Source organism: Colletotrichum spaethianum, assembly GCF_022836535.1.
Source record: "Colletotrichum spaethianum MAFF 239500 DNA, contig42, whole genome shotgun sequence".
Lineage (NCBI taxonomy): Eukaryota > Fungi > Ascomycota > Sordariomycetes > Glomerellales > Glomerellaceae > Colletotrichum > Colletotrichum spaethianum.
The window spans coordinates 352-272,887 of NW_026054812.1; the positions used below are offsets into that span (position 1 = coordinate 352).

A 272,536-nucleotide genomic window follows, 5' to 3' on the forward strand; every position below is an offset into this window, starting at 1 on the left:
TTATTAATAATAATAAATAGTTTATAACCTATAATTAATAAGATTAGTCCTTTCTATATAGGCTTAAATAAAAAAAGTATATTTTAAACCTTTATATATTAATATAAGTACCCATATAGCTATTTTTAGTAAAATAGTAATATTAACTATAGCTTAAGTAGTATAAAGTCTAGTAGTTTATTTAGAATAAATTATAGCTAAAATATAAATACTTTAGTATAATTTAATAGTTATTAGTCCCTTAAAGTTTAATATATTAACTTTATTTAAGATATTAAATTCTTATCCTATAAAAAAACTAGTATCTAGTTATTAAACAACTTATACACTAAAGTATATATAAGCTATCTTAATTTCTCGATTAATATATTTACTTACTAAAAGGAAGAAAATAGCTTATCTTATAGCCTCTTAGTTACTTATACCTTTTAGTAAACTTTTTTCTTTACTATTAAAGTAATAATTAAAAAAAGTATATAGTAGTACTTTATTAGTAATATACCTTTAGACTCTAAGATTAATATATTTTACAAAGGAATTAGTGTTAATAAATACTTTAAAGTAAATCTTAGTATATATAACTATACATGGTTATACTTTTAGTTAATAATTAGCTTATAGTTAACTATTAGTTATAGGCTTTTCTTATAAGCTAACTAGCTTTATAGAGACAATTAGCTTATAAGAGGTTATCTTATATTAATTGGCTTAGCTTAGTATTTATATTATATAGCTATAATCTTTATAGAATTTAAAAACCTTATATTAATTAGTATACTTACTAATAGACATAGTATTAAAGGTATTTATTAGTATACTAATAATATAGTTATATTGTTTATTAATAGTAGACTATTTAACTTCTTTAATATCTAATAACTTATTTTTATTAAGGTCTATTTTCTCAAAAGGGTTTATAAAAAAGGTTTCTAAAATCTTATACTTTTTATTTTTTGTAGTTTATAAAGCTAAGATATTTATTTAGCTATTATTATCCTTTACTAATATAATAATATTTTCTTTTTTAAAGTTTGTTTTTTCTTTAAGTATATATTAATAAAACAGCTTATTATTTAAGCCTTAAAACTTTAAGTCTTAGTTCTTATAGTAGCTTAAGTCCTTTCTAGTAGCTTCTTAAATAAAATAAATTAAAAGCTTTTAGCCTTATTTATTAATAAGACTTAAATTTACCTTAGGTATTAGCTTTTAAGTATTATATTATAAAGGTTTATTAGTTTATTAATAACCTAAGTTTACTTAGCTTATCTTTAGTCTAGACGTTAAGTGTACTTTAGTATGTTCTTGTTTAGAGTATTATAGTCTAGACTATCTCTAGGCTCTTAGTTAAGATTAAAAAATTAATAGTTAATTAGTATTTTATCTAATTTTTTACTAGGTCCTTCTAAGATCTATATATATAGTTCTACTACTATCCTTTAGACTTATAATATAATATATTAATAACGGTTTTTATATCTCTACATAGACTAAGCTTTTTTATTTTTATAATTAAAGTTATAATTATTCTATTGTAAACAATAGCTAAAAACTAGCTATTAAGTTTATTTATTACCTTAACTTAGCGTATAACCTTTACTACTTATATTTAGATATTTCTTTAATTTATAATATCTTTAAAAGTATATTTTTATTTTTTAAAGTAAAGTTAAGCCTTTTTATAAAATATCTTAAATCTTTTAGTAAAAAGATCTTTTTAAAGCTAAAATACATAAAAGCTTAACTATAGCTTATTTTTATATATTTATACTTATATTATTATTATATTATTTAATAATAATTCTTAAAAAATATCTTTAGAGATTTATAACTAATAGTTACTTATATCTTTATTTAATATTTACATAATAATCCAGAGTATCTATAAATATTAACACTTTTTATTGAATAACTTTAGTTCTTTTTGTCACGTATTGGCAGCCTAGGGCTGCTCCAGTGGGGGCTGCACTGCAGACGTGCCCTTGTGCGTATACCGCTGTGGCATCTACGCAAAAGGATACAGGATTTCTAGACTAGAAGGTCTAGAAGTCAGCCACACTTAAGTAGGCAGCAGGTGCCAGGCACTGCTCCTGCCAGCGCCGTGACATTTTAGTATATTAGTAGTCCTTATCTTTTTTATATTCTAGTAAATTAAAATAACTAATATCTTTTATTTAAAAAGATCTTAAAGTTAATAATAAATTAGCTTAGTTACCTTAGGCTTTTAATAATTAGTTTAATTATTTAAGTTTAAAGATAATAAATTAGTAGTTTTTAGTAACTATTTAATTAGCTTAATACTAAGTAATATTTAATCTTAAATCTTAATATAACCTTAAGTTAAACTATATAAAGCAATTTAAATCGTTTATAATAGGTTTTAGTAGAATCATTAGCCTAGTTCTTATTTATTATCTTAATAATTATATACTAAAGTCTATTATTAAGGATTTAGTATAATAGCCTTATTTTTAAGTAAATAAAAAAAACTCCTTTTAATCTTATAAATAAGTAATCTTTTTAGTAGTTAATATATAATAAATAGCCTTTTTTTATTTAAGTTTAAGTCTTTTTATAAAAGTATTTAATTTTCTAGCTTTTCTTTCTTAAAAAGACTTTAAGTCTAATTTTATTTTATAAAGGTCTATTATTCCTTAAAAAAAGGTCGAGTAATTTTAACATAGCTATTAACTTAATATTATTTAAGTTAAATAATAATAATAAATATTAAATTTTATTTTTATTTTAAATAACTTAGATTTTTAAGGTATTATAAATAAGATAATAGTGTTATTTAAAAATAATAAAAGGCCTAAAATTAGTTTATTTTAGATAATAAAAAGGCTACTTTAAAAAACTTTTTTTTATACTTTTTAATAAATATAGTATTAGCTTAAATCTATTAGTTTAGGTTCTCTTATAAATACATTAGTATTAATATTTATCTTATATTAAGCTTATTCTTCTATTTGTTTATTTTTAGATATTTTACTTAAAACTTTTTATAACTTATCTTAAATACTAAGTCCTTTTTATAGTTTCTAACCTTTTAGTAACTAAGTTATATATTAGTTAATAAAGTATATATAATAATAAAATCCTTAAATAGTCTATATATAATCTAAATATATCTTAATAGTTATTTTATATAAAGTAAACGTATTAGATAATATTAAGGTCTAGTCGCTTAAGGAGTTTATATAACAAAGCATAAAGCTCTTTTAAAGTTCTTAAATTATTTATTATTTTCTTTAGTTCTTGAATAATCTAGTAATATTATCTATTAGTCTTAATTAAGGACCTAGTCTAGGCTAAGGACTATGCCTTAGGTTAAGAGATATACCTTAAGCTAAAAAGTATTCCTTAGTTTAAAAAGAAATCCTTTAGTTGAAAAAGACGAAAGGTTATATATAGGTATAAAGTTATATTACTATTTAATATACTTTAAAAGAGTAATACTTTAGAAGACTAAAGGTATAAATATAAATAAGTATATTTTTAATAATCTTTCTTTTTTTATTTATAGGCTTTTAGTCTAGTTATAAGTATAACTAGACTAAGGGCTATTTTATTACTCTAGTATAGCTATTAGAATAGTTATAGTATTAGCTATAATAATAGCTAATAGACTAGCTGTTCTATTAGCTAGGAGTAGGTCTATTAGTAGGTCTATAATAGCTAATGGTGTGGCTATTTAGCTAGCCTACATTCATGCCCTAAGTAGGCCTAACATAGTCTAATCAAATAGTTATGCTAGACTAACAGATTGTCTAGTTACTAGCTATCTTAATAGCCTTATAATAGTTACTAGGACTATACACGAAGGCGTATTATTATCCCTAATTAAGTTTCTCTTTATAAAGTCTTTAATATAGTAGTTTAGTTGAAAAATAAGTTCTTTATTAAGTTATTTATAAATATTAAAAAAGAACTTACTTAGTTCTTACTAAGTCTCTTTTTTTAGCCTTATCCTTACTATTACTTAGTATTTATTAAATAAGTACTATATTAACGCTTTTATTTTCTCTTTATTGAAATAACTAGTAAGCCTAGTTAAGGCTTTATATTTATTAAAAAAAAAACCGTACCTGTATAGCGAGTCGGCTAACACAGCGAGTCGGCTACCCCCTTATTATACCTTAAAGAGTACTTTTTTAACTATTTTTTAAAAATCTAATTCTTATCTAAAATAAATACAGTTTTATGTATAGGTTTAGATAAGGGTTATTAAGTAAAGAGAAATCTGCTATAAACTATTATTATATCTTAACCCTTTGTTTTACTTAACATTTCTTATTAAAGTAAACAATAAGGTTTCTAAGAGTTAAGGTATAATAATAATTTCTAGTAGACTTTCTTTTACTTAGTAACCCTTATCTAAGCCTATACATAAAACTGTATTTATTTTAGATAAGAATTAGATTTTTAAAAAATAGTTAAAAAGTGCTCTTTAACCTATAATAAGGGAGTAGCTAACTTACTATGTTAGCCGACTTACTATATAGGTACGTTAGTAGTATTATAGCTATTGAAGGTGCAAAGGCTTTTTTAGTATCTAGTAATAGTATCTTAATAGTTAATTAACATAGGTTATCTATTTTACTTTAATTAGTCTTAATAGATCTTTAGTCCTTAGTTATACTTATATTAACTATTATGAATAGGTTTACTATTAAGAGTTATTAGGCCTAAAAGTCTACTATAGTAAAAGAGTTTAATACTAGATTAAAAAAAAGCTTATATCTTTATTAACCTAATTAGGCCCTTTTTTATATTACTAATAGCTTAAGCTTAAATCCTTATTTTTACTTTTTTTTAGTAGTCTTAAAGAAAATACTAAGACTAGTCTTAGACTTAGTGTTTATATTATTATTAAGGCTTTAGTAACTCTAAAAAGCTTTACTAGTAACTAAACAAGGTAACCTAGTTAATTAGGCCTTTAAGCTACTTTGTATTAGTTACTAATAAGGTTAGCTTAAATATATTACTAGTCCGTTAGTAGGCTAATAGTAAGAAGTATAAATAGTAATCATTACTTTAAATTAATCTTAAGGTATTATATATAAGATCTCTTTAAAGTTACTACTTAGCCTAGTTTATTAACCTAATTAGACTTAGAAGTAGTATTTTTTATATTCTTATAAAATATTAGTTTACTAACGTACATACATAGTGAGTCGCGCGTCATAGTGAGTCGCGCACGTCCACCTAATTCTATACTCTTTACCTTTATAATAACTTTCCTTTATATATAACTATAAATTATTCTTCAAATAAAAGTTACATTATCCTTATAATTAATGCTATTAAAAAAGTCCTAAAACTATCTATATAAAAAATAGCCTTTATTTATAATATTCTTAAAGCTATACTCTATAACTAATACACTAAACAACTACTATAACAAAAAACATAATTAAAGTTAATAAAAATAACTATAATAAAAAAACTATAATTCTTAAATAGATTATTAACCTAGTTAATTAAAGATTTCTACTATAACTTAATAATATATAAAATATAGCTAATTACCTTTTTAATAAATATAATATAATATATATTAGACTATAATAAATAAAGAACTTTATATAATACTAACTATAATTAAAAACGCGTTTTTAATATAAAATTAACTATTAAAAGGTATTAACTAAAGATCCTATAATTATATAAGCTTAGTTTATACTTATACAAAATATAATTATAAGATATAAAATATAAGATTATAATATCTATAATTTTAATAAAACTAGATTCTTAATAAAAATACTATTATATATAAAAGTTATTATAACCTCTAACTACTATAAAAAGCCTTATATAAAATAGCCTAAATATTATAAATAAGTTTCTATTATTTAAAGTATATATATAAATAGCTAAGTATTACCTCTATATATTATTATAAAAAGCAAATATTACTTTTTCTTTTAGTATATAAATAGCTAATTCTTTATTAAATAATATATTTATTTTAATTAAAATAAATAAACTATAAATAAAATTAACTTAAATTAATTAAAATATTTTAATAAGTATATAAAGTCTTATATAAAAAGCGCTTTGTAGCTCTTAATCCTTAATAACTATAATAGCTATAAATCTATTAACTTTAATAATTATTATAAAAATAAAATATTATTACTCTTTATATATTTCCCTATTTCTTATATAAACTTTAACTTCTTAATATTAATTATCTTAGTTTACTAAAAGCTTTATATAACAAAAAAATAAAAAAATAATATAAATATAAATTTTATATATTACTAAAAATAGTTTCTTTTCTATGTTTAATATAGCTTTCTTTACTTTAATAAGCAGAATAAACATATAAGTAAGTTTCTAATAAGCTAGCCTTATACCTTTTAATCTTAAAGTTATTATTTTTTACTTAGATTTTAAGCTAAAGACGCCTACACTATCTAACTTATAACTAAGTAATTAAAGCTCTTAAGAACTAAAGACTTTAATTATAATATATAAGGCTATATAAAGGTCTATTTTACTTAAAAACAGAATTAATTAATATTAAAATAACTTATTAATACTATTATATAAAATAATTAACTTATAAGCTAAAAGTATTAGTAAATTAATATATAAGTTAACTCTTCTTAAAGCTAAAAACTATAAGCTTTATATAATAAATAAGCTATTAAGTAAACGCTAAAAAGCAAAAAAAAAAAACCAACTATATCTTAAAAGGTCACTTAAGATAGCTAAAGCAAAGGCAATCTAAGTAAAAAAAGGAATTATTAATACTAAAAGTAAAAATATACCTTAAGGGGGTACTTATACAAAGGTAAAAGAATTAAGTAAACAGTAATATAGTAAGTATAGAAAAACTAGACATAATATACAAACTTATCAAGTAGTTTAAAAGACCTCTAAAAAAAAGGTAATAAGTAGTTATGATTAATTTTATATAATATAGCTTAATTAACTTATATAAATAGTAGATAACTAGTGAAAAGTGCGCGATTCACTATGATGCGTAACTCACTATATATATACGTTATATCTTTAATTAAGTTTCTAAAAGAAATACTTATTAAGTCTAGGTTAATCCTAAAAAAAACATTAAATTTCTATCACTACTAATCTATTAATACTAAGATATTTAGTTTTTATTAATAATATAATACTCAACCTAATTAGACTAAGGCTTATATAATAATAAGCTTTTATTAAGTTCTAGACCTAGTTTATAATTATAATTACTTTATAACTTATACTAAAAGAGCTTTTTAGTTTACTTATCTTAATAAAAGATATTATTCTTTTTTTATTCTTTTTATTTTTTTTCATATCCTATAAGCTTTTTTTTTAATTAAGCTTACTTAGTACTTACCTATAAAAAGATTACTTGTATAAAAGGTTTATTTAGTTATATTGTATTATTATAGCTAGTTATTTATTTTGTTACTTTTTTAAAGACTTTTACTTTTTTTTAGGTTTTTATTAATTATAGTTTCTTAAGGTTAGGCTTATTCTTATGTTTAGGACTAAATCTAACTAGGTTAAAAATATTATTTCTTTTATCTCTTTTTAAGGGTATATTTTATTATTTAAAGCTATTTTTAAGGTATAAATACTAGATTTATTATATAATTATAATAAAGTAATAAGAAGATTAGTAGTTTAATTTACCCTTAAGGTACTATTAAAACTATATCAAATAAAATAAAGCTAATAATTAATTAATTAATATATAAACTATACTAAACACTAAGGTCCTAGTATTATTACAAGTACACCTAAAGTAACTAATAACTCTAAATAACTACCTTAACGCCTAGACTATAAGATACTACTTTTTCTAGGTCCTCTTTAGCTTAATCAAGGCTATAAGTAAACTAGAAAAGGTATATTCTTTACGTCTAATAGTTTATTTAGATTTACCTTTATTACTAAGTAGTATATATATATATATATATATATTATAATCTCTAAAGGAAAAAGATATCCTCTTAGACCTTAAAGGTCTAGTTAAGCCTAAGAAAACAAAATAATAGTTACTTATTATATGTCTTATTTTAATTTCAAAGTAATAAATTTGTTTATATTTATCTAAGTACTTATCTAAAGATATTCAGCTTATTTATTTACTTAATAATTAGATCCCTTTTTTCCCTCTTATAATAGTATGTAACTAAAGTCTCTTTTTGTACTTAGAAGGGTTTTACTTAGTTATGTCTAATCAGGCTTATAAGTATATCTATAAACAATAAAAAGAAAAAGAAAAACATAAAACCATACTTTTTTCTAGTATATCATATATACTTTAAATAATAAAAACCTATTTTTTAATTACTAGGCTACTTTATATAAAGCCTTTTTTAACGGTTAGAGGTTATAATAATCTTTATATATAATAGTATTTTTATTAAGAACCTAGTCTTATTAAAATTATAGATATTATAATTAAGTAACGTATATACATAGTGAGCAACGTATTATAGTAAGCGATACATATACACCTAACTCTACACTAGTTTTCTTTTAAACACCTTTCTTTCATATATAACAATAAATTCTTCTTAAAAAAAAGCTATATAATTTTTACAATTACAGGTATCTAAAGAGACCTAAAACTAATTATATAAAATGTCTTTTCTATTTACTTAGTTCTTAAAGCTACCCTTTATTATTAATGCGCTAGACGTATTATATAAAATAAAATACGTTTAAAATTGATAAAGATAGTTATTTTAGAAAAAGAAATAATTTATAAGTAAGTTATTAACTTAGTTAATTAAAGATTCTTATTACGACTTAGAAACATATAAGATATAGCTAATAACCTCCTTAATATATATAATATAATATGTATTAGACTATAATAAGTAAAAAACTTTATATAACGTTAACTAGATTTTAATATATAATTCTAATATTAAGTTAATTACTAAAGAGTATTAACTAAAAATCTTATAATTATTTTTAGCTAATTTATATTTATATAAAGTATAATTATAAAACATAAAATATAAATATTAATATTTATAATTTTAATAAGATTAACTTTTTAATAAAAATATTATTATAACTAGTTATATAAAAGTTATTATAACTTTTAATTAATATAAAAGGCCTTATATAAAATAGCTTAGTAATTATAAATAAAGTTTTATTATTTAAGGTGTTTATATAGATAACTAGGTAATATCTTTATATATTATTATAAAAAATAGATAAAAGAAAACTTTTTGTATATTAATAGCTAATTTTTAACTAAATAGTATATTTATTTAAATAAAAGTAAATAAATTATAAATAGAATTAACTTAAATTAAGTAAATTATTTTAACTAATATATAAAGTCTTATATAAAAGCTCCTTATTACCTTTTAATCCTTAATAGCTATAATAGCTAAAATTAATTACTTTTAATAATTATTATAAAAAGAATTTTAATCCTTTCAAATACTTATATAATAAAGAAATTTAAAAAAATAATATAAATACAGATTATATATATTATAAAAGATAACTTTTTTTGCCTTTAAAGTGATATTTTTTACTTTAATAAATAAAATAGATATATATATAAGCTTTTAGTAAGCTAACCTTATACTTTTTAATCTAAAAGTTATTATTTTTTACTTAGATTTAAAGCTAAAAACGCTTATACTATTTAATTTATAACTAAGTAACTAAGGCTTTTAAGACCTAAAAATATTAACTATAATAATTAAAGGTATATAAAGTTTTACTTTACTAAAAAAAAGATTAAAGACTATTAAAGTAACTTATTAATACTTTAATATAAGGTAATTAACTTATAAGTAAAAAGCATTAGTAAATTAACTTATTAATTAGCTTTTATTAAAGCTAAGAACTCTAGGCTTTATATAGTAAATAAGGTATTAAGTAAACGCTAAAGGGCTAAAAAAAGCTAACTATATCTTAGAAAGTTATTTAATGCTATAAAAGTAGAAATATTATAGGTTAAGAAAGGGATTATTAATGTTAAAAGTGAAAATATAGGTTAAAAGGGTATTTATATAAAGGGTAGTAAATTATGTAGATAGTAGTATAGTAATTATAGAAAGACTAAATATAATATATAAATATGTTAAGTAATTTAAGATAATATTAAAAAAAGAATAATAAGTAGTTTTAATTAATTTTATATATTATAGCTTATTTAACTTATTTAAGTAATAAAAGGATAAGTGTATATACGTTACTTATTATAATATGTTACTTACTATATATATACGTTATGATATATTTTATAATTATATTTTATATAGTTAAGTAGAAATTACCCTTATATAAATACTAGATCTTTAAGTAAAGCCTTTTAATAGTTAACTTTATATTAAAAACTTATTCTTAGTTAACTGTAGTTAATATTATATAAACTTTTTTACTTAACTAGTATAATTTAACACGTATTATATTACGTTTATTAAAAAAGTAATTAGTTATATCTTATATAATATTAAGTTATAATAAAAACCCTTAATTAACTAAGTTAGTAATACATATAAAATTTACTATTTCTTTTATTAAAGTTAACATCTTTAATTTTAATTATATTTTACTTTATAGTTTTTATTTAATGTATTAGTATTAAAGTAATATTCTTAGGATATTATAGATAAAAGTAGCTTTTTATATAAATAGTTTTAGGTTATTTTTAAAAGCTTTAAGTATTAAAATAATACAAGTTTTATTTAAAAAAGGTTTTATTATTATATATAAAAAAAGTAGATATAAAAGTAAAGAGTATAGAAATAAGGAGAAGGTAAGCTATCTACTATAATAGGCTACTTACTATATATACCGTACATGCATAGCAAGTGGCCTATCATAGCAAGTGGCCTACTTCCTCCTTTCTCCTTAAACTTTAACTTTATATTAATATTCCTTTATATATAATAATAAGTTCTTTTTTAAATAAAAGTTATATTATTTTTATAATTAAAGCTATTAAAAAAGACTTAAAACTATTTATATAAAAAGTAGCTTTTATCTATAATATTTTAAGAATAATACTTTAATATTAATATACTAAATAATTATTATACTAAATAATTATTATACTAAATAATTATAAAATATAAAATATATAATAATAATATTTATAATTTTAATAAAATAAGCTTTTTAATAAAAATACTATTATATATAAAGGTTATTATAACCTTTAATTATTATAAAAGGCCTAATATAAAGTAGCTTAGTAATTATAAATAGGTTTCTATTATTTAAGGTATATATATAAATAACTAGATATTATTTTTATATATTATTATTAAAAATAAATATTACTTTTTCTTATAGTATATTAATAACTAATTTTTACTTTAATAGTATATTTATTTTAATAAAAATAAATAAATTATAAATAAGATTAGTTTAGATTAGTTATAGTATTTTAAAAAGTATATAAAGTCTTATATAAAAGGTATTAAGTAGCTTTTAATTTTTAATAGCTATAATAGCTATAAGTCTACTAAGTTTAATAATTATTATAAAAAATATAATATTATTATTTTTATATACTTTTTTATTTATTATATAAGCTTTAGCTTTTTAATATTAATTATTTTAGTTTATTAAAGGTATTATATAATAAAAAAATTAAAAAATTAATATAAATATAAATTATATATATTACTAAAAATAACTTTTTTTATTTTAATAAATAAAAAACTTTTATAAATTAGCTTTTAATAAGTTAACTTTATCTTTTTTAATTTAAAAGTAGTTATTTTTTATTTAGATTTTAAACTAAAAACTTTAATATTATTTAATTTATATTTAAATAGCTAAAGCTTTTAAAATATAAAGATATTAACTATAATATATAATACTATATAAAGCTATATATTATTTAAAAAAAAGATTATTAATTATTAATATAACTTATTAACTTATTTATATAAAATAATTAACTTATAAGCTAAAAATATTAATAAATTAGTATATAAATTAGCTTTTATTAAAGCTAAATATTATAAGCTTTATATAATAAATAAGATATTAAGCAAATATTAGAGGGCTAAAAAAACCTAATTATATTTTAGAGGGTCCCTTAATATAGCTAAAGTAGAAGTAATCTAGGTAAAAAAAGGGGTTATTAATGCTAGAAGTGAAAATATGTGCTAAGAGGGGGCTTATATAGAGGGGAGTAAATTGTGTAGTTAGTAATATAGTAATTATAAAAAGACTAGATATAACGTATAAATATGTCAGGTAGTATAAGAGACCTCTAAAGAAGAGGATAATAAGTAGTTTTAATTGATTTTATATAATACTGCTTAATTAACTTATATAAATAGCTGGAGGGTAGGTAGAGGTGCTTAGCTACTTACTATGATGGGCTACTTGCTATGTATGTACGTTATATGTTAGCTTTATTAAACTTATATCTATTCTACTTTATACTTATTATTTAATATATAAAAATAAAGTATTACGTTAATTAAAGATATTATAACTAATAAAAGCTATTTTTATATAAATGGTTTTAGGTCTTTTTTAATAACTATAAGTATAAAGTAATAGCTATAGCTTTTATTTAAAAAGAACCTATAGTTATAAATAAATAAAAACTTATTATAAAAGAAAAAAGTTAAGAATTAGGTAAACGTATATTACTTACTATAACATATCGCTTACTATTTATATATTTATTAAAGATTCTAATAAGTAACTAATTTATATAATTTACTAAACAGTAATAATACAAAATCTTAGTTTTAAATTTATTACTTAATAAGGCTAAGTACTTGAGTTATTACTTTTTTACTAGTATAGATGTTAACCTAAATATGGTATCGTCTAGTGTAATATAGCGCTAGAGCAAGTCTTGATTCACAGGCAGGTGTTGTCCGTGCCTGTTCGTGGCTGCGTGCACGGTTGGGAAACTTGACTGGCTCACTAGCCCCTCCCTCTCCCCCTCTTACCTTAGTTAGTCCCTATCGTACAGTAATTACTTGACGGATCCCTCTCTCGGTTTCCCCTTTCCCCCTCCCACTGCCCCGACCCCTGGATCGAACCGGTCCTTTGCGTAGCCGTGACACCTCCAATGCGGCGGATGTGGCAGCAGCGGGCTAGTTTTGGTTGATCAGGTCAAAACGTCTCTGGCCAGACTTTGGGCTCCCTGAGCAGGGTCGCCTTTACCCGTTTTACGCAGAGAGGTGCACAGGATGCCCTCACCTCATACCAATACTTCGGGCACCTTCTCGAACGCAGGCACGTCGCAGTCGCAGTCGCACCACCACCACCATCATCCGGACCAGGATCAGGACCAGGACCACCGATATCTGCCCCAGCAGACCCATCAGTTCCATCGGCCTCATCCCTTGCGGACGCAGCAACAGCAACGGCAACAGCAGCCATACCAGAAGCAGCACAGACTGTCCCGATCGTTCCCCTCGTCGACGAACCAACTGGCTGCCCCTCGCTACCAGACCGGCACGCGCTTCGACCGACCGCAGGCTCCGGTCTCATCTTCGCTTGGTAACCGTCTCGACGTAGGCACAGGCACAGGCACCGGCACATACTTTTCGCGGAAGACACCTTCACCACTTCCTCGCACTTCATCGCTGCTCCCACCACCATCACCACCTCTCGCACAATTCTCGACGAAAGTATCCGATTTGGTAACCCATGAGAGCACCACCACCTATCCTGATTTCGACTCCGAAGCTCCGTCATACCTCAGACCCTCCACTGCACACTCGCGCTCAAGTAGTACAGGTTTGTCGGGTGAGGGAGTCCGAAACCTCAATCGCTGGTCTGCCTCTACAACCTCGAGTCGAGCGTCAGCCCAGAACCACCACCCGACCAGTTCTCATGCGCGCCGCTTAAGTGTTGATGCTTCTGCCTTGCTTGCATCCAGCAGCACCCTTGCAAAGAATCAGTCACCTCAAAGACTGCCGAGAAACAGGAGACGGTCCAATTCTAGCGAGGCTTCTTGGGGACATACAGCGGTGGCAGCGGGTTGCGCACTTACTCACCCGCTGGACCAACTCCCGCTGACGGCCTGTCCACCGTTTTTGCACCACATCAGCTCGATTTCTCCCTAGGCACCGAACCATCGCTCTCTGGAAACACTACAAGGCCGCTGCCAGGTGCGTCTCGAGCGTTCAAGGGCGGCTCTGCAATCGAGCAAACCCAAGCCTGGGATGCATTCTCCGGCCAAGGCCGGAGAGGATCAATCGAACCGGGCCATCTGCAGCTACCCCGCGCAGCTATGCCGTCCGATCTCAACGGGGAGGCCTCTCAGATGAGAGGCCACTCTCGTAACCGGTCTCAGACCACCAAGGGGAGCACCGACACTACTGGATCTTCGCGTGGAAGGGACAGAGGAAATAGGCCACCGTCCCAGAAAGCCATGCTTTCGCGGGCACTCCAGAAGGCAAATACGGCTGTTCAGTTGGACAACGCGCAGAATTTTGAAGGCGCGAGACATGCCTACGCTGAAGCATGCGATCTTTTGCACCAGGTCTTGGCTAGGACCTCAACTGATGAAGATAGACGGAAACTTGAGGCTATCGTGAGTGCATCATCAGGCGCACGTATGGACTGCGCAGGGACAAAAGACTGATTATTCATTAGCGCCGAACATACACCAGTCGCATCGAAGAATTGGACCATATGGCTCCCGCCCAGCCAGTATCTGAAGGAAAAGCACTGCCTGCAAGACCCGAAAGCCTAGGCTTGCGTTTAAACCCTAGTTTGCAGTTTGACGACGACGACGACCTGGAGGAGTCTGCTGGGTTAGAAACTGCGGCCCTCACCAAGATTCTGAGGGAGGGAAGTCAGAGTTCACCAAGTTACGGGGGCCCAGGGTTACTCAACCCACGGATGCAAACCCTTGGGGAACCCTCGAGAAGCTCGTCTGCAAGGTTGCCAGAGCAGTATCCCTTGCAGTCCTCATTTTCAAAGTCACCACTTCGTGATCGTGCATCAGACGAGCAACTCATCTTCCAAATACCCACCGAAGATTCCTATATGCCTCCACCACTTTCACCGCGAAGAACTCAGTCTCCTAAACTTGATGGCCGAAGCAGCCCAGACGGGCCTGTGAGATCGGACTTTTCTCTCACCGCAAGGCGGACTAGTCAGAGTCCTCGTCACATACGAGACTCTAGCCGAGAGTCCAACTCCTGGTTGGACCCTATCGACGAGTCTGGGGCTCCACAACCTCTTCTGTCCATTCCCGATCATCTTCCGCCCTTATGAGGCGGAAACATATTCGCGCTCCGAGCGGCGCTACAGAAGCTGAGTTCGATGCAGCATTGGACGCAGCAGTCGAAGCAGCATATGACGATGGTTACGAGCCTATGGCAACTTCGGAGCCGGAAAACCATCGGTTGGACGATCCCGTCGTAGCGAAAGCGTTGCGCAAAGTTGAGCTGGCCAAAGAACGCGTCCGACAAACCGAAAGGGAAGCCTTCGAGCAAGCGAATGGTAGAGAGCGACGGACGCATAGTCAAACAGGACAACAACCTGACGGAGATGTCGTACATGAAGATTTCTATGATGATGGGTCTTCAGACGAAGAAGAGCGCATCCTGGAGGAGATGACGCGTGACTACTCGATTGATGAGTTTGCTTTCAATCTGGCATCTCATCAAGTTGCAGCCAGGAATTCAGGCTCAAGCAACTTGGCTGAACCATCTTGGCAAGCGACTGCTGTGTCAACCGACACCGTAAACGCGGACGCTGCCACGTCACCGACTGATGCCATTGCAACATCTAAATTTCCTGGAGCTGGAAGCCCGAAAGCCCCGCCTCCAGTGCAGGCCTTACCGGAATTACCTGCCAAAAAGTCGTTCTCAGCGACAACCTCGTCACCAGGGCCTGGGCAGAGTGTGCGGAGCAGACGGATGTCTGGGCAAAATCCTAAGCAACTAAAGATTGAGACTTCCAAGCTGTCGCAGTTTGGCGACCCTGGGCGGCGGTACAGTGTTGCTCAGGCATCGAGCGGGGCTCGTGGGATCAACTTCGATACTCCCGACATGAACGGCCCGGCCAACATGGACGACTCGGTGGGTAGGCCGTACTCGCCCCCGGAAGGCATAAGTCCGACTCAGCCAGTACCTCCTACGCCGCCGCTTGGACATTCTAGAAGTCGGGACAGCGAGGACTTCACTGGGAGTCATTCCGGCTCACCGTCTTTTATGCCTCCTCTGAGGAAGAACTTCTCATCTTCGAGTTTAAGAAGTATGAAGAATCGCAATCTATCATTGTCCAACTTGGATGACGCTTCGGACATGTCACCTGGCACTCCATTGAGCACCAGCTTCGGTATTAATAGCAGGTACCCGGCAATGCCCACATTGCCCACTCCACTGGCGGCGGCTTTCAGGGACAAATTTACATCGAATTCTGCCGGCGGATTATATCTATTTGATGATAACCTACATTCACCACAGAGCCCGGGTTCGCCCAACCCACTTCAAGCCGATGCCCCAGTCCCACTCGAGCCCTGTCCAACAGACTACCTGCTAAGGCCATTCTGGTTAATGCGGTGCTTGTATCAGACACTCGCTCACCCTCGTGGAGGCTATTTAAGCAATAAGCTCTTTGTTCCAAGGGATGTGTGGAAGGTGAAAGGAGTCAAGATCCGGAATGTGGAGGACAAGGTGGCCACGTGTGACTATCTCACGGCGGCGCTCCTTAAGTTGGCGAGAGTCGACACGTGCGATGCTGATGCTGTACTCGAGGAGATGCAGTCCTTGGAGGGTATCTTGGAACAAGTCCAAGCCAGTTTGACTCGAAAGCTGGGAACCGATGTCGGCGTTCAAAATTCCACCATGCTCTTTCAAAATGCGTCTAATTCGGCCGAAATTGAAGCGGCAATCAGCGTACCGCGCTCAGCCAGTGTTTCAGGGAAATCTTCGTCCTTTTCGTGGCGGAGATTACGATCCAAGAATTCGGCCGCGGGTTTAAACAACTCGTTCAACGCTAAAGGGAACGGGCTAGAAAGTGGTAAGGAATCTCCAGGTGCGGAGACGCTACCCATGACGGACCATCCAACGAGTCGCCCGTCAAGAAGAGATCCGGGCAATGCGCAATTCACAGGACCGAACGCACATTATATGGGATCTCTTGCCCGACTGTTCGATGCTGCTCAGGCAATTGGTAGGAGCCCTTGTGTTGCCTTTGTTTTCTTACAGACTGTCGGTCAACTAATTATTACTTGCAGATCAAATCGCCCGCCAGGTCGAGGATCCTGGCTTGAGGCATGCCGACAAAACACAGGTTGGCCTTGAGCTGTGCACTCGACACGCGGCAGAGTTCTTTGGTTTCTTCATTTGTCGATTTGTGCTATCCGACCTGAGTGTGTTGTTGGACAAGTTCATTAAGAGGGGAGTGAGTGGGTTCTTGCATGAGATGATGGAGCATCTGTTGCGACGCGTATTGTTTACATACGTCGATGTATGGACACATGTTTCAAGCGTTCAATAGAGCGACCACATGAAGTATCATTGGGTTTAATCATCAGTACTAAATATGAGAGCGGAGATAAAGGGGCCAAACAAGAAGGCCGTATCAACACAAATGGGACGGAGGCAATCCCACGGATGCCTTCTGTGGCGGAAACCAGATACCACAAGATATACAAATCTTATCTGCATTTGATCAAAATCTGACAAGGTGTAATGAGGTTGACGTCTGGACAAAGCACCTACAGGATGACGAGATAATCAGAAGTCTAGACCTTGCAGTCCTAAATTGAAGGCATGCCGTGCCCTTCCCGGCCTGAACGGTACTGGCCAATTGAAGAGCCGGCGAGCGTCGGTATTGGACTGGGATACTCCACATGAGCTTGAAATATTGGTGGTCCATGCGTCTAATCAACGTCAAGCCTGGATCTAACCTCAGACTTATCACCTCCTTCGTCATTAGGTCATTCGAACAGCAAGTTTGAGTCTGCTCGATGCTGAGAAATATACCTTGATGCGCGGCCCCCCAGCGACGAGCGTGCGCCTTACGCGGGACCGGTTGGTCGGTGTTCCACGCCAATTGCGACGACAACTTCATACGCCTAGCAAAACCTCGACGACGCACCCTGTCCATTTCAGCAATATCTATACGCGACGGCCACAGCACCGGCCGCGGCAACAATATCCGCCGATATGGAATTGCTATGAAAATAAAAGGCTCTTCCATTGCGGCTGGCCGAATTACGCAAAGCCTGCAGCGCCTTCACGCTCCGCCCTTGAAGAACGAATTCTTGCCATACCCATTGAACGGTACCGAAACTTTTGTATCGTAGCCCACATTGACCATGGCAAGAGTACGCTGAGCGACCGTCTGCTGGAGATCACTGGAACCATCTCCGCCAGCGATGCAAACAAGCAAATTCTCGTGAGTGGTGCCTTGTGATTGCGGCGCTATATTCGCATGCCACTGAGGTTACGAAGCTGACTGAGGCATCTCTACATAGGACAAGCTAGATGTCGAACGCGAGCGAGGGATTACAGTCAAGGCCCAGACCTGTACCATGATATATAATCACAAAGGAGAGGACTATTTGTTGCATCTTGTTGACACCCCAGGCCATGTTGATTTCCGAGCAGAAGTAACGCGGTCCTACGCCAGTTGTGGTGGTGCGCTGCTGCTGGTCGATGCCAGCCAGGGTATACAGGCTCAAACCGTCTCCAACTTTCACCTCGCGTTTGCTCAGGACCTAGCTCTTATTCCTGTTGTCAACAAGATAGACATGCCGTCTGCTGATGTGCCCCGAGTTCTCGAGCAGATGCAAACATCATTCGAGCTAGAACCCTCTTCGGCCGTCCTCGTATCAGCCAAAACTGGTAAGAATGTGGCTAACATCTTGCCCGTGGTTGTGGAGCAGGTGCCGCATCCTGTTGGCGAGATCTCTAAGCCCCTACGGATACTGCTGGTGGACTCCTGGTACGACAATTTTCGGGGTGTCATTCTTCTCGTCCGCGTCTTTGATGGCCAGGTCAAGGCCGGCGACAACCTTGTCTCATTCGCAACTGGCCACAAATACACCGTTGGCGAGGTTGGTATACAATATCCGAACGCCGTTCCACAGAGTATTCTTCGAGCTGGACAGGTCGGCTACATCTACTTCAATCCGGGCATGAAGCGTATTCAGGATGCGAAACTCGGTGACACATTTACAACCGTCGGATCGGAAGATATGGTCAAGCCGTATCCGGGGTTTGAGGAACCCAAACCAATGGTGTTCGTCGCAGCATTCCCTACTGATCAGGGCGACTATACACGCCTCGCAGACAGTATAAGCCAGCTGGTACTTAACGACAGAAGTGTCACACTGCAGAAAGACTATTCAGAGGCATTAGGGGCGGGTTGGCGACTGGGATTTCTTGGTAGCTTGCATTGTTCTGTGTTTCAGGATCGCCTGAAGCAGGAACACGGTGCCAGCATCATCATCACCGACCCGACTGTGCCAACCAAAGTCGAATGGGCCGACGGATCAGAGACAATATACCAAAATCCGGCTGAGTTTCCTAGCCAGGATGAGCACCGGATGCGTGGCGCAACCGTATACGAGCCGTACGTCCACTGATGCTCCCCTATTCCCCCCCCCCATCCTTTCTCGCCATTAACTCCATGTAGCTTCGTAACAGCGACAATGACTCTTCCAGAGGAGTATTTGGGCCGAGTTATAGAACTGTGCGAAAGTGTGCGTGGGGAACAGAAGAGTTTTGAGTTCTTCCACGCCACACAGGTCATTCTGAAGTACGATATACCTGCGGCCCAACTGGTTGACGATCTGTTCGGTAAATTGAAGGGCGCCACGTGAGTTACAACAACACTGAATGGTTGCAGGCATTCCACTAATAACCAGGGCAGCAAGGGGTATGCCACTTTAGATTACGAGGATTCTGGATGGCGAGCGAGCCAGCTCACAAAGCTGCAACTTCTCGTCAACAAACAGCCTGTTGATGCAATCTGCCGTGTCATTCACACCTCTCAGGCCGAGCGCCTTGGCAGGCAATGGGTAACCAAGTTCAAAGAACATGTCGACCGGCAAATGTTTGGTATGTGCTATTCCACTATAATGTGCGTTTCATATGGTGGTGGTCTGACACGTATGTCTCCCTAGAGGTTGTCATTCAGGCGGTAGCTGGGAAACGTATTGTTGCTCGCGAAACTATCAAGCCGTTCCGAAAGGATGTGCTTGCGAAGCTTCATGCTGCGGACATTACGCGCCGTAAGAAGCTACTGGAGAAGCAGAAGGCTGGTCGCAAGCGTCTACGCGCCGTTGGAAATGTGGTCATTGACCAGTCCGCCTTCCAGAGCTTTCTGTCTAGGTGAGGTATATTTCATCGTTGGAGCTGACTAGCTCAGGGATGCTACCTATTATCGGCAGGAATTTGTGGTCATGGGGTTGCGAAAACATCTGTTACATCAAAATCATGTAAAACTTCGATGTAGTCATAACTACGACCTTCGCAACCAGCATAGCCTGTCTTGTTGTCATCTATCCTTCAGCTTGCCTGACATACAGAATGGCAAGATGCCTGATGCTTATTGGCTCTGATGTTCCAGCTTTGGTATCAGGTGACCACTCCTTGAAGTTTACATGACCGGTGTATCTGATGGAAATCGGCTACAGTCTTAACAGGCGGCGTTTTCACAGCAGCTCATTACTTGGAAATCTATAACAGTATACACTAGCTGCTGATTTCGTCATGGGGGGGGGGTGTTTCGGGGACTGGCAAGTCGGAACCGATAACTACGGGATCCGTACGAGACTTGCCGAGCCCGCCGCTGAGGGTTGATTCTAGCTGTCTAAGCTTTGGCGGCTGGCCGGTTCGATCGTCCTCATCTAGCTCGAACATTCTATAGTCGCCGTTGAAGAACCAGTATCCCGTTACACCAAGGCGTAAGAAACCGGCATGGGAGACGACAAAGACAATCTTTTCCTTGCACTCGCGAATGCTCTGAACACCCGCCTGGGCGCGCCTCAAAATGGCATCCCTCGTAAAAGCATACTCGGCTCCAGCAAGAGACGTCTTCTCTGGATACACAGGGTCTACGGTAGAAAAGTCGACGTCGGGAAACTCAGCCTTGAGGTTGATGATGCTGCTACCCGTATCACAAGGTTTCGCCGAGTTCTCTGATAAATATTAGCAGTGTGGCTTCTGAGGCCCGCTTCCCTTTCACGGGATTCTCGCCAGCTCGATGATTTTACCTTGCCATCGGGCATCGGCTCGGATGCGCACGCCCTTTTTTATCAACCAGTCTAGCGACAGGAGAGCAGTCTGAATCGTCCGTCTCATTGGACTAACGATGATAAGAGCATCCGTCTCATTGCCGAAACGCTCCAATAAACGATCTCTTAACTCCTGGCATTGCTCCAAGCCTAGAGAGGACAGGTCAGGGTCATGAATGTTCCAGTCCTGTGCTGGAATATTAGACTTTTGCATGTTCAAGATTGATTTGACAGCGGGATTGACTTATCATCAACGTTATGCAGGGCTTGAGCATGACGGATGAGCACAACAGCCTGAGGCATCTTGACAACTCGAGTGTAGTAGGCGGATTAAACGGTAGGGGAATGTCGATTTATATCACTCGCGTTGAAAAGTCGGTAATTTATTGTAAGTGAGCGCTCTGTTGAGGTAGATACTTAGTCACTCACTGACTGGCAACTAAGCCACCAGCAGCAGCCAGTAAGTGTGGATATTATTCTGAAAACGGAAGTTTTCATGTACTCCGAGGTCGGGACAGCCATTGGTGCATAACTTGTGCATATAATCTCGATATTTGAACAAAACTCATAGATGCATATATACACACTGGAGCACTTAGCTCTAAAAATGGTAGACAGATGCATGTAGCGCTTTGCGTCACTGCAGGCGGCTAAGAACGTACCTGCCCGTGCAAGCAGAGAACCCACCACAAGAAGCTGCAGAAGTGGACCTTGGGCCAAGCCATCCTGGGTGCGACGCGAGAGCTTTGAGAAGTACCTGAGAAAGCCACCTGCCATTAAGGATTAAGAGTTGTTGGACCAGTCACATGGCGCATCAACAACACCCGGCAACTTCACCCTCTTTCGAACCAGCCAAACTCCTCCCTAAAGTCTAAACCCCCAAAATGTCTGACGTTACCGAATTGTTCAAGGTGGGTTCAATCATCAGCCTCTGCCTATAATCTGTTTGCTGACCAGCGCAAAAGGCTGGCAGCGCTGGAAAGAGGAAGCTTGACGCAGTACGAGATCCCAGTGAGTTCTTCCTCCTTGCCATTGCGGCGCTATCGTGGCACAGCAGCGGTCAAGTTGACGGAACCAAGATGAAATATACAAATCAGCGAAGCTAAGCACAGCTGATGCCATCAGTCGACACGCGGGCGCAGAAGATGCAGCAGACGACGATAACGATGTCGCTGCCGGACCACCACTTGCACCTGAAGACGACGAGGACAATTACGGACCCGAGATGCCCCCCGATGATGAGGAAGGTCGATTCTTTGGCGGAGGGATAACAAAGCAGGAGTCCGAGATTCTCGACTACGTAGACGGCCGTGGTGAGGAATCTGCTGCCCCCGAAAAGATCGATGCTGGCTGGGTTCGGAAAACAGCACTGAACTTCGAGAAGCGCATCACTAAAAATGCCGAGCTACGCGCAAAGTTTGCTAATGACCCTCAAAAATTCATTGAGAGCGAAGCTGATCTCGACACCGCTATCAAAGACCTCTCCATCTTGGCAGAACACCCCGAACTATACCCCCACTTCGTTAAGTTGGGATGCGTCGAGAGCCTCGTCAGCTTGCTGGCCCACGAAAACACGGATATAGCTATCGACGCTGTCGAAATCATCGGCGAGCTCATTGATGAAGACGTCGATGCAGCGGACGAAGACTGGGACTCCCTGGTCGATGCGCTCCTGAATGCCGATTTGATCGGCCTACTTGTATCAAACTTCTCCCGCCTGGACGAGAATGATGAATCCGACCGCAGCGGTGTCTATCACGCCCTCGGTGTCATAGAAAATCTGCTTTCCAAGACGTCGAACGCGGAAAATGTGGGACAGAACACCATGCTGGTCAAGTGGCTCTTGGAAAGGGCACAACGCAAGGAATCCCCAGTGTCCCAGAACAAGCAATACTCTACAGAGCTCCTGGACATTATTGCAAACGCTTCGCCGGTGACGCGGCGGAGGTTGGCCGAGATGGATGCCGTCGACGTCTTGTTGCAGCTGGTGTCAGCGTATCGCAAACGCGACCCCGAAAAAGGAGGCGAAGAGGAAGAGTACATGGAGAACCTCTTCAACGCGCTCGTTTGCATTGTAGACGAACCGGAAGGCAAAAGCAAGTTCCTCGAGGCAGAAGGTATCGAGCTGTGCCTGATCATGCTCAAAGAAGGAAAGATGAGCAAGCAGCCAGCGATGCGTCTTCTTGTGCATAGCGTCAACGACGATATGAGTGGTGACCTTTGCCGAAAAGTGGTAGATGCCGGTGGTTTGAAGGTGCTCTTCTCCCTGTTCAAAAAGGCAACGCAGCACCAGCGGGTGATGACTGAGAGCCTTTTCGACATATTTAGGTCCTTGTTGCGTTTTCTGCCTGCTAATTCTGCAGAGAGGATCCGTACATTGGCTAAGTTTGTCGAAAAAAACTATGAGAAACTGTCTCGACTCTACGAGTACAGAACAAGATACAGATCCATGCTCGATGCGCAGGACAAGAAGATCCAGCAGGAGCGAAGTCGCATGAGCACTGAAGAGGCTGAGGCCTCGGAGGGCGAGTGGTTTCTAACGAGGATAGATGAGGGCCTTTACAGCGTCTGGAATATCGACGTTATTTTGGCGTGGCTCATCGCTGAGGATGCCGGCGCAAAGAAGAAGGTACAGAAACTATTAGCCGCAGACGAGAAAGATCTGACGGCCATCAAGGCAACACTGGAGGAGTACCGATGTGACCTTGACCTAGATAGGCCCGAGCACAAAGACCTTTCGGATATGCTCACAACGCTCATGGGATTCTTGCGCTAGAGAACGGGGGTTTGAAAGGGGTGCAGGTTAGCTAGGTGTAATTCTACTGCTACTGTAATCATCACCGGATCAAAGTGTGCGCCGTCGCCGAAGCCTTGGGCATGCCAGTTGCTAAAATCATTGTCGCATCGAGTTTCTCCACTGCTTTATTACGACCGTGTCGAACAATCCGCGTGTCTGCAGCCCCTCCGCAAGACCATTGGCTTCGTTCGTGTTTACTCTGGATGTGTACCGTAGTTCGGGTCCCGCACTATCGAGCATGTTTGCGATGCCATGCGGCAGGTTGAAGTTGCTCATGCGGCGCTTGGAGCAACAGGCTTGACCTCGAAAACGGCTTTCAAGAGATCAGCAACGACCTTGTCCTGGCTCTTCTTTCCAGCATCCTTAATCTCCTTGATCTTCCCCTCGGCCTCCTTGTTCGCCTCGTCCTCGGCTGCCTTGTTTCCTTGAGAGTGCTACAAGCATTCATTAGTCTGTCATCTCCATTGCCGCCCTTTGTAACATGGATTCCGTACCTCGGACTCGAACTTCTTGAACTCTTCCTCCTTGGAGTTGCGGTACGCCTCAATTTCCTTCTTGGCTTCGTCGCGGGCTTCCTTTACCCTCTTTGTGCGGACTGAATGGACACAGCGTAAGCATATAACAACATGTTATCGGGTTGCATCGATTTAGGGGACCTACACTCTCGGGCTATAGATACGTTGATTAGTACGTGTAGGTTGAGCCAGTACGATTCCGACCGAGAACAACGTACCTTTCTGGACAATCTTGGAGGCTTCTCTCTCCGCCTGCATCCCTCACGTTAACAACAAGGCCCATGGCATGACTTGCGACAAGGTGCACGTACGTCCAGAAGGGTCTGGATACCGGCCGAGTTCTGAGCCGACTGTAGAGTGTCGAGTTAGCATGCTGCCCGCCAGAAGGATAACGTTTCGCATTGGCATCAGGCATCCTAACCATTGTGTAGTATCGTCGTAGGTGAAACTGGTGAGCGTAAAGCAGAAATCGACCTAAAGGAAGAGGAGGGGTTTCGATACGTTGGCCGATGGATGTCGCGAGGAGAGCGAAACGAATTGGGGAGAGGTAGTGATAACTGTAGTTGTCGACAAACACAAGCAGTAGGAGAGGCAGCTCCAGTAGTAGGATGAGGTGTGTCGGCGTCGATACGTAAGGCAAGGTAGGGAACGGTACGTAGCCAGAATCACAGTGCTCAATTGTAAGCACCTGAGTACTGTGCATAGGTACTTACAGAGCGCAGTACGCTCCCCTCGACCTATGCCTGCAGCAGAGTGGAACGATAGGCAGTCAAAGACCCACCCAAAGTACCTACCTAGTTTTCATAGCTGTGAGTATGCAACTAACCGTGCCAGACACACTAGCATTGACCTCAACCTCGCCAGCATTTGGGTACATCCCCAGATGTACCCCCGTAGCCTCAGAGTGTCCATCAGTTTACGCTGGATTCGACTCGCACGGCGGGAGCTGCTCTCTGAGGACGAGGCTCAAATCCCGATATAAGACCACTTCGACCACAGTATTCGAGGTCACAGCTCCGAGGAGCGCAAACACTGAGCCATCACCAGCTTGAAGACCAGGAACCAGTCCAATTGTAGTTGGCTATCATGTCCCGGGCCTCGAAACTTACCCTCGCGGCGACGTCGCTCTTTGCTGCTAGCACCATCGTCATCGTCCACTTTCAGCAAAAATTCGAGAAAGAGGCACGTACTTCTTTGCGCGAAGGACCAAGACCTTCAAAAAACTAGCTGACCAAGTATCCTTACAGGCCATGCACCAAGGTGTTGTTCGCGACATTGAGCAGCAGCGCATTAAGCGAGAGCGCCAACTCGACTTCGATATGCAGCGCGCTCTCGAAGAAGAGTACAAACGAGAGCAGACGGTCCGAGATGCGACTGCGGCCATACCACCCGACCACAACGGCCGGTAGCGCCAGCCTTGACAAGCAACCTGGCCTCGCTCTGTTGACGATACTGGCGTGTTGACTGGTGGCACATTCGGCCCCTTGTAAGACAGAGGACATGCTGTAGGATACAGGAACTGGAGGACCTCAAAGACGAATGGAAAAGCAGGACTCAGAGATATTCCAATAATTCGACCCAAACCAGGCTAGGAGAGGATTTGGGCACATCGACTGATATCGGCTCTAAGCGCAACTGCTATTGCCTCTTCCCGGCGTCACCATCCTGCTGGAGCTGCTATCGTGATGGCTTCGGGCACTTTGGATGCCTGGGGTGATTGACTTGCAGGTCGGCCATCGAGTTGGGTATCGGTGTTTGCGTGTATATCATCACTTGTACAAACAATGTATCAAAAGTTTAGAGGCATCGAACATCCTGTTCGTCTTAAATGCCTACCCTATCTATCCTTTTTAGCTTTTTGTAATAGTACATGTCATTACTGCAAGACACGTAGAGGCGTCCATCTGTCATTCTACCACCTGCCGATAATATGGCTCGGGTGGCTAGAACTGTTGCCCAGCCTCTAAGACGCCAAATGCAATCACCCAGAAGACTCCAGCGGCTATCTTCTCAACCCCATCAGACTTCAAAGACGCAGCCTTCCTTACGCGAACGCGTTTTCAGTGCTTTACCCCCTCATGCCGCGATCTCCTTTACCTGATAGAGACTCCGGACCTGTTAGTGAACATGCGAGCCGCGATGTTCATCGACTGCAGCTCCTGGAAGAGAAGTTTCGCCGCATAGGGAATATGAATCTGCGCAATCTTCGTCTTGTTCTTGCATGGCCGGCACTCAAATGACTGCTTCGAGAGGTTTCTGTTATCTGGTTAGCACACTGCTCTACTTCATTGCGGGGTGTGTGGAGAGAGAAAGCTTACGCGATAGGCGTCATCAAGCCGCAAATCTCGCAAACGTGTACTCGGAATGCATCAGAGACTTCGAACAGTCTCTCCTTGAGGAAGGATGCAGCACCGTGAGCAATCATACAATCACGCTCCATCTCTCCGAAACGTAGACCACCATCGCGGGCACGACCTTCGACGGGCTGTCTGGTCATGATCTGAACGGGACCACGAGCACGAGCGTGGATCTTGTCATCAACCATGTGACGCAGGCGCTGGTAGTACGTCGGTCCAAAGAAGACTTGGGCTCGCAGCTTGCGCCCAGTATGGCCATTGTACATGATCTCAAAGCCTCTCGACTGATATCCCTGGTCTCGGAGGAGCTGTGAGACTGAGTCGACTGTCACGTCCGTGAAGGGTGTGGCATCACCCTCCATGCCCTTCAAGGTCGAGACCTTACTAAGCAGACACTCAATCAAATGGGCAATGGTCATACGAGACGGAATGGCGTGTGGGTTGATGATGATATCCGGCGTGATGCCCTCGGCAGTGAAGGGCATGTCCTCTTGTCGGTAGGTGACACCAATGGTACCCTTCTGACCGTGACGCGACGCGAACTTGTCACCAATCTGCGGAATCTTGGTTGTCCTAACACGGACCTTGACGTACCGGAGACCATCTTGGTTAGTGGTAACAATGACCTGGTCTACGATACCATTTTCGGTACTTCTGAGGGGAGTAGACGCGTCACGCTTGACATGCTGGGTTGTCCGCTGGCCGAGTTCCGCGTTGTCCGGGCTGATGGGCGACGTTTTTCCGATGATGATGTCTTCTCCTGAGACACGGACACCAGGGGCCACGATACCATCGTCGTCCAGCTTGTCATATGTGCCGTGTTTCAGGCGCAACGTGTCACTCCTGAACGGCTTCTCAAACTGCTCGACCAGGTTGATTCCCACACGCTTCTCACAGTCCGTGTAAGATCGGAAGAACAGACTTCGGAAGAGGCCACGATCGATGCTGCTCTGATTCATAATCACGGAATCCTCCTGGTTGTAGCCTGAGTAACAGGCAATGGCGACGATGGCGTTTTGACCGGCTGGCAGTTCTCTGAACTTCAGAAACTCCATGGATCGGGTAGTAGCAAGCGGCTTTTGTGGGTAGTAGAGAATGTTGGCCATGGTGTCCATCCTGCGCGTGTAGTTGGTCAGGAAGAAGCCCATGGCTTGCTTGCCCATGGCAGACTGGTAAGTGTTACGAGGAGACTAGTAAAATCGTTAGTCAGTGCAAGGGTGGAAGATATTGAGAAATTAACGTACCTGGTTATGATCGGGGAAGGGAATGATACTAGCGCAGATACCCAGTAGCATACTTGGGTGAATTTCGCAATGGGTATACATGTGCGTTGTGGGGTTGATCTTAGTCTTCAAACGACTGTTGGGGCCATCCGTGTTGTCCTCGACCACTTGACCTTGTTTTTGCAGCCGGTAGATCTCCAGGTCCTCGGGAGTCATGCAAATCATAGCCGTCTCCTCCTCTTCGGCGTCGAGGTACTCGATGACTCCACTATGAGCAAGTGATTCCCATGTGATCTTGTCGGCTGGGTTGTCCGGCGGATTCTCTTGCTGGTCGCGCATCTCGTTGACCGTCGCCTTTTGCAGCACAAGTGAGCCCTGGGGTACAATGCCATTTGCGCTTTGCTCCACAACGAATACAGGTCTCATGACCCTACCAGCATCGGAGAAGATCTTGAACTCGCGGTCTCGGATGTCACGGACGAGAGACACCTCATGAGAGATGACATTTCGCCGACGGGTACCCTGAACATCAGGCACCAGGATTCTTGGGTCTTGATGAACTCCAACCCAAACTCCATTAAGAAAGACCTTAGTAGCGTTGGGATATCTCAGCGGCTCGTACTCCTCGAGCACTTCCATGCCTCTTTGAATCATGTAGTCAATGATGGGCTCAGCAGGCGTGCCTACACTGACATAGCACATGAGTGACAGGTTCTTGACGAGACCACAAGCTTGACCTTCTGGAGTTTCGGCAGGGCACACCAAGCCCCAATGGGTGTTGTGTAGCTGTCGGGGCTTCGCTAGCTTGCCGTCACGACCGATAGGCGTATTTGTGCGACGAAGATGGGACAGGGTGGACGCGAAAGTGTAACGGTTCAACACCTGAGACACACCGGCCGTTGAACTCATGGCCTTCTTCTGGTCTCCCCAGTTACCTGTGGCCAAAGAGTACTTCAGACCATTGGATAGGGTCTGGGGCTTGACGCCAAGGGTCAGACTGAACTGCCGATTTGACTCAACGCAGCGTTTGAGATGGCCAGACAGCTCCTGGTTCATGCGGCGAACGATGTTGCGGAAGAGCTTAGCGAGTAGAGGACCAGCAAGGTCGAGACGCTTCTTTCCAAAGTGATCACGATCGTCAGTATCGCGTCGGCCCAGCGCACACTGGAGCAGCTTGTGAACCATGTAGCCTAGGAAGAATGCCTTCCGAGTCTCACTACCTTCGCTCTGCGAGATGTGCGGCAGAGTTTCTTTCTGCAGAATGTCCTTGGCTGTCCTCACGCGCTTTTCTCTCGGAATGTTGTGGTTGCTGCCTCGCTTGCCAATGAAGTCGAGTGCTACCTCTCTATCTTGGATACAGAAGGCCTCTTCGATGCATGGTCGCAGCATCTCGAGCATCTGGCTATCATTTCGGTCGTAGCAAATATGATTGAGGATATCCTCATCAGAAACAACGCCCAACGCTCGGAAGACGATGGCAATCGGCAAGTCGGCCTTGACGTAGGGCAGACTGCAGTGAATGGTCTGGCCATATCCACCCTTCGCTGCGTCGCCCTTGCTGTAGAGCTTCAGCATCATGCTGGAAATCAGTCGCGAGCCCTTCTCCAGAGCACTGCGAATCTCGGCGGTGTAGGAATAAGGACTTGGCTGAGCCTTCTTGAAGACCTGGACGATATTGGCGGCCGATCGTTCCTGAGCAATGAGAACCTTCTCACTGCCGTTGATGATGAAGTAGCCTCCCTGGTCGTAGGGACACTCGTTCAACATGAACAAATCATCTTCCTGCTCGCTGCTCAAGTGACAAATTTTGGACTTAACCATGATGGGCATCCTTCCAATGAAGATCATGTCCTTCATGTCATCCGACTTGTTCTTATCGGCGCCATAGTCCTCGCCACTTTCCTCCTCTTCCCACTCAAGTTTGGTGGGATGTTCGCCAGTGTTGGCAAGCTCGTCCTGCTGCTCCTCGTCGAGTTCGTTCAAAGGGATGGGTTTCTCTACCGCAATCGAGACCTTCTTGGTGATCTTAACGTAGAGTGGACTCGCATAGGTGAGGTTTCGATCGCGACACTCGTAGGGGAGTAACGTTGTGACTTTTCCGTCAGCCTCGGTAATGGAGGGTCGGGAGACCATGACAGTGCCAAACTTGACTTCATATCGACGGAGGGCGATGACCTTGTCGCTGTCGGACATAGGATTCGGCTGGTCTAAAGTGATTTGAGAGTATTCGTCAATCAGCTCTTGAACGGTAGAAGAGGTAAACTCGTCGAAAGAGTCGACCTGCTGAGAAACTAGGCCCTTGGACTCAAAGAACGAGGATATGACAGTCCAGCAGTCCTCGGGCGTGATGCTGGTGTCGTCTTCTTCGACGTAGCCATCGTAGTCGTATTCGTCATAGACATCAGCCATTTCTGCAGTTGGACGCAATGGCGCGCGTGTGTATGATATATCGTGGACAACGGCAAGACTTTTGGGGTTTTACTCGTGATCGATGGATATAAAGTCTGCCTTCCGCGTGTCGATAACGAAGGACGCGACTGGAGGCGGGGGTTGCGATCGATTGGGGGTTGGTGGCAAGAGGTGAAAAACCACGATAGTGATTAACAATCACGACGCAGAGCCCAGGCGATTTTGCCTCTTCAGCTCGGTCGGAGCATTCGCGAGGGAAAAGGAAACAAGACCAGTCGTGATTCTGGATGCCGGTGAATAGGGCGACGCTAATCGATGATGCGACGGTGGTAGGCGGTGGTGGGTAGGCGAGACAAACAATCAGCCTCGTTGGATGCTGTAATTTTCCACTTCCCAAAATCCCGTCCGGAGGCAGAAGGCAGGCTCAAGAGACGGGTCGGGAGGCTCGAGTGAACTCAGAAGGCAAGGGGGCAACACGCTAGTCTCTGTTAGTGCTGCTTAGGCTTTTGAGCACTGAGCGTACATCACTCACCAATGGGGGCCGCGCTTCGACCCGCAGGAGCCCCATAACAGCTCCTGCATCACGTGGTGTGCTGACTGCTCCATTTCGATGGTGATGACCCTCCGCGGGTCGTCGCATACCATGGCAAGGGTAAGAAAGAGCAGCGACGTCCTACTCGTTTGGGAAGCAACGGCACCATCATCCTCCGTCCCAACAAAAGGCATCTGGGATACTTCGCAGCGTCGGGCCATCTCGAGCACATGTGCTCACTACAACACCTATCTCTCATTCAGCCCGGTCCTTCCACGCCCGTTTTCGATCCACATCAATCGGGACCAAGATGATCAAGTGACCAACCATATCAGGTACCGGAGCTGGATGGAGTCTGTTCCCCTCGTCATATTCCTCAGAACCTCTTGAGCGCGCTGACTGTGCTATCCGAACGACCGGTTTGGGGCCTTGAACTAGCCGTTTGTAGTATGTTGACGTTGCATCCGCACCCTCGGTGCTCTCCTGGCTGCTGGGTTGCTGGCTATAATCCGTTAGGATCTGAACTCGGTTAGATGGTTTCGCGGATGCGCATCGCCGGCATGCGCGATAATCAAAAGGTCTTCTGCGAAACTGGAGCTGGCCCAATTTGTGGGATATGCCCGGATACGTTCGTCGGAACCGTGCTGCCGCATTCGCTTTCTTGCCAGTTGTAGCCATTTCTCAAATCCATTCATCTTTGTCCAGCAGGGGTGCTGAGCATTGGGTGGATATTGGCAGACGTGGTGATACGGAGAAGTATAAATATGCGGCATCTACGAGCTTCCGTGGACACTATTTAAGCCAGCTTCTATTTAAGTAGCATTCGTTCAGAGGTTCTTTGGCCTGCGTTATGCGTATTGTTGAATCCTATAGCTTCGCTGCGGCCCTGAGCCTGCTCACGCCCACCATGGCTGCGTCAGGTACTGGCAAATCCACAAGGTTGGTAGCCAATGTCGTCTCTTATCTCACTTGAAAGAGAGAGCTGGCTCATACACCATACAGATACTGGGACTGCTGCAAGCCATCTTGTGCGTGGGCCGGAAAGGCATCCGTTAACCAGCCGGTCCTGACTTGCGACAAGAATGACTCCCCTTTGGACCCTGGTGCAAAGAGTGGCTGCGAGAGCGGCGGCTCTGCCTATACATGCACCGGCCAAGCCCCGTGGGCCGTCAATGGCCTCGTCTCCTTTGGGTTTGCGGCTACAGCCATCAATGGCGGCACCGAGGCCAGTTGGTGCTGCGGCTGCTATGCGTGAGACTACACACTGGGCCCTTGGTCATTTTCATGTACTGATGCTCAGCCCAGCATCACATTTACGTCCGGCAAGAACAAGGGCAAGATCATGGTAGTTCAGTCAACCAACACAGGTAAGGAGGTAGCTTGAATCGGTTTCAGAGAGGTGTTAATGCAGCATCCAGGTGGTGATTTGGGCAGTAACCACTTCGACATTATGATACCTGGTGGTGGTTTAGGGATCTTTGACGGCTGCACAAGCGAGTTCGGTTTCCAGTTTCCTGGTGCTCGTTATGGCGGTGTCTCAAGCCGCAGCGAGTGCTCTGCTCTACCTGCCAAGCTTCAGAGTGGGTGCCAATGGAGGTTCGACTGGTTCATGAACGCAGACAACCCCGACTTGTCCTTTACCCAGGTCCAGTGCCCAGCAGAGCTAGTGACTCGGTCGGGTTGTCGCCGCTCTGACGACGCCAGTTTCCCTGCCTTTCAAATGCCGACCAACACCAAGTGGGAGCCGCCGCAGTCCACGGAGGTGGCGGGGCCGAACGAGCAGTGTGACAGCACTACATGGGATGCCCAGAAGAAGGTTTGGCGTTCTCTACCGGCTTCTAGACAGCAGATCCTAGCTAATCCGTCTCAAAGTGTCCCTCTGGATATTACTGCAAATATGTGACCGACTGTAAGCTCGGGGGATATCCACACTACCTAGAAAAGTTTACTCACAAGCTGGTGCAGATTATTGGCAATGCGTTCAAGGCACCAGTCCCACGGCATCATCTTCATTATCAAGTCCAGGAGCATTTTCCACAACAAGCACGAGCACCAGCTTGCGATTATCGACGACGTCGGTTTCTCGACCAACCACGACAACCATCTCCACATTCTCAACCTCGGTTGCATCAACAACTCCCATCCCAGCGGGAGGAACGGTGCCTGTTTGGGCTCAGTGTAACGCCAACTCCTGGCCCACGGCTTCAGCATGCGCCGCTGGTGCTGCCTGCATCTCTTTGAACCCATTCTACTGGCAGTGCCAGCCCTCGGGAACATGACTTGAACATTTACAATCACTTCCATCGCTCGCATAATCAGGGGCACATCCCGGAGGACGTGAGACACGAGCAAGATTTCATCTTGGGTCTTTCGGAATTTCCGTAGAGAAGAACACATAATTTTCCAATATCAAGCGAGTGGCATTGTCTAATGTAAATGAAGGTCCTACAGAGACACCAAAACACACCCAGCTCTAGTGCATGTTGAGTTTCACGCCAACATGCCGCCCTGCGGCCAACCCAACATTCCCGGCATTGCATTAATAATGACATATGCCGCCAACATCATCATCAATAGTCCAAGTACCAGCTAGGCCGCTGACCTCAACTTCAACGTTGTGACCGAGCTGGTTGGGCTTGCCCAGGAAGAAGTCACCCTTGCCCTCGGATTTGACGGTCCTACTCATGAAGCGGCGGGTCCACTCCTCGATAGCAGGCTCGCCAGTCTCATCTCGCGCCTGTTTCAAGAACGGAATGAGGGCAGTCCCGCCGGTGCCTTTCAGATTCTTATTGCCCCTAGCAGTGTTCATATTGTCACCCTGAGCGGATTGACGCTGTCGCGAGGCCGTAGCCAGGTTGAGACGCTGCCGTGCCGCCTCAGGGCTTCTCGACCTGCTGCGTGCACGCACCTCGCGCGAGGGCAATATGATGTAGCGAGTGACAATGGCAATGTGCTTATCGCGAAATGCACTGAGCATTGCGAGACAAGCATCATAAGCCAGGCACAGGTTGCGGTCGTCCTTGCGAGACTCGACAAACTCGCGAATGTTGGCGATGCTGGAAACATCCTTGAGAAACCGGGCATGGGGGCCGGGCATATACCGGCGCATCTCCATGATGAAGTTGTGACGCGGCACTGGGGCCCGAGATTCACGTTCCGACTCAGTGGAAGGATTCCGCTTCTCTCCGGTTGGCCGATGGTCGATGCCAAGAATGACGTCGAAGAACTGAATCAGACTGCTTTGGGCGTTGCTGCCGCCGCTATACTGACGATAGTCCTCTTTTCCAGACCCATCGTCGTAGTTGACGCCATCCGGCAGACCGGCTTCGGCCATGTTCTTACTCCCGGCGAGAAAGGTGCGAATGCGGTTGTAGAAGATGTTGGGATCGCAACTCTCGTGCATGCGCTGTAAAATGTTGGTCAGGTCGGTGAGGCGCTCGGCAAAGGTGCGTAAACAACGAGTAACCGTCGCGGCATCTCCTTGGCGGGCGGCGGCCACAGCCGTCAGCATCATAGGGATGATGGGACCGCCGCGGGCCTCGATAGCCACAGAGACAAGATAGAACCATGACTCGTCAAGAGAACCAGTGAAGGTGTTGAGAGTGGCGAGGTTTTCAAGGTTGTCAATGTCCTCATCAACAAACAGAGGCTTGAAATTCCAGAGGCACAAAGCGGCGTAGGTAGCAACCGGAGGCAGCTCAAGGTGGTTGGAAATCTTCAGGAGGGGAATGGTGATGGGAGGCGGCAACTGTTCACATGGCTCATCGCCGCCCCAGATGTAGGCATGCGCCATGAAGCACAACAGGGAGTACGCTCTCCGCCATTCTGCGTCATGTTCCAGACCGATGGTGGAGAGGACAGGCAACCTGTCGACAACTGGGCGAAGCCGACGGCTGAGGACGAGTGCCTGGAGGTTGGCAACGACGGCCTCCCACTTGTTATAGTAGGGATCTGGCAGTCGGGTCAACGGGAGAACGTCCGGCAGGAATCCATGGGTCGGCGAGATTCCATAGTCGGACAGAACGGGGATAGGAGGGAGCATAATGGGAATGCTGCTGCCTATGTACGTGGATTTTCTTTGAATTGAGGCCGAGGTTGAATTGGTCGGCAGTGAGTGTCCTTTTGGAAGGCACTTGGTCGCAGATAGTAAATATTGCTGTGTGAAGAGTTGTGAAGACAGTATTCAATAAGGTCCTGACGCAAGGAGTATCCAGATATAGCTGGAATACTCCTCAGCCGTGCGTGATATCCTTGAAACTGCGAGCATTCAACAGGGAAGATGCGAGGCGAGTTGCAAAAGCTCTGTTGCTTTGTATTCTCAGAAACGATGTTGCTGTAACAAGAGAATGAGAGCGACAGCGGAGGCGGCGGCGACGGCAGTGAGAAAGAGAGAGTGGTGTGTGGTTTATTAATGCGCGCAACAGTCCCCGTTCCGCTAAGTGGGATTGGACAGAAAAAAGTTTCCAGGGTCTTCCCTCGAGCGAAATTTCGCACTTGAAGAGGGCATGTACACAAGGGATGACTTTGACACGGGAGAAACTGGGTCGTGCCAGGCTAGCAGAGCTGGGTGGTCACGCCGGGTGCTACGAGGGGTTGGACCGCGCAATTCGAAACATACATTGAGGCGCCTCCAGTCGGCGGGTACACGGTCTGGATTAGCGGGGTACGCGTCTTAAACAAAAGATACCTTGGGTTGCTGGATATTTCGCATGACCTTTGCAACCAGATTGCCGAGTGCCACAGCCCATCTGGGCATAACTTGGTTATAGACTGAGCGCCAAAGTTGAGTTAGACACAAGTGGCCAGCCACATGCATAGACGGTGAGGCAGACAAAATGAGAGGATGAAGTCGGGATGAGTCGTAACGAGAAACCTGCAGTTTGTAACCAAGGCAGACCTGTCAAGTATATTTAGAGCAAAGGTACTTTTGCTGGCAGTTGCTGGCAAAGCAGCGCGGGACCAATGAGTGGGAGAAGTGCGACAAGGGCCGAAGTAGTTGTCGATTTCTCAGCCGCTTCTTGCATGACTTGCTCTCCTTGTTGGCCCGATCAGCTCGATTCAAGTCTTCAGCCTCCTTTCCGCTACTCTGCCAACTTCTATGCTGGTAGGTACTTGGACAGGAGATGCCAGAGGAACGACCGTCAGTCAGCAAGAGTTCAAAGAGCCAGTTTAAGTCCCATCTTCTCACCACATCATCTCAACCTTGGTCATCAAAAATGGGTCACAACTCTGACGCCGGCCGGACCAGCGATTATGCAGCAGACAAATGAACGGCCTCGGTTGGTCTGGCGGAAAGCCGGCCAAAAAGTGACACTACAACGGGCAAATCGCCCCACGCAAGGTACGGACGATCTGCCTCTCGGTGTTTCCTTCACAACCACGGGATCCCCGTCTCATCGCGGCGTCATTCGACCATTTTCTAGGTTTCCTTGACGTCTATCGCCGTCATCACTCACACAATATCGTACATAGTGCTCTCCTTCTGTGGTTCGGTTCTTAACTCACGAGGCAAAGCGATCATGTTGTATCGGCCTCCATTCGCATCTGCCCAGTGCCACTCGCGCAGCAGCCAGTCAATCTGGCCGCAGGTCCTAGAGGTTACCTACCTGCCTGCCTACGGCTTCAGGACACGCGTGCATCGGTTTGTTGGCCAGTATTTCAGTGGATGGTCATGACTCCAAGTACAATCTGCGAGGTTTTGGATTTGGCAACATTCTGAACCCTGCTCCCACTGCCTGATTATACAAGACGAATGGCTGCTCGTTTGAACGGTATTCAGAAGGGTTGCAGGTGGGTGACTACCCACGCAAGGTGAAGATTCGAGATTGAAGTTTGAAACTCGTTATGAGTGAGTGAAGTGTGAAGAGTGTGAAGGCAGGAGGGACGATACGTACGTACCTAACCGAATTCAAAGGACTGACTCCCTGTGGGTTTTGCGACCCATGTCCCACTTTTGGCCAGAGCTACCTACCCACCTATGCGTCATCTGTTGAAGGAATTGGATGCGCCGGTGCCCAACCACCGATCCCCGAGCTCCAACATCCACCTCCCGCTCGTGCTTCAGCAACACAATTCGACGGAAGGTGATTGACGCCGTACCCTCCCCGCTGTCCGATCTCTCCTGTTGCCGTCTTCCGACCGACTCGATCGGCCGTTCGTTAACGTCGTGCTCGCCGCTGAACCACACCACACCGGGCCTCGGACCTCAGCGACATGCATTCTTAACTTGAGCTTCGCCTGTTACATCCCCGCATCCGCGTAGCCCTCGGTGGTGCCGCTCCCACCTCCACCTCCATCGCTCCGGCCTGAGTTCTCTGCCTCAGCTCTTGCCTCATCACCACAATGCCCGTTCCTCAGCACGTCTTGAATTGGCTCTACAGCGTTCTTACTAGCGTAACTATTCCTGTTTCTGCTCGTGGCGTCCTTCGTTCCCCAACTGATGCGTTGCCTTTCCCAGGAATACCACGATGTGAATCGCACCTACAACGATGTCGCACAGGCTCTCTCCCATTACCCCTCTCTATCGCCGCGTACCGATGTCCACAGTATGCGCTCTGGAATTCGGGTCATGATCTCGTCTAGAACCACTGCTGATACTGTACTTAGCCTTCGATAATGGCGCCTCTGCTCTCCTCGTCCACCTCTCCGGCACTATACCCGTCATCTTCAGAGGCACAACCTACCGCTTCCCCATCTCAATATGGGTTCCCCATGCCTACCCTCGAGATGCTCCGCTAGTCTACGTGACCCCCACCGAGACCATGATGGTGCGACCCGGTCAGCATGTAGATCCCCAAGGGCAGGTCTACCATCCATATCTTGTAGGCTGGGCCGCCTTCTGGGATGTACGTCCTCCCTGCCACCATATCTCCCGTCGCAGCTCATGTCTGACTGTTCACAATCTAGAAATCCACTATCTTGGACTTCCTCGCCATATTGAGGGACATTTTCGCCAAGGAGCCACCCGTCATCGCCCGACAGCCAGGTCAACAGCAGCCTCCCCCCCCTACTCCTCCTCCAGGATTACAACCACACGGCCAAATGCCTCCCCCTGTCCCGCCTCTGCCCCCGATCTGGCCCCTCGTCCAGCCAGCCATCCGCCGACCCAAACGGGTTCTCCACGGCCTCCGCCTCCGCCGCCAAAAGAATATGGCGCTGAGCCTCCATACCGAAGCCCACCACCCCCGATCGATGCGAGACATGGCCCCCCTCTACCACCTTTACCCCCAGGTGCCGAACGTGCAAGTATTCACGGAAGTTACAACGCCCATCATCCACCTCGGCCTCAGAGCCAGAGCTACTCCCGATATGACTCGGCACCACCTCTACCTCCAACCCCTGCCTCGCATCCTCCACCGCCACCATCGGCCTTGTCTCCGCGCTCTATGGGGGATCTTCAGCAGCAACAGCAGCAACTTCGCCATGACGCTGCTTCTCAGCCACCGATCCCTTCGACAGATCCTCGCCGCTCTGTCGCTTTCCCACCTCATCAGCAAAGCGCTTCTCAGCATGGTGGCCCCCTCCCGGGTGGCAACCGACTGGGCAATATCAAGCACAGCTACAGCAACGAGAACAGCAACTGCAGCACCAGCAGCCACCGCAACCACAATTGGCAAAGCCAGCACCACCTCCAGATTTACTCGACGAGCCGCTCACCTTGAGCATCCCTTCACCATCCTCCATCCCCGCCCCGCCAATACCTCCGAACCCCGAGAAAGATGCCCTGCTGCACCAAGTTGCGCAAATGCTCCACTCCCTGCGTCAACGTAGCCGACAGCAGAATGAATCCAGCATGGCAGGCTTACAGGCGCAGCGTACGGCAATGATATCCGCCTTCTCCACATTGCAGTCTGAGATGGGTACCCTTGGTCAAACGTCGGCCTTGCTTCAGTCCAACGCCAATATCCTTGTGGAAGCGCTGCGAAAGGCCGATTCTGTCATCGAGGGGTCGTCACGTCAGACTGCCCCTGATATCGATGAGCTACTAGTGGCGCCTACGGTTGTCGCTAACCAGCTCTACGTGCTGGTAGCCGAGGAAAAGGCAATGGGTGACACGATTTTCGTGCTGGGTCGAGCTGTGGAACGAGGCAGAATCTCACCTGCCGTCTTTGCCAAGACGACACGTTCCCTTGCTCGTGAATGGTACTTGAAGAAGGCATTGGTTCGCAAAATTGGGAAAGGGATGGGACTGACAGCATAGCGGTACAAGCCTTGTTCTTCGATTTACACATAGAGTTCCGTATCTTGTACACTCGGGCACAAATGGTATCTTATTTAATTCCCAACTTCAGGCCTGCGTGATAAATATCTCTCAGGTGGATGCGCTCAGTGTGTATCATCAAAAGATGCGCATAGGGTTTTTTGGGCTCCAAACTTCCTTGCCCGAATAGACTACATGTACCAATCTTTTTGAGCTGATACATCAAACCCCGAATTCTTAATTGTAGGCACGGCCGATTTTCTTCGCAGCATTTTACCAGCGTCCATTGTCTCTCCCATAACCTGGTTGATCACTCTCTGCATCTCTCACAACTGCGATTGGGCCAATGGTTGGGATGATGAGTTCTGCATTCAGCTCTGGCAAACAAGAAACCTCGAGACGCTCGCCATCCCTCCAGTTGGATCTCCGAGCCTCTTCTGGTGAGGAATTACACTTGTATTTGCGGGCTGTACCAGATAATGCGATCTCAGCTTACCTCCAACCGGATAGACCTCTTGACAGGTTGTGATGGCGCTGTGGGCTGTCGTCCGCCAAGTGCTGGTCATTTTTTTCCGGGTAGCCCTCCTGGAAAGCAAGTCGGACAACGGACGCTTAGATTCACTGCTTGAGAAGCGCTAACTATTGGTTCACTCGGATGAGCCGTTTCTGAGTACCTTTGTCGTCTTTGCGCTACAGCTCAGCATCGATTGAACCAACAGGGTCGACCTGATCGCGGGAATGCAACCGAGAAGATTCGATGAGCGAAGCGATGACGCATTGGGCGCTTCGGTAGACGTGTTCGTTCAGCCCGCCGCCCAAAACTTCCTTTATAGGCGTGCTAGGATGGGATGTGCAGCAACTTTGCTGCAGCTCCGCTTGCGATGTGTTGGGCGAGACATGAGGGGTGATCAAGGTTCCCAACGGCAAGATAATGAATGAAGTGTAACTTAAGGAGCCTGGCTTGAAGTTGGTCCTGTCGCCCCATTGCAGGGCAGCGAACATGACTGGCCGGTTCCAATTAGCCCTGCCGAACAGGAGAGTCGAAGAACGCATGGTAGCATAATCCAGGTACAATCACCAATAGCCCATTTTTGATGATCAGTATTTCTATGGCACTCAGCCCCTGCCTCGAAGGAAGAATGCCACGATGTTTGATAATATCCATTAGGAGCTTAATTTTGAATACGGCGCAGTAGTAGATGATGGAAATCGCACCGGCAATGCCGCCGCCCCAAGATGACCAAAGCGAACCGGCGAGTGACATCGACATGATAGCATGGTGTTTATAACGCTAAAATACGTGCGCAGGCATATGGCGGGTGCCGAAATAAAGCAAGAAAGCCCAGTAAAGGACCGCTTCCAAACCCCCGGCAGAAGGTCGACCAGAGCCCATGCCTGTATGCCAAGCGACATCTAGACCAGGATATTTGACTAACAGAGATAGCTTCCGTTACGATACTGCGGTAGTAATCTTCCGGCGTGATACGGGAGTAGCCTGCCGCCTAGAGACTGTACATGTTGGCCCAGTTGGAAGTGAAGTGAACCGCCAGCAGCGTCATGCGGGTGATGTTGAGTATGAGACCGATAATATGGACCCACAAGGAAGCGCTTGATGAGCTTGACGGGGGGCGCTATAACGACAGTGGCCAGCAGCAGCATGGAGCTCGCATCGATCTTAGAGCCGTGGTTGGTACCTGTGCTGATGATGTCTTGGTACAGCGCGTCGACTTGCGAGAGATCCAGGACCGAATTTCCGTTGTTGGCAGTTTTGATAGAGAGGGATTGTTAGAAAGGTCAAAGGAGGCCATGTTTTCGGCGGTGTCGAAGAGAGGTAAGAAAAAGCGCCGGTCTGCCAGTAATCTAATCGTTGGGTGAGTGACAGATTTCTCACTTGTATAAGATGTGAGTGAGGCCAACTGAATACCCTTTCTCCGAGAAAGGTGGCGAGAGGTATACATACTTTGGTAGTAATCAATGAATCTTGTATATCATACAGAGGAGACATCATTACAGTGCCGTATGGGCATGTTAGGAACCAGTTAGGCCGTATCTCAGAAAGGGATCCGTCTAGAACGTGTGAATTCGGCTGGTGTTGCTCAATTTGGCATTTTCACGAGACATGATGCGAGGGGATTGACAACCCGTTCCCGATATCATAAATAATGCATTCAACCGCTCAATTGTCGCACCGCATGCTTTATTTGATCAAGGCGGAATCGGGATATTCGATAAGCTCTAGTCGGAGGCAGAACAGGAAGGCAGGCCAGGCATTAATTCACACATGCAGGTAAAGGATCGAGCTGCGAGCTTCTTTCGCGTTACTATACCGGCGTTTGAGCCTGGTGCCGTGTTGTCCCTGTTTGGACCGGAAACAGGGACGAACGCTTGATCCTAAACCATTCAGTGACCAATTTGCGGGTAACCGTGGCAACTCTCATAGCGGCATGCGACTAGGTTCGTTCCTACAAATACAATCTTCCCGAACCCGAGGAGCCGAGACCAGGACGATCACAGGCTTTCCATGCTTCACTGGCACAGTGGGTCACCGGTCGCGCCCCTCTGATGCCAGTTCTGTAGTTTCGTGGATATTGGGCGAGGACCTGTGGCTGAACGAGATCTATCTCGGCACCTACCAGAAATTGTGTCGTAATGGCGAGGAGTGAATACAGTGCGACTAGTTTCACGAAGACCGGCCCGAGGATGATTATGAGACTCATGCCGTCAGATTAAGCGTTGGCCGTTCCCAAAAGCCTGTAGCTGGACTAGCTCAGGAGATAGGTCGTAGGATGTGGGACATTGACGGACGAGGCGCACGGGAGGAGTAGGGAAGACAAGCCGCCGCCTCGCCGTCAGGTCCAAAAGTCAATAAGGAAGGATGGCGACGACAAGACAGTCATGGAGGGTTGGCAAACGCCCCGTGTACCCAGCTCCGGTTCCGTTTTGACCCACTTATACTGCCGATCATGTCGGCCTATAATCCCGTAACTCCGCTTCTGACCCGGAGGTATAAACTAAGGTGCTCCGGCGCAACGGGTCTCTACCCATTTGTCGGGAAACAGGTCATTTTTTTAGAACTACGGTACGTGCTTCAGTTTAGGGGAGTGCGGAGACGGGGCCATATCTTCTTGTCTTACAAAAACTCCAAGCTGAGAAGCCTCTTTTTTGCGCTTCTGGGCTAGTAGATGAGAAACGATAGGTACGAAAACGTTCACCTTTTTTTTTTTCCGGGAACAGATGACAGGTCCAGGTGAATAAAGTCCATGTGAGACAAGGAGACAACTTACCGAGACCGCAGCAGTTAATCTCTCGGAGCAAGAGTTGTGAGAGGTCTAGCCCTCAGCATGTCTCGCATTGACGCTTGAGCTGACAGCCCACTGGCCACATGCCCGCCCGACATCCCTTGCTTCTTAGTCTCCCTTTATGGCTAGACTGAGTCCACTCTCTCACGAGGCACACGTCGACTACACTTCGTTTGACATGGACTGAAACCCTAATGCCAATTCCGGTGGCCATGGCACGATGGCTTACAAACGCGACGCGGCCCCCATCCAGAGGCCAGCGAGGCGACGGATGCTTGCATGGCGAGAAGTGGTGAGTCTAAAAGAGACCCTCTGCATGTCTCGAAATCTCCGTCATGTCTAGGATATCCATCGAAGCTTCAGGCTCTATGGGCGCTGGTCTCGCCTCGCAAGACCCTTTCATTCACCATGACCGGAACAGACCTCGCCCATGCTGGATCTTGGCATGCGTCAGATCTTTTCCTGTGACACCTATCTTCCAAGTGCTCTCTTTGCGTTACCAGCTTCGTGGAAAAGAGTAGAGACACTGCTGTCATGTCTGACCTGGAGACTGGGACGGAACGGAACACACTTCTCTTTTTGGTACCAAGCTCTACCCTGGTGCTTCATTTGCGACCGCCCTGTATTTGTGTCACCGTTCGGAGCCGCCTCCGAGAAACGCCTCCGAGAAACGCCGCCGTCCAGCTGAGCTTCCGAATTGTCGACACCATCCTGGCCTTGGATGGCCGAGTCGGGAACGCTTTCAGTCTAGCCTCAGCCAACTCGTCATGTTTCTCCGCTCGCCAGTCCCCTTGTTCCCCGCAATAGCCCAAGTTCGCAATAATGGCTTGTCTGGGGGCCATTGTCACGGCCGCAGTGGTGGAGAGCCTTGCTCACCTTCGGTCTGGATCGTGGTCGATGGTGGATGATGCAGGATTTGGTGACGAGGAAGATGCCGGAAAGTAAAGAATAAAAAACCTCATCGCATCCCGCTTCACCTTTGCTACCCCTGTCGTGGTCGCCATTGCTTCTCCTGTATTACACCCACATTTCTTACTGTTCAGCTCATCCCTTGAAGCCTTCAGCTCCTGGCTCTATTCGAGCACCCCGCTTTGCCGGTTGACCTTCAATACTTCTGGCCAGGTTCCCGCGACGTCGCGGGCTGATTGCCACCTTCTCTCAAGTTGCCTGGGCTGCTCATTTTACCTCCCCTGATCCTTCCTGCACCTCAATTCTATCGTTGCCACCCGTCACACCATCCGGATCTGCCCAGAATGAAAGCAACGGGAAGGCTCTTTGTGGGGCTGTGGGCAGTCAACTATGCCGCTGGCTTCTTTATTATGCCTTGTTCTAAGCCAGTGGTCGTTGAACGCGCCGACCCCATCGTCAACCCAGGAGCTCTTTCTGGCCATGTCCACACCATCATGGGCGGCAATGGCTTCGACTTCAGCATGACCTATGAGCAGGCCCGCGCCGCAAGTTGTTCGACTTGTAAGGTTACTGCCGACCTAAGCAACTACTGGATTCCGTCTCTTTATTACCAAGGGCAAGATGGTAAATTTACTAGCGTTTCTCAGTCCGGAGGCATGCTGGCCTACTACCTGTAAGTAATTGTCTGTTAAAGAAGATGGTGGAGTGGCAGTAACTGACTAGAAGTTTCTAGGTTTCGACAAGACGCCAAAGACCCTGAGTACAGTAACGGGCTCATAGCATTTCCCAAAGGCTTTCGCATGCTGGCTGGCAATCCTAAGCTCCGAAGCTTCAACAATACCCTTGAGCAGCGAGCGATTTCATACGTGTGCCTGGGAAACGGTGGTCCTCAGACTAACGGATTCCCCACCCGCAACTGCCCCAATGGACTGCGCCTGCAAGTCTTGTTTCCTTCGTGTTGGGACGGTGTTAACCTGGACTCGCCTGATCACAAAAGTCATATGGCTTACCCAGATCGTTTGGATAACGGCAAATGCCCAACAACTCATCCCAAAAGATTCGCGACGTAAGGGACATCCTGGAGGCCAATACTCAAACAATGCTAACGCTCCAACCAGTCTGTTCTACGAGGTCATCTTCAACGTCAACGATTTCAAGGATATGTGGTATGGCGAGAATGACAGCCAACCGTTCGTCTTGTCTAATGGGTAAGTCTTTTTCAAGTTTGGCAAGAAGCACTATCACTGACGCTGCGCAGCGACCCTACTGGATACGGCCTGCACGGTGATTTCGTCAATGGATGGGATGTCAATGTGCTCCAGGCCGCTCTCACACAATGCAAGGATGGCGGCGGCAGCATCGAGAAATGCCCTGTGTTCCAGTTCTTTGACGACGAGACAAGAAGGGGCTGTCAAGTTCCAGTCAAGGTTAACGAGCAAGTCCAGGGCCAGCTCGACAAGTTGCCTGGTTGTAACAGCGTCCAGCGCGGCCCTGGCAATGCTCAGTCGGAATCAGGGTGTGGCGCAACAACACAGATTTCGCAGCCTCAATGGGGATACAAGGACGTAACGAGCACACTCAATTACAAGTATCTCGGCTGTGCCCGCGATCCATCGGGTCAAGCCCGAACTCTCCCGAGCGCGAAAACGTCTACCGACAGCATGACGGTTGATACCTGCATCAAGCACTGCGACGGAAAGGGCTTCGCATATGCGGGTCTGGAGTATGCCAAAGAATGCTGGTGCGGTAACTCAGTGGCTGACGATCGCAAGCCCAAGAAGGGATTGTGGGGTGGCTGCAACATGCCTTGTTCAGGTAGCCAGAGCGATATGTGTGGTGGATGGGCCGCCCTCTCACTCTACCAGAAGTGCAATGGAACTTGCCAAAACGCGGACTTGATGTGAGGTTGATATCCAGTGGAGTTACTGGCGCGAGGGACTTCTGTTTAATTAGTTCATAGTGCCATTTGCACTTCCCCGATCAAGTGCCACAGAGCATTTCATTTACATCTTGTGGCAGTCGATCTGAACACTGGGTTTAACCACCATCGTCGCATCTCAACTCAAACCGACTGTCGTCAGCGTCGTGCATGAGCAGCCTGCAATATTCTCCACCACAAGATCGGCTCCGCATCACCCTTTGGGCCGGGTACTTGTTTTAAAGCAACAAGGTGTTGTTATCGACTGCCCCCTTGAACTTCCGCGAAAGCAGCATCCGATATGGTCAAGGTGTAGTGCATGAGAGTGAAATTCATTAACCTAAAAGGCGTAGGCCGATATTCGAGCCAACGTCAGGCCTAGGATGCATTCCCCGTAGCCTCGAGGCTACTAGTCTTTGAACTATTGTACAGCCAGCTTTTTGCGGCAACAAGGACGTGATTATACATGGACCGTCATTCGGTAATAGAAAAATCGTTTATTGACTGCGATAAGAACATTAGCAAAAGATGCAGGCAATGGGGGTTGTGAGGGAATACTGACGGAGGAAGAAGGAATTCGCCCCAGGAGCTCGAGAGGAAGGTGACAGCAGCCTGGAACTGATGTTAGCAAGCTTCATCTGAAGAGAGCGCGAATATAGCAGGAAGACTCACGCCGAAGATGGCGATGCTGCGGACGATAGGCGCATTCTCAGAGGAGGTTAGAGCATCGTAGGTCGATCTGAAGTAGCCCTTGGGCTGGCGGGAGCGCGGGCTGGCTCTCTCGACAACGATTCTTTTAGGAGGCATGTTGACTATTCGATGTGAGGCGTAGAAGGGCAAAGATCGTGGGTCGAGCTTCGGATGGTGGAGGGCGTTGATGCTGTGGAGGAGAATTAACGGATCTTCAGTTGGTCGCGATGTGAGGTTGAAGTCGAGCCAGCCAGGAAGCTCAGATCGTAGGGAGCCGAAATTTTTGACTGGGCCGGACGTCACGTACGCAAGCCACAGTTTTATCGAGGATATGGGGCCGCAGGATGTGGCTAAGCGCTGCTTATGTAACGGGTGTATGACCTCAAGTGAGCCAAGCCAGCGTCCCTCGGTGGTGCTCAGTAAGGTGCTTGCAGGAAGTACCGCTCCCAACCACACCTACCGACCACTGGCAAGCTGCAAGGTGGAGCAAGGTACCTAAGGTAGGAAGCTTGGAGGGGTAGTGCTAGACATTCCTCTTCCCCTCGACACCTCGCACGCCAAAGGGCGAAAGGCCTAGAAAGTTGATCACGTTGACGATGCGAAGGGCATCTTCACCACTGCATCAACCAGCAGATACACGTCAAGACAATGGCTAACCCCCCACAACCGTCAGAACCAGGCGGCTTCTTCACATCTCAAACTCTCCCATCGCCCGCGCCCAGCAGCGCCTCAGCCCGCTCCAGCGCAGCTCTTCCACATCCTCGCGCCAGATCGCTCCGACCTGGATCGAACAAAGAAGAAACGGTGCGTAGATATGTCGAGGAACGCCTGGCCATAGTCAACCGTCGCTATGTTAAGAAGCATGGGAACCCGGAGCCCGGTGATCAGGTCATCGGCTACAAGACCTTTGCTGAGCTCTGCAAAGACCTTCACGGCGTCATTGACGTTCTGTGGCTATCTGGAACTCGTGAGGAACCCACGCCCCCAGGCTCAAGGACAAAAGGGTCTTGCATATGTCTTCGAACACCCAATCTGACTTGGTTCTGCAGCGAGCATACAGATTCCCTTCCTCCTAAACATAGCCAGTGATTTTACGCAATGGATTGACGCATTTCCACCTTCCCCCAAAGCTACATTTTCAGTCTTGAAGAAGCTGGATCACTGTTTTGCAAGTCTCCTTACCGGCCACGATATAGAGACAAAGGACACGCTACCCGGCTTCGAGAACGGCATGCGCGCAGGCATGTCCACAACGGATATGGTCCGCTGCCGGAGTTCCGTGGAACAGACCAGGCTGGTCATTGTCGAGGTCCTTAGCAAGGAGCCAGACGAGGACGAAGAAATGGAAGGGGACGAGAGTGAGACGGACGCGACGATGGGCAACGACACCGAAAATGAAGGTGCAACCGGCTCGGCATGGGCTGGAGACGACGACGGATTTTATATGGATGCAGCACGAGTCTACGAGCATACCATTGTCCAGCTGGGCGAGAAGTTGGGCGATGTTTTTGGGCCCGCGGTCCCGGGCGCGAGCGATAACACTTTATGTTCTGCGGGCTCGTGATAGCTCACAATAGACCAGAGGATCTCGGACTACTGTGGATCAATAGGCAACGAAATTCCGTCCGGCTCCCAAGAAGCCAAGCCGCAGCATGGCTCGACCTCTCCCAGACTCAAGGCTGACTTACACCCCGTCGTCAAGAGGAATGTCAACGAACGGTGCGTTATTTCGGCGTAATGCTTGCCAGTCCTGTCATAAAGCAAAGTCCACTGTCTTCTCTCACAAAAATAAAGGTGGGAATAGTGCCATGGTTTTGGCCCAAGCACGAAACTACACGGGTTGAGCGGCGAGCAGAGGTGTGCGGCGGACCTGTATACGGTCCATTTCGCAGCCACAGCGTTCACATCATTATCGGAGGCCCAGGTATTGGCCGCCTCACCGTCACATGCTTTGGTGTGGCGGGGCAGAGGTTGGGAATATGTCACGGTAGCATAGCGGCTCACTTTTGTGTTCACTTCGCGACCAAACGGCCGCGCCACGCGGCAGCCGGGTGGGTATAGGGCATGTAGGTACAAGACGATCAGCAGGGTAATAGTTGCAAATCGACGCGGCGCGGCCGGTCTTTTCAACAACACTAAAGGTACCGTAATGATTGACTGTTCATCCGAGAATGACAGAGCAGCTCGTTCCCGTTAGTGGGCGCTCTGGTTTCAGGGACCGGGGGGGGGGGGGGGGGGCATGTCTCACTGGTGGAAGTGGGAAACGATTCCTGGCACCAGCGAACAAGTCGAGATGAGATGGATGAGGTGAGGACCGGCGCAAGCTCGTTGGAGGCATTCGCTCGCCTCGAGTACTGTTAAGCCGTACAGTTTCCAGGGCCCGAATCTTTTAAACTCGAGGCCTCCCCCCGCAGTACCTGGATTCAATCGAGAAAAATAAAATTCTACACGGACACAGACATATGGGCCTTCCAAGCGAACCGTCAATGGCGAAGGCGGACCAACCTGCAACTGGCACTCCCATGATCCCTGAAGCGGCGCAGGACACGTTCGTGGGTTTGGGCCGAGCGGACCCTGTCAGAACCCTGTCATCTGGTGTCTCAGAACATGTAATGCCGGTCCAACATCAAAGCCATGCGCTTCTGCGCGAACTTTTTTTATTTTATGTTTTTCAGGGGCATTTGGCGATCCCATCTTGGCAAGAAATCAAAGTCCTGGTCTCATGGCGTGCAATTGCACTGTACGAAAACCCCACGCTCACGGGCGTCAAACAAGTCCAAAGCTTCCTCACCTACTGTGTTTCGTCAGGTAACCGAAATCGTCATGGCCAACCTCGACTCACTACCGACACGGAAGACATTTCTTCGTGTCTTTGTCCTCGTATATCTGAAGCCTAGTGGTCTCCCATTTCTCTTTCGAGAGGCTGCTTGATGGGTCATCCCTTTTTCACATCTCACAAAATCCCTAGTTGATTCTTGATCTCCCTGATCAGATACCTCGAACCCACCTCCCTTTCAGATTTTTCCTTCCGGTACCTTTCCAACTGAACAGTCGAGAACCAACCGTGAGCTGCTGGTGGAGATAGTACCCCTGAATGAACATTATGCGCTTGACGCTCTGCAGATAAACTGCCAATGGCAGCTGCTGGCCAATGCAGCATCGGGAGTCGATCCTTGGCCCGTATGCGCCGCCGCATTCGGGTCCCGTCCCATCTAGTAATCCACGCACTCCAGCCCCTATCATCCCGTCTTTTCTCGTAGGCTCCCCTCCCCTATGTCCCATGTCGATATCATGCACCCATGGACTTAACCTCGCACCTGAGCCTCGCCTGTTCCTGTTGCACCCGTCTTTTCAATACTATGTATACAAGATAACCTTCCCTGTCAACATCTCGGCTTGCCTTTGACCTTTGCCAACCCCTATCTCTGGCGGCGACTGTGGCCATCTCCAATGCAGATCAGGACTCCCTAGCATCCCCCGTCAGCCACCTTCGGCCATGGACCCCCCCCATCGCCACCGTTCCGACCTCAACCCACGGGCGGGTTGTCCCTGTGTATTACCCACCACCGATGACAACGCACCTGCGCCCCTTCTCAGTCATTCTTGAGTCTCCGCCTCTATGTAACCGGCCTGAGTTAACACAAGTAGACTGTGCCAAGTTGCCAGGCAGCCCATCGTCATCGCCCTCGTAGAGTATTACCCCCAGCTTCTGGGCGTTTCATCCTTTACTCTCCACATCAATCTCTCCCCTCCGCCTTACCGTTCTTGGATTCGAGCATGGTGGCTATGGCTATGCCGTGAGCCTTTCCTTGCCCATGGCCGTCCGTCCTCGTCAGACATCCCTTGATGCCCTGTCTTCTTGTGGTGGACAGGGATGTTGTACCCATACGGCCTGGTCCAGGCCGTCCCCATCCAACCCGGTTCCTATCTATATTATAGTATATATGTTCAGCCCAACCTCGCGACCCATCGGTCAGAATGTGCTTTCGCCGCCTCTTTCGTTCTCTACCACACTTACGTTCATTCATTAGGCCAAGTGCCGTTTCATTCCTTTCTTGGTGATTTCAGTCAATCTAGATATCATCGTCCATTCTTTTTCCACATTTGAACACTCGCAAGTAGCCAATCCTCACTATCCAGTATAGACGAGACTTATACGAGCATTATTCATCATCTATTCTTTCACTACAGTAGTGGTCCAAAGACAACTTCACACAAAATGTTTTCCACAACGGCTAGCCTTCTTCTGGCTCTCTTGCCTGCTGCAATGGCCCTCGTGCCTCCCGCGGCAGACGGCATGAACATCATCTGGTCAGAAACATTTCAAGGAAACGCCGGCTCACCGCCTCGAAGCGACACCTGGGACGTGGCCTTGGCCATCGACACGAACAACGATGTCCAGATTTACACCGCATCATCATGGAACCTCCAGATATCCGGCGGCGAGACTATCCAGCTCATCCCTCGCAAGTCAGCAAGCGGCGTCTGGACATCTGCGCGCATCGAAACCAAGGCAGCATGGACCCCTCAGCCGGGAGGAAGAATGAGGGTCCAGTCCATGTTCAGGATGGGCGACAACGCAAACAAGCAGGGCATGTGGCCCGCGTTTTGGATGCTCGGTGATGCTGTCCGCCACGGAACCCAATGGCCTCTCTGCGGTGAGCTCGACATTTTCGAGCAGATTAACGGCCAGCTCTCCGCGACGGGCACTGTCCATTGCCAACAGGAGTCTGGCGGCATCTGCAACGAGCCCGCCGGTCGCGGCGTGGCCACTTCCATCCCCGACAACAGTTGGCACACTTGGGCTTTGGAATGGGACCGCACTTCGAACAACTGGGCCACAGAGACCATCACATGGATGCGCGACGGTGTCGTATTCAACCAGCTCAAGGGCAGCGATATTGGGGACGAGGGTATTTGGGCGACCCTCGCTCACAAGCCCTACTATGTGCTCATGAATGTGGCAGTTGGTAAGTTTTCTATCCTGTAGTGAGTCTTCCCTGGCCAGCTGCTAATCGAATACTAGGCGGTACATTGCCGGGTCCTCCTACCGATGCTACGCAAGATGGCTATGGTAGCATGATGGAGATTGGTTATCTTGCTGTCTACCAGTCCCCGTAATTGCCATCATCTTCATCCCACCGCGAGACCCAGCATTTCCGCCGCCAACCTGGAGCTCTCGCTGTGCTTGATACCGCAGCTGCAGCGCAGTGTCTTGGCACGAAAACCTCACCACCTCAGAAGCACACCAATATTCTCTCAGCATACCCCTCGTCCACAAATCGCGGGGCAAGGTTCCTTTGCCCCTCTTAGCATATACCCCTTTCAATAGCGATGTATAGCGGCTGCTTTTCACCTTTACATTCGAACCTTTACGTACACACGCGCGCGAGACGGCGCTTCTGGATAGAATAGGGGAAATTACGTATTCCCGCAAGTCAATGTTGAAAACAACACCTTATTATGTTCATTGTCTGATGTTTAGTATCGAGAGAGCAGAAATGATAGAAGACAGGTCGTGATTATAACCCGTGGCCCGTTCTAATGAGTTTCATTATCCTTCAAGTAACTGAGCATGGATGGCACTCCCTGCTCGAGCACAGTCATACATCGAAGATTTTGCGGTGTCGGCAGAATCTTCCAGTTGTCGATTATCGAATCAAGGACTAGGCTAGTATGCAGGAACCACAACCACAGATCGACCGCCAAAGATTTATCTCCCTCCGCCTTCAAACCGCCATCGAATAAAGCCACCGTAGTCCGGGGCGTAAAATACGCGAGGGTGGATCATTGAAGACAAGTTTGTTTTAACGTGAACCGCCTCCACAACCATCTGCAGTTCCGCCGCAGATATGGCGTCAGTCGATCCCCTAGGGTAGCAAGGGGCCCGCGTGGATCGGCTTCGTTGCAGACCGATCAAGACGTGCCTTCCTGTCGAACGCACCCGAGGCCAGGGCCGGGACCGGCGTGCCAGCACCATTCTGATGTCAGCCTGCCCCCCACGGCCGTGAGTTTGCCCGAAGTTAGATGCCCCGTTGCACTGGACTGGACGACTGCAGTCCCAGGACTAGGTCCCGGGCACACGACGCGGAAATCCCTTCGTCTGGGGGCGCTTCGGATATAGCACTTGATTATTTGTTCGCCAGCCGAACGCCAAGCGTCCGACGACTAGTGTGGTGGTGTATGGCCAGTTTTTACAAATAGCAGGCGTACCTCGGAACTTGAGCTTTGAGGTCTTGTTGGCAATGGGATATGAAAAAAAGCTGGATTGATTCTCGTAAGCCAATACCGTACCACGCCACAGTATAATCTGACAAGACCCAGGGTCAACGACGATGGCTGGATGACACGGGGGTAAAAAGTGTCCCTTGCCTTCTAGTAAATACAATGCTCCTCGCACATCCACCGCCGATACAGCTGCCCCTTTTTGGACTCTTCCTCACATCTCTTTTGCACAAGTCAACACTCATGGGTCGGCATGCCTCCCCATTTTCCAAAAAAAAAAAAAATTCCAGGCTCCGCAATCTCACATCGTATGCCGCATATAATCAATGATTCCGCCCACTTGTTCGATAGGAAGAGGGCACCCGACAGAAATTTGCGAAACCGACCCCTAGAACTCCAGAACCTATGATCCAAGGGCCCAGCGAGTGGCCCATCCACCGACGACCAACTCAAAGTAAGCCCCGTCAAGTTGTTATGCGTGTTACCCCAGGCAGATGCACGCGAAAGATTAGATCGCCGTCGACGACGAGGCTGTAGCGAACGATGACAAGACCCGCCAACTGTGCCGATAATCAGACAATAAAGAGCAATATTGCCACGAACGACACCATCGGCGGGCGACGGGTAAAAAGCGTAGGAAATAGGAAAGTAGCAGGCTCAGCAGCCGCGGGAACCGAACCTAGCGGACAACACAAAGCCTGTAGGTATCGGTCACAGGGTCCCGCGACAAGTAGTTGGCAACTGGAGCAGTCGATGGCAGAGCCAATTTCGATGTCAAGTAACCGAAGTTGGCCTTTTTTTTTCTTTTGATATTCTGTGCATATTCATAAAACAAGTGGAATTTGCCGTACTTCGCAAGTAGCCTGATGCACGGCTGCACCGGTGTGTAGACTCGGAGCGATCGAGTCAGGGGAATCGTAACAACGCCTTAACACATGACTGAAGCCTGACGGGAAACTGGAAGAACCGGACGCCTGCGCAAAGCCGGGTTCGGACAGCGTCTAGTCTGCGCCAATTTCGTTGCCGCCTTCCATGCCGAACGACCCAGTGTTGAAGTCAAAGGCCTGGTTGTCGCCGTCTTCATGCAGGAAGGAGTCGAAATCGAAGTCGTTGAGCACGTTGTCCGAGACCAAGGGGTCAGCAAAGGTCATGGCATTGAAGTCAACCATTCCGTTCGAGCTGTCCATGCCGAAGGATCCGTTTTGGTTGTTGTCCGTGTGTGTCTGGGGAGCGACCTGAGCTGGGGGAGCTGGCGCAGGAGCACTCTGTTGACCATTGGGCACTGTGGGAACAGTAGCATTTTGCCCGTTCTTGTTGAAGCTGACTGTGTTGACAGGGGTGATTGGGGTTGCCGGTGTTGGTGGCTCAGCATCCTGCGCACTGTCTGCGGCTGGAGTGGTGCCGCTGTTGAGGTTTGTGTTGGACTTCTTTTGGGTCGCAGCCTGTACAATGGTTAGCTCTTCGATCGACGTCGTCGGCTCATTCACAGCGCCTACCTTGGTCTTGGTGTTCTTGTTGTCCTTCTTCTTCGGGGCAGCCTTGTTGGACTGCGAAGGAGTGGGCGGTGCAGCCGTCGCCTGTTGGGGCGAGGATGTGCTTGTCCGGTTGGCGTTGGCACCAGTTGGCGCAGAAGGGGGCGGCATTGACCGTTGCTGCGGCGTGCCCTGAACCGGACCCTGGGGGCCTTGAGGCACCATCTGGTTGCCGTTCGGGCCGCCTTGCTGCCACTGCACTGGTTGGTTGCCCTGACCAGCCTGTTGGGGCTGTTGTTGCTGCTGGGGCGGCTGCTGCTGCTGCTGTTGCGCCTGCTGTTGCTGCTGCTGCTGCTGCTGCCGGGCGGCCATCATTTGTTGCGGGTTCATCTGGCCGTTGAACTGCTGACCAGGATGCGAGCTTGGGGGGCGCATGCCGCCATTCATCTGAGGGTTGGGAACCATGTTGCCGTCCATCTGGTTGCCCATACCTTTGAAGAAGTGAGGCGCCATGTTGGGGTCCATTTGGCTGTTCATAAAGTTCATGGGATTGGGGGAGCCGCGGGACTGCGCACCCTCGGGCAATGGCGACGGGATACCGGCGTTGTTCATTTGCGGCGTACCACGCTTCATCTGCTCCGTCGGGTTCGGCGACGCTCCGGTTCTACCTCCCTGGGGAGATGTCTCTGGGAACGGCTGCCCGTTGGGGCCAGGAGGGCCGCCTGGGCCGCCTGGGCCGGCCGGTCCGTCTCCTCTGGGCATGGCACCCCCCATGCTATCCTGCTCCTGTCGGGCCATCATGAGTCTCTTCTTATTCTGCTGCTCCAGAAGCATTAGCTGCATTTGATAGTCTTGCAGAGCGTGGTTACTTCCACCACCGGCTTGGGCACCGCCAGGGCCGGGCCTAATACCGCCGGGACCCATCTCCCCAGCATTGTAGTATGCAGCCAGCCCAGCCCCATCAGGGCCTTGCGCCATCATGGGTGAGCCCTGGCCCTGAGGGCCGGACGCGTTAGGCATGGGCTTGTTAGGCATTTGGCTAGCTTGATGTTGTTGGAGGTTTGCCGCATATGTGGCAATGGACTTAGCTTGGACAGCAGGTGGTTGATTTGAGAATGTCGTAAACTGCTGCTGGGTCAGCGATGCCGGGTTAATGCCGTTGGTGATGAGCATCTGCTGGGCTTGAGCTACGTTTGGGGTGGTCCCCACCTGCTGGCCCGGCATGCCCTGTTGTGGTCTTCCGTTCGGCATCATTCCGGGTTGGTTAGGGAAGTTGGGCGTTCCATCTAGGCGAGGTCTTTTGGAAGGCGAAGGGGCGTTTTCACCGGAACCGGGGGACGAAGGGCGCTGGCGATTTCCATCCATGTCAGAGGGGTCTCGTTGCATCTGGTTCTGCTTTGCATGCTGAAGCATCTGCATTGCTTGGGGGCTACGCGGGACAAGGTTAGCAAACCGAACAAGCGGTGAGTGGGCGTGGGAAGCTGTAGCGGCTCACTTGTTTTGGTTGTTGGCCATGGCCGTCCGCACAAGTTGGTTCTTTTGCATGTTCATGGCCATGCCTCCGTTTTGCATGTTGCGCATCATCTGGGAATGATACTGCTGCTGAGCGGCCAAGCCATCGGGGCGCATCTGGCGAAGGAGCTCCTGCTGCTGGTTCTGTCGCATGCGGGATTGCTGCTACAGAGCTTGGTTAGCGGTTGTACGCATGGTGCGCAGATGGGCCGGACGACATACCTGGGTGTGGCTGACGTATTGATTGACAGGGCCATTGCCACCTTTGGTGCGTTGCGCATGAAAAATGTCCCAGAATAAGCAGAACCACTCGTATAAGAAGGAGGATTCTGAGGCAGGCATGGGCAGCTTAGGGGCGGGCAGATCGTCAGGCAACTTGGCATCGATATCATCCTTAGAGTCGGTGTCCATGGGGTCATCGCCGAGGCCATTGCCCAGGAGGTTGCCGTTCTCGTCCCTCCGCCGGTTTGAGCCGTCCTTCATGACGTTTACTTGGTTATCTCCATTGAGGAGGGTTCGGGCGCAATCAAACATTTGGTGGCGGAGGAAGTACTCGTAGATGTAGGTATTGAGCAGGGTACGCTGGCTCTCGGTGGGAACAGGCATCTGTCGTGGACCGCCGGCGACTTGAGGCGCGACTGCGCCATTATTCATCATGGGGACGGGGGCGCCGACCGGGCCGCCCATGGCGTTCATGTTGGCCATGTTGGGATTGACGTTGACGTTCATGGTGGTGGGCTGGGCTGCAGACAGTTGTCTGCCCAGCAGGGTAGGGTGAGTTCGATACGGTGAAGAAAAGAAAAGGTTGGTTGAATGATGAAAGACGGTCCGGAGGCGAGGAGAGAGCGTCGAGGTCGTCAAAAACTTTCCAAATCAGCGACCGTCAAGAATGGCGCTGAGGACGTGGCTACGCGGTGCGCTAAGGAGCCGACTGGCGGGCAGGTGTGTTGGATTCAGCGGTAGGGCGCCAGGAGATCAGGCAGCGTTGAGTATTGGTGCAGTAGTTGAAGGAGAGAAAGGGAACGGCTGTTGTTTGAATAGGCGCGACGGATGGATGAGTATGCGCGACTCGTGATGGTGGCAGTATGCGATGGTACAAGTGGAGAAGAAGAGAAGAAAAAAAAAGGAGGTCGAAGGACGTGCAGCGGCAAAGGCTGGATTGGATGGTTGATGAGGGCGATGGCGAAGAAGGCGGCGAAGGCGAAAGCAGGGCCAGATGCAGATGCGGGTGTGGGTTGAGGAGTGGAAGTGGGAGTGGGAAGACAACCTGGGTAGGAGAAGGAGGAGGAGGAGGAAGAGGAGAAGCAGCGCGGCGGCTCGGGGGTCGGGGGTAAAGGTAGTTTGGCTTTGGCTTTTGGCTCCGGCTTTTGGGATTGGATTTGATTTTGGCTTTGGGGGTTTGGCCGGGCTGACTGCTGGGTGCTGGTGCTGCTACTGCGTCTTGCTGCTCTCCACGTCTCTCAAGTCTCTCGGGTGCGGTGCGGTTGCAATGCTCTGGCCAGGCGGCGTCGTCGATCCTAACAGCTAAGGGTATTATCCCGTAACAGGTCGAGGTTCCCTCTTCTCTCTCCCGCAAGCGCTAGGCCGATAAGGCGAAGTCGAGGACGAAGTCGACGATTGTCTCGGGGGGGGCGCGACGGCGGGTAACCATCAACGGAGGAATAGACGCGTATTCAAGGTCAAGTTGAGATTGAATACGTTCGGCATGCAAGGCCACCAGGGGGGGGTTTTGGTTGTTGGAAATGGGGAGGAAGGGGGGAGGGAGTAGTAGAGGAGGAGCAGCAGGATTGAGAGTAAGAGGAGGAGAGAAAGAGAGGGGCGCTTGGTCAACGGGACGGAGGAGATGACGGGACAAGGCAAAGGCAAATGGAAGGGAAGAGAGAGTGTCGGAGAGTGGACGTGGACGCGGACGTGGGAAAGGATGGGGTTGGGATTTTCCCAATTTTCGCCTGGGACGCTTGGGCAGATTTCGGGGGTGGGAAGTCTGGAGACCTGGAACTACGAGTTAGCTAACAGCTACGTTGGCTGCTCGTGGCAGGAGCTCGCTATCACCGCGGGTACACCTCAGAATGTGACGCGAACATTTGAGAACATGTGCTGCCTGAGGCCAGATTTCGGTATGCCAAAGGCAAACGGGGGCAAGGCTTCAAAGGACTGAAGAAGGGGTGGTAGGGGCACCACCACCTATCGCCCACTGTCTTGGGCGCCTTAGGATACATAACCAGCTAAATTCCCCTCTCAAAGCCCATTTCAACGCTGGGCTCTGCCCAAAAAGTGCTGCGTCCAGTACCGCGTTGCTAGTTCTTCCCTGCCCTGTCAGGTGCTGTAGGGCCAATTCTTCCGGTAGCAAAGGCTCTGCCCTCCCGGTACCCTCCAGTTCTGAGATACACTGACGCTGACACTGAGATGCCTTAGTTAGTGCAATTGCTGGGCTTTATTTTGTCCTCCGGGTTATTACGTCACGTAATAAGACACTGGAACCTTGCTGGCCGTTGCGAGATGAAAATATCGAGCTTATGCTCCGGCCTTTTGCTTTGGTGAAGCTGCGCGACTCCCTGTCGGTCTATTTCACTCTTTGATGCGTGTCGCATCGCATCGCATCTTTAAATGGAGCTCACATCACCCGGCGCGCTTCCTTAATTGTCTCAGCCAACGCGACCGCGCTGCCAGCGTAGACGCGTCACGCCACGCTACGCTGGCTGCCATACTCGCCCTATGTTGACCAACATCTCGTTCTTTTCCTCACATAGTTCCGAGCAGAGCCTCGCACTTTTCAATTGACCTTCTTTTTCCACATTTCGCGTGAGCAGGGTCGTCGATGGATCACGCGGAGGCCGAGGTGCAGACGCAACTGCTCATGCGGGCTCAGACAGACCCCCACCAACCACAGCGTCGCAACGTTCCCGTGGGTTGGCTGATATCCTTCGAGAGGCGCCCACTCCAGCTCATGCACCTACCCATCGCACATCGAAACCATCATAGGATCAGCCATTTCCTTATGTACTGGTTTCTAAATAAGAGTAAAAAGAAAAAAAAAATCTTTGACTTCACGGCCAATAAGCCCTCACGAAGCCAAATCCACTCACATTGTGTTGTGCTTCGACTCATGAGGGTTCGCTCTTCAAAGCTCTCCTTTGCAAAGGGACCTCGCTCGATAAGCTCAGGGTCCATCCACAGTCGAAATTAAAGGCGACCTAGGGACCATCGCTGGACCATCGCACGGACCCTTGCAATATCGCGACAGGTTCACCCCTCCTGCCATGATAATACAAGCCGAGATTGAAGTCATACTCAATGCATATGCGGTACCCAAAATTGGTCGTGAGTAACCTAACAACCCGGTGCACTGCGACTGTTGAGGGACTTGAGTGTCGCTCACTTGCTGTCTGCCTGTCGATCCTTCTATGGCCGGGCGACGCCGCCAGTGCGACTCGCCGGCTCCTCCTCCATCCCCCATATTTGCCGAAACCGGCCGGCATCCTGGGAAGAACACGGGGAGCTTCGCGCTTGCGACCTGCAACGAGCCAAGACGCGATGTCCGACCAGGCGCACCACCAGGCGAGCACAACCGTTTCTGTTTAGAGTCCCAAGAATCGGATATAACATCCGGGGGTTTTTTTTTCTAACCCAATAAACTCCTTTGCACATTGGCGTCCTCCTTGGCGAGGCTGGATTGACACACCTCGTCGTCAAAATTAACTCGCCTTACCGGCCGCGTGGATACAGACCAGGGCCAGACCCAACGTTGGGCATGCAGAATCCGTCGCCGCAAATATGGCTTACACGCGCGCCAAGGTACGGATACCACCACCATGGATAGTGCAGCCGCCCATAGCTTTCCTCGCTTTTCACTTTTTGCTTTGATGCATACTTATCGCTGCCAGAGCAGCCCTCAGCAGCCATGCTGCTGGGAATCAATCGCTCGCGTGGACCACTTGCTGTACGCACAAGTCTCCTTAGTATTCTTGACGATGCTTCGCTCTGCCTAATTGCCTTTCTAGCAATATGCGCCCCAATGCATGGGCCAGTGAGTTACCGGCTCTTCAACGCAACGCTTCCACGACGTCTATTCCCGGCGAGTCGCGTAGGACGACGAGACTGGAATCGCGCTACCCAGCTCATAGCCGGACTGCATCATCATATCATCGAGGCCTATCGACGATAGACCCTTGCTTGCAGTGCGGGAGGAAAGAAACAAATCGAAGTATACTACTCGATTTTGTAATAAGGAGAGACAACGCTGTGTTGCGGGAAAATTGCGATGCCGCTCAGTCATCTTCCGGTGGCAGTTCGTCATCAATGTACCGTACTAATGACACCCTCATCTCCGTCGTATCATGACCTCGTAGTATGTCGCTGATGAAATGCGCCTCTACTTGCATCTGCACCATCTCCAGCGCTCCTCGCAGCACACCGCAAAAAATATTGGAGTACCACAGCTCATCCTGAGCCCGCTCGTCATCCGGCAGCTCGACGAAGTCCGCCAGAGGATTCTCGTCAAAGACAAGTGAGAATTGCTTGTTGTCTGTCGTCCAGTTCGTCACCTGCGGCGTGATGTTGAGGAAAATCTTGAAGCCGACCTGATTTGTTCAATCGTCAGTACAAAGCCTTTTGCGAGGCGCCTCAGGGGCGGCGTCCTACTCTTGCAATCATATCTGCCGTCTCGCGAAAGTTTGCGCATCTCTTCATCGTGTTGGATTTGGCCAAATAGTCCTCAATGAGACGAAGCCCAATATTGTACCCCATCTTGTCCAGCTGCTTGTTGACCTCGGCGTAGTCGCTGTCGTAGTCCTTGCACAGTTGCGCAACGATCGTTCCGTAAGTGAGGGTGACGAGCTCGGCGTTCACTTTATCTATCCGTGTCCTGCAATCAAGAGTGTTAGAGCATTTTGTTCCTAGGTATACGTGGACCATGAGACGGACTTCCAGATCCTGCCAGGTGGTTAGCTTCTGTCATCTATCCACGCACGGCAGGGAAACATACTCCTCGCCCAAGCGAGTTGCCTTGCTTGAAGCCATGATTATGCTAGCAGCCTTTGAGGCCTGCTGTTGAGCTCGATAACCTCTGTAATGGCGTCGGGTATGAAGCAAGTCGAGGAATCTCGAAGCACGCTTGCCTTGTCAAATCGCAATCGCGTCGTTATCGTCTTGTGATGATCGTCTCTATCGCCGTCTTCGCCGCAGTACTGAAGTCGTCGCAGGTACTCTGACGTGGTAATGGTTCCGGGAGTCAGGATGGGCTGCCTTCAGGTCGCTGCTGTCGCAATAGTTCGGCGTTCGACGTTGACCGTTTACCGTTTATCATCGACGGCGAGGTGGGTATTGAGAGGGTGGAAATGCAGGGGTTGCTGTCTATCGGGATAGGGAGGAAGAATGGACAATGAATAAGGTACTGGTGCACCCCAAGGTCGAAGCTCCACTCTCCCTTTTCCCTTGGAGCTCGGGGATCGGCAGAAGCAAGCTCCGCTCCGCCCCCAACCTTGCGTGTGGCCAATGATCTCAGCAGCAACACATTTTCTTTGGTCTACAGCTGCTAAACCTCGTCCAGCAGCCTCAACCAGCCTCGACAAACCTCGATACGAAACGCGCGCCACTTTCTCACAGATACGACTTATCTGACCCCGCTGTCAGCATCAGTTTGAGATTCCGATTCGAATACCGCCATCATGTCTGCCGAAAAAAGACCGGCTTCTGATGAGCCTGGCGCGGGCCAGATGATCGTGAAGCGTCAGAATGTGGGATCGTCAACAGGAGCGCTGGCTCGACTCAATGCCTCGGGAAAGAGCAGCGCATTGGTTCAGACCGTAAGCAAACGAGACGTTATGGACAATTGACACTGTACTGAAAACATCATGACCAGACTCCCCGGACAAGCAATTTACAGGCACCGGTCATGGAACTCTCCGGCCACTCGGGTGAGATCTTTGCCGCCAAATTTGACCCTACGGGCAACTTCATCGCTTCCGGATCGATGGATAGGAGTATCTGTACGTTAGTTAATGTTGGTACTCCCAGAAACCGGCTCGCTAATACTTGTAGTGTTGTGGCGGACGTATGGCGACTGCGAAAACTACGGCATTCTCACTGGCCATCGCGGCGCTGTTCTTGATCTGCAGTGGTCAAGAGACTCCAAAATTGTGTACTCGGCTTCAGCCGACACACACCTAGCAAGCTGGGATCTCGAGAACGGCACTAGGATACGAAGGTACATTGGCCATGACGAAATTGTCAACACGATGGATATCAGCAAACGAGGCGAGGGTATGCTGGTGAGCGGTAGCGACGACGGCACGATAGGACTATGGGACCCAAGATCGAAGCACGCGGTGGATCACATTGAGACCGAGTTCCCCATCACTGCCGTTGCCATGTCGGAGGCTGGAAACGAAGTCTACTCGGGTGGCATCGACAACGACATCAAGGTTTGGGACCTGCGCAAGAAGTCGGTCGTGTACTCTATGCTCGGACACCAGGACACGGTCACCTCACTCCGAGTATCACCGGATTCCCAATCGCTACTGTCGTTCTCCATGGACTCTACGGTGAGAACATGGGATATTCGTCCGTTCGCCCCGACGGACAGGCACATCAGAACATTTGACGGTGCTTCGGTGGGCCTCGAGAAGAACCTCATTCGAGCCAGCTGGGACTCTGACGGCAAGAAGGTGGCTGTTGGTTCGGGTGATGGCACTGCCACCATTTGGTCTAGTGAGACTGGCAAGCTCATGTATAAGCTTCCTGGACACAAGGGGACTGTGAACTGTGTTGAGTTTGCGCCCGGCACGGAACCCATTGGTGAGTCTTCTGATTCATGTATCACTGTGACGATGCTGAGCTAACACATTGCCAAAGTACTTTCTGCATCATCTGATCGCAACATGCTTCTTGGAGAGCTGCGATAATCACGACACGCCTTTTCATAAGTCAATCCGCTTAGCAAAAGGATTTCTCAGCGTGCCTTTTTGTCGATGTGTACACTCATGTTGTAGTAGCACGCGGCTCAACTACGGACCGCCGATGAATTGGGCCGAGATATGCGATAGCGGGGAAACTATTTTGCACGGAACCAAGAGCACGCACTGTCAACGCTCCGCATACGAACAGTCGGGCCCGCGGAAGCTGAAGCCGGACTCTTGCCGCTCAACAACAGTGGTATGTTTGCATGGCACGAAAGGATATATAGACGATTCAAGGCCGAAAATGTGCGGCGTTTGTTCCTGGTAAGGCTGGTGAGGGAGGTTTTTACCGTGTGGGGACTGTTCCATCAATACGTCGACGGACAATGAGGCAACGGCCTCGATGATACCCTATAAATGGCTCGGAGGGGTCGTTGGAAATGGCGTACGTAGTCTCAAGAGAGGACGTTTGCCGGCGAGTGACACGGCCCAGAAATGTCCGTCTGGTGTCTGCATTGGCTCTCGGGAACAACCCTGAGACAGCCTCGCATGGTTCCCCGTGTCGTGAGAAACGTGGCGCTGGCAATGTGACCTCACCGAGGAACGACTCTCCTGAGGCGAGGTCTGGGGGAATAACGTTTGACATCTAATGGGTCGTTTGGTGTCTGCGCATAGACGAGGCCTCCCTACGTTGTCGGGCTTCCATCAACCAGTTTGTGAGCCTGCAGCAACGAGCTCGACAAGAAACCTTGTGTGGTGAAGGGGGTTTTCTTCCGACCACTAGACAGGGGCAATCGTTACTTGGGGCCCATCTGAGGTGGACTGAGTTCTTCTACGGTTCGCTCTCGAAGCAACGCAGGATGACCTTAAGATTGCTCTTGTGGTCTGCGCTTTGTGGTTCTGGTGGGAAGGGGAAAGGCTCGACGAACTTTATCGGCTTTGTGGGGGACGTGAATTTTGCTGGCAGCCGGAGAGACGCGCCATCTTACGACCGAGGGAGCTATTTGTGGAGTGCAGGCTGCAGGCGTCTCGACAACAGAAGTTGGATGGACGAATGTGCGACTTTGGACGATGGTTATGACACCGGGGTCAAGGTGGACGTGATGCATCTGCTTTACAAAGGAAGGGTTGCAATTCTATCGACCAGTACAGCAACCGAATCGTGTACCCTGGGCACGCAACAGAGGTTCCGAGATTTGTGTGCAGCGTCGCATGTGGAGGAGGCAGAACGAGCCCCAGCTGTGACGTTGTATAGGAAGAATCGAGTTGTCTCAAGTGAACGTATCCGTACCTTATCTGCAAATAGTGACAGGCCCCGTTCTTTATCGGGAGGCTCCTCTCTTCTCCTAGTTTTGCAAAGAGAAATGCATCTAATTGCAAGTGGAGGCCGGAGGATGTCAGCCCCGGGAGCTCGGAGCTGTGAAATGAAAATTGGCCCGGCTCCAACAGGCCGGCGAGTATTAGTAGCAGCAGCAGCAACAGCAGCAACATCAAGTCGTCTTGGCTGGGATAAGACACACCTCAAACCACAGAAGCCCCTTTATGCCACGAGGGCTGAAGCACGAATGGCTGCCATTCTTGCCGTCAACGTTACCTACTACCTATGCCTATACTTATGCTACCTTACAACAACAACAACAACAACACCACCACCACCCTTATTCTTTGGTAGCTGCGTCGAGGGACTCGCAGCTCCTTGAGACTCCAGACGCCAAACGCCAGCCAAAACTGTTGGTGGCTTGCGTCTCCAGAAGGCAACCACAACGTCGGTAGACCGGATGCGGACTAGGCACCCAGGGGCGATCAGGGATGGTGAAATCTGAAACCCGCTCCTTCTCCAGCCAACCCCTGGGCCGGTGCCTTTTTCGCCTCCTTGCCGTCCGGGGTCAAATTCATTGGGTCCTGCGTTCCCAAAAAACAACCCCCTTGCCAATTGTGCAACACCCGAACTGTCAGAGAAGTCAACAAATGACGGCGAATCCATTCCATCCCATTGCCCTTTCTCTGCCTTCTTCCTTGCACTTGGAGCCTTTCAAACCCCCGAGTCGCCCTCCAAATCCTCAAAGGGCACAGACAGGAAACGCTGCTCCTTGCCTGGTCCCTGATGTCCTTGGCCTGGTTTCATTGGACTACTCTTGTCTGTTTGTGCGCCCCAACTCCCTCACTCTCTCCCTCTCTGGACTCTAGGTGCATGTAAGAAGAAGTAGCAACTCACCCCCAATGCTTTTCTCGGCGAGGCCCTTGCGACAGCAATGTGCAAGGGTTTAATGCAGGTGCAACATATTCCCGTCGTTGATGCCGCAGAAACTGCACGTTTCCTACTCCTATCATCCGCATCCCAGTCTCGTCCCGTACTTACGAGCCTCTCTCACCCTGTCCTTTTTCTGTCTCTTCGTATCCTCCCATGCCTCCCTCCTTCTCCCCCGAGCCTCAGCGTCGCAGGAGTCGCAGCATCCTAGGTACACTGGGACAAGACTGGCGTCTGTGTGACCGAGCTCGCCGCTTCTTTTTCTGTCCTGTCCAGTGACGCGGTACGCTACTCGATCCCCATCTAATCCCCTCGCACGGCTGCAGACGCCAGACTGCAAAAGTCTCCCTCATCCCGCGTCTGTCTCCTTCCCGTAACCCACCCGGCTCGACGACTCCTTACCTAGCCTAACCTTGCCTTGGAGCATCTTAGCGAACCGAACGGCTAGCTAGCGGACGGATGCCGACAACACACGGAAACGGCGCTTACCAACCTATAGTTCCTCTTGCCTATCGTGCCCTATTCCCTTCCCTCGATTCCTCTCTCTGGCGGAGCCAATCCTCTCCTTCTCAACAATCTATCCCGCTCAGCGTCATGTTGGCGCCAGCTGACTCTTTGGCGTCGTATTCATCGTCTGCTTCTTGCTAGCTTCTGTATCTTCTTCCCCTCGTTATCTCTCAAATTTCTTGTCTTCAACCGCCACGAGACGGCGCTACTTGTCGACTGTACCCTTCAAGGCTCTGGGAGTCTAGTACATTACGTTGCCTTAGCCGGCGTTGTTCTTCTTGATACCCCTCCCTGCTATTTTCACGCGGTCGCGAGCATCCCTCCCTTCAAACGTCGGATTCTTTCTCGGCCATTCAGACGCCTCGTTTCTATCCCTTAGGAGCCTTTGGTCGCCTGACGCCTTCAATTCATTGTTCTTCGATTTCCCATTTTGTCTACTTACACCGTTACCCGGCCGTTGTCAGCATCCAGCCATCCCGCGCAACGAGACGGCAACCTTTGTTCTTCCCACCATTGCTGACTCGCCGGCCACCTCGACCTGACCGAGAAGGGCCACCCTCGCCGCCTTCTACGCCTTTGGCGCCGTCGACGGACTCTGCGGGGCAACTACGAAACACTCGGCGGTGACTCGCGCTTATCCGATAGACGCATACTTCGAAGCATGATAGAACCTTGATCGGTGATATCTACAGCTCATCTGCCGACTCCCAATACGAGGAGTGACCGACCAACCGACTTGGACCATTCGCCATGGAGTTCCTGCGCCGAGGACGGTCTTCCCAAAGGGAGGACGTCGAGCAGCAGGCTTTGGCAGGATCATCAACGCAGCCAGAAATGGAGGAAGGATCACGGCCCCGCTCGAGACGCTTGCTTAGAACACGACCTTCACTCACCTCAAGACACCGTCCCGATAACGGGATGCAGAGACTTGACGAAGAAGGAAGGAACACCCCTAAAACTCCCAGATTCAACCTGGGTCTCCCGATACTCCCAGGAACCCGTCTTAATCTGCCGCACCTAACGAGAACATGGACCAGCGGCTCCAATGGTCCAGTTTCGCGACCCAGTTCGATACATGAACCTCTGAACCGAGTAAACGATGCATCACCCGAACCCTCCCGAACCCGGGCTGAGGGGCCACCGGCTACCTCAGTAACAGCGCCAGCACCCGTGGCCCAAGTATCCCGACCCCAATCCACTGGCAGGACAAGGAGATTCACCGGGCCGGATCCGGCCGAGATGCATCTGGCGCAGATGGCTCAGGACGGGCGGCGGCGTAGACGGCGTGCACATCGCCGTCAACAATCGAACAATGACGAGGGACACCCGAAACGGTTTCTCCTTTGCATCCCGTGGCCAAAGTCTCGGCGCATGAGGTCGCAGATTCTTCGGTGCTTCATATCGGGCTCTTTCTTAACGTTACTTCTGGCAGTTTGTGAGTACAACTCCGGCTAGGTGCTTCCGTATGGAACGTGTGACTGACCGCATCACCAGACCTAGCCTTGTCTCTTACACAGAACATCCGCAGTAGCGAGTTCACGGTGCTGCTGATACTTATCATCTTGTTTGTCACCGTCTTCTTCTGCCATGGCTTGATTCGCCTTTGCATGATTGTCATCCGGCCCCGACCCGACGACGAGGCTAGGTCGCCGATGCCACAACTCCTAGCCCCCGGCGGGTATGCTGTGCCTCGAGAACCTATCCGGGTCGTGCTGGCACGCGATGAAGAGGAGCAAGGAGAGATCAGCGAGGCGGTATTGGCCAAGCCGCCTGCATATGGCCTGTGGCGAGAGAGCGTGGTATGTATTCGCAGACGGAATGCAAGTTTATGGGCAAGAGACTAACTCGAAGCTCTTACAGAGAGTTGACCCAAATCGTATGTACTGGCAGCGTAATCCGAATGTCGGACCGAACGTTGGACCGTTCAATTCCGGAGAGAGTCATAGTGGGCCTCGTCCGCCCTCGTATGCCTCGGAAGACGGGGTGAGCTACGTCGTTGACGCCAGACCCCGGTCGATGGCGCCGGTTCTGACGGAGATCCCAATGCCTCCGCACCCTTCCGAGATCGGGCGGATGGGTGAACGCCGGGCTCCGGTATGAGCCGAGAACGATGGCATTGTTTCCATGCGATGAGCCCGTGGACCTGTTACATCAGTGATTGCACATTTGGCGGCGTTCGTATAGGTTTGCACTGGGAGTGGGTGATGTGCGGCACACAGATGACGGTACCGGTGCAGGTACGGGTCAAGACAGCAGAAAGTGAAAGAGTAATTACGAGTGTGCGCGCGTCTATAGTCTGGCCGTGTTAACGAGCGCCTCGTTACTGTGGCCGTCAAGTTGGATTTGGCGCGCCATGTCAAACCCGGCATTTGCAATATCGCAAAATGTAGTATACATGTAGTATATATCCGATGAGCTCAGGAGGAGCAACAAACATGGCGTGGAGATTCCAACAGCTTCAACCCCTGTTATGTACTTTCAAGCTGGCAATGCCAGGGAAAAGCAGCTGGCAGTGTCTTAGAACCAGGTGCACATGTTATCCAAGCATGATGCGCACCAGTTGAGAGAGGCTTCCTGTGGGAGTGGTCCCCCCTCGGACTGTTCCAGACGGGCCAGCAACGACGAACCCAGCCAATGTGTCGTTGGCTGCTAGACGGATATACCGAGTGGCAATGATTTTAGCCATTTTCAGATCAGGTGCACAATACTGCGCGCACAGCTGTAGGACCTCACGGAGGACGGACTGGGTGGGGGCGGTATGTATGTCGGTGTATGATCAAGATGGGTGCGAATCTTCAAAGTCATGTCAGTTTGGTTGCTGCAATGCCGGCTACCCGCACCGCAGGGTTATTGATTGCCTTTGCGGGATGTGTGTGCGAAGAAACCCAATTGTTGCGCACGTACAGAGGCCACGCAATCGGTTCATCGCAAAAAAGGAAGAAAAACAAAGGAAACAAAAAAGGACGTCCGTTGGCGAGGCTATCATCTGTGGGTGCTTGGGACCCTGCAGAAGCGAGCAGCAGGTTTGCGATCCTGCCTTTGAAGCTCAGGGCACATGCGGCGGCGGCAGCAACAACTGGGCCTCAAGCAGGGGGGCAAGGTGGCATCAAGACATGCTGAGCATTGCGACACACGGGCAATGGCATGAACTCGGGTCAGGCACCACTACCACATGGACGCGGGGGATGTGATTTCGGGCGGTCTGCAACACATGAGGCGGTATCTGTAGGTGAAGAGGCAGGCCTCGCCAGTATGAGGGTTTTGGTCCGAATAGTTCGCTTTGGTGGGCGTTTAGCGCGCCGAGTTTCGAGGGGCTGGCAAGGGGGGGCAAGCTCGGAGAGGAGAAGAGCGTGTCGCGTGGGATTTAAAGTGGCTCCAGCGGCGTGGTGTGCGCCAGGGGAGAACCCACCCACTAGTCATTCTACGAGGATGCTCTGTAGGTAGTATCATGGTAGTTGAGTGAGTGGGTTGCAAAGGAGCTGTGGCGGAATGTTTGGGCTCTCGTGTTTGATCTGGAGTCGGTCGAGGACATGAGCCTCCCGTTCGTCAGGATTCCGGGCGATGCCGAGCGGCGTTGGCTTATCGCTTGCGAGGTTGGCCACGGCAGACGAGGGCACAGCTGTACAAGAGTAGAAAAGAGTGTGGCATGGAGTAGGTCAAGGTTTGAATGAGAGCAAGGCATGAAACCTGCATGGCACAGCCTTTCTCGGAATGGTCTGGAAGCAGGAGACCAGGAGCAGAGTGGGAAAAAGGCCAAACTCTGCGTCCTTTCTCTTCTAAACTGGGTAGTACGCGGCGTGTCTAGTGGCCTGCCTACCTAGGTGAGGGCCGAAGTGGACGTCTGAGAGGTGAAGCGAAAGTGAGATAAGACGAGATTGAGAAAGCGGTTGGTGGCCCTGAATAGGCGAGAGACCAAGAGTGACTTGATGGGGTACCGCTGCGATACTTGGTCCCGGCGTCATTACATGTCTCTCTCTTTCTCTCTGTTGGTGGCAGGGCGCTATTGTTTCCTCCCCGCCCTCCCACCTTTTTTGACGTCGTGGTGAATGGCGGAAGCCCCCCTGGTGGTCCGTGTGTGTCCCGAAAGTCCCTCCCGCATACCTACCCAAGTATTCTTCCGTACTGGGCCGTTTACCTGGTGTACCGAATCGAAAGCTGAGACAACCTGACAGAGTCGCTTCTGACTTGGGCCTTTCCTTCACGTCAAAGTTGCTTTTGGACATGGGTTGCAAGAGACCGTGCGCCTCACGATTGTTTTTTGTCGCCGACTGCTCACATGGACCTCTTTCGACATCTCGCCAGACGTGGATGAAGGCATTTGGAAACTCGAGTCAAGATATGGTCTATCTCCCAGCTCTACCCTGCCCTGCCCTGCTTACTGGCGTGGGAGACTAACCATCAATCCTCGTCAGTGGTCACTCACTTCCTAACATTACATTGGCCTCTGGGGACGAGCGGACAGCAGGAGCGCGTGGGTTCGAATGCAGGTGGGCTTGAATGCATGTCAAGAGCAACCCGGGTCTCTCCCATCCCTCTTTTCCGCGGCCCAACTAGAAGTTTGGAAGGAACGCATGCAGCTTCGGTATGCATTCATACGTAGTTTCCTCCTACCTACTAAGGTACCCTTATCTAATACACTTCCGTCGTACCCGTGGATGAGGTACTCGAGATCAGGACGAGTTCCCCTCTTCAGGCGTGCGCCTCGTCCATGGAAGGAACACACGTATGCCAGTGTCGGACCAATAGGTATGCCAATGGGCAACTTGAGTATGCCTTCCCCTTCCCGTTCCAAGGAGCCTGTCACCTGTTGCAAGGTACCCACGTTACGCCGGTACGAGCTCCCAAGTCCCACCCGCACCTTGCTTCATCGCCTGCCTACGCGCTTCTCCTACCCAACCCAGTCGAGTCCAGCCCGGCCCGCTTAGAGCACCTGAATCCAGCCCAGTCCGGGCCCGTCCTTTCCTTTCTAGACGTGTTCAGGACGGGGATTGTGCCTCGAATCGCCCCCCCTTTCTCACCCGACGCTACTGCAGTGACTGGCCGATGAGGGAGGGGAGGCTCGGCGATGGAGATGGACGAGGGAGAGGAGCAGGCTGAAGCTGCTCTGAGTAGGTTTGGTTGTATTGTTGAATGGAGGCGAGGGAGGGAGAAAGGAGAGGGCGGAAGGAGGGTGACAGGACCATTGCCCCGGGTTCATACTTTGTGGTGGTTTCCTGCTTCTCCTGCCAAACATCGTCTTACATACTATGTACACATGCGTACACGCACACGCACACACACACACACACACTACTTACTGCCTTACTCTTCAGAAAATTTTCCCCCTAGTCAAGCCCGATCAGATCGTCTTTGGGTTGAATCCTTCTCGTCTGCAGAGTCGGGGTTCTCTGTTAAAAAGAAAGAGGGAAAAAAAAGAATCTTACCCGGAAGCAAGTTTCCTCGCCTCCGTTCCTTCTTCCCCGTCCACCCCCGCTACAGTCACTAGACCCCTCTTCCTTCACAAACCATTTATTTTTTGTCCCCTTCCCTCCCCTCCCACCTTATCAACCGCAACTCTCTTCGCAACGACCTCGAGCTTCCCGACTTTCCAAAGGCAATTTTTCGCGAAAAGGTGAGTTTCGTCCTCGACTTTTTTGCATTTGCAGTCGCGCACAACCCCTCTGGTTCACCTCCTGCCTCTGCCCTCCACCCTCTCCCTCCCTCCCTCTCTCTCTGCATCTCTCTCTGCATCTCTCTCTGCATCTCTCTCCGTCCCCGTGTCCCTCTTCCCAGTCATTCCACACCCCTCGCCATGTGCTCCCTTCCCCATGCGGCATCGCGACCTTCCCTTCGCCCTGTCGTCGCATCAAGTGTATGCGAAGCACCGAGGGCCGCCCAGCCCAGCCCGTTCCAGCATAGCAATCGCCCTGGCCGCAGCCGCAGCCCCAGCACACAGTTCGCATCGCATCGCATCGCATCGCGACAACACATCCAGCGCAAACCAATGATATCGATCTCCTGCCCTTATCGAGTCGCCACGTCTTCGACGACCGGGTCATTGCCATCTGCGGCATTCAAGACGGCTCTACCTTTACGTCCTTGTCTGCATTACGCGATGCAGCCGCCGCCGCCGCCGCCGATGCGCTAACCCCGCCTATTGGTCTGGTTGTAAATCCACTCACCATCGCCGGGTTTCGGCGCATCACAGTCGTCTGCCCTGGTAACAGCACAACGCCGGCCTCCAACTCTCTCTCCGTCGCATCTCTTGGAAAGTCCCCCGCAGCCGCACACATCGCCTGCACCAAATCACACCGAACCCGAAGCCCGAATCGACCCTTCGTCGGCACTGAACCACAGTTGCGCTGTCTTGCTTGCTGTCAGCCCCGCGCGCTCGGCCCCGCGCTCTCGATTTCGAGCCGATGCGCTGCTCCTCCGAAAAGCCCTTGGTGGATCTTCTACGATAATCCCTCAACCGCATTACGGCCACCACAATGCCAATGCCAAGTAACGAACTTGATACGTCAGGGGTCCCACAGAGGCGCTGTCCTTGGGATGGGGAGAAGCAACTGCTTCACAGCGTGTCGTTACCAGCGCTGGATCGGGCATGAACTTTCCTTACGGCCTGCAATGGCAGTCGCTGTTGACTCCAGCCGTATGCCGTTGCGGAAAGAACAACCGTATTGGGCCACTTGATTGCGCAATTGCCGACGAGGATTCCGTTGCGGTGTTGCTGCGACTAAAGTGCAAGAAACGGTGTTTTGGGCTGGGCTGTATTGCATTCAAGATGCTGTGTGCTGTGCGAAAATTGGCTCTTGATTTGGGAATGGCGAATGCCGTGCGGACTGGATATCGCCGCTACGCAGTGTGTGGCAGGCATCGGATGCATGAGACAATGCTCTCGACACGTTGGCTAACTTGAACCATCTCAGTCAAATAAACCATCAAAATGTCTTCCCTCTCTCGTCGCGCCTGCTACAAGTGTGGCAACGTCGGCCACTACGCCGAGGTTTGCTCCTCTGCCGAGCGTCTCTGCTACAACTGTAAGCTGTGCGCTTCCCCAATGGCTCCCAAATAGACTGCTGACTGTAGAATGCAGGCAAGCAGCCCGGTCACGAGTCCAACGGCTGCCCTCTGCCCCGCACCACCGAAGCCAAGCAGTGCTATCACTGCCAGGGCCTTGGCCATGTACAGGCTGACTGCCCTACCCTGCGCTTGAGCGGCGCTGGCACGAGCGGCCGCTGCTACAACTGCGGTCAGCCCGGTCACCTCGCTGTAAGAACATTTGGACCCCTGGTACCTACCCATGACTTGGATTGTTGACATTTGAGTAGCGTGCTTGTCCCAGCCCTGCCGGTGTCAACATGGGCCGCGGCGGTCCTGTTCCCCGTGGCGCATACGGTGGTTACGGCCGCGGTGGCTTCGCCGGTGGCCCCCGTCCCGCTACCTGCTATAAGTGTGGTGGCCCCAACCACTTTGCCAGAGATTGCCAGGCTCAGGCCATGAAATGCTACGCCTGCGGCAAGCTCGGCCACATCTCGCGGGACTGCACCGCGCCCAACGGTGGCCCTCTCAACACTGCGGGCAAGACCTGCTACCAGTGCGGCGAGGCCGGCCACATCTCTCGTGACTGCCCCCAGAAGAACACCAACGGCGAAATCCCCAACGAGGTTGACTTGACGGCCGCCCCTGGCATCCCTCAGCCCGCTGTTGCGCCCATCGCCCCCGTCGCTTAGGCGGCGAATGCGGCCATGTCCACTCTCAGACGAGGCGACTTCCTGGCCTCGGCCAGCAAAACTAGTCTGCGATTTCCGCAGCTAGTCCTCCCCTTGTGCGACGTTGCTTATGTGACGCCGCTTGCTTATTGTTTCCAGCACGACCACTCACGCCTCTCCAACGTATCTACTACTACTGCACCTTCCCCTTTTCATTCTGGTTATTATTTCAATTTCTGCACAAAATGGGTTCGTCGCCAATCGGCATCCTTTGCTTTACACGGCGTCTACACGGATTCCCCTTCGTCAACACGATTCATTTTCTGGAACAAAACGGGAAAGGCTTCCTTTCTTCATAGTATCCTTGGTTCTTTGCAACGACTCTCACGACGGACGGTCTCAACGTATTTGAATGCATCTTCGTTCCATCAGTTGGAAACAAAAGTTCAAGGCCCTCGCAGCAACCTACGATCCAGTTGGGCTCGCCTTAGCTACTTGCGGTTGGGTATCCCACCAAGTAGCACAGGCAGCGATGCCAGTAAGCGCGTTGCGCAAACCTGGGCACAAAACGACAGCAAGGAGAACATACCACAGGACAGCGGTGTAGAGGTAGCTTGTGGCTAGGGATTGGAACTGTCGTTATGCATCGGTTCACAGGAGCCCGGACGGGCCGCTTATGCTAGCTCTGGGCGAATGCCGACTGAACATAACGGACTAGGAAAGATTCTTGGAATGGAAGACGGGGGCTTGGGGGGAGAGGTGAGAGATCCGAGTATCGTATGAAGAAGAAGAAGAGTTTTGGGGCGGTGGAAGTGGTTGTTGAGTAGAAGACCCTTTCGAAGGGAGAAATGGTGGACACCCCGGCAAAGCTGTTGTGGCGTGACGCACAAAAAAAGAAGCTGTTGTTGTTTGAGTTGCCCGAGTGTCTTTGGAGGAGGGGCGTTGCAGTTGTGACGGGTGATCTGAACTGGATAACGCTGTGGCGGGTAGGATGCAGCTGAATGGACGGCCGAGGATTCGTATGCTGAAGCCACGCCATAGCGTCGGGATTGAAGGACACGCCAACATGTTTCACGATCTTCTACGGATTATCATGGCATGGATTTTACGCAAGCTATTGGCACAAGATAGATATGTCAAAACTCGGAAACACGACAACGGAGGGGGGCCTAGAGTTTGCACTGGGCCCCATACGGCCAGCTCTTGTATGAGCTGATCTGGAGCTGAAACAATGCCTGAAATACGAGTCTGGCCGCAGGCTCAACCGGGCGTCCACAGCCGGCGGATGCCGTTCTCTTTCCGACAATTAGGGCTGGGCGTGGTCTTCAATCCTTCTGCATACATCGCCGCTCATCGGTTATTGACGCCGATGACAACGGGGCAGAGTCAAAGTGTGGACTCAGGCCTTCGGCGTAACCGGACGTAGGTGGGGCCCGACGGCGCGGCAGAAGCTCTGACCATCCGCTCCCGTGATTTTTCCTAGAGGCTTGCAGTCCGGGTCCAAACTTCCCTGCTTTGTCTTGCCACGTCATGCCAAGGTGCTCATCGCCCCTCATCCATCATACCACTGCCCTCTAAACTGAGATTGAACACTCATGTGCAGGCTGCGATGGTAACTCGATGGAGAAGACCATACTTAGAACTTCTCATACCCCTCTTTACTGCATCTTATCTTACCCGATGCTCTGGGTCAGCCACGGATGAAAGCGGGGTAAGATGTAGACAGCCTGCTTCAGGCGCTAATCAACTCTCAGGCGACTCGACACGTGAGGTGGTCTTGCATGCTGCAGCCTGCATCGCCGACGCCATCTTATGGACGCTGTCGCGCTACAGCCCTGGCGTAAGGGAAGCTGTCAGCTTAACACACCCTTTCTGCCTGTCTCTGCCTATCTACCTGATGGCACGAGACGGCCTGGCTATGAAACGAGTCACTGGTTGTTGCACAACTGGAAGCCCGCCATGCCTGGCCTGTTTTCTATGCAGCTGGCTTGCCCATCGAGCGATGGTGCTCGCCCGAGTTTTCTGTCGTAAGCCAACGTGTTTTTAGTTAACACAGAGCCTCATCTTGCCAGGCTAGGCCTGCAGGGTACTTTGGGTCCTGTCGATTTATGTATATATATATATGGAGGACGCCGCCCCCAGCCTGCACTTCGTGGACAAAGTGTCTGGTCTTATGTTGCTGCACCCTCTCCTGCCTCGGTCTGATCCTTCTTGTCCAGGCATTTTCGTGCGGCTCTTGCGGTTCCAGACGTTGTCTTTTACTTCCCCCAAGTTTTAGAGTCGTGCAGCTGAGGCCGCCTGCCTCGTTAGCACTACAAACTGAACGACGCAGCCCAGCCGACGCTGCTAAAGTAGCTTAGGTCAGCTGAATGAGTGTTAGCAAGCGCGATACTCATCATCAGCCGCCAGGCCTGTGACCGCATTTCCATGCAATCTCTGAGATGCTTCCCACCATGTCGTCAAACAGCAGCTCCAGTTCCGACACGGAATCCAGTTCCTCATCTGTGGTGCGAGACAATATTAACCACCCGCACCACCGACCATACCTAGCCAGCATGCCCGTGACCGTCAGCAAACCCCGAAAGACGAGACAACAGCCTCCTCAGGATATCATCGACGAGTTCTGGGCAAAATTTACCACCAAGACCCCAGGCAAAGGTTGGTCGTCTCCCTGATCCTGATGCAAGTGGCATTCCACCGCTTGCTTGAACGCAAAACGAGTCTAATCAGCGTGGCTAGCCACAACTGTCATTCCCCAGAACGCATATGCAGAAAGAGTTGCGAAGCGAGCTGTTACTGCCAAAGGCATCGGCACTCAAATTTCGTACGATGAGGCTGCAACTGTCTGCAGAGCCAAGGTCGAGAAGATTGTACAAGAATGCCGGCGGGTGAACCAACGCTATAGAGATCCTCATTATGACATCGAATTTGACTTGAAGTTTGGGCGACGAGACTGCCTCGAATCACTCTGGAATATCAAGGGGAAAGAGCATCCTCAATCCCTGTTCCACCCGAAAGCCGTTAAACGTGTTGTCGACATCTTCGATAACCCGCAGTTTTATATCGACGGACCCACGGCCAATGATGTACGCCAAGGTCGGGATGGGGACTGCTGGCTCATGGCTGCGTTATGCAACCTCAGCAACAAGCCTGGCCTAATCGAGAGGGTTTGCGTTGCCCACGACCAAGATGTCGGCGTGTATGGGTTTGTCTTTCACCGCGACGGGGAGTGGTTCAGCGAGATCATTGATGACAAGGTACGCTGCTATGTAGTCTCCCCATCTTTCATAGTTCAAACGGCTCAGTCTGCAGCAGCGGGGACAGGAGGCGGCGTCTGTCATTTATGCTGACCTGCATCGCAGCTGTATCTCACAAAACCCGACTATGATGAAGGGTATCTCGAACGTATTCTCTGGGAAGATAGAGAGCGCGTCAATTCAGAGGAGGCCTACAGACGCATCTACCAGACAAACAGCGGTGCGTTGTACTTTGCCCAGTGCGAGAATCCAAATGAGACATGGCTGCCTCTCCTCGAAAAAGCCTATGCGAAGGCGCATGGCGATTATGCATCCATAGAGGGCGGCTTTACCGGTGAGGCCATTGAAGACCTAACCGGAGGTGTCACCTCTGAAATATACACGACCGACATTCTTGATAAGGAATACTTTTGGAACGAGAAGCTCCTCAAAGTCAACCAAGACTGGCTTCTGGGCTGCTCCACAGGATTTGCATCAAGAGGCTGGGGCGAACGAAAGGGTATCATAGAGATGCATGCCTATAGTGTCATGAAAGCAGTCGAGATGGATAGCCAGAGACTAGTCTTACTTAAGAATCCTTGGGGCAAGGGGAATGGAAAGGTGCCTGGAGTGAGTGGTGTCTCAAGATCGCGCTACGCATTACTGCTACCTTCTGCTGACCAAAAGTAGGCGACGGCTCCAAGGAATGGACCCCGGAGTGGTTACAAAAACTTCAACATACGTTTGGCGATGACGGAGCTTTCTGGATCTCCTACGGCGACCTCCTCAAGAAGTACAACATCTTCGATGCGACTCGGCTGTTTGGCCCTGACTGGGAGGTCACGTCCATTTGGACAACTCTTTCGGTACCGTGGACCCTGGATTACCATGATACATACTTCGCCTTCACAATCTCAAGGTCAGGCCCCGTGGTTCTTGTTCTGGCACAACTAGATGAGCGCTACTTCCGAGGGCTCGAAGGACAGTACAGATTCGACTTGCAATTTCGTCTGCACAAAGCCGGCCAGGAGGACTATGTCGTACGGAGTCAAGCGTCTTATCGCATGAACCGGTCAGTCAACGTTGAGCTCGATCTCGAAGCCGGTAGCTACGAGGTTCTCGTCAAGCTGGATGCGGTCCGAAACGACCAGGTTCTTCCCATCGAACAGGTCATTCGGAACAATGCCAAGGGCCGTCGCGAGAAGCTGATCCGAATAGGATTGGCATACGACCTTGCTCACAGCAAAGGGAAAATAGTGGAGTCGTCTAAAGAGAAAGCAGCTAGAGAATCTTACGAGAAGAAACAGCGGGAAAAGAAACGTGCCGAAATCAAACAAAAGATCATCGAGAAACGAGAGCAACAACATTATCTCAAGGTCAAAGCCATCAAAAAGAGACAGAAAGAGGAGGCAAAGCGCAAGGCTAGGCACAAGGCTAGAGTTGAGAAACTCAAGGCTGCAAAAGGAACGCCGTTCGTACCGGGGAGAGTCCGTCCTATGCCACCAAACCAACCAGAAATACCTGACGAGCCCCTGGCAGCCGTAGAGCCACCAAAACCTGCGGCGAGAAAACGTGTTCAAATTCAAGAAACTGACTCTGTGAATCTTGAGTCTGCAACCAATAATTTGACGATATCGAAAAAGCAGCAGAGTCACGAGAAACTTACTAGCCATGGAGATGTTACTGCTTCTGAAGAATCGCCAGCCTCTTCCCATACCCGTACCCAAGATGGAGCAAGACCACCCATGGAAAAGCAACCCGAGATAATCGCCCGCTACACGGAAGAGTTATCCAAAGAACTACCAGATACCATCATCGAGGCTCGACAGTCGAAAAGTGATGCGCGTGATGTCAGCAGTATCAAGAGTGAAGGCCATGAAGCTACTCCGCAAGAGAGCGAAGCGGCCAAAAGCGAAGCAACAGCCCCTTCGGAAGCCTCCGAACTCTTGCTATGCGAATCAGATGACGAGTTTGCAAGTGTCTCCAGCTTGTCAGAGCTCTCCGAGCGGGAACTGGAACTCGAGATTGATGCAGTAGAGGCACAAGAACGCCCTCCTGTCGGTCGTGTGCCGCCGCAACCAGCCATGACGGCACCCGTAGACGACCAGGATGAGTTTGAGAGGGACCCTTGGAACGCCGTGGCTGTTGTGGGCCTTCGAATATACTACAAAAAACCAGAAGGTTACCAAGACGAAGTTATCGTCAAGCTACGAGCCGTGCGACCAAACCCTTACGCCAAAGAGGAGGAAGAGATACCAAAAGCCTCAGACCCAGGCGACAAGAAGTCGAAAGGCCTGGATGTAGACGACAGCGCCAAAGATGCCACTCTGGAGGGTGAGATTAAACAGCGAAAGAAAAGTATCAGGCCTACCAGTGAGGATCTCAGCGATGCCTCGGTGTTGGTGTGTTGCGATACTGGCAGGAGGACGCGGGCTGCGCCAGGATCTGATTTACTGGCGAGGGCAAACTTCAAATTTTGACGCTGACAGTGTTCTGGCATGACACAAGCAGGGAATGGGAGGAACAATTTGCTTTTCTATTGATATTGGGGTATCCTCAGAACCTAGAACCTAACGCCTTTCTCCCATTGGTATTTAGTATGCTCTCATGACCCTAATAGTACGGTCGTTCCCTCTTTCGCCGTCACGATTACCGCGCTTGAAACGTCTATCAGAAGCTATCGAGAAGGTCATCTAGCTTTCGTTTCTCTCCTGTGGTCACAGGTTCCACGATGAGGGAGTCGTCTTCCTTAAATAGGCTTCCAGATTCCGTGGGTTCGGGGAGAAGGCTGACGCGACCACCGACGCGTGCCAAAAGAGCTCGCATCTTCTCCATCTCCCTTTCGACCTCACCGTCACGTGTGACGAGATTCTCCTGCACGCCTGTACCATCATTGCCGGAGCGGAAGGGGTCAAGCAAAGTCTTCATGCGCCGCAGCCGCTTAACACGGGCTTTGACCTGCTGCCTCCCCTCGGCGAGCGACTTGAGACGGTCCACTTGTTCCGCATACCGCTTGGCTTCCATGGGATACATGGTCACGTCGTGATCAGCCGGCCATACCAAAGGAAGCGACTTAACGGCAGCATCCTCGGCTTTTTGTGCTCCTCTGTTAGTCATCGCGCCCAGAATGATTCTGATTGAAAGTCTGTTTAGCGTATCAGAAGAACGACTTACTCAGGTCTAAAGAGAGAGGCAATCCCTCGGCTGGCTTATCGTCCTGCGCCGTGGACGGCTGAGACAGGTAGAGAGCATCTATCTGCTCGGCGACGTGGCGGCTCGCCTGGTGCGAGTAAGCGCGTCGCGAATGCTGGAGTACGGCATTGTTGAGGCGGGCGACGACATGCTCAACAACCTGGTCCGGGATTGGGGATTCGACGGCCTCGTTTGCGGCGAGCCAGGAGCGGGATGGTTCAAGGGGCTGGGAGAGGAGACGGGTCTGGGCTGCGAGGAAGACTTGTTTTTGGGCGATTACTGTCGGGGGAGGGGCTTGTGCTGATGCCATCTTACTGCACGGGGGGTAGGCGGCTGTGTTACATCAACTGTGCGTTTGGCAGATGCTTGGATGGCGGATGTACCCTGACTGGGAGCCGAACAGAGGATGAATGGAATGGAAGGTACTGTAAAAGGGACGGAGACGCGGCCGGGCGCGCGGATACGGGGACGGCGATGGCGGGAGCGAGAAGCGGGGGCTGGACGCGTCGGGAAGGTGGAGCGTCGTCCAAGTACCCCCGCCCGCATGGTACGTACCTGCTCCCACCTCCCTACCTCCTCATTAGTCTCCTCCGACCTCATATCACATCCAGATCCTAACCGAGGAACAAAGTGTCATCCACTGGATCCAATTCATTATTTCTTTTTCCTCAGAAAAAAAACTCTCTCTCTCTCTCTCTCTATACTCACAGCTCCATGTCATAGCCCCATTTCTTAGCTTCCAGCAGCGGTCTAGCTCAATCTTGCTCCACTGGAAAAGATGAAAAGCTGTGAAAAGACTTCCAAAAGGGCGTCCCTTACTCACCATTTCCCAACCTCGAACAACCATATTTGCGCCTAGAGACGCAGACCTAACACGAGAAGCTCGTTCCTCTCGGGGCTCTCACCCATTGCCATCGCAAACCGTACCACAAGGCATGCCAGACATGTTGTTCAATCCGCTGATATCGAATCCTGTAGTTGTAACTAGTGCCGCTACCCGCCGCTTTGGCTCTACGCTCGCAGTTCTCCATCTATTGGAAGAAACACGGCGTTGAGATAGCACAGTAACACAAGACAGATGTACGCGCAAGAGACGGCACGAAGCGAGACGAAATGCCGTGTGTGGCGCGGTGCAGTGTTCGCAGCTCAGCTTTCTGACGACACGTGCCGCTAGTCACCACTCAGCAGTACCAGCGACGGCGGCGGCGGCAGCTCGGGCTTGCGTTTCCTGTCCTGGTGCTCGGCATCCGCGTATGCGGCCGTGTGATGGATGTGATGAGCCTCGTTGAGGCACATGCACACCGCTATGGGGCGCATCGAGCCATCTCTCTCTTCCTTGCCCAGCCCCGCTATCCGTATCGACACTAATGCGGTTCGCATGCATTTGATCCATCCCGTACGGCCGCATGGACTGAGCCTTTAATTCGAATCACTTGCCATCTGCACTTCAAGCCTTTCCACCTCACTCTGAGAGGCCGGGGGACGGAAGAAAAGCTCTTCTTTTGGAGCACCTCGCGTGGCCGAGTCTCCCGGAATCCTTCCCCTGCTCTCTCTCACTGGTCCCCTTTACCGCTGACCGGTGGCCTTACAGGTAAGCATCCACGTCCGGGTCCCGCAACGCCTTCCCAAGCGCCACCCTTCCATGTATAGTCTCCATGCCTAGAGCCTTTTGGATTCCAGCCGCCTTGTCAAGGGGCAGCGCCCCCTCGTCAGCCTAAAAGATTGCCCTGGTTCTCAAGGCGCATATTCCCACCTACTCGGCCGACGCAAAGGCGTTGCATAACGTCTTGTGGATGAAGTCCTTGCCAAGGTCAGCCTATCCAGCATGCCATGGTGCCATGGAACTCGTGAGACATGGCTTCGGTGCGCTGTCAAAACGGCTGATCCTGCGTGCCTAGCTTCCGTGATGCGTCTTTTCGCAGAGGATCCAGAAGTTCGTCTCCAGCCCTGCCCTGATCTAGCCTGCTTGGTGCTTGCCTGCTTGAGCGAGAGAAGCTATCGACCGTTGCCCCTCATACTTGTCCTTCTGTTGGCCCCCGCACTAAGGCTTACTGCCAAATCGAGACCAGCGTCCAAGACCCTGGGAAGTCGCCAATGCTCTGGCTGGGCTTTCAACTTATATGAAAGGTTCCCTTTCACTCGCTGCTCTGCTACGCCGTTCGAATATGCGACTCTGTCAACTCATTTCCCCGTTCTTCAAGAGACAAGAAACAAGCGAAAATAAAAGTGGCGGCGTTGTCTCACTGCCCAGTCAGCTCGACTTTGCGTCCTCTCAATCCTCTCCGAGCACCTTCGCAATGTTTCCCACTCATTCTCAACCAAAGCCTCCCGCCAACGGCTTCGTCGCGATTGCGCGCAAGGTCTACAACCCCATCGGTTTCAAGAAGGGTTACAACTTTACCCTGTTTGTCATTACGGCGGGAGGCATGATGGGTTTTGCCCTTGCCCGCATGATGTATTTCAACATTGATGGCGTCTTTTGCAACCCGGACCACGAACAGCGGACCCTTCCGGGCGAGTGCTACTTCTACCAGTCTGGTACGGGGCGGGCCGGCATTATAATGCACCTCGCCGGCATGGTCCCGGGTGGTTTTCTCGCCTGTTTGCAGTTCATACCTGTCATCCGCCATAAGGCCATACTGTTCCACCGTCTCAATGGGTATCTCGTCCTCCTCCTCAGCATTGTAGGCATCATTGGCGTCCTGATGATTGCCCGTCGTGCTTTTGGTGGGGGTGTGAGCATGCAGACGGTGGTGGGAACCGGGAGCATCATGTTTCTCGGCGCGCTGGGTCTTTCCATCTACAACATCAAGAAGCTCCAGATCGAGCAGCACCGTGCGTGGATGCTGAGAGCTTGGGTCTACGTAAGATAATACATTGTGCATCGTCTCTCCTTCACAGGATAAGAGACTAACGAGGCACGCTTCACAGGCCGGCTTCATCATCACCATGCGCATCATCAGCTTCCTAGCCGTCATGATTACGGCCGACACAGGTTATTACCAGGTCAAGCAGTGCTCCGTGCTGGACTTCATCTTCCGACACAACCAGACCAAGGTCCTCGATCTGTACCCGGGATGTGGCGGCTACTATTCGGGTGAGAGCCCCGGTCTTAGCGTCATCGTCCACAGCAACTATCACGCCCACCAGCCCGCTGAGATCGCGGCTGGTTTCACGTCCGTCTTTGACGCCGGGTCCTGGTTGGCTCTGGCTATCCATGCCATTCTTGTTGAACTCTACGTAGGTTTGGTCACAGGATCTCTTCTGCGGTCCTTCTCCTTCTCTTGGATCGACATGTCACAGCGAAAAACTGAGTGCTGACGAAAACTACCAGCTCCATCTGACCCCGGCGGAATCCGAACGTCTCCGCCGCATCTCATATCAACGCCAGCTCGATGCGGGTATGAAGAACGCCGGAAACGCGGGCCTGACTGTCCAGAGATTGGGAGACGCAGAACCCTGGCTGCCGCCAGTGGAGCTGCAGCGGTCAGAACATAGCAGATCTCCAAGCTCCGACGAAGAAATGAGAGAAAAGAGGGTAAGCGCTGCATGAGAGGCAAAGCTTTTTTGTACGATTTTCACGACGTGGAGCATGCGACCGATAGACGATGTCGCTCCAATCGGCACTTGACGACTACGAATGTATGACAGGCATGACGCACCATGATTTGATATGATTATATCGGGGTCTGTATTGTTGCATGGTTCACTTATATGGCCAGCCGGTTACCTTGTCATGTGTAGATGTTGTTTTGTTCGTTCAATCATATCCAGAGACTAAAGAATAGTAAATCAAACAAACCAACATCTCCCCCTATTCTATGACACATGACCCATTTTACAGACCGGACCACCAGTAGGTCTCGCCGACCTTGAAGCTGCCCTTGACGGCCTTGTCCGTCAAGACACTGCTGTCGCTGACAATGACCTCGTACTCTCCCTCCTCGGCGCACCACTGGTGGCGCTCCTCGTCAAAGTAGCTGGCGGCGTACTTGGCCTCGATATCCACCGTGACGTTCTTGCTCTCGCCCGGCGCAAGCGATACTTTTGCGAAGCCCTTGAGCTCCTTGAGGGGGCGGTTGATCTTTGCCTTCTGCTTGGGCGCGACGTAGACCTGCACAACCTCGGCGCCCTGCACCTTACCCGTGTTCTTGACGGTGACGTCGACGGCGATCTTGCCGTCCTTCTCTGTGACCTTGAGGTCGCTGAAATCAAAGGTCGTGTACGACAGCCCGTGGCCGAAGGGGAAGAGCACGGGGCGGTCAATGTACTCGTAGTAGCGGTAGCCAATGTAAACGTCCTCGCCGTACAACGTGCGGCTGGCCTCGGCGCGGTAGTTGAGGTAGGCCGGGTTGTCCTGTACACGCTCGGGGAAGCTAAGGGAGAGCTTGGCCGAGGGGTTGACATCGCCGAAGAGCACGTCGGCGATGGCGTTGCCCGTCTCGTTGCCGCCGTACCAGGCCTGGACAAGGGCTTTGACGTCCTTGGCCCAGGGCATGCGCACGGGGGTTCCCGACTGGTTGATGACAACGGTGTTGGGGTTCGCCTGGGTGACGGCCGAGATGAGCTTGTTGAGGTAGCCCGGCAGGTCCATGTCGGCGCGGTCGTTACCCTCTGTCTCCCAGTCGGCGTTGAGGCCGGAGCAGATGATGACCTGGTCGGCGTCCTTGGCGAGGGCGGCGGCCTTTGCGATCTCGGCCTTGTTATCAATGACCTTGCAGCCGCCGATGCGCAGGGCGCCGCCGCCGAAGACGACGTTGTCGCCCTGCAGCTTGGACGACGGGGCCGAGGCGAACTCGACCTTGAAGGTGTACGTCTCGCCCTTCTTCAGCTCGACGCGGCCCTTCTCCTCGAGGGTCGCGGCGCCGAAAAAGGCGTCTCCCTGGCGCTGTTTGGTGCTGTTGTCGATGACCAGCTTGTCGTTGACAAAGAGGTTGGCCGTACCGCAGACAATGAGGCCCAGCTCGTAGGTGCAGTCCTCTTCGGCGACGAAGGAGCCTTCAAAGTCGGCGTACCAGAGGTTAGATTTGAACTTGGGGTTGTAGTAGTCGACGAGCAGCAGCTCCGTCTTGGTCAGGACGAGCTCGTCGAGGCACTCGCGGCTGTGGTCCGTCGGGGGCTCGTTGTAGGCACGCATCGTCATACCGGGCTTGCCGCCAGCCGACTTGCAGACGTTACCGAGGAGAGGCAGGAGTTTGTGAGAGTAGGCGCCCTCGGTATACTCCGGGGGCGACTCGAGCTTCTTGCTAATACCTTCGAAGGGGGTGACGGCGTAGTAGGCAGCCAGCGAGGCGGAACCACCTCCGTGGTAGGTGGCAATCTTGGCGTTGGGTCCGATGACAACAGTCTGTGGTCGCGAGAGTCAGCGGTTGCCATCATGTCTCACATCCCATGAGTTCTCGCTTACCTTCTTGTCCTTCTTCAGGGGAAGCACGTTGTTGTCGTTCTTGAGAAGGACGATACTTTCACCGCCGATGCGTCTCAGCAACTCGGCGGTCTCGGGAGTGTCTCCCGTCTTCTCAGGGGCGCCCTCGGGAATGCCTGTGGCCACAGCCTTTTTGATGAACTTGAGCATGGCGCGAGCTCTCTCATCAAGCACGTGCTGGCGGACCTTATCCGTCGACACGTTGAACTTGAGAGGCTCCCCACGGAAGCGAGGGGGGCCGGGCATCTCGAGGTCGAGACCGGCGTTGGCCGCCTCCGTGGTGCTGTAAGTTCCGTACCAATCGCTCATGATCATTCCGTCCCAGCCCCACTCCTTACGGACCAGCTTGTCCAGAAGGTCGGAGTTCTCACTGCAGAAGGTGCCGTTGACGCCGTTGTAGGCCGTCATGAGGGCGCCAGGCGTAGAGTCGCGGAAGGTCAGCTGGAAAGGGAGGGCGTAGATCTCGCGCAGCGCGCGCTCCGTCACAATGCTATGAACGGCATTGCGCCTGTGCTCCTGGTCGTTGCAGACAAAGTGCTTAGGTGTCGCCTGGATACCGGTACTCTCGATGCCTCTCACAATGGCGGCGGAGCCGAGACCGGCCAGGACCGGATCCTCGCCAATGGACTCAAAACCTCGGCCGCCGAGCGGAGATCGTTGCATGTTGATGGTGGGGCCCAGAATACAGTGGGCTCCCTTGAGCTTGGCCTCCTCACCCATCTTCTTACCGGCCTCTTCGAGGAGCTCAGTGTTGAAGGTTGCACCGAGAGCCGTACCACAGGGGAAGCAGGCGGCCTTGATGCCATTGAAAAATTTGGTGCCGCGAACGCCATTGGGGCCGTCGGAGAGTCGAATGGAGGGTATGTTATGCTTGGGGAGGGCTTTGGTATGCCAGAAGTCGATACCTGGCGAGATTTGGACGTTAGCTTGCCATTGGCCCTTCGTGACACATGATAGGTAGTTTAACTGAGAGCGATTGGGCCGGGTGCGGAGAGCAGACTTACCCGCAAGAAGGTCAACCTTCTCGGAGACGGTGAGCTTCTTGAGCACCTCTTCCACGTCAAAGTCGGCCATTGTGAGCTCAGAAATGCGGTGGGCAATGCGAATGGACTGGGTATCTACAGAAGCAACTCAATAATGAACAGTACCGGCTTCAGACGTGAACAAGCAACGAAGAGAAACAGGCGAGAGAAGGGAGAGTGTGTAACAGGCAAGAGAAGCAGAGAGGATGATCAGGAGCTTTGCCGACGGGCCCTGATGTTAAATAGAGTGGTGACAAAGTCGAGAAGCGGAACAACTCCGGACGCGGCGGGATTTGTTTGATTCTGGGCTGGAGCTTGCCAACTTTTAGACCCCCGTCTCCTGTTATACGTAACAGGAGCTAGTCAATTAGAGGAACCGGCGGCGATACCGGATACTATATGCAAGCAGGGCATGTTCACATGAACAATAGCTAGCAACGAGGGTATTTCCCCAGTAATACCATCGTCGCCCCTCCACACGCGCTTCAGCCGACGGGTGAAAGGTGGAGAGATTGCCTGCTCCGGGGCTCACGAATTAGCTTGGGCTCACGAATTAGCTTGGGCTCATGTTGAGCCAAGGCCTTGAAAGATGAGAAACACGGTCAAGTGCGTCGACTCCGACATCCAATGCCTTTCAGTAGCGCAATCTACCCCACGTTGTGAAGGGATCCTGCCCCTCACTTGCCGGGTGAAGCTCGGGCGGGCTCTCCACCGCCGTGTTTTGGTTTGTCCTGGCTCCGGGTTTGAACCCCATCCGACAGCAGCGGATTGGCCGGTTCATTTTAGACATGGTGCTGAACGTCGTCCCGAAATCCCGTCAGACGACGTGATAGTGGAGCATTGCGATTCATCGACGCTTTCGCGCCGGCTAAAGTTCGGGAAATGGGCTATAGCGTCATAACGCGTCTAAGTTTAACCGTGGATTAGCCGGAGACATCGCGATGATTTGACGAGGATCAGCCGATGCCGCAGACAGTGTCAAGGTCGCCGTGACGACATTGCCAACCAATCCCATCGGTCGAAACGATCCACGATTGATTCCGGTTCTGGAAACGGGGACGGTATTCTTTGATGCCGATACTCTCCGGTTAGCAAATAGGGCATACACAGACGGCGTCAATGTCTCGTCGGTGGGTTTCAAGTTCTGTCGTATTTTTGCAGTCGGGTAAATGCGTGTCTCTGTGAAATGAAAACTGACTATCATCACGGCCAGGTGGGGACACAAACTTCGTGGCATCCGTGAATGCGTAGATTTACAGAGTCACGATATTTCACTTAGGCGCTCTACGCCTTTTGTTTGTAAGCTGTAGATGGCCGTGGAGGTGCAGCGACACGATCCATCTGTCAGCCAGCATCCCGAGCAAATCTCTTCCCGCGTGGAGCAGCCAGGCCGGGGAATGAAGCTCGGTGGCGGCTGGAGCATGGAACTGGTGTAAGCCTTCTCCGGCAGCAAATTCAGCCCGCACGGCCAACCGCCGGTCATACGCGGTGCCCCGTCAAACATTCAACTTCAACCGCCGGCCCGCGCACCCGGTCCACGGCGATACGCCGGGTTGCGAACCCTAAACCAGTAGACCGAGTTACCCCCTCTAGCCCATCAGCTCCGGTACCACGGCCCCATCCAACTGGTTATCTTCTTGCGATCTATCTCCCATTTGTCTCTTCTTCGTCGGGAAGCCCCGCCCACTTCCCACTGCTCGACCCCATGTGTCCATGTTCCCTATCTCGATAAGCGGCAGTAAACTGGGCATACCGAGGGTGCTCCAGCCGAGACCACTTCTGGGGCCGTCGGCCTCATTGCAAACCTCAGTGAGGGGTTTCCCTCATTGAACAGCCAAATACGGCATGACACGCTGTCGCCCACACGCCCGTCGCAGCTTGTTAGGTGGGAGAAAGCGATTGGATCGTAGGCTCGCGAGATCCCATTGCCTTTGGCATTCTACGGGACACTCATCCGTTGAACATGTTATGCTCCTTCCCGGATCTTGAACGTCGCCGACTCTGCCTAAAGGCGGGGAGATGGGCTCCCCATTATGACTTGCATGGCCCACATACTCAAACAGGTTTCCGATAAAATGTTCCTGATATCTGCGGTAATCACTGGGGGCCTCATTCGTCGGACCACATTTGTGCTCCCTAGTTCGCTTTTGACGATCATTAACTCGGAGCAAACCCCATTCAACGTGCATCTACGAGGCGGTCGACGCGAGGTTCCCTCCGGAGATGTGACCAAGAATTGTGGTTCGCCGAGCAGTGGCGAACATTGGCGGCACCGATGGTCTGGAGATCAGCTCTGATCTTGAACAGGGTTCTCCGGTTGATAACGGACATTTCTTCAGAAGGAGATGGATCGTCAAGGTGGGGGGGGCGTTGACCTTTATTCCGACTTCAAATGATTAATAAGATTCGTGCTGTGGCAATCTCTTATATGTGCCTGTCCCCCCTCCCGCGCGCGCTTCCAGATGTTGCTAGATGATGATTCTGTTCATCGGCCGACCCCATTGCCTGTGTAACAGCCGACTTTGGACGTGCCGAGTCGAGTATCGGGACGTTTATACCAGCGAAAAGGAGCCCCAATATATGTACAATCTTGAAATTATTCATCAGTCGGTTCCTTGAATGCATCCAAGTGAAGACGCAGCCGCTTAGCCATTGTTTGCTCACTCAACGAGCAATCTTGAGTCTTCGTTGTGGCCCCTATCGCGGGATGTAAGGGCAACATCAATATATAGAGTGGGCATACATCATTGCTGTCGTCTAATCATTAACGCAGGAGATAACACAGAGACTGAAGCAGGCTGGCACTTTCGGTCTTACCTCTATTGCAAGGCCCAAGACTTACTTGTTCTTTCATGTGAAGAAGTCGCCCGCTGTAACCACCAGCCGACATTCACGACGTGAGAATACCAAAGTTTTGAAGCACAACCAAGCAGATCAACGGCAGGATCCCAAGCCGCACTGAAACAGGTTCTGTTTTTCATTAAAGGCCATGTGAGAACCAATAGGCACGACATGAGAGACACGGTGACCGAAGCAAAGTGGAGAGTAAACTCAAGTCTGTTCACCAGAGCTTTATGAGACCAACGGATTGCTCACTCGGCGATTCCCCCGAGCGTCAACAGCCACAATGCGACAGACACAAGAAAACTTCAGCACATTCCTTAGGTCAACTTCCCCCTCCCCAGCCAGCCTCAAGATCATTTGTTGAACCCCTAGTTATGAACATATCCAAGGCGAAGGAGAAACAACTAGGTCAGCGAGCGAAGTTACACGGATTGTCTTGCTCGGACGCGCACTCGGGTTGTTCAAATGAATCACATGATATGTGAGCTGTTAAGTCGGAAGACGTTGCTCAAGGGCCCGCGCAGCCAAAGTCATGGTGACCATCGTATATACTTAAGAGGGGGGTAGGGTGTACCAGTTTGGCGGCGTACGTGGCTGCGCAGCTTTGATGGCCCATTCCCATAACGTCCTTAGCATCTCTGGAATACAACTCGGACTTGAAGTGCGCGTCGTAGTTCACGTTCCAAATCTCCTCACCATGAGGCTGGTATGTCACGATGTCCGTGACCCTCAACAGCCACATTACATCCTTCACAAGACCTCGGCCCAATCAGCCAAGAGGTTCTTTATCTGCAGCTGCTGACCAGGATGTCAAACAGGTTTCGAACTCGCTCCATCTCCTAATTCTGAAAGAATGTCATCATCCATCCTCCAAGGGCGGCACCGTTGGGCGGAGGCCAAGTCCGACGCGGTATCGCGCATTGGGAAGAGAGCTTCGGGCAGCCCGGACAGGGACCGAGTTAGCCCCCCGCACCAGAGTTTCTATTTCCGGGCAGATTCCGCCCAGCGGAATCCGGAAAATGCCCCCTACCCCCTAACAGCACATGTTTTCCGGTCAACATGAGCGCTCAAATGAGACATGGAACCGCTTGCCTGGTACATGCTCATACCCTCCAATGGCATGGCTGTGATATACTGAAGCTAAGTCGTCCAAGAGGTTGGCAGCAAGTATGCCAGGGGGTTTCGCACGAAAAAGGACTGAGGAAAGGGGCAGGTCTTTGATTGAACAACGATCGAGGAAATGACCGAGAGGACGAGATGAAGCGGACGGGGAGAATGCCGAGTGTTGTAGGCGTATCCGATACCGAAACGGGCGGCAGGAGCCATGAGGTCTGTTCGGCGTTTGCAGAAACAGAATAACCAAAGACCGAACAGACCAATTACTAATTAGTCCAATCCATTCACATACAGAACGCGCAGTAGCGACGTAGCATGTATAGTTACATGCAGCTATTTCTTTGTTCCTCGCCTTATAGAAGGGGTGGGATAAGAGTACATAGCCTTTTCTCCTCACCGCGATCGCGATCGTTGCCAGTCTGAGGCAAACGTAGGCGTACCACTAGCCGTTGTGCAAATGCCGACGGGGACGTGGGAGGCTGGGCGTGCGCTTGCAAAGCCACCCTAATCCCTCGGCCACCGCGTCCGTGATCGGGAAGCCTACTGACAACCAAGAGCGGCAAGCAGGTTTCTCGATCATCGTTGACACACGGGCAGTGCCTAATTGGGGGTGTCGGTCCAAAGAACAGACCCGAGCCTGGGTAACGGCACAAAGTGTAAATCCTTCTTCGAATGTTCGAAGCTTCGACAATGCTTCGATGGTGCTTCGATAGCCCAATCTCGGATGCACAGAAACGGAAACACACCGCCATGTCGCATGGACTCTCGCAAAAGCAGCTCCAAGCGCAAGGTTGCCACGTTCTCCTCAGTCCTTCACACCATCCCGCGGCGTCGGATGAAGGTCGTGCGGATGGCGACGGGCAGCGCAGTACATGGCAAGCCGCGATGGCGAGGTACTCGCTAATGGCGATGTTACGGTGGTGGTGGTGTAGTTCAACCGACGACAGGCTGAACACTTTCAAAGAAACAACATGCCGAATCATGAATCGAGTCGTCTTCCTTTCCCGAACATCGTCTCATTGAAGCGGTGTGTAGTTTGCATGAGGTAGCACTGACCACATGGCGATGAGCTCGTGGCGACCAACGGTGCCTGCCTGAAGAAACGCGCCGGTCAAACATGAGCCAGAGCTAACTTGTCGGTGGAGGCCACAACGCTTATTAGATACCCTCCTTCGTTCTTGTTAGCTTGCAAACGAGGGAGGGGGGCAAGAGGCCTACGAGGTCATGGGCCAACGCGTGGCAGCGTTGTAAGGCTCGAGATACGCTTTTGCCTTGACATGAGACGTGCATTATAGCCACGTGTCGTGGACAGCGCTATCTGTCAAAAGTCTATATTGAATCCATCACAAGAAACCGAGTCTTCTGTCTCAGATGGCTCCATGCACCATATCCTGCGCGAAAATGACTCGCAAGAAGAAGGGGCATTCAACTTCGTGTACCTGTAAGTGTATGTGTGCGTGCGCGTGCGCGTGTGTAGGGGTGTGTGAGGTGTTGCGCATGAACCAAGCAGGAGTGTACGGGCGCAGTTCCCAACGTTGTCCAACTCTTCGGCAACACCCTGCCTCGCAAACAGACCGCGGAAGAGGAAGATGGGCAGCGAGACAATCATTCGTGCGTCCGTTGCCGTATCGCTGCTGACACTGGCATTAGTGTAGTCGGGCATCAAGGCAATCTATGCAGTGCTGCAGCAGAGCGATCACTCCTTGTGAATCGTGATACAGCTAGCACATGGATTTGAGCAGATATTCGGATTCGTATGAAGCTAATCAAGGGTAATCCTCCCATCACTCTGTGGTGTTGAGACGGGCAATGATCACTAGTAGATTGAAATTGGACTGTGATTGACTTGAACAACTAAATGAGCGAGGCAACGAATTAGCCAGGAAAGGGGAGCGTCGGGTCCCAAGGCCTATTCGCCGTTTCGCAATTGAGGTATGACCGTCGCCGTCGAAGTTGTTGATGGTCTGCGTCGGACGGACGGACGAACAGACGGATAGACGGATGGATGGCGCATCGGTCAACCGCCCATAGGGTCCAGCCAGAGGTGAGACGGAGGTTAGAAGGCATAGCTTAAAGGGACAATTCGCGGTGAGTGGGGGCGCGGATTGGGCGTGATGAGCGGCGGCAGGCTTCATGGAAGAGCCGGCGAACAAAGGCCCGGTTGGCGCTAGGATGGAGGGAAGTCGGGCGAACGATCTGAAGTGAAATGAGGTGACGCCCCGGCAAGGTGAGGCTGTCCTAATTAGCTACGGTGCGGTTCCGGGAGGGACTAGGAGTGCGAGAATGCAACAACGGGGTGCTTGGATAATGAAGCTAAAACGGTCCACGTTAGGTAAAGTTCTTCAAGATAAGGCATGCAAGGCAGGAACGGCAAGGGGAGGGATACGAACTTCTGAATCCGTAGCACGTGTTGCTGGCAGCGTTTGTGTAGGGACTACCTAGAAGCTGGTGTGTGGCGGCCGGCAAAGGATCAAACGGTCATAGGCTGAGTGATGCGCTCCGACGAAACGTCCCCGGCTGCGTTCACCTCGGCGGCCACTTCCAAGGTCAGGAGAAGCAGATCCCGAACACGACCGACTGGAGATTGTTGTCGATGTTGCTGGTCACGCAGTATATTCAAAGAGGCAAATAAGGCATGGTGAGCAAAGAAACATTGTGTATGTGATGAGCGTCTCGAAGCCTGCATACTGCAAAATAGTAGAGGCATGATGCAACCATATGCCAGATTCATTTGACTTTGGCGCAGAGCTGCAAGATGCTGTAATCGGGACGGGCGCCAACTAATCAACCTCGCTCTCGGCGGGGAGGGGGAGGGGGGGCCGAAGAACGGATGCTTTAGTGCGAGACGGGACGGGAATGGCGGGAGAAGCGCAGCGAGGAGTGACCCGGATAGGATCTGGTGGAAGGAAAAGCTTCCGTCCCTTGAAGTTGCAGTGGAAGCTAAGCTAGGAGCAATGATGTGAGTTGAGATGAGGTAATGTGAGGTGAGGGGGGAGCTCTTAGACATGGGACACCCGGACTGGATCTTGCTGAAGATACTATGTAGTGCACATGGTACGATGAGAAGGAAGAGGGGTCGGAGCGAGGGGAGGAGGAGGACAGACAGCTCAGGGTAGCAATGTAGGTTTCTTTGGGGCAGGCAACTTAGGAGAGGACATGGAGGAGGGGGAAAGACAAGGCGAGGGAAGCGGAGAGAAAGGCAAATAGGTGGCAGGCATAACCATCGACGGCAATCTGTAAGGCATGCAGGGCAGAGCGTAGCGAGTGTAGTTAGTACCTATCCTATCTATACTGTGCCATGTACACGTAGTGGATGTCGTGATATGGACCTCCCTGCGTGTATTACCGGGGCAGGGCCGGACAGGTAGCAGGCAGGAAGCAACGGTGAGCCGGTCCTTCCTGGCTGCAACAGCTATGGAGAGCTGGGATTGGGCCACTCTCGCCGCGTTCCACGGCTTCCACGCTTGATGCTCCTTCCGAGGGAAGATAGAGAGCAGGCAGGAACGGCAGGCAAGGTACCCAACTATTCATCCTCCCCTTTGATTGGTAGCATTGCCAACCAATGTCCGTCGAGCCTCCCAATATACGACGTGCGGTGCCTTGCCTACATATTACATACCTGTACGTACTGTCCCTAGATGAATGCAGATAGGTAGACGCTCCACCTCGAACCACAACAATGGTGGAAGGTGGGAGGAAGGCGGGACAGAGAGGGTCGCCTACTTTCCCAGGAACCTCTCGTCTGGAAAGGGGGGTTATCAGTCACTTTCCCCCGCGGCCATGTATCCAGTGTACAAAGTATATCCGGACTCGGTTCAACTCCATGATGCGGGACCCCCCAAGTTTCCTGCAGAGATAGACACCTTGCCGAAATGTCGCGGTGTCACACTTTTGAGGACGAGCCAAAGAGGTGCTTACCCACGGGCAGATAAAATACCTCACTTGGGAAATCGGCAAGGAGATCAAACACTGCAGCGGGACCTGGAACTTGGAAATCATTGACGGTCGTTGACGTTGGTGCCCCTCTCATCTCTACGCACATAGCATGTGTGTATGCATCGTCAAATCTAACTCTCCAATCAGAGTTATGGCGCAGTCCACTTGTCATGTCATGCCAATCAATGGAAGACGGGATGCACCTGCCAGGCACGTGATCCTAGGTCGATGTTACTGTCTTCTGGGTAGGTAGACTACCTGTCTGAGGTACAAGTGCCTTTTGATTTTCCTGAGGAGATGGATGATGCTCTTGGATGGTAGATGGTAGATGGGCAGGGGGGCATTGCACCGGCAAATGTCGACAAACGCTTGGCTGCATGCCGAGACACATGCATCTGCACTTAAGTACATTTGTATTTTGCAAGAAAATCGTACAGTACTCCATGTCCCAAGCAAGTCTTTACTGCAGCCAGCTTCCCGATATGATGTGCGGTGATGCTCCCCCAGTCGTACTCTTGCAAGGACCGGCGCAAGTGAAGTACATACTATAGGTAATATGAATGGATGCAAGTCCGTAGCCCCACTCTACCATTAGCGTGCTGACACGGGGGGATCTCTCCGGCTTTCGCCTGGCACCAGCAGTCAGCTCCTTCTCCACTTGTCGCCAAAGTCCCGACCGTGAGTACCTTGCCCGGACATATACATCCTCTGCTAGAACGACGCCCTAACCCTTGCATTGCCGGAGGGCAGGGGGAAGGAACCGTCAGCCAAGACCCTGAGGTACAGAATCCCGGCAAGCATGTGGTGATCGCCCGTGCATGGACGTCGAGACAGGGGGTATCCCCTTCCCCTACCTTTTTCGAAGCTCTCCCAGAAAACGGCAGAATGGGGCTAAGTCTCTTTCGAGCCACCAAAGAAAGAAAGTACTATGTACTGGGGGAAGAAGAAAAAAAGGATGAGGGGCAGCTGTAGCCCTGCACCATGAACCGCAACTTCGCAGTACGGGCGACGTGTGGACCCCTGTCCGTTTGCCCGCTCGCGTGCCCCTCCCTCCCCCTCCACTCCACGCTTTCCCCCCTCTCGTCACCCGTTTTGGCCATGCGCGCCTGGCGATTGGATTGGGACCCCAGAACGCCCGTTTTAAAAACAAAAAGAACCCATAGACTCTCGCTCCTAACTTGATCCGTGTGACAGACATGAAAAACAGCGAGAAATGGCCCACGACAGGCATCATTGCCTTCTGTCCGCGGATGCCTTGTGCCGTCATTGCTCACCCACACCATCAAATCAAGAGGAGGCATGAATGCAGTGTCCATGATCGTCGCCGCATGGTAAGTCCTGTTCTAGCTGAACGGACTATCTACCTACTGCATAGTCTAAGCTTTCCCCTCCATCTGCCTTACTCTCACCTCACTCTTTCACGGAAGAGAGTTGCCTGCCTGCATCGACTCGTCGATGTACCCTGCTCCCTACCTTACCTGTCGCATAGATAGCTGGACTCGAGCTCCCCATTACCTTCGGATGCAGACCTCACCTTAGCAGTGCGTAACTCGCGTCGATCCTATCTCTCTCCTTGTTTCCCGTTCGGAATCCCGAGCTACACGTGTCTCCCGGTCCTCCAAACCTAAGCTCAAAATGGGCCGATGCCGAGTACGGTGATTGTTTGGACGACGACGGGACTTTAACACGCCGAGCCAACAAAGTAGCAAGACAAGGGAGAGAAGACTTTGAAGTAACCTAGACTGTCGCCATCAATCCTCCACCGCCGAATCCCCGTCCATGTAGTCAAGGCAGGTAAACCAACGTTGTCAGGTCATACACCCATCACAATGTGTCCTCCACGTGCCCCCCAACCCTGGGCCGGAGCATGAACTGAAATGAAGCAACTGCGATTGGTCCGCTCTTCATCAATTCAACAGTGCACACGGTCCCCTTCTGTCGGATAGTGTCCTCCTCTACGCCAGCGAGTGAGGTTGCATTGCAGCCCATCCCCCATCAACCGGCGAGGTTCATATCATGTGATTGCCACGATCTGACACCCTTTGTCAAACACGCGCCAGTCCCAGCTTGACAACCTTCCATAGTGCTTCTTTTCACCTTCGCAACGTCTCGCCACAAACTTAACCCATCTACTGCGCAGAGATAAACCCTATTCTTGGACGACGGGCTCGCCGAGCCTTGAGAGTTCAGGCGAGACGGTCGGCTTTTTTGGCCTTCACAGCGCGAGATGGGCAGAGTAGATGCCCCATTGCCGGCTCCGATAGGCTGGATGTGTTGCGTCGGAGGCAAGCAGAAGGTAACGAAACACCAATAACGTGGGCTTGGAGCAACATTTGCATTGACGATGAACATGGGCTTTTCTGGTCGAGGTGCCGATTGGAGACTGCAACCCCCCCCTCTTCAAATGCTTGTTCAGACGGTTGGCTTGCGGCTTGCTGTCCGTCCATCTCGCCCACGAAGTGCCACGTCCTCGCGTTGTCGGCTGGGGCTGCAACTGCATTGTTTGGGGATGTGCCATCTTTTCATCTTTGATTGTTTCGCTTCCATGCAGCGACGAACTCCGGTACGATACCCATGTCGAATCAGACACAAGGGGCTCTTTTCTCAAAGACCTGCTTCCACCCGCCGACCGTTGCCTTCTTTTCTTCGGACTTCCCCCCAGGATATCTACGGATATCCCGAACCCATCATGTGCGACTTGACGTCTGACCCCAGCAACAGAGCCCGGGTCCCGGGCCGGCATCGGAGCAGTTGATGAAGGGAAAAAAGCGGATGGAAAGCCTAGGTTCACTGGCGAGGAGGAGCAGCGACGGATGACGGAAGATGGGACGGACGAGACCAGCAAGGTGCCTGGCTTGGCCTCCCTAGTCTCTCCTCCTCTTCCGCATCTCGACCTTATCTTATTTGCTCATGCCCATGCCCATGCCCATGCCCATGCCCATGCCCATGCCCCCAGTCTGTATTTTACCGCCGGAAGAGCAATGATGTGCTCTTGGGAGTCGAGGAGCGCAAGGTTACGGATACGGGCAGATAGTGAGAGTGAGTGCGAGAGTGAAAAAGAGAGAAAGGGTCAGGATGGCTGGAGTCTGCTCGGCGCATTTGGGTGGGCGAAAACGAGGTAACAGCGTTGGGTACCCATGTCCAAGTTGGCTTGCAGCTGGACTGTGAGACTTGAGAGAGCGTGAGTGAGGTGTGGTTTTGGCCCCCCACCCTCCGGTCAGTTCTGAAAGGGGTGAAGAGTGTGTCAAAGCACATCTTCGCATTTACCCCCAGTCTATTGCGCCAGTGGGCTACTGGATAAGCCTGCCCATGCTGCCGCCAGTGTTCAAGCCTGGGGTTCAATTCAAGAGGTCGACGTTGAGGTCGAGCGTCGACGGGCAGGTGACGGTGGGAAAGCAGAAAGTACGTACCTCCAGCCTAAGGCATCAGCGGGCGTACCGTACCGTCCCTTACCGTAAAAGGAACAGAAGGCGGGAAACCGCCTCACCTCACGGAAAATTCCATTGTTGGCGCTAGAACAACTCTCCTGCACACCGGGGCTGCGCCGTTTGCTGCCACACCCAGGATGCTAGCCTGCCGCTTGGGTACCTTGACTGCCACGACGGTGCGCTTGTTCTCGCCTGTTCGGCGGGTTTTCCACGCCGTAGGTTCAAGGCACGCCGGCTCCCATACGTTCATGATACAGGACGCCAACCTACGATGGATATGGAGGCTAGCCAACCCCTCAACCTTTGACTCTACATATCCGTGCTTTGCTGAGCGGAGCAACGCACTGCAACACGGATAAGGTGCACCTCGATCCGTCAGGAGACGACATACAGTCCGTGCCTCTCCTCGTCGACTCCATCGAACTGACCCATTCATCCTTGATCATTGATGGCACCCAGCCTTTCGAGAGTCTGCAGTCTGGTGTACCTGCTCGCCCACCCGTACCGGTTTAACTGTCGCGCTTCGCACTTCGCCTATTATCAACAGGGCAAGGCGCCTTGAGATCCCCCCTCCCACACGCCTTAGTGTCTAAGGAAAAAGAACGCTTTGCCTTACAAGGCCGACAGCATCATGGAAGGGACCAGGGGACGGGGACCTGTCAGTCTGTCACAGATGCCCTGCAAGCGCATAAACCCCTTGGCAAACCCAATTCAATTCCAAAAACCTCAGCCCGTTTTTACCGCAAGAGGAAACATGGCGCTTGGCAAGGTAAGGCACGGGTAAGGAGAGTTAACCGGCCGGTAAATTTGCAACTGGACCAAGTGGGCAAGGCCCAAGACCAGGACTCCAGAAGGGACTCATCTTGACACAAGTGTACCTATGTGGGACACCGATCTTCAAACCACTGGCAGTTACTCGGCACTTTCCGGCCCATCGCCCGGCTCGCTACTCTTCGGGGCAGTGAAGTCCGGCGCTTTTACATCATTGCAGCGACGCCGGATGCTGAAAGCCTCCGGTGCAGCAGCGAGTGCAGAGTGAGACCCCAGGGGCTTGGCCACATCCCAGCCCTGGTCCTGGCAACCCAAGATGCTTGAGTCCCAGCCTCTAGAAGGCCACGACCAGCTCTCCCAGTTCGCAGCTCCCCAGTCCTAGCCACAGAGCAGCAAGGCGCTGTGCTGGAACTCAATTGGATTGGCTAAAATCCTCAATGCATGCTTTAGGATCCCGCGTTCTCTGCCTGCTCCTCGGACCTTGACCCCCCGCAATCCTCGACCCAAGTAGCAGACCGTGACAGAACAGTAACAGTAACAACTGCACATCACACGAACCGACGCAGGCGCAGCAGGCGCAGCCACGACGACATCACATTCAGGCGTAGAAAGGTGACTTACCCTGATCAATGCTCATGATCCAGGCTCCCCTCTAGGTTCAAAGCCGGATGGCGCTACTCCACCAACAGCAGTGGTAAGGCAAGGTAGCTTGCAGTAGCCGCTGCTACTTGGCGACGTCGAGGCCAAAGGCAGACAGCGTATCTGCAGAAAGCGTCCATCCGTATAAACTTACTGCATTCTCTCGGCAGGCAGTTCCAGGCGGAGGCGGAGCCGGGGGGGCTCAGGATCGAATGAATGTCAATCCCCAGTAGAGCTCCAAAGGGGAAAAGCTCACCTGAAGCTGCGCAGCCTTCACTTCACCCACATCACACATCACCCTGTGAGCTTCCAGAGTACCTTGCAGCGGTCTCCGTTTTATCCACGGATACGGATACAGAGTCTCCATTCCATGCTCATATTCCTTACCCATCCCGGAGCAGCACCACGTCGCCCAGCACCGAAAGGCAAACGGTCCGTCACAAAACTTGAACCGTTGTCGTCGGGTCGGGTCAGCTCGACCTCTCCCCCGGTTTTCAGCGTTGCATTTTGCCCATCTCCTGTTGCGGGACGAAGTGGGCGACGCGCCAACCCTCCGGCAATATCCTCAACTCTCACCTCATTACGATCAAGGGGCCCCGGAAGTGGATTGAACGGTGACGGGGACCAGAAAACCCAAATAAAGCAGCTGTCAGCGGAACGCATCAAACAAGACGGCAAAAAGAAACCTTGTCCTTCTGGTAGGGAGACGGGCGAATGGTCCGCCCGCGTCAGGCGTCCACTCTTCCCGAGCCCACGGGGCGTCATAGTGCCGTTGAACTCTGATGCATCGGTGCATCCCCGGTTCGTACATGGTCAGGCTCAATAACGTCGGGCCTGTCCCGGCCTTGTCTTCAGCGCTTGCGGATACCGTTTTACCATGCACTCAGTCCGCCAGCCATCACAAACCACGACTGCCTGGCGGCTTGCGGCCGCTGAAGGAGTTTCCAACTGTACCTGCAGCCAGCCCTCTAGTGATCTTATCCCGGCAGAGAGCAGTCCGTGCCTGAGGTTGTCCACGTCGGGCGCACAGCACATGCTTCCAGGCGACCTTAGCTCTCCCGAGCGGACAAAACCCGCAAGCCAAGCCTCGAATCAGGACAAGGGCCCTTGCGGAAAACGGTACGTATCCCGGCTGTCCATCTTACCATCACGCCGTCTCCCTGCGACAGGCGACTTGCGACTCCTCCTTGCCGCCGACGGTTCGCTGCTGGGTTAATCTATCCCTAGCGCGTTCGTGTACATCACTTACGTATTCACAGAAGCATGCCTTGGAACATGCCAAACTCTAACCGACTGCTCATCAGGTTTTCGATCGTCTGATGCATCCCGTACGGATACCGATGCGCAAACTACGGGTACACAAGCATCGTACGTGCGAGAGAGGGGGCGCCCGTGTATTGTACGCAGACCCATCGCACCATGTCTCGACTATTGCGACGCGGAGGGAGGAGTCTTTGAACAGTTCGCGGGACGCGCCTAGCCAGCTAGCGAGGCCTAAGTCAAGTCTTGATGCGAGACCCTCCAAGACACCAGATCTCGACATTGCCCAAATGACGCTACTCTCCATCCGTCCCCGTCCGCCGCTCGACGAGGGATCGGCCAAGGCGGCGACGGTCAAACGATCTCTCTAGGGCAGAAGCTGTGGAGAGGTGGATCGCGGCCCAGAGGCCATTGCCAGACGCTGCCAACCAGTCAATCGCACTTTGCTTAACCAACTTGTCTTTGCCTCTCCGGAGTCCGGACCTCTGGTCTGCGGACACCATGAGACCCAGACCCCAGAGTCTGAGGCGTCCAACGAACTGGTAACTGGGCTCCTCTTCAGATGGATCCCGCCCATAGCCTATGTATTGGTATGGCGCCTCTCCATTCTTCCTCTTCTTCCCCGCCTCCATCTCGTTCTCGTTCTGCCATCTGCGAGCACCGCATGGGCTCTGACATGCACGCGCATTTAGCGGGACGCATTGGTGGTTAAACAAGATCGAGTGGCACCCTCGTGGCTCGTGGCCTCCAGAACACAAAGTCCAACGGGGTCAACGATGGGGCCTGACCAAAGAGAAGGACACGCCAGTCCAGGAATGGCGGTCAATTCGTCGTCGTTACCACCTTGGGTTGATTGATTGCCCCTAAGGCTCCGCAGCATCTCGACTCTCTGCTGGGACAATCCACCTTACGCAAGTTGCAATGGAGACAGCAAATGGAACACTGGAGCACGCCCAGATATGGAGGGCCCAGGATGTGGTGCGAGAGAGGCTTAACTCGTCAAAGTGGAGGTGGCATTTCTACAGGTGTATCCACACAACGTCACGGCATATCCCATGTCATTCCTCTCCTCAGCATTCGAGTCCAAAACACACTCACCTCACACTTCACTCCTTTTGTGCCAATTCCCACAATACAAGGGCGGAACACGTCAAGGGGTTAAGGGAGGGGGAGATGGGGTGTCAATGGGATGACCCATATTCAGATCGGCGTTGACGAGGCACTCCTGGGTCAGCATCACCCTTCTCCAGGTGTGCGCGGGCGCGCAAGCGTGTGCGCAGCATCCGACCACTGCCCTCTCTCTTGTTTCTTCATTCTTGAACAGTCGCATGTTTGCTCTCAAATTAGAATAAGAATGCTGCTAGTGTAGCAGATAACAACCCGCCGATGAACAGCCCGACGCCCATCCCCTGGTCACCAATGCCACTTGGACCAACGGCCAGTGGTTGGTTGGCTTCCTGGTGGTCTGCCTACTAAGTGGGAGGGGTTCCTGTCGCTTCCTGCCCATCGGCTATCCCATCGCTTAAGACAGCAGTGGCAGGCATTGCGCCTAAAAGACCCATACCCGAGACGAATGAGAGGGAAGCGAGGAGTGAGGCTCTGGGCCTTCTCTTGGTCATTGTCTTAGGTATTGTAGCTTTTTGTTTATTGGTTTTCATTATTATTCTTTTGATATGGGGACCGCAGCCAGGGAATCGGGGACGGTTGCACAATTTTGGGAAACTGTACGGCTGATTACAGCAATTGACCGATTTATTAGCTGACAAGGGACCACATAGCTCTACTCCACCTTTCTCTCTCTCTCTCTCTCCCTCTGCCTTCCTCTCTCTCTCTCTCTCTTTCTCTGCCTTCCTCTCTCTCTCTCTCTTTCCTGTCTCCCTCTGACTGTCTCTACTCTTTTCGTCTCCCCACAGTTACTAAGTGGGATGACAGCTGCTCTCTTCATACCCCGGTTCCCATTTTCCCTGTCCCATTTGGACGTGAAGGGGAGGGAAGGGGGTCCGAGCAACATCGGCGGTGACGGGCAGGCGGGTGATGCACACTGCGACCTTCTCTTCCCAGTTACTCGAGACGACGCACTCGTTTGAGGCATAGCCTGCTGGCTCTCTGCCTTGCCCTGGGCGTCGCTATCGCTCTGCCGAGTGGATACACCTGATTTCTTTTCACGTTACATTTGGATACTGAGTAAAGGGAGATTATGGCGGGGGAGATTGGAGGCAGAACACGAGGCAGGCAAAGCACGCCGAAGGATTGCGTCGAGTGTCACCTAGGGCAGAACATGAGGCAACTAGATTGATTGAACGACAACGAGGGCCGCAGGAGACTGAGGAAGGCAGAGAGAGAGAGACAGGGTGGACGTTTACGCGGTATGTGCGTCTACCAAGCGGCAAGGGCGCCTCCCCTTGTCTTGGACCCACGTCTCTCCGCCTAGACCTCTGCCTCTTTCTCTCTCTGTCTCTCTCTCTCTCACTCACACACACACACACACACACACACACACACACACACACTCACTCCGTTCCTGGCTGTCCCTGTCTGTACCAATTTATTTCTTTATTGTTTATTTCTTGTATGTGTCTTGCCCTTGTCTTGTCTGATGGACGATGATCTCCGGTCACTTTTCCCTCACTTCCACTTGTCTTGTCGGACGGTCTGTTCTTATGTCCAGTGGCTCAGCCTGCCTGCGCTGGACCCCTGCTCCGCTGTTGTGTCTTCGGTCCGGCTCGGCTGCGCAGCAATTGAGGTGTGTGTGTGTGTGTGTGCGTGGCTCTCCCCTGGCTGGCTGTCCCATCTTCTAGACGACATGCCGGCAGAAGACGGTTTGACTCGGGTGCCGTGGTTGGATCACCTCGTCTCTTCCCTGGTCGGGCCAGATCCAGAAAAGACACTTCCCGTCGTCTTCTCCATCGCAGGATTCTTTGCTTCCTGCTTGCTGCTGCTGGTCCCGGATCTTGTATCTTGCATCTTGAAAGTCTGACAAGGAACTCGACTCACGCGAATCCTACGCTCTCAGGTTCCCTGACAACGTCATGTCGCGTCAAAGAAACTCGAGGAGTGCAGCTGGTGCCTACTTGCGTAATGGAGGGTGTTGGGGTGGGTATTTGTCTGAGGTTTTTTGGAACCCTTTAACATCCCAGCAACAGGGGGAAGGGGGGGGAAGCATAGAGTTTACAGCAGTTGTGCCGTCTCTTCCAAAGTTGTCTTAGTATCCTTGGTATGGAAACCTCGACTGTAGTGTCTGTCAACCTGCCCGTCTCTTGTTGAAAGCGAGAAAAGCGCGACTCGACACAACTGATCGGCAGTCCCAATGCTGTCATAGTCTGTCCTCCGCCAATGTCCCCTCCAAGTCTCCCTCCCTCTCAGACAACTCAAGTCGTCTGAACGAAGCCATATGCCAACTACTTGTTTGCGCATAACGTAGCAACCAAAAGTCTGCTCGCTGATCACGACTCAATAAAAAGCTTGTTCTTGAAATGTTCGTCAAATTTTTTGGTTCTGCGTGCCTGGACAGGTTTCCCCCTTCGCCGGCCACGTAACTATGGTTAAACATCAAAGTCCATAATCACATTCTTTTAGTCCCATCCCAGAATGTGTTGTGTGTATCATCCCCCTCTCTCCTAAAGATTCTAAAACCGCCCAATGGTTTGTTGTGCCCAGAATAGATGACGAAAAGTAAAAAATAAAAGAGAAAGAAAAACCTCCCAAATACCTGTACAGCGCCTCTCTTTCTCCAGGTTTCCCAGTAAATCGAACGTAAAAACAAGAAACAATCGTAATTGAGTTTTGAGTGCAAGAATCCTCCAACCTGATTCCCATGCACCAGTGTATGTTGATCAAAAAGAAGAAGAAAAACAGAGAAGTCGTGAAAAAGAAAAAGACCCAGCCGACGTGCTCCTCCGACCGCCCGTGAAATGCCTTGACGATGAACCAACCCGTTGTTTTTATCTACTACAAAGACCATCCAGGTAAAGTGTGTGGTTGTGTGTTGGGTGAATTTTTTTCCAAGAGGTCCCATCCCATTCCAGCTAGAATGAAACTCCGTTTCGCAACAAGGGGGGGGGGGGATGTAAGAACGAAAAGAGCCAAGAAACGAAACGGAAGGTTCGGGGTTTGAGTAATATAAACAAGTAGAGCAAAACCGCCCTCAAGATCCTTCAACGGCAACACAGCCACGAAGTTCAGGGTAGCGTCGAACAAAGTTCTCATTGAGGCGCCAGTTTTCGATACGCATTGCGTGGGCCGTGAACGTGTCGCTCAGCCACATCTCTCCGGATTGCGGGTCGACTACCAGTGCGTCAATAGGTCGGCACGGCCAGTTGATGAATCTTAGGCTGGCCGAGTAGACGGACTGAAACTCTTCATTGGCGTACACCTCTTGCCGCTCGATAAGTGCAGTACGCAGAGGAGCCCAGAGTATGAGGTCGATCCACTGAGGATGCGGAATGCTGGTTTGGCAAGGCTTGGGCGTGATTTCCGGCATAATGGCGGCATACGCCTCACGTGTTGGGTGTACCAGCCAGGCGACAGTCCTTTGAGTGACGGCGAAGACTGCGAGACACTCAATGACGTTTGTGACGCCCGCCTTATTGACGAGAGCGGTGATTAGCTCGGCGATGGGGTGGTTAACACCTGGCCCCGTGACCCTTGTGGAAGCGGCTCGGTCAAGGTCGGCTAGCTGGCACCGTGGGGGTTCTGTTGTGGGCGAGGCCGGGTGATACTCGAGGAAATTCTTCACGTTGACCCTAGTAGGCCGTAGGAGCGTGTCGATGGATTTCAGTTGGGCCAGTCGGCGGCAGTCCTGTACGAAGCCGACAATGAGCTGGTCGATTCGACATGTGGGCGGGACGATGAGCGTCGGAATCTCCCAGAGGATGGTGCCGGGCTGACGGATCAGTGAGCCGACGGTTGTTGATAGTACACTGGAGTTGGGTACGAGTTCCACGACTGCTGGTGATGAAGATACGATTGATGATGATGAGACATGGGCACCTGTTGGTGGTGAGCCATTGAGTGGTTGTGAGGATATCCAGCGTCTAGGAACTGAGTGGTTAGCGTCTCAGAATTGCGTTGCAACCCAACCACCGCATGCAGGGGAGACCACCCACCAGAGTCAACTTCGTCGTAGTCCATCTTGGCCGGGATGCTTCGAGCGTCCATCATAGGCGCGGGGACGCTCGTGGGGATGTAGCCAGCGCCGTACTCGTCCGTGTTGGCGGAAGATGACGGGCTGGAGACAGTGGAGGGCACGGAAACGGGGATGCCTGGACCCCATGACTCTGATGCATCCGGCATAGGCACGTATGAGGAGCCGAGTTCTTGCATCACGTTGTAATCACCGTTGGAAGGGAACGGCGAAGATCGAGGGCTTGGGACGGCCCCGCTGATGGAACTGAGGTTGTCGTCATATACTGGAGCCGAGTCAGCACGAACAAGAGGCAACCACGCAGAAGACGAGGCGACTGAGGAGGCAGCCGTACCTGAGTTTGGGTAGGACTGCCCGTTGGGAACGCCCATGCTCTCACGGAGCTTGAACAGTTCCTCTTCAAGGGCCTTGTTCTTGCGTAAAAGCTCCTGGACGGTCTGACTCTGATCGCGGCCACGTTCGCTCTTGAGCTCTTCGAGCTCTCGCTCGAGTCTCTCGATGTGCTCCTTTGTCCTGGCTCTGATGGCCCGCTGGGCTTCTCTGTCATTGGCACGTTTGCGAGCCAGTTGGGAAGGCGTCAAGGTTGAGACGCTTCTGGTACCTGTCGAGGGGCGGACCAAGTCAACATACTGTCCATACATGAAGCAACGAGGGGGAGGAAGGGTGGTGTTGGGGGATGGAGGAGGATGGCAAAGCAGGGAGCGTTCAAGGCGGCGGCGGCGACAACGACAAAGGCATATTGTAGTATACGTCGTCGTCGTCGTCGACGCCTCCATCCCTCGAGGAGTGAAGTTGATAATGCGTACCCTTGCGCTTGGTGGGCTTCGTGGGCTCTGCGGAAGCTGATCGCGTCATGTTGTCGGCGGCGTACTTGTCGTGCTGTGCAACAACGGGAGTGGTGACAGGTCTTGTTCGAGTGTTGGCAACGGCAGTATGGGCCATACTCTGGAAAAGAAGACTGGAGGAGAGCGAAGAGAATATATTGGGCGACGAGTTGTAGTTGTTGTTATTGTTGTTCGTGTTACGAAGGCAGGGATCGAATGAAGAGGATCAACTGGCAGCGCATCTGGAGTTATAAGATCTATTGACGACAAGAGTAGACGCAAGAACAGGGCCCCCCAATGCCGGCGGCAAAGTAGTTTCAGGGCAGCTGGGAGCCAAGAGGGGGGTATCAGTACGACGGTACGTACACTAGAGGGAACATGGGTCTAGGGGAATGAGTGTGCACTAGGACGAAAAGAATGGCCAGTGACTTTCGCAAAGTGAGGATGAAGAGGCAGGAGGTTGTGGAGGGTTCAACGAGAGTACGTACCGGACAGGTCCAAGGGGACTTGCACATAAGGTAGGCAAGTCGAGAGCAGGGGTTCGAGGGATCGCTGCATCCGGGCTAGTGTACTGGAAAGCAGCCCAGTTGTGAGGGTAAGGACGTGGGCCACTGTGTTCTGGTACTGACCGGAGGTAGTGTAGGGTAGCAAGGGGGTGAGAAGGCAGAGGGCAACAGAGCAGGGCAGCGGTACGACAGGCACACCCCGTGCTCGAGCACTTTCGGCTGGGAGAAGGGTCAAGTATCGGTGAAGAGACAGAAAGAGAGAGAGAGAGAGAGCGAGAGAGACGTAACTTGGCACATGACAGTTGATGTTAGGCGCAGACATGGCGTAAATTGCTAACCCACTTCCAGAACAACTTACAGATCTCTCAAGGATGGACTGGGATTCGATGGGTGTGGGCAGGGGTCTGCACAGAACAGAACTGGACAGACGGCGCAAGGAACATGGGAGAATGCGGATAGGACGGGGGGTGCAGAAGGGCGAAGTAGGGTACACTACGCTGTCAAGAGACGGTAGCTGGATACGTACCTGCGCGAGGGGTGGAGGGATATGGGGGGGGGTGCGATGGGGAGGGAGAAAGGGGGGTGGGGTGGGGGGTGTTTGACCCTGCCTATGAGGTACGTTTAGAAGATGCGGAAGACGTATGAGATGCCTTGCCTTAGGTAATGGGATCGGCCACCTCACGCACGTTTGCCCCAAGTTACGGTGCGTTTGGTGCGTCACCTTTTTCTGCGCTACACGTCCTGCCCAATAGCAAGAAGCTGCTGCGAGTTATAGTATATCCGTGGAGTTAACTCGAACGAAGAAGGATCGCATGCGAGCCCAAGGCCTGCCGCCGCTGCTCCTCGGGAGCCGCTCAATGTTGCCGTCTTATGTGTCCTCAGTGTTTACGCTGCGTCGCGCACAAGGCGACGGGGAGGTGCGCTCACACGTCCAGTAGCAGCCAAGGTGGGTGAACGACGTACTTATCCCCGTGGCTGTGACCTTGTTCTGGTTCGAGTTCGATGTAGACGACGGGTTCCAGGCGGAGGGTTGCTTATCCGCAAGGAAAGGCTTATGGTCAGGTCTTGAGACAGGCATAGCATTGGGGAAAAGCGTGCTGGACAAGGTGACGGAACGGAGGGCAACTGGGTCGATGGTAAGGCGAAGGGGAAACACAAGGCAGAGCGAGGCAAGCTAAGGTTCCTGCAATGGAAAAGGTACCCAGGTGCCTTGTCGACTCCGTTGAAGAAGCAACCACCAAATCACAGCTCGACTTCTCATCCCACACTGGATCGTGGCTTCCTTGTTGGTCTGGCCACTCTCTGCCCTCCCATGCCTTGCCCGCTTTATCCACAAAGGTGTGTGAGGTGGTTGAAAGACACCTACAGCAGTCTGTCCCGGTTGGGCTCACACATCGCGTCGGTCTCTGCTGGCTTCGAAACGGGGGGAGGACCAGGGGACACTTGCAAGGCGACTGATGAGAGTGGCCTGCACTTTCACTGCAAAGCAACAAGCAGCAATAGTACCGGTCCGGTCTCTGCTAGGAATAGCCATACCCATGAATTGGCCTGTGTGGCCCTTGACACGCCTGGGCCATACGGTAACGTAAGGTCGGGCTAGAAAGACAGGGTAACCTCTAATGCCCATCTTTCTTGACATCCGTATCGCGTTGACGAGGGCCGGGAAAAGACTTGTCCAGGCAGGGGTGGTGTGGTGTGTGGTGTATTAGTGGTTTGTTCGGTTTTGGCCCGACACCGACAACACCGCGCCGCAAGCCTGCGCCAGCCCTCCCGTACGGCAACGCCTTGCCAGGCAGGGCAGAGATCCATGAGCACCAACTCTGTTGAAGCTAGCACTTCTGCACCGGTTGCTGCATGCCCAGGAAGTTTCGGCCACACTCCGATGACCGGGGTAAGATCGAGGATGACGGAATGAGCCTTTGGCTGTCAATCAACCCTTGCGGGGTCTGAAGAAGAGGAAGGAAGAACAGAGCAGCGCCGAACGCCACGAATGGCCAGTATTTCGCAGGCGTGCGGCCGTGGTCGAGTAGTGCGCGCGCGCCCAGGGATGTTGGGTCACCGCAGATACGGCCCATGTGTGGGTGTGAGTGGTGGTAAGAGAGTGAGTGAGGAGAGTGGGAGAGAGATGAGCTTGGGATGCTTGGGATGTCCAAGTGGATGTGAGCGCACGCGCGTGCTCTCTCCCTCTCCCTCTCGCTCTCTCTCGCTCTCTCTCAGTTTTTCTCTCACACACGCACCCGCACCCACACCCACACACACATACACATAACTGATGAGCAGAGGCAATTCGAGTTCCGTTAGGTGATGAGGTGAGGTGAGGTAAGGGCCGTGAGGTCAGTCGGGGCCCTGGAGTAAACCGTGGGAAAATGAATGGGTGGAGAAAGAAAAAAACACAGGAGAAGCCGTACCCCCCTTGCGAGAAATAAACTTTGCGCCAAGTCCATATGCGGACTAGCTTCGTGGGCGCCGATACGCGGCCCAGCAGGTGCACCAGCAGCAAAAGTGAGGGAGGGGGGGGGGGGAAGGAGGGGGGAAAGTGGGCATGTATCAACCAGGAAGCAGCGCGCAGAGGGAAGGGGAAAAAAGAAGGAAAAAAAGAGGGTCAACGCAGGCTTCCTGGGATTCGCTCCAGTGTCCCAGTGCCAAGTGCCTCCCACTCTTCCACTCTTTTTTACCCACTGGCGGCGGCGGTACGTACCCGACTGCCGTGAACCATCATCTTAGCACGATGCAAAATGCACGGAAACTTGCTCCCATATCTGCTGCTCCGGCCACAGCGGCCAGCCCGACCGCTACCTTTGCTCTCCTCCACCACACCCAGCCGTAACACGCTTGTCCGTATCTAGAGGGATGAGGAAACGCATGGTTGGATGGCTGGAAGGGGTGTGGTGTGCGAACAGTGGGGAGGTGGTGCACGAAGGCCTCTATCCTTTGCACTTGATGCTGAGTCCTAGGCCAGAGGTACATACCTATGACCCTCTCGACTTGTCTGTCTTGCAACTCGGAATGAGGAGAGGCGACAAACTGACAAATTCCAATCAACGGTTTGGCGCCATACGGTGTGAGCACTCAAAGTAACGCCCATCGCCGCCGGCCCTGCTTCGCAAGGACAAGAAGAGCGGGAGCGAGTGGTGAGTGGTGCGATGGCACAATGTCGGTTTGCCAACCCACGAGAACTGATTGCCGAATGGAGTATCCCGGATCGGAAAACCCTACCCAATCTCTTCTAGCCCGATAACCACCTCCATTGAGATGGCTGACGAGGTTGGCAACAAGGCCTGCCGACTTTTAGTGTGCTTCATCATCTCCTGTTCTGAGGCCTTCCAGCACGTACTGGAAGATTTTGACCTGAGGGCGGCGGCGGCGGTTTCATTGGCATGTTCGGCCTGACGGTGAAGCCTTCTAGCCGCCCGACCAGAAACATGGCCAGGAACATTATTAGTACTAGTCGTTGCGTGCCCCAAATGCCAGTGCCGGAGCCACTGCCAAGAACTGATGGCTCGTCCGCTCGCTCGTCTGACGGCTTGAATTCTCCTAAGGGCCACGCCGCGACGACAGTTCAATAACGCTCGAGACCGTCTTTGCAGCTAGAACGCCCAAGTATCGGACCCAAACCGCGCGTGGCCTAGACTTCCCGACGGCTCAGCTGCCTTGTTAGCGAAGGCCTCGATGCTTTACCCCATCGATCCGTTTAGGGGGAGGGAAACGAAAAGCACCGCCCCAAAAGCATACCGAAACGGCATCCTCGGAATCCGATGGCCGTGAGTATGCACATTTTTTACCATCTTCTCCAAATTTGCGACACCGCTTGCAATGGCCCGGCATGCTAAAGGCCGTGATGTGCGCTGCTTGTGCGACCAAATGGCGTATCCGTCGTTCCAGTCACCGGACTTGATTCCGGCTGCCCAATTCCATGGAGGCCACGACGAAACCGCCATTGACAATCTTTTCCCCCTCGGTTCCCTTATTCGCTCGTCGGAATGCGGGCTGATGACGGGTTATGCAAATCTCACCCTGGTGTCTCTCTTGCTGCCTCTTGTCACCGTCAGTAGAACCCGTAGGAGAAGCTAGAGTCGGGCTTTGCAGCTTTGCGGCTTTGCGTCTTGTTCGTCGGGCTTTGCGTCTTGTTCTCCCTGCTGCGGGATGGGGTTCAGCACCCTGTCTCACTTCCAGCTTCACGACACACGCGCACACCCCTCTGACCGAGCCAACTTTGATTCAGCGCCGTCAGCGGTCCGCGGCTCGCAGCAATATTCGCTCGAGGTGTTGCTGGTGGATGTTCGTAACATGGGGTATGCACGATTGCAACCAGATGAAGGCCACGCCCAGCAGCGACAATGAGATCTCTGCTGTCAAATCCGCACGCATTCTGTGTTGTCTCCGTCCCTTATTACATGTTTTCCCATTCTTTTTCCGTCTCTGGTTTCTCCGAGAATCCGGCGCCGTGCGAAGCTCGCATAGGTGCTAGATGGCAATGCGCCGACATTTTTTTGACAATATAGCGGACTCCTCGACACTCCATAGCTCTCCCCTAGGTTCCGCATTACATTGGGTGTTCGGATTCACCCTGTCATCGTCTTAGGAAAGGGTTTGGTTCACGTCCAAGTAGGAAGTTTGTCCATGACGTACGTTGCCAATGAGGCAACTTGCCATCGCAACATACTGTCATCGCAGCGAGGAGGCGAGAAAAGGAAGCATTTCGCCGAGCTGAATGTGGTTCACAGAGTTTCCAGACTGGCGGGATTGTGGCGTCCGGAGGGCTCCCTCCTGCAGTGTCTGTCGATGCGTCTGAATGGTCGCCCTCGTCAAGTGAGGTCTCACTTGACTGTCAGTACGTGTAGCCCTCGACTTGCCAGTGTCGTGCTCGCCCAAGGGCGGGGGAAGCGTTCCGATCCGTAGCCCACCCTCTTTCTTGTTCTTTCTCTCTTCTTCTCCCTACCAGCGTCGTTCGCTTCTCATCCTTCCACAGCCTGATCATCGTGAATTTCAATGGCTTGGTCGTACAAGACGTCGAGCCGATGGCCCGAGGCTGCACGCATGCAATTTCAGGGATCGTTATTTGGTTCGTGGTATGTCATTGGCGTTCGGTTCTGGTTGACGAGGGGTTCGGACACGGCGAAAGGCGACGAGGATATCAACAAAGAATGCATCCGGAATCAGCGATTTTTAAGAGTTATTTCGGGGTGGGCTTAGCACCGTCGAAACCCAGGGGTTATCAACCCCCGATGAATGCCGTCCCATCGGAGCAACATCCAGTTCGGATTTCTGTTTTGTCAGTTTTTGTCAGTTCTGACTCAGAGAGCCGGTCATTGTCTGTTTCGTTTCCGTACTTTCCCCTCGTGGGGACACAGCACTACACTACGACTGAGGCCCCATTAGAGAAGGGCCTGCAGCAGGGCCCGTTGCAAAGGCCGGCGCAGTGCCAGGTCTGTGCCAGGCCTGTGCCAGGCCTGTGCCGGAACAACCCATTCTCGACCGCAAGGCGGACCAGCTGAGGAGAATGAGGGGAGCGGTCTGGCAGTGCGTGGGAAAAGGTGGAACGCCCTCCGGTCTCTCCAGAACATTGGCAGAGGTAGGTACCTTGGCTACTGAGGTACTTCGCACCCTGCTCAAGTAGAGTCTAGTTGCGCCTTGTCGACACTAAATTCAGGCGACGGTATACGCTAGCAGCCCAAACATGGCTACTTTTCCATACCCAACAACCAATCACTGGTCGTTCCGACCAAAGCGGATCTCACTCCGTATGAAGGGCAGGGCCTGTACCTTGGAATATCCGGGCCTGTGGTCTGAGTGTGGTGTCGGCGGCGGGAGAGCCCTCAGTGACCCCTAGATACTATGTATGTAGATATGAATCCTTCAAAGGCTAGTGACGGTGGGCGGCTGTTCTGTGCAAAATTCGCCGCGAACCTCTTGTACATCATTGCGCATTTCTGTAACCTTGAATGTTTGTAACAATCGACCTTCGAGAACATTTTTTTTGGCGGTCCTCCTATGTAATGCAGCGCAGACAAACTTTTTTTAGTTGCCGCAAAGAGAAAGCTGTTGCAAATGCCGTAGCCCAGGGTATCATATCGTCCCAAACCCAAGAGAATTGGATCGGTGGAGTCAATCGGTCCGTCCGGGACCGTTGTAAATCAAGGTACGTAGTGTCGTCGCTCTGCCATAAACCTCAAGATATTTCGAGGTTTTCTTCTTTGACAGCCTCCACTAGCTCCTCCAGCCCACCGACCTCTGTCGGTCCGTTCATGCCATCCGGAGGAAGGGCCCATCCGGGCATCGGGCTGGTGTAGCCCCATGCGCCTCCGGCGTCTTCGTATCGCAGACTGTGAAGCCAAAGCGACAGCTCATGCTCGCCGGGGTCCGTGTAAAGCGGCGTATCGCAGACATCGCAGTTTTCGCCTGACAGCTTCTCGGCCCGTCTTTTTGCGTACAAATCCACCATCTCATCATGATATGCTACCGCGTCAGCAATGTCCTGCTTGCCCATCCGTTCCAGGCGCGACATGATGTCTTCGTCCGTGTTTTCAATTGCATCAGAGTCGTTGCAACCCAGATTGATACCCCATACTCGCTGGTTTGCATACAGAGGGTCATTCTGAATCGGGTGCCCAACGAATTGCAGATGCACACGAATCTGATGCGTTCTGCCCGTTAAAGGTAAGCAGCGAACAATGGAATAACCTTCCTTCTTGATCCAGGGCCGACGTTCCTCCTCCGCGAGTTGTTCCGGGGTTTTGGGTTTCTCCAGTTCCGGGTCAGTCTGTTTCTCCGGCGGATAGTAGGCCAAACGCTTGAAGACGGTACGAGCCGATTTTCCATTGGCGCGAACCCTGTTGAGTCCCAGTCGTGGGGATATCTGTAGAATTGGTTGATCGCAAACAACTTCGCCGTCAGGGAACTCTCCGGCAACGCGAGCCAGGTATTCCTTGCGCACCGTGTGAGCTCTGATTTGCGCAGTGAGCTTTACGGCGGCCTGCGGCGTCTTGCCGATGAAAAGGATGCCGCTTGTAAGGCGGTCCAGGCGATGGCACGGGTATGGCAGGAAGTGCTCGCCCCTCTCAGCTTTCATAATTTCGATGAGTGAGTTGTACTTGTACCTGCCAGCAGGGTGCACGGGCACGCCGGACGGCTTGTTTACGACAATCATCTCATCGTCTTCGTGAATGATACGAATAGGCTCCCCAGTGACAGGAGGCTCATGGCGATGGATGGTATGATTTACCAGGTCCCCGTTCTTGACAACATGGTCTGGTCCAACGATCTTCCCGTTGACGACAATGGCTCCAGTTTCCATGGCATGGCGATAGTACTCAAGAGTACGGTCCCGGAACTCGTCCTCGAAGATGTCGATCAGCTTCCGACCGCGCCAGCGTTCCTTGGCCCATGTGTGGTAGGTGAAGTGGTAGGGAGCTACTCTGCGCAGGCCGTCCTCGAAATAGTAAGGTCGTGGCCACATGTCGCCAGTGGGAGTCGTCAGCACGTCAGGCAGCTTCTCTGAAGCCTCAGACGGTGAGATATCTGAGGGGTTGGCTTCAGTGACACGGGCAACAGTCGGCGCCGGAGCTGGAGCGGAAGCCGATGTCGTTTTTTCAGAAGCCATGGTAGACGTGAGGGGTTCCAGCCGGAGTGGTAGTCGTGCCAGAGGCGTGACTGCGCGCCTGAGAGTAGCCAGGGTTGATGGACAAGTCGACAGAGGAGGGACGGGATGTGGAGGCGCGGGTGGTTATATTGAAGGAGGCTTTGGCTAGCGGTAGAGCTTCCGTGTTTCGATACGACGCTTGCTGGTTGTCCCTTAACTCTGGTTTCTAAGATTTATCGAGATTCGCGAGTTTGGTGGTGATAGATCTTGAAAGAGTCACAAAATTGATGGCGGTCAGACCTGGCAGAACTTTGCTGAGGTTGAGTTTTACAGGCATAAGCTGAGGCAGTGGGTTTGCCAGTGGTGTGATTGGCTCTTGTTGGAGTTCGCCTTTCTAACTTCTTCCTTCCAGTGATTACATAAGTTAAGCAAGATGGCTCTTTAGGCAGTCAATTGGCCGTCCCTATTATGTAAGGTACTGATCCGGCACAGGCCCAATCAAGTCTACCGACGCAACTAACCCATTCTGCATTGGTCGTCGGTAGCAACATGTCTCTTCCTGTGCCTCGGTTTAGGTGTGAAATTTACGTTAGCCAGCCCAGTTCCCTGGCCGATTTCTCCGCACGTCTTAAGTGCCGAAGCTATGAGAGCTTCCTTTGATAGAGGCTTCGCTTCAAAGGTTTAAAAGAACGCGCTGAGCCAGCCATAATCCAAACGAAAAGTGCCGGCGACGGCGACGCACCTTATTGTTGTTGAAGACCAGCAAGTCTCTCGCTGTTTGCCTTCCTGTACCACGGCAGTCGTCGGTTGTGACAAGCTCCCTAGGCATCCGACTCTTTGTTTTCGTCCGTTTTATCACATCAGGACACTGTCATGGCGAGCTACGCAGAGCTAAAGAAGCGTCGGAGGGATGATTATCGTTACATACTGGACTACCGGACCCGATGGTGAGTGACCACCCTGCCCCCTTTCCTGGCCGTCGCGGCTTTCTATCATGGCCGCTGCCTCTCAATATCATTCGTCTTTCCCTTCTGCCGACCTCAAATTGGATGGACCAAGCTTGTTACTTTGTACAAAGGTTCAGGGGGGCTGGCCGCCACTGCAACCGGACGATCTCCTCTTGTCCTCCGCCTAACCTCTCTTCGTCCATGGATGCATCTCACGCCCTCGACTCTCCGTTGTTGGTGTTCGGGGAGGGGGGTGGGGGGGGGCGTGTTTCGATGTGTACCCGTCATCTTCCCATCATCACATTTCACTTTACCACATCCCCATTCGCATTCCTCTTGTTGGGTTCACTGCTACAGCAGTCGATAACAAAGTTTCCTAGGGCCGACAATGATATGTACCAGCACCTGAACAACAGCATCTATAACTTTCTGTATGCTTTCTCCTAGTCCGGCCAATGCGCTCGCGCCGCGTCCGACTAAGATTGTTCTGCAGATACGATTCGGTCGTCAACACCTACCTAATTGAGCACTGCAGTCTATCGCCCGCAGGGTCTGAGCAGCACGGGGTCGTGGTTCACTCGCACAGTGACTACTTTGCTTCCATCTCCTTCCCCGCAGTCGCCGAGCTGGCGCTCAGGGTGAACAAGTTGGGCAAGTCTAGTGTGACGTACGAAATTGCTCTGTTCGAGAAGGGAGTCGACCAGGTGAGAGCAGTCGCGGAGTTTGTCCACGTCTTTGTCGAGAGATCTACCGGCCGCCCAACCGCATCTGGCATGACGGACGAAATGCGGAGGGGGCTGGAGCAAATTCAGGTGGTGAAGGCCAGAGAAAATAAGCTCTGAAATTGAACTCTATCACCCACCCACAGGGCAGACCGGAGCTTATCCCCCAATTATCAATGCCTCACTGCTGCAACTGCAGCTTCTGGATCGCACCGTCCTGTTCACCACTCTTGAAGATCTTCTCCAGGAACTCTAGGTCGGCCAAAGCCTCCTCAGGAGACTGCAAGGGGTTCGGCCTCCCCGCCACCAACCCTTCCGCCCATGCCTTGACCTCCTCCTTGACACCGCTCGTCTGCTCAAACTGAGTTGTCCGTGCTTCACCATCAAAGGGCTTGACAGTCAGGTCATGGCCTGACAAGGTGACACTGCCCTTTTCGCCCGCCACCTGGAAGTCGAAGGCGCTCAAGGACGAGCCGACACTGACGGCGAAGGAGCCCGTAGCACCCGACCTGGTCTTGACCACAGCGTTGATAGTGTCGATGGGGGGCAGATGCTCCTGGGTCAGGTCCGAGAATGCCGCCACCGAGTCCGGCGCCGCCTCTTTGCCGAGCAGCAGCCGGAGCGCGGCAGCAAAGTGGACGCCACCGTCGAGGAGGAACCCACCCTGGTAGTCTGGCTTTTTGCGCCACGCCGTCTCAATGTATTTGCCACCCAGCTGTACGAAGAAGAAAACCCTCACGTTGAAGCCGGTGATTTTGCCGAGCTTCTGCACTTCATCCTGTGCCGTAGTATAGCGGGGCTGAAAACGGTAGTTCTCGGCGACAGCGAAGGTGACACCTTTTTCAGCAGAGACCTTGTGGTAGTAGTCGATCAGCTTCTGAGCTCGAGCGACGTCGGCGGCGATGGGCTTCTCGGCCAGGACGTGTTTGCCGGCGACGAGGGCTTGCTCAATGTATTCGGGCTGGTTGACAATGGGCAGGGCCAGAATAAGGGCCTGGATGTCGTCGCGGGCAAGGAGGTCCTTGAATGACTTGCCGTCGCCTGAGTCGTCGGAGTACAGGTCGGGAACTGTGGAATTGGTGACAAGCTTCGCCGTGTCCTCGGCTGACTTGCGGGACCGCGAATAGATAGCCTTGAGTGTGAGTTGGTCGCTCGCTTCCACGGCAGGCTATGTATTTGATTGGCATCAGTGAGCTTGAATGGTCCGGACATCTTGATTCTGGGACGAGATAACGCCTTTGGGATTCCTTACCAGATGCTGTTCCTTGGCAAAGATGCCACCGCCAACAATAGCAACTCCGATGGGGGCCATAATGCTTGACTCTCTTGTGTGATGTCGAATTGGTGACGTCTGAAGTAGGGCTATGCTTTGCGTTGAGCGAGATTCTTGGGAGATGTTGCTTCCAGTGAGCGATTTGCAATGTTCCAGTTGGTCTTGAATTAATCGTGCAGCAGGTCAAGAGATATTCTCGACTGATGGTTGCCGGCATATGGCGCCTTATGCGGTATCTTAAGCCAGGCACGCACACAATGCCATCGTCGTCACTTTCCTCCAATGCCAGGGGAGCTTTTGCATTCATGGTGGGGTTTGCTGGCGGGGGTGCAGCATTCAGTGACACAACTGCCCCGCAACTGGCCAGATGGTTTTGTGCCACTAACGAAGACATGCCTTACAAAAGCAGAAGTTTTGTTAGCATTCTATCCCGTCAAATGAGCCCAGAGCTTCTACAGTAGTCCTCGAGTACCGCCAAACTCTTCTGGGAAAGTCTAACAGTCGGGATGCCCCGAATCTTAAGGCGCATAGAACTGGAGGAGTTGGCTTGCATCGTGCTTCTGCATTTCCGCCATTGTTTAACATGTTTGCTTGCCCTGCCTCAATTATACACTGGCTTCATCTTTTACCTCTGGGCGGATTATTATGGATCACCGGGGGGCTGGTAACTCAAGAGACCAAATTTCCAGCCGCCGCCAACAAACTCACCAAATACCGGGACATTCATTGCCTGCAGATGCAGTCGCGAATTGCTTCTCACTTGCCAGTCACTGACTGTTAACGTATTGTCTATCAAATCTAGCCTTTTTGGCCATCTAACTACCCTGTACACCTCACTCCTCAAACAGGTTCCTCTTTGCCGAATCGCAGTGACTTGATCGGGGGTGAACATCTCGTGCTGCCTACCTACCATGCATGGCCATCGTAGCATTCCAGCTCCGAGGAAAGGCCTGTTGCACATTGCCTTTCTTTCCGCTAGACCACACTACCGGCCGTCCTCTCTGCTTCAACTTCTCCATCGCTGCTGGAGTCGTCGAGTCGATCCAGAGCGCGCTGGCATTCCTTGTCCCATTTGCTGAATCCAACAATTACCCATTCCAGCGCTCCGACCAAATATAGAGCGACGCATTGTCCAATCCACAAGCCTGCAAGACCCCAGCCGTTGAAGGCGAGGTAGATACCGGCAGGGAGAGCTCCGCCGTAGTAGCTGACAAGATTCACCACAGCCCCGACCCACTGGCGGCCCATGCCTCGAAGCGCACCACCACACGATCCATTCAACCCGTCCGCTATCTGGAACAAAGCGACGTACGGCATCACCTCGCCCACCAGCCGGATCACGCGCTCGTCGTCGTTGAATATCTTGCCAAATACATCCTTCGTTGCCATGAGAACAATGAGAACGACGCTTCCGAGGATCACGGAGAGAATCGCCGCCGCATGAGCTGCTATTGCAGCATCTCGCGGTCGCTGTGCACCCAGCAAGTTCCCCAGTCTTGCCGACGCTGCCACGCCGAGACCAAAGGGGATGGTGTTGATGATTTGATCCGCAGTCATGATAACTGACTGCGCTGCCAAGGGGATAGTGCCAAGTCTTCCGGCAGCCAGAGCGACGATCTCGAAAGCCCACCACTCGGTGCCGACATGGACGACGCCCAAAATCGCTAACTTGGCGAAGGGTCCAATGTTCCTCGCAGCTTTACGCAGCTCCAGGCCACCCCAGCACTCCTTGCCTCGGACGAAGATGGCATACGCCACGAGGAGCAAGAATGAGACCCAGTACGAGATGCCTGTGGCGATAGGGGCACCGTATAAGCCGAGGCCAAATGTGTGGATGAAGAGATAATTCAGTCCTGCGTTCAGCGGCGACGTGATGAGGAGCACGTACGTGCCTGGACGATATATCGCTGTCACAACCCAACGTCAGTTTCGACTCCGTAATTCTCTCTACTATTTGACTTTCGGGGCCTCCGACTTACCTTGCGCCTGCAAGTACTTCTTCATTGCCTCGAACCATACATACCCTAAACCGCCCGGGATCAGGCATCGCAAGAATGTCGAGCTCTGCACACAGATGAACTCCTCTTGGCCCAAAGCCCGGAACACCGGTTCGGAGAACCACCACAGCACTGCTACCACGACGTAAAATGCCGACAAGACGATGATGCCTCTCTGCAAAAGTATGCCCAAGTCGTGCTTGTTCGAAGATCCGGTGAAGCTACTTGATGCAAGCGTGTCGAGGGCTGTTGTTCCGCCTAGAGCTATGAGCCAAGCTGTTGCCATGGCGAACATATAACTAAACGCAGCTGTAGCGAGGGCTTCGGGGCTCAGCCTGCCGACAATGAGCACGCTGATGGTCTGCAGGCTGTTCTGCAAAGTGTATGCTAGAATAACGGGAACAGCGGCTTTGGCGAGGAGCAGAATCTCGGCCAGCCATTGCCGGATCGGGTAGGATTCATCGGAGGTGGACGCCGGAGACTTCGGTAGCAACGCCGTGGTCTCGGACGGGGGCTGCACGGCCAACGGGTCCAGCGTGTCGGGAGACGACGGTTCCGCCATTTTGGTTGGTGTTTGGGTTACAGCCGCTTCGTCTTACTGCTCGTTCTCGACTCGGAACCGACGCCTTTCCAAGTCCTCCTGTTGTCGAATCTTTTCCGAAGAATGGTCGAGTCGGCCAAAAGCACGAGTCAAGGGAGCTTTTGCACGGAGACAGATGAGACACACCGAGGTCATTTACTGTATCCGAGCTTCGATCCAATTGCTGACGAATCTAGGGTTTCGCAGAATGTGGTTGGAGAGAAACGAAGGTTCAGACGGTCACTTGTAAACGGAAAGCCGCGAGACACGAAGCGTCAATGTATAAAGCTTTTTCTTTTTTCTTTTGAAATCAACATCTCCAGGAACCCCCCCTATCCCATGCTAGTCTAGAATCTTCAGGCATGAGATAACTGACAAGAGCCAATTGCCACATGGAAATTGTCAACTCGACGACTCAATGACCAACAATTGAGTTTGGTCACAGCTTGTGAGGCATGTCGGCTCCTTCTGCGCGGGGGAATCCCCTCAATCGACGACCCAAGATTGGACAGCGATAAGTGTGCAGTTCGGACTACATGATATTTCTACGCTTGCGAGGGGTAGACGTGCGAGAAAGACGTTGGGCGCCGGATCACTGGCTCTGAGTGGCTGCATCATGTGGCTACGACAAGCGGTCCATCCGGACTGACGCAATACATGAGGTCGGGTTTCTCGAACAAGCAAGCGCTTGACATCTTGCGCAGTTGCTGCTACTTAATCTGCTCTGGCATGATGGTTGGAAATGCGGCGACCCGTCCTTAAGATAAGAAAAGATCGTGCTCCAAAGTCTCGGAAACACCAGTGTCGGGCCTTGGAATCTTTAGCGCTAGGCCAAGAATAGGAGCCGACGGACAACCGCTGCAGATTCCTTATCTCACATGATCCTTATCCATGGGCCGCAGGGCGGGCAAGCCTTCGGTGGCCAGGCGGTCAACGGCCGACACCGGCGTTGGGTCCCGCTGGCCGGCCGAGTGGAGAATGGGAGGGCTGAGAGGGGGGAGAAGGAGAAACATGAGGGGGTGTTGGTTGATTGACCAGTCGCATTGCTTCCAACATACGTCGCTTCGCGCGACAGCTGACTGGTCGTATACTCTTCTCCGGCCGGGGCTTGTTAGGGTTCCAGCGCGCAGGTACCGACCCCGCTCGGAGCTCATCCAAAGACGATCAGAAGAGAGAGCTGGACAGGCTAAGCGCAACGAGTAGCACATGAATAAGAAACAAACTGTCAAGATGCATTCACGCAAGGGATGCATTCACGCAAGGTGCAAGAGTAGGAATGGAACGAATCGAACAGCACCAGAAGCCCCTCTAGAAGAACCTTGGTCCAGAAGAGGGCAAACGCGAGTTACTTGCCGGAGCATCATAGCGCAACGGCAAGAGGGATGGACGAGTTTGCTGGAGGGTCAAGGTCAAGGATCCTCGCGCGCCACCATCATCTCACCATTGCAGGACGGAGTCTTTGAGCTAACGACAACAAAGCCCTAGCTGCAGAAGCTTCTCGAAAATCACCGAAACGATCCTAGTCGCTGGCAAAGCAGGCTTCCAATATGTCCAAGGGAAAGGGGGACGCGACTCAGGGAGAGCAATGCCATGTGCTCGTAATGAGTCGAAACTCGGGCAGAGATGCCAAGAATGATGGCTCAATCTCATGCGGCACGAGGCGAGTTGAGTTGAGTTCAACTCCCTTCCTCCCATTGGGTTCGGTCCAGTCGCAACTGGATACACGACTCGGGTCGACTGCAAACCTGGCCATGGAAGTGTGACGAGGAGGCAAGGCAGAGTACCGTTGCAGACGATGCATGGTCAGCGTCATTGGGATCTCATGATTGCGGTATAAAAGACTAACGGATTCTGCAAGGCGAAAGCCAAAGTCTAAATAGACGAACCCTGCCCGGTCAGCGCCCGCCACACGTTCCCACTGAGCAACCAAGATGCCAGTCTCATCACATCTCGAAGGTATCACGCAAGGTACAAGCCAAACCAAGGGAAAGAGTTGGTTCTGACACAGAACGTGGCAAGTCACTGCTTTCTGCGCGTACCCGTCTTCTTCGTCCACTGGGCAGGGAATTCGCTCGAAACATGATGTGGAACGTGGCCCCAAACTTTAAATCTTCGTCTGGGGATCCTCGCCTGCCTGGGACTAGACCTGGACGAAGGGAACAGCACCCGTCCCATTCCAACACATCACTCGGATACGGATATTGCGTTGTATCTGTTGCCATGTAGCTTGCGCAGCAGCATTGTACAGTCACCCCTACGATACATTGTCTTGCTTGTTTTCATCGCCTTTCCCTGCTCCTGAGCTCGATGGGCCTTGCATCCACCACATGGCACACACACGGAACGACGCCGCCAGCTTTCTACACCACACACACTCTCATCTACATTGTATTCATTGTCCTACGTCCTGCTCTATCTGCCCTCTACCCCCCTTTTCCGAGAGCGCGATCCTTTCGGATCTCAGATCTTGTACAGGCTTTCCTGGCAGAGGTTTTCAGCGGACGCTAGGGATCGACGCCGCCATACCTTAAGTTCTTGAACTCTGGACTCTAGACCAACGTCACCGCAGGCTGCGAAAGGAGATCAGGCCACCGGAAGGCGGAAAACCCACATCACGGTTACAGGTCGATCCGTTGAAGGTGCAAAAGCGAGCGGAGGTGCGGATGCTGGATACGGACAGGTTCGGAACTGTCCCCCACTTAAAAGCACCGTCCCGATGTTGGATGCCCGTCTGTCTGCATCCGTACGGAAGGCGGACCAAGCATTGGGAGGGAGGGGAGATATGTACGCTTTGCTACCGTTCTAGCTTCCTCTGTTGCCGCATGTGGCCTGCAGCGCGTTCCCAACATCACGCTATCGCACCAGGCTCTGGACAGCGTACTGTGTGGTCTCCCAGGGAGAGCGGTTGCAGAAACGGCGCAAAACGGTTTAGGGTTCTTTGGCATATCCACGTGGCTGACGCAGGCAACAGACGACAGCCGGTCTCCCCCCTCCTTCGTTCTTCAGCAAGGTCGCCCGTTTCACGGGGCCCCGAACGCCGCCCACCCCAGCCGTGGCAAGTTACATGTCGCCGTCAAAAACGTGGACAGCGTTGCATCGTCTTAAGATGCCAGGGTGAAAAATTGCCTGCTGGGTACTTGCTCCTAGGGCGGTTTCCACCCGCTGGAACGAGAAGAACAGCATAGCCATCACCCAGCGCCAGGGGGGTGGGAGTGACAGAGGAGCAAAGGAGAAGGGCGTTGCATCGTCTCCCACTCTTTAAAGTTCAGTGTTGCAGAAGTAACCAGTCTCTCTCGATTCCCCCTCCACATTCCCAGTGACCCGTCGACATCCTCGTAGGCTTTTGAACTTTAACCGCGGAAAGTGCAAGCGCTTTCCCCAGGAGTAATTTCGGAAGTCGGATCGTAAGAATGTGCTGAGGGGGTGGAAGTGACGACGTTATGGCAAGGTACCGGTTCTTGCACCGCAACATCGTGATCCCCAAAAAAACACCTCCCTTGCCCCCTGCAATAACAACACGTCCCCCTCCCCCCCTGTTGTGCCCTGCTGTGCCCTGCTGTGCCCTGTTGTGCCCTGCCTCCCTGCCTCTTCTCCCCTGCTCGTTAGTTGCCCTTCAATGCCACCTTTATGCAGTAGCTCCCAGCAGCAAGCTGACCCCTGGGCGAAACCGTTACGCCATATACATAGTACGACGCTGCCGGCGGCAGCGTCTCTTCTTCGACACCTCGTGGCAAGCTATGCTGCCATCCCAGGACATACCAGTACCTCTCAGTGGAAAGGCTGCAGACAAGACTTGTAGGGGGTTCCGCATGCTCGAGGACGTCATGCTGGACGTAACAGTCCGCTGTTCACGGCGGCGCCGGTGCCACTGTCGTTTTCGTCTGGCTGCGTTTTGCCTCTCCCGGACGAGAAGTAACTGTCGACCCCCTCGTCGTTGGTTTCCATGGCCCAGCCAATATGTACCCGTATGCGGCCGTGGAGCGACCGGCTTGGCTAGCCGCACCCATGATATTGCAGGATGGAGCCAAACCCACACTGGAGGAGTCGCCTCTCCAGGAACTTTTCGTGATTTCCCGGCCATACGCCGGTTCACCGCTCTTCGAGGCTGGAGCGCGGCCTTCCCGCCGCTGACCACCCTCCTCCTCCTGCCCCTGTTGATGCTGTTGATGTGGCCGCGGCTCCATCCCCTTCGCCCGCTCCTTTGACGTCTTGGCTGCCAAGCCAGTGCTGCAGCCTCAAACCGGCTCTAGCGGCGCCCATGGCCATGGCCCAGTTCTCCACGCCGAGCGTTAGCAAGCTGATCGTTGTCATGTTCTTCACGAAGCGCGCGTGCGGCGAGCGGTGGCACGCCGGCGCGATGGCCAGCATGATCCAATGGAAGACGCCCACGGCGGCGTTCCACGTTGACAGGGGCACGCGCCACGTCGTCGTCCAGATCTGCAGGAATTCCGATTCCGTGCATGCGCCGCTCAAGGGGGTACCGGTCGCGATGGCCCGCGTGTAGATGATGGCCGTCATGCGGATGACCTGGTACATGAAGTCCGGGCTCTGCTGCAAGTGGTGATGGAGATGTTGCATCGATCGAGGGCTCTTCGGAGAATCGCTAGGGTCTTGGGTCTGTGGCCATTCGGGCGTCGTTATGGAGTCGGAGGCTGGTCCCGATGGCGATCGGCCCGTGCCAACGGAGCCACGTCCCGCTGTGCCTGTGCTGGAGATGCTCCCACTTCGCACGGATGCCTCGTCGGCGACGGCAGCGTAGTAGTTGCTATTGTTCAGTGGTGAGCCCGTCCTCCTGGCCGATACTTCTGGCGATTGGTCCTGTTGGCCTCCTGGGATAGTAGGGTGAAGACCCGAGATGTGCTCGTGCATGTACTTCCCAGTGAGCTGGGCCTTTCGGGAGGCCTGTATCGAAGTCGGCGTCGGCGTCGGCGTCGGTGTAGTCGTTGTTCCCATGGCCGTGCTCGTAGACGTGCTTGTTTCGTTCGCCGCGGCGTACACCGCCTCGACGGCGCCGAACAGGTACCTCACATTGTCGAGAATGGAAGCCGTCGCCGGGTGCATGCCGAGACTCGCGGTGCAGTCGGCAAAGGACGGGAGCAGGCCGACGGATGAAGACAGGCAGCTGACGAGAGGCGACATGTGTGTCATGCGAAGGGGCACGTCTTTTATAGGGTCAATAAAGGCGTATCCTGAATGGCCCCATGGGTCTGGGGCCGTTCCCGGTGTTGCCGTTGCTTCTCCTTGACTACGTGGTGCTTGACTCTGGGTTTCTTGGCCCCCGTCGCCTCCTCCGCGGTCGTTGTTTGAGGGACACAGAGTCAGTAGCAGTGGAATCATCTCGTGTGCGAGGGATATGGAGACATCGTGACTACGTGTAAGCATATGAGTCAGTTTATGGGCAGGTCTGGACGAGCGGACAAATGCCGAACTGGCATATCGCGTGTAAGTACGTTGAGCAGACCCATTTACGAGTCAAGGCTCTAGTAAGAAAAAAAGAGCGAGAACAACGCAAGAGGGTCGGACGGACAAATGGAAACATGGTATTTAGAGCGGGATATTCTCCGCTACCAAGAAAATAGGGGAGAACCCCCGTTGACCGGAAGGATTGAGAAAAACGCAAAAAATAGAGAACGCGGGAAGTCAAACAGAGAGTCGTGTATGAACCGGGCCGGTTGCCAGCCATGTCCGTAACAACAAGGAATAAATGTCGCAAAAAAAAAAAGTAACGGCACAACCAAGTGAAGACATGAGATTTTAGCCCATGAGTTAGAGGAGTCGAGCCTACGTACATGATTGCGTTTTTTGCCAAGAGGCCGTTCATACCAAGCTGGTTGAAGCCGCCGCGTATCCGGATCATGCCTCGCAAGCCCTTGAGGTGGTATCGCAGGTCGTCCTCCGACTCGCCCCAGTACCATTCGGCCACGGTAAGTTGAATGACGCCGGCGATGGCGGCATCGCTGGGATGTTCGGATCTCCCGCTGCTACCGCCGCCGGTCGCCGTTGTGTCCTGGCAGCTCTTGTGTTGACTACTGTCGACACCGTGGGATCTTAGGCTGTCGTTGAGCATGTGGATGGCGTGTCCCTTGAGGGTCCGCAGGGCGGTAGTCGGGACGTGACCCGTCTCGTGGAGGAAGCAAGCCGAGGTGTAGAGGATTATTTGCACGACGAGAGGGTCCTGGAGGCAGAAGGGCGAGTAGTGGCGGATGAAGGGATTGTTGGGATCTGGGTCGCCGTTGAGGGAGGCCTTGAAGCGGGAAAGGACTGTGAGGTCTAACAAGGCACATATCAGACTCATTCTATCCTGAACTTACACGTAACTGGACGGGAAAAAGGGAGCTACTTACACATTCGTACTAGTTGCTTGTTCAACGTCGTCTGGGCTACCGGAAGATGAGCAATCTGTTCGTCCACCCCGCTAACGGGCCGTTCTGGATGTTGGATTCTGTGCCCTGCCGCATGATGCCAGCTTCGGGGAGTGAAGCCGTCTGCAAAAAGTTGTTCGACATCGTCGTTGCCCTTTTTGGCGAGGACTAGGCCCGGCACCGCGAGACGGTATGTGAGCAACTGCTGCGATGCCTGAATTGTGTCCGAGTATAATCTGCTGCGTTTCGGATCGGCCAACGGGAGCCATGCTACCGGTGTCGCCGCCGCCGCCGCCGCTGCTGCTGATGTTCTTGTCGCTTTCGAACTTTCACCCAGGGGATCCGGCACCGGCCACGGCGCTTCGTTGACGGACGGGTCCGTCGAACAATCCGTCTCGGGACTCGAGTGTGAGGTCGTGTTCCCCGATACGGCCCAGCCAGCAACGCTGATGGGTGAGTGCCCCGCCGTCCTCGGAGACTGAGATGCTTGGAGCAGGGGAGAGTTTACCCCTGGGAGAGGGGACTGAAGGGGAACCCGGCCTCCTGCTCGCGCTGGTGTCAAGAACGTAGATGTCCCCGGTATCCGGCTAGGAGAGTATAGTTAGACAATGGGTCGCATCAAGAGAACAGTCGTACAACAAGCGATAGAGACTGTGGTCAAGTAACAAGACTTACTTGCCTGCGCGATATTCGCATACTGGCACGGGGAATCGACGGAGGCAGTTACCGCAGGGCTGCTCCTGATCGCACTGTATCCGGGTTAGTTACAGGCCACGCACGATGAGTTGGCACATGTATGCGGAGACTTGGGATATCGATCATCGATCCATGACCGCCAGAGTACATGGTATGTCGTAAACACAGAGGTATCGATCCACATGGGAATGGGGGTAGCCATCATGACACACAACATGTACATGCCTTCTGCTTCCTTCTCCGGCACTCCCCGCACGACGTCGTCGTCCTCTCGGCACGCATCATATTGCGTGCTACACGCTGCTGCTGCGACTCTTCGGACATGTTCTCAATGCGGCAGCGATGGTGTTGGGCCCTCTTTTTCGTCCCCGGAGCATCCGTTCCTGCGGTTCCTGGTTTCCTGCAGCAGATAGGCGGCACCGCATCAAACATGGCGTGTGACCTAGAAGTCTGGTCTCGGGAGTTGAGGTGGTTTTTTGGTAAGGCTGAACTTATAAGCAATTCGGAGATAAACAGAAAAAAAGGACCAAACTTGGGCCAGGGGGAAAAGTGATTGGGGGAGGATCAAGTGCAGACAGGTGGCTTTGTTGTTTCTTTGAGGCTGCCTGTCGTCGGATTTCGACATGTTTGGTCTAGCGTCGTGGATTTGCCTGGCCCAGCCTGGCCTGGCTGGGCTGAGGCGCAAGAGGGGAGACGGGGAGCCCCTCCAGGAAGCCACAAAGCAGGCCTCCTTATTCCGGGGGGTTTGTGGTGATCTGCATTAGCTGCGTCGCTAGTGCCTAGGTCCGAACCTTTTGACAAACAAGGTTTAGATGCTGAGATTGGCCTCTTTGCCGTATGAGAGCCAGTCGCCTGAACGGAAAGTTGTGTGAAAAGGGATACCAAGACATAGGAAAGTGTTATTGGACTAGGGAAAAGGTTGGATATGTTGAAGAATAAGGTCTCGGAGAGTGGCTGATGTACGAAAACGTGGACGGTGCGACCTCTCAACACATATCACGGCCAGGGTTGCGAAGGCCTGCTCTTGGAAATCGATTCTCCTCGGAGACGGGGCCCCAATGCGACAAGTTCGGCAGCACACAAACGAATCATCGCAAAGTTTCCCAGCCTCCAAGCCCTCTTCTGGGCAGGGCAACAGCGCCATCAGCCGCAGGCTGACTGCGAAACGGTGTAGGCATTATAGCGTAAGCCGCATCGTTTGATGGCGCACTTGTAGTCGAATCTTCCCACTGAAGAAAGCCGGACACTTGTCCCTGCGCTACTGCAACTGAAAGTGATCGTCGAACAGCTCGTCCGTTCCGATCTCAAAATCCTCGACCCCGCGACCTGGCGTTGGGAGCTTGGACTGTGGTCGCGGCTCAGCTGCTTAAACGGTCCGCCATCAGTGAAGACCGGCCGATTTCCTGAAGCAAGGAAAGCACAGGAATGAATAGCAGGAGTCAACGGTGGTCCGTCCATATACGAGCCATGGCAAACACCACGTTGGCTTACTGACACCACGATGAGGCTTGAAGAGGGGCCCAACCCTCTGCGAGGAATGCAAATAACTTCAAATCCGACAAAACAGACTGGGAAGTGCACTAGCACATTCGTGCGCCCAGATCCAGAGAGACTCTAGCCGATCTCGCGATTCTTGGCCACTACACTATATCGCAAGCCTCAGTACTCAGTTTACATCGGCTGTACAGGGAGGTGCACCATCATCTCCTGCGGAATTCGTCAGCCGTGTCTCGTGGCGCTGTGGGGCAGGGAGAAAAGCAAGAAACAGGATAAGACTTCGTAAAACGCCCCTATAGAGTCCCTCAGCGGCCCCCAAATGTCTTGGGTCCTCGAGGTCCTGGTTCACTTAAGACAGGGCAACATTCCGGGAGAGCCCAACTGATTGGAGGACTCCCTTGCTGGCTACCATGATGCGTTGCTACATCGCGACCACGAAAGGAGAAGCAAAGAGATAAAAATCGTCGAGACATTGTCAAGCCACTCGAGGCAGCTGCAGCTTGCTTTGGTGCTGTGTTTTACCAAGGAGGCTTGCGCTGATGACTTTGAGGTCGCGATGGGCAGGCGGGTGTCCCAGTGACGCTATCGTCACTAGGGCGCTCCAGATCTACGCCGCGTCAATGGTTGAGGGCACTTGTATAATGTCGTGGTTTGGCTCAAGCACTCTGGTAAGGAAGCGTAGCAACAAAAAAGAGTGGGAGGTTCGGGACTAAAAAGGTAAATAGAACAGACTCCCAAGCCGGGAATATAATGGAAGTAAGAGAGTTTGCGCAGCTTTGGGAACGATGCGATTTAAGCTTAAGACCGAGTCGCGATCAGCAGGGACGGCTCGACGTGACGTAGTGCTCCACTAGCCGACCGAATTATCGGGTTATTGCCACCGGCGGCGAAGCGGGAGTGCCCCGAACTATGAAGTCACAAATTACGGGAATTACCAGGGGATACGACGCAGTCAAGCGATCGGCTCGTACCAAGACGGTTGAAAATGTCATTATCTCATTAAGGTAACAGGCTTCTGTGCTGCTACAGCACGTTTCCGAATGAAAAACATGTGCTAAGAATGGTATCTTTATGGAACCCCCAACACCGAAACCACCTTCCAATGATAACTCCTGTGATCGTATTGCTGTTCAATCGTGACTCCCGTCGCATCTCTGTTCCTTGCCCGGCATCGAGAAGTGGTCCAGCGGCTGTCCGGGCGCTTGCAAGAAAGCGGTGTATGACAACTTCGCCCGGAACTCATCACCTTCCACGATAATCCGGCTTCCTAGCCATATTCACTGGTGGAGGCTCGTCGTCAACGGGATAAGGTAAGGGCGCTGAGCTGATAGGGCGACGGCCGCCGGCTGCCTGATGTTCCGGCAATGGTGTCTTGGGAGGCAGCGGTGGTGGAATTCGTTGCGGCTGGTGCGACTGTTGTATAGAGCCGTTGTTGTACTGTTGATTCTGCCATCGCGGGTGCTCGTCGGGGCTCATGATGGCAATCTTGTCGGCGCCGGCTGCATAGCGATACTGAGAAGGCGTCGGCGCAGTAACAACCAGTCGGTCAATTTCATCGTCTTTTAGCGGAGGCGGGGGACGTTGCTCCGCTTTCGGAGCTGGTGATGGTTGAAGTCGCTCGCCAGAACTTCTGGGCGAAGGACTCATCGGCGAAGGAATATGCAGATGTTCCGTACCGGATTCGTATGACTGGCGGCTTGGCGGTGTGTTGTATGGCGGCCACGACGTGGGCATGTCGCCTGGCAACTCCACAGCAAACGACAGCGGCTCGGTGGTCTCTGAGTTTGATTTGACCAGTTCGGGGACCTCTGGCAGGCGGGAAAACCTCATGTTTGCTTTGTGGATCTTGGCCATCTTCGCGGAAGCCCCTTGGATCATTTTCTGCTCCACGTCCCGCCTCAGGTATTGTCGCGTGCTCGTGCTGATCTCGGCCAGACGGTGCCATTCGTTCATACCAAACTCGCCGACGCCAACCTCCACATTAAGGCGATAGTAGTTCTCGACGTTGACGTTCCGCTTCAGGAGGTGCTCCTTTCTCATCTGCTCGTGAATCATCTCACAGCCCTCAATCTTGGAGATGAGCTTCCGGCGGGCCTCGGCAAACTCTCCCAGAAAACCCTCATACCACATCTGCGAATTCGCATCGCTCCCTTTGGGCCGTCTGCCCGTGCCGACGCTGAGAAACACTCCAACCTCACGGCCGGGCCATTCATTCACAACTGCCTCGTCCAGAGCTTCTGGTGCAGGGTTAAAGGTGCCGCCACCGTCATCGTGGAAGACAGACTGCCCGATTTGTATGGGTTTGAAAGCCAGGCCAATCGCGCACGTGGCGCGGCCAGCTTGCCAGATCTTGCAGTCGAACTCTGGCGGAGGCTCTCTCCTCGAGTCATAGGATCGCAGGATGGCGGCAGGCGCGCCCTTGCGAGAGCCCTTGTACATTGCTAAGACGGCGCTTTGAATTTGTCAACTGGATGAGCTCCTTGGGTGGAGGCTTTGAAGTGCGTGTACTCACGTTTTGGTTCTATTCTCCCGAGCATCATATAGTCGAGCGTTTGGGTCGCCGTATCGCGAGTTGAAAGCAGGCCGTGCCATCTGCGCTTGAGGACTGCGTGCGCTAAAGCTGACGGTGCTGGCGTTGCTGGCATGCCTCCTTGGATTTGAATTGTTGTATCCACTGAGAGGGCTCATCATGTCGTTTTCGGTGCCATCGTTGCCCTCCTTTTGGTAGATGGTGTGTTCCCGGACGGCCTCCTTGATAGCCTCCTCCAGCTTAGAGGCTTTGAAAAGTGTTGATCGGTAGGGAATGCCGGCGATGGTCTTGTCCGTCTCGAAAACCATGCGCGTCATCCTCACGTAGAGTTCCTTGCACTGTTCCAGGTCCAGGCGCAATCTACCGAGCATCAGGGCGATGAGGCCGCCGGTACCGGTTCCAACAATGAGATCAAAATGGTCGCATGGTCTGGGGATTTCGTTTCGACGGGGGGCTCTACCCTCGATCTCGACGAAGGTGCGGTGCATGATTTCTTGGAGAATAATGAACATGGAGTAGCCACGAACTCCTCCACCATCTGTCGCAAAACATGTTAGTCAAGTACACCGCTTGTGGTGGCCTTCTTCGCAATCTCTCGTGCGTGGAATAAAGATTGGGCTCGCCTTGTGTCGGGGAGACTTCACGTACCTAACGATAAGATGCGGAGGGGAGGGCCCTTGGTAGTGTCCCTCCTCTTGACCCCATTGAGGTCCATGACTGGCGCGGGTTCCCGTGGGTAAGCCAGCTTGTTTGCGATCCACCGGAGTTATTTGGTTTCTGGCTGCAGTCGTCGTTTACGTCGAAGGATTTGGTTCGGGCGGTCGCAAAATGTCGCTTCGCAGGTGGGTGATGGTTATTTTTCGATTGCAGGATGAGAAAATTGGGAAGGGTCGGAGAAAACAGACTAGTAGCAAGCGCAAGTGTGTAAGTAAGTAAGGCAAGGCAAGGCGAGGCGAAGAAGGATGTACGGGTAAGGCAAAGTGCAGTCGGTCGGTCATAATCTAAAGTCTGATCACGAGTGGGAGGGTGACGCAAGAAAACGGCTTGCGCCCTGGACCGCCCACTCAGATGGAGCCCGTTTTTTTCTCGACCCTGCCACTTGCCCACTTTGCGGAGGGACTCACTTGTCAGTGTTACTCTGTGAATGAGTGAGCGAGCGAGCGAGCGAGCGAGTGCGTCCTGCAGACGTCGCGACCGTCGCTTAGGCGGAAAGAAGAACGGCGCAGAGCAGTGGCTGGCAGCGACAGCCACGGGAGGTAAAGAGAGTGCGCGCCAGAAGAGACGGGCTACTAGCAACGCCACAGCAGCTAACCTAGAAATGACCAAAATGACCCGGGGGGTTAAGCGACTTGTGACTGGGCGCGAATGGCAGGCCGCGGTTTCTACCAGGACCGATGTCTCGGCTCCCTCTTTGGTGTCTTTGGAGCGAGTGGGAGGCGGGAAAGGTATCTAAACTGGGACAAGATCTTCTCTTCAGCGAGGGCGTTGAGGGGGAGAACTCCGGCAGAGGTTGTATTGTGCACGATGATGGCGAGAAAAGGTTGCCGATCTGTTTGTGAGGGCGCCGGCGGGAGTTATTGAACAAGGAGCCGGGAGTATCGGGAGCATCTGGTAGTTGTAGGAGGTAGAGGAAGATGTTGGATACCTTGACAATGTACCTTGACGGATGACTGGCTGACTGGCTGGGCAGGAAAGCGATAGACGTTTGTCTACCTACCTAGGCTGACTTTAGCCGCTACCTTAGGTACGTAATTAGGGAAGGAGGGAATGACCAATCTGACTTTCTTACCACATGTCTTCGGTAGGGTAGGTAGGTAGGTCAGGCAGGTACGGATGGATACCTACCAGGAAATGTCGATGGGAATTAGCCAGAGCAAGGCACGGTGACGGACCCTTTTGCACGTCCCTTCCCTGCCATGGCACCTGCCGGAACGCTTATCCTCTATTGCCATTGAGCATCTACCTTGTTCGCAGGCCTCGCACACCACTGAGCTTGCCTGCTTGCATTTCTTACCATGCCGCGGTCAGTTCAGCTTCTGACATGCTCTGTCTGACCTTACGGCTTTGCCCAGACTACATGTTTCTGGGAAAACTCACCATCCTCTCTTTCCACCATGCAGTAGTACAGGCCTCCGATATGGGCGACAAATAAACAACGTGGTAGATTATCCGAATCCAGGTCTCTGCAGACGAAACATCACAGGTGCCCTCTTCTGTCGTCCACAGGAAATCAGCACTGCATCAAGAGATACCCCGAGGCATGCCGCAAGGCAGAGAGAGCGGGAAAGAGAGAGAGAGAGAGAGAGTGTGTGTGTGTGTGTGAGAGCGTGCCCGCTTGCCGCCATCCAGCTGCAAGACCAGACGGCAATCTCGCAGCAACTTACCCGAAACTGGTGCGCAGGGACGCAAAATGTTTCCTACTCGGCTACTCCACGCAAACCCCTCGCGACTTCGCCCAATCGCGCCCCATGTAGTTTATGTAACCGTCCCTCTGCTAATGGCAGTTCGGGGAGCAACGAGCCTACCTATCGACCTTGAGGCCATGTTCCTTGCTGGAGGATCCCGGGGACCTGCACTAGAACCGCACTTCTCGTTTGGGTGACGAGTCCAATCGAGGCCGTCGAACCTACCAGTCCCAGCAATGCTACCGAAGCTGCCTCTGCTAGGTGCCCCGCTCTCAATCAGGATGGTTCCCACCCTTGCCATCCCTCTTTCCATCCCGTCGGTTCTTCGCGACTCCGGCTCCTAGATCTCGTAGTTTACATTGTACCAAGCACTGGCGTCTGATGCACACGTCCGAATCCACTTCCTACTTTCTGTGGCGTGCTCGAATTCAAGATACTTGACTTCGCGTGCTCCGAAGTTGAGAATATACCCACCCGTATCCCTACCATTCTTACTTCGTCCAGAGGTACGGGAATACCCCACCAGATCCTCGGCAGCTTGCGCCGCAATGACATGGCCTGTTTCTGACCTCAGCAGCCCAAAGCCAGAGCGTCTGCATTGTGTTTCCGGCGTCTGAATGTCCGAAGAACCGCACCTTGCGTATGGAGACTGTATCTCACAGAGTGTCCCTCCAATGCAGTAAGCTTTGTAACGGGTACATTGTCCGTTGGGCTGATTACTTTCTGCGGCCTCCAACAAAGCGGCTGTCATCAGCTCTGAGTATCCTAATGCCTTGGTCATTCACCTGTCCAGTAGGATATGGGCCAGGGGACCCTTCCGGTGACTGTGCCCGCACGTCAGCAGCGCCTTCATCCTTTAGCTTCACTTGTGCCGTTGCCACGCTAGCTCCTACCTCCAGCGTTGAGAAAGGCCGTTGACCCGAGGCCTTGATTGGCTACGGTGCTTTCTTTGTGCTGAACCAGCAGGCTCGAAACCTCTTGTCCCGTGTGGCTGTGCAAGGCTTGGGCGGCTCGGTGGCACTTACCGGTACTCGCCAACCCTCGTTTGCTCCATTCTCAGTGGCAGCGTCGCCACCGACAAGCGTTCGCGTGACAGACACACGTTCCCTTTGCCCTCGGTTTCTCGCATCGTCTCATAGTCCTTCTTGGCAAGAGACATGCAGCCCAGACAAATTGACAGCTCTCGAATACTGAAAGTTTACGTCCCTCAATCACTGGGCCAAAAGACTGGATCCGTGGCTCCGTTCGTGCCCGACGAATTGTTGAGCCCAGCTAAGACGCCCCTCACGCCGGGCTTCGCGAAGCGGACTATTTTTCTTTGGGTCCCCGCGCCACACCACTGGGCACTCATTCGGCTCGTATCCGCCATCATGGAACATCCTGGGCAGTTCAATGTTGCCTTCGACTAGCAACTTCGAGAAGGTGATTCTCGCATCCCGGGGTTTAGAAGTTGGCCGAACAAGTCACTTGGCGTCGGAAAATGCGGATGTAGAAGGGCTGCTTGGAAAACACCGACGAACGGTTACGACTTGACACATTGAGGCCTGCGACCTGGGAATCACCGTCCTATCGTTTGCCGGAACGTATGCTTCAGGTGGCGCTCCGGAATCCACCGCGTCGAGCATTCGGCGACCCGGCGCATTGTCCACCGGATCGGTAACCAAGACCCAGCAGGAGTTGGGAAACAGTTGAAAAGCCCGGAGGCGACGGATCGATAGATGCCGGCTGCCTCCCTGCCCGGAGACCCACCCTCCCGACTCGGGGCATAATACTACCGGGAGCTCCCATAAATCTTGGTCTAGATCTATTTTTGCACAGAGTAAGGTTGAGGACGCAGAGGCGACCTGCAGCCCGGGATTACACTGCACTATGATCGTCGGTTCGCGCGTCACTGCTCCACCAAGAAACTGCCTTTGCAAGTGGCACAGATGTGATTCGTCGTGAAGTAGAGCGTCAGACAAGGTGTTGCACTCTCGAGCAAATCAAGCTACCGAATAAATCGGCTGCCTATCTTATTTTGAGGGACACATCATATCATCGTCAACTCGCCCAAGTTCGACAACCAAACACCTACGCAGCTATTACGAGCGATACCACAGTACAGGAAGAGGTCCCAACTTTGCTCGCACTCATAGGGCATCGTGAGTCCGACAACGCATAATGGCTGGACTTGGCCGTGTGCACCACAACACCCACAAGCTGGTGACAAAAAAAGTGATACACACAACACCCCGATTGCTACTAGTCCCCTAATTCACCTAGGAATACCTCCACGGATACCCGACTTCTTCTTTCCAAATTTCGGGAAAACTTAGATTGAGTGTTATTATGTATGAATGTCTTCTTCAATCAGAAAAATTCTGAATATTGAAGACGTCGCTGGTGCTGTTGTGAAGGCCATGGGCGGGGGAGTCTGGTTCTGTGTATCACTTTTTTTGTCACCTGCTTGACCCAGCACGTCCCCAACCTCCCAAAGCTATGTCCTCCTCTAAGTTACCGGGAGGACCCTTCATCCAAATCATCAGCGCCTGCGATCGAAGCAAAGCAGACGTGGAGTGGGAGGACCCCAGCTTCTCAAGGGTAGTGGTCCAGGCGTGAGGGCGTCAATCCCCAAACTTTACCAAAGCTTTCAGTAACTTGGGTGTTTGGCTCGTTGGACTTGATCGGCAGACTACCTAGGTAGCTTATGCCACACCAAGCCAGCCCTGAGAACACAACAGTCGACAGCATAGGGAGAGCCAAATGGGGGCGTAGTCATCAATGCAGCTAGCGCAACGCAACGAGTCGCTCTAAAGGCTGCGACCGACGGAGCAAACCCCTACAGGAAGGCGGACGCACTGGAAGCTGCTGAGACCGGATCGTGCAGCCTTAATTGGCCAGTGACACAGAAGTTGGAGTGTGAGGGTGCTGGATGGTGTGGGACCGCACATCTGCAACCATGCCTTGCCGACGTGGGCAGAAAGTGTAACCCGTCAGGTCAGCCAAGCAGGACGAGTGTCGTCTCGCGCCATTGTTATGCTCCCCTTCGGTCAACAAGTCAGGTAATTCGCTCACCTCGCAGCGCCGTTAACGGTTCGCCATCAGACTGAGAGTACCTTCCACTACGCGACTGCGCCGGCACGCCCTGTGTGTCCCGGCTGAGATGGATGGTGTGGTCGGGACTGCACTACACCCTGCATTACGGCCAAGAAAGACACTCATCTGGATGGGCATGGACGAAGATTGATGAGTGATGGATGACAGGTGGCAGGCGTCGGCCAGTCCCAGAAATACGTCAGCTCGGTGGTGTTATGAGGGCTTATCCGTATCGATACTTCAGCCATCGAGAGCGAGTACGGATTCCCTGGCGTATCACTGAAGGACCGATGGAACAGACTGGCGTGGATTTGGATCTCCGAAGCATGCCCAATGGAGCTAAAAGAAGCTGCCTTGCAGCATGACCTGGACAAAGGTCGTACATGTGGCACCAGTGGGAGGCAGAGAAAAAGGCAGCTGGCTGCATGATGGCCGGCCATCCGTCAGGCTCCAGACGCTCCAGACGCCCCAGACGGCAAGGTATGGGACTCGGCGGTCGAGGCAAAGGCGGAGGAGGGGCAAGGCCTCGAGCTGCATGAGAAGGGCGAGGGGCGCCCAAAGGATGGGCGGAGAAGAGGAGTGGTGAGAAAGTGACTGCATCAAAAAACTGACAGTGAACTTTGGGATTGTGGTATTGACCTGGCAGAGCGTCGAAGAGAAAAATCGGCAAAGGGAGCAATGAAGAAGCGAAGGAGCGTACGTAGGTACACAGAACTATGCAAAAGTCAGAGAGAGAAAGCAAGGACCCTTTCCCACGTCGAGACCCTCCCGCCTTCCCCATTTCTCAGGCTTGGATCCACAAAAATACTATCATCGGGCGGCCCTATTGTCCAATCAAAGCTTGATGCAGGTGAGAAGAGTCCAAATCCCCCAAAGGGCAACCACAGCCTCGCAGCCTCACAGCGCTCCCGCCATTCTTCCCGTGCTGTGCTCCTCGGTTTCCTCACCATCCTCCATCTCCTCATCGCCGTCATCCCGAAATTCTCGTACGATTGCCCGTTGCCTTTGCCATTGGCGCTTCCATGACCGCAACGCAACTCTACCTCGAACTGCAATCTAACAAATTGTGTTCACATTGATCCAAACCGCAGATGGAAGAGTCTCAACCAGCGAAACGGCGAAAGCTTCTCCCGCGCCAACCCTCTACCAGCACCACACAGGCGGCCCCATTTCCTCATGAATTGGTGAGCACACCGAATGAAACCAAGCGCTGCAGTGGCTAGACTGACATTGTGAATGTTTAGCCTCAGCAGCATCCAGCTCAGGAGGCCCCTCCAGCCGAACGACATGACTTCGAGTCCTTCGCGAGGCATCTGCAAGATGCCGCCATGTTAATACAACGCCAGACGGAGCGCGCGCCGTACGACAATGTGTCCGTTCTCCTTCTGCGGTGGGAAGAGGACACGTCTGTCGAAGCCGACCTCACAGCCATGGAAAACATACTTCGATCAGCCTACAACTTTCGGACCGACAGATGGGCCATTCCGACGGTGCCCAACCCCAGCATCAAGCTTGGTGTGCAGATGGCTTCCTTCCTCGAGCAGGCCAGAGCCAATCATTTGCTGATCATCTACTACGCCGGCTACGGTTACGTTGGATCCGACAACCAACTTTACTGGGCTTGGTGAGTTGAGGATCTGCCTCGAGAGCAAACCCCCGCACCGTTCTGACCGCTCTTCCATAGCAATGCCCGAGAAGATGCCGCAAAGCTCAAGTGGGACGGCGTACGCTGCTTGTTCGAAGATGCCCAATCCGACATTCTCCTGCTGCTCGACACCTGCTCAGTTCGAGACGTTCCCGTCTCTGGAAGCCACGGCATCAAGCAAGCCATCGCGGCGTGCGGTCCTGAGCAGAACCCCCGAGAAACTACAGGCAAATCCTTCACATATCACTTGATTGAAGCGCTTCACAAGTTGAGCACAGCGGGCAGACCCTTCAGTGTGCCGCGATTGCACGAAGAGGTCGTCCAGCTGAGGCAACAGGAAAATGCTCAGGCAGTCAAACTCACAAATGGTGCTAGCAAAACTCCGCCCCCGTCGACCCAGCTCCCCATATGCTTCACTCTCACGCCCAGTAAGGGACAAAGTTTGAGCTTGGCCCCATTGCCTGCTCGATCGCTTCAGCAGTCACCACGCAATGGCGTCGACGGGGACGCCCAAACGAGGACATCGCGGGAGGACCAACTCATCGACCCCGAATCTGTCACTGACCTTCGGTTCGATGAGGCAAGAGTCCTTGTGTGTACAACCTTCGTTGGGGATGCCAGTCCAGACATGTCCTTCTTTAATAGCTGGCTCCACAACACACCTCCCCTGGCCGCCAAGATTGAAGTCGAGGGAATGTTTCTCGGCCCCCCAACCATGCTTCTGATTTCGATGCCTCATTCGATCTGGAATGTCGTACAGCACGATAAGGTCTGCTGTTTCCTCGGATACATCACATCACATAACATGATTCAACTGTATCAGAAGCTGAAGGGCTCCACGGGCATCCCTAAAGCCACGGCAAAGGAGGTTGAGGACGGGCGGATTTTGTTAGAGGCGCGGGAACTAGCAGCAAGCACGCCAGCTTTGCATCGACGGTCATTAGACAGCAAAGACGCTTCATATCTTGAGGCTGCCAGTCGCGTAGATACAACCGCTGCCGGTGTGTCGTTTGCCGCTGCCGCTGCCGCCGCTGCAGCGGTGGATGGCAAGGATGATGTCGAGGATTCAGCCGAGATGCAGGAAGCCGCGGAACAGCTAAAGGCACTAAGCCATGTGCGCCATCTGAGCGACGAAGCCCCGCCCGCCGTAGAACGACAGCGTACAACCCTTCCTGATGGTGCGATACCCGCCAACCACGAGGACACAGGTTCAAGCCATGATGCGAATGAATCAGGTGCAGACGACACGATGCATTCCATCGACATGAGCACACCCAACGCAAGAACCAAACAGCGGCGATCCCTACAAAAAGCGACTCCTAAGCAAGAGACGAGATGTACGTTATGTAGCCATGCTCCTTTCAAGGACTCGTCGTCGTTGCGCAAGCACATCGCGGCTGCACACACCAGGCCATTCCCTTGCGCCTTTTCGTTCGCGGGATGCACCAGCACATTTGGGTCGAAGAACGAGTGGAAGCGGCATATCGCTTCTCAACATCTCTGCCTACAGTATTACCGTTGCTCGTCTTGCCCACAAAGCACTGTGGAAGGCAAGGGGAACGAGTTCAACCGGAAAGATCTCTTCACTCAGCACCTGCGGCGCATGCATGCACCATTCGCCATCAAGAAGGCCATTGCCAAGGGGGACAGCAAGTTGCAAGTGGAGTGGGAGGGCCATGTCAAGGAGATGCAAACGACATGCCTGGTCACGCGTAGGTCACCGCCTCAAAAATCAGCTTGCCCAAAACCCGATTGCCAAAGCGTATTCGAGGGTCCTGGCTCTTGGGACGAGTGGACAGAGCATGTTGGTAGACACATGGAGAAAGGTGAGGGTCAGCGACTCGGGGTTGATCGACTGCTGGCGAAATGGGCCCTTGACGAAGGTATCATCGAACGAAAGGAAGATGGTGAATATCGACTCTGCGCTGGCAACGGCCCTGGGCCTGGCCCTGGCGGCGGCGGCGGCGGCGGCGGCGGCGTTTCAGTCGGCGGAGATGGAAAAGATTCAATATCGGTGGTGTACCCCGAGTCAAAACAGGAAGTCGAAGCCGAAGTCGAGGCAGACAACACCGAGGACAAAATGGAAGTGGACAGTTAACCCATTGGCGCCCTCTCCATCACCCTTCGTTACCGAGAGAACGATGAAGGCCGAAGACGAAGGCGAGACAAGGGCAAAGGCGAGAGGTCGGGGTAGAGGGGAAGACAAGAGCGAGGGGTAGGAGGACTGAACTCTTAGCGGAAGTTGGCGAAGCGCTGCGGATTTTCTGTCAATCTATATACTACGGCGTCACCATTGATCGGAAGGAGTTATTGGGTACGATTGACATGAGATACATGAACGACTTTCACTCTTTTCGACAAAGTTCGCTTGCTGGCTAGCTCAGAAAACCTGGTCAGCCAGTGTGATTTAGCCGCGAAGCGCAGATTCAACGCTGGGGATGGGGAACGCACTGGAAACCACAAAAAGCAAACAGTAGTCAAGACAAAATCAGAAATCACCTTGAAGTCCTTGCAAGAAACAGACTCTGCCTACCGTAGTCGTAGACCAAGCTTTTATAATGCCGGAGCAGCTTCGGCAGTTAACTCCCTGGTGATTCCAATTGGTTGCCGCCCCGGCAGATCCTCCGATGCCCGGTGCGCCCCGGAGAGTCATTCGAGGGTCTTGACTTGGCACCGACGCCCTTTCGACGTTGCAGTAGATTGCGGGGAAGGTGGTTGTTGGTGCCTGTCATCACTCCTCAAATCGCGGCCAAAGCACCTGTATCAAGCTTCGTTATACCATGGCTTCGCGGTGGTCGTGATCGGCTGCAACCCTGGAAACGGAGCTTTGGGCCTGTCTGTCCCTGAGGCCGAAAAGGGTTGCTGATGGCTGGGCACGTGGGCACATGACACGGGCACATCCACGCAGCATCCAACCTCCGCTCTGGTTTAGTTGACGAGCCGCTGGCAGTCGATTGAAGGAACTATTCACCCCCCGGCCGATTGAGCCGGTCGCTCGCTGTGCACTAAGCCGAAGTAGGCTGGAGGATAGCTCAACGTGTGGTTCACGAGATGAGCTTGACAGGAAGACAGACATGGGGATCCCGGAGCCGGGAGGGGTTTGCAATATGGATAATTGGTGATGGGATGAAGATGTTGGCGTTTGGTTTGACCCGATAAACCGAGCTTTCTGGGCGGTATTTAATGGCCCATGTCTTCGCGATGTTGAATATGGAGAATGACTGGCCGGGTAAGGTGTGCTTCATCTGCTACCTTTGTGTGAATGTTTTCGTCTCCCTCGGAGCTGTAATACGACATAGACGTCACGCGACTACTCGCCCACCAACATGCGCCTATTCAACGGCATCGCTTCCCTCCTGGCGGGAGCAGGCCTTGCGCAGGCCACGCTTCAAATCATCCCTGGAGGGACATGGACGGCAGTAGGCAACTCTTCTTCTCTCGTGCCTTTCCTTTCTGTGCTCTTATCATTACCTCGCGACTGGATACACACTCCGTGAACCAATAAATCTGACAAAAGTACCAGACAAACACAGGCCGCCACGTCCAAGCCCACGGCGCCGGCATCACAAAAGTCGGTTCGACGTACTACCTCATCGGCGAGGACAAGACCGAGGGCTCCGCCTTCCAGAACGTCAACTGCTACGCTTCGACCAACCTGGTCGAATGGAGTTACGTCGGCGCCCTGCTCTCGCGGACGTCGGAGGCGGGCGATCTGGGGCCGAGCAGGGTTGTCGAGCGGCCCAAAGTCATTTACAACAGCAGCACCAGGAAATATGTCATGTATCTGCACATTGACAGCAGCAACTACGGCGAGGCCAAGATCGGCGTGGCGACGTCCGATAGTGTGTGTGGCAAGTACACGTATCTGGGCAGTTGGAGGCCGTTGGGGTTCGAGAGCCGGGATATCGGGCTGTTTCAGGACGACGATGGGACTGCCTATCTTCTTACCGAGGACGTGAGTCTTTCTTTTGGTTTTGTTTTTGTGCTGTCGTTGCCTGCAACATGGAAATGCGTTGCTGACGGACTTGATAACAGCGGCCCAATGGCCTGCGCATCGATGCCCTGACGTCGGATTACCTCAACGTCACACGGAACGTCTACCTTTGGGGCGAGAGCATCGAGTCGCCCGCCATCCTGAAGAAGAACGGGTACTACTTCATGTTTGGAAGCAGGCTCACCGGCTGGGACCCGAACGACAATGTACGTCTCTCCAACCCCCTCATGCTTGGCCATCTTCTGACACTCGTCAGGTCTACTCTTACGCAACCTCCCTCTCCGGCCCCTGGTCCGCCTGGAAAACCTTCGCGCCCGTCGGCTCCAAGACCTTCACCTCCCAGACATCCTACATCCTTCCTCTCGGCGACACGGCAATCTACATGGGCGACCGCTGGGTCAGCACGAACCTCATGCGAAGCACCTACGTCTGGCTGCCCCTCACAATCTCCGGCACAACCATCACCCTCACGGACCGCGTGAACTGGGTCCCCAACGTCGGCGCGGGCACCTGGGCCGCGGGCCCGACGGAGACGTCGTACGAGGGCGAAGCGGCCGCGCTCTCGGGCGGCGCGAGGGCGGTGGCGTGCACGGGCTGCAGCGGGACCTCGGCGGCCGGGTACGTCGGCGGCTCCGCGGGTGGCCGGGTCCAGTTCTCCAACGTGAGCGTGCAGGCTTCCGGCAGGACGACGGTGAGGGTGAAGCATTTGAACGGCGACCAGAGCCAGCGGTGGGGGACGGTGACGTGCAACGGAGTCTCGCAGACGGTCGGGTTTCTGCCCACCGCGGACGGAAACACGCCGGGGAGCAGCTCGGTGTTTTGTAACCTGAATGCCGGGTCCGGGAACACCATTTCGTTTGCGAGCGCGGATTCATCGTGGGTTGCTGATATTGACAGGATTTTTGTCCCTGCCAATTAGGAGGCGAGCGGAGTTCCGATCGTACAGTCAGTGGAACACGATGAAGTGAATACAATAATGATGCTTTTTTAAAAATTTATTCATTATTTGTGAGTCAAGACATCAAAAGATGACGAAAAGCCTTGGCGAGGCGTGTTGCACTAGTTGATATCGATCACGAAAGGCCCCGTCAGGGGCTTGTCAACCTCAAGCGTCTTGACAGCCTCCTGCCTCTTTCCGGTCTGTCCTCCGCTGAGAAGCGTGACCTTGGAGACCTTGAGCGGCGTCTTGTAGCCAAACTCGCCATCCACGGAAACCTTTCCGTCCTTGTAGTCAAAGGTGACGAGCGTGACGCCCGCCTGCTCCAGGCTGACGCCGTCGTCGAGGTACAGCTTACCCTTGGCAGTGCCGTCCCGTCCCACGGCAATCAGCAGCTCAAAGTTCTCCTCGCGGAGCTTGGTGGTTGTCATGGCGCTGTTGGCGCGCAGGGGCAGCACGGAACCGCCGCGGATGAAGAGGGGGATCGTGGTGTAGTCCTGGTCCTTCAGGGTAACCGTCGCGCCGGCGCCCTGGATCGTCTCGTGGGTGTACCAGTCGTAAAAGACGTCGTCGGGCAGGTAGACATCGACAGAGGTCGAGTTTTCCTCGGTGACGGGCGCGACGAGAACGGCGTCGCCGTAGAAGTACTGCAGGTCGAGGCCGAAGGTCTTCTCGTCTCCCGGGTACAGGTAAAAGAGCGGGTTGATGAGCGGGGTGCCGTCGACCGTCTGCTGGTGCAGCGCCGTGTAAATGTAGTCGAGAAGGCGGTAGCGGATAGTGATTGCCTTGCGGGCGCTGTCCGCCACGGTGTCCCAGAGATAGAACTCCTGCGAGATGCTATCGATGGAGTTGTGGTTGCGGAAGAAGGACGAAAAGGCGGCGAGAGCGGCCCAGCGTGCGCACAGCTGCTCGGTGGTGTTGTCGCCGAAGCCACAGGCGTCGGAGCCGACCATGGGAACCTGGTAGACGGAGGCAAACTGAAGCAGCTGGGAGATGGAGATGCGGTACAGCTGCCAGTTGGAAAGGTTGTCACCGAGCCAGTGACCGACGGCTGCTCCGGCGCCGGCGAAGGTCGAGCGTGTGATGATGAGAGGCCGAAGACCAGGGCGGCGGGCCTCCATTGCGGTCCTGGAGGCTACCGACATCATGGACCCGTAGAGGTTGTGAGTGTCGTACATGGCGAGGCCGTTCTGGTGGATGACGTCCGTGTTGACCGTCTTGTTGGAGATGCCGCCGCGGGCCGCGTTCGAGGCCGTGTCCCATGCTGCCTTGTTATGGATGGCGTACTTGGGGAAGAGGAGGTCGCGGTCCGGAAGGCCCTTTTGGTCGCCGGATGCCTGTCTCTCGGCAATAATCAGATTGTCAAAGTTCTGGTTGAAAGGGAGCGTCCTAGGAGAGACGTCCTTGCGAGCAAAGACATCAGATCGCTTGGTTTGGTTGTTGCCGCAGTCAGTCCCAGGAGGTTGAAAGTCGCAAGGCCAGCCGGGAAGGGGGCGGGGATTTTCGCGGACCGGTGGCGGCTCAGGGGGGTAGCCGACAGCGGAGGCGTAGGGGTCGTCGCAGGGAAAGTAGCAGGGGAAGTTGGAGGGCTCGTTCATGTCAATCCACAAGGCGTCAATGTCGACACCGTCGTCGGCCGAGAAGAAGTCGGCGAACTCGTTGTTCCAGTACGTTGTAATGTTCTCGGCGAACCAGTCGGGGAAGACAGTCACACCGGGCCAGACCACGCCGACCCAGACGGAGCCGTTGCTGCGGAGAAGCCAGATGTTGTCTTCGATACCGCGTTGCAAGGTGGGGGATTCGACGTAGGCCACTGCAGGGTCTACCATAACAATGTAGTGCTGATCGTTCTCGTGAAGCTTGTCGACGAGCTGGCGCACTTTTGCGAGAGGGTAGCGCTCCGGGTCGAGGGAAAAGACTCTGTATGGCATTAGCGTATATCCGCGGGGATGAGACTTGGGGTGAACGAGGCGTACCTTCTCCTGTCCATGTAGTCAATGTCTGTCCACATGGTCTCGAGGGGAATCTCGGCGATGCTGTAGTTGTAGACAACTTCAGCAACGTTGAAGACGTCACGGTATCCATAGCGGCACTGGTGGAAGCCCAGGCCCCAGTATGGCATCATGGCGGGCAATCCGGTGATCTGAGCATACTGCTGGGTCACCTCGATGGGAGAGGGTCCGGCCACAAAGTAAAAGTCCAGAACCCCGCCAAGCGTGTTGTACTCAAGGTACTGGCCAGACTCACCCGTCTTATTGATGAAGACATCCATACCGTTGGAGTTGAGGAAGAAGACTCCATGGGTGCTGTTCTTGCGGTGCTCGTAGTAGACAGGATGGTTTCCGTACAGATTGGCCCCGGCGGGAATGCCGTATGAGTCCTGGGACCACAGCGTGCGGACGTAATCAGTGGTGTTGAGACGGAAGGGGTCGGAATGCTCGCCCAGGCCATAGAGATTGGGGTTTTCCGGCAGCTTGGTGCGGAGGCGCAGGTACTGACTCTCAAAGACAATGTTGGTGCCCGAGGTGTCGAAGAGGACCTCGCCCGTATCGGACCGGCTCACGGTGAAGGCAAAGGGGCTCTCGGTGTAGTTGAAGCGAAGCTTGGATCCCTCCGTGCTCACGCCGCCGGCATCGGGGCGGGGGAATACGGACTCGGGGATCTGGTAGACCTGGTTTCCGGCATCCTGGATCTTGACGTGGAGGCGAGTGTCTACCAGGCGTCTCAGCATTGGTTCACGTAGGAGCTTCCAATGATGAAGCAGAGGTGTTAGGATGCTCACCAGTCTGATACTCGACAGTCAGAGTCAGGTCGGTCAAATCAGTGCCGTAAGCGTTACAGGCTTCGCCGGCTAGGGAAAGTTCTGCGGTCAGGCCGGTAGAGGAGGTCTGGACGTTGGAAGCTCGGTAGCCCGGGCATGTTGAGAGGGCGTCTTCACTGAGGTAGTCTCTGCGGATAACTGCAGCCGAAGCCACCGCTGTGAGCAGCCCGAGGACAGAAAGGGTTCTCGCCATAGTTGATGGCAAGGCTTTCGTTTCTGACCAGTGTTGGCAAGGGTACTCGAATTGGTGAGAGACGACAAAGGTTCCACGACAGGATCAGAGCATGGCTCCGTGGCGAGCTTTATACTCGGTAGTGTGACTGTGCGATCTTTGGATCTGCAAAAAAGTACCCATGTCAATTGGAACCCCGCCGGGATTGAGAGGGAAGGGGAAGGAGTTGGCAGCGATCGCCCTCCAATCGTTTATCCCAAGAGCCAGGACATCATTATGCATGTGGTGAATTTTGCTTCTCGTATGACTGGCGCTTGTTGTGCAGTAGACAACGGTAGCGAATGAGCTAATGGTCGATTGGGTAGCAGGGCCACGGCGCGAACGTCATCCGGTCTTTCATCTGCGCGGGTCCGGGTCTCCCAGGCGGCTTCGTGGTGTGCTGTGGATGGTGCCCGTCGTATTCCCCTGGCGCCTAACTTGCCAAGAGCCCAGAGCTTAGCACTGGTCATTTTACTGTAGAAGTCTATTTGATTGAGTGGCTCGAGCGAGCAATGCAGCGAAACAAGGCCGCCAGTAGTTTACGTGATTATGGAAACAATGCCTCGACCTATTAGAGAGCGGCAAGCATGTTTCTTTCCCCTTTTGCTTCCCCGCACCCTCGCTTTCGAGGCTAAGGGAACTTCAGTAGCGTGATGACGATGATGATGTGCAGCTGTACAATTGGAGCTGGGAAAAAGGCCGAAATGGAGAAAAGTCCGCATGATGCTCAGGCGCAGCTAAGGGTAGCTGTGTCATAAGTGAGCCATCATTGGCAAAGGCAACGTCAAGGAGGGGGGAAAAAACATGGGAGCACCCGAAGACGTCCAATGTTGTTTTTTCATGTTTGGTTCTAGCCTCTCCATCCTCTGCGGTTGGGATGGATAAAGGACAGGGGCTGGCTCGGGTGTCGCCAACGGCCCGACTGGTGGCTTGACCGGATGGCGGGGGAAGCTTCTCAAAGCGGTACATCACCCCTAAGACCTCCTTGCCAGCCCCGCATGCCCCAATCACCCCGCACCCGCTAAACACCCGGTGTGCCCTGTAAGCCCCTCGGTAAAACTGACCCGACGGCGGAGTCTCCGCAAGCTTATTCCCTGCCATCTTGTCATCCCTCTTGTTGTCGCCGCTTCGAATGCTTCCCACTGCTTTTGTGTTACCCCATCGCGTAGCACGCTTAGCCTGCACCCCAGTCGATCCGGGGGAGCTTGGGGCTCGGAGCAGACAACCCCCGATGCTGTAATGGCCGAGGCATGCATGGCCTCGGCCAAACCGTCGGAAGGATCTCCTGCATCCAACGGGCATGTTTTCTCGGAAGGGTTAGGGTAGAAAGGCAAGACGAAAGGCAAGGTACTAATTGAATCGCCTGCCAATCATCACTCCATCCAAACATCCCGTGACGGTTTGGGGGACCGTGGTTGTTCAAGGCCATAGCATGGGGCCACGATTGCCTCCTTCTTTTACGTCACCTTAGCTGGTCATTCACGGCCACCTTGTGAAAGCATGCCGCTAAGTTCCCGAGACATTCGGCTGGCTTGGCCACAAGGCATCGATACCATCCAATAGTTATTTGGTTCCAGTGTCTCGGAATGCTTTGTTTCTGGGAGTCTCTCCCTTGGCTTTATTCAGGATTGCGCTCTGTTTTGTGAGACTGTGAAGTAAAAAGAGGTTCTAGACCTAGACGTCGTAGAGTTGAAGCATGGGAGGGGTTCAATTGAGCAGAACCATGGGGTGTGTTTCTGTGCTCCAACAAATCTCCTTCCCCTGGAAATCTTTCGGAATGTTATCCAAGTCTGGGCAGACTGGATGTAAGTGCAACTATGAGGCCATGAGATGGACGGGAAGATAATGTCCTCCTGAACATATCCTGCAGAATCGCTAGGTTGATAGTCCTCGCACGTTGCAACTGTTTGAAAGCTCCTTTGACTATGGCAGTATCTACTAATTTGGTAACTCTAGGCTGTAACCATGGCTCATTTGAGTAACTCATCAATATCATCTTCCTATCTGAAGGTCTTGCTGTGCAGGAGATATGTAAAACCATCACCTCACTGAGAATACACCTCGTAAGATAGCTTTCATTACTTAAATCACTCACTTCCTGGACCTAAACTATTGAATCCTAGGCAGCGAAGTAAACCCAGAATTTCACTGACATGCATCCGTCAACGCACGATGAGCTTGGACCGTCGAGCGCCCGATATCCATAATCTTTTGGCACCGCGATGAAGGCAGCTGCTTCACGTCAAGACGAGAAGAAACAAGCCTCTTCGTGTCTTGCCTTGGTCCATTCTTTCCTCTTCTTCCTCATCTCACCTCAAGGAGTTCAACACTGGCAAAACTCGAAATCCCACAAACGTCGCTTTCAACTAATGGAATACGCCCCCTTTTCTCAAGGGTTCCTATCCATTGACGGTCTTATTTCCTGCTCTTCTCGACTTGGAAGAAGCGAATACCTCTCATTTCGGGTTTTTGTTTGCCAGATTTCGGTCCTCGTTGACCTTTGCTAGCGGATCACCACTCTATCACACCAGGCTTCTGCTCCTGAAGGCAGCCACTTGGTCCTTTTTGAGCCTTTCCTTTCCGACCAACCTTTTTTTTACCTTTCTCACATTAGGCAAAAGACATCTTCAAAGAGGTGGGATTTGCTCTGCTAGACTCCTTTGCCCTCGCTGACCCTTTGCCCAGGCAGACGCAGAGACCAATCATAGCCCCTTTCCGCCAACTTCGCGAAGGAAACAATCAAGATGGCCTCTGAGGACAGCAACAAGAACAAGGACTTTAAGAGTGTCCGACGCAACCTTTGGCCAGCAGCCCATCCCATGATGAAAACTAGCGAGATGGAAAGCCAGCAGAAGAAGCTCGCCGATGACATCCAGCAGCAGCAGACCAACGCTTCGTCCCCTGTTGAAGACGAGCGCCATGATGCCTTCTCAACTAGCATCGAGAAGACCATCAGAGAGATGAAGCCTGCCGGTGGTTTTCCGAACGAGGACTCAACCGGCTCGAGCCTTACTGATGAGGAGCGCCGAGAAGCTTTTCTCGCTGATCTCTACGAGGGCCCATATGTCAACATTGGCCGACCCATTCTCGTGCCCGTCCCCCGCTTGGGTCGCACAAACTTTCGTGGCGCCAACGCTCTCATTGTTGACGGCTCGTCGAACGATATACAATCGCTCAGTCGCTTTCGCAATAACTCACCTGGCGTCGATGATGGCCCCGCAACTCCCGGCAGCACCCGTGCTCCGTTGACCCCTATTCACCTACGCTCCTTGTCTGTTGATGAAGCCCCCAGGTCTAACAAGGTTGTCCGTCTCGAAAAGAGGGAGAACACCGGCATGGACATCGACCATGCCATCTTCGACCCGAACCGAAAGGACTTCGTGGCTCTTGAAACGAAGGGCAAGGCCATTGACAGCGCCCAGATCGACTCAGCCATGGACATCGAGAAGAACGAGGCTAAGCCTGCCCCCTCCACACCGCCCCATCACCCTCCTGGCTTCAAATGGGTAGACAGTCCGTATGTCGCCACCCCTGAACGCCCTCGCACCGCCAAGACGGCCCCGGGCGTAATGTCCGTCTGCGATGACATGGAGGCGGACGAGTCGCCTTCCCTCCGCCGCCAGATGGAGCGTCTCCGTGTCACCTCGGCTGGCGCCTTGAACTCGTGCCCGACTGCCAGTTCCGGCTCCTTCAGCCGTCCTACCGGCCGCCCCCAGGGCCCTCGCCCATATTTCTTCGGCTTCCCGGTTCCGCGTACGCCAACAATGGGCAAGAGAGGTCGGGGTGAGTTTGAAAAGACAATCACCCTCTCGGGCAGAGACGTCGCGCGCGAGCGCGAGATTCTGGCTCGCTTCGCCGCTGCCGCCAAGGACGAGGAGTACGAGGAAGACGAGAAAGAGGAAGGCGAAGTGGAGGACGAGGACGACGAGGATACGCCCAAGGCGTCGGTTCTCAATCGCCGTATGGATGTCGACGAGGAGTAAGCGGCCACTTGGCCAAGACTAGAATCATGCTCTTTGTACAGGGCCTCTATCAATTCTCTCTCTTTGCCGTTTCTGAGGTGGTTTTCTCAGTGCTCTTTATCTTAGTGCCTCTGTCTAGTATTGTCATCATTTCGGTACTCCTAATGTCCCGTGTTGGTTTGTTCGTCTCCTGTGGCCTCTATTGACGTCCACGTTACTGCAGAGCCGCGAATCTTGATTTCAGGACATAATAGTCCAAGTCGATAAGACCAAAATCAAAACAACCAACGCTAACAATGCTCTAGATGTCACTGGGGTGAGTTGGGGGTTGGATCAAGGGTGGTTGGTTGTCGCTTCCTTTGTAGGCAGTTTGTGCATATGCTGCAAAACTGGATATTGCTAACACTCGCTAGCGCCTGACGATTACGCCGGATACAGTAATATCACATCCACAAAGTGTGTCTTGCAGCAATCACACCCCCTTCTGCCCCTTCCACCCTCCTCCACCACTCCAAACCCGAAACGGTACGGCCAGAGTAATTGAGGTACCTTCGACGAGGCCTTTCGCGCACCCAGATAAGCTCCACACCCAAGTGCCAGTCGCCAGTCGCCAGTCACTCAATCGCCTCTCTTTTCCGGCGGCGCCAAATTGTCCTGTCCCCGGTTCACCTTCGGGGAAAAGGTCCATCCATCTCACAGCTGCCTGCCAGTTGTTACAAGCCGGCCCACCCAAGAGCGGGTAGAACACCAAGGGCCATGAACTTTCCCACTTCATCCTCCAACGACTTCACCTTTAACCTCAACGCCAGCTCCAACGCCCAGTTGCAGCAGCAGTACCAACAGCAGCAAAACCACTACCCCCAGCCGCAGGTTCATTTCTCCGCCCGCCAGTTGCAGCTGCAGCAACAACAACAGCTCCATCAACAACAGCTGCTGCCGCCGCCGCCGTCTCCTCCACCCGCGTCATCTGCCACCGCGCAATCCCTCTCCGCTACCCAGCAAGCCCTTGCACACGCGCAGTATCAACAATTCATCCTCATGAACGGAATGAACGGCGGCAATGTGCCTAACGGCATGGGCGGCGTGCCCACTCCGGCCGGCCAGCAGGCCGAGCTCAACTACATCTATGGCATGGTCGAGGAGCTCAGTCGACAGCTTGCGGAGAATCGTCGAGTCACCGAGGACATTGTGTCTGGCCTTGGAAGAGTGCGCAGTCGTGCGAGGACGCAGGGGATGAGCAATGAGGACCTCATACACAACGCTGCCGATGACATTCATGGTACGCAGTGACATCCAATCCAATTCCTTCGCATCAATATGCTAACCTGGTCATAGCACAAGAACAGAACCTCGACACCCTCATCTCCATCCTCTCCGAATCCCTTGAGAAGGCGAAGTACAGCCGCGATGCTAACGCAACCCTTCTGACCCAATACGCGACAGTCCTCGCGGCCATGCTGAAGCAATTCCACGAGTACAAAGCAAAACACGTCACGGATGTCGCTGCATGGCACCGCTCCTACCGCTCTCAGCTCGCCGAAGCACGCGCCGAGAATAGCAGACTCCGAGAACAGATATGGGAGATGCAGGAGCGCGCCGGAAAGGCCAATGAGGCGCTGCGCAATTTCCGCCGAAAGTACGACGAGAACGAGACGAGGTGGGACCGGCGCGTTGAGGAGGTTGCCGCACGCCAGGAGCTGCGTTTCTGGAAGCGGATGGCCATGCCTGAAGTCAGCGACGAGGATCCCTGCTGGAGCGACGACGACGACCTCATCGACCCTGCGGAGAAAGAGCGGCTAAGGGAGCTGGAGAAGAGGGCCGCCCAGGAACAACTTGCCGGGAGCCAGCAGATGGGTGACGAGTACTCGCGTCCACAGTCACCGGAATCTAGCATGATGGGCGGCGTCCCCATGCAGCGAGATCTGGGTATTCCCATGGGCATGCCTGTACCTCCGCCACGGCCCTCGAGCGCGACGTCCAGCACCGGCTCTTCTGGCCAATGATCGAACACAGCGTTTGGAATTTTCTGAAGCATGCTATCGGGCATCATGGGCGCAAGGGACATCTCGGGTAAAAGAACTATTCGGCGTTGGGTATCGGGTCTGGGATGGGAGGAACGCTTGAAGACGAGCGATCGCATTATACCTCATGTTACACTTGCCAAGCAGCTTGCCTCTGGCCAGCATTGTCACGAATACCCTAATGGTTTTTTGGAATGGACGACTTTAATGATCCTGCCTCAAAAATATACTGCGGTCACCGCACCGCGGGCACATTGGTATATACTGCTCTTTTCTGACCGGAACGCCTCGTGTGACCCGGCATAACCTCTAGCCTTGTCCTTCGTTGCCCTTCTCCACCCTTCCCTGCGTGTACAAGTACAACAGTGACAGGGAGAATCACTTCTTATTGACGGTAACAAGAGTAGGTATTCCCATGTCCAAGCTGGAGCTGTACGTATGGATGCCCGTCCGCACGTCAACCTGGTCCAGAGGAATCAGGACAGGTTGCTTTAGCTTTTTGAACATGGATTGCCAGAACCGGTAGCCAAAGTACAGGACAAATGGAATCATGGTGCCAATGTTGTCGCGAATGACGGCCTGAGCATCATGGTCGCTGACGGGCCAGATCGCCGTCAGAATATTGGCGGACAGTCCTACGACGCAAATCACGACACCGACCCAGGCACCCCAAACACCAAAGGGGCTGTTCCAGAGAAGCGTTTGGAGGTCATGTCCCTGTGTAGCCCACGCCTTGCGGAAGCGAATGTGGCTCACGCAGATGGAGGCCCAGGTGTAGTAGTTGCTCGCTCCCGAGAGGCTCAACAACCAGTCAAAAATTGCACCGCCACCGGGCGCCAGGTTGACAAAAGCAACCAGACCAAAAACGAAGGTGACCATGAAGGCGTACACCGGCACACCCCACTTGACCGTAGCGCCCCAGCGGGGACCCATGCCCTTCTCACATAGAGCTTGGAACGCACGGCTAGCGGCGAAGATGCTGGTGTTGGCCATCGAGACGATGGCGAGGACGATCAGGGCGTTGAACAAGCTTGGCAGGTGCTGGATGTTGGCGAGCTGGGCGGCCAGCGTGAAGGGGCTGTACTTTGTGCCGTGGCCGGTCGAGGCCAGGCCCGGGTCGTCCGAGGGTACGACGAAGCCAAGAAGAAGGAGCGAGACGATGTAGAAGAAGAAGATACGGGCGAAGACGATCTTTGTCGCGAGGGGGAGGGCCTTTTGCGGATTCTTGCACTCGGCTGCCGTCATCCCGAGGAGCTCCGTGCCCCCGTACGACATCCCCGCGACACGGAAGACCACGAGGAAGCCTGAAAGGCCGTTCTTCACGGCGCCGGGGTCGTGCCAGAACTTGGCGCCCGTTCCGTGCCTGCAACGAGTTAGCTATTCTTGGCCGACGGATATGGAGGGGAAAACTTGGAGGTGTACCGAGGATCTGATGGCACGGCACCAGTGATGATGAAGATGGCCACGAAAATGAAGACGGTGATGGCGACGGCCTTGCCGACGCCAAAGGCGTGCTCGATCTCCCCGAACCACCTGGAGCCAAGGAAGGAAGTGGCCGTCAGAGTGACGAGGATGGGCGTGATGATGTAGGCCGGCTGCAGGTCCGGGACCCAATACTTCATCTGCGCAGCGATGACGGTGAGCTCGAAGGGGAAGACGATGAGCCAGTTGAAGACAAAGTTCCAGCCCATGGCGAAGCCCCAGGGCTCGGATATCATGCGTCTGGAATACTCGTAAAAGGCGCCAGCGACGGGAAATGCGGCTATGTCTACACCGTTAGCGATGCCACTGGCCATTGGTGTCCATTACTTTAAGCCTGCGAGAATATGTGTGGATATCCGTGGGAAACGCCAGGCGGTAAATACTAGCAGAGCGGGAAGATGGTTTACCTGCTAGCTCTCCCAGACAACCCATCGTGCAAGTCACACCAAGACCGACGACTGCAAAGTTGGTAACCAGCGACAACGGTCCGCCGGAACTTAGAGCGGCACCGGATCCAACGAATAGACCAGCGCCTATGGAGCCCCCTAGTGCCATGAAAACCATGTGTCGAATGCTGATATTTCGCTTCAGCTTGTCGCCCTCGGTGGTTGGGACTATTTCAACACTGCCAGCCCCGCTGGGCGTTCTCGAACCCACGGCCTTGGCTTCGACCATCGTTGTCGTTACCTTTCCAGACTTGTCATCGTCGGCTTGCGAGAACGACATACTGGCAGGACGAAGAGAGATATGTATGGGGCCAGAGTAGGGCAATGGACAAGGGAAGTTAAAAAAAAAGGAAAGACCGACGGGGGGAGACGGACGGGCTGAAGATGGCAATTGATGATACTGTGAATGAAGAACTAGCTTATGTATATGGAGAGAAATGCATAAAGTGGCTTTGGAGCGGGGGCAAGACGGCTCTAAGGTAGATATGGGGAGATGTCGATGTCGAGGAGGCGTAACGAGAGCCACACCACCCACGGTACGGCCATTTTTGGCTGTGCTCGAATCATTCACGATAGGGGGCGCGGGGCTGGATTGCCTCGTCACCAGGTTGGAGGCGTTTCCGAGGACATAAGGTTCTAGACGTGTGTCCTGGCTATCGCCGCCACGATATGACGGTGGCAACGATAGGCTCGTCTCTTCCCACTTCAGAACATCCTTATTCTGTTTGCTCCTCGTTTCCTCCAATTATGGTCAACGTTGTATTGCAGAGAAAAGGACAAAAGAGGAAAGCAGAGGGAGAGCAGTGCTTTCCCAGACAACTAAAGGAGAAAGAAAGGCAGATGCGAGAAAATTCATTGGTAAACGCAGTCAGGATTTGGTGACACTTCTCTACCCAATTTCCCTTTCTTGATTTTACTGCCCGCATTCCACCGTGATGATTTCGGAGCGTAGCTGAACTTCCAGGTCCCCGAGCCAGTCTAGCTACGGATATTATTTCGCACATGCCGGGCAAGGTAAAGGTAAGCGAGGGCCTCACCTGATGATGAGAGCAAAAGAACAGTGCTCGAGACGCTGTCCTTTGAAAGCAGCAACAGGTACGCACCCGACTTTCCAGAGGGATTTCGAAATCCGCGTCTTCACAACAACGCAGAGTCACGTTCAATAGTAAATCTGAACAACGGCTCCGTGTTACAGTGTATTTGTATTCGCGTTTCAATGCCCTTGCGAGGTATTCCAGTGAGGCCATTCGGACCTGCCATCACGTCAACGAAGTGTATCCAAAGTGCCAAATTCAGACCAGAGTCCCGACATCAAGGTTGCTGCGCATTGAATTTCATTGGTGCGGACTGATCCCTATGACCTCGAAGCAACTCTTTCAACAGGGTTATCTCCTCTTCAACCATGGGGTTGGCACCTGTTTGGTGATACTTCCAAGGCAACTGGATGGCTTAATTGTATTAAGGTTGCGGCATGACTAGAACCATGATGTCTAGCTGTGGCTGGCGCAGCTGTGGATGCTTCGGTGTTCCGTAGAACTGCCCGCTCTCGCCTCCCGAAGTGCTGCATGTGCCAGGTGGTACACAAAGCCGAGTTGATTCCGAGTGAGGAACTCGGCATCGGAGCGAACGTCAAGGTAACAGAAGAACAAATGTCAATTTCTAGAGCCAGAGGGACTCGCCACACCAGCAAGCCTGATCGAAGGCTTGCAATCCCAAAAACCTCATGGACCAAGCCTTTTCGGCAGGTCTTTTACCCAGTTGATATCAAACCCCGCCCCTGCTCACCAACCCAATAGTCATAATATTGTACAAGTGCAGACCTAGATCGACAGAGAATGCCTTCGTTTCTAGGGAAACAAGATTCGGGAAGCCTCAATATCCACTCTGTTCCCTACGCTGATCATCCCCCTCCTCGTCCTTGGAGCCATTGGCTGCTTCTCCAGCATCCTTGATGGCCTGCTCGTCGCCTCTGAGCTTGGCAAAGTAAGACTTGATGTCCTCTGCGCCAATGGCTTGGCCACTTTCCGCAAATTGCTGGAAGAATGGCTTCAGCTGCTCCTTGAGGTGGTTGTACGCCATGACACCCTCGATCGCACGAACGCGGTCAACGTTTCGTAGAGCACTTTCGCCACGCTCGAGGAGACTGCCGCTGCCGTTAGTTGATCCGCCGTGCTCTGAGTTTGCACCGTCTGAAAGCGGCGGCTCGTACGTCTCCTCCTCCTCCAGCAGCTGCGGGTGCGGATCAAGGTTGCGGTAGCATGACGAGCAACGGCAGAAGTGGTTACGGAAATCTTCCTTCATGAAGAGTGAGAACTCCCCCTCCGGCGGAGGTGGGAGTGCTGCCCACTTGCAAGTAGACCCGCCTTCATCCGGCTCTTCTTTTACTTCTGCGGCACTGTTGTCGGGCTGGTTCTGCGATGGCTCTGAATCACCTTTCAGTCGCTTAACCTCCGGTTCAGCACCATCATCTTCCGCCTTGCGTTTCTTGGCAATTTCCTCTGTGATTGAAGCCTCCTCTTTCTTCTGATTCGAGAAGACGGCGGGCAAGAATCCCTTGGCACCGGCGTATTTCTTGATCCATGGATTGGCGTTAACGCACTTGTAGCAGAGGAATGCCTCGAAGTCGTCTTCGCCTGGGAAGCCGGGCGGCATCGGCGGATCATCGTCGTCTTCCTCCTCTTCCTTGGTCTCAACAGCTGCCGCCCCGTCTGCTGGGCGCGCCTCTGAATCTTCCGAAATTGTCGGCAAAGCTGCTGCTTCTGTAGTCTCGTCCTTCGGTTTGGCCGCACTCTCCTTCTTCATACCCTCGAACCAGTTGGGGCCTAAACCGACCAAGCAGCCGGGGTGGTACCAATCTTCGCCACAGCCGCCAGTCTCGGCGGTCCCCAAGCCCAAGCACTGGAACATGGTGCCCTTCTGTTGGAATGGGTCGTAATCACACTCGCACGCACAGAACCTGTTCCTGAAGTTCTGGTTATACTTATTGTTCGCATCCGGTTCCTCCGAATGAACGCCGCCCTTGGTGTTGGTGGCGGGATTAATCCGCAGGCTGCAGGGGCTTGTAGGTGGATATCGCTTCGTACCGCAATCGCATGTGAAGTTTCTCTTGGTGAAGATCTCGACAAGGGTGTGTTCCCCGTGACACTGGACCGAGCAGGCATAGCAGACGCCTGCGCCTTTGTAGGGGTCCTTCGGGTTCGCGGGCGCCGGATTGCAAGTCAGACAGGCGAAGACGCTCTGACGAAGGGATCCGAGAATTTTCGTGCAGTTCTCGATGCTCTATATACAGTCAGATTGGTTATTCTTTTCATAGATGGGATGCGAAGGAACGGACGTAGGGAAGAGCTTCGCGCGCGTCGGCTTCTAATTGCATCTGATCGCGGATGAACCTAAAAGAAAGACAGGGTTAGCTTAGGACCACACATGATAATTTTGGGATGTTGGCGCACTCAGCAGCAGTTTGAGAGTCGTTGGATTTTTGTGACGAGAAGCTCTCGCTGCGCGCAGCCTTCGGCGCGCTGACAGCGACAGCGGCATCAGCGTCGCCAGACGCAGCTGGTGGCGGAGGTGGGTTCATCGACATTGTGACAATGGATCGCACTGTGATGAGCGTGAAATGGTGGAGATCCGATCACAGATTGTTTTCTTGGTCGCGAGAGAAAACTAGTAGAGTAGAAAGATAGGAAGTTGTTGGATAAACAGCAGGCGTTCCGGGTCTCCAAGAGCATCGAGAAGTCGCGTTCGGGGAAGTACGTCAGATACGTACCACAGCTTCCACTCTCACTTGCAGCTGCCCACAATTGCCCATTTACGCGTCGTCCGTATCAGGAAAAGTGCCACTTTACGCGCTCATCCCTGGCGCGATTCCCCCTGGCGACGCGGATGGGTCCTAGTTCTAATTTCGCACTTCTGCCCCCTCCACGTTCTCCCCATTTCTGCATCCCCTCTCCTTTACAATCACTCTTCGACGATTTCGTCGCAAACTTTCGCAATTCAAAAAGAGGACCAACCTGCTGCTGTACCGTGCCTCTTTTCAATCTGCAATCATGAGGTAAGACTTCCGAAACTTCTTATTTGATCTCGAATATGGAGTCGCTCCACTAGAGTGAGTGCGGAAAAGACTTTGGCGCTGACCGTCAACTCAGTTCTCCTCTCAGAAGCAACCCTAGCTCCGCCAACAGAGGGACGCCCGCTCGATCGAGTCGTAAGCGTGGTCGTGCGAATGGCGACGATGGGTCTTCGGTTGCTCCAGGATCAAGTCCTATGCCCTCGTCCCCCCGGCACCCTTCATGGCACACGGCGGTGACGATGATGAGGACATCGAGGACGAGGCCGAGATCCAGGACGACGACTTGGACGAAATTGATGAGATGGCTGAAGACGAAGTCGACCTTTTCAGAGAGGGTTTCGAACAAGATTACAGAGCCAAGGAAGATGATGGATACGAAGGCATTGATATCGATGACGAGGGCGAGTTCGGCGACATGGACCTCGCTGAGAGACGAAAGCTTGAAGCCCAGCTCAACCGCCGAGATAGAGAGGTTGCTCGTCGGCAAAGAATTCCTGCCGCTTTCCTTCCGGGCGAAGACGATGAAGGCGATATTGATCTCTCGGCTCAGCCTCGACGCCGTCGTCACCACTACGATGAAGACCCCGACGAAGACATGGATGCCGATATTATGGATGAGGAGCTTTCACTCGAGGCCCTCCAAGATGTCAAGGCTGCCAGTCTGACCGAATGGGTATCTCAACCCTTTGTGCAACGAACCATCAAGAGGGAGTTCAAAGCTTTCTTGACGGAGTACACCGACGAGCATGGCTCCTCGGTCTATGGCAACCGTATTCGGACCCTCGGTGAGATCAACGCTGAGTCTCTCGAGGTTTCCTACGAACATCTCTCCACATCCAAGGCCATCCTGGCTTACTTTCTGGCCAATGCACCGGCTGAGATGCTGAAGCTTTTCGATGAAGTTGCCATGGATGTTGTGCTCCTTCACTACCCCGACTACGAGCGTATCCACGCTGAAATCCATGTCCGCATTTTCGACCTCCCTGTCCACTACACCCTGAGACAGCTTCGTCAATCCCACCTGAACTGTTTGGTGCGTGTCAGTGGTGTTGTGACGAAAAGAACAGGTGTCTTCCCTCAGCTCAAGTATGTCAAGTTCGACTGCACGAAGTGCGGCATCACTCTTGGCCCTTTCCAACAGGAGTCCAACGTTGAAGTGAAGATTTCGTACTGCCAGGCCTGCCAGTCTCGGGGTCCTTTCACACTCAACTCGGAGAAGACCGTGTACCGCAACTACCAGAAGCTCACCCTTCAAGAGTCCCCCGGCACCGTTCCGGCAGGTCGCTTGCCTCGCCACAGAGATGTCATCCTCCTGTGGGATCTCATTGACAAGGCCAAGCCTGGTGAAGAGATTGAGGTTACTGGTGTTTACCGAAACAACTACGACGCTCAGCTGAACAACAGGAACGGCTTCCCTGTTTTCGCTACCATCCTGGAAGCAAACAATGTCATCAAGTCTCACGACCAGTTGGCAGGTTTCCGTATGACGGAGGAGGATGAAAATGAGATTCGAAAGCTTTCGAGAGAGCCCGGCATCATCGATAAGATCATCAATTCCATGGCACCAAGTATTTATGGTCACACGGATATCAAGACGGCCGTAGCGCTGTCTCTCTTTGGTGGAGTCGCCAAGGTGGGACGGGGTTCTCACCAAGTTCGAGGTGACATCAACGTTTTGCTTCTGGGTGACCCTGGTACCGCCAAATCTCAGGTCCTCAAGTATGTTGAAAAGACGGCACACAGGGCCGTCTTTGCAACAGGTCAAGGAGCCAGTGCCGTTGGTTTGACGGCCAGTGTCCGGCGAGACCCTCTGACTAGCGAGTGGACTCTGGAAGGCGGCGCCTTGGTGCTGGCGGACAAGGGCACGTGCTTGATCGATGAGTTCGACAAGATGAACGACCAGGACCGTACATCTATCCACGAGGCCATGGAACAACAGACTATCTCCATTTCCAAGGCCGGTATTGTGACGACCCTCCAGGCTCGTTGCGGTATCATCGCTGCTGCCAACCCAATTGGTGGACGATACAACTCGACCATCCCATTTTCCGCCAATGTCGAACTCACCGAGCCTATTCTTTCTCGTTTCGACATTCTGTGTGTAGTCCGAGATACCGTTGAGCCTGAAGAGGACGAACGCCTTGCTCGCTTCATTGTTGGCTCGCACAGCCGCAGTCACCCTTCGTCATCGCAGCCTGGGGAGGACTCGATGGAGGTGGAGCACGAGTCAGAGAACAGGGAAACACAAGCCGAATCGCAGAGAAAGGAGGGTGAGATTCCTCAGGAACTTCTCCGCAAGTATATCTTGTATGCGCGTGACCGCGTCAGTCCGAAGTTGTACAACATGGACGAGGACAAGGTCGCTCGTCTGTTTGCTGATATGAGACGAGAGTCTCTGGCCACTGGCGCATACCCCATCACAGTAAGTTCCCCTGTATGAAGCTCGAATCAGTTCAAAGGCACTAATTCAACTTCAGGTGCGTCATCTTGAGGCCATCATCCGCATTAGCGAAGCCTTTGCGAAGATGAGACTCTCAGAGTACTGCAAGGCGGAGGATATCGACAGAGCCATTGCTGTGACCGTTGAGAGTTTCGTCGGCAGCCAAAAGGTTAGCTGCAAGAAGGCGCTGGCACGGGCTTTCGCCAAGTACACGTTGAACAAGCCGAGCGGCAACTGGCAAAGGAGGGCTGGAGCCAGTCAGGCATCGAGACGCGCAGGTGTCATGCGAGCTTGATTTGGTTGTGCTGTTAGGATGATTGTGGTTCTTCGCGATTTTACGACTGGGGCGGAACTTTGATGTACCGGCAAAAAGGCTGGCGGCGATCGGCGCAGAGGCGAAGCGCATATGTCCAGGATGGATATTTGATGGATGATATCAGGGTAATGCGAACAATTTTTATTCCGGCGTTTTTGTTGCAATGCATGTTGGCTGAAAATATGCTTTTGGCAAACCTTACAAGTCGTCGCTGGCAGTGCGAGAGGCCATTCATTGAGTGAAGTACATTTTCTCGGATGCCAACCCACACGTAATCATGTACTCCCATCACCCCAACCCCCAACCGATTCATGAAAGTGAATGATTGGCAGGTGCATGGGCTTGCTGCAAAGGCCAATACGGAGATCTGTGATTCATAAAAGGGGCTTGTTGTAAAGGGCAATATGGCGGTCTGAGATTTATAAAAGGTATATCTAGATTTTGCTTTAATTAATTTTGAATGGCATCTAGAATCTTTACTTAGGAGCTTAAAATTATATATAATAACGTTACGAAGAATATTGCTAGAAGCTTGACTTACTCGTCAGTCCCATTTCCTTACTTCATCAGGCCTCCATTTTCAGCGAGGTAAACTAAGGGAGTCTTGTCTCACAGGATGTTCAACGAGTCGGTCAATGTCAAAGACCATGCATTCGCTACGGAAACCCATGTGTTAGTACGATGGGCATGGCTCATCCCTATTCTGTGTCAAATCGCTCTCTCAGCTGCTTTACTGGCCATGGCTATCATCCAGACAAGGGCAGCAGGGCTTGGTGTGGTTAAGACCTCGAAACTTCCTGCTTCATTTGCGATCAGTTTCCTCTGACATGAAGTTATTAGTGAAGAAGCGCGCCGCCCATCATCAGCAGGAAGAGTTCAGCAATGTAACGAAAGATGGACCGGGGGTTGACTGGGAACTCAAACTGACAGAAAGCGGCTGGGTCCTTTGTCGTTAATGGGTAGGGATAAACTGAAAGGTATGCTAAATGGTCGATTGTAGATATAAACGTGTATCTATATGGTGAATCAAGGATCCTTATGTGTCCTCAGTAAACAGTTTATCTCCTTCCATGGCTTGTGGTCTATTCAATTACGGCGCCTATCGAAACGACAAAGTATTTCTGTAGATCATCTCGGAGGGTTAACAGGCGATGATGCTAGGTGAAAAAACAGGTGTGTTGCTGCTCATCAGATAGCACATGGAGGAGGGGTCCAAAGCACTGCCGTCAAGGGAGTAGGAGGCTGCTGATAGAGTTCATTGACGCCTTTAGAGAGCAGCAGGGGCTACAAGATAATATGTGTCGCCCGTCTCTTGGCTATAAGAAAAGACGTGTGACGTGGTTGTCATCATCTGGTCTCTGACAAAGGGTATCAAATTGTAGGACCCGACATGGTGTTGGGCTGTAAGGGATTGATCTAATTTGGGTTTTTGCGGCGTTGTGGAGAGAAGAAGGGCCGACTGTACGAATATACATGGAAGAAGTTGTACAATGTCAACAGGGGACGGACGCCCTACTGTACAAAACGTAGAAAACAAAGCAACACACACAGGCAAAAGGGTAGAGTGAATAAAAACAAAACATACATCACCAGGTGTTCGCTGATCGTCACCGACTCAACTACTAAAAAGGCCCTCACTTGAATCATCTGAATGGAGCGGAGGCTGCGTTATTCGTGATGGCTTCGCCACCCCAAAGGGGTGGGCACCGTTCCGAAGAACGGGCGGCATGGCTATTGTCAGTTGCTTTGCTTACAGTGCATTATCCTACAGGTGGAATACCCAGTATATGCAAGAAGGCGATAGTATGCCCTTATCAAACGTATTCATTGGCTTTGCTTTTAACACGAGACATCCCCCCCCCCATCAAACAAGGTCATTTTCGCCTGGTCTTGACGGGGTTAAGACCATGTACTCAACACGCGAGGATATCAAAGCTGCTGTTGATGCGTATCGTGCACACATAGCTGAACGTAATCGCCGTGCCCTTGAAGTCTACGGTGAGTGGACATCCAGGACAATTTTCGTGAAGTGAGACTGATGCAGAATATCTAGTGCAACTTGTCACGCAGGTTGAGCTCGACCCGGAGGATTGGGGAGATGAAGCCGAAGACTTGAAAGTAGACTGTTTTGGGAGCGTCCTGGGTCGGAATGATGCCCAGACCTTGATATCGAGTCCAGAGGATATGCTCACGAAGTTCGATGAACTCGCACCGCTTTGCGATCTTGACGGTTGTGGGTGGTCTCTTTCGACCAGCGATGAGCGAGAGTTGTATTTCTCTCGTCTAGAAAGCGCTCTGAAGGCAAAATGCCTCGAAGAAGTTCGCGATAGCATCACCGCTCCTCCTGAGCTTCGCATTCTTGCGGAGTACGTGGGTGCATTGACTGGACCCGGCATGGGAGAGACCAAGTGGACGTACCAGGCCATGTTCTGGACCGGGACGAGCCCTCAGACGGATCTTATGATTGATGCTACGGTTAAGAAACCCCAAGAGCTTACAGTCGATGGTTGTTGGGATGTCGCTGTTGGATGGGAATCTGGGCATGGCGTTGAGAGTTTCTTTTACATAGTCTACTGCCGAAGGGACCAGCCCGACGGGGAAGTTGAGCCATGGGCCTGGCGGTACATGGCTTATGGTCCGGACGACTGCAGAACCTTTGATACTATCCCGGAGTTGCTCGAGTGGTATAGTCGATATCGGGAAAGAGAGGTGCCTAATATTGAGAGCTTGGACGCGGACGAGGTACTGGAAGGGCACATGTACTAGCCCACTGGAATACACACTCCATCGAAGATACCTGTATACATAGAAGCTCACCGCTCCTTATGCAAGGCAAAGGATGTTTTTGCCTCTATAAATAGATATAATTTATATCTAGCATCACGTTTCAGCGAGCCCATATATATCAGAGCCGCCCTCTGAGAGCTATCCAATCCGTACCTCGCGCTACCAGTTCTTCTGTAGCGTCCGTCTTTCACTGGCAAGTTAAGCATAAAGATCAGCTTGTTCAGTCAATTGTATGCTGTGTCTAATATATCAAATAATCCCATAGTTAATCCACATGCCGCTCAGAACATCGGCCTCGTCCAATTCAGACGCATCAGGAATTGGATGTTCGCGGTACTGACAGTACATCGCTAAGAAGTTGGGAATCGTGCCGAAGACAGTGGTTCGCTCATCCACGCTCGACACCACATATCTCCAAGCCCAAGCCTCAGGTTGACTCTTAACACTCACCGGCGTGGATGTCCGGCAAAGCACGACATAGAATAGACACTTAAGCCCACCGCCCGGCTATCATGCAACGGCACATTCCTATCCGTCGAGCGGCCTCATATCCTCTGATATAATAACGAGCTCGTCCACGCTGTTAGGATCGATTATATCTACCCAGAAGAGTGCCTGCTGCGACTTGCTACCCTCCGCAAGCCCCGGGCCCGTCAGCATCAGCACATGCTCAGCTAGGATACGGAACTTTTCTGGTACGGTGATTGTGTCACAAACATTGCACACTTTCAGCTACACTCGCGCAGTTTCTTTTCCCTCGTGCCAAGTTTAGCCCCCCCTGTGCAACTGTTTGCGCGTCCGGATTCGGAAAGGCGCCCCTTCGATCTACATTTGGCCTGCCGCAGGAAACGTAGCCGAACGAGAGCAAACGTCTCCAAACGTTGGCTCACAAGCTTGATCCGCGCTTTGTCTCCAGTCTCATGTAAAAGATGTGTCTGTTTTGTTTGCTCTCGTATCGCATTCGTGTTACGTTCCGTCAAAGTATGTCGCCATGCGCAACGCCATAACGGGTTCAACGATCACTAGCGTCCGCGTGCGTGCCTTCGAGAGGATATTCTTCATCCCTTAGTCTCAAGCGCATTCCTCGACTGACTGCCGGCGCCGCCGACTTACCATCGCTTTAGAACCAGCAGATCCTCTAGGCATTCATCCTTCATTCAGTATTCGTCCACCAATGTCAGACGATGCAGCCTTCCTTTCAAGTCCCTCGCCTTCAAACAGTGTCTTGTTAGATAATCAGTCCCCAATGCTCGTTCAGTAGTCACCACACCGTCCCCGGTCTTCCTCAATACCCGCACCATGGTTGATCCCATCAAGGCCACATCCCTTTCTCCCCTTAACCCAGTTGCCGAGGGGGTGGAAGAACCTCACCTTTCCAACCGACAAACAACAGGCTGCAGGCCTCCGCCTTCTCATATGCTTCTTTCGTCCTCCAACTCCCGACGACATGACTACGATCCAACGTCGTCCGGCGCCGGCATCGACCTTTCAACATTAAGCGGCGCTGCGCATAACCAAATTACACCCCCAGCTGAGACCTCAAACATTTATCAAAGAGACCGTCTCGGAATCTCGTTGAGAAGCGTCATGAACCGCATGTCCTTGATACGCGTCCCTGTCGGTGCTAAAAGCAGGTCTCCCGCCACGCCTCGTTCCAACCACAGCCTCTCCAGCCCAGGTCAGTTCGACAATACAATACCGCGAAAAGAGGAAGTTTCTGCGTGGTCGTCAGACCCAGATCACGATCTCGTATCACCGCTAGAGTCAACCCCGTCATCCCCCAGTGTGGTGAAGACAACAGCGCCAACACCCAAACACTCGATGGCTTGGGACGACCCCCCAAAGTCTTCCGCTCCATGGCACGATGCCAGGACTGAAGAGATTGGGGACCTGGGGTGCGCGGCACCAAGCAAAGACGACAACCGACACCAGTGCAGACCAATAGGAGCGGCTAGTACGCAAAGTCTACCGAGACGGGACGACAGTCTTGTCGAGGAGCCTGGCCAGAGGGATAACGATGACATGCTATACAAGAGATTCGGTAAGTTCACGATTCTACATACAAAGTTATTCAACCGCAGTCATCATCTTCTGACAGAACCCAGGCCGGCCGCCAACTTACTGTGACTCACGGAAGGACGTTCACAGAAAGAAGCACAATTGGCTCTCCCTGTCGATCCTAACGCTGTCGATCTATTCCACGGGCCTCAGCTGCCTCTGGTTCATCGTGGCCATCGTACAGCCGCGATGGGGTCCACAGATCTCGTCAAGCGGCGGCATCCTCCCGTCGACGGCGTCCCTGGTATGCGCCATGTTTGCCAAGACGATTGAAATATCCTTCGTAACTGTCTTTGTGACCTTTATCGGCCAGGTCCTGACACGCCGCGCGTTCGTGAGGAAGTCCAAGGGCATGACGCTGGCTGAGATGACGATGAGGAACTGGGTCATTGTGAGTTAGCCTGTGGCTCTTCTGGTGCAGACCTGGATTGACTCGAGAAAGCAACCTGGGTTCCTGATTACGCACTCGGAGACACTTCCGTACGCTGGAATGACGTTGCTTGGGATGGTTTCTCTCATTGCAACGATCGCTTCAACGTTCTACACGACCGCGTCTGATGCCATGGTCGCTCCCAAGCTCAAATACGGTGGTTGGGAGAGCAGGATGCTGAGTGGCTACATTTTGGCCTCCTACGCGAATCCCCCTTTTGCCCGTGAGAGCTGCCAGACGCCACTGCGAGACAACGACCCCGCGGGCGTTGACACTGCTGGACGTGCTTGTCTCGAAGTGCAGTATGCAGGACAGTGTAAGTCGCCCCACGGAATGCGTCGTGTGAAAGAGCAAACACTGATCGTCTTTCCAGCTTACCGAAACTTGATGTCCTTCTTGGGTGACTGGGATGCCATCAACAGGAACGGCACAAGCGCCACCGTCGATATCTCACATCGTCCCGTGGGCACAGCCCTTTTGTATGACAACACGACGCTGACATCGGCGTGGATCGAGGTCGAGTTCAGCAACATGACCAAGAGCTTCGAGGACCACGGCAGGATCATCAACAACGTCACTCTCGCGATGCCTCACCCAAGCGTCTATGACGCGGCCACGAACCCGGTGAACAAGATCCTCCAGCCGAACGACTTGTCGGGTGTAGGAGAGTACGCCATCAAGGCAAGCGTCGTATCTCCTGCGCTCAACGTCATGTGTGTCAACATGTCGCCGGACGAACTTGCGCCGTTGGTCTATACGGAGTGGCCTTTGGGCAAAATCAACTCCAATGACACGCTGGTTCCGGGTCAGAGGATCGGCCCGCTGGACTGGGAGCAATATGTGCCTGGGCCGTCGGAGACGGAGTGGTTGAACCGGACGTCAGTGGATAATGTCTTCCGCTGGGGAGAGCAGTATAATCGACGACCGCCCGTGTTCCAACTTGTAAGTGCTTCAGGCAGACAAGTAGGCGATGCGAATGCTGACAGTCACCTCCCAGTACCCCGCCGACTTCAACATGGTGACCAACACCACAGCGATGAATGATGCCGTCTACATCTTGAGCAAATCGACATCCGTCACGAACTACACCCTCTGCGAAATGCGGTCGTGGGTATCACCGTCCTGCTCGACGCACTTCAACATCTCCGGCACGGCGGGAGCGCACATGCAAGCCCACTGCGAGGACCCCGCGGACAAGGACAGATACAATCATGTCCACCCAGAGGTCACATTTTCCGTACCTGTGACTGACTGGAAGGTAAGAGCCACGCTGACTCGACAGAAACATGTGAACGCTCGCTCACCTCCGCCCTAGAACATTGCAGACCAATGGCGCCTATCAATGGACATCAACGGCGGCGTCCAGAACAACAACGCCTCCAACGCCCGCATCCTCACGCAACTCGTCCTCCAAGAGCCGCAACTCGATCCCCTCCTCCCCTCCATGGCCGAAGCCCTCGCTGTCTACGCCTCCTCGACACTCGTCATCGGCGGCCACGGCACGCCCTTCGAGCACTACTGGCGGCACGAAAAGATGCAGCTCGGCGCTCCAGGCAGCCTGGACCCGTTCCAAGCCTCGATCCGCACGCAGGAGTACACCTCGGGCCACGTAGCGGAGTGGCAAAAGGTGTTCTACCTCGTCCTCGTCCTCGTCGTGGTCATCAACGTCGTCTGCCTCGCCTACTTCCTCGCGCGGTCCGGGCTGGTCACCGACTTCACCGAGCCGCAGAACCTCTTCGCCTTGGCCGTCAACTCGCCGCCCAGCGAGCAGCTCAAAGGCAGCTGCGGCGGCGGGCCGGTAAAGCGCGACCTTGTGGTGCCGTGGCGCGTGGCCTACGCGAGCGGCTCGAACCACTACTTTTTCGAGGAGGCGAGCGACCGGCCGTGGCGGGGCAAGTATGCCGGGCAGGACCTGTTGGCAGCGGACACGGCATACCGCGGGCGGCAGCGGAGCAGCTACAACAGGCTGAGCACAAGCAATTCGTGGCTGTGAGGTTGTCCTGTCTGGATGGTGGTGGGTTCCGGTGTTAGGTTTCTTGGCCTAGGTCATCGAGGGTTGGGCTGAATTGCCAACGACGTGTAAGCCGGCGGGGAAAGCCGTGTTGTTCCATGATATAAACATGGACAGAAGGCGGTCCGGACGCTCACTTTGTTTGGAGTTTCAAATGATTCCAATGAGTTCAGGTGATTGCGCCACACCACACACATACTACGTATAGACTCGCACAAACAAACTATCAAGGCCTTGCTTGGATCAGCATCTTTGCTCAAAGGCAGGCAAAATGTGTATTTTGGCATTTCAATCCAAGCAACCATCGTCGCATCTTCTTTCTGCTGTCTTGGCAGATAGCATTGTAACCCGAAGTCGGTCTCTTTCAGGCCTGTGCCAACCCTCCTCTCTCGCCTGCCCTTGCATGAAGAAAAGTCACAGAACTGCAGGAGAAGGGTTTAAAAAGAGAAGACAGGAAAAAAATGGCGGCATTAATCGCACGCTCACACCAGCCTGGACAAGGTGGTTCCCAGCAACCAACGTGTTCGAGAAAAGGAGGCTGTGCAAAGTGGTCCCTCGAACTCTATACCGCCCGTGCCCATGGTGAGATGGATGTCTTCTTTGCGCAACCCGGCAGAATGAGCCATGTGGCCAACTGGCACGATTCCACCGTCCAAAGATTGATCTGCTGCCTTGACTTGTCTGGTGTCGGAATGCCCTACCCGTCCACCCTCCCACCCCCCATTCGCTCGGTGGCACCAACTCGGCTCCCTAGTCTTTTCTTAGCTTATACCATCGCCGCCAGCCTCACCCATTCGCCTGCCTGTCTCACGCGGGTCAGCTGTGGCTTATATCCCACCAAGGTCATTAAACGACTGGAGCACTAAGACAATTCAATCCTTGAGGGGTCCCTTTGGCGTCCAAACTCAAAAGGCCTAGGCTCCTCACGGCAACCAGCCGACCACGACCACGACCGCCAAAGAACGCCGTGTCCGCCGAGCTTCCCTGACGCTTGCAGCGGCATCTGTGCGGATCGGCCCCAGCTGCGTTCCTCTCTGTTTTGATTTCTTGGCATCAAACCAACCAGTCTCTCACTTCTCTCTCTCTATTTTCCTCTCGTCAACCTCGCTTCGCATCCCAACCCGCAATAACGATCCATCGCATCTTTTTTGTAGATCTGCTGCATCGTCTCCCTCATCTGGTCCCGTCCTGCGCGTGGAGCGTTGCGCCCTGCGTCCTGCATCCGCACCCCCCATCTGCACCGCCCATTACCACCACACTCTACTCCGTCGCTCTCCCTCCCCCATCGGCCCAACACCCAGACCTTCAACGTCAGTCTTGGCGTTCTCAGCACCAAACATTGGCATCCCATCCCGCTCCATTCAGCCCGCTCGCCTTCCATCACGAGGGTGTGGGCGGTCTTGGAGGTCCTCCCAATCGACTTCAGATCCGACTCGAGAGGAAAGGTCCAAGCCTTGCTGGCTCAATCCACCGGCTGCCCCAGCCGCCGCCGACTGTGACGCTTTCTTGCAAGCTGTCTCTCTCTAGATAAAACAGAAGACGAAAGAGGGGCGAAGGGCGAAGGGCTTGCACCACAGCCTACGAGACTCGAGAATCGACCCAATCTTACATTCCGCCTCTCCCCGCTTAACCCTTTTTCTTCCCCCCTTTATCGAGGAATGCAAACCCTTCAATTCTGGACTTGACATTCACGGCCCGGCCCTCGCGACTGAAGCTTCCCCAAGCAGACCGGGACGATACCAGTAACAGCTCAAAAGTCGGTCCGAAACTGCGGAACACAGGCACGACGTTTTGAAGCGTGTGAGAGACCAACAGGAGTGAGAGTGAGAAATCACAAAGAAAGCAATAATGCGTATGTCCCCTTGACCCCCACCGCATCCGAATAGCAATTCCTCCTTTTTTTTTCTTCTTTTTTTTCTTTTTACACCGGAACTCGGCTGTCCGGCAATCACAAAAAAAAAATCCCCCAAGAAAAACATATGCTTACACGACGAACAGCCTACTATGCCAGAACCAAGGGCCGGACGCAGGAAATCCCCCCCGACGGCAGCCGGACTCCCCTCTCGGCCTCCGGCGCCCGGTCGCCGCTGCCGCCCCGGGCACCCCTCGGTGAGTCTCCGGTGCCGACCTCTACCCACTACCCACCTTCCTAATTCTCTCACCCATATCGCATTGTCCCCGTTCCGATCATCCACCTGCTCCGTCCGTCCTTACCCGCGCAACTCCCTCCAAGTCTCCACCATCTCACACCCAGCCCGCCCATCAGCTCGCCGTCTTTCCCCCCTCGTCTCTACCCTTACTTAATTTCCCACCTCGACAGCTCCTCTCCCAGACATCGCTAACATCCACAAGCCCAACAAGTCTCATCACGCTCCCTGCCCGACCTGAGCGCCGACGTCCGCGCCGCCCTCTCGGCGCCCAAGCACGACGACGTCACATACCGCCACAGCATCTGGACCCGCTGCCGGTGCTGCGGCCCCGGGCGCGGCCCCTTGGCGCTGCTGCGCCGCGTCGTCCTTGTCCCGCTCGCCGACGCCCTGCAGTTTCTCGAGGAGGCCTCCGTGTCCGTGCCGCCCATTATCCCCGCGCTGCTGGCCGCGCTGTTCCTGATGGTGGCGCTGCCGCTGCTGATTGCGTGGGACTATTTGTGAGCCGGCGCCGGGTACCCGGGCGGGAGCGTTTCGGAGGGGGGCGGGAAGCGGGCGAGGTCAATTTCGCGAGGGGTTTGCTGCGTTGGCGTTTGTCGGCCCCGACGGAGGGCTCTGAGGGCAGGCCGAGGGGGCGTTTCGAGGTCGACTCAGACGGCCGCGGTACGCGGTGCCACGATAGGTTGTACGCGACTTACCTTTTTCCTTTTCTTTCTGCCACGGCGCATCAAACAAGCGAACGCATCGGTTCTGGGACACCAGCAGCCTTGCTGTTTTTCTTTTCTGGCGTATATAGATATTACCGGCACGATGAATCGACAGACCGTGTTCCAATATGAATCGTTCTTCTTCCGGCCTGAGACCCATCGACGGGCTGGATGCTGTCGCGGCTAACACCATTCGCATCCGACTGCCCCCGAGAACAAACCCCGCCGGCATGCTCCTGTCCATCCTTGGTGGTCCGTCGTGATAGCCTCACCGTCCCCAACAACTCGATGCCCCTCCTCGTTGTGTATTCAGCACAATCTTCGACCTCGATGATGGGCAACTTGGTCGTAGAGGTGACGACGGTCTGTGCCTGTGCCAATGGTCGCTGGGGTTACGCGAAGAGACGTTGTGAGAGAGGGCGAGTGCGATGTTGAAGTGGACTTGGGCTGCCGAGAGTGCTGGCTGGGAATGCTGGAACGCTTGGTTACTGAGTCGTTTGGTTGTCCTAGGAAAGCGGCATGTTGCAGACGGAGGAGGTACTTTTACCTCGCAGCAGCCTTCTGATAACATCTTTCTCAATGTTATGAAGCACGCGGTGGGACGACACCAGAAGAAGGCTGCCCCTTCGCCGAAAGGCGGACTACACGGGTCAATACCTCTCCCAGCCCAGTCGTAATCTCACAATGCCTGCCAACATGCCCCAGCCTGCCACTGAGGCCACACCGATGAGAACATCAGGCAAGCTGTAAGACAGTTGCTGTCACCGCTTCGAGGCACCCAGTCGCGCGGTCCGTTCCACCGTGTGTGATGTTGTGTCCTGGTGAGAGACGGCTGCGGCAAAGCAGTCATCAGTGCCTCGTGGTAGACAACGGGATTGGTATTGCGCAACCGAGAGCAGCATTTTGGCCATCCCGGACTATAGATACAATCTTGCACGCCAGTCGTATGGCCTGCTCTGGTAAAGTGCTTGAAAGCCGCCCTGCATCACCCATCAGGACCATTCTACCTCGCACAGTAACCCAACAACACTCGCCACAGGCAGCAGCGAAGACCAACTGGACGTGTCACGTCCAGCATCCCTTCCTCCTCGGTCACAGTTTTCTCCCAAGATGCCGCCATCAACCCTACCGGAACGTGCTCGGAATAAATGGGCGTGGGACCTGCTGCGCCAGCGTAAACACATGGCTACGGCTAACCTTTAATCATCTTCCGTGGAACAAGGCACGCGCCGCCAACGGCCAAACGGCCCAGGTCTCTCCAAGTCAGTTACAATCGACCCTCGGGCCGTCCACACTACTCCCCGACGTCAGCCTTCTGCCTCTTAAAGCAATCCATATCCGAACACAAGCCTCGACTGAAACCTTCGATATAGGTACACAAAAGGACCACGGAGATGCCACCCTGCATTCTCCTCGTAGGGTTGAGCAAAAGCCAGGCCCGCATGCGCTACGCGGCGCGGCGGGGTGGACTGCCGGGCCCCATCGAGGGGGCCAGGGGTGACCCATGGAGCAGCCCAACCTAAATCCATCGCCTTCCTTGACACTCCGTTTCGTTTGACGGGCTCAGTAAGAAATATGGAAACTGTGGTCCCTCCCCTTTGGCGTCGTTGTGAGATGAGGAGGGGGAGGTTCCTGGGCGTTCTATCTCGAACGGGTGCAGGGACGGCGTGGTTAGGGCGGTTCCATCACAAGATAGGGTTGCGAGGTCGTTCGTCACTGCTGACGAAATTTGACTTTGATAGGCCGCCCTGGACTAGGAGTCTTTGTGTTTCGGGATTCTACACACGTGAACGAGAAGCATGCTACGAAAGAAAGTTCTCACCGCCGTCCAATAAACAAATCCAGTGCATTTTGGCTGATCAAGTGATACTGGGACGACACAAGGGAGCCATGTAAGCGCGGCGTGGAAGGGAAAAAAAGGTAAGAACCACTTGTGCGCCGCCACCCGCCAAGGTCCCGCGCGGCGGACGAAAAGACGTGCTGCGACAATGCCAAGCCGTCAGTATGAATTCCTTGTGAGGGGTGGTTTGGTCCCTAGGCACTCGTGTGACAAAAATCAGCACCGGGATTTGTATGGTAAAGGTATAGAACAGCGGCGCTGGCTTTTGTCACCCAAGTGCTAGGCCCAAAGAAGGTTGCCGGCAGGCATGCCGTCCGATGTGTGAGTTTGATTGCAGCTGGCGAGCAAAACAAACAAAAAAGGACCACTTTTCTTTGGAATAAGAAACAAAAGTCCATTTTTTTCAGTGTTGTTGTTACACAGACTAGGCCCAAGAATGCCGGTGTTGCTAGAGGAGGAAAGGCTGAGGGAAAAAACAATGCTAACATCACGGAATTATACTGCGAGGGGGATGCGGCAAGGAAGGCCGAGGATTGCTTGCGCAACGTGAAATAGGTATCATTAAGAAATTGGTGTAGGATGTGTTTGCGGCGTCGCGATTGACATATGGCCGCTCCCACGCATTATCCGGCTAGTCGTGATGCCGGTATGTACAGCCCGGACGTCTCCTTCATATCCACGTCTCTCGCGAGACTCCAATCCTGCAGACGGTGACTTGGGTCGAGAATCGAAATCGTAGGTCGGTTGATGGTGGTGGTGGTGTTGATCCGTGATAGTGTAAACATGGACGATGTCGTCACACTGAGGCTGGCCTCTTCCGCATGCGCCAGCCACGACCCTCTCACGTGTGAGTGAGTGAGTGGAGGGTCGTCTATCCCGACTTCAAAGCGCGCCCAGTTTGAAGCCATTCATTACTTTCGTCTCTCTTCTTCTCATGCTTCCGCGAGGTTGTCGGGCTTAGACATGGGACGCAGAAGCCTGGCGGTTGGCCTTGCGGCGCGAGAGGGCGCGGGAAACGCAGAGGCCAATGACGCCGACGGCGACAATGAAGACGATGCAGAAGACGACAATGACACCGGCCTCTTGGGAAGCCCAGTTCTGGCGCTTGGCGAGCTGGTGAACAGCGTCGCGGGCGACAATGGCGTTGATGGCGGGCATTTTGACGGGAGGGTGAGTGGAAAGTCGGCTGGGCAGGAGAGAAGACTTGTCAGCGGATGAGTGAAGAGGATAGGAAAAAAGCGGCCGAACGGAGAGGTGATGACGGGTAAGTGAGTTATGTATGAGAGAATGGTCGTGGCGACTGCGCGCGATGAGCGAGCGAGCGTAGCGTCCCCAAAGCGGCCAGGGTCAAGGAAAACATGCCCATGGACTGGGGCGTGTAAGCTTGTCCATTTGAGGCATTTTATGGAGCCGCCGGTCCGTCGCCTTTGGGACGCTGACCCATGGGTGCCCGGGTGCCCATCGTCATCACCGGGGTATCCGGCGTTGGCACAGGGGGAAAATCTCCGCTGCTCTCCTTCACGATTCCATCTTGCCGGCGTGGGCGTTTTCTTGGGCGCGAAGCTCGGGGTCACGACGAGACGAAGGCCAATTGAGAGGCCAGGGCAATTGGCGTATAGGATCAAGACGTTGAGAGGGGAGCAAATTACCTTTGAATTAGGCGGCGAGTATAGCGTCGAACGATGGAGTAAGGTGGGGAAAGAAACCTGGTGGTTCGATCTCAGTCACTGGGCGGGGGGAAGGATGGCTACAGTCGCAGGGCGCCGTTTGTCAGCGTGATTGAAACAAAAACTGGGGGGGCCAGCTTGGCATCCGGAGCTCACGTTGTAATGGCAAACAAGACAGGGCGAGAGGAAGACGACGGAATAGATGGCCGTCGAGGAGGGAGCAGGTCGGCGTGAAACAGGTGCGAGGAATTGAGGAATTGATTGATGGATCGTCGGGCGAGTTGGAGGAGGGAGGAAGAGAAATAAAAAGAAGAAGAGGGCAGCAAGTCGAACGGTGGAATGACGAGAGCGGGCGGAGGTGGTAAATAGCTGATGGAATAGTCGACCGATTGGCAGCCGCGAGTGTCACTCGTGCTCTCCTCCTGGTTCCTTTGCTCCATTGCGACCTTGGCGACCGTCCACCGCAATCACCCAGGACAGACAAGAAGCCAGAGCCAGGCCAGGCTAGGTCAGGACAGGTACAGATAGGTACAACGGGCGGTACCTTGGTGCCAGGCTCTCTCGTCTTGCCCACGGCGGGCTAGAGTTCAGGCTATTGACAAGTCGCGATCCGTACCCGTGAGGTGGGATCGGAGGTCGCGTTATGTCAGAGGGACGGCGCCAAGCGAGCAGGATAAAAAAGCTTGTCTCCATGGATGCCGGGAACACGGCAGGGCCACCAAAGGGCCTACCGCTGTGGGCTGTGGACTGTGGACTGTGGGGAACTCGACTTGACTTGCTGCTACTTACCCAAGGCCCTTGCAAGCTCCTTCCTTCTACAACATACACTAAGAGGAGAGGGTTGGAGAGGGAGAGTCGCACCTACTAGCCAGTAGCGCGGCACTTGCAAGCCGGCCTGCACTACCTACAAGTCTTTATCTGCGGGTGCTACTGAGGGCGTGGGAAGTCTGTCTTCTCCTCTCTCTCTCTCTCTCTCTCTCTCTCTCTCTCTCTCTCTCTCTCTCTCTCTCTCCCTCCCTTTCCCTCTTCCTCTCTCTGCGCGAATTTTGAACCCGCCTCGCAGCACACCTTATGGCTTTTTTCTACCTCAACCGTGATTCATAGGGGGGTGTGTGTGTGAGTGTGTGTCTGATCAGTGGGAATTCCCTTCCGCCCAGAGCCCAATGCGCAGAGACGGGACGGGGGGGACCATTGGATGACATGGGTGGTCTGATGGGGCCGGAGCCGGGATGCGCACCGGGCCCCAGCACACCTTCCTGGTGGGTTCGCAGGGCCACTGGTTCGTCCAGGTCCGCTCTACCTCGTGGCAGTAGGGAATCTCGGTGTCGTTGTCATGTACCAACAACAACTAGAAAGATTTGCAGCCTGGTCTGTCATCAAGCACTGCGCGCCCCGTCCATGGTGTTAGGTAGTCTGACGGAAACGATGATGGGGTCTTTGCGTAGTAATTCCATCGGCAACTACCACCGGGCAACGCACCTTGTACTGGCCTCGATTGGACTGCTGCTCTTGTTTATCTGGGTCCGTCCTTGCCCGTCGCCTTCACCGATACCTGATAGTACGTCTGGTCCATTGGGGCCATTGGGGGGGGGATTTCTCGGCAATACCATGAGGACAAGCCGCCTTTGCTGCCTTCTTTTTTTATCGTTATTATTATTATCATTATTATCATTATTATCATTGTTTCGGTTTTGTTTTCTTTTTTCGGTTTTCTCTGGAGCATAGACTAGCTCCCGTATGTACATGCTCCAGGATCAAAGTCTTCCTCTTGTTCTCGCTTGTGCGCGACCCTCTGTCAGCGACTGGTTCCGATGACAATGCCTCTCCTCTACCTGTTCCCTGCCTTGGGACTCGCTTCAACTCGCCTTGCTCCCGTCGACCGCGCATCCACTTAGTAATACCATGGCCCTGTCCCGTCTCTTTTTCTTGCCATCCGCAACTCGCCTCGTTGCTTCCGGGCCTCCCTGCTACTCACTGCCTCCAAGTTCGCCCTCCTTGGCGAACTGCATCGCCTACAACAGCACAAGCCTTGGCAGGCCGACCACAGCATTGGCTTCATCTCCGCGAGGGCGAGGCATATCACAGAAGCTCTGCTAGAGCTCTTTGCAAATTATCCCGCAACACCTCGATCCTGGTTGGCTGGTCATGGGCTCGTCCCAGGCTGCGCCCAGCCAAGCCGCTGCGGAAAGGTTGGCAAAGCATTGGCGACCTCTCCAAAAGAGACCCAAAGCTGGCCAAAGGAGGATATGCTTGAATCAGTCCAGTCATCTGACTGAGCCTCGGCCAAGCATAGGCGAAAATCATGGCGCTGAGAAACGCGGGGTCGGTCAATCCAGGCAATGCTCGGTGCAAATCACTGTAAAAACCCAAACAAACTACCACCCCATCCTCCAAAAGACCTCACGTCGCAGCACATCACAAACCCCATCGCCATCAGATCGGTCGTCGCGCCTAGCCAGGGCCGATGCGCGCCGTACCTGGTCCTCGCAACTGCTCCCCACCGTCCCGTCAACCTCTTGGCTGATCAGTCATCCGGCGCCAGGTTCCGCCCTGCCCTTCCCTCAAAACGGCGTGCCGTTCCCTGATAGCGTCACAGTGGCAGCCATCTCTCGTGCCCACCGCCAACGCTTTGATTTGGTAAGGAAAACCTCATGACCGGTCTCCAGTCTGAGGTACTCTGTATCATCATTGTACCTACTGCAGTAAAAAACCTCGGAGGCTCCACACACGGTGCAAGTGAGACCATGGCCCATTGGGTACCTATCCGTACAGTCCGAATCCCGCCGCCCGCCCGTTCCGCCGCCCCAGTTCGATTTCTTCTCTTCTTTTTTCTCTTTCGAGTTTGTTCTAGTGCGGGTTCCAGTCCGGCGCTTGTTTCTCGGGCAAAGGAACCGGGCTTGCAAACTAGCATTGATGCGCCCGGCCCTCGCCCGCCATTGGTCATTGGATGGCACCGCTTCGAGCTCGCCGTTTGGGCGCTGCCAGCCACATCTCATCACCTGGGCCTCACGCTCACTTCCCACTGCTAGCTTCGCCTTACCTTGTGTTATGTTACCAACGGCCGGAGACGCTGGATGAGTGATCAGGTCATACACGGCGTTTGTCTGGATTGAGACCCGCTTGTTCCATCCTATGACGACATGTATACTCAGCCCGTAGCGTCTTATCTTCTTATCCCAGCAACGGACCGCCAAACGGCGGGGGCGCCTACCGTCGGTGGTCGAGTGACCAATCACCGCCGTTCTCGTTCCGGCCGAGGAGTTCCTTCCTCCGGTACCCAGTAGCTGCTCGGACGCGGCCGCCTTACTGAGGTGCACGTTAGTCGGGCGCTTGGCCGCAACAGCAGTCTGACATGCTAACTGTGGCATCACGAGGGCGTCGTCATCCACCACCAGACAATTCAAAAGACCCATTTGGGTTTGTCTGCTTTCCAGCCTTGGTCAAATTGGATTTTGGCCCATTTGCATCTGTGAGAGCGGGTCATTCCCTATCCGTTTTTTTCCCCTTCGCAACCAGAAATAAAAAAACATCACTTGTACGTTGCCCGTACCACCGCCTTCCCCGCATCATGACGGTTCTAAGTCATCTGAAACGAGTCCAACAACACAATGTCGCGACTCTGCGCCGGTCTCCCATCGCCGAGATCTCTGGCGCTCTGGGCGACCTGGGCACTCTCCTGCCCTTGATGATCGCGCTGGCGGTCCAACGCTCCATCTACCTTGACAGCACTCTTGTGTTTTCCGGAATCTTTAATGTCGTGACCGGCGCCGTCTTCGGCATCCCGCTCCCGGTGCAGCCGATGAAGGTAAGCAGCCGTGTGGACCACCGCGCTCTTTGGACATGCCCGCTCAACAACCCTAGGCCATCGCCGCCGCCGCCATCTCGCGGCCCGAGTACGGCAGCATCCGAACCGTCATGGCCGCCGGCCAATGGGTCAGTCTTGCCGTTCTCGTCATGAGCCTCACGGGCCTGATCCGCTGGGTCACCAAGAACGTCCCCGTCCCCGTCGTCAAGGGCATCCAGCTCGGCGCCGGCCTCTCCCTCGTCATGGCCGCCGGCTCCAGCCTGCTCCGGGACCTGCACTGGACGCACCCCGTCGTCGACAACAGGCTCTGGGCCCTGGCCGCCTTCCTCGTGCTCATCTTCACCCAGAGGCTGCCGCGCTTCCCGTACGCGCTGTGCGTCTTCGCCTTGTCCCTCGTCTTCGCCTTCATCGCCATCCTCACCGAGCACGGCGGCTCGCACGGCCTCGGCGTGTCCGGCGTCTGGGAGCCTCGCTGGTTCCGGTGGGACCTCGACTGGTTCAAGTACAAGCCGCTGTCCATGGCCATCGGCCAGCTGCCACTCACCACCCTCAACTCCGTCATCGCCGTCAGCGCCCTCGCCGCAGACCTGCTGCCGGATATGCCCACGCCGTCGGTGACGGCCATGGGCATCAGCGTCGGCCTCATGAACCTGGTCGGCACCTGGTGGGGCGCCATGCCCGTGTGCCACGGCGCGGGCGGGCTCGCGGCGCAGTACCGCTTCGGCGCGCGCAGCGGCGCGAGCGTCATCATGCTGGGCCTGTTCAAGATCGTCCTCGGCGTCGTCTTTGGCAACTCCCTTATCGACCTGCTCAAGCACTACCCCAAGAGCCTGCTGGGCGTCATGGTCATCGCCGCGGGCCTCGAGCTGGCCAAGGTCGGACACAGCCTGAACCACGGCGCCTCGGACCTCTGGGAGAGCTCCGTCGGCAGCGGGGGCGGCGGCATCATGAGGCAGCACCGCACGCTCTCGGACGACGAGAGGGCCGAGAGGTGGACGGTCATGCTGATGACCACGGCGGGCATCCTCGCGTTCCGGAACGATGCCATTGGCTTTGTGGCGGGCATGTTGTGCTATTCGGCGTACCGCCTCTCGGACAGGACGCAGAAGTGGTGGGAGAGCAGGAGATCTCTAACCCGCGGCGAGAGGGCGCCGCTTCTGAGCTAATTGCTACTTGGGGATGCTTTATGATTGCTTTCGTCGAGCTGGACATGTGTTTTCTTCATCGGATGCTTGTGCGTAAAGTAGCAATGATTACACAAAGTGTTGTCCACGAACATATGCCAGAATCTACTTCAATACAGGTGTTCGATAATTAGTGTTCTTGATCATTCTGTGATTAAAAGTCGGCGTTAAAGCTTGCCCAACACTTTATGAGGATAGCAGATACACAGACCAGCGATAGTATTCGTGTTGCTTAAACCAGACGGACGCATTCGGTGTTCTCAAACACCCTTACCTGATTCCTATCAAACTTGCCGAATGCACCAACAAGATCCTCGGACTTTCATGTAGAGCACCCTGTAATGCCCTCAATTCTACAAGACATCTGTTCATCTCCAGCACCTACTCGAGAGACCTTATGGATACCTTTTTACAGGAAGAGACCCTAGTATCAGTACGCATGTTCACACGAGCCCCTTTTTTCAAGTGACTGTTGTGACATGTCATTTCATTGAGCTCAACTTGCATTCGGAACCCATATCTGGTCGCTTGGCTGGTATAAACTGCGGTAGCCCGGCAGGCTTCCTGGATGCATCACTGCAAAAATGACGCATCAGACGGGCATGCAGATTGGAACAAGGAATACTCAAAGCACCTGATCGGTAATCTTAGTCTCATACGAACAGTACTCTTGGTACGTCAGGTTCTGTACTGTCAGTAGCCGACGAGAAGGCACCGCAGCCACTGAGTTGTCGGACAGAGAACAGTAAGTGTGAGGACGGCATAGACATCTTCTTCACCGACGGACCACCGGCTATTGGGCCTTGACCGAGAGAAGTGGGAACCGAGGTCGGAAAGTTTGAGCGATCTACGCAGGGTGGTGTGCGCGACATTCGCCCATCCCTCTCTCCGAGTCGACTGGAGGTGTTTCGGACCTTGACCGAGACGCATCGCGAGCAGCCAGCTGCTCACCGCAAGACACCTGAGCGAACCAGAGCGCTGGGTCCAAGGCTGAGCCGTTGGGAATGGATGCGGAGGTGCATGAGGGCTCCATAGCCGATGAGTCATTAATCGAATCAAAGTGAGGAGGTGGCAGTGGTGATGGGAACTACGGGAAGCTGCATTGGTGAATGGGACGTTTGTTGGTCAATGGGAAAGAGCGAGTGTGTCGTTGTTGCTGCTTCCTGTGGTCAGTCGTCGCTTCCCCAATTGAAATGGCAGGCACCCGGAAGGAAAAAAGGAGGCAGGGACGCTGAGAAGGGGGAAAGGGGGGGACGGGCAAGAGTCAAGGGACTGACTGGCTGGGCTGGGCTGGGCTGGCCGGCCGCTCCTCCTACCTACAGAGGGAAGGGACAGAAAAAGGTACCCGGGTACTTGCGCAGCGCGGGGAAAGGCTGGTCCATAATCCAGGTGAATCCCACCGAGCGGCCAATCAGCGTCGCGACTTCCTCCACCGACCTTGCAATCGCGGCAAGAATGACTTGTAATTTTTTTGGCATCTCTCGCATTGTTCGCAGCCTCATCAGGTCCAACCCTGTCGCGACTGACCAAAACGCCTCTCTTGGCTTGCCGACGGCGAAGGAGCTGATCTGTCCGACTACAGAGCAGCGATGACTTCGTCCAACGCCGGCCAAAATGGCCTGGCGCCTGTGCCGACTACGCCGCCGCCCAAGAACAAGACGACGCCAACACCCGGCCGACCTGACCCCGACGACCACAACACGACCACGAACACGACCGCGACCGCCGCCGCCACCGCTGCCGATCAGCAGCAGCCGCGCGCCGACGCATCCAATACCGCCCAGCAATCCAACGACGACACGTCGAACAACCGCCAATCAACACCGGGAGCAGCCGACGCCGTGATGACCGACGCCGACGCCAATAGCGCTCCGCCTGCGACAATGTCGCACCCGGCTTCAGCCGCTCAGATGGACGCCGACCCTTTCACCTCGTCCTTCCCACACACCCCAATGCCGAACATGGACCACGCCTACATGATGATGGCTCTCGCGCACATGGCCGGCAATCAGATGTCCAACCAGATGTCACCGCCCCCGACCGTCACGCCAGCCCAGGTCACCCTCCCCAGCACCATGGGCAACGGCAACGACCCCCTCGTCGCAAGCACACACAATCTCGCTGCCGCGACACAAGGCCTCGAATCCTTCGCGCGGATAGAGTTCGCCGACAGTGTCTTCCAGATGACCACCTACGCCGTTATCATCGGCCGTGATCAAAAGGCTCTGATGCAGGCCAAGAGAGACGAGAAGTATCGGAAGAAGGCCGAAGAATACGAACGCGACGGGCTGCCGCCTCCAGAACCCTTTAACCAGAGGAAGTTCAGCAAGTCGTACGTCAGTGAGGAGGGAGGCATGCTGGGACCCGAGTCCGACAGCGAGGGCGACGGCCGCCCGGCCAAGCGCCGCAAGACCACCAGCACCGGGTCTTCGCAGAGGCCGGAAGAAGACGAGGCGGACGAGAATTTCATTTCCAATCGTCAGTATGTCTCGCACACACCCGGCGCAGCAGCCGTGGACCTGGCTTCGTTGCGACCCTCTCCTCATCACGTTCCGTTCATCGGCATCCACTCGCCAGGACCCGACATAGCGAAAAAGACAAAGGCCATCTCAAGGGAACACTTGAAGATCCAGTTCAACAAGGAACAAGGGGTCTTCGAGGCCATTCCGCTTCACAAGAACGGTTTCTTCATCGACGACGTACACCACAAGGAGGGCGTCGCCGTATTGCGCAGTGGCGACCAATTACAGATCAAAGACGTCGACTTCCGCTTCGTGATCAATGGCGTCCCAGAAGGCCGGACGGGCGCCGAAGAATATCTGGAGGAGGACAAACTCAAGAAGAAGAAGCAGACAGGTGGAAAGGAGATGAGCTTCGAGTTTGAGGCGTCGCACGGCAACGGTCTGGATGATACAAGCGATTCATCTCTCAGCTCGCCAGCGCCCTCCGATGCAGGCCTGTCTGACATCGAAATGGAAGGTGATGAAGCTGAAGCAGATGCTGAAGCCGAGGCCGAGGCTGAGGCTGAACGGGCAGAAGCCGAAGCGGAAGAGGCAGAAGAGGCAGCCGAGGCTGAAGCTGAAGCTGCAGAGGCGGCGGCCGAGGCGGCTGAAGCAGCGGAAGCAGCGGAAGCAGAGGCCGATGCCGATGCAGACGCAGATGCCGACGATGACGCCGATGCTGAGGGAGAAGTACACCAAGAATATGGCGAGGAAGTGGAGGACATCCAACCTACCACAGAAGTCAAATCAGAGGAACAGGAGATGGCGCATCTTCTGATGGGGCAGGGGCACCACTGGGCTACCCGAACAAGAAGCGGGGGCCTGGCAGACCACCGAAGAATGGCTTCATGTCCAAGCGAGAGCAACGGCTGCTCAAAAAGGCACAGCAGGAGATGGCGAAGAAGACGTTACCACAGCCACCTCCCGGAGAGCCGCCCATCAAGAGGAAGGTCGGGCGCCCGCGCAAGCATCCCTTACCAGAAGAAGGGGGCGATCGGCCCGAGAAGCGCAAGTACAAGCCCCGGAAGCCCAAGGGCGAAGATGGCGCAGAAGGGTCAGACGCCGAAAGACGGGCCAAAGAGAAAAAGGAGAAGAAGGTCCGGCCCAAGTCGCCGCCCCTGGAACTCAAGATCGAGGATTACACCGAGGAACAGCTCCAGAAGCCGAACAAGAACTACGGAGTGCTCATCGACGAGACCCTCACTGCAGCAGGGCCCGACGGCCTCACGCTCAAACAGATTTACAAACGGATTACTCAGAGATACCCCTGGTTCTACTTCCACACAGAGACGAAGGGCTGGGAATCCAGTGTACGGCACAACCTCATTGGGAACGAGGCTTTCAAAAAGGACGACACGACAGGCTTGTGGTCGAGAGTGCCCGGTGTCGAGCTCGACGCCGGCAAGAAACGCAAGGCCTCCTCGCCAGATCGGTCCGTGAGTGCGGGCTACGGCCACTACAATCACCCGATGTACACTCAGTACGCCCAGCAGCAAGGCCATATGCCTCCTGGCTACCAACACCTGCCGCACAATTACCACGCGCAAGCCTACGCCGGACAACAAGCTCAAGCAGCAGCAAGAACACCTCAGTACTCGCCTCCAGGCGCTACGCCGACCCCTGGTCAGCCCGCGCCACCAGTGGCCTCCCAGCCAGTTGCACCAGCAACACTCCCTGGCTACGGGGCCGCTGCTGCCATTGCCCGGCCTCAAGGCGTGGCAGGGCAGCCGTCTACGTACAGTTCACCATATGCGTCAAGGCCGCCTCCTACCCACCCGGCTGTCAAGACCGAAGACAGCGCCGCCTCAACATCAGCACCGCTCACAACACAACCTGCTCCGGCCGCCATCCCTGGAGCGCAACCACCACAGATACCCACTGCTGCACCACAGCAAGCTCGACCCGCTCCCACACCACCAGCGCAAGCCGAACCCCGCCCCGTCATTCAGCCTAGACTGCTGTCTGCTGTCAATGGCTTAAAGAACGGCCTCATTGAAAACCTAAAGAAGGCGAAGAACCCCAAGGCCGAAGCCATCGTCATGTCCGCCCTCAACCGCTGTCTGGGGCTCAAGAACGCGGCCACCGAAAACCAGACCATGGAGGATATCTGCATGAAGGGCATACAGAAACTCCTGGACGGCTTCTCCACGCGGAGCAACACGCCCGGATCAGGAGGCACGCCAACCCCGACCGGACCTAGTAACGTCTTCGACCCCAAGGTCTTCAACGCGCTGGTCGGTTTCAAGAACGTCTCGTCAAACGCCCTCAAGGTGAGAATTGGCGAGGGCAAGGCCGAAGCCGTTACTTTGTCTGCCATTGACCGGGTACTGGGCCTGGCAGACGCGAGCATCGTACCGCCGCCTGCGGAGGCCAGCACCTCGGGATCGCCAGCGGCGGGTTTTGACGGGATCGAGTCGCACTTGATGAACTCGGTGAAGCAACTCTTGTTGGGTCTCAACCAGAAGCTGCACGGAACATAGATTACTAAAGGCACATAACATTACGTATGGGCAAAGAAGGTGCGAGGAGGACCAGGAAGCGTTACATGTCAGCGTCTGCTCTGTCGGCGCTCGGCCCTCCAACGAGGAAAGGGACTGGTTGATTTCGGAAGGATATGATCATGAATCAGCGAAAAAGTGCGTCTAATCATAGCACAGCTACGTGTCGTCGTTTGGCACCTAAGAATACAAAAATTCGTTTTCAGACATGCTGGGTGATGAGGATTGAACCTCCAATTGGTGTTTTTGTGGTCAGCACGATGGGGAGATTGAGCATGACATCTGTGGTGGTGAGAGTGCCTTTGGGTTCTTGCCTTGCCATCCCAAGTGGTCCATGGTACAGTCTTTGCAAGCACCAGGCCATCGGAACTGATCCGGGTATCCCGCCCTCCGCTGAAACATGCTATCGAGAGTATCAAAGTCGCGTTCGGGTATACCTACTGTCGAGCGCAACCAATCAACCTAGTCGCTTCGTCTTGTTCGTGAAAACAAACGGACTCTACGAGGTAGTATGTCACGAAAACACAGAAGAGCCGAATCGGTAAACTTGGACTTGTGTGGTTACCTCGGTTGTCTAGCCCAGAAAGATTTCAAGACGGGGATGGCAGACCTGATGCCATGTCGAGTCCCACTCCCTCCAAGCACACCTAGTCTGACGGGATGGGTGACCCAACTGCCAGCATTGCAGCAATGCCATTCAATAGGCAAAGTTGTGGTGTGGAAAGCAACCAGCTATCACTGGATGCAAACATCCACACATCCCCGATAGTCTAGTGGTGAGGATATCTGCTTGTCATGGAAACACGATTCGCAGGGGACCGGGGTTCAATTCCCCGTCGAGGAGATTCTTTTTTCCCCTAGTTGGGACCCATTACTTTTTGCCCACATGGCGTTTAGTACCTAATCAGTGCAGAATGGCCCTCTAAGGGATCCATGGAACCTATAGCTTTGGTGGTAGCTTGTCCAACAGGCGTCTGGATACTATGTATGATCTTACAATTGACATCCTGGGACAAGTCGCTAGGAGCTCATGAACATTATGTAGTCAGTGTAGATAGGGACTTTGGCTGGTGTCTAGGCGTTCGGGTGCCCTTCAACATCTCAGAGAGATAGCCCTGGCGTAGAATAGAACAAGCAAACAAACATATGCGCAGAAGCCTTAAGACACTTTGCACAGTCTGAGGACAAAAACGCCGGATAAGAACAGTTTTCAACACTGGGTATTAGATCGACGTGCTACTCTAGCCCCTGATTCCAGGGCTCCCACGTCTGCTTATCGTAACTGGCCATGCACTTGACCTTCTCGGGCGGGTCGGCCTTCCAGTCGACCTTGAAATCCTCGACCTTGTCCTCGTCGCCGGCCCACTGGCTGGTGTACCCCTTGGCCGCCTTGATCTTCCTCCCGGCCTCGTCACTGTATTCCAAGTTGACGCTCGGCACCACGGCGATCTTGCCGAACCCGGCGTTCCACAGGTCCTTGCAGAACAGCTGCGGCTCCCCCTGAAAGCACTCCCCCGGGCCGGGGGCCCGGAACCGCACGAGGCGGTCCAGCAGCGGTCGCGCCGTCATGGCCACGGCGCCGTTCCAGCACGAAAAGACCTGCAGCGGCTTGTGCTCGGCGAAGCGGCGGCGCGACGTCTGCTCGTTCCAGAAGAGGTTCCAGGCGGAGTTCCAGTTGCCGTCGGGTGGGATCTCGAAAAAGGAGTCGCCGGCGATGGTGCGGCTGATCCAGACGTCGTAAAAGGTGGGGTCCGGGCCGACGTAGGTCCAGTCGACGGCGCACGTCATGTCGGCGCCGAGGTACAGGCGCTGGTGGGCGAGCTCGAGGATGTCCTCGAGGCAGATGGCGACGTCGTTGAGGAAGAGGACGGCGGCGTCGGCGGCGTAGCGCGCGGGGTCCGAGACGAGCGGCGCGAGGGCCATGTTGCGCAGCTCGGCGAGCTTCCCGATGCGGTCGCCCGCGCCGGGGTCGAGGTCGCTACGGGCAAAGTGGTACTCGACGCCGAGCTTCTCGAGCTCCGGCCGCAGGAGGTGGAGGATCTCGTAGGTGCCGTCGCGGGAGTTGCCCTCGACGACGGAGAGCACGCAGTTCTCCGGGCCGAGGAAGCGGAGGGCCTCGACGACGGAGCCCATGAGCCGCGGAAGGAGGTCGGCCTTTTGGCGGATGTTGAGGGCGATGAAGAACTTGGGCTTCCCCAGCGAGGAGGAGGAGGGCTTGAGGTATTGGTACCGGGCGATGTCTGGGCGAGGGCAGTCGAGGCGGGGCATCGACTTGTCGTCCGGGTCGAGAATCGCCGTGATGTACTTGGGTGCGTTCTTGAGGTGTTCCGGGTCGCCGTCCGGTAATGTGGAAGTGGCGCTATCGGCGTCGCCGGCTGACGGTGGTACCGGTGTCGGCGTCGGCGTCGGTGTCCGGGCTGAAGTCGGTAGCTGCGTCTGAGACGGTGTGAGCACCGGCGATGCTACGCTGGCGTCCGTCCGATCCGCTCCATTATGTGGGGATCCACCGTGTGTTTCTTCGGTCGTTTTGGGGTTTTCTGAGTGAAGCGTCAGTTGATTGAAGGTTTTCCATCGTCACTCAGCCGTAGAGGTTGAGATTTGAGAATAGTGTCGACGTACTGAATGGTTTGTACGCGGCGTCAAAGTACTCGCGTCCCGAGAATAGGTCGTATGCGACCAACAGACTAATGAGCAGCAGGCAAACTGCGCTCGCCTGGGCGACGACGATGAGTTTTCGTCTCGCCATTGGTATCTTATGAGGGCCCGATAATCACCATCGTGCACGAGCAAAGGGCAAGGACGACGGATGGTGAGAGGAGTAGGGGAAGAAAAGGAAGAAATGAAATCAGAACCGAGCATGATGGGGGGACACCGAGCGGAAGTGCGCCTCTCCCCCCGATCTGCAGAAGATGACCGGGGTTCGACAACTCTTGGGTGGCGGCCAACACAGCACAGTTGGACGGTGGAAGCGAAGGACACTCTGAAGCACCCCTTGTTCGCAGTTGGCACCAATGCATCGCGGACCACACAATTCACCTAGGCACGCCCCGTTGGTGGCCGAACCCCGTGGGCCCCCGGTGACCGGGGTTAGGAGAGGTCAACCAGCAAAACTGGCAACCTCGCCTACTGTCATCATCAATCAGGAACCACGGCGCTTAACCGCGCGACTAAATCTGGCGGCGTGGTTGGCTCACGACGCCAAGATGGGCCCGCAAACAAGGCCTCTTTTGCTCTGTTGGTCTGGTCATAATGTTGGTTCAAGCTGTTCGTCTACACACCTCTCCACTCGTATTTGCCCCAGAACACAGGTACCCCGTGGTACTGATTGTTTGCTCACCGGTATTGTGAGCTCAGAAGTTCGCCTCCTTTCAGCGGCATGGATGGAACACCTAAAGACGCCCGAGACTCGAACATCTCACGACATGATTCGCCGAGGGAAATGAGTTGCCGGGGGGTCAACCAGACTGTCGGGACAGAGCACATATAACCCCAACCGCCGCGTTCCGAATCCAACACGAGTTGCAGCGTTGCTCTCACATAGATTCCATGACAACGCAGAATCAGGCTGGGAAGATGCCGCCGACAAGGCTCTCATTAGGTTATCCAAAGTTGGGCCTGCATCGTTGCGACCTGCTGCCCAGAAGTCCGGGTTTCCTCGGGTCGACGGGATGCTACATACATAGTTGTGTTGTTCTCCCATCGCTGCCGTCTTCCGGTTCCAGTGTCTGCCGTTTCTTTCTCATTTGCGGGTCTTTCGTCTTTTTCATTGCTTTTCGTTGTGGAACTCCACGATATCTTTCGTTTTTGTTCAGGGTGCTAGGACACTCTTATCTATTCTATAATCTTCATCGCTGAAGCTTGTCCTGTCGGCCGGTTTCATCATATCACGGTGCACTCAAGAGCTTTATCCTTTCGTTTGTTTTGACGGGAAAGGACCTGAACCTCTTAGCGAACAACCACGACGCCCCCTCTGCCAACACTTCGGTTTCCGGGTGCCTCAGATTGCGTGAGGACTCGTATTCCATAATGGCCCGGGCTCTCCTCCTCTTTCTTTTCCTTTTTGCCTTGGAGAAACACGTTGCACAAGCCTCGCCACGGGCGACGAACCTCAGATATGCCCCTGCATCACCCCCGAAGCCCACGAGTGCCCCCTCGAGAAACAGTACCAACGGCTTGAACGAGGACCTCAGACGACGCCAAGTCACATCGAGAGCCTCATCAGTCTGTGGATACTACGACGGTGACCCGGCCAAGTCACGAACAGCCGACGCGGGATACGGCTGTCGCGAAGACATCGATCATGGGCTGTGGGGGTTCTGTCCCACAACCGTGCTAGCTGCGACTGATTGTGGGCTGGCTGGTAACTGTGTTGATTCCCACAACTGCAAGTTTGGTTGCGGGAAGACGGGAATCAAGGGTCTTACGACCTTTACTTGGTAAGGCTCCTCACAGATTTGAGGCGGGAACATCATGATAACAAGCTTGTCATAGTGCCGAGACACAGTTCTGCTCTACTGTGATTCTCGCCGGGAGTTTTGAAGGGGGCTTCTCGTACATCGCCTGCGGTGCAAAAGCCACTGTGGAAACGCTGCTGAAGGAACCTACAATCGTAGCCGTTCCTAGCGTCACAGTTACCCCTGAGCCGTCTACTTCGTCCAAAACGTCATCTTCCGAACCTACATCAGAGACCGTGGCCTCGACATCCTCGATAGTTTCTTCTCCTATTTCGAGCCCCACGTCGGAAGCATCCTCGGCATCAACGCGGTCACCAACCCAGTCTGCCCCACCGGCAAGTGAGGCAACCTCGCCCGCGAGCGAAAAAAATGGACACAATTCGTCTGACGATGCACCAAGCAACACAGGCGCCATTATCGGGGGCGTCGTCGGCGGCGTAGCCATGATCTGCATCACAGTCGTGGCCGCTGTCTACCTTCTCCGACGTAACAAGAATAACAAAGAGCCTCAGCAGAAGCGAACGAGCCGCTTCCGTTCATGGGGCAGATCATCGTCGAAGCCTCCCGCCTATGACCAGAGCGAGGCCCCCCAGGCGGACACGCAGGTACAGGACACCATGGAGCATAACAAGACTTACGCCGGGTGGGGGCCATCCGAGGTCTACGGTTCGGAGCCATGGAGGAACCCGGCCATGCCTGTTGAGTTACCAGGGCCGCCTCCTGCAGAGCTTCCAGGTCGACAGTATTGATAGATGTGCACGAATGAGGTTATATCACGAAATGATATAGGCAAGTATGAGATAGGGACGGAGTTCAAATAGCGACGCATCATAGTCTAAAGGATCTCTTCTTCAAACATAGCTAAATCATCGTCTTTTCATGCAACAGTCACCAATACCCTGTATCATCTAGTTTTGTTTCAGTACCTCCTCCTGTGCCCTTGAATCAGGAGAGCCCTACCTGTATCGTCATGTCATTGAAACACTCGCCACTTCAATTAGTTGCCATGTTATCTCACTACCGTTGTGGCCCAGTTAGTTAAAAAAAACAAGTATTCCATAGAAATAGAAATACTGAATGTTACAATATGCGCTGGTCAGACTCGGGGCGGGGAGCTTAGGTTCAGTGTAGCGTAGCACTCCTTATATATTGTTGAAACCCTTAGTGTCTTTCTATCACCCCTTGTTCGATCTTTGATACCGCTTTCAACCAAAGTCCCTTGCTTCGTTTTACTTCGTTGTGGTAACACACACCAAATAAAGTAGATCGGGCTGAATGCGATCTTGGTTCCTCAAGTCGTGTGAGAAGCTTAGAAAGATCGGAGGCCGAGGCCTACTTACCAGTGACTACAATGTTAGAAACACACAGAGCACCACTTTGAAGCTTGGCTAACTCAAAGAAACCAAGCAATGCTTGTCTATCTCCCAGCATCACCATCCAAATCGAGGTCATCGGTCTACAGCTTATGGGTGCAAACAGTCTCTTGTATCGATCTAGTGGCTACCTAGCTAGCTAGCCTCCTATCCGAAGAGACGAACACATATTCGTTCTGCTCTTTCCCATTTGTCCATTCTGTGCTTGTCCTATGTATCCGAAGTCCATTCCTCGCCCTCAATTAGGTATATCATACATGAGAAGAGCCACGCCAGTGAAGACGACTGGGGCTATGATGATGACCAGTTCTCTCCAAAGTGGAAAGATCCAAGTCGTACTCTGAACAAGAAAGTTGAGATTTGCAGAAAGAACGGAGGCATCGCCTTTGTCAGGCTAGAAGACGCTTCCATCTCTCCGTACTCCGAACAGGAAAATCAAGTAAGGAAAACAGAAGCCAAAGGTTTCCCGTTTCCCAAATCCAACAAACTTATTGGAGGCGTATCTTTTGCAAACCTCTTCAAGGCCCGAAGTCAAGACGTCGCATACTGTTCTGAAAAAAGGGCAAGCTCACATCCAAGAGCTAGAAGCAAAAGGAGAGTAGAATTCATGCTACTTTTCTTCGGTGAGTATGCTTCAAAGATCACAAGAGTGTTCGGTTTTTTCTTTCTTTTTTTTGTATCTGTCGTGGAGGAAAAGCCGTAGCCAGCGAGCGTGGGGCAACAAGAAAAGACGGCGTTTCGGTTCATAATTGTTCGTCAGTCGTCAGTTGTCAGAACCAGTCAGCGTCGTAGCCAGGCTCAGGCGCAGGGGGGGCCGTAGCAGCGCGCTGGAAGCGACGATGCTTGCGCAGACTCTTGGTGAGAGCTCCGCCATCAGCGCTGGATTGACCACCGCCATTGCCGGGTTCGTTGCCACCGCTTTCGGCACTGGCAGTAGTGGGAACAACAGGAGCAGGACGGGTAGGGCAGGGAGGCACGTTGGATCCATCTACCGGGCCGGGAGGGCTGGGATACCCGTTCGGAGGAGCGGGGTACTCGGCCTCAGACATACCATAACTCTCAAGGAGCTGGCGGCGTTGGTCATCAGTAAGAGGGATGAGATTCATGGAGTCTGCCAGAGTAGTGTAGTTTGTCTGCTTGTAGGCGTAGCCGTACGAGAGAGCGCCTTCGTGGTAGCTAGAGTCGTTCCAAGGCTGATCCTGGACCTGGCCTTGGATGCCAGTTTCTGCTCCATTGCCACATTTCGAGCCACTGTCGGTGCAAGTAGTCGTGTACAAGTGGTCGTTCTCCTCTGAGAAAAAGTCGTCCAGCTCTGCCATTTTCTCGCCAGTGGTCATGAGGATTTGAGAGGTGGCTGGGGTGGGCGGCAGGGCTGTAGTGCCGGGCAGGCGAACGGTAGGCCGCTTCTGGTGAGCGGGAACGACTATGGTCTGGTGAGTGATATTCGAAGTGGCACCAGTGCTCCTCATTGTAGATCCATTGTTTAGAATGGAAACTGCCTCTTCAAGCAGCTTCTGCTTCTTCTCAGGCGACGCCTTGGTGAAGGCATCGTAGTCATCTTGAATGAGTCTCTGATACTCATCTGCAGTGAAGCTGCGACGTTGAGTTTCCTGGCTACTATCATCGGCAGGGGTGTTCGGCTGAATAGACTTGTTGCCGAAGTTGTTGAAATTCTTGTGAGTCTCATGGGCGTAGCTAGTACCGCTTGCAGTGCGGGCATGGGCTGAAGCAGGATCCGACTGACGAACACCGGCGCCTAGCTGAGCAGGATGAGCGTTGGAATTCTTCTTGTCGAGCTCGTAATCCGATTCGTCCTCATCGTTGAACTCGTACTTGTTTTTGGCACCGGCACGCTGGGCCTTGGGCCAGCTGAAGTTGACGGCGCTACGACCGCTGTGAGTGGAAGAACCGCTGGCGGTCCTGTTGCTGCCTTTGCCGAAGTCGACACCGAGAGCCGTAAATTCGCCAGTGACCATGCGATACTTGTTGGTGTTGATCTTAAGAGCATCAGGCAGCTGAGGGCTCTCAGCCTGGTTCGGAGTAGTTCTGTCGACGTCGGTATTCTTGTCTCTGCCAATGGTGGGCTGCTTCATGCGGGAGGGAATTCGAAGCGGAGCAGGCTTCATGGTGTGGGAAGCGATTGAGCGCGCGGCGTAAGCCTGCTCATCAAATTCGAGAGCGGGTTGCTTCTTCTTCTTCTGGCCGAAGCCTGGGACGATGTCCTCTTTCTTGATCTTTGTCTTGACGGCGTCACGAAGAGGCTTAGAATTCTCGAGATGGATGATTTTGCCCTCGGCGTGAGCAGCGTTGACAAGCTCATGGGCGCGCTTGTTTGAGTCGATACTACCCTTCTGAGCCTCGATAGCCTTGGCCTTCTTGATTTCCTCGGAATCGGAAAGCTCTTCATCGGAGACATGAAGGGAGGCTCGTACGCCTTTCTAGAACGTGTCGACCTCTTTCGGGTCTCTCTGAATGAAGGTGAATGATTCTTCGCCGTCTGTGACCTCAGATACGGCCGGCTGAACCGTCAACTTGGCAACTGACTGATTGACGGGCTGCAAGGTAGTAGGCTGAGTGGGATTCTTTCGATCGAAATCCTCTAGGAAGACTTTGGCAGCAGCCTGGTAAGACGGGGTGAGGTATTTGTTCAGATAGAACGGGTCGCCATCTGATGAACCGGTGCTCCAGTTATCGCTCTCAGAAGAATCATCGGCAAGTGTCTTGTTGTTTCCAACCCTGGCTGCCAAATTGCCGTGATCCTGGCCTGAAGTTGACTGGGTCTGCTGAACAGCAGGCTGAGAAATGGGTTGAGCAGTGGACTGAACTATCGGCTGAGTAGTTAACTGAGATGACTCGATGTTAGTTCCTGGAACATAATCGTCATCCGCAGCAGCCGGCGCGTCGGGGTCTGGAAGAGATCTCCAGTAGTCGATCTTGGAGAAGATGTCCGGATACTTCTCTCGAAGAGATAGCTCATTCCGAGGGCCCTGTTGAGTCTTGGACGACGTGACAGCTGGGGGAGAGTTAGAAATGGGGTTCTCGCGCTTGGTAGCCTTTTGAGCCTTCTTGTCGGCTTTCTTCTGCGCTTTCTTCTCGGCTCTTCGGGAGGCCTTGGTACTGGTCTGCGTTGTATCTCTTTTGGCACCCTGATTAGATGACTCTCCGGGAGCCTCGTCGAGGTGAGCAGCAATGACAGCCTCCTTGGCCTCGCGTTCCTCCTTGACAGATGGGTATCGCTCCTCGAGCGCGTCGGTAAGGGAAGCCAATTTGTTCCAGAGCTCAATCTTGGCGGCCTTCACCATGGACTCGCCTCCGTCCTTCTCGAGAGGAAGAATCTTCACCTCCTTGTCGATATGGGTGGGTGGAATGTATTCGTCGAGACAATGAGCAAGAGGCTCGCCCTTGAAGAACTCCTGCATTTTGAGGAGCTCGAGATCTATGTCGTCCTTGGCAGGTCTTTTGTCGTCGAGCTGAGAGGCTTGACCAGTCGGAAGCGAGGTAGCGGTAGCATCAATAGACTCGGCGAAGGAATCTTTGCCCTTGCCCTTGTCGACAACGGGCGAAGTGGGAGTGAGTTCATGATCCTTGGGATTCGCCATCTTTTCAGACTCTTCCAGAGTATCTCCAACGCCCTCAAATTTAGCCACCATGGCCTTGACTGAAGAAGCCGCTGATAACTGACGATTGCGAGGTAGAGGATGAGAAGGTAAGCCAGGAATGACGTCTCGATTGCGATGAATAACGCTCTTGCTCTCAGAAAGGTGAGAAGGAGAGTGGAGATTCTTGTCAGCCCGAGGAGCAGATTCTTCTTGGCGGAAGAAGGAAGAAGCTTTGCGACCGAGGTTTGCAGAAAACGAATCAGGGAAGCGGGCAATAGGCCTCTTTCGATTAAGAACACAAGGCTCTGGGTCGTCTCCGAGGTTGTCGAAGCCTCCTTCACGCAGCTCAAGCGGATCCATATCGTCGAATCTTCGTGGCAACTGGTCGAGCGGGTAAGATAAGTTGCCCGATACTTCACTTGCGACAAAATTGAAGAGCGCGTTGAGGGCGGTCTTCACGAAAGAGGCATGCCAGAAGACCTAGAACGAGCTGGCGGGAGATAGCAATGAACAGGATGAAATGCACCCACACCAAAAGAGGGATCCTCATGGGGAAGATCGATGAGTTAATTAATCCGTTCACTTGCGATAAAGAGTGAAGAGAGAAAGGTTGGGAATGTGAGAAAGTAACGAGAAGGTAACTGCGAATATGAGAGGTCAAAGGGGAGTGAAGCCAGATCGATTCGAGAGAGTTGTCTTTCTTGTAAAGACGGGGCGGAAGGCGTGCCTACTTTGATGGAAGGAGCAAGGTATCACAGTTTTGACTTCCCTCTTAGTTTTCACGGTATCCTATCTTCTATCTGAATAATATGTGTTGTCTGCTGAACAGAACAATCAGCTGCTAGGGCATGTTCAACCCCTGAATGCCATGGCCACTCTCATCGCGGTTGACTTCATCATCTGGAAAGTTCCGATAACCTGTTTATAGTTTCATGTGATAAAAACGAACCCGGATTTCTGTATGTTATGAGGACTTTTTTGCTGACCTGCTCATCCAGCTTGGAATTAGGAAGAAACCAACCTAGGGATGGTCCGACACTGGGCTGCATTCAGGCCGTTCAGCGACACCTCTCTATACCACGATCTACATGAGACCTAAAGTGTCTCTATGAATTGAAATAAAATTTAAAAATGTGTAGAAAATACTACCATTACACCGCTCGGCCATACCTGAATGCTGAGTACTATGCAAAGGATTCAGGAAGGAGCGGGATAGGGTAAAACAAATACAAGACTACCTGGTGCAAGTACGGCACAATGTAGACCCTGTATATAATGTTGAAGGTTTAAAAAATAAACAAATTGAATTGACACTCAGAAGATATTTCAAGCTTCATCCTGATGAAAGCCCATGTTGACGGGCTGTGTTCATGAGGTGCCTGCCGTCTGGATGGTGTTGTTGGTATGGCTGAACGTCAAAGCGCACAGACCACTCGCAGGGTCCACCTTCCCGGCCGGCATCCTCCGTGCCTTCTCAGGGTTCCACGTTGCTCAAAGTGCCCCCACACGAGTTAAGTGATCAAGGGGAACACATCGCAGCTGGCCATCGTTTGGCATCAACAATCAACGACGAAGCAACACCCTAACGAAACCGCCAAGATGGACCCCTACTCTGCCGAAGGCGAATTGATCAATATCCACAACCACTTTCACCAGGGACAGTACCAGGAGGTCATCGACTATGACACCTCTGCCCTGTCCCCCGAGAACGAGCTTCCCGCCCGCGTCCTGGTCCTCCGCGCCCGCATCGCCCTCGGCCAAGCTGAGGATGTCCTCGCCGACGTCCAGGGAGAGAAAGGGCCTGAGTTTGTAGCCCTCGGTGCCCTCGCTGAGAGCGCGCTCGGCAAGACGGATTCCGCCGTGAAGACGATCGAGAAGCTCGCCGCTTCCGAGGGAGAGAATGCCACAGTCCAAATTGTTGGAGGCACAGTTCTGCAGGCTGCGGGCAAGTCAGAGGAAGCGCTTGCGCTGCTGTCGCAGCACCAGGGAAGCCGTACGTTTGTCACCTACAGCTGATGGGATGACATGTGCTAATGTGTGGTATATAGTTGATGCTGTCGCCCTGATCGTTCAGATTCACCTCCAACAGAACCGCAACGACCTCGCCCTCAAGGAGGTTACCGCCGCCAGAAGATGGGCACAGGACAGCTTGCTGGTTAACTTGGCCGAGTCGTGGGTTGGTTTGCGACAGGTACGATAACTACACTCCGGGCCTACGGGCAATACTAAAGGATAACAGGGCGGAGACAAGTACCAACAGGCTTTCTACGTGTTTGAGGAGCTCGCGCAGGCGCCAGCGACATCCTCAATTGCGACTCTCGTTTCGCAGGCCGTTGCAGAGCTGCACCTCGGCCGGACAGAGGAGGCACAGGCTGCATTGGACCAGGCCCTTGCGAAGGATGCCAACTACGCCCAGGCCATCGCTAATCTGCTAGTGTTGACGGTTATCTCGGGCAAGGATCCCAAGGAGTTCACAGAGTAAGTTCCCATGCTTTCCTCAAAGAGGCGCTGAGACGACTGGCTGACCACGTGGGCACAGAAAACTGAAGGCGGCGGACCCCCAACACCAATTCCTTGTGGACCTGGAGGAGAAGAGCGCGCTTTTCGACAAGGCGGCGACCAAGTACAGCGCCAAGGTGTCGGCATAGGCTGTGGAGTTGATGTACTGCTGATGAGGCATAATGTTAGGCGTACGGTTTAGAGGAACTCAAATGGATACAACGGCTCGGAAAAGCGCAACGAGACCACCCGAATTACTACCCTTCCGCTTGAAGATACCCATCCCTTCGTCCTCGCTAGAAGCCGATTCTTTGCCATTTGCGCGCGACCCCACCCACGCCAACAGTGATCAGCATGGGCTCGAAGGGTCCATTGTTTCGCCGGCATTATCTGGCCAGCTGCTTCGTTCTGCGGCATGTATGATGAACCACGCGGAATGATAGGAGCCCGGGCTTGGAAAGGCCGGTTGATTGAAGCCGCCCAAGGTAACGGATCGGTGGCTTTGAACATCGGCAGATTGACATCATGGCCTCCTATTCCTCACTAGTACCAGACGCCAGCCGAACAGCAGCGCCTCTCCGCCTGAGTCAGGGCTCGCTTATAGCAAGTACACGTTCGTGGGAAGACATCGTTGACTAGGGCTTACCTGTTGGACTACCCAAACGAATGCATGGTCTAAGTTATTGCTGACGGAGCAAGTTACCCGCCAGGGACTAAGTCAGCACGATGGAGGACAGCCCAAATGTTGCCACCATCTTTCGGACCGCACAGCATCAAATTTTTGTCTTGTCGGTCTGGCATTATGGAGCCGAGACGAGGCGTCCAGGGTCATCTTGCGTCTGTTCGCGGGGCTCAAAGATTTCGAGATCCAAGACGGCATAATGCAGCCACACTAACACGATATGACGAACTTTTTGGGGAACGACTTCAATAGTCCCACAGGCACATGCAAATACTCTCCGAGGGGTTACGTAGATCCTCCATCGTCATGGGCTACGATATGTTGACAACGACAACAGCGGGCGAGGGATTCGATGTGGTTGAAATCGCTGATAAGAGCCCCTCATGTTGGAGTACGGGATCCTACTGGTCTGGTTCACCTTTACACAACGCATGCCTTTTGTGTTCACCGCCAAAAGGAGGCATGGGTGTCGAACGTCTAGGTAGTAGAGAGGGATGCCTCTCATGCAGTTGTTGGCAAGGTTTCTTGTGGTGGGTGCGAGGCCAGCGGGAGACCAGACGAAGACGAATAGAAAGCCCGGGCCGCTGCAGATGAGATGGATTCATTGGAGGTTTGTTTGCCTCCCACCCTCCCCAACATCCCCGGCCTGGACTGTTTCGATCTGGGTTTCCAAGCCCCTTTCGCAATGCATATGCGGTCTCCACGGGCCTTGGGCTAGGCGGGCTGGAGTGCAGCAACAGAGCAGCAAGACGAGTCGGACGAAACGACAAAGGCAGCTAAACATGGTGCCATGGTAGCCTGCAGCGCGTTGCTTTCGCGTTACGACAAAGTTACTCGGCTAGCGTACCTTGAAGGCTAAGTGCATGTACTGAAACCCCAGGTCGGACGTGAACATGGGCATTTCTCAGCAAAAAGATGGTAAAGAGCCCCACCGAGGACAGAATGACATCATCAGGTGTCGTAGCCTGGATCTGGCCGTTTTCTTCGATTCCTCGATTTTCCCCCCAGCTGCCAACCAAAATGCCACATGCCTTTCCCCCCTCGCCAAAGACGGTAGCCAAAGGACCTGGAATGACCGGGCCCCATTTTTTGCGCATCCTTGCATTCATCATGGAAGCGCCGCCAGTTCATCTACACTACACTACATGCAGTCAAGTTCCTGGCGTCCTCGACTTAGACTTTCTTTCAATCCGCTGCTTGCTCACCCAGCTTGGCGCACGCAGTGGAGTGGCTATCTAGATGGAGTATCCGCCCGCGGTGGCATGTCGTCAGGCCCCGATGGCCATATGTGCTCTCCCGTTCCCCTCTGTGTACCAATGCGGCCAGGCTTATGGAAATGTGGTCGTCCGGGGCTGGAATCTTCTGTTCGGTCGGCAACTTGGGACGGATGTATCATGTCGCCTCCCGATCCCCCGCTTGAGCGGATGGAGGTGCGCGCTGGCCCAAATATCGGATTCAGCAGCCATCTATCGGCCGGGACGGTGGGTGTCTGGAACAGTCGGAAACGGTTTGATTTGGCCACATTGTTTCTGATTGCTGATGGATGTTCACAGCCAGATCTGTCAGTCCATAAGGGCCCGTTCCGCGTCCGGGGTGTTTGGAGAAGTTTCTCCTGGCGATCAGCACAAGAGGCTCTGCAAGCCTATGGGACTTCGTTGTTGTAAGGCTCCGAGTGGCCAGTCCGCCGCATTGAACACATCCCATTGTCGAGACACTGCCGGCCGTCTTTCCGGAAGGTGTGGGAGTGTGGCGACCTACCAGCCTTCCTCTCTACCCACACGTGTAGCTCTTCTGAAAACCCAGAGCCGATAGCAGGCCGGAGAGAAGGCCACCCAATCATCCTGGTGAATCAGGTCCCGTCTCTTCGACGGCGCTAAATCCCCCAATTGGGCATGGTCCGGAAAAGACAGATGCCTACGAATCTGCGAGACGCCGTCATCGTATGTAGCCTCCGTCGGCGACTGGCAGTCTGCGGTGCGCGCGTTCGACGCCGTCCGAGTCGGCGTCTTTCAGCCGCTTGCTGTTGTACATTGAAGCGTCCCGGAAGCGGCTTTCCCATCCCCTCGAGAGCGGAGTCGTGTCGCGAACGCGCAGGCTGGCTGGCCTTGGCCTGGCTGCACACTTTTCCCATGGTTGATCTTGCTCATGCACATGCAGACTGGCGCGCACTGACGTCCGCTCCCGTATTTTGCAGAGAGGACGGGGGCAGGGGGGCAAGCAAAACGACCATTTTACCTTTCAGGGCGTCATCGTGAAAGGACCAGATGGCTGGCTGTGCGCCTTTTTCCTTCTTTTTGCCGCTACGGCTCCCGGGTCGACATTTTGGCGGCATCGTGTGCGTGTGTGTAGGCATTGACTTCTATTAAAGCTGAACACCTCCCGTCGAAACTGGTTCGTGACAACTCTAAATACCCAGCACTTTCAGACTACAATCACCAGACTACATATAGTATTTACATACTTCTATACAAACTTCATCGCCGTCCCACTCATACTACACTACTACCCAATTCACCACCAAAAAAGCCCTCACAATGCCTATCGCTATCTCCCCTGCCACGGTCAAGGCCGCCGCAGAGGCCGGCCTGCCCTCCGTCACCGAGAACAAGAAGCGCAAGATCATCTGCTTTTCAGGTACGATTGACAGCCGTCAACCCCACCACCTTTGCTCTTCACCATTCACTAATAAATCATCTCTCTAGACTTTGACGGCACTATCTTCATGCAGGACACTGGTCACATCCTCTTCGACAACCATGGCTGCGGCTCCAAGCAGCGCGAGGTCCTCGACGAGCAGATCAAGAGTGGCGAGCGTTCCTTCCGCGACGTCTCGGAAGAGATGTGGGGGTCCCTCAACGTTCCCTTTGACGACGGCTTCGAGGTCATGGAGAAGACGCTCGAGATCGACCCGGCCTTCCAGGAGTTCCACAAATTCTGCATCGACAATGAGATCCCCTTCAACGTCATCTCGGCCGGCCTGAAGCCCATCCTCCGCCGCGTGCTCGACACCTTCCTTGGTGAGGATGCCTCGTCGCACATTGAGATCGTCGCCAACGACGCCGAGATTACCGATGATGGCTCCGCGTGGAAGCCCGTCTGGCTCCACGACAACGAGCTCGGCCACGACAAGGCGCTTTCCATGGGCGAGGCCCGCGAGCAGGCCGAGATGGCTTGCGAGGACGGCACGATCCCGCTCATCGTCTTCATTGGCGACGGCGTCTCCGACCTTCCCGCGGCGCGCCAGGCCGACGTGCTCTTCGCCCGCAGGGGTCTGCGGCTCGAGGAGTACTGCGTCGAGAACGACATCAAGTACATCCCGTTCGACACCTTTGCCGACATCCAGAAGGAGATCCAGCGCATCCGGGCCGAGGACGACAAGAAGACGGGCGGCAAGGGCATGCCCGCGGCCTTCAACCCGCGCGCCAACATGTGGCGCCGCATGTCGAGCAAGAGCGCCATCCCCAGGATGGTGGCCATCACCCCCGCCGAGGAGAAGATGTTCCTCTGGCCCGACGTCTTCAGCGTCGCGTCGCCGAGCATCGAGAAGGCCAACGTCGCTCCCGTCTTTGCTTAGACGTGTCTTGTCTAGGACATTTCCTCTTGAATTTCTTTACCTTTTGTGGCTTCAAATGTATACGATGGAATGCATAGCGTGCGCGTGTCAATCTAGTGGGGTTTGGATTCAATGGTTCGGGGCGTCTTGGGTTCGGGGCAATCGGGGCAAACCAGAAGGGTTTACACAAGATTCGGAGAAGTCTATCAACGTTCTAAACATCTCTAGATAGAGGATAAAATCAGAACTATTTTGTCATTTCACAACGCGTCCCATCATCTTGTGTCGGCTCTTTCGCTATACTGAGAACTTAAAAATGTGTGCTGTTGACCCAGGTGGATCCAGTTCTCTAGCAGAACAAACTTTGGTGTTGACGACTCGACGCGTTCGGGCACTCTCTTCTTTCATTACGACGGTATTGACGGGCTAGGTCTTGGCCGACTCGGCATTCACTACTAGATAGACACAGTCACCAGTCTAAACAGCCACATCCGGTCAGAGACATCACCCGAACATTAGAGAAGCTTCCAATACCGAAAGTGAGGTACAAGCAAAACCCAATCGACAGCACACCGGTCCTCGAATTCGTGCCGTGGTAAAAAGCCTCTTGTCAAAACATTTCCATTCGTCTGAAGCCCTCGTCCAGAGAGGTTCTCTGTATCTGTGTCTCTGTCTCCCCTTGACCAGCCAAGCAAAACACTAGGGGTATAAACCGTACTACAGCATCCGTAACCGTCGCGCGTCACCCTTCATATATACCATGCCCGTACCTTTCCATCCCATATCATCCAGCGCCTTACCGTGTAACCAATCCGAGTGCCTGTCTTTATGCACGTAGTAGATACAGTCAGCTGTCCGAGTGGGCTTTGCCTGCCACGCTGATCCGTATCCGTCCCCCCACCCCTTATTGTCATCTAGGAAGGAAAAATAAACACCACAGAACACCAACCCCAACCCCGTATTAACACCATTACAATGCTCCCCAGATGCAAACTTTTGGATGCAGAGATATGTACAACTGAGTAGGAAAAGAAACAGAACAGGAACAAGAAACAAGAACATGGGCTGTGTGTGTGGAAGCCAGAAGCGCCCGATGAGCAGCAGCCAACGCAGTAGACGCCGCGGGCAAGGGACGCGGCCGGCGTCTAGGCGTACCCCTTGGCGGGATCCAGCACGCTCACAGCCTGGCTGGAAAACGTGGCGTGGCCGAAGGTGGTCTCGACATCCTGCTCGACGACGCCCCACGCGACTTTCCTGTACGCCGCACCCACGTCCCTCGCAGGGCGGTGGCACCGCGCGCTGATGACGGCCGAACAGCTCCCGCCCCGCAGCACAAGCGGGTTGCCCGCCTTCTCGCCGTCGACGCTCGTCGGCGAGGGGTCTGCGCGCCGGAGACCCACGCCGAGGACCAACGCCGCGATCAGGACCATCAGGACCAAAAAGACGAGCAGCCCGACGCCGCTAAAGCCAATGCCGTTGATCGGGGCGGGGTACTGCTTGTCCTTGACGGCGGGGAGGACGTCGATCGAGACCATGACAACGGCGTTGCTCAGCACAAAGCCCGCGGCGGCAAAGAGGCCCAGGAGGAGCCAGGAGTATGGGCGCGGGAGGGTGAGGTAGAGGGAGGTCGTCTGGGCGCCGTGGGGACGTCCGGAGCTGACACGGAGGGGGAGGGCGATGCCAGGCAACGCGTACTGGCTCATCTCGTGGGAGAGGAAGTAGGACGACAGCAGGGCGTTGGTAGAGAGGTAAAGGGCCGCAAGGAGGAGGTGGGGGAGGGCGGCGATGATGGCGACGCCCGCGCGTCCGCCACTGTTGGTGAGGGGATATATCTCGTGGGGGCCGGCGCTGCCGAAGGGGCTGAGAGACGATGCCGGGCCTCGGGCGAGGGTAATGCCGAGGGCTGCAGCGGCGAGACCCGTGGGCAAGATCCAGGTGATGAGCCAGGATGTCCAGGTGGTCAGGCTCGGGGTTTGGAGCCAGAAGTGGTCTCGAGAGGTCCAGTATTTCGCCTCGCGGTACCCCCACCGCCCTTGCTTGACGTCCGTCTTGTCGAGGAGGCAGATGCCGCGGGTGGTATGATCGGGCTGTGTGATAAAGGAGGCGAGGGCGTCGCCGAGGGTGACGATAGGCTCGAAGCCGGTGAAGAAGTAGACGGCGCCGATGGCGGACACGGAGACGAGGTTGAGGATGGCGACAACGCCGAGGAGCGAGCCGTTGAGAACAACGTCGCAGGACTGGGAGGACTCGGGGCGCGCGAGGCAGTAGTCCACCGAGGAGCTGTTGATCCTGATCCGCGAGGGATCGGACGGGTCGATGAACTGCGCGAGGGAGGAGCCGGACTTTTGCGTCTGCACGAGAGAGTTCGTGGGGCCACGACGTCGGTCACGAGGACGACGGCGCTGAAGTCAGACTGGAAAGTGCCACCAAACTGCGCCGCGCAGGCGGCGTTTGTGAGGTTTGTCAGGTCACCGCGCGAGGCCTGGTCTTGGAGGACGAGGATGTCGGACCGCAAGAGGCCGCCGGCGTTGGTCTCCGACATGTTGCTGAACTGGCCGGCCGTGAGGAAGTCTCGGGTGACGAAGACAACCTGCTGGTCGAAGGCGGGTTGCGTCGAGAAGATTACGGCATTATAGCTGATGAAGGTCAGTGGTGAGGCCCATCAAAGGAAAAGATTCGACGACGACGGGGCGCAATGTACATTACTTGGGTGCTGACGGCCGCCAGCATAATGATGACCGTCATGATGACCCGCGGTTTCGAGACGAAACGCAGGTTCCTGAAAGAAGGGACCCCGATGTCGAGCCACCGCCTCCCATCGTGTGCCATATCGACCTCGATGCGCGTGGGACTGCTCAACACCTGAAACACGTAGTTGGCCGCCGACAGCAGCACGACGGTGACAACGTTAATGGCGACGAAGACACCAATCTTGATGTTGCTCGCGGCCGCGCAGTCGCCCTCGAAGATGCGGCTCTCGCCCCTGATCATGCCGACGACCACGAGGGCGAGCACCAGGCACACGATGGCGACGATAAGGATGAAGAAGCCAATGACGATGTTCAACGCGATGCCGGCCCTCCATCCCGACTTCATCCGGTCGAACGTGCTTCCCGACCTCCTCTTCTCGTCCGGTGGCAGCATCCGCTCCAGGTCGTCGTTGGCGGCGACCGTCGAGAGGGTGTTTGTCGTGGCCTCCTCGTAAAAACCCTGTGCGCCACTTTCGTGTATGGCGCCGCGTACATTCGCCTCGAGCGTTTCGGGGCTCTGCGTCTGTCTCCGGCGCTCTTCTCTCCTGCGCGCCATGGTTTCGGGCGTCTCTCCTCTGATGTAGTTGATGATGTAGTCTGGGACGATGTTCTCAAGAAGCGTGGCCGTCGAATTACGTTTTCCGGGCGCCCAGGTCGCTCGTCTCGGGGGGTCCTTTGGCGGAAAACTCTGCGGGTCCGGGAAACTCCCGGTGAAGCCAGTGAAGGGTCGCGACGACGCAACATCGGAAGCGGAGCCCTGGTGTCGCAGAAAGGGCCATTGCACCGTCTGTCTGCTTACCGTGCTCTCCCTCTGGTGTGATGCTTGCTGCTCGGGAACTCTGTCTGCTGTTAGTTGTCGGCGAAAACTCAAAGGCGGAACACGAGAGAGCGCGGAGTCGGACGAACCTCTCTATCCTTTCGACGGCGCCGTTGTCGTCCCAAACATATCTGTAGGACGGCCCATGATCTCTGGGTGGGATTACAACCTCCATGACCTCACGGAGGACAGCAGCGCAGGGTCGTTCGCGCGGCACATAGACATGAAGAGATTAAAAAGAAGAAGAAGAAAGAAGGAGTAGACGAGGGCGATGCCGGTATTGTCGTAATATGAATAACGGGTGGTGTGGTATAGTTCCGTAAGCCGATCAATGCAGGACGGGCGGGCAGCAACGGGAGCCGAAAGAGTGTAGGCCACGAAGTGCGTATGTCTGCAACAAACTTCTTTTTTTGTTCCGTCTCGTCTAGAACAGCCAAAAAATACAAAACAGAACAGAGTTTTAGAGTGACGTGCAACTGACACGTTTGGTGAAGGAGGAGGAAGGGAAAGGGAAAAGGCCATCCCATGGCCGAGCGCAAGGGTTTGCGATCGTCTTGTATATGTCAGAGGGCTTCGTCCGACCTCTCAGACGGCTGGTCTGGGCGCGGGAGAGGCGGCCGTGACAGGGGCATAAGAGACCGATTGTTGGACTAAGGGCATGGGCAGATCATAAGCAGGGGAGGGGCCATGTTTGTTTGGAAGCGGAGGGGGGAGGGCCTTGTTTCGTGGTAGTGAAGGATTCGAGACTACACTACCTAATATGAGGGCTCTCTTGATGCGGATGGGATGGGATGGGGTGAGCCGTGGTGCAGACCAAGGATGACGAGATGGTAGGGAGGGCAGAATGCGACCTAGGGCCTCTGGATAATGCCCGATGGTGGAGGAGGGAGGGGTGACGACGTCGGGAAGGGACCAGGGATGTTGGCGGCATGTGCTTTGAGATGCAAGATGAGATGGCAGCCCTTTCGGCGCTTGGAAAGCGACTCAGCCCGGTCCGCTTTCTCGCTTCCGGGCACTACGATGGATTGGACGAGATGAACACAAGGGATGGAGGATGGATCGTCTCGGTGCCAGAACCAAGACGGTGACCGTGCTGCCTGAAAGTGGTGCGAGAAGGGTGGCTGAGCCGTGGATGAGACGATGAGATGAGCTTTTGGGATCGGGTCTACTACGTCTGAGTCGAGGGTCAAGCCATGACCGATTCGATAGTCGGCGGATTCGAGACGATAGAACGGGTGGAGGGAAAGGCCAAGGCATTGATCTCTTTGACGTGCGTGCTATCTGTCCTGTCTGTCCGACATTGTCTAACAATGACATTGTTTTCTTTTCGACGTTTGAGAAGAAGAGAATCCGAAAATCGGTTAATGCATGCATGCATGGCTGGCAGCATGGCGGCGGCGAGTCACTGACGGTACGTTTTGACAAGGCTCGAGCGTTTTTCCTTCTCTTTCCTTTTCTTCTTCCTCTTTCGGGATGAGGAGCGAGACCAAGCGGCCAGACTGCCACCGCCGCCGCCGCCGCCGCCCAAAGCGTCTAGACATGGGAGATGGCCGATCCGGGAACTACGGCGGCGGGTTGGCTGAAGAGAGGGCCCGTTGTGTGGGAATCCGACTCGGGCTCGACCACGTTGGGACGCAACGAGTGGACCACGGCGAGCATGGAAGTCATCCGTTGCCGTTTCAGACCAACAAGCTCAAATTACGTCCCCATAAGATTGCTCGCTACTCGTGTCCCGAAAGGAATGGATGCAGGCTCCAACTACCGGCATGTCCTGGGAAGAAACGGCGAAACGATGAACGATGGGGACCGGGGTGATGACATGTCTGCGCATGCGTCCCTCGAGGGCTTCCTTCTTGCAGGGGGTTAGAGTAGTTTAGGTAACCAACATCCACAACTGGAGCAAGTGCGAGGGACGGTGGTGCCGGTGCATAGCTCGCTCTGTTACAGATGCGACCAATCAGCTGTCGCTCTGCCGCTGTGCATCTGCCGTCTTTAGAAATCGGGCCTGTTCCTCTCTTGTTGAGGGTCCGGAATGTCTCTGAGATGTTTCTTGATCTGGCGGCCAAAGAGCCATCTATCAAACAAACCACGATTTCTTGGTTCTGCCTGACTATTGGTGAATCACTCGAGATCAGGAGCAAAATATCACACAACTGATCCAAAGCCACACCCGTAAAAGGGGGCACTGTCTCCCTCCACAGCAAGCCTCGCTGTTCCACCCTTGGAAGGCATGATCGAGTCCATCTTGGCAACACCCAGCAAGAAAACCTCGATCGTTCATGCAAACCCGCAAGACACCGCAGAGACCATAAAAGCCTGGAACCTGGCTTCCCCATTACCCTTGCCACTCAAGTCCGATCATCCCTACCGCATATCCCCCTCATCCCTCCATCTTAACCCCCTTTCAAGACCTCAAGCCCCCTCGTCAAGAGTCCCTAAAGACCATGATTCGGCCGGGCGTGCGAGGGCCAGTGGAAAGAGAGAATAGCACCACACACACTTTCATGCGTTGAACCCACCACCACATCCAGGGTTTTGCTTGGTTCACCGGGTCTCGAGAGGCCCGGTCTCGCTGGTTGAAGAAATGGAAAATTGAGAAAAATTGTCCGTCGAACCATATGTCGCGACGCTATAGAGCCAAAGCAACAGGCCATGCTTCCCTCCATCCCGGCCCAAGGCCTTGCGTCGTTCTAGAAAAGGCAAAACTTTCTCACAGCCTCACCCTGCGCGCATTGAGTTCTTGACCAGAGGGTCATTAAAAGGTCGTCAAGAGACGAACCCTTCCCTTCCGTCCCTCACCCACAGGGCCGGGAAACCTTGGGGGACCCGTCCGAACGTCGACGGCCCCGAATTCAATTAAACGACCAGCAAGTCGCGCGAACCCAACTAGCAGAGAGGCGCGCACGTTCGCGGCGCCAGTGTCGTAATGGCATAGAATCCGCCCGCTGCTATCTCAATCCTCAAATCTCCTCCTGTCTCCACCCGTTGCGACCGCCATCACCATCCTCGACTTTGCCCACCCAAGTGGAAAGGTTCACTGGTGGGATGCATGGTCAAAGGTCTCGGGTAAGACATGGACGTCCGCTGCCTTGACCTGTTTGGAAGGTTCGCGACCGAGGACCGCCTATAATGGACGATGCTACCATCTCACCAACAGGATTGGCTTTGTCGACCAGCTACTCATCGCAACGGTGAGCCGTAAGCTCTGCCCTCCCCTCATCGATGACGCCTCACCGACGCAATCTCTCGATAACACGGCCGCGGTATACCGTCGCCAAGGTGTGGATTGTTTCCTCTGCGCTGACTGTCACCTCCGTCAGCTCTGGGGTAGGAGGGCTAGCGGCTCATTATGAAACGACGGCAACCGTCAAGTGCGTCCTGCTGGTCCTGTTAAGCTATGGGCATCTTATATCACTCGCACGACATCTTACCTGCCAACCCGTCAGCCTGAGGATCGGCGGCGCCATCGGCCTACCTGAATTATGCGGTGACACATGGGCCGACAAGTTGACGGACTGTAATTGATGACGGGCGGCCTGTGCACTTTGACGTATGGGTGCTAGCATCGATTGCCATGCGCAGATTGCTTCTTCTTGGTTGGCTTGGAAGCCTGACTGGTCTGTTCTCGGACACGGACGTGCCACGACGATGACAAAAGTGACTTGAAGAGCTCCGTGTCGAACTGCAAGAGTGACTTTGTTTGGATGGAACTGCCGGACGTCCAGACCTGCTGGGTACGTCCAACTGGAAGAGAAACACCAAACCAGAAGAAATAGGATGCAAAAAAGGATTGATCAATCAGTCAGTCAAAGAAATAGAGTCCAGCTTTGAAGACTGCATGGGAAATCAGTCCAGAAACTTAAAAAAAACTGATGTTCCGAAACCGAGAATCGAACTCGGGGCTATGCCTAACCTCTCATGGAGATGAGAGGGCATCATGTTGGCCACTACACCATATCGGATGTTCATGGAATATTTGGCGACGTATGGTGATAAGTACCAAACACCAATCATTCCAGTCCCCGTCGATAAAAGAGCACTGCATTCAACTGCCAATACTCACCCTTCCAATACCAATCGCTCACATTTTCTCGTCCGAAATCTTTCCCAATAACTACACTGCTTCAGTAGGAGACAAATAACGTAGTTGGGTCATCGAGCCGGCAGATTCGGTCAAGCGCCGATCAAACAATGGTTGATGGATCCCACGGTCAGGCTATCCTGCTGCACGTTACAAACACCAACACTGACAATTCGGCGCACGCCCATTGCATCAGAAACCTGAGCGAAATGTCAGCATTTCCCAGCCGCTTGGGAGACAAGCATTGCAGTTCTGGAACGCTTGGAAAGCCGATCCGCCTCTTGTCCCCGTCCTTGCGAAAGAGCAGCCTGCTTTGCCTTGCTTGACACGGCCAAAAGCCCTGACTGCAGTTTCGTCGTTAGCCGATAGCGACAGTGAATCAGGACAACTGCTCAAAGACCTGTGGGCCTACGATTTTCTTAGCATGCAGCCTCTATGTATCCAGCCTCAGGACACAGCATGGATGCGACCGCCGGCCCCAATCGGTATCTTGGAACTGGTCCTGGGTACTGTGAGTACCGTGGGAGTGGTACAGTTGGGAGTGAGTGAGAGAAGGTTCGCCAGGTCGCACATCGTCGCAGCAGCAGCATTCGCAGAGCTTCGGCCTCCACGGCTCGGAACGTGGAGCTCCACGGCAGCCTCACTCGGCTCTTGGACAAGGTCTACGAATGACGACGGACCTGCACGCAGAAAGAGTCGTCGGAGCTCCAGTGCTGCAGCCCCCACGACCCTTGTTGTGCCTGGATAAGAAGAGTAAAGTCCTATGTCCCCGGATTTGGCAGGTCGTCCGTCCCTCTAGGTTTCCTGAGGATTCCGTCGGGAATGAAAGTCGGGACAGGCTCGGGCGGAGCTCCGATCCGAAGCGGCCCCTCCACTCCATGTCTGCCTGCCCTTCTCAGACACCCTCAGCTCGGGTCCTCCTGCCTCTCTGCCTGGTGACTGCAATGCAGTGTGTCGTCCTACTATGTACGCGTGTGGTGCAACTACTATACACGTGCAACTGCCTTGGCCCCGACCCTGGCCATCCATCCCATCCGAGAGACTGGCCCTGGCGATCGCCCACTTGTGGCTGGTGTCGACGCCCCTCATCCCTCCGCTGGGGCCTGTACATCAACAGCCCAGTTTGGTTGCTCATTCTCCATCGCCAGCACGCAAGCAGTGACGTATCGCCATCAGTGTCAAACGAGCCCGCCGCCCCTCTCTACTGTACGTCGTCACTACCGTCGACGACCCCGGCGCAGTTACGTCGATGTTGGCACATGCAGGCTGTGTGTACTTTGACAGAAACAAACGCACTCAAAGTGAGCAGTTTGATGCCGGAAAGGAATTCAACATGGGGGGATTCAACGGACGGCAACTTCGCCAACAGCTAACAAACGTCCCACTACCACCCTCTCAACGAGGAATCCCCAATCCCCCGCCAAACAGATGAGCAACCAACCACAACTAGGCAGCATGTACTAGGCAGCCTGTGCTAGGCAAGCTCTTAATCTAGATTGGGGACATTCGGTGCCTACAGAGGTCCAGATGATCAGCCAGGTCAGCCCAGCCGTGGGACCCCTTTCGCCTTTTGCAGGTTCCGGACCACCAACGCCCACCCGTCCGTGGTGCCATTCAGCACAGCCACAGGCCTCGAATCGCACGTTTTCCCTACCACCATCTGCCCGTCAGATTGCACCAGATTCACCCAGTTGCTTACTTTGTCTCGTCTGCCATTGGCTACAAACCATGAACTGCTGGTCTCCGAGCTTCCCATTGGATAGTCTTGGCTGTGGCGGCTCTCCTCTTCGACGGTGGATAAGGGTGGACGTATGCCAGCCGGGCTGCTCATTGCTCACTGCTCACTGCCCAAGGGCCCAAAGGGGGGCAGAGTTGGGACTCGCCGGGCCAGTCAACGGGCGGTTTCTTTGCGCTGCAAATGCAGCGAGTCACACACAATCTCCCCCCATGTCGGCCCTCGTCCGTTTTCTGCCCTTTGTGACGCCAAATCGCATGTTTCGCGCCCCCCCCCCCCCCCCGGACGTCGATTTGGGCCCAGCTTGATAGGTGTCAACGCTGGATACTTTGTGATTGTACCGGTGGGCTCCGTACAGATCGACCTACAAGTCGAGAGAGGGAGCAGGGAGACACAACAGGAAAAAGGGACCCCTGGTACCTGGTGTTAGTTGGTCTTTTCCCACGACTTTTCCCAGCCCAAATATAATGCAGCCCGTCTGCCACCCCTCTTGACCTTTCGTCTCCCATTTCCTGTTTCCCATTCTCCCATTCAAGGATTCTAATAATAAACCAACAAGACCATTAACACGTCCACGCCCTTACCGTCTCTGCCACCCAAGGACGCGTGTCGAGAACCCCACAACCAACTTGAACCCGGCTCGCCTCAGCCTCACTCGGCTCTTATACAAGACACACACGACCACCTTCCGTCGTCAACTATACCAGAGAAGCTCCCGTCTCATACAGCCAGCAACCAAACATTCACACTTCAAACCACACGCATCCAAAATGTCGCCCACATACACCATGTCCGCACACCTGTGCAAGTCCATCTACGCCTCGTGGCGCGAAACCCGCCGCTCGCCGTCCGACCTGCCGTCACCCGGCGTCCAGGCCCCCAACATGACATCCTACTTCCCTCGCAGCCCTTCCCCCGAGAAGCGCTCCATGGACAGCGACCGCAGCGACACCACGGTGCCCATGACGAGGTCCTCCTCGAGCTCCTCCTGGCGATCCGGACCCAAATAGATGAGATGCCTAGGCTTTGGGCAAGCTCTGCTTCCTCCTAGACCAAGCCTTGTGCGCTTCGGCTAGGGTGCTTGGAGCTATCTGACGACCGTCCTCAGCAACGTCGCATCTTACACGCAAACGTACCATTTGGACCGGGCAACAACACAGGAACTCGGGTCGTTGGGGAGTCTGCGAAACCATTTACACGCATTTCACGAATTCACGGAACGGACGGCGTCGAGGACATGGCAACCCCCCGACTTGTGAAGCTCAACTTGCACGCGACCTCCCCCCTGCCGCAGATAACCGTCAAGCGCCGCACCGGCAAACAGGTCCCCGGTCGCGAGAGCCAATGCACAGTCGATCCCCTTCATTTTTAGGGTTCCGGGTTTAACAAGCAACGGGGAGTTTACGGCGCAAAAACGAAACGCACACACACACATCATTGCCTTCATCTCGGGATTCCATTAGGTTCGGGCTGGCAGCGAAGGCGAGACTTCGAGAACTCGCCATCACGCCATCAGGGTCGGGCATCACATCAGGCCCACCTTTTTTCCTTTTCATGTACATCGGCAGCGGGGGCCCTCCGACCCGACTTGCCCCCTCCATCAATTGTATCATTGGCGGGGAGGACCGGTTTTTGGGAAGTGGGATGGGGAGAGAGAGAGGTGGAAATGGTCAGAGGGGCATGCAAAGCTACGACATTGCGTCTCCAGTCTGCTCTCAGTTGCCATATCCCTTCATTGTCCCATCCGCGCGTGCCTTGTTCTTCTTTAGCAGAGAGCCTCTACAAGGCAACCACGTACAGTACAGACTAGATACCCAAAACAAATTTGTTCAGAAATCACCCATGCGCTTCAACCTCTGTGACTCGGCGACGATGAAACGTTCCTCGCTCACGGCAACAGAAGATAAAAAAGCCTCCGTCTATACATTGAGGCGGACCAAACTCTATCTACAACCCTGAAAGTGTTCCCACCCCACCGACACCGACTCTTCTCAACCCAGCCCCGGGCATTCGACTCTGTTATCAATCAGCGATCGGCGCCCCCCTACTGCGTACATTATTATCGCGTACCATCAGCAACAACACAGGGGACGGAAGGGGCTCGAGATCCCCACACGCAAACAGGAACGAGAAACGGCGCCTGGGGGGCGCAACTGCGTAGCTGCTCCATCTAGTTTCCATCGTAAACGACTGCCCCCCTCCAAAACAGCCCAGAGCTCCACCATGACGCACGATCGTCGGGTTCTCGAGAAAAAGGACTCGCAGGAGGCTTCACCGTCACCCTGAGCTCAGGCGCGCAGAACAGGGCTCGGTGAGGAGAAGGGGCGACGGGGGGCGAGGGAGAGAGAGAGGGGAGCCGGCCGCACAAGGGCCTCGGGACCGCGACTGAACATCACACAGTCGCGCGTCCAACCCCCCCCCCCCCCCGAAACTTCGCGGCCCCCTTCCACATGACCACATTTAAACCCTCAAGGGCAGGATGGGGCTCTGATCGACCGTCCACTCGCTCCAGCCACACGTCCCCCCGGGGCGCCTTAGCCCGCGATGCACAACCCGCGGTCCACAGTCCACCCAGCTCGTGTGACGTCCTTGCGAGAACAGCAGGAGACGGGGGGGATGAATGACTGTTCGGCCGTTCTTTGCGGGGGGGTTTCCCAAGCCGGCCGGCAGCACCACCTGCTCACACCCCTCCGTCCGTCACCGTTGCAGCTCCCGCCTCGACCGGACGACCGGCGTGACGGGGGCGGCGCATCCACACATGGGCTCCGTCGCCGGCGGTGTCCGGAGCGGCGCCCCGGGAGCGCAGGCCGAGGCGGAGGGATCATCCCAGCTGTCCCGCTGATGCCTCAACCCACCCGGCTCTTTCGACGGCCAAGCATCATCTTCTTAGCCCCTGAGCTAAAAGGGGTTGCAGACAGACAACTGGATCCGATCTCATGATGAACGCGCCGGCTAATGTTCCCCAGGGACGGGTGCGCAATCGATGCCGCCTACGGTCTCAATAGTGATTCCCGAGAAGAGAGGCTTCTCTCGTCTGGAAAAGCACCCAGCAGGCGTGTTGCTCCCCTCCTCGCGTCCACCGAAGCACAAAACTCCCGTCCTCCCTCCACCTGCACCACCTCCACCGAAACCCCCACCCCTCACCTTGACTCGCTCCATCATCCTACCCCCTTTCACCTGACCTCACCTCACCCGCCGCCAAAAACCCAGCATCCCCACGCCAGCAAAACGGCAGCATGACGCAAGCGCCCCCAAACCCCTAGCATCCTCCCTGAGGGAAGTGCGCTTTCCAGGACCCAAAGAAGCAAAGGGGGGGATGGGAAATCAATTAAACCCCCTGTCCACATCGCCCAATCCTCTCCAACGACAAGAATAGGTACTCTCCCCTTTTGGCAACCACTTCATGCCATAATCTTAACCCTTACCCCCTTTCGACTCGTTCGTCCCCGTCCCGATTTCGAGAAGAGTCATGGAAGAAGAAGAAGAAGAACGAAAGAGGTAGTCGTGTTCGTTTTCGCGCTCCTAACGTCGCATCTCAACCACGCCTTGCTGTTGACTTGCCGTTTGAGGATTTGACAACCTCCAACCCGCGACGTCGCCGTGGGATTCTCCTCCCTAACCATGCCGGGGAGAGGGGCCCAAGCGCAATCACAACCTCGCTGCAGATGCTCTTTCCCCTTTCAACCACGACGCACCTGTTCATTGGGCGGCATACATACATCACTTGTTTTTGACATCGCAGGGCTCAACACACATACCATGTTACCAGAAAACTGACATGTTGCTGCCATTTATTCAAAGCGAGCGAGCGACATTGCTAATCCCCCACCTCGCTAAGCAAGGTCCTCCACACACCGTATCCCTTTCCCGTTTTCTGTACTTCTTTTACGTATTGCCCTTGTATGTTCCGACGGTGCAGACTCTCACATGCCGTTCCTCTGTGCTCGCTATGCCGCTGTTGCGTCCGCCGAATCCATGTGCCTGTTGAGAGCCACCATCGTTGTGTGATCGGGAAAAAAAAAAGAGAACCCCTCGCGGCTGATACGAAGGGCGAAAAACTGCCCAAACTCCCTAACACCGGATTTGTTGTCTACCTGTAAATCGTCCCTCTATCCTTGTCGTTTCCGAAGAGTATGCAAATTCAGGAAGGGTACTGAGGCGCGCGCGACGCCTGAAACGCTCACGCGCGACGCCAAGAAGCCGGCTCTACATGGCCGATGCCGCGTGCGTGCCGAGGTCCGCGCTGGCGCCGGGGGTCTCCTCGCCGCTCGACGATTCCTCTCCCCCGATGCTGCCGCCGATGCGACGCTTGGCATCCTTCTTCTCGGCGTCCGTCACATCCTTTGCGTCCTTGCGCATGTCGGGGGCCCACTGTGGCAGGTCGGGTGCGTGTCCAACAGACATGCCGGCGCGGACCTACTAATGTTAGCAGAGAAACATTTCAGCCTCGGACTTGCAAAACTTACCAGAGTCTCGAGAGCTCCGTTCGAGTTGTCGACCAGGTCGTCGTCGAACTTCATCTTGCCCGGCTCGAACAACAGTACAATAGTGCTGCCGCCGAACTTAAAGTATCCGAGTTCTTCGGCACGATTGACCTGGGCGCCTTCCTTGGCAGTGATGACCGTGCTGCCGACCATCATGGCACCGACACAAATGACCATGACACGGCCATGCACCGGACTGTCGATGGGGCACAGGACCCTGACGTTCTCGCCGTAGACGTCGAGCGCCGAACGGATGGCCATGGGGTTGACTGTGTAGTACTCTCCCGCAATCGTCTTCGGCTTGTCCAAGATACCGTCGACAGGAATGTGGAAGCGGTGGTAGTCTTGCGGCGCCAGACGGAAGATGCCAAGAGCACCGTTCTCGAAGCGCTTCACATCCTCGGGGTAGGCGTCCCCGAGCAGGCGTTTGATGGAGAACTCGCGGCCCTTGATCCAGACCTTGGTCGCCTGGCTGACGCTGTTGAACACAACGCTGCGGCAGTCGGCCGGGGAGACGACGACATCGGGACGGTCGGGGGCGGAGCATGGTCGTGCCTCGGGCTTCAGAGCTCGGTAAAAGAACTCGTTGAAGTTCCTGAACTCCTCCACCGGCAAGAGCACCTCAGACATGTCGAGGCGGTGGAACTCAATGAACTTGGGGATCTCGGCCTTGGAAGCCGGGTCGTCGAACTTCTTGCCCTGCTTGACACTCATGCTCTTGAGCATCTTACGGACTTAAAGGGCGCGTTAGTCATCTGGAAGCAGCTACGAGACGGTGATGCAGCACTTACTCCTCTTGGTCTCCATGTTGCTCGACTTCAGTCCCTTGTACAGGAGACGGATGCCGAGTCTCACGTAGACGCTCATCTTCTCCTCGTTGATCTGGCCAGTGATTCGGTCCTGGACGAGGATGTTGGCCGAGTTGGCGCCAAGCTTGTATCCACCGTACGAGATCTTGGTAATGACCTTGGAGTACCACTTGCGCTGGGCCTGGCTGGCGGTGACGAAACCGCCCATGACGAGGTTATTGACTTGCCGCCAGTCCTGGCTGGCACATGTAGCAATGTGAGTGATGATGTCGGTGTCCTTGCGCTTGTTCAGGCGAGGCTGGTGGCAAATGGGGCATTCTCTGATCTCAACCACATGTTCCTCGCCAGAGCGGTCTTCCGCTAAATCGTCCCGGTCGAGCAGGTCACCCTCTTCTCCGGGCGTGCTGAGCTCCGGCACATTGAGAGTGCCGTCGGAGGAGCTCGAGGCCTCCGTCGACAGCCCAGTCGTCCCGTAGTTGTCGCCCTGGCCCTGGCCAGAGAGGAAGTTCTTCACCTTTTCAGCGTCCGGCAACATGCCCTTCACCTTCTCCCCGACGCTAAGCTGCGGCCGGCTCTTGGCTTCCAGCTGGTCCTCCAGGCAAATCACGGCCTCGTCAAAGGTCAGGTCTGATATGTCCTCGCCCTGCACTCTGTGAGGGAACCGCTGGAAGAAGCTATCAATGGTCGACTCATGCAGCGTCGATCCCAACGTGTCCAGCATTGTGGTCAACTCGATCTTGCTGATGCGGCCGCTCTCATCGGTGTCGTACTGCTTGAGCATGGACCTCCAGAACTGTTGGCGAAGCGCCGGGTAAGGCACGTATTTGGCGCGGATGTAAAGCACCGGGTTGTGCTTGGCCTCCCACTTCTTGGCGTCCTTCATCTTCAAAGCAACGCTGTATTCATGGAAGTCGTTATCCTCGGCTTCCAGCTCGGCGGTCTGGGCACCAGCCCCAGCCAGGGCTTGCTCAGGGGACAAGAACTCCGGGTTCAGAGTCGATCCCTGGACGGCAGGCGTCGGGGTCGCCGTCCCACTCTGCGAGGCCGTTGTCGTAGAAGCGCTGCTGGTGTTCTTGGACAAGGCGGGACGGACCTTGCTGAGGCTTTGGGAAGAAGACGTGCGAGACATGGCGAGCTTCTTGAAGCGGCGCTGCTGCGGGGGCACGTACTCGTGAGGTTCGGGAACGTCGTACAGACCGGTTTCGGGATCTGCCTTGGGGGCCTTCTCGATGAGCTCCCTGATGGGCAGGGTGCAGTCGGCAATGAAGTCGTTCCCGGAGTATTTGTCGTGATCCATGACGGTAAAAGAGAATGAGTACGTTTGCTCGTGTCCTTGTACCTGGAAGATCATCTTCTCATTGAAGACGGGGTTCAGGTTGTGCCGCACTCGTTTCGTTCGGTACGTCTTCTTGCCGAGGGATGCGACGACAAACGGGTCCATGTCGAACGTCAATCGGGTCGAGTTGGGCTCGGGAGGGAGGTCTGTGATGTTCAAGACCTCGAGATAGATGATTCCCACAACATCGCTTCCGCTGTTATTGAATTCGTATGCGCGGTCTCTCTTCTTCTTCTTCAAGCCCTTGATCCTCAGACGGCGCTTGCGCTTTTCGGCGACTTCGGGCTTGCTGGGGTCCTCGTCTTCGGGGGTATCGTCTTCGATATCAAGATCGTCGTCGTCGTCCTCATCCTGGTCGGCGTCGGTTTGGTTGCTGGATGACGATGGCGAGGAGGAGGTGGCCCCGCTGCGCACGCTCATGTTCTGAACGGGCTGGATAAGGGGCGTCATGGTGGGCGTGATCTGTCTGGAGCCTGCAGGAAGCTGGCTGACGAGGGCGTAGAACTTCTCAAAGATCTGCTCGCGAGTGGCGGCGGTGTTTGACTGGTCAAAGAGAGTGAATTGCAGCATGACCTCGCCCGAGACGACACTCGTCTTCTTGCCAGGTCTCTTGCTCTTGAGGGGGTACCACTTCGGAGGTTGCTCGTTCTTCTCGTCGGCGAAGATCTCCTCGAGAGCGAGATCAAACTCGCCGAGATAGTCTTTGCCAAAGCGGTCCTTGTCCCAGCATATTACGTCGAGGAGGAGGCATTGGGTGGTGTTGACGGGGAGTTCTTCAATAACGTTCCACTCTGGATTGAGAGACTTTGGCACCTCGTGGGTGGTGACTTTGGAGTCGCCGAGGGTCAGAACAATATACTGCAGATGCTCACGTTAGACAATCGATACCGAACGGGCGCGAAGGGGGTTTGTTGGATCATCGTACCGGATCGGATGTGCCGCTTCTGTCTTTGGCTGCAAGGTTTCGAGCCTGAAATGCACTCGACCGTCAGTAATCGCACACTGGTAAAGTGTCCCGTGGACTGGCGCGCAAGGGAGCGGCCGTTGTAGAGGCGGCGGAGACAAGTTGAACATACCTTCATAATGACGACCTTCAAGGCCAAGCCATTTTCCTTGGGACTCAGGTCTCCCATCTTGCTGGTAGTGCTGCTGCCGTTGCTGCTGTTTCTTGTCGGGCTACTGCTGCGGCTGTTGCGGAGGGAAGAGCTCGACTTAAGTCGCCCAGGGATGATGCGGACCATGGTGGACGGCGGGTCGGGGAGTGGCCCCTAAAAAGAGTTGCGGCAAGCCAAGAGGGTTTGGGACGCAGCAACCGACGTATCGAAGGGCGACAGGCCAGACACCAAGCTGACGAGCAGGCCGGGCAGAATGGGGGGGCGGAGTGACGTATCGATTGAGATGCGGAGCGCTGGGGGGGTGGGATCCCTTGGTCGCGTTGGGTAACTCGCGGGTACCTTAGGTATCTGGCTTCAGCGGATATCCAATTGTCATGACCCGCCTGGCGATAGTTCCGACTTGGCTTTGGGGTGGGTTACGCAGCAAGGACACCTTCACCTCTCACACCTCGGATCGTTGGACGAATAGTCGTGTTGCAGGAATTCGCTGGAGCTGCCCTGTTGACGGCGGCGGTGCCCCTGAATGTGTGGTTGTGGTGGTGGTGGAGTGCGGCAAACAAACAGGCGCGCGCTCCGAGCTGAAGGTAGCGCAGCTGCAAGATGCGACAGGGTCTGGGCAGGTAGCACCCTTTGGTTGCTGCCTCTGCTGCCGATCCGGGCTTTTCAGCGATCGTGACGCTTCCGCTCCGTCTGCCACGATTTGACCTTGCTTGGCGAAGTGCGATGGATGGGTCCGAAAGACGGAGGAACGCGGAGGAGGCGTGTTCGTTTGTAGGATTTCTGAACAAATTGGACGCTCTTCGACAAACTGGACAGAAACACTCGTAACAATGGCTGTCGGATGTCGTTGGGGCGGCCCAAGATGGGGTGGCGAGCAGGGGCCTCTCTAGTTGCGTCGACTCGTCGTGGGTGGGAGACGTATTCGGAGCGAGGATGATGTCGGTGAACTCTGCAATGTCAAGGAAGCTGAGAAATCGATGTGTCAATGTCGGGCTTCCAAGCTGTCACGTAAGAAGAGAATTGAGGCGGAAAAGAAGAAAAAAAAGGGGGGGAGAATTGAAACGGAAGCAGGCAGAGAGGCAGAGGTAGAGAGAGATGAGGTAGGAGCTCGGGGCCCCTTGGAGCTGCTTGTCTGAATAATAAAAAGAGGCCCAGGGTCGACAACGGGACATGAAGTGAAGAAATGTACGGATTAATTATGTGGCTTTTGGTGCACATCAGCTTGGCGCCACCGCCATGTGCAACTGGCACGAAGGAGCAAGCTAAGGAGAATCAGGCCAGGCAGGTAAGAATCCAGAGTAGGGATCGATGGCTAAGACACTTCCGAGCAGCAGATGGAAGCAAAGAGGAGAGGAAGAGAGAGAGGGAGAGAGAAAGCAGAAAGCGAGAGACAGAGGCGGTAGGCCGCGTTGTGTTGTTGGTGTTGCAGGCCGCCTCAGAGCGCCCCCCTAATGCAGATGCAGGCAGGTGGAAGACCAGATAGGTGACAAGCAATAAGGCAGGGAAGGGCAAAGGCACGGTACCTCTGATTGCAATGGGAGGGCCGCGGTATTCGGTGTATTTGTTTCTGATGTTCTCCGAGTTGAAGCAAAACCGTCTGGCGAGGATATTCGGGTCGCAAAGGTACCTTGTGGCTTGGTGTGGTTTTGGCGGTGCAGCAAAGTATCGTCTCGTCTCGTCGTATGTTCCAGCGTATTCGTCCCAGATACCGACTGGTGGCCGTTGGCTACGGTACCCAAGACTTGGGCGGGTGCTTCGGCTCGTCGATGCCCCCCCGCCAGCGAATGGATGAAAGTAGTGGCCACTGTTTGGGAGTGGTGCGGTGGGTTCACTTGGGATGTTTGGCCTGGTTTGGGGTGAAGAGGGCGGGAACCGGACAGGGAACAGAGCTGGAACTGAAGCTGAGGTGAAGCTGGAGCCCGAACCGAAGCTGGAAACGTCCAGAAGCAGAGGCAGCAGCGTACCTGTACGCCTGGGAAGCGGTGACCTTCTTTCTCCCGCTCTATCTCTGCAGAGCAAGTCCCTCAAAGTCGAATAGCCAACCGAGAGTTTGAGGAAGAGAACAGACGACATCCAAGGGGGGAGGCCCGGGCAACTCGACGCTGGCGAGGCTTACATCTTTTATCTGCGTTTCTTACCGTCTCCTTTATTCCCCTCACCGTATCGTTGTTTTACATGCTCGAACTGTTGACATCTCGCATCTTGTTGGCGAGAGCTGGTATCCTTTCCTAGCGTCAGATGCCGCCGCTCCCAAGTACCTCATCGGCGATCATTGTACCTACTCTCGCTCGCACAAAGTTGAGCAGCCGCAGTTTGGCTGCAGTTTGGCATTGGCGATGCGCAGGCATGTGAGGGATCCCGGAGTGCCTGGGATGTGTACTGTGTATCATGCAGGTGTTCAAAGGGCCCAGATCCATGTACCTCTCCATATCCAGAAAGCGGGCAGGTACTCGATTCGACACCGCCCTGGAATAATGGAACACATGCCTTTCTGTCCCGTCCATCCCCACGGATGAAATACGCATTCGTTACGTGCTCCTTCTCGATGGCAGGCGCATCCCAAAAAAAAAAAAGCACTTGTGGCAGGGCAAGGCAGGGTAGGTACCTACCCAAGATAGGTACAGGTAGGCCAGGTCAGGCCAGGCAGGACTCAGGAGTAAGGTACCTGGGTACTAGCACTGACACCGGTGACTGCCTCCCTCCTTCCTGTGTGCTGCCCTGTGCTGCACCAACAACTGCTCGGCCCCCACGTTGCAGGAAGCCACGAAGACCACTTGCACAGGTAGCCATCTCAACTCAACATAGCAAACTACGTTGGAAGGGGCGAGACCGAGGAAGAGAAGGCGCAAGCGGGTTTTGCTTTTTTTTTTTTTACTTTTGTTGTGCGTCTTGTTTCTCAGATGCATTGCATCTCCCACCGCCTCTTTCAAAGTCCTCCCTATCTCTCCTCTAGTGTACGTAGTGTACATGGCATCCATCTCCATCTACCGTCGCATAGTAGGTAGGCATTGTATTGTTCCAAGCAAATGTTCTCCATCGGTCGTCTCTGTGCCATACATACAGCACACACACACACACACACACACACACACACACACACACATCGCTCGCCATTGTGCCTCGGACTCGTACAGCACCCCGTCACGACATGCCTGGGCTCCTTAGCTTGCGTCCCTGACCATCACCGCGCATCTTATTTGTTCCATCCTATCAGACCGTCTCCATCTCCTCATCTCTTTCCCCCCATCAGATGCTGCTCCCTGTCGTTGTCCGGGCCCCCATAATTAGGCCCATCCCAAACCTTCGCGCATTTGCCTGTCCCTTGACAGAGTCTACGGGACAGACGTGACCTTTGCCAACTATGCTCTGGTCCGCTCGTTGCCCCTCTCTGCTTGTCTATTCCGCCCCGTTGGTCTCGTGCCCATCTCTTCGGCTGCTTCCATGCTGCTTCCGTGTGGGTTGCTCGCCTATCGCCTTGACGAATTATGGCGCATCACGAAAAGAGACGTCCTTAGTCGAGTTAGTCGGCCCGTATCAGCCAACCTTTACAACGAGACAGCCACCCAGTAGCCGGCCTAATAAATGCTCTTGCCCGGCCCAGCACTTTCATCATTGTGTCCAAAATCCCGCGTCAATGTTGTCCGAATCCCTGCCGGACGCTGCGATCCACATGTCTTCAGCCGGCACTGAGACTTAGACATGCCCATGCCAATGCCCAGTCTTCTTACCCTCACCTGAGCTGAGATTCCTTCTTGAGCAGGCCGGCCGGCTTGACGTTGCCCATCCGATACTCGATGCTGTCCCATCCCCTGGAATTCCCTCCATGCAACGGCTGTCATTAGTTTCTCCCTTGCCTCCACCCAGCCTGACCGGACGATCGTGATTCGGAAGAGTCACATATAAATCAAGTCATTTGACTGGCACGAAGACCGTCTTTTTCAGTCCAGCCCCTTCCCTTGGACCGGTTGCGCGACGGGTCTGGATGCTTCGCTCTCTACACGTCTTCCCCCCCATCAGCATCTACACCATCCATCGCGTCCGTCTCCTGCGACGGAAACCCCTCTCAAAAGGGCCCGGCAGCTCCGTCCTTCCATACAGATGCCCATATCGTCTCTCGTTCCGGCGTAGTTTGTCCATGGAGGGCGAGGATTCTACACCAAGTATCCCCTCTCCCCGCGCCCTTGTCTCCCCTGCATCTCCACGAATCCAGTCGGTCGGCGTGCCCCTCGTCGACTGCAACTTCACCTGCAGCGCCGCACAACATGGTGCGATCCATATAATGCCACAGACGATTTCCCCGTCCTGTCCTCTTGCTTGCCGCGCTTCCGTCCCCTTGTGCCCTCTCCGTACGAAAGCGGACAAGGATGCCGAACTGCGGTCTGTAGACATGGGAAGGCATTGGCACGAGGGGGGCCAAACTGGTGGCTGGCGGCAGTCTCCCTCCTTCACCCATACTCCTGGATGCAATGCATCGGAGGCTCTCTCTGCCAAGGCCTCGTCCTGCTCAAGTAGGTGCTCCCAAGCCTGCGTCCAAGAGTCTTGGTCGATCTCTGTCTGGGCAAATACAGCGAGGGCCGAGGGAAGCGGCTCGTGCCATCTGAACCTCACCTCAACCCAAGGCTCAAGGCTCATCGGGGACCAATGAGCGCTAGACCGCCAACTGTATCCATCTTGGCGTAGGCGGGCGGGCCTCGTCATCAAACCACCCTTCATCCTTGCCCGGCTCTGGTTTACCGTCTGCCAGGTCGCCATTCGGGCTATTCTTCAAAGAATGGCCTTCCAGTTGCCTCCCGAGGCTCCTCTACACTCTAATGCGCATGGTTTGCGCGAGCAAACGCGGCCCACGAACGGCACCTAACGGGGGTGTTTTCAATTGCTGTGGTGACCAGCCCGAGAGAGGGTTACGGTCAGCTGGAATTCAAGGTTGTCGACCACTCGAGGAAGCTGAGGTAATCACAAGCGTTCCATCCGTACAGTACATCTGGTTACCTTTGCTGGCTGGCTGGCTCGCCTCCTGAGCCCGTACCGTAGTACTAAGCACATTCCGGGGCGACCCAGCAGTCTACTTACAGACTATTGGGAATGAGCTAAAAATTGCAGCGCGCTAGAACTTCACTGGCAAACGAGGCGGGGCACGGGCCGTCATTGACGCCCCGGCGATCTAAGCTTCGCATCGCCAGCTCCTACCGCAATTATGCAGTAAGAATGCGGATAGACCTGCCATCACGCTCTCTCGCGTGCGCACTTCCTCGAGGTCACTCAGGTCCCCCCGGCCATCGCCAGTCAATCCAATTCAGTCGAATTCATCCAATCGAAGAGTTCACAGCCCAAAAACGGCACAGCCAGGACAGGCTGACGCTGGTACCGAAATTGACCAACGGCAGCCAAAATGAAACAGGCCAACTAACTGATCGTCCATCGGCACCGCGAAGGATCGTCTGTTTCTGCATTGCCACTTGCCCGGCCTGCCCCCAAACCGTCAGAATGACCTCGAGCCGCGGGCCTCAATTCGTCCAATTTGCTGTTTACCAACGAGCAGGGCAACCGGAATTGGTTGATAATTACGTATCCACTCGCTCCTCGGCTCCAGACCCGGGCAATCAAGCCAAGCATTCCTCGAGGCCTCCAGCAGAGACCAGAGACAGGACGACGCACCTTCGAGCCCATTCCGCCCGTCGCCAATCCAAGACTCTCAGCCATACCGTCAAACGTAACCACCCACCCACATTTGTTCGAACCCGTCTTGGCCTCGGTGGCTGGCCCTGACTAGGTCCGGGCTCCAGCCATGACGCAGGCTCACCACGTCGCGCCAGTGGAACACGGCGCTTTGCTATGCGCTCGCGGCGTCCAACTGCAACGGGGCCAAGCCTTAAGCTTCGGCCGGGTAACTGCCGCCTGGAGCTACTGGTGTCTCCCGAGCACCCCGACGCTGACTATGTTGGACTGATGCTGTCGTAGACCAAGGTAGCGCGCCGTCGCGCATTGGCTCGTTTGCATCCCATCCCATCCAACGTATCCTGACGTTGCTGCGGAGCGCCTGGCATGGGTCTACACTAAAGCAACGATTGATGTCCGTCTAGCCATCCGTGGTGTCGCTCTCTTGCCTCGGCGACTGGCAAGACACGGATGGGGCCAATTCGCTGTGGTCTTCTGCTGTGACTTGAGATGGTGCGCCTCGGCATCCGTTTGAGTGAGGCCGTTCGGCCACTTTGGACGAACCATGACGTATGAAACGTCAGTCCGTGGTCGTATGTTCTCGGCACCAAAAAACCTTCCTTTGCTGACCCGTGGTCCTTATCTTGGCATCCCCAACCTGTGCCGCAACCCTCGATGGGCCCCATTTTCGTCCCAGATGTGTGCAATAGCAGTGGAGGCGTGTTCCGGCAGGTTCTTTGGCAACGTCGTGTGAGTTTGAAGTAGACGCTGTAACCCATCCTGCGCGTCCACAACCCGGGACTTGGGGACAGTAAATTGAGTTGATATGACCGTAGCACGGGCTCTCGGATCAACACGACAAGCTTCAGACGACCGTATGGGACCTATGGCTGTCGGCGCGCTGGAGACATGCCTAACCGCGAACCCTTTCGCGGCATGGTAACGGCGAATTTGCAGTGGTGGAAGAGGCTCGCTCGGCTTCGTACTGTGATGCCCGATAGACCAGACGCGGAACTCACGAATGACTTTGGCTGCGACCCGGGTAGGGCAGACCGCTTGATGCCATTTGGACGGCTTGAGATGCGCTTGTCCATCGGAGATGAATGGGTCCGCCCCGTCGCGGTAGATTTCCATATGTTTCAAGCTCCGTTCATCTCTGCCTCGGCAGCGTATCCGCTACGGTACGTTTGCACGTATAGTCATTGGGAAGGCTGGAAATCCTCCTTCTATCCCAATGACTTCAGGACGCTGACGGCCACGCGTTGATCCAAGTCACACACTCGTCTCCTCGCCGGCGTGGGTCGGCAGGGTTGCTTTTACCGTCAATGAGCATGCCTTGGCTCTTGAGATTGCCCTCGCCCGCGCTCATCTCGGCATCGAACCCACTCCGTCCCTCCATATCCGGCTGGGGATGGGCTTTTGCATGGTGTGCGTCGTGTTCGAGGATTGCCCACAACGGCCATGCTTACACACCATGCTAAATTGGATCACGAAGCAGTCGTCTTCAACTTATGATGGGCCTTTCCCGCAGGTAACGGTCCGGGGACGACGGGACAAGTGTCGAGCAGTTCTCCAGAACCGTTCTGGCAGATTGTCGATATCACAATGTCAATGTTACCACGTCCTCATCCCGCCGTCAACCACAGTCCCCGTGCCAGGCTCTGAAGAGAGTCCGTGATGAAACTCGGATGATGTATGTGAACCCTCGAGACGTAGAAGCTATACGTCTCTCTTGCCGGCAAACACCCTCCAACTGGCCACAACTTTAAATCATCATCCTCAACAACCCCTGATGCCTACTTACCCCTATCGTCCTAGCGATTCCCCGATTTCTTACTTCTGCCTGTGTCTTGTCTCCCACCGTTCATAACCCCTTCGGCCCTCGGCTTGCCCCCTTGACCCCGTATCATTGCCTACTACTCTCTTCGTGCCCGCGAAAACCTCTGCCAGCTTTCGGAGAACCAAACTCGTCCGTCTCATATGCACGAACGGCGTTCGTCGTGCCGTGTCAAATACGAACCCGAATCACACGGCGCTCCGTTCTTTTTGTGTGGTCACCTTAGTCGAGTCGCCTAGAAGAGCGTCACTTCGCCCAACGCAATGCGAGAAAAGTAGAGAAACATTGGGACCGTCGACGACGTGCACTGCAGAGAAATGAGCGGGTGGCAAGTCCCACTGTTGTCATAGGCATGATCATGGCGGAGACCTGCCACATCAAGGGTGGGAAGGACAGTCCTCATGAAGCTTGACGGGTTGATCAGAGTGCGAGTGATCTTTGGACGTGGCAGAGCGGAGTGGATGTGTATAACACAACGACGAGGCTCCTCGTCTCCTCGAAGTAGAAGCCGCGGAACACACAGACGGGACAGAACGAGTAGCATGACAGAATATATCGACTGAACAAGCAGGAGACGCTCTTCTTCGTACAAATCAGCTTTCTCGTATCTTGGCCACTGTCTTTATGTTGTATCAAGTCGGAAAGAAAAAGCTACGCAATCTCATCGACCATGTCTCGCATACTGTACGCCTTACCTGACAGCGGCAAGTTCAAACAAGCTAGGCCATGGACTGAACAGCATACAAAGCCTGCCCTGACGCTGTGTAAAGGATACCATCCTCCTCCTGTACGCATCTGCCTACTGCTTTTACCTTAAAGAATTGTATACGAGAGTTTCGGTATAGCTACGTCCGTGTACCCCGCCGTAGTCTTTCATACCTCGGCAGTAAGAATTCGCTAAAACCCGTTTGTCTCTGTAACAGCAGCATATTGAAGAGTGAAAGCAGAGAATCCCAGGGACCTCTCATGATGGATGGGCCTCTCAGCAAGTCATCATTTGCGACTCTCATTCGAAGCATCCATTACTAGACCCTCTCGAGCTGATGAGTCTGAACCAACCACGCCTCCCCTTGACAAAGCTTCGGGTGGAGCAAATGTGAAGGGAGTGGGATGATGCCGCGGAGGGCACGTCTACTCCCCCAATTGACCTCTTCCATAAAGACCAAGACTTACCGATAAGAATGGACTTCACTTGGCTTGTCTCGAAAATCAATCACAAGTTTCATAGAGTTCCCAAGTCCTCGTCGCCCGCAGACGACCCAGAACTTGAGACTACCGTATCACCGAAAAACGACAACGCTTCGGCACGTCAAACCCGGCGGCCTCCTCGCCCCAAAGAGGGCGAGAACATGGGATGATTTCTTAGGGTAGTGTTGTACAATAGTACAGGAAATGCCAGTAGCGACTGTATCCCGTCTCGATGCCATCCCCTTAACCCCCCTGACGCGGTCTCAGTTGATGGAGCCATCCACCTCTCATTCAAAGTAGTACCAAAAGTCGAACCTGGGTGCTCCGAGTGCCCCCTAAAGCACAAAGTTGAAGGAAATAATAAACGATGGACTCCGTTCTCGCGACGCCTGTGCTTGCTTCTTGCTGTTTCAAAGATTCCGAATTCAACATTGGCTGTTGAACAAATTATGTGTACAAAAGGCGGTGGTTGTGCCGCCGGATTATGAAAACACGGCGAGTTGTGCCGAGTGCCACACTCAGTCCTCAATGGCATTCTCGTCAGCTGGCTTGGCACCGTTGCTCATGCCAGCCTTGACGTTGCCTCGGGCCTTCTCCTGACTCTCAACGAATCGGTCCCAGTGGCTGGGGTCGAGCGCCCGGAGCCCTTCACGAACTTGATCCCGGTCCTCGTTAAAGACACGCATTATACCCTTCTCCTCAACCTTCTGGGTCAGTTCAGGGTCGTCGATCTCTTCAATCATTTGGTGGAGCATAGCCGTGTGCTTCGGGTCCAGGCCAACCTCGAGCACGCCGCTAAGCAATCCGTAGTACTCGGGCTTAATGATACCCGAGCGGATCTTGTGGCCAGCTCTGTGTATTCTGCCCTCTTCCTCTGCAAGTGCCTTTGAAGTGTGCGACAATGTCGAGTTGGTGCGTTGCAGGCCAGGACGAACCGAAAGGCCTGTCTCATCTTCGGCATCGGATGGGATGCTGTGTTGATCAGGATCCTCGGTCGATGACAATGAGGTTCCAAGCTGATCGCTCTGACTGGGAAGCGTGGTTTCAGATGCCTCGTCGTTAGACACACGAGTGTCAGGGAACTCATCCTCGAAGCGCTTGATAATGTTGGCCAGTGTCGCATCGAGGAATATCAACTTGCGCAGGTTGTGCTCATCCTCCTCTGGGTTGACTCTGGCCTTGGACAGCGCAGGTTGCAACCGCAGGCGGATCTTGCGCGCACTGGCAAGCAGATGCTTCGACATGTCCTTGGCCTTTCCTGGAGGAAGCTTCGGCCTCGGGCCTGCAGGCACCGAGACGTCGTCTTCATAGTCTCTGATGAACTCGCCAGATTGTCTTCTGGATTCGTCGCCTCTGTTCTTGAGACAGCACGTTAGAGCCTTCACCACACCAGTGCCACCAATAACGTAGTCGTCATCGGGAGCGGATTCGTTGTCCGAGTCGTCCCTGAGGACGTCGTGGCCGACAAGATGGGCGAGGACATCGGGGTAAGGTGGTATAGGGCCGCCCGGTAATGAATCCTGGGACTCTGCCAAAACCGTCGAAATGACTGAGCTGATATCGCCGATTGGGAAGCGTTCCATGTTCCTCAAGCAGTATGCCACCACCTGTTTGGCCAGAGCTTTGACGATCTCACCAGAGTTGTCGCTGGGGACGTCGATGTCGACACATACAATGGTCTTGGACACACGCGTGGCAGCCAGGAAAGATGCGTATAAGGCGCAAGCCTCTTCCTGAGCTTCCTCCGTCTTAGCGTCCGCAAGCTTGGCAAGCTCTGGGTTCTCGAGGAAACTGATGTGTGCGAGCATCTTCGCTTCGGGAAGGATCTCGGCCAGTGCAATCGCTTGTTCCGAGGTCATGGCGACATCGGCCAGATGGACGCGCCGCAAGCCTTCCAGCTTTGGCAAATACCTTGAGATTGTTAGCTTTGGAACATTACTCAACGGATTGGTGCTACTAACTTGCGCAAAAGACCAATGGCGCTGGGGTCTGACTTGCACAGATCCTGGTTGTGGGAAAGGTCAATGAAGCGGAAGTCTTTGAGTTGCGCAAGTGCAGGGAAGATCTTGCAGAGGGAGCCTGGCTTCAAGTTACACTCGGCCAGGCTGAGCGCCCACAAAGAGTCCTTTGCCGAGATTGCATTGGCAATGATGTCCGTATGATCCCGAATATCATTACCGCCCAAGTCGAGACCTTCACATCCACTCTGGGAAAGATATCTTGCAACGTGCTGGAGGCCCTTCTCGTTAATGTTGTTGTGGGCAAGGCCCAGTCGCTTGACACCACACTGAATGATGCCGTCAATTATTACGCCGAGGTCATCCGAGTTGAGGTTGGTTTCGCCAAGGTTGAGCAATTCCAGTGTTGAGCCGCCCAGTCGCTCGCCAATGGCCTTGGAGAACAACGTGGCGTTGGCGTTTTGGGGTCGGTCCTCGTTCGAAGAATGTCGTAGCAAGTGGTGGCTGTGTCCATTCGGTGCCGGCTGGGAAGGGCGAGGGAAAGAAATGGTAGAAATGTCGAGAAATTTGAGGGTGCGGCAGAGGTAGACAAAGAGACAAATGTGCCTCCAGCCCTCGGGTCCAATCTTGTTGTTCTTGAGAACGAGTCGTTCGACAAACCCACCCTGCATAATAATACCATCAGGTTGCGTGTGTTTCCGTCTTTTTGAATCGGGCTTCTTGGCAGCGAGAAGACCGGCGAGTATCACCCTCAAGCCCTCGTCCGTAAGACCACAGTTCTCCAGAATAACCTCTTTGACGGGTACGACCGCCAGATAGTCGCCTAGGGTCACCAGATCGGCCAGTTGCATCCAGTAGCCTGTCAAATCTAGTTTCTGGACCATGCCAATGTCGGAGGAGCAGTTGGACGGGCTGTTCAGTTGCTCGGTGATCTTTTTGAGTATGGGTGTTTCTCTCAGCTGACAACACCGGCGGTATATCCGCACTGGGTTTGTGGTGGGGGATGCAGTTGTCTTTGGTGTCGCGGCCGGGATGCCTTCGCTGGAAGAGTCGCTGTCGTCCATGTGGATTTCCATGGGGATCGTGCCGTTGGCCTCGGCTTGCTTCCTCTTCTTCTCCTTCCTAGCTTTCCTCTCTTCTTCGCTCTTCTTCTTCTTTTCCTTCTTCTTAGTGTCCTTCTCCTTGTCGACGCAGGTGCTTGCCTCTTTCGTGTCGCCCTCCTTCGCTGTCTTGCTGGGGTCGGTGCCTTCGCTCTCGGGCTCTTTTTGCACAGACTCCCCGGTCGAGTGGATGACACCATCGCGCTCCTTTTGTTCTTCGAGACACTTGGGGTTCTTGAGCGCCTCGCCCTCTCCCTTTTCCGTCATTTTTCTTGTTCTTGACTTCTCGAGCGGCTTCTTGGCGGGCACGTCTGTGTCGGCGTATTTGGGCATTGGCGCGATTTCGACGTCGACGCTGAATGCGACCCTCCGGAGTTTGGCCTGGTGCAAGTCCGAGATTTGACACCGCTCGCGGTTGCGGTCAACGTTCAAGACCTTTCTCTCTACCAAGCCATGGGTTCCTCTCATGCCTTGTCCCAGAACTCCGCCCGACGAAGACAGTCGGCGGAAGACTCCGAGGAAGCCGGCCTGGCCGCGTCCGGGAGGCGCTGGCGTGTAGGGGTGATCGCCATCGTTTTTGGCGGCGTGGGGAAGTACGGCATTTTTCGCAGGAGTGACCTTCGGAGGGACCGGACCCAAGTCTTTTGGCGGCGTGCCCTGGGGCTGCTGATTTATCTGTGCGTTGTTGCCGTTGTTGGGCGAAGACGAGAACTTTGACGAGATGTTAGAGAACCATGAGTTGCGGCGTGACGGCGGAGTGCCGTTGGGGCCCGGTTTCTCGTTGGAAGGACTCCTCCCCAACTGCGGCCGTGATACAGGAATAGGTTTTGTTCCTTCTGTGGTTGGCTTTCCAGTTTCCGTCGCGCCATTGGCGTTGCCATTTACATTGCCGTTAACGGCAGGCTGGCCGGCGGTCGGAGTGGGCGGCGGTGACTCTTTCGGGGCAGACGTCGACAATCGTCGTACGGAGGATGCTTTCGGCGGCCTGTCTGTTGTGCGCATTTTGTATTAGTGGGGAGGAGGACGCCTGGATGCTGAGATAGAGGCAAGATGGGCGAGAAAGAGAAAGGAGGAAAAGCAGAAGGGAGATGATGGCTTCTCGAATATATCCACACAGCAGGGAGGCCCAGAGACCCGGTCTCCCAGTGGCAAGCGCTCGTCGTTCGATCTGCCAGTTGCTTATCTGGGTCGACTTGGCTTGGGGTGCGGGTGCAGTGCGACTGGCGACTGGGCAATTGGGCGACTGGGGGCCCGGAGCAGCCAACTAGCTGCCCTGGAAAATGAGGTCAGATGGGGGGTTTTTGCGCACCTTTGGGAGAGCCGCCGTGGGTCATCCAGCTAACATCTACTCCATGAACCTGCTCCATAATGAATGTCGCAGAGACGATGAGAGGGAGCAGAACGACGGACGCCAAGAGCGATGGGGCCGCGACGGGCCAAAAACTCCAAGAGTCGTCCTGATGGGTGAGGAGGAGCAGAGGCGAACAAGAAAAAAGTGAAAATAAAATAAAATAAAAGGGTTGCTTGGCAAAGGAGGAGAAGTGGTGGTGGTCGACCCTGTTTTGGCGCAAAGGGAAGGGAATGGAAATGTTGCGCGCGCAGACACGGCAGAAGGGTGACTTTTGGCTTGATTTCTAAAGAGGGCGACGGGAGGTGGAGGGTACTTTGCTATTTCGTCGTCCCGGTCTCTCTCTGCCCTTGGGACACCACCCTCTGGTTCCGTCCGGAACGTTGACTGGACTGCGAACAAAAAGCCGGCAGCTTATTCGATCCGTTGGTCAGGTAGGCGTGGGAGGAGGAGGAGGAGGAGGTGGTGGTGGTGGTGGTGGTGGTGGTGGCGGCGGCGGCGGCAGGGTGGTAGTACGGACCAAGTAGAAACGAGGGTAGGAATACCTCAGGGTCCGGTCCGGATGGGCGAGGAGGGGAAGGGGGAGGGAAGGGCAGGTATTCGTAGTTTAGGTAGGCAAGACTGCAGCAGCAAGCAGAGCGGGCAATAGACAGCGGCGTCCGTACCTTACCGTAAGGAAAGGCCGGACGTGGCAGCTCTAGCGGGGGTTCATTAACCTTTTTAGAGGAGAAGCATCTCGTCATTGGCAGGAGATGAGCGACGCCATGGCCCGAATTGGAGACAGACTGGAGGAGCTGGCCTTGGCTGAATGGGTTAATCGCGCCTGCACAAGAGGAAACCGGGGGGGATCCCACACGAGGAGTAGCTGATGCCATGCTCTCTGTTCTGTCATCAATCCTGTCCACAAGTGACTCCAATTGCCTGGGGACGGACGGGTATGATATGTCTAATGCCTCACGCCTCACACAGTCAGCCCTGCTCTTTTTCTTCCTCTTTCTTATCCCCATTGTCGGTCAATTACCCCCCCCCCCCCCCCCCCCCCCCCCCCCCCCCCCCCCCCCAAAAAAAAAAACACAACAACAAAAAAACGCGCCGAATGACAGCCCCCCCATCCATCATCAACCTAGACACCGAACCTTACCCGGCCACAATTGCGTTTACTTTTACGTACCTAGTCCAGACATCCTGGGCTGTTGGGAAGTCCCGTGTCGACTACCATATCAGACGGACGGACGGACGTCCCACGTCGCCATAATCCCCGGGCCGGATTTCGTGCAGCAGCAGCAGTATAACCGGCCGCACTTTCCTTCTTGATCGACCTTAATTCTTCCATGTTTGTTGGCTCCCAGCTTCCACGCCAACTACCGAGGGCTCAACCGAGCAACAAGCTTCTCAGAGACGGGGATTTTGTCGAACCATGACCTCGGCCCGCACCTTGAGACGAGCACCGGTGCGCTGAGAAAGCAATCTGTCGTCGACACTACGTACATGGTACTGCGCATGTCCGTGCCGCCTCACCGCACGCAGTAGAACCTGACACTCGTCCGGCGCAAGGTTCGAAGCACCGGCATTGCGGTGGACTTGCTGAAGTACCGATGTACAAGAAGGGGACCTCCGCTGCCCTACAGGCTACACCGTCAGCAGGTGGCCAGTGGATTGCTTCAGCTCTTGTCTGGTTGGTTGGCACTACCCCTAGTTCCCACTCATTGGCGGGGGGGTCATCAACGTCCGTCAGGAAAGGAAGAAAAGGGAGACGAGGCGCGCGAGAGAGAGGCACGCTCCCATCGCTGTGCCCCCTGAACTCCCAGGTGCTGGCTTCTCTGGTGTTCCCATGCTCCTACGAACGAGCCTGACACCCTCGAAAGACCACGAGGGCGACGCCGCTGTCGATTCCCTTCGCTAGAGGAGGATGAGATCCCCAGCAATGAAATGGTTCAACTTGCCCCCGTCGCTTATCGACTCGCCCGCATCAGTCCTCTTGTCCGGTCCTGCATTCTGCAACATTCCACTAGAACCGCACACTACTGCACGGTCACGCGAAGCCACGGGCTGCTCTTATTAATCGCGCGCCTGTACAGCAGCAAACTGACCTTACAGCTCGCCATCGGGGCCTGCCAAGTCACCCGCAGACTGGACTCGTCCTACTGAGCAGTGACAGGCGCGTGGATACACATGAGAGCGCAAAGTTCACGCTTACCTATTGCAGCCGCAGTCGTAGGAACTCCCCCTTGCCCGCGGGCGGCCGTGAGGGCGGTCCAGGGCCCAGATGCTCTCGACAGTTGCATTGGCTAGAGAATTCGTTCCAGGAACATAAAATGTTTACTTATACGCATAAAGCCCAGGACTGCCCAACTGACCGCCCCCTGAGCATCACAAGATCACGGGGCTGGACCTGTCTTTGGGGGTCTTCCCTGCTCAAATTACAACGGTGACAGGCACCGCTACGAGACCAGTCATCCACCGGCGCGACTGGCACAACGTGGGTGGAACTTTTTTTTATTGTTTTTATTTTTCTTACAAAGTGTTTTCTCGCTCGCTTCGCAGCAATGCTCGCCCCAGCGCGCCATTTCCCTATCCTGCTGAGCGAGATGATGTACTTCGGAGCGTGGTGGAAGGCCGCCATCGGGGACCCTCCACCCCGCCGCTGTACCCTCCCTCCTCCGTCCATCCCGTAATTCCCGCGCGCAACATGACAAAATGCGACTCTGGCCATAGGGCACTCGACAAAGAGGGTTGCGGAACCGCCCTGGATTCCTCCGAATTGAGGCAGACATATTAGAGCCCCTCTGTTTTACCTATGTCGCCATCCAAAGCTTTCGGACGCTTTGTGGGACTAGGCCCATGGGAACTCCTCTGCCGTGCAGTAGTAGCGGTACCGGTGAAGGGGAAGGGGAAGGGAAGAGAAGGCTAGTACAAGATTGATTTGCAAGAAAGAAAATACATGATGAATGGAAACAAAAGCCATCTCTCATTCAACCACTCCCCCCCCTTGGACTGCTCATGTCGACATCATCGTCAGATCCGTGAGGCTACTGTCGCGTTTTGCCCCTTGCGCCGTCCCGGCAACCTCCGCGCCTCCCAGCAGGACCACCACCGCAGACGCCGTCTCTTGATTCTCGTACGGGATCGTCGCCTGCTACTACACATCGGGGGGGGGCTGCCTGGCGTGATCTGATATCATTGGTGCCGCCTCCCCGATGCGGGGGTCTCGTGCCCTCCTCGCCTCACCACCACAACATTCCCGAGCAGGGTGTTGCACATCACACCAGCAAAAGCCGAACCTGCTGCCCACGGCTGGCGGTGGTGCGATTTAGTACGCAATCAAGCATTTTCCAGCTGGCACCCGGTACCGTCTCGACGAGCACGGCGCACAGTAGCGCCGCAGCGCACGATCGACTAGATTGACAGGCTGGCCACCACATCCGGCTACTCACGCTTGCTACCGGTGGTTGCTGCAGCTTTCATGTCTTAGTCGAGGGGGGGGGGGGGGGGCATTCCAATCAGTAGTATCTTGTGGTGTGTTCAACAACTTTTGACGTCTGGCATTTGGGATATCTCATTGAATTGTTAAAAGAGGTTCCTTTCCCATGGACCCATCATAATCCCCATGCCGGATTTTTGTTTGCCTGATAAAACTCCCGGACTTTTTTGCGAGAAAGAAAAAAAGTCATGCCAAAACGTCAAATGCCTAGCCCGAAGTGCCAAAACCCGCCCCCAAATTTGAACCCGCTTCTCTACATAACAGGAAACAAGCTTTGTTTACTCGGCGCGGAGCTCGGCAATGCGGTCCTTGACGCGCTGCTCCTTCTGCTCCTTGGTGAGGCGCTGGGTCTTGTACTTCTTGGACTCGGCCTTCCACTCCTCCTTGCTCTTGGTGTTGGAGCGCTCGGGCTTCTTCCAGGGGTCCTCACGGATGGCGGCGTGGGCCTCGGAGTAGAGCTCCTCAAGGCCGTCAGCCTCGACGTCGTCGTCAATGTACTGCTGGAACTGGGACTTGTAGCGCTCCTCGTCGTCGTCGGCGAGGGTCTCCATGTACTCGGCGACGTGCTGGCCGAAGATGTAGTTCTTGAGGGTCTCGGCGTCGAGCTCCTTGGACTCGATGTCATAACCGGGGAAACGCTTCTCGGAGTGGGGGACGAGAATGCCACCGTCGGAGGCACCCTTCATGGCACCGAAGACACGGGCACCAGTGGAGGTGCGGTGCAGACCGACGTCGAGGTTGGCCTTGAAGGGGCGACGCTCGCCGTCGTCGGTCTCGGCGGCCTCGGTGAGGGTGTACTCACCGTCGGCCTCCTCAACACCGGTGAAGGTCTTGTCAAGGCCGAGCTTGGAGAGGGTGCGGCGGGCGATCAGGAGACCGGTGGCGTAGGCGGCAGCCCAGTTGGTCAGGCCGTGGGTGATGCCGTAGGCGGGCAGCTCGTGGGAGTAGGCGGCGGCGAAGACCTTGTCACCGGTGATCTCAGAGGTGACGATTTGCATGATGATGTCCCGGTTGGTGAAGCGGACCACAAGACGGTACTTGGGGGCACCGTACTTGTTCTTGGCCTGGGTGATCAGGCGCTTGCGGGCATAGTAGTCGGTCTTGCCGGAGCGTCTGCGCTTGTACTTGGTCTGGAAGCGACTGCGAGGTAGTTAGCGAGGACCGTTCCCACAAGGATCTCGACGCTCTTTGGAGCGGAGGTGTGTTTGTGTGCGAGCGGAAGACTAACCTGTAGTACGCGCTGTTCTTCACCAACTTGTGGAAGGCCTGTCACGTTTGAAAATCCCGAGTCAGCAATTTGCGCTTCAGATTTGGCCCATCGATCCGAAGCATCTTGCTTTGACTCCTACACCCAAGAGACATTTCTGCCTGCTGCTGGGGGCCAATTGCCATTGCTGGCAGAGGAAGTTTTGGTGTCGCAATTGTCGCATTCGGCCATCGAGGCAGTTGGGACAGTTGACGGTGATCTTTCAACTTACCATCTTGACGGTATTGGCTGGCGGGCGGTTGGCTCAGCAAATTTGTCGATGTCGAAGGGGTTGTCGAAGAGAAAAAATAACCCAACTACGAGTCTCGCGATAATATTCCTGTGGGTAAACTACAGCCCTAGAAAGTGGGGACCCGTCTTTCCCCTGCGGGAACTGTCACTCCAAGCAGGTCGGTGACGAGTCACGTGGGTCGTTGTAGTTCGGCCGGGGACGAGCTGACTGATCAAGGACGCCAAGCCTTGTACCCAGACCACCAGTGTGTCCTTGTCCCCCTCCATTCAGATTTGGGCCGAGGTCCATGGTTTGATTCGCCGCCGAGGTGGGGGTCAGCCGTCGCCTTCCCCAGGTTTCGGCTCCCCGACCACCGCAGCTTCTCCGCCTGCCTGCGACGGCGACGCGCTTGAGTCGTGGGGTTTCCTGCAAGTAGATGATGTAGATCTCTCAAGCCAGCCATGCAGTCGTTGGAAGAATCAGACAACTTCTTGGTTGACCATGTTCTGGAAGCTGTAGACGACATGACCGATTCCAAGCAGCCCAAGGTGCTTTTGTTCGACATTGGCGGCGTGTGTGTAAGTGCCTCCCTTGACTTTCATGGCTGTCTTTTGTTTTTTCATGTCTAATCCATGATCCCGACCATGAACTGCCATTATATTCCATGATAAGTTGTCAATTATCCTCTGACTTTCCCAGGTCGTCTCGCCTTTTCAATCCATACTCGACTACGAGCTCAGTCTCGGCATTCCGCCGGGATGGGTCAACTACTCCATCTCCAAGACCAGTCCCACGGGCTTCTGGCACCGCCTCGAGACGGGCTCGATCCCTATGGACAAGGCCTTCTTTGCGGGCTTCAACGCGGACCTCCACGACCAGGGACGGTGGGAGGCCTTCTACGCCGCCCAGCGGGCCAAGAACCCGTCCCTGCCTGAGCAGGTCCCGCCCCTCCCCGCCATCGACGGGGAGTACCTCTTCAACGCCATGATGACCAACTCCATCCCGCCGGACCCGTGGATGTTCCCCGCGCTGAAGAAGCTCAAGCAAAGCGGCAAGTATATCCTCGCGGCGCTGAGTAACACCGTCGTCTTCCCCGAGGGCCACCGGCTGTGGAAGAGGGATTTCTTGGACGACCCCGTGCGCGGCCTGTTTGACGTCTTCATCTCGTCGGCGCACGTCGGGCTGAGGAAGCCGGACCCGAGGATGTACCAGCTCGCTCTCAAGATGCTCAACGAGTACGCCGCCAAGAACGCGAGCTCCGAAAGGGGCCAGGCGTTGGGGTGGGTCGAGGGCATCAAGGCGAGCGACGTTGTGTTCCTCGACGACATTGGTGAGAACCTGAAGGAAGCAAGGAAGCAGGGTTTCGGGACGATCAAGGTCCATCTGGGGCGGGCGTACGAGGCCGTCGAGGAGCTGGAGAAGATCACCGGGCTGCCCTTGGAGGGCGACCATCCCAAGATCCCGGTGAAGCCCCAGCTGAAGGGCAGCGGCAAGGCGAGGCTATAGGGGCAATGGCATAGACTGTATTTCCACTAGACAGGGTGGTCTAAGACCTCCGAGCCACATAGATATATACGGCATCCACGTTGACAATCTCGCCGTCGACCGCGTCCTTCTCCCACTCCTCGCGGAACAGGGCCCTCGTCTTCCTCTTGAACTCCTCCGTCGCGAGCTTGATGGTCAACGAGGTGCCCGTGATCCAGTCGAACTGCTCGTCGACCTGGTCCATGCCATACGTCGTGTCGCCCTGGCCGGACAGCTTGTCCATCAGCTCGATCCTCTCCACGGCGTACCCCGCCCCCTCCAGGATCTTTGTGAACGAGTTCCGGTCCGTGATCCAGGACCTGTTGCTCGGGAACCGCGTGCCCAGCCGCCTCGCCGCGCGCTCCAGCAGCAGCCCGATTTTGAGGTTGTTCTCGTGCGTGATGTCGACAACCAGTCTGCCCTCCGGCTTGAGGTACTTGCGCCACGACTTGACAACCTCGTCCGGATCGTCGAAGAGGACAAACGCGCTGGAGCAGAGGATCACGTCAAAGGCCTGCCCGTCGAGCTCCGGCAGCGTCTCCAGCTTCGTCACGTCGTGGTTGTACAGGCGGATGCTCGCGCGGGGCTTGAGGCGCTCCTGCTTCTCTCTCGCCTTGGCGAGCATGGCGTCGGTGATGTCGACGCCGACGATGTCGCCCCTGTCGCCCATTTGCTCGGCGGCGATCAAGACCTCCAGCCCGGTGCCGCAGGCCAGGATGAGAACGCGCTCGCCAGGCTGGACGTCAGCTACGGCCATGAAGCGCTTGGTGTAGTCCGGGTGGAACGAGTTCTCGTAGTTGTCGGCTCGCGCAGTGTACATACGCTGGGAGGATGCGGCTTGCGTCTCGTGGTCAAAATCCATGGCGCGTGGTTGTTTGATGGTGATGCGTGATGTGTGGTGGTTTTGGGCCGGGTGTAGTTCGTCTTGCGTTGTTTTCGAATTGTCGAGATCTCGAGATAACGCTGGTGGCCAACCATCTAAGCTTATATCCTGAGCGTCCGATCTGACTCACCCATCAGCACGCAATCCGATGATCTACAACGACCGCATGCACCTACGTTTCTAGGTCTTTGTCGAATGCCGACGATCCGAAGTGAGTCACTATGATAGGTGAACCTGAACTGCATTTTCAGAAACTCGTATCAGTAACTACGTGAGATGATATGCCTGCTGTTTGTCTTATCGTGGGTTTCCTGCCGACACTTTTCAAGCTCACGCGAATGAGTTGGAGTAATTTGGATTCAATCATCATCATAATCGTATACGCTGCCTATCGCATAATCTGCTACCAAATGAAAGTGATAAAATGACATGGTATCGTATAAACCTCAAACCCCCCAACTCCAGAACCACCCTCCTGCAGCCGCTCTATTCTAGCCAACGCCATCTCAAGCAACCCGTCATCGTCCATCATCCCGATCCGGCCTTCTTCTTGCCCTTCTCCAACACAAACGTGTCCCAACACTCGGCGTCGTCAACGTCCAGTGCCGCCAGCCTCGCCGCCCAGTACGGCATGAGCCTGCCCTCGTCGTCAAACGGCCGCAGGCTCGCCCACGCCGCCCACATGCCCACCACGGCCTGCGCCTTCTCGGCGTCGACCTCGAAGAACTCCTTGTGAGGTCCGCCGCAGCCGGGGCACGTCCGGTCCCACCGCCGCTCGTTGGCCAGGTGCAGGTGGACAATCTCCTCCATCTTGATGTAGTGCGGTGCCAGGCGCTTGAAGACGAGGTCGGGTGCGTAGTGGCACTTCGATTCCCATTGCCGCATGCGTCGTTGGGGGTTGTTCGTGTAGCCGATCTTGATCATGCGGCGGGCGTCGGTCCCCGAGGCTGTAACATGGCCTTTCGGGAGCCTGTAGCCGTAGATGTAGCCCGTGTCGGCTGCTTTTCGCTCCCCTGTCGTGAATGGGGCGATGAGTTTCTTGATGATGTCTTTATTGATCTTGCTGGTGGGTGCGGACGGGCTGTAAGGGGTGAAGGTATGGGCAGTCGGCTTATGCGGAGAGCATGGGGAGACGGCTGGTTTGTCGGGCAGGCGCTTGAAGGGGATGCTGTCGAGTTTGGGTTTGCACTCGTCTTCTTCCTTGACGAGCTCTTGCTTCACCACGCTGACGCGAGGCTTCTCGTCCACAGGCTCTGTCTTGACATCGTCGACAACGGGCGGTCGACCGGCATTCGACGGTCTAGCAACGCAGCTCCCCGTCTTTGTCGAACAGGCGGCCGGCCTCGATCTCCGTATCTCGGGTTTGGTCTCTCCCTTCTCACTGTCCTTTCCCTCGTCCCCCTTCAACCCGAGAAACTCCCGCATACGCCGCTCCCACTCCACAATCTTGTCGGCGACCTGCGCCTGATGCCATCTCCTACACAGCACCAGAGAAGCCAGCCGCTCAAGGTGCTTCGCGGCAGAGGACAGACTCCCGCTCTTGAGGATGTCGATAACCACGGATGAGATCCTCTGGCGCGATTTCTCGCTGATAGGGTTCCCGCAGGAAGGCTTGCTCTTTGCGCGGCCTTGGCATACTGTGCAGGAGCTGACGGGGGTCGAAAGGCAAGTCTGGAGGTCGGTGACGGTTTTTGGCCACATGGGCTGGATCAGGACGGTCATGTTTGATACTGAAGAGCGGCCTTGCTAGCTATACTGAGATGGATGGGAATTCTGTGCTGTAGAACTGGAGTATCACGGTCTACACGCTCACTACATATACCCCGAACGAGGCATTACGGAGGCCTCGACGAGGCATACAGCTTCGGACTGAAATGGCAGGCCACCCTCCATCACGAAGAAGGCTGTGACATGCATACAGCCACAGGGCCATGTATCACATACACGGCCAAGCAATCGGCGTTGGTCCGAATCTAGCCCAGCCGATCCAACCGTACAACGTGATTTGCATCTACCCACATTGGCTTTGCACCATTTTCTTCAACAACAACCTCGGAAATTCATAAAATAAGCTTCTCAGTCTTTGAAGGGTATGAAAACTTCCCAAATTCGATTCCAATCCGCTTCTAATCCTTCGCCGCGGCGGGGTCTCTGCGTACGGCGCCCGCCCTTGGGCACGATTGCACCAACAGCTCTAGGAACCAACAGCTCTGGGAACCAACAGCCCATGCACGCTCTTGCAGGAGAGCCTGGCTGTAACCCGCACACAGCCAACCTGCCCTGCGATAGCTAGCAGGCGCAGCGATCCCAAAGAGGCATTCTCCCCCGACGTTGAAACCATTCGGGCCGGCCCCTCGGGCTCGGGGGATGGCGCAGGACATGGGCCGTCCAACAGAGGGCCCTACCAACGGATGCACGAGAGAGAAAGCCCAGAGGCACCCAGCTCTGGACGTGGTCTGGGGACGTGTCAACCCTTCTCGAGAAGGAGAAGCCATGAAGAGAATGCTGCGCTGGAGATGGCGATGCATCACTGAGAACTGCGACTCGAGGTGAGCTCGTACAGCTTAACAAACTAAGTGGGAGAACGTAGGCTTTTCTGAGAGGGCAAGAAAGCCTCACGAGCAACGCCCTGCGTCTGGCCATGTAGTCGAGGGCGACTGCGCCCATGCATCCTACCCTCAGCGGCTACGAGACGAATCAGGGGTGGTGTGGGTATCAAGGGCCCGCCTCATCGCATCATGTCTGCCGGGGCGCTTCCCCCGGCTAGGAAGCATGTCGAAACTGAACGGAAAACGAGACCCGGAAGCGTGGTGTGGAGAGCTCGAGCCGACGAAGAATGGTAAGGGAGGGGGGGAGCAGGGTTGGGACCAACGGCTTTTTCCTACAGCCGCCTCACCCATCGTTCGAGAGACCGACCCTGTTGGCCTACTTCATAGCTTGACATGTCGCTGAGAACTCATTGTGCAATCAATGTTACCCTCTGTCTTGAGCAATCAGGAAACAATCCCCTGCCGTGTTGAGGATGACTTTGGGCTCTCGACATCAATCCGAGGTTGAACACGTCGAACATGGAAAATCCTGATGTTGGTGAATATGAAATCGACTCGACTGCAGAGTCACTGCCGCTTCTTATCCTCAACGAGTCATGAGAGACAGCGTTCATATTTCGGACTGCACCACACTGCGGAACATTTTTCGGGAAAAGTGTTTTGATTATCACCTCCTTCTTATCTTCAGCAAACCAGCCCCTGCGGGGGCAACAGAGGCTGTCGCGTGCCAACTCCATTCATCAACGACGTAGCCTCTAGTGCACGTAAAGGACTCCTCCAAGATTCCTGACCTCCTTCCTCCAACCGTCTCCCGCGTGCGGACAGCTGTATGCCGCGCTGCCTCCGTGCTACCCATAGAGCTCTTGGTCTCTACAAGGCTCCTCCGCAGCTGCAGGAGAAAAAGACAAAGAGAAGAAGAAGAAAAAACAAAAAAACAAAGGGAATCACTCTTGTGAAAATTATTCGCTCGTATGTCCAGGCCCAAAGCCCGTCTTCGCTGGATCGTCTGGCTCTCCTCAAGCAATCCCAAATACGCCGCCCCTATGCGGAATTCGTGTCCCTCATACATGACAAAGGTATATATAGAAAGGTCCAATGGTACAAGAAAGGAAGCAAGGAAAGGGGAACTGAATTAGGTGCCACGAGCACGCTTGCAGGGCCTGCTCCCCTAAGCACTCTGTGGTGCTCCGGCTGCGCCGTCATTCTCCGATTCAAAGGCCAACTTCCGGGGGTTCGCACTTTCGACCTTGGGTAAGTTCGGCTTCTCCATGCCCGAAACTCCGCTGTCGGTCTCGCCGAATGTGATGCCGAGGGAGTCTGCGTTCTTCTTCGCCTCCTCCGCCCTCCTCTTCTGGTCTTCTTGAGCCTCTTCTAGGTTCATCAGCGCAGGGGGGCGGTGCCGCATCTGTCTGGCCTTGGCGAGGGAAATGGTCTTTTGCTGATACGTCGTTGTTATCGCCTGGGTATCATCTCGGTCAATGGTGGCCTTCATGAGAGCCGCCATCCACAGTCGTCCCGACTTGAGGTTGGGAACTGCAAAGTAGTGGACGGTCGGCTTCGTGAAGTTGACGGCACGGGAAAGGCCTGCGCGCGGCGGAACAAGCTTGAAGATGAACATGGTGTCATCCCCCTTCTCCACCGAGGAGTCCGCGTCGCGGGCGGTGGCCGTTCCGGCACCAGTAAGCTTGGCGTGGAGACCAGTCAGCTGTTCGTTGTCGGCCGGCAGAACACGGTGGAAGGAGATGTCGATGAGTCCCTTCTCCTCTTGGTCGTTCTCTGAATAGTAGTATGATAGCCGGCGGCCCTTGAGCACGAACAGTCGGGGTTTCCAGGTCGTCATCAGGTTGGAGCTCTTCTTTCTCATCCATCCACTGTAGTCGGCATCCTTGACGGCCTCTACCGGACTGATCTTGAGCAGGCCACGCTGGTAGGCACTCGTCTCCTTCTTGCCCTTCTTTCTGCTGCCCTTGCTCGCCACGGTCGTCGCGGTGCTGGGGCTCTTTGCTGTGTCAGGCGAATCAAGTTCGAAGCTCGGTCCGGCGGAAGGTGTACTCGATCCGGTCCTAGCGGGCGAGGGCAGAGGTGAGTCCTTGAGGGACGGGTCGACTGGCGAGGCCATCTTGTTGCGGTCTCCCGATACTGAATCCGAGATGGCCCGCAGCCCGGTGACCTTGACCGACGGCTTCACGACAGCGGAGAGCCAATCGGCATGGATGCCTTGACGCGATGCTGGCGACTCTGGCACTGGAGAGGCGCGAGCCTTGGCTTCCAGCTTCGTGACGCTGGGTGCTCCGACGTCCTTGACGGGTGGCACCGGCCGCGCGGACTGCGTAGTGCTTGTCGATGCGGTCCTTCTGTGGGCGTTGGACTGAATGTTGTAGTATTTTTGCGCCGCCGGCGAAGCAACACTGTCGCGGTTCGAATCGACGCTTCCAAACCTCGAGTGCCTCGAGATAGCAGTGGCGCTGCGTACTCTTTGCTCGTCGGCGTAGCTGTTCTTGTGGGTGTGACTGGCGACGCTGTCGCGCTTTCTAAGCACGTTGCGGCGTCGGCCGTCGACTTCGGTGCCGCTGAAGTACCCTCGGTCGTTGTCAATGGCGGACTCCGGAGCGTGTAGGCCAGACTGCTGCATGATGTCTTGGAGTCCGGTAGAAGAAAGGGGTCTGGTTGAGGCGCTGCCGAGGGTCCAGTTTCTGTCGAACGAGGGTTGCTTTTTATGGACGCCATCTGTCTGAGGAAACGTTCCACTCGTGGCCAGCTTCGGTGTCACTGTGCTGTTCAGAGGTGCTCCCGTCAAACGGAAGTCGGTGGAGGACGAGTGCCTGCGGGAGTGGTGCAGATCCCTGACAGAAGCAGCCGAAGGCCGTTTCATATGGGTTGGTCGGGTCGGGCTGTCAGCAATCGGGGAGACTGGCGAGACGATGGACGTGGTGTCCAGCTTGGGCGTTTGCGAGAAGGAGAGGCGCTTGCTCGAGAATGACATGGCCCTGTCGTCCACGGGTGTCCTCCTGGTCAGGGTGTCGGCCCGGCTTCGTGACCGCCTAGCATCCTCCGAGCCGACATCGCTGCCGTACGTCTGGGTGGTCCTCCTAGTCATAGTACCCAGGTTGTTGCACTCATCCTGAAGAGACTTGATCTTCTGCCACGTCTTGAGCCGCCTGCCGACAGATCCCAACTCAAAAGCCTTGATGAAGAGGGAGCTCTGGTCCATGCCCAAGAGAACTTCGCCGGTGATCTCCTGGTCTCGGAAGACCTCGCAGTGCGACTTCTCAACGCCGACTGTGAAGAGGTATTCGGCAACCTGATCCGACGACCACGCCTCCACCTCGGAACGGCTGTGCATGGCCTCCTCCTCTTCGTCCGTCTCTTCGCCATGGATGTAGGACATTCGGTGATCGAGTTGAGCGCTGTACTCGCTGCCGGAATCGGTGGGAGGGGCTCGCATTGCGCCATTGCTGGGCGTAGAGCGCAGATCGGTGATGTGCTCTTCGATTACGTTGAGGGTCTCGCTCAGTACGTGGTCCTGGTTCGTGTTGAGACGGCCCAGGGCTGCCGAAGGCGGCGGGTTCGGCGTTGGCGGCGCATTTTCGATCGGGGCCGTCTCCTGCTTGATGTTGTTCAACGGCAGAGTGACGGGAGCGGGCGACTCGGCAGGCGGCGTCGAAGCGGGTGGAGTGGCGGGGGCAGCAATCTCCTCGTCGGGAACGGCGGCGTCCGTCGTGTTTGTTTGTTTAGGTTCGTTAACCACCTCGGGCAGTGTCGCCAGTGGTTTCGAGAAGTTGTTGGTCGGAGCGGTCTTGGGGGATGGCCTGGTGTAGACTGAGCCACGGAGAGTGAGCCTCTTGCCGCCTGTAAATGTTGGGTACCGTATAGACGTACCTTCGGGAAACAGGCCGCTGTTTCCGTTCACCATGTGCTTGCCCAAAAACCAGCCATCGCCAAATTCATCATCGCGCTCAATCAGCTCGACTCGGTCGCCTTTGGTCAGGCTCAATTCGTCGGAGCTGCGAGCGATAAAATCGTCTGCAGCAAGGGCAAGTCAGCTAAAGGGCTGTGGTGGTCAAGAGAGCAGGCAGTTGGTGTCGAGGGCGGGGGAGAGACGAGGTTGCATGACGCGGATACGACGAGGGGGACAAGGCCAACGGGTGGGCTCATCGGTCTAGTTAGCGGAGCGATGGATTGGACTTACGGATGACCAAGAGGATATCACCAACTTCTGGCTTTGGAGCAGCCATGTTGCCGACGATGCCTGGCGCCGCGACAGATGCGGGTGGCGTTTGCTAGAAAGTGAGAGTTGTGACGAGATCAATACATAGGAGACGAGTTCGCTGGCTGGGCAGCCTGGCCTGGGCTCGACTTTGACTTGGGTGCAGCGAGCAGGGGGGGGGGGGGGGGGGGGGCGAAGAAGTGCTGTCGAAGCGAAAATTGCAGCAGTGGCCAGGGATGGTCAGTTGTTCGGCAGCTGGGATCAGGTAGGTATTAGATGGTGGGCGGATATGGATAAGGTGAGGGCCGCGAGGGAGGAGTAGGTACTGTTGGTGGAGGAGAGGGCGAGAGACGAGGGTAGTGGAGGTGGAGGCGGCGGTGGTGGTGTGGTGAATGGGAGATGAATTGCGACCGGGGTAAGGAATGAAGGAGCAAAGCAAGATTCGGCTCTTCGACGATGGGCCTCCCCCAAAAGATTTTCTCCCCCTTCTTTTCTTGTGACCTTTTCTCTCTGATGTGACGAATACGAGAGTAAGAGAGAAAAAGAGAGAGAGAGAGTGAGAGCGAGAGAGAAAATTGTTGTGGTTGACGTTCCTTCCGCCGTAGGTTTTTTTTTCTGGGATTCCCTTTCCTTGTTTGTCTCTGCTCTCTGCCACTGGGGACGTGTTTTTTTGGTATGTCGAGCTGGCTGCCGGCAAATGTGGCGAGTGGTTGAATAAGGGTCGTTGCTGGTCTGCGGTCGGTGGTTCGCTCGGGTGGCAGCTGGCTGGAGGCTGGAGTTGCTCAGGACCGTGTTGTGGGATGTGATTGGGGGGTTGCTGGGTTTGGCGTGGAGGGCCGCTATTGGATCATTGCGACGTCGAGCCAGGAAGGTGAGGTGAGGCGCATAGACGACGCTGGGGACGCAATGGCAGTGGAGGAACGGACGAAGCCCACGTACATACGTGGATGAAAAGGTGGCCCAGGAGTCTGCTGTCGCCGAGCCGCTGCACCTAAGATGAGGCAAGGCAAGGTACGGACACCGTACAGATGCGCTTGCACATGCGCACCGCTCTGCTCTGCGAAAGGACCGGAATGGGCTGGGGGAGGAGGGGGGGGCTGCAGACCTCAAGGTCCGGTCGATGGGTGCGATCCAGCTAACCGTCGGCCCCAAGTTGATGGTGTGGGTGTGGGTGTGCGTATGTGTGTATGTTTGATGTGGTAGGTAAGGTGGTGAGTGCTATAGGAATGCGCGGAAGCCCGTACCGGAGAAATCTAAATTGCAATCGGCTTCAAGATCGCCGGCCAACAGAGGAGAGCGGGTGGCTGCAATACGAGGAGATGTCTTGTTGTTTTGTTTGTTCCTTGCCTCTTTCTCAGGTAACGCAGGGATGCATGTGTGGATGGGCGGATGGGCGGATGGATGCAGAAAGGGACCGCACGGAGCCCAAAGGTCAGAGGATGGATGCGGGTTTGCAAGCTCGGAGCTCCAAGTTGGGACGGAGGAGGGAGCAGACGATCAACCCGCTGACTCGATGGAGCTGTGGCCAAGACAACTCGGCCTAGGCATGTGGACGGGTGTGTGTTTGTGTCCTAGCAGACCTAAAAGACACCTCGACCTGGAGCTTGAGCTTAAGCTTGAGCCTAAGTCTGCCGTGTTGCAGAGTGAGGCGAGGACCTGAAAGGAATGGAAGAAGGCCAGAATGAGGAAGGGGCGGCGATGAAGGAGGGTGTGATGATTGATAGCGAGGCTGGCGAAGCGCAACGCAAGGGACGGCAGCGCCCGTGAACCCGTCCGTTCCTGTTGTTTGGTTCCTGGAGGGATCGGATCAAAGCCCGAGTCGGAGTGCCTCCTATGGATATTGGTGGTGCCGCCCGGGCGGCATTCCTGGTTGCGTGAAATATGGTGTATGGAATATCGTCCTCGGCATAGGAGAGAGACAGAGTAGGCGATAGGACGATGATGGGCGATGACAATGTCAAGTAGGGGCAGTGTTATGTTTGTTTCTTCTTCTTCCCCCCTTCTAATTGTTTTGCGTGGTAAGATGTGCCAGTGTGAACGTGTGTTTGAATGCACCAGTCCTCGGTCAAAGACTCCTGGAGGCGCAGGAAAAGGATAGGGAGAGATAAGGCTGTGAGGATAAAGAAACGTCGGACTTCACGATCAAAACACAATGCAAAACACACAAAGGTGACGGGAAGAGGCGTCTTAAGCCAGAGTCCAGAAACGCGGAGGAACCACCAGCATGGATCGCTAAGGTAGGTACCGTCGACGATGGACGGCAAGCTAAAGTAGAGCGATTCTACCTCGAGGCAAACTCCAGGCACGCTACACGGCAACTACAGACGCGATGAGGGGGCGGCAAAGAAAGAAGGCTGGACGATGCGAGGTGTCCGACCCAACTCAGCTTGGCCGGACCTATCCTAGTTGGGTAGGTCCCTTAACAAGGCGTGATATTGCGCTTGACGCTGAACGCGTGGGCGTGCGTGTGCTGGGGATCGGGGAAAGCATGGAAGAAAGACGCCAACAGAATTCGGAGCAGATGGCCAATGAAGCCACTGACGGGAAGAACACGTTCTCAACGATCTGACACCATGCCGTTTTCCTGTCTCGAGATGCAGCATTGGAAAGCAAGACACGCACCAAGCCCCCCCACAAACGGAAAGAAACAGAGTCTGGGCTTCAGCCCATCATTCATTTCTGTTTCGTCGCCCAGCTCGCTCGACGTCCACTTCCCCCTAATGTCTCTACAAACACCTCCTTCGGTCTTGGAGTATACAGAAAACCGGTTCGACTGGGCATGCGACCGACCTTCATCGCAATGCCGCGCGCCGGCAAATCCCTCCGTTTCCATCGTCGCTAGGACATGCCTTGGCTCCAGGCTCATCCATTGCGTAGACAACCGAACGGACGCCCATGGCCGTGACCACGCCTCCAACCCCCCCCCCCCCCCCCCCCCCCCCCCGCCTGACCGCATACCCCCCGAAGGACAACTCACCGGCCATCTTGTGCCGTGCCGTCACCCGTTTCGCCATTGGCGAAGATCCAATACCCGAACACCCACCAGGCCCGGAGCGACCAGGACCTTCCCGCTCACCTCGTGGGCAACAACGGCCAGGGAGGGGGGACTGCGAGGAATCATGACGGATGGATCGAATCTTGCGCCGGCTGCTCCCCCCCCCCCCCCCCCCCCCCCCCCCCCCCCCCCCCCCCCCCCCCCCCCCCGGCGCAGCATGGGTCCCGCGGATGGGTGCTGAGTGTCTGTCCCCCAGAGCACACCAATTAATTTCGCCCATGCATGTGGGTTATTGCGAAAAAAAGGCGGCAAGGATGATGCTGGACTCATCCAATGCATCCAATCTGCTTCGCGATTCCCCTTGCCGAAGGGCGCGTGCTGATCGAATCACGGCCAACTGACGAGATTGACAAGCCGGGGCTGGCCGGGAGGCATTCAAACTCACGTGTTGGCCTCATCTTTCATTCTTCGGAGAAACTTCCTGGCTGCAGCTTGGCTAGTGTAAATCCTAGAGACAACCTACTGTACCTAGGCAAAGTGCCGACATTACCCAATCCGCACGCCCGCCCACGACACCGACCCTTAGAATGAATAAGCAATTCGATAATTGAAGCTAGCGAAAAGGACCATCGGAGTTATTTCCACAATAACGTATCGTCTCCGACTCGGCCGTTATCAAAATGGCCTCCGGACGGCACCGGTCCGAAGACGCACTCATTTCCAACAGCCTCTGGTCTGCGTACCAACTCATCTTGAACTCGAACTTTTATGAAACAAGTCAGCCGACGAATACGATGGCCAACGCCCGCCGTGCACCTTGTTGTGCCGTGCTGGGGCAGTGCCATTGTCACTCGAAATCCTTAATTCATAGCCGCCAAAGAACATGACTGCGAGAAGTCAAGGGAGCCCATTGTCAAGTCTTGTGCTGTAGTTACATTATATCCAAGACGTCCCGACAGAATATGTAGCATTGTCAAGAGAACCCTTGATACATAGATAAAACAATATTCTATCAATGAGCAAACGCTCTTCGAGCATGTAACTAAAAGACCAAGGATAAGTATTCTCGTTCCTATTTGATCCTTACGAATGTTGGACCACACCGGCAACGGTGAGCCAAGACCTCGACGCTCTGGGAACAAGGGGCTCAGTCAGCGGACGACAGGGGGCGACAGTAGTTGTACAACCAAGACCACAATTGTCTATGAGGCAACGAGGAAACATTCGCAACCGGAGGGTTTATCTAGGCACCTTGCTGGATACTGTTTGTAATGTCGGCCAGCGCGCATCTGCGAGCCAAGGCCACAAGGGCAGAGCATCTAACAGAATGACTCCTCGATAGTTATCCGAGAAGCCGCGGCTAAGACGGGATGAAATAGTCGTGGATGGACATTACTCTCTTCAAACCTTAAGTTGACTGATGAGCTAGGTATTGCAGTTGTTGCAGTTCGCGGCTAGGTTCAAACCGTATCCGGTTCCCCGTCGAGAGGGAGTCACAGAACTGTTTTATCCTTTCCACATGGCTTTCAGAGCTGTTCTAAATCGGATGTTCCTCTTACCTGAACTCTGTTGCGAGGACCCCAATACACTTCCTAGAGGTCTGTTTATCCCAATGTATGTAGCCGTCCGAGAGAGTCATCCAGTCGCAAGCAGCCAGACTAAGCAGCTGTATGCAGGCTTTCGTCCGTCTTGAGGTTGATGCTCGCCGTGGCTGCTGCAAAATGCAAATGCGTATGCAGATGCAGTCAATAGAATCACCAAATCCAGAAAAGGACATCACAGATGGCCCGGGCGCGACTCCACCAAGCAACTGCAATCCTCGCCAGAGAAAAGTCGAGCTAAGGCCAGAACTGGTATGGCGTCGACATGCCCGTCAGAGGCTACGCCAGAAATAGCCTAAAGCGTATCCACCAACTGCCAAGGTTCCCCCGTCGAGACCTCTCGGCTCCAGCCTTTAGTCTGGCAAACACCTGTTCCATTTCACCCTAAAAATGTTCCAGCGTGCTCTTTTGCTCTCATCTTCCACTTTGGCGGTCATCAATCATCAGTCCCTGCCTCCAGCGCACGTCCCCTGCCGCCATCCACTTGTCGATTTGGTCCATCTGCACCCGGGTTCTGCACAGCGTCGCCGAGGATTTTCCAGACGCGAATGACGGATTTGCACGTCAACCGTTGGGGGATTAGCTAGCTACATCTCCTCTCGAGAAACTTGTCGATCGTTGCTGCACAAACTGCGGCACCGCCTTCGCTCAGCAGTCCATCGACGACAACGTGCCCGTTCCCGTGGCGCATCGAACAAAACAGCCCCCACATCGCGAGAGAGGCATGCGACACCCTATGCGCGGGGATTGCTGGATAAAACTCTCCACCGAGCAGCGAGTACCGGTTCTAGCCTCCCAGGCACTTTGACCGGCGCCTTCCCGAGACCGACAACGGCTTGCCGCTCCATCAGTTTCACCTTCCATACGGGAGACACTCGCGATACCCTACAGCGCAAGAGGTGGCAGGCGGGGGTGGACGGTCTTTTCTACTGCTCCTTCCACCACACCAGCACCACTCGACAGTCTCTCCTTCCGTCGGACCACCTTCCTCACCCTTCGTACCGACTTCCACTTTCGGTTTCGACGCTTGCAGTGCGACCTCATATCTTCTAGCTAGTCGGGACCTCGTCCTCATGGTGCGTCGTCTCCCAACTTCAACCCCTCGTAACACATCACAGCCCTGCTAACCAACATGGCCGAATCCAGTCTCGCTCAAGGTTCCGGTTCGCCTTTGCCGCGCCGCCGACGCAAAACTCGTAAACCATCGCACAAACGGACTATGACGCCTCACGAGACCCAGCACAGCGGAGCCGGGGGCTATGTATCGGGTGCACAGGTCGCCGCCTCGAACCAGACGCTCAACTTCATGTTGGGCAATCGTCGTCAGCCGTCGTGGATGACTGGGCAGCATTCAAAAGCGTCCACTGCTCCCCAGCGCAACACGGCACCGATATCGAGCAAACTTCATGGCGCTCACGACACCCCGAGACGACCGCCCTCTAGGCCTCCGAGTCGTACCTCAACAAACAGCACCTCAGATATAAACCGCCTGGCACCTGGGAGTGTCGTTGCAGTCACTCTGAGCCCGGCTGACGGCACGCAACACAAGTCTGCAGCTGTGCTTGAGCCTCAGATACTGTATGTTCCCTATGCCATTTTCTCTTCTTGGGATGCCTCAACCCTTTCTTTCGCCCGAAACGTCATGTCTGTTTCTAATATCCTTCTCTCATAGTGACTGCGCAGCCGCGCTTCCTTCCCCAGCTCCGACTGACCAACCCAGTCCACCCACAGCCAACTCCAACCAGGGCTCCCTCCAGAATATAGACTCTTGCGTCCAGAGCCCCGACGCGGGCCACGGCCATTCAGCCAATACCTGGAACACCATAGCGGCTCTGACTGGTGAACCGTTTACCCAGGATCAACCTGCCGATGCTTACCATGGTACCCCGGGGCCCAGCACCACACTCTTGCCGGAAAGAAACCACTCCGCATCGAGATTCGTTCCATTCGAACATAGCGACAAGCTTACGTGCTTGGAGCCTTCAGATGCACCTCAAAGCAGGTCCCATGATCCAGTCTCCGTGACTAGCGTTGTCGCTCCTCCACCCACGCCAGCTTCTGCAATCATTGTGGATCCCCGGCGTCAGTCGAGTCAAGCTGCAGCATTGCCTCCGTCGAACGGACGGCCAGTTGCTCCTGGCCATCACGCGCTAAAACCTCCAGGTCCAGTTAACAATGACAGCCAGCAGACCGTCGGATTACCTAGAGCCAGCATCTATCCAGCGGATAGTCTTCGTCCTAAAGTCATGGCTGAGAACCTCGACGGCTTCGTCCGCTTTTGTGGCGGTATCAATAAGCTCCCAGACGACGGCACCTCTACACCTAGGATCCGACTGCTCAAAGAAGCCATTGAGACGGACGATTACTTTTACATCGTGCTACATCAGATTCTTTGTGTGTGGTCTATTGACAGGGAAGCCGTGTACCGCCTCCTTGGTCTTGCTCCAGACGTAGCAGAGGGTGCGCTGAGCATCATACAGAATACACTCAGAAAAAATGAAAACATGACCCAGAGGCTAGTGCATTTCTTCGCAGACTTCCCCAACACGCGCACCTCTGGTTTGTGGGAAACCGAAGCCTTCCGCAAGCACGCCGGCGACGTTTCCGTTTTCCTCAACAACCTCCATGAGCAATGGAACAGAATTCACATTCCGGCCATGAGACCCCGCTCCGGTAGAGGCTACCCGATTCTTGCGGACGAGTTGCGCTACCAGCTGAAACTTCGGTCGCCATTACTGGAAGGCATATTCTTCACAGTCACCAGGCGGCACATCGGCGTCCCTGATGGCCCCATCGCGGATCAGATGATGACACTGTTCCGGCAAGACGCCCACGGTGATCACGCCGGATTGTCTGAGCAGGAACAGAGGGTCTTCCAGCATTCATTGATATCGAAGTACAAACACCTTGTGCACGAGAACGACCGAAATCAACAACAGCAGCAGCAACAACAGCAATTGCGGCAGCAGACTCATCCTTCGCAGGCCACTCGAGTGCAGCAACCCATACTCCAGCAACCCATACTCCAGCAACAGACCATGCCCGAGCAAGTGAGGGGGCATTCCGCCAGCTTCTCTCCCACACAAGCGAGCGTGCCAACTCCGACGCAAAGTTCCCCCGTTGTGAGGTTCGACATGTACCCTTCCCCGCCCGTTCAGAACCCGCATCAGTTCCAACGTAACTTCTCAAACAACCCTGCCCAGGTGCCTTCGCAGTTGAGGCTACGTAGCCATAACTCGAATCAGATCAATAGTGGAATACAGCAACCCATGCAGCAGGGTCCGCTGCGGATGCCGCAAATGGCCGGACAGATGAACCAGCCTCTCACTCCAGCAGGCTCTCCTCATTATACCAGCGTACAATTGCCGCATGCTGCTAGAATGTCACAAAGTCATGGTCCAACATCTTCTGTGCTGCAAGCGCCCCTGGGAGGTCTTTCAATCTCTATACCAACCGTCACGTCACCCACCCAGTCTATGGCTCCTCAGGGCGTAGCAGGTCGTTCGCCGGGCATACCCCAGGACCCGTATCTGCCGCAGCTTCGTCCTTTTCACCCTCAGGGATTCCAGCAAGCTTCAAACGTGAACCCGGACCCGAGACGTCAAACTTCTCAACAAGAATATCAGCAGCGTCAAGTCCAGGCTATTGCGCAGAGGCAGGTTACGAGTCTTATGTCGCCACAGGCGCAACAACTACCTTCTCCACGGCTACAGCAGGCGCAGGACATACCCTCTCAAAGGCGGTCTCTGCCAAACGTTCCTGGCCATCTGCAGTGGAACTCAAACGTTTCAGGGGCTGTTCCAGGAGTGGCTCCAGCAGTTGGGAACTACCAAGCGTCAAGGCCGCCCATAGCTCGGTCCAAAGTAAGTCGTGATGCATCGGGACGGTTGAGAGGCAACGTGTTCGCGCCTCCCCACGTGCAAATCCCTTTGGACCGGGTGCCTCATACACCTTGGGAACCAAAGGCACTAGGCACGGCACTGCATCAAGTCGAAGTCAGAAGCCCAAGACGGGTCCCACGAATCCTTCCTGGTGCAGGTGACCCGACTAGGCCGGATAGATACTACCAATTTATCAAGAAACTCGCAGTGGGACCAATCGCAACGCCGGCCAAGCAAGCGCTGCACCGTCTCGTCTTTACTGTGCCTAAAGAAGACATTGCCAAGCTCTGTCCCAGCCGAACGATGACAGGAGACGGCATTCCCGTCTCGGAGTACTTCAACGGGTCTCTCCGGTACCGTCTTCGCCTTTGCGAGCTGCAAGTCAACCCGGAGGATTCAACGAAGATCACAGAATCCACTTGGGCGGTGGCACAGACCTATTGGCCTGATCACATCAACATCTTCGTTAACGGCAAAGTCATGCCGATCCGTCGCAAGCAGCACAATGGACAGCACCAACCGGTCGAGCTTACCCCGCTTATTTTTGCGGGCACAAATTCGATATCAGTGGCGATTTCACCGCCGTCCCGCCCTCAAAAGCCAGACACGACGTACTACATGGCGGTTGAGATTATTGAAACCTTGAGCCATGAACACATTTTCGATATGGTCTTACGGCACGGTGTCATTTCGGCTGATTCAACAAGGAAGGCCATCCAGAACCGTCTGAAGCCTGCCGCCGAGGATGAAGATGACGAACTGACTGTGGTGGGTAACGATCTTAGCATTGATTTGGCGGACCCATTCAGTGCCACAATATACCAGATCCCGGTCCGGGGCGTGAGTTGTACGCACATGGAATGCTTCGATCTTGTCACTTGGCTGCAAACACGGCCGGCCAAGCCTAGGTGCACGCTTCATGCAGCTGGAGATGAATGCCGTCACTGTAGTCGTGGTCTTGGGGCGAGACCTGAGCCGTCGTTGGTCGATAAATGGAAGTGTCCTTTATGCGACAGAGACGCTCGTCCTTACAGTCTTCGCAAAGATAATTTCATGGCCGAGGTTCGTTCGATTCTCGATTATGAGAAAAAGCTTCACACCAAGACAATATACGTCGCTGCAGACGGAACGTGGAGGCCAAAGGTAGAAGAAGTAGACGACGAAGATGATGATGAAGAGGAGAACGAGCAGCCGCCTGCGAAGCGGGTTAAAACACGACCAACAACATGCGAAGCAGCAAATGCTGTTGAGGTTATCGAGCTGGACTGATCAAACGAAGATGAAGGCGACGGGACGGACAGAACGGAGCCACGGCGCCAGCACACGAGGAAGTGGCGTTTTGATATTCCCTCGTTGGGGGAGTTACTCTCGGGTTGAGAGGATTTGCTTTTGCTTGAGCATTGGGGACACCGGAATGATACCATCTGCAACATCTGGGCGTTTTGAGGATATGTGACAGGGCCAGGAACCCTGCGCAAAGGCTTCGGGTCTTACCTCTCTGAGTTGTTGCATTGCACAATCAAGATGTAAAAGAAGTAGAAGGGCCTGGGTGTTACGGTTCCGAGACCATAATCACTAGGACATAGTTAGCTTCGAGACATTGTGTGTACATACGCATTAATACCAGAGCTTTTGTGTCACTCTGAGCCGGGCTTTCTCCGAAGAGGTGCGTCTCGGAGACGCAACCACCTGTGCGTGCGCGATTCCTTCTCGTCTGGAGTGATGGCTCATGTCTTGGCGCGGGCGTCTATTTAAGGTGCGACCGACGTCGGCTGTGCCGGCAATGTCAGGAGACAGGCCCAAGAAAGTGGTGACAAGCAAGGAACACCAAGACAGTGAGTGGATGGATGGTGATTGGGCCAAACGCCAATGACATCAACCCTGCCAGAGCTTCATTCCGTCACACGCGTACCACATTTTAATTCCCTTCACCTCACCTAACGGGATATCTATCTACCTGACTTACAATCCTGATTCTTGCCTTTCTCCCCTCTGTTTGCTACATAGCAGGCACGGTTGGCGGTAGCTTGGCGGCCCGAGGCATCGAGCTCGCGTCTCTCGGTCTCGGCTCCGCACCACAGAAAGTCAGCTCTAACAACGAGGCTTGGAGAGGGGCTCAGCCACGCGTCTACGTCGCCTCTCGACAATCAGGTCAACATCACGTCCGCGGGAGAAGCAAAGAGAGAGAGACCGGACTTTTGGCCTGTTTCACGGCGACGACGGCCGACGCAGGTTCTGGCTCTTTCCCCCCTCCCTTCCCTACTCATCCGAACGACCCTCATTTCCAAAAAATTCCGAGGGCTTTGATGAATTGAATTGAAAACTTTCCCCTCCTTCATTCTTGGTCTTGGCTACCTTTGCTTTACACAACACACACACACACACACACACACACACACACACACACCAAGCGCACCTCTCCAAGAAGAAAAAAACACCCACCCCACTTCGTCTGTTGCCCCTCATTGCAACTCGTGGCTCGCACGGTGCGGTACCGCTACGCTCGTTCAAGTGAGGTTGAAGCTGTTAGTGACGTCTGATGCGCCCGTCCCTCGCCGGCGTCTGACCGACAACCACCTGGGAGAGACAGGGTCCGACACAAGCAAAAACGCACATGGTATTACCACACACCCGCACCTCCGGCACCACGACTCATCACCCACCGGTAAGGACGAATCCCCAAAAGAAAAGTGGACTGAGCGGAAACACCACGACGCAACCATGTCGATCAGGATAGCGCTCGACAATGCGCCCGAGTTCTACACCAATCTCGACTCCGTCACCGGCCGCGTCGTGCTGCACCTGAGCCGGCCCGAGCAGATTGGCGGCATCGTCGTCAAGCTCGAGGGCGAGTCCAAGACGGCTCTCGGCCTACCCCAGGGCTACGACGATCGCGCCCCGCGACCCGGCGGCGGCCCCGGGAGCATCGCCAGCGAGAACCACAAGATCCTCTACCGCGTCGCCCAGGTCTTCCCGACCTACGAGGAGGACCTCGGCGGCGGTAGCTCGAGCTTCGCCCAGAGCTACATGATCCAGGGCGGCCAGCACGAGTTCCCCTTCACCTTCAAGCTGCCCATCAACAATGCCTGCAGCGACCCCGTCGCCATGTCCAAGATCGGGGGCATCGGCGGCATGGGGGGCTTCGGCGCCGGGATCGGGCCTTTCGGCCTCGGCGGTGCCAGGGTCATGGACGGGAGCAAGCAGCTGTTCCTCCAGCACGTCACCAAGACCCTGCCGCCGTCCTTTACCGGGTTCCCCCGCCAGGCCGAGGTCCGGTACTACCTCAAGGTGACGATCCAGCGACCCGGGTTCCTGAAGGAGAACTGGCGGTACCAGATCGGCTTCAAGTTCATGCCCATTGAGCCTCCTCGGCCGCCCAAAACAACACAGGAAGCCTTCGCCCGGCGACCCTTTACCTTCAAGCCGCGTGCGCAGGGTTTGTACAAGAAGAAGTCCTCCCTCTTCAGCTCAAGCAAGGACGAGAGCACCACTGCCGACTCCGGCGCCGTACCGCCGTCCATCGAGCTCTCGGCGCGCCTTCCGCACCCGCCCATCCTCACCTGCAACCAGCCCCTGCCGCTGCGGCTCATTGCCAAGAAGCTCATCCCCTCGCATGAGCAGGTCTTCCTGACCTCGATCCAGATCGAGCTCGTCGGCAAGACGCACGTGCGGTGCCACGACCTGTTCAACACCGAGGTGAGCAAGTGGGTCGTCGTCACGCAGACGGGGCTCAGCGTGCCCATCCTCAAGGACCCGGCCTCGGAGGACCTCTCGCTCGAGTCCGTCATCCCGGACGACCTGTGGCGGAACATCCCGCTGCCCAACACCGTCGCCCCATCCTTTGTCGCGTGCAACCTCCAGCGCCACTACGAGCTCGACATCCAGCTGGGGCTGTGCTGGGGGAAACCGCCCAGCCCGCGCGGGTTCCTGAGCTCGTCGAAAGAGAACCCGGCGGCGCAGACCATCTTTTTGCCGTTGCACTTCTCCAAAGTCCAGATCTACTCGGGCGTCGCGCCGCCGCCGCAGCTGCTGGAGGCCTTGGCGGCGCAGGCCAACAGGCCCGGCGCCGCGACGCTGAGCGTGCCGCCGAGGTTGCCCCCACGGACGGCGCAGTCCGCGCCCGTGACGCCGACGCAGCAGTATCGTCCTGGACAGCAACGGCCACCGGCGGCGGCGGGACCGGGATCGCAGGCGCCGCAGTATGACCCGCTATATCCGCCGCAGATCGGCACGCCAGGGGCTGCGGGCTTCGACGAGGCGCCGCCGAGCTACGACGAGGCCATGGCCGCGGACGCGTCGGCGCCCGAGGAGAGGCCGGCGTATAGCGGTGTGACGAACGAGAACGCGCCGAGTCAGATCCCAGAGAAGAGTTAGACGGGTGTGTGATTTGAGAGCGATGGGTTAGGATTGTGTGTGAAAGGCAGGGGGCCTAGGATGAGTGAGACTGAAAGGGAGTTGCGGCGTGATTTCATAGATTGGTTTGCATGGATTGATGGCATGTAATGAAGTAATGCTGGTATGACCCGTCTGCAAAATTTAACTAGACGTCAGCAAAGCCGGGAGACGGATATCAAGTTGGGAGGGACTGTCGCGTGGCCCGGCTGAGGGGGGCGGCTGAGGTCTTGCGTATATTATACCATGTTTAATTGATGGGTGTTTATATTGTTGTCTGTGATGGGCGTTTCTCGTCGGTGCCCATGTGAATGAGGTAACCTTAGAATACCCCGTCTTGAGACGATGGGCATGGCTTCTCCAAATGGCCTGGAGGCAGGTGACGTGATGTGGCCCTGGCCAGGTTCTAGCTATGCCTGTTCGTTCGCACGCCCATGGATCTCGAGTTGAGATGAGCCTTACGGCGAAAGGGAATAGATAAACAGCTTCATAAAATGGCGTGCACACTACCCGCCATCCAAGGCCCCCTGTGTCTTCGGGTCAAGCTCCTCAGCATACGGCTTCTCTTCGTCTTGCGAACCGTTCGTTTCCGCCCTGCACAGCACGCGGCATCTCGCACTGGTCCCCGCCCCTTGTCGTTTGGATCTGCTTAACTTGTTCGCCCTGGGGCCGGGCTCGAAAGCAATAAACATGCGCTGCATTCCCAACTCCGTTCGAATCTGGGAGCAAACAAGCCTCCCTGCATCGCTCTGGCAGAACACGACTTAGGAAGAATGAAACCCGCGTTGTGTCTGGTGTGACGTCTTTACGTCTCCGTCCTCGCGGGGTTCCACCTCTCGTCATGCATGCCCTTTCCTTGGAAGGAGGCTATCTGCAGGGTACGAACAAACGAAGAAAAAGACCGACGAGCGGAGTTCAAGGCTCAAGACACTGCATGGGTTCGCGGTGTTCGCATGGCAGATTCACATGGCAGGGGGCGAGGAGATGAGACGAGAAGGGGGGAACTGGGTCGAGCCCCGATGCCTAGAGTCGACTGCATGGATTAAGTCTATGGCAGAACAATGGGAAAGATGAAAAGTGAGATTCGAGCAGGTCGTTTCCCGTCGCTTTCCAGCGATGAGGGACCTTTCGGTTCCTGTTAAACTACCCGGCCACCTGTGCCGTCTGCTGTTGTGAGAAAAGGGGCGAAGCTTATTCCCGTCTAATAGAGCCGTGGCCATGCATTTTCGGCGCTGTGTCATTGGTTCGTTCGATGCAGAAGATGTGATGAGCTTTTGAACTTCCTAAACGCAATGTCTCCCAGTCAGATCGGGGCCCGGCCCATGTCCTCTACAGACACGGACAATTGAGAGGGGAAGACACTGCTGATTTCCGACGAAATCAGCATGAACGGGACAGGGATGCCACCAAACACGATTCTTCACAGCAGAAAAGGGCGGTCCGAGGCGAGCGGAGAACTCGGCATGGTTTCGGCCAAGGGTAAATTCAACCAACAGACTGAGTCTGCGTTGGGCACCGGGCGTGCGTGCGTGGGATGATCGGCGCCTGCTCCTCCACGGCGCACCTTCTGGACCTCTCCCTACTCACAGCACGGAGACTGGTGGTGTTTCCAAGGAAATTGATTGTCCATGTTCCAGGCCGTCTCGCTCGAGCCTGCCATGTTATGCGCTCGTATTCTTACACAATGTCTAGTTGCACTGTACCCCCTTTTCAGCGCGATCTCGTATATCCGATCCCATGTAGTTTACACACGGCACACCCACCCTCCATCAACTCCCCTTACAACCCCTCCTTGGCCAACATGTCCGCAATGTCCAGGTAGAACGCGACGGCGTTGAACGTCCTCGTCTGCCCCATCCACACCTTCCTGAGCGTCCACTTCAGCCTGTTGGACCAGTTGATCAGATCCAGGTGGCTCACGTCCAGCAGCGTGCCCTGATACTTCCCCCAGCGACTGCTCGCGACGCTCACCAGCCCGTCGTTGGCCCCCTCGGCCTCCTCCAGGATCCGGTGGCTCTGCCGGAACGGGCTCAGCAGCGGCGGCCGGTCCGTGCACGCCCCGTAGCTAAAGTACCGCACCTCGTCGCTGTCGGGCGTGCGCGGGTTGAACTCGTCCTCCATGTACTTCTGCGTCAGCTGCCCAAACGCCTGCGTGCCCAGCCCGGCGCGCTCGATGAGGCCGTACAGGTTCGCGAGCTTGACGGGCCCGCGCTCGTCGAGCAGAAAGTCGGCGAACGCGCTGCCGCGGTGCGGCGTGGCGACGGTGACGAGGCTCATGACCTTGACGTTGGCGGGCTTGAGGTGGGAGATCATGTAGCGCGCGTCGAGGCCGCCCATGGAGTGCGCGACAATGTTGACGGCGCGGCCGCCGGCCTTGGCGGCGATGTCGGCGCCCAGCTTGGCGGCGCGCTCCTCGATGGAGCCCGAGGGCGGCACGGAGGTCGTGATGATGTTGGACGGGCCCGAAAGCGTGCTCAGCGACTCCGAGATGCCGCGCCAGTAGTGGATTGGCGGGACGTAGGCGCCCAGGCGAAGCTCGGCGAAGCCCATTAGCCCGTGGGCGAGGACGATGGGGTACTTTGGCGTCTCTGTCCAAGTGTCAGTGTGTGCGTGTGCGTGTGCGGGTGGATCACTCGTGTTGGGGGATGAGGTGTAGGGGGTTGGGAGGCACAGAGGGCACAGCAAGAAAAAGGGAAGGGGGCCGGGTGGGGGAGGGGGAGGGATGGTACCATAGTGTTCTCTGACCACGGCATATTCATCGGATATCTGTTTGCCCAGGTCTCTGAACCTTGGGTCGCCGTCGTGGTGCTTCGACCGCAAGGGCGAGGCCGAGATGCACCGGCTGCTGCCCGACGACGCGAGAGGGCGAAGCAAGCGAGGAGGCGCGGTTGGCGCACGAATTAGCCCGGGGGAGGGCGCGCGAGGGCGGCACCTCGTCAGGCATGCGCTACTCATGGCATGGGAGGGAGCGCTGACGACGAGGAGGAGTCAACAAGGCGGACTGATACCCAACTCGGGGGTGTGGGCGAAGGCAGGTTTTCCTGTGTGCTCTCTCTCTCTCTCTCTCTTTGTTTGTGTCTCCTCTTTTCTCCGCGTTGGCTGGATGTGACGGGTAACCCTGTCAACGGCTCTCCCTCTCTCGCTCTCTCGGCTGGCAAGACAAGATGGCTAAGACTTTCTTTAACGTGGGAGAGTGGTGTGGAGTAGCGGTCGCCGGTGCATGTGGTCCTGCGGAAGCGAAGGAAGAAACGCGCACTGGTGGTGAGCAATGAGAAGCGTTTGCCAAGCATGTTTAAGCGCCCGGCTTTTGACGTCACGCAGGGCCGCGGCCGGGAACGGCTTAGCGCGATCGGGGGTCTCTCGGCCGAGGGGTCCACCGACCGCGGGCGGCCGCTAGTGATTAGTGGACGGATGTGTCCCGCCCGCGCAATCCACCGTGCATGGGCCAGAGCTTCTTCTTCTTCTTCATGATCCTTTCTCTCCTCTTTCTGTCCGTGCGATCCGCGTCCGGACGACACGACCAGGGTTCGGATGGGGGCAAGCCTGTTGGAGCTTGGTGCAGAAAGCTATGCAAGTTGCGCCCTGAAAGTTTGTCAATCCCGCCCGCGTCGGGATCTGGACATGGTCACAGACTTCCCTCCCTTCCCCACCCTCCCAATATCCAACTTTCCATCCACCGGCTAGCCACCCGATGCCAGGCTCATCTCCTTCTCGTCGAGGTGCAAGGGCGGCCGCATCATGCAGCCTGCAGTGTCTGCTGTGCGGTGCGTGCGTGCGTACACAGTTTGTTGCACTGCACCTGCCATGGCAGGAGCGGAAATCACGGGTGCGTCGGCCATCGGGTCCTGACGATCTGCCTGCTCTCTTTCCCCTCGCCTCCTCCCGCCTTATCGCGGCGGGTTTGCTGCTCCCTGTTGGCCGGCGCGCCGGAGCTGACAACCTCAGAGCCGTCAAACTCGAGACAGGAAGCTCGTAACCGGACTCTGATGTCAAGGACGGTCTGGCCCCCTCACGCGTATTTGCCCTTTCGCAAATGAGAGGTCGCCGTTGCCAAACTCCCCCGCTCTTGGGGCCACGTCGGGGTTTACCCCCAACCCCCAACTTGCCCACAGGCTCAAAATGTTGTGCGGCGTAGCAGCGTCGACCTCAAAGACTGGCTGATGGCCAAAAATCTTGACCCCCTCCTCAGCCAAGCTGTAAGGCAGATGGGAGCAACGGCCGCGGCCTCCATTGGACGAGCCCCCTTGCTCACCGGCCATCATTGACCAACATGGGCTCACTGGATGACCCCCCAATGTAACCTCCTCATCTGCGCCATCCGTGGATAAACAGGCCGCAACCGCCAACCGGCCCTGGACCATTGGCTCAGAGCTGCTGCTGAAGAGGGGCCGGATCTGCAAACATTTCGACTGTTGCACCAACGAACCGTTCCGCCGGGACGGCTTCGCCCTCACACCCCATCAGCAACGCCCGCACACATTTGTTTGTTTGCCAGCCTACCTGCGTGCTTGCCTGCCTGCCTGATGGCTTGTTGGGCAGGCGTCCACTAGATGATGCTTCCTCCGCGGCAGTTGAGGCTTCATCCAAAAGCCACTCAGCCCTGCTGATTTTCGTCTTACAGTAATGCCAGGTGTCTTCCAAGCATCGTCATCGCTGTGCTGTTGGTCAGAGAACAACAGGCCCGGTGAGGCTATTCGGCTACGAGGTCGACTGAAGAAAGTTGTCGTTGGTACAACGTCTCTTCCGTAGTGGATGTATCCACTACGGATGGCACCGCGGAAAGCTGAGGGTGTGCCCGTTTGGATCGACCCCGGCCTGGTCCTGCGTGAACCTCTCATCCCGGTCGGATCGCTCTGCTCCATTGTCCATGCCGCCGCCCACAATCGTCCGTATGCCAATTCAACCGCCGGTGGTATGCAAACCAGTCTGCTGGAAAATGAAAATGCTTGACCCATTACTCACCGGGGGCTTCTGCCGCGTGTATATATCCTCCACGCCCGGCGCGCTTCTTCCTCTCCCGCTCCCTCTCCCGGCATGCCCAGCCAACCGATGGTGAAGCGACGCGACAGTTACTGTCGCCTGTCAAGTGAAACATGAGCACAATGACAGGCGACTGCGGAGACCACACGTGCCCCTACCCGGGGGGCTTTACTTCCTACTCGCCTTCGGTAATCGGCAGTGCCATCTTTCTGGTGGCCTTTGCACTGCTGGTGCCCTTATCCCTCTGGCAAGGCTTCCGTTTCAGGACGCCTCTATTCGCGTCAACTCTGGTGACCGGCCTTCTTTTGGAGGTCTTGGGCTTCGCCGGAAGGCTGAGGCTTCGGGAACATGCAGCCAGTTCCACCTCCTTCTTCCTCTGGCTTTTCGGCGCCATACTGGGCCCGACCCTGATCGCGGCGGCCATCTGTCAAATCCTACCTCACGTCATCGCTCTATACGGCCTCGGGATTGGTTTCACCCGACCAAGGGCCGCCGTCCTCTTCCTCACATTTGCCCTTGCGCTTGTTGTTGCGCTGGAGATCGCCGGTATCGTGTCTGTCGTCTTTGGGCTCGGTGGCGTTCAGGTAAGAGTCCGTCACTTTACTGTCGAGAACCCACAGCGTTAACCAATGTTTGTAGACATCATCCATCCTACTTGCAGCTCTGGGTGTTCAGATCCTAGCACTGTTGCTCTTCGTGGGCCTGTTTCTCTGGTTTACCCAAAAGATCCCAGACCCGAAGCATATTGCCGTATACCAAGCACAGCGGTTCAGGAACTTTATCAAGAGTGAGTTGACAGGCTCCCAACTGCATCGAACGTTGAACTTACGATTCCACCAAGTGATACCCGTAATTGCTGTTGTCCTGGTTGGGCACACCATCTACCGTCTCGTCGAGTTTTGGAACGGTCTCGACAGCCCTCTTCAACGTTCTGAAGCCGCATCCCTGGTCATTGGCAGTGCTTTGCCACTGCTGGTGTCCTCGGTCTTGTGCGTATACCATCCCGGTGCCGCATTTGGTCGGGCGTGGAACCTGACCTCTCCACGTTTCCGTTCTGCGTCGTTTCGGTCCCGTCGTCCGGCGGCTCCGTCGCCTCTTGTATCGCCCACTGCGCTTTGGGACGAACACAAGGGGCCTCGCCAGCCGGGGTTCACTGCTTCGCGATTCCCGGACAAGAAGATGTCGCCTGTCGGTGTTGGGCCCGTCCCGTTGAGACAGTCCACGATGGCAAGCAAAGTTGCTACCAGTCCTGGCGAGAGATCGGTGACTTACCCGAGCCCCATCGCCTCAACGCACAAGCTGAGCCCCATCGGCTCGACACACAAGCTCAGCCCAACCTTCCACAAGACGCAGCAGCAGTCGGCGAACCCGAACCGCCACAGTACCAGGTCGAATGGAAAGCCCATGGTGAATAGCGAAGAGTTGTGGTAGACAGACGGGGCAGTGGCCCAGATCGGGCCGGAAGCCAATGCTGATGGGTGGGTACACAACGTACAGCCTCTCCTTCTCGCGGTAGCGTGGCGTTTGTCAATTCTTGGGTCGGACTCTTTGTTTTTGTTCTTGGATTGGGATCTTCTTTTCTTGCATATACCTTGGGCGGTCAGAGTTGATCTCTATGTGGGTGGATTCCCATGGCTCCTGCTTATTGAGTCGTCGATAGTTTCATAAACTCCAAGCTCCCGTGGCGTTCCTCCACAGGAAGTATGCTAAACCAAAAAGGGCACCTCCAAGGTGTCCGGCGTGCCCTATCCCAGTTTCTCGGGCGGTGCTTAAGCAGTAGGCGTCCACGGCGAACATGCCCAGGGCGACGACGCGCAACGGCAGCACCTGGTTCGTTCCAGAGAGGCGAACCTTTAGGGTGGGAAACATGCATGCCAACGCTGTGCCAAGGCCGGCCAGTACACCGCTAGCTCCGACGGCAGTCCTTTCCACGATGCCCTTGGCCCCGCGTCGGTACCTAGCATTGTGCAGATGGGCAAGGCTGGCGGTGAGACCGCTACCCAGTGCGAGTAGGATAAACCGGATAGGCGAGACGCCTAGTAAATAGAAGGATTCCACATATGTCTTGTATGTCGACATGTTGACGAAAAGGTGCAGTGGCTGAATGTGACTAAAGGCTGAGGTGAACAAGGTGAGTAGGCGAGGGTCGCTTGGGTTGAGCATGAAGTATCGATGCAAGAAGCTGGAAAGGCGCTTGCGATTGATAGGGAGCGGAGAGAAGACGGGGTGGAGGGCCAGCAGCCATGCGAGATGAACGGCGACGTTCGCCAGGGGAACACCGTAGAAGATGGCGGTCCAAAGTGCTCCAATATTGCTGGGCTCAAATCGCGAAGGATATCGAAGACTCGAGAACGACGCCATCGTGAGATAGTCAACCCGATTTGATGGGCAGGACGGAGGGGTTTGATATCCAAAGTGAAATATGGGGCACTAGACAAGAATATGATCGTATGTGCTCTTCCGCAGTTACTCGAATCTGGTAACTTTTCCATGCACTTTTGATTGTATAAAACCATTCGGATCACACTGAAAACGACATGGGCCGAAGAAGAAGGCAGAGAATGATGTCAAGCATTGATTGCCCTTGGCTTGAACTGAGGCGAAATTTCATGTGGTCAAATCTGTCGGGGCGGTTGATCCGTGCACTGTCGACCCTCTGGGCCGTGTCCGACTCGATGACATGACACTGTACATTCTCTCAACCAGCAGCGACAACAAAGCTCCATCACATACCCATCCGGCCCCAAGGGTATATATACCAGAATGACAGACTTGAAGATATGTGTCTCACACCCGGAATACCTGAGTTTGGTCTAGTATCCCCCTTACCTTTTCCTCAGGCTTCTTGTCTTTGGCCACTCGCCTCCGGCTCCTCTGTTGAATTTAGCCTGTCGCTAAGTTGGACAGCGACCAAGATTTCTTTTGGCCTCTGAACGCGCCCATTGTCTCTTCCTTTCTCCAAATCTACCATCTCAACAACGCCTTCGGTTTGGACTCCCTCGGCATCAGCATGTTGTTCGTCTCCAGCTCTCGGTTGATTGCCCGTACGCTCACTCCGAGAGTAGCCTGAGCTGCGCGACCACCGGTTCATGAAACTCTTTCTGTTGCACGTGTCCGTAGAGACAGTTGCATCCCTCTTACTGATTTGGGCGGTGCTTCCAAGCTGGCTTCGCAGTCCCAACAGGAACGACGCGTGTCTGAGCAATGGCTGCAGCGCTGGAAAGCAACCTACCCAAAGGCCGACGTGGAGCTCGGCATCAGTCCATGCTGCGACAGACAACATCTTGTACGTTCTGCATGGTGTCAGTAACCCAGCCCTCCAGAAACCTCGAGCAGCCGTCGCCAAAGCCAGTGGTACTTACGTGTTCTCACTAAAGTTTGTTGTAGTAATGATGTAGAGCCGAACGATGCCAGTGACGACAGCGAAGATGCCTAACGAGAAGACGAGCAAGATCTGAATCGCCTTGACGCCCATTTTGACGTAGTTCGTGACGACCCAGAGAGGAAGAGCCACCAGCATACAGTCGACAAAAACACAGATGCTGGCATGGGCACGCATCATCGCGCCCTCCTCTCTCCTGTCTTTGCATTGTCTCCAGGAAGCACCAAAGTTGAAGTAATCACTGAGCCTCTGCGTCAGCGGCAAATCGATTCGCGAGAGAGGGCTACTTACGGAATTTGCGAGCATTCTGTCAACAAAAAGAAGAAACCTGTAAGACTAACAATTATGACGATGCTGCTGAGGCCATATATGTTCCACGTGTACACCTCTGGCAGCGGAAAATCAGCACAGAGACATGTTTGGATTCGACGGGTTCGTACTGTTTTTGCTTAGGCGCGGCAGAAATGCCAGTATTGCCAATCGCACTGCTCCGGAGGCAAGGAGATAGATGAGTTTCATGATGGAAAGCCTCTGTTGCGGTATGTCAACTTGCGAACTCCGAATGTTGAGCGAAGGGGTCTGCTGACATTGAAGAAATGGAGCAGCGTATCTCGGGGTACATCCTCCATCTGGGCCCCTGTTCCATAATTGGTTGCATCCATTTCCAAGGCCGAGAGCGTTACACTGAGTGCCTGGTGCTTGTGTTATTATGTCGCGGCAGGTTCCTAGAGAAGATACGACGACCTACCCAGGCTACTGTTGCAATTAAGTCATCCCATCCTAGCGCCTTTACCATGACCTTCCGTACAAAAAGGCGGAGAGATATCAATATCGTCGACACGATGATCAAGGCCAGATTCAGGTTGAAGATGTGGTGTCCAGCAGAACCTGGATGGTACAACAACGACTCCATGTTGACACGACGACCGGTTGACGAAAGTCTTCTTGTGCTTCGAACGGTTCGAGAGTATTGCCAGTCATGGATTCGTAAGCCAAGATCTATGGCGATGATTCTGGGGTCGGCCAGTAATTATGAGTGCTGAGGCCATCAACCTTCAATTGATACCAACCACGTGGGACACAAAAACGTCAAAAATCATGGGCTCACTTGGCGCCTGATTAGCCACACGCCAAGGAAAATTGCAAGAAACTCTCGGATTCGCTGACGTTTGCCTCCAAAACCGGGCGATGAAGATAAGGTCTAGCCTTCGACGGCACGGCGAGTGGTTTGATGGCCTGGATAGACCACACTACTTGCCGAACGCCACTAATCCATGGACAAAAGCATCAAGCCCGGATATAGGAGCTTCTTTCGTTGTCGGAAAGTTACAGATGCTCACATTGGCCACACTTGCAGCGAGCTTCGTAGCCACAAGCTCAAGGCTGAAATTCAAGGGCTTGCAGGTTTCTCAACTGTGTGTGGCCTCTATCCACCGACCGCCACCGACTCGATACCAACTGGGAGTAATTCTCCGCACGATAAGGCCTCCATTGTTCTCGGCGTCATCATGATAGTTCGACGGCCTCGCATATGGCGAAAGCGAGGCCGAGACGGATCCCGCGTACGACGGATGTCTGAGGGGAATGTTGTCTAGCGACACCTGCTGTTCTAGGATGCTGGAGCAGTGTGTTTCCGACGCCAACAATAACAAAGTAGCGAGCGGTTCGGCCGTGTTCTTCGAACCCGCAGCAAGCGAATCTAGAATTGTTGATGCTTTTTCAAAGCTGGAAAATGAACCCTGCAGACCAGTTGACACTTTCGTCGATATGCAAAGTTTAGCATAATGCCACCCGCCGGATGATCTCCAAGCATAGCCCCACGGCGAATACCGAAGAATGCTTGTCTTATACAATAGCCGACGAAACAACTCCTGCCGAGAGTCGGGCAATTAGCAGGCGGTACAAATGCAATTGCTCAAAGCTCACACGTCTACCGAAAATGGTCTCTGCATTCCTCGCCATCCCCGCGTCCGGGTTTTCCCTTGCGAGACAGGGCATTCGCACCCGTCTTATGTGACGGTGCATGCCATCTCGCCAAAACCGGCTTATGAATATGTATCGGCCTCAAATCGAGAGCGATGGAGATGAACGGTTCGTTTTATGTTGACGGCGCTCGCGCTAACCAAGCGAATTGGAGAACCAACGGAGCCGTCCTGAACGACTTCGTCACCCAGCCATCTTGTGCCCTGCAACACAGTTCTTCTGGCTGCACTGGGTCCTTGCCATCGGCTGGTCTCAGTAGTGAGCATCGTTGACGGATGCGGACTCTGCCGATCCGTACCAATATATTGGATTTTGATTCCACCTCCCGCCCTACTTGCGTCACTCATCTGCCGGCCAGGAGAGCAGGCTTCAATAAATTCCAAGTCGAAGCTTCCACTCCATTGATTCATCCATAAACCGTTATGCGCCTGTGCAGTTACCACGAGCTGAGAAGGTTTGCCAAGAGAGAGCCCTTCTCCCTTTGTTTGAATGAAGCTAACCTCTAACCAGAGCCCTCGCTTCAACGCCAGAATATCCCAGTACCAATGCTTTGTCGATTCGATAACAGCACAGCCTTGTAGTCCGGACGGATAGACAGGAAGCTCACCTACCATCGGCGACACAGGTCCTCCCTTGGGTCGTGCACTCGGGCTTGTCCAAAATAAAACTGCCACAAAAAAGAAAAGGGAGAGGGGGGATATACCCAGCGCCACCCGTGGCACAGGAAATCCAACACATCGCCGTTTTCGTCAAGACGCGCAAACATAGCAAGATCGATCTTTGGGGAACACGACCGCCCAAACGCCAAACATCAAGCCCGCTCCTCATGAGTACCTCCTCTCGACCCGACGCCGTCGTCATCACTCAGACCGTGAACGCCCTCCTCCTCCGCACCTTCGCCCTGCTGCAGACGCCTCTCTCCGTCTTGACGCTGCACCAGGCACTGAACTTTGCGGACAAAGCCCTCGCGACGGCGTCGCATTTCCACCGCTTCGATCTCGAGCCCCGGGCGCACCTCTACCGCGGCCATGTCCTGCGCGCCTGGGGTCGCTGGCGCGCCGCGCATGCCGCCTACGTCCGCGCTGCGAGTGTGAGAGGGCAAGGATTCTCAGGCACGGACATCCGGGGCTTGACGAAATATTGTCTCGAGATGATTAGGTTCGAAAATGAGCGGGAAGAGAGGTTGAGACAGGCATATTTCAACTCTGTGAGGGAGGCCAGGAAAGACAAGGAAGGCAAGGAAGGGTCGAAGGCGGTGCGGTTTTCAGATCAGCGGAGGGTTCCTCGTATCTTCCACCGCCACGACGATGATGAGGGAGCCCAATCGGACGAGAGCTCTGGTGAGATGTATCTCATCTTGAATGGTAACGGTGAGGTCATTGGCAGCCGAGAGAGCTTGCCTGACTTACGGACAGTACGCGGCAAATTTATCTGCAGGTCGCCGACGGCATGAGCCTTTGAGACGAGACCATGCTTGAGGTTGTTACTGAGGTTGTTACGATTATGGGTCATGTTACCAAATATAGGCGAAAGAGTAATGTATGAAAGGGACGCAATTGATGAATCGAAACTGACTCCATGCGTTGATTGTCTAGCATCCCTGCCTTGGAATTCTTTGTCAAATCAACCCCCGGGATGGGTTACCACAACCATCATCTCGCTATCTACTTTATCCAAAAAAAAAAGCATGAACACCAGAAGCCTTTGAGCTTTTGTAGACTTCTATAACTGTCTATGCAACGTTGATAGCTGAAAACGTGACGGTGGTGCTTCTGGAAGAAGCCATTGAAACTTGTGTCTCTCGCCCTGGATCTTGATATGACCGTGGAAGCCCAGCATGTCCAATTCTCGCGGAATCTTTCTTTGGTTCCTTTCCGTGCTTACATGCCCTTTCTATTCTTAAGCTGTGGCTTCTATATGGCTCGATCAAAGCTCCTCATCTATCTGTATGTAACTTCCAGTATTCGTGCGATATCATGTCCGAGAACGACAACAAGACAAACCCCACCGGCGGGGACGATGTCAGTCAAACAAGCGGCAACATTCAAGATCTTTATGACCCTTCCAACTCTGCCGAAGATTTCGCTTCCACCTCTGGGCCCAAAACCACAAACGTTCCCGATAACACCGCCGAACCCACCTCGGCGCCTGCCGAGAACCAGACTACAAACTCCACGGCCCGCGAAGGGACGACGCAGGAGAAAGCTGCCTCCATAGCCAACAGAAGCACTGCAAGCTTACCACAACAAGCATACCCAAATGAAAATGTGGATGGCGGACCGCAACGGTCGATTGCGTCTCAGATAGACAACTATAGGGCTTGGTTCCCCCCGGCGGTGCAAACCCTCTACAGTCCGCCTTAGCAGACGACATTGCCGCGCCTTTCCGACAGACGGAAGGGGAAAGGAAAGGTTTACAGAGGCGGGTACATACCGAAGTTCCCATTATCGGCGCCGGTGCCGAGGCAATCAGCCCCCTGGACCTCAACCACGGCCCAGGGGTTGGAGCTGCGAAGCCCGAGCTTCACAAAGAAGAGTCGCGAAAAAGACACCAAGACTCTTCGCCGGAAGACACTGGTTTGATCCTTGGTCAAGAAGACATGGGCTTGGTAAAGGTCTCTGACCTCATCTCTCAGACCATTCCAAAAATAGGCCTCGATTCCAACTTGAGACCCCTTCCACCCATACCGCACGCTCCAGAAGCTACGATCCCAGCAACTCAACCCAACTTCACCGCAGCCCCGAGAAGAACGAGCAACTTGCCGCGGATTTCGATAGACACCCTCAACACCGCCACGACGGACGACCGCGACACTCTTCCCTCAGCACTAGCAAGGAGGCCGGACCTAGTATCGGCTTCGTTGCCGGTCAGCCCGACCACACCCATCTCTGCGTCTGGGGCCTTGACTCCGAGGGAGGTAGCCCGCCGTGAGAGAAATGTGAGATCTAGATGGCATATCCCCGACGATGAGTCGGACGAGGAGAAGTCCGCTCCAGCAGATGCTGCAGATAGCCCAGCCTCTCTACAGGCTCAGGGGCAAAGTCAGGCTGCCGAAGAAACACAAGGCACCCAGAAAAGTCAAGAACATCTGACTGAGGATCCTTTGCCGAGCCTGGCCGAAGCTCAATCAACCATTACCATCCAGACTCCGATTCCTACCAGACCGGTGAAGTTCAAACTCTGGAGATCGCCAGAATACGCCCCAGAACCCCTCAGGTCCAACCCGACATACCCTCCCATTTCTCTACCCCAACAACAATACCAAACCTTGTCATCACAGACAGCAACCCCAACCCAAAGCCACCAACCCTTCCGTTCCATCTCCGCCCCTCAGGCCTACAACGTCGAGCCACCCCGCGTCGGCACCGGTTTTGACCACCACCGCGTCCGCGCCCCGGCCCCTGGCACCCCCTGGCGTACACACCTCTTCATCGCACCTCAAGTCCTCCTCGGTGGTACCGCCGAACACGCAAGAATCATCGAAGCCTACAACGCCGCCTTCGACGCCACCTCCGAGGCCACTCAGACGTTCCTCTCGACACGCTACCGCTACCCGGACTACACCCGCGACGAAGCCGCGCGGCGCCGCAAGCTCGACTTCGAGGCCGCGACGGGGGAGAGCATGTCCGACGACGCCTACTACGCCCTATTCGACCTTGAGACGGCCAATGACGGCATGATATCGGCGTTGCTGGAGTGGATGCAGGGCCGGACGTGGGTCAAGGTGCCCTTTGTGAACCGCATCCTCCACCAGGTGTGCCGGCTCATGTTCACGTCGGCGCAGGAGGAGGCGCGGCTGCGGCTCCGATTCCAGCGGGACTGCTACACGTTGCAGGACGAGATCGACGCGGCGGATGAGAATACCAAGATGGAGAGGATGCGGGACTCGTGGCAGCGGATGGACGCCGCGGTGAAAAGGCAGTACAACTTTGTGACGGCCAATTCTGACGACTTCCGAGCCCCGCCGGAGGTGAGGCACAACTGCAACCTGGACGCCAGGCACTGGGACCCCCTATCCCACAGGTTCACCAGCCTCTTGCGCAACCGGCAGGACATCGAAGATACTATTGGGCGTCAGGGCGAGGTCCTGAAGGAGGATTTGGGCCAGCTGGGGTTGGTCTACGATGAGTTGGAAAAGAATAGTAGGGACACCACCGACTACATGCGCAAGAGGAAAGAGAAGGCTGTAGACCCAGAGTTGTTCCAGAGCACCAACCAGCGAGTATTGGACTACGCAAGATTCTTAAACGAGGAGGTCAACGTCGAAGAGGAGGTACGCCGGGCAACCACAGCCAAGTTTCTAGAGGCCGCCACTCGCCGGCTGCAGTTGCGCGACAGATACGCCCTCACGATGGACCAGGTCGCCGAGGACCTCCCCGAGCCCTCGGTCCCCGTGTTTCTCTCGCCTCAGATGCTGGACAGCCAAGAAATACGACCCGTGCCGCACGATCCGATGTTGGTTCCATCGGATCGCCCTCAGGCGGGAGGTTCTGAGAATAGAAGCCCGGAAAACTTTGTTGCCCCTGGCTCGGTAGACCCTTCACAAGTCCCTGCCCACCCGCCTGCGTCCCCCTTTCCCATGCGAGCGGGACAGCATGCCCCCGAGCCGCGGCCAAACTTCTCGAATCCATGGCAAGAGGTGGAATTGATGAGGCCGAGAGGATCATGCACGCGTTGTCAGATGCTGGAACGAGAGCTCCAGGCCAAGCAGAAAGATCTCGATGAGAGTCGTCGCGTGAACCGGGCCCAGTCGGCTGAGGTGGAAAAGCTCAAGGAGACTATCAAATCGATCCAGGATAAGGACACAGAAACGGCGTTTGAACACATCGACGACTACCAACAGATCGTCCGCACAGATCTACGCCAAGCACTGCAGTTCATCCTGTCGATGCTGGAGATGCATGGCCGGCGGGCCTACGACCAGGCAAACGTCCTCGAGACGTCTCTCCATTTCTGGCAGACCGGTGGATCGCTGGAAAACGTCCTGACCGAGCTCCAACCGCTGGCCCGGTTCGTCAGACGACTAGCCAACACGGTTTATGACATTGGGTCGCAGATCAGCAACCAACTCGAGCAAGTCGACTGCAAGAAAGAAGACCGCCTGCGTTTTCTCGACGAGAATGCTCGCCAGAGGCGCCTGATTCAGTCTCTGGAAGCGCAAATTGACAGCTTGACAACCCAGACGCAACAAGGCCTGGAAGCGCACGCAAACAAAGAACTCGAACTTGCAAGGACCATCCAACAGCAGATGCAGGC

General features: G+C 53.6%; 72 protein-coding genes and 2 non-coding genes across 74 annotated transcripts in view; 36 read left to right on the forward strand and 38 right to left on the reverse strand.

Annotated features, from left to right (window-relative positions):
- Positions 1–15,203: 15,203 nt before the first annotated feature.
- ColSpa_11058 (uncharacterized protein) lies at positions 15,204–16,231 on the forward strand (the record flags this gene model as incomplete). Its single annotated transcript, XM_049277270.1, has 2 exons — positions 15,204–16,016; positions 16,097–16,231. 2 exons carry the CDS (start codon positions 15,204–15,206, stop codon positions 16,229–16,231), a joined length of 948 nt encoding a protein of 315 aa, XP_049133227.1.
- Positions 16,232–18,478: 2,247 nt separating this feature from the next.
- ColSpa_11059 (translation factor GUF1, mitochondrial) lies at positions 18,479–19,534 on the forward strand (the record flags this gene model as incomplete). The annotated part of the gene is made up of 1 exon (XM_049277271.1): positions 18,479–19,534. The coding sequence occupies one exon, from the start codon at positions 18,479–18,481 to the stop codon at positions 19,532–19,534; it is 1,056 nt and encodes a 351-aa protein (XP_049133228.1).
- A 66-nt stretch (positions 19,535–19,600) lies between these two features.
- On the forward strand, positions 19,601–20,286 carry ColSpa_11060 (translation initiation factor eIF-2B subunit alpha; the record flags this gene model as incomplete). The annotated part of the gene is made up of 3 exons (XM_049277272.1): positions 19,601–19,767; positions 19,798–20,009; positions 20,075–20,286. The coding sequence occupies 3 exons, from the start codon at positions 19,601–19,603 to the stop codon at positions 20,284–20,286; spliced, it is 591 nt and encodes a 196-aa protein (XP_049133229.1).
- Positions 20,287–20,645: 359 nt separating this feature from the next.
- On the reverse strand, positions 20,646–21,401 carry ColSpa_11061 (putative phosphatidate cytidylyltransferase; the record flags this gene model as incomplete). Its single annotated transcript, XM_049277273.1, has 2 exons — positions 20,646–21,091; positions 21,167–21,401. The coding sequence occupies 2 exons, from the start codon at positions 21,399–21,401 to the stop codon at positions 20,646–20,648; spliced, it is 681 nt and encodes a 226-aa protein (XP_049133230.1).
- A 670-nt stretch (positions 21,402–22,071) lies between these two features.
- Positions 22,072–23,963, forward strand: ColSpa_11062 (beta-catenin-like protein 1; the record flags this gene model as incomplete). Its single annotated transcript, XM_049277274.1, has 3 exons — positions 22,072–22,098; positions 22,145–22,198; positions 22,290–23,963. The coding sequence occupies 3 exons, from the start codon at positions 22,072–22,074 to the stop codon at positions 23,961–23,963; spliced, it is 1,755 nt and encodes a 584-aa protein (XP_049133231.1).
- Positions 23,964–24,256: 293 nt separating this feature from the next.
- On the reverse strand, positions 24,257–24,757 carry ColSpa_11063 (V-type proton ATPase subunit H; the record flags this gene model as incomplete). The annotated part of the gene is made up of 3 exons (XM_049277275.1): positions 24,257–24,418; positions 24,479–24,579; positions 24,718–24,757. The coding sequence occupies 3 exons, from the start codon at positions 24,755–24,757 to the stop codon at positions 24,257–24,259; spliced, it is 303 nt and encodes a 100-aa protein (XP_049133232.1).
- An 828-nt stretch (positions 24,758–25,585) lies between these two features.
- On the forward strand, positions 25,586–25,908 carry ColSpa_11064 (protein PET117, mitochondrial; the record flags this gene model as incomplete). The annotated part of the gene is made up of 2 exons (XM_049277276.1): positions 25,586–25,685; positions 25,736–25,908. The coding sequence occupies 2 exons, from the start codon at positions 25,586–25,588 to the stop codon at positions 25,906–25,908; spliced, it is 273 nt and encodes a 90-aa protein (XP_049133233.1).
- Positions 25,909–26,592: 684 nt separating this feature from the next.
- ColSpa_11065 (DNA-directed RNA polymerase II subunit RPB2) lies at positions 26,593–30,488 on the reverse strand (the record flags this gene model as incomplete). The annotated part of the gene is made up of 3 exons (XM_049277277.1): positions 26,593–26,755; positions 26,818–28,025; positions 28,101–30,488. 3 exons carry the CDS (start codon positions 30,486–30,488, stop codon positions 26,593–26,595), a joined length of 3,759 nt encoding a protein of 1,252 aa, XP_049133234.1.
- Positions 30,489–30,976: 488 nt separating this feature from the next.
- ColSpa_11066 (uncharacterized protein) lies at positions 30,977–31,241 on the reverse strand (the record flags this gene model as incomplete). The annotated part of the gene is given in 2 exon segments (XM_049277278.1): positions 30,977–31,001; positions 31,021–31,241. 2 exon segments carry the CDS (start codon positions 31,239–31,241, stop codon positions 30,977–30,979), a joined length of 246 nt encoding a protein of 81 aa, XP_049133235.1.
- Positions 31,242–31,927: 686 nt separating this feature from the next.
- Positions 31,928–33,202, forward strand: ColSpa_11067 (putative endonuclease LCL3; the record flags this gene model as incomplete). Its single annotated transcript, XM_049277279.1, has 5 exons — positions 31,928–31,959; positions 32,023–32,271; positions 32,326–32,387; positions 32,439–32,836; positions 33,014–33,202. The coding sequence occupies 5 exons, from the start codon at positions 31,928–31,930 to the stop codon at positions 33,200–33,202; spliced, it is 930 nt and encodes a 309-aa protein (XP_049133236.1).
- Positions 33,203–33,559: 357 nt separating this feature from the next.
- ColSpa_11068 (indoleamine 2,3-dioxygenase) lies at positions 33,560–35,062 on the reverse strand (the record flags this gene model as incomplete). The annotated part of the gene is made up of 1 exon (XM_049277280.1): positions 33,560–35,062. The coding sequence occupies one exon, from the start codon at positions 35,060–35,062 to the stop codon at positions 33,560–33,562; it is 1,503 nt and encodes a 500-aa protein (XP_049133237.1).
- A 2,300-nt stretch (positions 35,063–37,362) lies between these two features.
- ColSpa_11069 (twinfilin) lies at positions 37,363–39,220 on the forward strand (the record flags this gene model as incomplete). Its single annotated transcript, XM_049277281.1, has 5 exons — positions 37,363–37,413; positions 37,478–37,565; positions 37,603–37,865; positions 37,927–38,532; positions 38,585–39,220. The coding sequence occupies 5 exons, from the start codon at positions 37,363–37,365 to the stop codon at positions 39,218–39,220; spliced, it is 1,644 nt and encodes a 547-aa protein (XP_049133238.1).
- A 4,702-nt stretch (positions 39,221–43,922) lies between these two features.
- ColSpa_11070 (WSC domain-containing protein) lies at positions 43,923–45,332 on the forward strand (the record flags this gene model as incomplete). Its single annotated transcript, XM_049277282.1, has 4 exons — positions 43,923–44,101; positions 44,162–44,494; positions 44,547–44,636; positions 44,687–45,332. The coding sequence occupies 4 exons, from the start codon at positions 43,923–43,925 to the stop codon at positions 45,330–45,332; spliced, it is 1,248 nt and encodes a 415-aa protein (XP_049133239.1).
- A 638-nt stretch (positions 45,333–45,970) lies between these two features.
- ColSpa_11071 (uncharacterized protein) lies at positions 45,971–46,153 on the reverse strand (the record flags this gene model as incomplete). Its single annotated transcript, XM_049277283.1, has 1 exon — positions 45,971–46,153. The coding sequence occupies one exon, from the start codon at positions 46,151–46,153 to the stop codon at positions 45,971–45,973; it is 183 nt and encodes a 60-aa protein (XP_049133240.1).
- A 531-nt stretch (positions 46,154–46,684) lies between these two features.
- On the forward strand, positions 46,685–47,600 carry ColSpa_11072 (uncharacterized protein; the record flags this gene model as incomplete). Its single annotated transcript, XM_049277284.1, has 2 exons — positions 46,685–47,003; positions 47,179–47,600. 2 exons carry the CDS (start codon positions 46,685–46,687, stop codon positions 47,598–47,600), a joined length of 741 nt encoding a protein of 246 aa, XP_049133241.1.
- Positions 47,601–50,303: 2,703 nt separating this feature from the next.
- ColSpa_11073 (glucan endo-1,3-beta-glucosidase A1) lies at positions 50,304–51,157 on the forward strand (the record flags this gene model as incomplete). The annotated part of the gene is made up of 2 exons (XM_049277285.1): positions 50,304–51,006; positions 51,063–51,157. 2 exons carry the CDS (start codon positions 50,304–50,306, stop codon positions 51,155–51,157), a joined length of 798 nt encoding a protein of 265 aa, XP_049133242.1.
- A 2,105-nt stretch (positions 51,158–53,262) lies between these two features.
- ColSpa_11074 (adhesion defective protein 2) lies at positions 53,263–55,974 on the reverse strand (the record flags this gene model as incomplete). The annotated part of the gene is made up of 3 exons (XM_049277286.1): positions 53,263–55,162; positions 55,229–55,407; positions 55,468–55,974. The coding sequence occupies 3 exons, from the start codon at positions 55,972–55,974 to the stop codon at positions 53,263–53,265; spliced, it is 2,586 nt and encodes an 861-aa protein (XP_049133243.1).
- Positions 55,975–59,513: 3,539 nt separating this feature from the next.
- On the reverse strand, positions 59,514–60,264 carry ColSpa_11075 (transport protein particle subunit trs120; the record flags this gene model as incomplete). The annotated part of the gene is made up of 3 exons (XM_049277287.1): positions 59,514–59,825; positions 59,887–60,109; positions 60,230–60,264. The coding sequence occupies 3 exons, from the start codon at positions 60,262–60,264 to the stop codon at positions 59,514–59,516; spliced, it is 570 nt and encodes a 189-aa protein (XP_049133244.1).
- Positions 60,265–60,911: 647 nt separating this feature from the next.
- ColSpa_11076 (U6 snRNA phosphodiesterase) lies at positions 60,912–62,084 on the forward strand (the record flags this gene model as incomplete). Its single annotated transcript, XM_049277288.1, has 3 exons — positions 60,912–61,049; positions 61,130–61,232; positions 61,285–62,084. The coding sequence occupies 3 exons, from the start codon at positions 60,912–60,914 to the stop codon at positions 62,082–62,084; spliced, it is 1,041 nt and encodes a 346-aa protein (XP_049133245.1).
- Positions 62,085–66,503: 4,419 nt separating this feature from the next.
- Positions 66,504–66,996, forward strand: ColSpa_11077 (uncharacterized protein; the record flags this gene model as incomplete). The annotated part of the gene is made up of 2 exons (XM_049277289.1): positions 66,504–66,695; positions 66,757–66,996. The coding sequence occupies 2 exons, from the start codon at positions 66,504–66,506 to the stop codon at positions 66,994–66,996; spliced, it is 432 nt and encodes a 143-aa protein (XP_049133246.1).
- Positions 66,997–71,821: 4,825 nt separating this feature from the next.
- Positions 71,822–72,608, forward strand: ColSpa_11078 (zinc finger protein klf1; the record flags this gene model as incomplete). Its single annotated transcript, XM_049277290.1, has 2 exons — positions 71,822–71,922; positions 72,221–72,608. The coding sequence occupies 2 exons, from the start codon at positions 71,822–71,824 to the stop codon at positions 72,606–72,608; spliced, it is 489 nt and encodes a 162-aa protein (XP_049133247.1).
- Positions 72,609–75,142: 2,534 nt separating this feature from the next.
- On the forward strand, positions 75,143–78,303 carry ColSpa_11079 (calpain-8; the record flags this gene model as incomplete). The annotated part of the gene is made up of 4 exons (XM_049277291.1): positions 75,143–75,245; positions 75,318–75,844; positions 75,950–76,453; positions 76,528–78,303. 4 exons carry the CDS (start codon positions 75,143–75,145, stop codon positions 78,301–78,303), a joined length of 2,910 nt encoding a protein of 969 aa, XP_049133248.1.
- Positions 78,304–78,493: 190 nt separating this feature from the next.
- Positions 78,494–79,325, reverse strand: ColSpa_11080 (inner kinetochore subunit fta4; the record flags this gene model as incomplete). Its single annotated transcript, XM_049277292.1, has 2 exons — positions 78,494–78,915; positions 78,998–79,325. 2 exons carry the CDS (start codon positions 79,323–79,325, stop codon positions 78,494–78,496), a joined length of 750 nt encoding a protein of 249 aa, XP_049133249.1.
- A 3,528-nt stretch (positions 79,326–82,853) lies between these two features.
- ColSpa_11081 (putative beta-glucosidase K) lies at positions 82,854–85,514 on the reverse strand (the record flags this gene model as incomplete). The annotated part of the gene is made up of 3 exons (XM_049277293.1): positions 82,854–84,362; positions 84,423–85,345; positions 85,445–85,514. 3 exons carry the CDS (start codon positions 85,512–85,514, stop codon positions 82,854–82,856), a joined length of 2,502 nt encoding a protein of 833 aa, XP_049133250.1.
- Positions 85,515–99,752: 14,238 nt separating this feature from the next.
- ColSpa_11082 (uncharacterized protein) lies at positions 99,753–100,088 on the reverse strand (the record flags this gene model as incomplete). The annotated part of the gene is made up of 1 exon (XM_049277294.1): positions 99,753–100,088. The coding sequence occupies one exon, from the start codon at positions 100,086–100,088 to the stop codon at positions 99,753–99,755; it is 336 nt and encodes a 111-aa protein (XP_049133251.1).
- Positions 100,089–103,600: 3,512 nt separating this feature from the next.
- ColSpa_11083 (uncharacterized protein) lies at positions 103,601–105,240 on the reverse strand (the record flags this gene model as incomplete). The annotated part of the gene is made up of 2 exons (XM_049277295.1): positions 103,601–104,400; positions 104,562–105,240. 2 exons carry the CDS (start codon positions 105,238–105,240, stop codon positions 103,601–103,603), a joined length of 1,479 nt encoding a protein of 492 aa, XP_049133252.1.
- Positions 105,241–105,304: 64 nt separating this feature from the next.
- On the reverse strand, positions 105,305–105,541 carry ColSpa_11084 (uncharacterized protein; the record flags this gene model as incomplete). The annotated part of the gene is made up of 1 exon (XM_049277296.1): positions 105,305–105,541. The coding sequence occupies one exon, from the start codon at positions 105,539–105,541 to the stop codon at positions 105,305–105,307; it is 237 nt and encodes a 78-aa protein (XP_049133253.1).
- Positions 105,542–112,098: 6,557 nt separating this feature from the next.
- Positions 112,099–113,529, reverse strand: ColSpa_11085 (uncharacterized protein; the record flags this gene model as incomplete). Its single annotated transcript, XM_049277297.1, has 1 exon — positions 112,099–113,529. One exon carries the CDS (start codon positions 113,527–113,529, stop codon positions 112,099–112,101), a length of 1,431 nt encoding a protein of 476 aa, XP_049133254.1.
- Positions 113,530–114,848: 1,319 nt separating this feature from the next.
- Positions 114,849–115,297, forward strand: ColSpa_11086 (uncharacterized protein; the record flags this gene model as incomplete). The annotated part of the gene is made up of 2 exons (XM_049277298.1): positions 114,849–114,886; positions 114,949–115,297. 2 exons carry the CDS (start codon positions 114,849–114,851, stop codon positions 115,295–115,297), a joined length of 387 nt encoding a protein of 128 aa, XP_049133255.1.
- A 61-nt stretch (positions 115,298–115,358) lies between these two features.
- On the reverse strand, positions 115,359–116,489 carry ColSpa_11087 (uncharacterized protein; the record flags this gene model as incomplete). The annotated part of the gene is made up of 2 exons (XM_049277299.1): positions 115,359–116,345; positions 116,430–116,489. 2 exons carry the CDS (start codon positions 116,487–116,489, stop codon positions 115,359–115,361), a joined length of 1,047 nt encoding a protein of 348 aa, XP_049133256.1.
- A 936-nt stretch (positions 116,490–117,425) lies between these two features.
- Positions 117,426–119,009, reverse strand: ColSpa_11088 (putative transporter; the record flags this gene model as incomplete). Its single annotated transcript, XM_049277300.1, has 2 exons — positions 117,426–118,342; positions 118,430–119,009. 2 exons carry the CDS (start codon positions 119,007–119,009, stop codon positions 117,426–117,428), a joined length of 1,497 nt encoding a protein of 498 aa, XP_049133257.1.
- A 4,107-nt stretch (positions 119,010–123,116) lies between these two features.
- On the reverse strand, positions 123,117–124,166 carry ColSpa_11089 (uncharacterized protein; the record flags this gene model as incomplete). Its single annotated transcript, XM_049277301.1, has 1 exon — positions 123,117–124,166. The coding sequence occupies one exon, from the start codon at positions 124,164–124,166 to the stop codon at positions 123,117–123,119; it is 1,050 nt and encodes a 349-aa protein (XP_049133258.1).
- A 4,658-nt stretch (positions 124,167–128,824) lies between these two features.
- On the reverse strand, positions 128,825–130,827 carry ColSpa_11090 (phospholipase A I; the record flags this gene model as incomplete). Its single annotated transcript, XM_049277302.1, has 3 exons — positions 128,825–130,034; positions 130,095–130,650; positions 130,761–130,827. The coding sequence occupies 3 exons, from the start codon at positions 130,825–130,827 to the stop codon at positions 128,825–128,827; spliced, it is 1,833 nt and encodes a 610-aa protein (XP_049133259.1).
- Positions 130,828–133,399: 2,572 nt separating this feature from the next.
- Positions 133,400–133,676, reverse strand: ColSpa_11091 (uncharacterized protein; the record flags this gene model as incomplete). The annotated part of the gene is made up of 2 exons (XM_049277303.1): positions 133,400–133,508; positions 133,543–133,676. 2 exons carry the CDS (start codon positions 133,674–133,676, stop codon positions 133,400–133,402), a joined length of 243 nt encoding a protein of 80 aa, XP_049133260.1.
- Positions 133,677–136,920: 3,244 nt separating this feature from the next.
- ColSpa_11092 (zinc homeostasis factor 1) lies at positions 136,921–139,335 on the forward strand (the record flags this gene model as incomplete). The annotated part of the gene is made up of 3 exons (XM_049277304.1): positions 136,921–137,216; positions 137,277–137,589; positions 137,719–139,335. The coding sequence occupies 3 exons, from the start codon at positions 136,921–136,923 to the stop codon at positions 139,333–139,335; spliced, it is 2,226 nt and encodes a 741-aa protein (XP_049133261.1).
- A 1,228-nt stretch (positions 139,336–140,563) lies between these two features.
- On the forward strand, positions 140,564–144,102 carry ColSpa_11093 (uncharacterized protein; the record flags this gene model as incomplete). Its single annotated transcript, XM_049277305.1, has 5 exons — positions 140,564–140,656; positions 140,755–141,192; positions 141,273–141,437; positions 141,488–142,107; positions 142,314–144,102. 5 exons carry the CDS (start codon positions 140,564–140,566, stop codon positions 144,100–144,102), a joined length of 3,105 nt encoding a protein of 1,034 aa, XP_049133262.1.
- ColSpa_11094 (putative amidase) lies at positions 142,291–145,182 on the reverse strand (the record flags this gene model as incomplete). The annotated part of the gene is made up of 3 exons (XM_049277306.1): positions 142,291–144,088; positions 144,145–144,880; positions 144,951–145,182. 3 exons carry the CDS (start codon positions 145,180–145,182, stop codon positions 142,291–142,293), a joined length of 2,766 nt encoding a protein of 921 aa, XP_049133263.1.
- Positions 145,183–147,944: 2,762 nt separating this feature from the next.
- On the forward strand, positions 147,945–149,183 carry ColSpa_11095 (uncharacterized protein; the record flags this gene model as incomplete). The annotated part of the gene is made up of 1 exon (XM_049277307.1): positions 147,945–149,183. One exon carries the CDS (start codon positions 147,945–147,947, stop codon positions 149,181–149,183), a length of 1,239 nt encoding a protein of 412 aa, XP_049133264.1.
- A 1,017-nt stretch (positions 149,184–150,200) lies between these two features.
- On the forward strand, positions 150,201–151,165 carry ColSpa_11096 (uncharacterized protein; the record flags this gene model as incomplete). Its single annotated transcript, XM_049277308.1, has 2 exons — positions 150,201–150,441; positions 150,498–151,165. The coding sequence occupies 2 exons, from the start codon at positions 150,201–150,203 to the stop codon at positions 151,163–151,165; spliced, it is 909 nt and encodes a 302-aa protein (XP_049133265.1).
- Positions 151,166–151,561: 396 nt separating this feature from the next.
- Positions 151,562–153,391, reverse strand: ColSpa_11097 (putative aminoacrylate hydrolase RutD; the record flags this gene model as incomplete). The annotated part of the gene is made up of 3 exons (XM_049277309.1): positions 151,562–152,546; positions 152,606–152,945; positions 153,073–153,391. 3 exons carry the CDS (start codon positions 153,389–153,391, stop codon positions 151,562–151,564), a joined length of 1,644 nt encoding a protein of 547 aa, XP_049133266.1.
- A 1,592-nt stretch (positions 153,392–154,983) lies between these two features.
- On the reverse strand, positions 154,984–156,694 carry ColSpa_11098 (protein mlo2; the record flags this gene model as incomplete). Its single annotated transcript, XM_049277310.1, has 3 exons — positions 154,984–156,390; positions 156,446–156,500; positions 156,561–156,694. The coding sequence occupies 3 exons, from the start codon at positions 156,692–156,694 to the stop codon at positions 154,984–154,986; spliced, it is 1,596 nt and encodes a 531-aa protein (XP_049133267.1).
- Positions 156,695–157,157: 463 nt separating this feature from the next.
- ColSpa_11099 (DNA replication licensing factor mcm2) lies at positions 157,158–159,915 on the forward strand (the record flags this gene model as incomplete). Its single annotated transcript, XM_049277311.1, has 3 exons — positions 157,158–157,162; positions 157,364–159,602; positions 159,658–159,915. The coding sequence occupies 3 exons, from the start codon at positions 157,158–157,160 to the stop codon at positions 159,913–159,915; spliced, it is 2,502 nt and encodes an 833-aa protein (XP_049133268.1).
- Positions 159,916–161,843: 1,928 nt separating this feature from the next.
- ColSpa_11100 (uncharacterized protein) lies at positions 161,844–162,702 on the forward strand (the record flags this gene model as incomplete). The annotated part of the gene is made up of 2 exons (XM_049277312.1): positions 161,844–161,934; positions 161,981–162,702. The coding sequence occupies 2 exons, from the start codon at positions 161,844–161,846 to the stop codon at positions 162,700–162,702; spliced, it is 813 nt and encodes a 270-aa protein (XP_049133269.1).
- A 1,842-nt stretch (positions 162,703–164,544) lies between these two features.
- ColSpa_11101 (uncharacterized protein) lies at positions 164,545–167,204 on the forward strand (the record flags this gene model as incomplete). The annotated part of the gene is made up of 6 exons (XM_049277313.1): positions 164,545–164,764; positions 164,829–165,172; positions 165,203–165,527; positions 165,585–166,153; positions 166,209–166,469; positions 166,527–167,204. 6 exons carry the CDS (start codon positions 164,545–164,547, stop codon positions 167,202–167,204), a joined length of 2,397 nt encoding a protein of 798 aa, XP_049133270.1.
- Positions 167,205–169,201: 1,997 nt separating this feature from the next.
- ColSpa_11102 (uncharacterized protein) lies at positions 169,202–169,873 on the forward strand (the record flags this gene model as incomplete). The annotated part of the gene is made up of 2 exons (XM_049277314.1): positions 169,202–169,331; positions 169,575–169,873. 2 exons carry the CDS (start codon positions 169,202–169,204, stop codon positions 169,871–169,873), a joined length of 429 nt encoding a protein of 142 aa, XP_049133271.1.
- A 3,000-nt stretch (positions 169,874–172,873) lies between these two features.
- Positions 172,874–173,074, reverse strand: ColSpa_11103 (uncharacterized protein; the record flags this gene model as incomplete). The annotated part of the gene is made up of 1 exon (XM_049277315.1): positions 172,874–173,074. One exon carries the CDS (start codon positions 173,072–173,074, stop codon positions 172,874–172,876), a length of 201 nt encoding a protein of 66 aa, XP_049133272.1.
- Positions 173,075–177,151: 4,077 nt separating this feature from the next.
- ColSpa_11104 (molybdate transporter 1) lies at positions 177,152–178,554 on the forward strand (the record flags this gene model as incomplete). Its single annotated transcript, XM_049277316.1, has 2 exons — positions 177,152–177,388; positions 177,445–178,554. 2 exons carry the CDS (start codon positions 177,152–177,154, stop codon positions 178,552–178,554), a joined length of 1,347 nt encoding a protein of 448 aa, XP_049133273.1.
- Positions 178,555–180,161: 1,607 nt separating this feature from the next.
- ColSpa_11105 (fork head transcription factor 1) lies at positions 180,162–183,553 on the forward strand (the record flags this gene model as incomplete). Its single annotated transcript, XM_049277317.1, has 2 exons — positions 180,162–181,551; positions 181,833–183,553. The coding sequence occupies 2 exons, from the start codon at positions 180,162–180,164 to the stop codon at positions 183,551–183,553; spliced, it is 3,111 nt and encodes a 1,036-aa protein (XP_049133274.1).
- A 777-nt stretch (positions 183,554–184,330) lies between these two features.
- Positions 184,331–184,415, forward strand: ColSpa_tRNA_291. Its single transcript is given in 2 exon segments — positions 184,331–184,367; positions 184,381–184,415. It is a non-coding gene; the product is annotated as a tRNA-Asp (tRNA).
- A 392-nt stretch (positions 184,416–184,807) lies between these two features.
- Positions 184,808–186,317, reverse strand: ColSpa_11106 (alpha-1,3-mannosyltransferase CMT1; the record flags this gene model as incomplete). Its single annotated transcript, XM_049277318.1, has 2 exons — positions 184,808–186,108; positions 186,191–186,317. The coding sequence occupies 2 exons, from the start codon at positions 186,315–186,317 to the stop codon at positions 184,808–184,810; spliced, it is 1,428 nt and encodes a 475-aa protein (XP_049133275.1).
- A 1,739-nt stretch (positions 186,318–188,056) lies between these two features.
- ColSpa_11107 (uncharacterized protein) lies at positions 188,057–188,440 on the reverse strand (the record flags this gene model as incomplete). Its single annotated transcript, XM_049277319.1, has 1 exon — positions 188,057–188,440. One exon carries the CDS (start codon positions 188,438–188,440, stop codon positions 188,057–188,059), a length of 384 nt encoding a protein of 127 aa, XP_049133276.1.
- Positions 188,441–188,468: 28 nt separating this feature from the next.
- On the forward strand, positions 188,469–188,774 carry ColSpa_11108 (uncharacterized protein; the record flags this gene model as incomplete). Its single annotated transcript, XM_049277320.1, has 1 exon — positions 188,469–188,774. One exon carries the CDS (start codon positions 188,469–188,471, stop codon positions 188,772–188,774), a length of 306 nt encoding a protein of 101 aa, XP_049133277.1.
- A 1,394-nt stretch (positions 188,775–190,168) lies between these two features.
- Positions 190,169–192,997, reverse strand: ColSpa_11109 (uncharacterized protein; the record flags this gene model as incomplete). The annotated part of the gene is given in 2 exon segments (XM_049277321.1): positions 190,169–191,836; positions 191,852–192,997. 2 exon segments carry the CDS (start codon positions 192,995–192,997, stop codon positions 190,169–190,171), a joined length of 2,814 nt encoding a protein of 937 aa, XP_049133278.1.
- A 1,599-nt stretch (positions 192,998–194,596) lies between these two features.
- ColSpa_11110 (coatomer subunit epsilon-1) lies at positions 194,597–195,645 on the forward strand (the record flags this gene model as incomplete). Its single annotated transcript, XM_049277322.1, has 4 exons — positions 194,597–194,990; positions 195,046–195,188; positions 195,237–195,475; positions 195,537–195,645. 4 exons carry the CDS (start codon positions 194,597–194,599, stop codon positions 195,643–195,645), a joined length of 885 nt encoding a protein of 294 aa, XP_049133279.1.
- Positions 195,646–198,712: 3,067 nt separating this feature from the next.
- ColSpa_11111 (pdp3-interacting factor 1) lies at positions 198,713–199,752 on the forward strand (the record flags this gene model as incomplete). The annotated part of the gene is made up of 2 exons (XM_049277323.1): positions 198,713–198,812; positions 198,881–199,752. 2 exons carry the CDS (start codon positions 198,713–198,715, stop codon positions 199,750–199,752), a joined length of 972 nt encoding a protein of 323 aa, XP_049133280.1.
- Positions 199,753–200,876: 1,124 nt separating this feature from the next.
- On the reverse strand, positions 200,877–203,473 carry ColSpa_11112 (uncharacterized protein; the record flags this gene model as incomplete). Its single annotated transcript, XM_049277324.1, has 5 exons — positions 200,877–202,082; positions 202,109–202,367; positions 202,433–203,238; positions 203,281–203,320; positions 203,388–203,473. The coding sequence occupies 5 exons, from the start codon at positions 203,471–203,473 to the stop codon at positions 200,877–200,879; spliced, it is 2,397 nt and encodes a 798-aa protein (XP_049133281.1).
- A 3,700-nt stretch (positions 203,474–207,173) lies between these two features.
- On the reverse strand, positions 207,174–207,260 carry ColSpa_tRNA_294. The gene is given in 2 exon segments: positions 207,174–207,208; positions 207,224–207,260. It is a non-coding gene; the product is annotated as a tRNA-Glu (tRNA).
- A 2,624-nt stretch (positions 207,261–209,884) lies between these two features.
- Positions 209,885–210,124, forward strand: ColSpa_11113 (uncharacterized protein; the record flags this gene model as incomplete). The annotated part of the gene is made up of 1 exon (XM_049277325.1): positions 209,885–210,124. The coding sequence occupies one exon, from the start codon at positions 209,885–209,887 to the stop codon at positions 210,122–210,124; it is 240 nt and encodes a 79-aa protein (XP_049133282.1).
- A 3,196-nt stretch (positions 210,125–213,320) lies between these two features.
- On the reverse strand, positions 213,321–216,984 carry ColSpa_11114 (phosphatidylserine decarboxylase proenzyme 2; the record flags this gene model as incomplete). The annotated part of the gene is made up of 5 exons (XM_049277326.1): positions 213,321–213,530; positions 213,581–214,332; positions 214,390–214,816; positions 214,922–216,601; positions 216,820–216,984. 5 exons carry the CDS (start codon positions 216,982–216,984, stop codon positions 213,321–213,323), a joined length of 3,234 nt encoding a protein of 1,077 aa, XP_049133283.1.
- A 9,072-nt stretch (positions 216,985–226,056) lies between these two features.
- Positions 226,057–229,598, reverse strand: ColSpa_11115 (MAP-ous protein 1; the record flags this gene model as incomplete). The annotated part of the gene is made up of 2 exons (XM_049277327.1): positions 226,057–227,449; positions 227,500–229,598. 2 exons carry the CDS (start codon positions 229,596–229,598, stop codon positions 226,057–226,059), a joined length of 3,492 nt encoding a protein of 1,163 aa, XP_049133284.1.
- A 4,105-nt stretch (positions 229,599–233,703) lies between these two features.
- Positions 233,704–234,906, reverse strand: ColSpa_11116 (60S ribosomal protein L5; the record flags this gene model as incomplete). Its single annotated transcript, XM_049277328.1, has 3 exons — positions 233,704–234,565; positions 234,654–234,691; positions 234,904–234,906. 3 exons carry the CDS (start codon positions 234,904–234,906, stop codon positions 233,704–233,706), a joined length of 903 nt encoding a protein of 300 aa, XP_049133285.1.
- A 672-nt stretch (positions 234,907–235,578) lies between these two features.
- ColSpa_11117 (arsenite methyltransferase) lies at positions 235,579–237,289 on the reverse strand (the record flags this gene model as incomplete). Its single annotated transcript, XM_049277329.1, has 2 exons — positions 235,579–236,403; positions 236,480–237,289. The coding sequence occupies 2 exons, from the start codon at positions 237,287–237,289 to the stop codon at positions 235,579–235,581; spliced, it is 1,635 nt and encodes a 544-aa protein (XP_049133286.1).
- A 549-nt stretch (positions 237,290–237,838) lies between these two features.
- On the reverse strand, positions 237,839–239,032 carry ColSpa_11118 (uncharacterized protein; the record flags this gene model as incomplete). Its single annotated transcript, XM_049277330.1, has 1 exon — positions 237,839–239,032. The coding sequence occupies one exon, from the start codon at positions 239,030–239,032 to the stop codon at positions 237,839–237,841; it is 1,194 nt and encodes a 397-aa protein (XP_049133287.1).
- Positions 239,033–241,027: 1,995 nt separating this feature from the next.
- On the reverse strand, positions 241,028–244,094 carry ColSpa_11119 (protein BOI2; the record flags this gene model as incomplete). The annotated part of the gene is made up of 3 exons (XM_049277331.1): positions 241,028–243,708; positions 243,739–243,882; positions 244,049–244,094. The coding sequence occupies 3 exons, from the start codon at positions 244,092–244,094 to the stop codon at positions 241,028–241,030; spliced, it is 2,871 nt and encodes a 956-aa protein (XP_049133288.1).
- Positions 244,095–250,908: 6,814 nt separating this feature from the next.
- Positions 250,909–251,891, forward strand: ColSpa_11120 (uncharacterized protein; the record flags this gene model as incomplete). The annotated part of the gene is made up of 2 exons (XM_049277332.1): positions 250,909–251,839; positions 251,866–251,891. The coding sequence occupies 2 exons, from the start codon at positions 250,909–250,911 to the stop codon at positions 251,889–251,891; spliced, it is 957 nt and encodes a 318-aa protein (XP_049133289.1).
- A 245-nt stretch (positions 251,892–252,136) lies between these two features.
- Positions 252,137–252,541, reverse strand: ColSpa_11121 (uncharacterized protein; the record flags this gene model as incomplete). Its single annotated transcript, XM_049277333.1, has 2 exons — positions 252,137–252,304; positions 252,392–252,541. The coding sequence occupies 2 exons, from the start codon at positions 252,539–252,541 to the stop codon at positions 252,137–252,139; spliced, it is 318 nt and encodes a 105-aa protein (XP_049133290.1).
- Positions 252,542–252,846: 305 nt separating this feature from the next.
- Positions 252,847–253,812, forward strand: ColSpa_11122 (zinc finger protein; the record flags this gene model as incomplete). Its single annotated transcript, XM_049277334.1, has 1 exon — positions 252,847–253,812. The coding sequence occupies one exon, from the start codon at positions 252,847–252,849 to the stop codon at positions 253,810–253,812; it is 966 nt and encodes a 321-aa protein (XP_049133291.1).
- Positions 253,813–255,264: 1,452 nt separating this feature from the next.
- On the forward strand, positions 255,265–256,917 carry ColSpa_11123 (arrestin-related trafficking adapter 10; the record flags this gene model as incomplete). Its single annotated transcript, XM_049277335.1, has 1 exon — positions 255,265–256,917. One exon carries the CDS (start codon positions 255,265–255,267, stop codon positions 256,915–256,917), a length of 1,653 nt encoding a protein of 550 aa, XP_049133292.1.
- A 1,797-nt stretch (positions 256,918–258,714) lies between these two features.
- Positions 258,715–259,485, reverse strand: ColSpa_11124 (lipase 2; the record flags this gene model as incomplete). The annotated part of the gene is made up of 1 exon (XM_049277336.1): positions 258,715–259,485. The coding sequence occupies one exon, from the start codon at positions 259,483–259,485 to the stop codon at positions 258,715–258,717; it is 771 nt and encodes a 256-aa protein (XP_049133293.1).
- Positions 259,486–262,037: 2,552 nt separating this feature from the next.
- Positions 262,038–263,346, forward strand: ColSpa_11125 (uncharacterized protein; the record flags this gene model as incomplete). Its single annotated transcript, XM_049277337.1, has 2 exons — positions 262,038–262,499; positions 262,555–263,346. 2 exons carry the CDS (start codon positions 262,038–262,040, stop codon positions 263,344–263,346), a joined length of 1,254 nt encoding a protein of 417 aa, XP_049133294.1.
- Positions 263,347–263,577: 231 nt separating this feature from the next.
- On the reverse strand, positions 263,578–264,276 carry ColSpa_11126 (uncharacterized protein; the record flags this gene model as incomplete). The annotated part of the gene is made up of 1 exon (XM_049277338.1): positions 263,578–264,276. The coding sequence occupies one exon, from the start codon at positions 264,274–264,276 to the stop codon at positions 263,578–263,580; it is 699 nt and encodes a 232-aa protein (XP_049133295.1).
- Positions 264,277–265,273: 997 nt separating this feature from the next.
- Positions 265,274–265,603, reverse strand: ColSpa_11127 (uncharacterized protein; the record flags this gene model as incomplete). The annotated part of the gene is made up of 2 exons (XM_049277339.1): positions 265,274–265,546; positions 265,589–265,603. 2 exons carry the CDS (start codon positions 265,601–265,603, stop codon positions 265,274–265,276), a joined length of 288 nt encoding a protein of 95 aa, XP_049133296.1.
- A 2,503-nt stretch (positions 265,604–268,106) lies between these two features.
- Positions 268,107–268,733, forward strand: ColSpa_11128 (uncharacterized protein; the record flags this gene model as incomplete). Its single annotated transcript, XM_049277340.1, has 1 exon — positions 268,107–268,733. The coding sequence occupies one exon, from the start codon at positions 268,107–268,109 to the stop codon at positions 268,731–268,733; it is 627 nt and encodes a 208-aa protein (XP_049133297.1).
- Positions 268,734–269,256: 523 nt separating this feature from the next.
- Positions 269,257–272,536, forward strand: part of ColSpa_11129 (uncharacterized protein) — a gene marked incomplete at both ends in the record, with an annotated part of 4,367 nt that continues 1,087 nt past the window's right edge. Inside the window, 2 exon segments of the mRNA XM_049277341.1 lie at positions 269,257–269,616; positions 269,634–272,536. The exon segment at positions 269,634–272,536 is cut by the window's right edge and continues 1,087 nt beyond it. Coding sequence (XP_049133298.1) covers positions 269,257–269,616; positions 269,634–272,536 — 3,263 coding nt within the window.